This window comes from Salvelinus namaycush, chromosome 19 (assembly GCF_016432855.1).
Source record: "Salvelinus namaycush isolate Seneca chromosome 19, SaNama_1.0, whole genome shotgun sequence".
NCBI classification, from domain to species: domain Eukaryota; kingdom Metazoa; phylum Chordata; class Actinopteri; order Salmoniformes; family Salmonidae; genus Salvelinus; species Salvelinus namaycush.
The window spans coordinates 24237520-24485929 of NC_052325.1; the positions used below are offsets into that span (position 1 = coordinate 24237520).

At 44.2% G+C, this 248410-nt stretch overlaps 5 protein-coding genes across 6 annotated transcripts in view; 2 read left to right on the forward strand and 3 right to left on the reverse strand.

Moving 5' to 3' along the window:
- Positions 1-22734: 22734 nt before the first annotated feature.
- On the reverse strand, positions 22735-34486 carry LOC120064252 (ADP-ribosylation factor-like protein 5A). The gene is made up of 6 exons (XM_039014689.1): positions 34076-34486; positions 29107-29167; positions 27868-28015; positions 27558-27641; positions 26903-27054; positions 22735-23480 (listed from the first exon to the last, which is right to left on the reverse strand). The coding sequence occupies exons 1-6, from the start codon at positions 34119-34121 to the stop codon at positions 23432-23434; spliced, it is 540 nt and encodes a 179-aa protein (XP_038870617.1). The 5' UTR covers positions 34122-34486; the 3' UTR covers positions 22735-23431.
- A 3425-nt stretch (positions 34487-37911) lies between these two features.
- Positions 37912-100981, reverse strand: LOC120063766 (voltage-dependent L-type calcium channel subunit beta-4-like). 2 transcript variants are annotated; one of them, XM_039014059.1, is made up of 14 exons: positions 100931-100981; positions 99971-100054; positions 60773-60892; positions 60409-60531; positions 54521-54651; positions 52244-52293; positions 51167-51186; positions 50371-50451; positions 45380-45438; positions 43828-43937; positions 41603-41754; positions 41056-41151; positions 39993-40175; positions 37912-38166 (listed from the first exon to the last, which is right to left on the reverse strand). In XM_039014059.1, exons 1-14 carry the CDS (start codon positions 100979-100981, stop codon positions 37912-37914), a joined length of 1515 nt encoding a protein of 504 aa, XP_038869987.1. The 2 variants fall into 2 exon arrangements, with proteins under 2 accessions (XP_038869987.1, XP_038869986.1); XM_039014058.1 differs by having other exon boundaries at positions 52244-52320; positions 100913-100981.
- A 6020-nt stretch (positions 100982-107001) lies between these two features.
- On the reverse strand, positions 107002-136206 carry LOC120064253 (signal transducing adapter molecule 2-like). Its single transcript, XM_039014690.1, has 14 exons — positions 136046-136206; positions 133284-133368; positions 129401-129476; positions 125129-125224; positions 121589-121735; positions 117617-117683; positions 117257-117458; positions 116953-117047; positions 116707-116777; positions 114980-115067; positions 114741-114795; positions 114283-114451; positions 109770-109930; positions 107002-109470 (listed from the first exon to the last, which is right to left on the reverse strand). The coding sequence occupies exons 1-14, from the start codon at positions 136083-136085 to the stop codon at positions 109302-109304; spliced, it is 1521 nt and encodes a 506-aa protein (XP_038870618.1). The 5' UTR covers positions 136086-136206; the 3' UTR covers positions 107002-109301.
- A 2897-nt stretch (positions 136207-139103) lies between these two features.
- Positions 139104-148081, forward strand: hacd2 (3-hydroxyacyl-CoA dehydratase 2). Its single transcript, XM_039014691.1, has 7 exons — positions 139104-139263; positions 140905-141022; positions 142223-142241; positions 142826-142914; positions 143375-143496; positions 144595-144773; positions 147455-148081. The coding sequence occupies exons 1-7, from the start codon at positions 139139-139141 to the stop codon at positions 147532-147534; spliced, it is 732 nt and encodes a 243-aa protein (XP_038870619.1). The 5' UTR covers positions 139104-139138; the 3' UTR covers positions 147535-148081.
- Positions 148082-152568: 4487 nt separating this feature from the next.
- LOC120063767 (adenylate cyclase type 5-like) overlaps positions 152569-248410 on the forward strand; it is a 161552-nt gene continuing 65710 nt past the window's right edge. Inside the window, exons 1-3 of the mRNA XM_039014061.1 lie at positions 152569-153519; positions 238881-239030; positions 243246-243367. Coding sequence (XP_038869989.1) covers positions 152569-153519; positions 238881-239030; positions 243246-243367 — 1223 coding nt within the window. The remainder of the gene's footprint in view (positions 153520-238880; positions 239031-243245; positions 243368-248410) is intronic.

The window sequence follows — 248410 nt, forward strand, 5'->3', positions numbered from 1 at the left end:
ACAATAATGCCAGAATGCCAACCAATGCAACATGCTATACCCCAGTTAAGCTTCCTGTAGTATTTCCAGCGACCTTAGAGTAAAGGAAGCTGCTGACTTGCCGTCCACTAGAGCCCCAAACTGATATTCCACTTTGCGTTTTGCCTTCAAACCTAGACAAAAAAACAAATACTATTCAAAATTCCCAGCCGGATAAAGATCAGGTAGAGCTAAAAGGTGTGACCACGGGCCAAGTAGCACTGGACTGCTTTTCACAGGCCTGTAGGCTTTGTTGAGGGTTTGACACCCAAAACCCCCTCTAGAGCAGACCTGCGCCTACTGGTTGAAGGGTTGGCACAGCTGTCATCATATCGCTCCAGCTATTTGTCATGTAAGCTAATGCCTCTCTGCCTGATTGGCTGGCTTTGTTTAGCTAACGGCGCTCCAATGCCTTCTGAGGCTGCAGGTTAAATATAGGACCGCTGTACTAACTACCCTTTTTTAGCGCTCCCCTCCCAAACTCTTCACATAAAAAAGATTTCCATCAAAAATAACTAGAATCCAGAAGCAGAAGAGGTTGGGGAAAATGCAACAAACTTGTGGGTGTTCCATTGTTCCATCCTCAGCAATGTTGGTCGCTGGAGGTCCACTACTCTGAGACTCCTTCAACCAGGACACAGCCCTTTAACTGGGCTGATTGATTAACTATCCCCAAACAATCCACTGGAGCAGCAGAAGACAGATTGTACCAAAAAAGTCCCAAACAAAGGCCATGCAGAGGGTGTGCTGCAGCGGTAGGAAGAAAGGAAAGAAATATGTTCAGTAAAAAATGTTTTGCTTACCAGTTTACTTTAGAGTCAAATCGTTTCCCAAGCCACCAAAGAGCCTCCCCAACTTCCCTCCACAGAGACGATGGGCGACAGCTCACAGGTGCAGCGGCACCCCGGTTATCATGTGGTCCAAACAGCCAATCAGAGGGCAGCGCTCTCAGGTTTCAAAATCTAAATATACCTAAGTGATCCCTTCAGAAAGGAGCACCTGTTCAGTAAATGTATCAGAGAGAAATAGATACAACTATGAGGAAGAGAAGGGGTTGGGGTAGAGAGGGAAGAAAGATCAAGAGAAAACCCCAACTACCTTCCCACCTAGGGGCTAATGGGAGGTGATGTTGACTGGTTTGGGGGTGATGTCAGTGGGGACACTCTTGCAGGGGGAAGTGAGCTCTAGGTTATTTCAGAGTAGGAGTGCTAATCTAGGATCCATTTTGCACTTTAGATGATACTTAATGCGATTATAATATGTACAGGAAGGACCTCATTCCAAATCAGTACTCCTTCTCTGAGATGCTTGATACATAAGCCGCCTGGGGAGACTGCTACTGATACTTCAGGTGAGGGTACTGCATACTGACTGACTGTATGCAGGAGACTCTCTGACTGAGATCATGTGTTAACTGACCCTGGTCACAGGGCTGTTTGGTGTCTGGAACAGGGTCAAAGCCAGAATGGGCCACTGGATTTAATGGGAAGGGAATCAAACCGTTGACCTGCTTTTCCACCACCAACCCTAAATAAATATGCACCATAAATAAAAAACATAGCAACTGAGCGCTCGATGTGATGATATCCTGTAAAAAAAAAGATTACGTGTTACTCATGACATACTTCTAGATTGAGCTCAGCATGAGAACTAAAGGTTAGATCAGGCACCAATCAAGCTGATATGACATTACCCTGTTATGGTTTGTGGTGTCAAGCCTTCTCCATTTTCCCAGCAGTTTCCCTCAATCTTTGTAGTCTTGCATGTCTCTCCTAGTCTCACCCCTGCTTTCCTTCATCTGCACTGAAAACACAGGATAGGTGATATGTTGGATGCCCACCAGGTATCTTCTTTTACTTGTACAGTCAAAGCCACTTTAGACAACATATCTACAGCCTAACTGGGAGGGGCGGGGCCGTGGTCTTCACTGTGAATGCAACAGCTTGTTATTGAGACCCAGAGCTTTGAGATGAGTCAAAGTTTTGAGTTGACCCCATGGATTGAAAGATGCTCACTGACTAAGGCGCTAACTACTTAGCCTAATACACAGCGTGACCAGAGGTGGAATTGAATGCCTTCTCTCTACAGCTCTTCTGGGCTCTAGAACAGGCAGCTGCTGTCTGACCCCTTCTACTGCATCTGACCTGACTGACTGAAGGATATAAAAAGTATTCAGAGACGTAAATAAAAAATACAGCAGGGGACTATTTCCAGCTACAGTGGAAGTACATGTACAGTGGGGGGATGTGATGTGATGTGAGAGTGATACAGCATTCCCTTGGAGAAAAAAAAAAACTTCTACCGAAGTTGGTTTTGTCGACAGTATATAAATAAGTTCAAAGAAAAAGTATTGTACATGTATTATTATCTCAGATAATACCTCATGAGGCCTTGTCTTACATCAGATGGTGTCACTCCTACGCAGTGGTGATTTTAGCATTTTGGTGGGGCAAAAATAAAAAACAAGCAGGATGCATGCCAGCAAATCCACTACACAACACAACACTAAACAATATATAAATTGCACTATAACGGTGACAAATCGTGCCCACAAATTGTTCGGTCCTACATAAAGCTTTCCCAACAGCAGTCCCAACATCTTACCACTGCTACACCTGGCTATCAGCGGAGCCTTGTCTGGCAACAAAACAGTTCATTCAGACTCATTTACTGCCTTTTAAAAAAAGATAGCTGATATGTCTGACTTGCTTAAACAAATGTGGTTTCTAATGAAAATTGAGATGTACAAACTATGACATAAGGGGATGACAAGCGGATAAGAGGCAATCTGTAATTTTGATTAAGACATTAATGAGCGAGCTAGGATGGACGTAGTCAATATAACTATTTGTTTAGCACTTTTGAAATGTACAACGACCGAATTCAGAACATGGGCCGTTCTTACATTGTTCTCCATGTACACCAAGTCAGAACTGTATGATAAATAAAGAGGGAATATAAGCAGACAATGAAAGCTCTTACAATATTTGATGATTACATTTCTCTAAAACAGGTTATAGGCTATATATGCACCACCAAGTAAGAACAGTAGGCGAAAATAAGAGGGGTAAATAGACCAAATTATTATGGTGAGGCACATGGACTACTAACATCTTACTACACAACATACACTTAGTATTACTTTCTTAGCTACAGTATACATATCTCCCTGGCATATTACATCATTTATGCAGCAGCATACAATACATTTTTGGACTCACGTGCTGTGCCCACTTGAAAAGGAAGGTGGAGCGGCGGTCCTTCGTGGGCAAATTTTGTCATTAAAGTCTGGCATTCTCTGGATTTACGGTGCTTTCAAAACACCTGGGAACCCGGAAAAAAACAAGGTTGAATCATGATGACGTCATCGATCTTCAAGTCGTAACTCTAGAAAAAGGTCGGATTTACAATTCCGAGTTGGATGACCGTTCAAAACCTATTTTCCCTCAAAACCTATTTTCCCAGTCAGAGCTCGTTTATTCCCGACTTCCCAGTTGTCTTGAACTCACTGAAGTCAAGTTTTTGCAGTTCCGAGTTAACAGTTGTTTTGAGCGCGGCACAAATCAGGCTTCATTGACAGCATGGCCAATGTTGAATATTTATAATTTTAAACTTGGAAAAGAGACCCGTAATACCAGATTTGGGACCACACAGTCACTCCACTGAATAGCAGGCTAGTGACTGCATTTGCAATGCTTGCAGTTAGCCACTGTCACTGATTCCTTCCAAACCCCTCAATGTTGAATTTGTGATATCCAACTTGTGGTGTAATGTTTATGTCCAATGGCCGATGAGCACTACTGTACATATAATGTGATTTGACGTCATTTTATTTGTGGCCAATAACCTTGAGCCTTCTTAGATGGCATAGATGGCTCCCGAGTGGCGGAGCGTTCTAAGGCACTGCATCTCAATGCAAGAGGCGTCATTACAGTCCCTGGTTTGAATCCAGGCTGTATCACAATAGGGCGACACACAATTATCCCAGCGTCGTCCAGGTTTGGCCGGGGTAGGCCGTCATTGGAAATAAGAATTTGTTCTTAACTGACTCGCCTGGTTAAATAAAGGTTAAAATAAAAACAAGGAGCTAGAATTTTCTAGCTCTACACTTAGACTTGGCGGTGACGAAGTGTCTCCTTGAGTGACAGAACACTGAGCCAATCACAGTGCAGCGCACCGTATTTTCTGCTGACTAACCCCACTACCACAGAAAGCACTAAGCTAGGCTGAAACACCTGCATTTTGGAGCTGGCTTACTCAAGAAGACAGAAAAGAGACCATGTTTGTATGCGGCTTTATTAACTCAGTGATATATATTATTAGGATCCCTATTAGTTTATTTCATGGGGTTCAAACACGATCTGTATAAATTACACTACTAATCTACCACTACACATCTACAATACGTGTATAATACCACAATACAACAATTTTACAACAAAATGCCTCCTGAGGTTCATTCATACATCTACCTTTCTGTTGCCCCTCCTTTGCCCCTCTGGCTCTGCCTGCATCTCTGGCTGAGGTATTTAACATCCCCTCCCCACAGGAGAAGGGAGCTGGCTCTGCCTGCGTCTCTGGCTAGGTTGAGGTATGTGACATCCTCCACAGGAGAAGGGAGCTGCAGCAGCCTGAGTGACAGGCACAGCTGAGTATTCTTTGCCTCACACTGCGTCTCTCTCTTTCTCTCTCTCTGGTCTGAAAGCAGTAGTCTCAGCACTCCGTGGTCTGTAATGCACTGGATCAATGCTGTCTAGCCCTCGTTAGCAACATCGCTGCAGTTTGTCAAGTATGAGAACAGAAAGACAGATACATTGGCCTTCATTAAGAAATAGGGCTAATATGGAGACATGTCTTCATTTAGAAAGCTTAATAACTCAACATGTGATACACATAGTCTACAGTTTGTTGTCATTTATCTGCATTGGAGACAGCTACGGCATCCTTTATCAGACAAGGCCTAGAATCAAATCAACTCAAATCAAACTTTATTTGTCACATGCGCTGAATACAACAAGCGTAGACTTTACAGTGAAATGCTTACACGCCCTTAACCAACAGTGCAGTTCAAGAACAATAAAATATTTACCAAGTAGACTAAAATAAAAAGTAACAATAAAAAGTAACACAATAAGAATAACAATAATATATGCAGGGGGTACTGGTACCGAGTAAGTGTGCGGGGGTTCAAGCTAGTTGAGGTAATCTGTACATGTAGGTGGGGGCGAAGTGACTATGCATAGGTAACAAACAAACAGCGGTGTCCGATGGCTATTTTATGAATTGTTCAGCAGTCTTATGGCTTGGGGGTAGAAGCTGTTGAGGAGCCTTTTGATCCTAGACTTGGCGCTCCGGTACCTCTTGCCATGCAGTAGCAGAGAAAACAGTCTATAACTTGGATGACTGGAGTCTCTGACAATTTTATGGGCTTTCCTCTGACATTGCCTATTATATAGGTCCTGGATGGCAGGGAGCTTGGCCCTAGTGATGTACTGGGCCATTCGCACTACCCTCTGTAGCACCTTACAGTCAGATGCCGAGTAGTTGCCATACCAGGCGGTGATGCAACCAGTCAGGACGCTCTCAATGGTGCAGCTGTAGAACCTTTTGAGGATCTGGGGACCCATGCCAAATCTTTTTTGTCGTGCCCTCTTCACGACTGTCTTGGTATGTTTGGACCATGATAGTTCGTTGGTGATGTGGACACCAAGGAACTTGAAACTCTTGATCCGCTCCACTACAGCCCCAACGATGTTAATGGAGGCCTGTTCAGCCCGCCTTTTCCTGTAGTCCACGATCAGCTCCTTTGTCTTGCTCACATTGAGGGAGAGGTTGTTGTCCTGGCACCACACTGCCCGTTCTCTGACCTCCTCCCTATAGGCTGTCTCATCGTTGTCAGCAAACTTAATGATGGTGTTGGAGTTGTGTTTGGCCACGCAGTCGTGGGTGAACAGGGAATAGAGGAGGGGACTAAGTACACACCCCCGAGGGGCCCCAGTGTTCAGGATCGTGCATGCTTCAGTGTTGCCTGCCTCGAAGGGAGCATAAAAGGCATTTAGCTCGTCTGGTAGGCTCGCGTCACTGGGAAGCTCGCATCTGGGTTTCCCTTTGTAGTCCGTAATAGTTTTCAAGCACTGCCACATCCGACGAGCGTCAGAGCCGGTGTAGTAGGATTCAATCTTAATCCTGTATTGACGCTTTTCTTGTTTGATGGTTCGTCTGAGGGTATAGCGGGATTTCTTATAAGCGTCCAGATTAGTCTCCCGCTCCTTGAAAGCGGCAGCTCTAGCCTTTAGCTCAATGCGGATGTTGCCTGTAATCCATGGCTTCTAGTTGGGATATGTACGTACAGTCACTGTGGGGACTGCATAAGATACATGTTATAGGGAAATTGACATTCAACGCCTTGATCAGACCAAAGTATCATTGCATCAATGCTGCATAATAAATTATGCAGTCAAACTTTTATCATTATGCAATCCCTGCCTGGTCTCATAGACTAAATGTAACATAGTAAACGTAAATCCAGGACACCCTAAATTACACTGAACAAAAATATAAATGCAACATGCAATAATTTCAAAGACTTTACTGAGTTACAGTTAACAAGAAATCAGTCAATTTAAATGAATGCATTAGGCCCTATTCTAAGGACTTTACATGACTAGGAATACAGATATACTACATGACCAAAAGTATGTGGACACCTGCTCGTCGAACATCTCATTCCAAAATCATAGACATTATTATGGAGTTGGTCCCCCCTTTGCTGCTATAACAGCCTCCACTTTTCTGGGAAGGCTTTCCACTAGATGTTGAAGCATTGCTGCAGGGATGTGTTCGATGGGGTTGAGGTCAGGGCTCTGTGCAGGCCTGTCAATTTAGTCAACACTGATCTCGATAAACCATTTCCGTATGGACCTCACTTTGTGCACGGGGGCAATATCATGCTGAAACAGGAAGGGCCTTCCCCAAACTGTTGCCACAAAGTCGGAAGCACAGAATCGTCTAGAATGCCATTGTGTGCTGTGGTGTTAAGATTTCTCTCCACTGGAACTAAGGGGCCGTGCTCGAACCATGAAAAACTGCCCTAGACCATTATTCCTCCTCCACCAAACTTTACAGTTGGCACAATGCATTCGGGCAGGTAGCGTTCTTCTGGCATCCACCAAACCCAGAGTCGTCCGTTGGACTGCCAGATGGTGAAGCGTGATTCATCACTCCAGAGAACGCGTTTCCACTGCTCCAGAGTCCAATAGCAGCGAGCTTTACACCATTCCAGCCGACGCTTGGCATTGCACATGCTGATCTTAGGCTTGTGTGCGGATGCTCGGCCATGGAAACCCATTTCATGAAGCTCCAGACGAACAGTTCTTGTGTTGAATGGGTGACATGTCTGGTGAGTATGCAGGCCATGGAAGAAATGGGACATTTTCAGCTTCCAGATATTGTGAACAGATCCTTGTGACATGGGGTCGGGCATTATCATGCTGAAACATGAGGTGATGGCAGTGGATGAATGGCACGACAATGGGCCTCAGGATCTCGTCACGGTATCTCTGTTCATTCAAATTGCCAAAACTGCACATTTTAGAGTGGTCTATTATTGACCCCAGCACAAGGTGCCCCTGTGTAATGATCATGCTGTTCAATCTGCTTCTTGATATGCCACACCTGTCAGGTGGATGGATTATCTTGGCAAAGGAGAAATGCTCACTAACAGGGATGGAAACAAATTTGTCCCCAAAATTTGAGATAAATACAATTTTTTGTGCGCATTGAACATTTCTTGGGATCTTATATGTCAGCTCATGGAACATGGGACCAAAACTTTACTTGTTGCGTTTATATTTTTGTTCAGTATACATTGAAAAAACAACCCAGCTCTTCAACTAATACGTATAGTATTTTAGGTTTGCGAATGTATAATAAAGGCTGGGGATGGAATATAATGGATATTTCATTATACCCTTTTCAAAAGAAATTGATACATTCGCTATTTTGGTTGGGGATTTGGGAAGGCTGTAGATGTTATTGTAGCAGACAGTAGAGGGGAGTGAAAGCTGTCCAGCAGGTACAATCCACATTTTATTTGTCACATGCCCCGATCCCGATCAACAGCCCTCCACCCCCCACAGCAACTCAACCTGCCCAAGCCTCCCCACTTCTCCTTCACCCAAATCCAGATAGCTGATGTTCTGAAAGAGCTGCAAAATCTGGACCCCTACAAATCAGCCGGGCTAGACAATCTGGAGCCTATCTTTCTAAAATTATCTGCCGAAATTGTTGCAACCCTTATTACTAGGCTGTTCAACCTCTCTCTCGTATCGTCTGAGATTCCCATAGATTGGAAAGCTGCCGTGGTCATCCCCCTCTTCAAAGGGGGAGACACTCTAGACCCAAACTGCTACAGACCATCTATCCTACCCTGCCTTTCTAAGGTCTTCGAAAGCCAAGTTAACAAACAGATTACCGACCATTTCGAATCCTACCGTACCTTCTCCGCTATGCAATCTGGTTTCAGAGCTGGTCATGGGTGCACCTCAGCCACGCTCAAGGTACTAAACGATATCATAACCGCCATCGATAAGAGACATTACTGTGCAGCCGTATTCATCGACCTGGCCAAGGCTTTCGACTCTGTCAATCATAACATTCTTATTGGCAGACTCAACAGCTTTGGTTTCTCAAATGACTGCCTCGACTACTTCTCTGATAGAACAGGGTTCAATTCTCGGGCCGACTCTTTTCTCTGTATATATCAATGATGTCGCTCTTGCTGCTGGTGATTATTTGATCCACCTCTACGCAAACGACACCATTCTGTATACCTCTGGCCCTACTTTGGACACTGTGTTAACTAACCTCCAGATGAGCTTCCAGATGAGCTTCAATGCTATACAACTCTCCTTCCGTGGCCTCCAACTGCTCCTAAAGCATGCTCTTCAACTGATCGCTGCCCGCACCTGCCCGCCCATCCAGCATCACTACTCTGGACAGTTCTGACTTAGAATATGTGGACAACTACAAATACCTAGGTGTCTGGTTAGACTGTAAACTCTCCTTCCAGACTCACATTAAACATCTCCAATCCAAAATTAAATCCAGAATCGGCCTCCTATTTCGCAACAAAGCATCCATCACTCATGCTGCCATGAGTGATGGATCGGTAGGATGGTCAGTTTCCCTTGTAAAACTGACCATCCTACCGATCCTCGACTTCGGCGATGTAATTTGCAAAATAGCCTCCAACACTCTACTTAACAAATTGGATGCAGTCTATCACAGTGCCATCCGTTTTGTCACCAAAGCCCCATATACTACCCACCACTGTGACCTGTACGCTCTCGTTGGCTGGCCCTCGCTTCATACTCGACGCCAAACCCACTGGCTCTAGGTCATCTACAAGTCTCTGCTAGGTAAAGCCCCGCTTTATCTCAGCTCACTGGTCACCATAGCAGCACCCACCCATAGCACGTGCTCCAGCAGGTATATCTCACTGGTCACCCCCAAAGCCAATTCCTCCTTCGGCCGCCTTTCCTTCCAGTTCTCTGCTGCCAATGACTGGAACGAACTGCAAAAATCACTAAAGCTGGAGACTCTTACCTCCCTCACTAGCTTTAAGCACCAGCTGTCAGAGCAGCTCACAGATCACTGCACATAGCCCATCCAATCTACCTCATCCCCATACTGTTATTTATTTATCTTGCTCCTTTGCACCCCAGTATCTCTACTTGCAAATTCATCTTCTGCACATTCTACCATTCCAGTGTTTCATTGCTATATTGTAATTACTTCGCCACAATGGCTTATTTATTGCCTTACCTCTCTTATCCTACCTCATTTGCACATGCTGTATATAGACTTTTCTACTGTATTATTGATTGTATGTTTGTTTATTCCCTGTGTAACTCTGTGTTGATGTATGTGTTGAACTGCTTTGCTTCATCTTGGCCAGGTCGCAGTTGTAAATGAGAACTTGTTCTTAACTAGCCTACCTGGTTAAATAAAGGTGAAATAAATAAAATTAATAAACATGCTTCGTAAACAACAGGTGTAGACTAACAGCGAAACGCTTACACCAGGGGAGAAGCCAGAAGATGCAGCTTAGTTATTGAAGGAAATTACATGGAGGACATTAGCAGCTGCACATTGATAGCTATAGCCTCAACTCTCAATAATCCCACCACTAACTCCTGGGAAAACAACTGACCCCATAAACACAGAGGTAAGATGTGGTGAGTGTCATAGGTCATCATGACATAACTGTGCAAAGAATCCTGGCATGTTTACCAATACCATACCACTGTGACTGGACAGTCACCCAGTCCAGACACCTGTCTGGGTGTTCTAATGGGTAACTGACATATAGGGGTCAGTATTCCGTAAAGTGACTAGGACTTGAATGCTTTCGGTCTGCGGTCTTGTTTTTATATACTGCATGCTGAGTAATGCAAATGTTCCATTAATGGTGGCAAATGTTTTTATTTTACTATCTTCATATTGTATGTAGGGTGAACATGTTTGCATTTTTTATGTATCTTTTATTTCTACAGGGTATTCTCATTGAGAAAAACCTTTTTTGCAGCATGGGACACTTCAGCATCATATGTGAGAATAGCAGGGCCAGGATGTGGTACTCACCTTTCAGATTACATCATTCTCATGTTTATGGTGTTTGACACAGTGACACATTTACAACCAATGACAAGACTATTTGTTGAAGACAGTTCCTCTGTTCCACTCAGAGATAGATTGAGGACTCAAAAAAAATTACAAAAAAACCTGTATCTGTGCTATTATAGGGTCTGTGACAGCATGGGCAGCGCCATTGAGGCCATCTCCATTTTGAAGTAGTCAATTTTCTTCTTCGCGATTGGCTTATCCAGGTTGGACATGACCCCAACAGGGTCACCAGGAGAGAGCAGCCAATGAAGTTGGAAGTCCCACCCAGTTGACTACATTAAAATGGTTGAAGCCCTCAATGGTAGTGCCCATGCTAATACTGCCTTTTGGCCACTAGAGGCCTCCCTCATTCTCTATGGTTTCACTCTGGACAAGTGACCAACCAATAGAATGGTGTTTCACAACTGAGTAATCAGAGACAATACACTCCTAACTTAATACTTGTAGGTTATTCTCTTACAATTGGACATTATTTGCTTACTATCAGTCATTGTATTCCCTTTTGATGACTAACATATATGGCAATTCTAAAATAAATGAATCTCGCTATGCCAACTAAAAGTAATCTCATTGTAAAACTGACAGTGAGCAAATAATGGTTTACTACTGTAGAAACATACTACAGTATGCAAATGTCAACTCTCATGTTGAAGTGCTGTTCTGGAATGTACTGCCCATAGAAATATTGAAATCTGAACCATTATGAAAATACATTATAGCTGAACCTGGAACAGTACTTAGTGCTGCAGTTTCTCACCTCTCCTCATGCGTGTCTGCTCACCCTTTCTATGGGAAGATCTCAATTGCATACTCCTCGTTTCCTACTCAAAACCAATTGGAGAAAGTCAGAGAGGAGTGATCTCTGGCTTTCTCAACCAACCTGGTTTGAGGAGATGAGGAGAGGACAACAATTGAGATCTTCCCCATGTGAAGCTAGGCAAGTGATTTCCAAAGTTTGGGATAATAAAGGATACTTGACTTGGACAAGGCCTTGTTCGGCTGCGTTCTCCTCATCCTGTCTTTGGCTGTCCCACAGACTTCTACATGGGCTGTTCAGTGTCACTCACTCACTGCTCCCCGTCTGTCCATCAGAGGCCATTTTTCTCAAAACGAATGCTGAACTTGAGTCCAACGGTCCACACCAGAACATACTGCCCCCCAGAGGTTGATTGAAGAATGCAGGGTTGCAAACTGGTGAGGGCCCAAAAAGGTGACACTTTTTTTTGTTGCACTGAAACATGCAAAAAAAATCCCTGCTAGGGGGAATGCAGGTTTTAACTAATTAAACAACAAAGAATATGATCTACATGATCAGTCTCTGTGTGTAAAATAAAAAGTGGTTAATGTGAACCTAACTCACAGAGAAAAAATGTAAAAAAAGCAATCCAATGTTATTTGTTGCCTAGACTTTACTGCAAATGAAAGCACATCGTTCTTACGCTTCGAACACACCGACTGCGTCATTGCGTTTCGATACACCAGAAGTACATTAATTTCCAATGGAACGCTGCATTTGCCTTGCAGCATTGCGTTGCAGAGGCAGTTGCAGTGCGTTCTGTGTGGTGCATACGTTCGATAAATCGAACGTATGCATCAAATTGTATGAGTGGACTTGACAGAAAGTAGCAAAATATGAATGTAGATTTTTTTTTGCACACATTCAGTAAAAATTTGGGATTACATAAAAACAGTTTGATTGCATAATTTCTTTACATTTTTTATTTATTTATTTGCCAAGTATATTATTTATTCGATGACATCCTCAAATTAATTGTGAGAGCCTATAATATAATTTCCCTCCAAAATGCAGTTTTGGAGCGAAATGCAATAATAAATAGTCAAGATAGGCAGAGTAGGCTCTTTCAACAATGAGACCAACGTTGAGGAAGGTGGTATGACTATTTCTTTCACACACACCTCATTGGCTAGGTTAGCAAGTTAGGTTAGCTAGCTAGCTAACGCTAACTAGCCACATCTAGCACAAGCTCACTACTAAACTGACCTGGCAATCCTACTATCGTGGACACTTGTCTCCAAGCAGCATTTTTTGTGTTTATGTCCCTGTAGCTGTCAGCAGTTGTGTCAAAAAGACACGGTTTTGAGGATACTGCGAAAATGATTCTCTCCTCCATGTGTCCAACCGCATGCGACCATTTGCAAAAGGTACCTGCATCAGTATAGTTGCCTAGCTGCGCAAAATGTTATGTGTAACAGTACTCTTCTTGCGTTGTGTACAATCAATTCTCGACACGAACTCCAACGTGTAGCACCAGTCATGGAGATTTATTCTGATAGGAACAGCACAAAATTGCACGTCATGCAATGCACGGCTCACCATCCAACTCTGCACTCACGCACGCTGGTTTGGTGCTTGTTCACTGGGCCATGTAGTTACCAAAATAATACAATTACAATATACAATATAATATCTTTAACAATGTACCTGATAGGAACAGCACAAAATTGCACGTCATGCAATGCACGGCTCACCATCCAACTCTGCACTCACGCACTGTACAAAATATATGACCCCCCCCCACCAGACACAGTAAGTTGCTAGCTAGTACTGGCGGGAATTCTTTACAACCAAAATGCACAACCAATATTCTCCAAAAAACACTGCATCTTATGTGTGATGTTCGAATAACATTTACAAACAAATTTATATAAATTGTACACTTAAATCATCACTTGGGAGTATAAAAATCACTTTTGATGTACAGTGCTTTGCAACCAACAACTTACCGCTGGTTTGGTGCTTGTTCACTGGGACGATTCTAACTGAAACATCCTCCCTCGTAAGCAAGCTACGCAAACCAGCCAATAAGATGCCATGTTGAGTAGGTGACGGCAAGACAAAACTAAAACCAAAAACCCATTGGCTTAACAATAAAGTGGCAAGGGGAATCACCAATATAACCCTGTTACACTCCCCCCTACTGAATTCCACTTGCAAAGAAAAATAATAAAAATACAAAACGGCACTGTGCAAACATACCAGATACAGAGACACTCAACATATGTACAGAATAATGTAGAGAAAAAAATTAGATATATTTTTAGACTACCTAATAGAGAAACTAAAAGGTAAAGCTGTGTATATCAAGGATGCAGACCCTGCTTTAAATCAGTCACTAAATATTCCAGTCATTAGACTATTCTCCTTGAGAATTAGAGTGAAAAGCGGTTGATCAATCCCCTTAGCCCTCATAGGTAAACATGCCTGTTACATGTTAAGTACACTCAGTGACTTTAAAACATCCAAGTAATAAAATAAACTACCATAAGAGAGTTGATCATATCCGTCACATTACCATCCTGCAACCTCTAATCATGGTCACAATGATGTAAAAGCAAAACAAATAAAAGATGTCAATACCGTTGACCCTCTATTCACATATTGAACCTTCAAGAGCTAACTGTCTGCTGATTCATAATCTCAATCAGTCTTGACACTGGTTTAAATAGTCTTCCTGCCCTTGACCTAATACGACCCCGACTACCTTCAACTGCATAAGGGGTAACAGTGTTTTGTACTGTTGCAATAGTGGGTCTGTCAACACAGTCCGTCTGTAACTGATCAGGTAAGGAATGGTCCGAGTTTGGTAGGTCAGTACGGATATCGTAAGTAGACTGGTCAATTAGCTCACTCACTACACTGTTACGGTCTCGGTCAGATTCTTGAAGACTCTCTGATCGAGGCAGACCTTCCAGCTGCAGTATATCTTCCACAGAATCCAAAGGTGGAACATCCTGAGCATCCAAGGATCGCACATCACCCTCCAGGCTTGTGTCACCTGTTCCTTCAGAAGGCAATTCTGACACCCACACTCTTGTTCTGTACTCAGCATCATCATCCACTGCAGTGTCCATGGCAGCTGAGACCATAAGGCTGTCATTCATGCCCTCAGACTCTGTTAATCCAGACATGTCTGTTCCCTCATCAACGGCAGCATGGGGAAGAGGAAGAAAGTTGACTGGCATTATCAGGTTGCGATGTACCGTCTTCTCCCGTCCAGTGGAGCTGTTCTGAATCTTAAAAGTGTGACTGTCAGCATTCAACCCAGTGACAAGGTAGACAGTATCCTCCCAACGGTCAGCAAGCTTCCGCTTTCCCCGCTCCCCCTTGTTAGCCAGCAACACTCGATCCCCAATCTCCACTGGTGCTCCTCTGACTCTTCTGTCATAAAGGTCAGCATGCCTCTTCAACTGCTTCGCTGCAGATGCCTGTGCTGCATTCATGGCTTCTTTCAGATCTCTCCTCAAAGATTTAACAAACTGGTCATAGTCAACAACTTCTGGGTTCTCTATGACAGAGCCAAAGACTATGTCAACAGGCAGTCTTGGCGTCCTCCCAAACATTAGCAGGAAAGGGGCAAAGCCTGTGGTCTCGTGGATTGTACAATTGTACGCAAACGTGAGGGACTTCAGCGCCTGAGGCCATCTGTGCTTTGCTCTCGTTGGCAGGGCCCGGATCATGTTTCCCAACGTCCTATTCATCCTTTCGCAGGACCCGTTCCCCATCGGATGGTACAGCGTGGTGTGAGACTTCTGAACACCTGCAACACTCAACAGTTCGGCTATTAAAGCGCTCTCAAAGTTGGCTCCCTGGTCTGAGTGTATACGGCGAGGCATCCCGTAGACACAGAAATAGTTGTTCCACAACTGATGAGCTACTGACTTAGCAGACTGGTTCGGACACAAGAAGGCATGAGCCAATTTGGTAAAGTGGTCAGTAACAACGAGCACATCCAAGGACTTGTTTGAAGAATCTTCTGCAGACCAGAAGTCTATGCACACTAGTTCAAGAGGCTCAGTTGTTATTATGCTCTCAAGAGGAGCTCTTGCTTCCGGTTCAGGAGTCTTGCTCACGACGCATCTCCTGCAGCACTTCACATATGCTTTTACCTCCCTCTCCAGGCCATGCCAGAAGAACCTCTGTCTTGTCAGGTAGACTGTTCTCTGTTGGCCCTGGTGACCAGCTTCATCATGGACACCCTTCAACACCATTGCTTTCATGGAGGCTGGAACTACATACAAATACGTTTTCCTCTTTGTAACCACATTCTTTGAAACACGATACAGTACACCCATCTTCATGGTCAACTTGTCCCAACTTCTGAGAAGACACAAAACCTCAACACTCTCATGGGCACGCTCTCTCCGGGATGGTCTTCTCCCCCTCTCCACAAAGAAGATCACTCTGCTGATCACGTTGTCATCACGCTGCTTACTCATCAGTAGGTCGTGTGGCAGAACATCGACATCGGTCTGCTCTGATGGCATAACAGCTTGTGGAAGCTGTGGCAACAGCAGTGCATGTGTGCCCACTTCATCCCCCCAGCCCCTGTGTGAATGAAGAACAGCTGCAACTTCATGTCTTGATAAAGCACCAGATGGGGGGTCAACAGTAGCCTGACAGCTAATGACCACTTCGTTGGAGTCAGAGGCTTTGTCAAAGGGGTGGCTGGACCAGCGAAACACATCTTGCACTCTGTCTGTGCGCACAGCGTCGGCTTCAGCTAGTAAGGTCTCGTACGGGACCCTTGTCAGGCGATGGAGTGCACTGGGTCGTACGAAGGGCTCTCTGCTCAAAGCATCTGCAACAACATTTATTTTTCCAGGGATGTACTTGATGTCAAACTCGTACGGTGCCAGCTTGGCGACCCATCTCTGTTCACAAGCATCAAGCTTTGCTTTGGTCAGAATGTATGTCAAGGGATTATTATCCGTCCATACCGTGAAGTGCTGCCCCCGTAGCCAGTGGTGGAACTTGTCACAGATAGCCCATTTCATGGCAAAGAACTCGAGCCTGTGCGCAGGATACCTCGACTGCGCATAACTGAGGGACTTGCTCGCGAAGGCTATAGGTCTCGCTGTAGCTCCCTGTTCCTGCACCTGGGACAGCACAGCACCTAAGCCATTGCTGGATGCATCCACCGAGAGTAGAAAGGGTTTTTCGAAGTTGGGGTGGGCCAACAAAACCTGGTCCAGTAAGGCTTGCTTCAGCTGGAATAAGGCCTGTCTGCATTCTGTTGTCCAGTCGGCAGCCGTCAACTTCCTGACAGGTGAGCGTTGCTTCTTTTTCCAGCGTGGAGCCTTGTGTCCAGTAGTCAACCCAAAGAGAGGCTTTGCAATGGTCGAGCAACCTTCAATGAACTGTTGATAATACACCACCATCCCAAGGAATGACCTCAACTTCTTCTGAGATGGAATGTCAGTGCCATCTTCCATCAGATCAGCTTCTGTTACTCCTGTAATGGCCTTCACCTTCTCAGGGTCTGTAGCTACACCATCCGCGCTAATGATATGCCCCAGAAACTTCACAGACCTCTGCAGAAAGTTACACTTTTTTGGCGCCAACTTCAGGTTGTGAGCCTTGAGACGCTCAAAAACCATTTCCAGGCGCTGTATAGCCAGATCTTCAGTGGGCGCATAGACCAAGACATCGTCAAGGTAACACAGCAGGCTAAGAAAGTTCTGATCCCCAAAGATGTTTAGCATCATCCTCATAAAGGTTGCAGGACTATTACATAACCCCTGTGGCATACGATTGTATTCGTACAATCCAAATGGCGACGTAAAAGCTGTGAATCTCCGGTCATCCTCATGCACTTCCACATTGTAGTAGCCAGAGGTAAGGTCCATTGTCGAGAAAAAGGCATTTCCACCTAAAGCAGCCAGTGCGTCAGCCTGGTGAGGGAGTGGGTGGGCGTCTTTGATGGTGCGAGCATTGAGCAAACGAAAATCAGTACAGAGTCTCAGGTCTCCAGACTTCTTCCATACAAGGACAAGGGGAGAGGCGAACTCACTACTAGACTTCCTTATGATTTCACGTTCTTCCATCTCATTCAATGCTTGTTTGAGCTTCTCATAATGATTTGGTGAAAGGCGTCGGTAGGGCATCCGAAAGGGTTTCTCATCACTCAGTTGAATGCGGTGAAGACATCCGGAAGCTTTTCCACAATCCAACTTGTGCCTGGAAAAAAAAGACTGGTACTCAGCTATGAGCTGGATGAGTTTCTTCTTACCAGCAGGAGACGCTTGACAGGAGTTGACATCAATATCAGTCAAACCTAAGTCACGTAAGACCTCAGGATCGCTTGAACTGTCAGGTCCGTCAGTATCGTGAAGTTGGCTGGAACCGTCATCAGTCAGTGTCAAGTCATCTTGGCAGTCAGTGAGTATATCAGCCGTTCTCTGCACTTGCTGCTGCAAAGCTGCTGATGAATCATCATTCACACACGAACAGTCAAAGTCCTCTAGAGCCATGCAAGGAAAGACATCGGCTAGAGTGGCGTTTCGTCTCAAAGTCACTGTCTTCTGAGAAGGGTTTATCACTCTAACAGGGAGCCACCCATCCCCCCGCAATAGAGCTACTGTCCTCCCTACCAGTATTGACCTTGGTGTTGACCTTGAACTGCTGGGCTCAATGAGAACAGCACTGCCCGCTGATAGATTCTGAGTGTTTCGTAGTCTGCCCCAGACTAAGTGCTCCTGCATAGGCTCTAGAGTCACAGCCCCTTTTAGTCTCACAGTTCCAACTTTGTCAGGTACTTCACCGTCTCTCCATCTCTCCACATTAGCCATCATATTGATTAGCTTGCTCTCCTCACCCCCGTCACACACAGGAGTATAAACCCTCTTCCAGAGATCTCCATCCGTCTTCAGGTGGCGAATCAAGTGCTTTAGGAGATTGCTGCCCAAGATGAGGTCATCACTCTGGCCTTCAACCACCAGTGTAGGCACGGCAACTCTACATCCGTACACCTCCATCTCCAGCTCACATACTCCCAAAGGCCTCGTCTTCAACCCACCACAACCAACCAAGACTACCTCTGTAGGACTCAATGATGGACTTTTCAACACTCCTGCACGCAACAGTTCAGGTAAGACCCTAGAGCTCAAGGTACAAGCCATGGATCCACTGTCAAGCATAGCTCTCACTTCCACTTCTCCTCCTATTAACACCTTGGCATAAAATAAATCATCATGTGCAGAAAGCCTCTGTGTGTTCTGCATTATGATACTCTTCTCAGTCTCCATTTCGTCACAAACACTTTTATATAGACTCCAAATCAACAGCTCTCACCGATGGGGACTCTACAAAAGGCCCAACACTCTCCCCTTCTACATGCAGGCCTACTAGTTTTCCCGGAAGCTGAGCAGTGGTTACTGTAGGGACTCCACCAGCTGTGCTCAGAGCTGCGGCCTTGGGGCACTGAGAGCGTGCGTGGCCAGCTACATGACAAAGAAAGCAGAGGTGATTGGCCCTGCAGTGAAAGTAAGTATCATGTCCAGCATCCCCGCACACGTTACATGGCCCATTAGACTTCACTTTGCTCCTATTCCCTTTTTGGAACCTATGGTCAGACTGTTGTGGTCTCTGCTCCAGCACACGCTCCAGCATTGCAAGGATACGTTCCATCGGCTCAGCTGAGCCCTGAATAGTCTGGGCTGGGTAAGGCAACGTATTGGGTACTTCCATGATGGGCCTCACAGCAGGCATGGTGATCGGCATGACAGCACCAACTTCCTGCTTCATTGTTGTGATGGCTGGGATCACCTTAGATAAGTGAGAGTACCTCTGCTCCCTCCTGTATTCATCCAGCCTCTCATGAACATCTGCAGCAGTCCACTGCTGTAATGGCTTGCACTTAAAGATAAGGGACAGTTCAGCGTTAGGGCAGTGTCTGATGAACATGACTGTGAGCTCACGAGATGGGTCTTCAACACTTTTTTTCTGTCTCTTTAGACAATCTTCAGCAACCTCCATAGCCCTGTTCAGTCTGAGCCAATATTCAAATGGTTGTTCATCAGTCAGAGGTAATGTGGCATAAAAGTCAGCGAGGGGCATGCTTGAAAAAGCAGTGTCACTAAAATGTTGTTTCAGTATGTCAAAGATGGGACTCGGGCCTTTAGATAAATCAACGGAGGGATTGCTGCGTATGCCCACTTTAACAACATCGCGGGCCCTTCCCATAAGCCTACCCATAACCTCAACAGCTTGGTCCATCACAGATACGCCCCTCTTACGCATGTAAACCATGACCATATCCTCCCACTCATGCACTGTGCACTTTTCAGAGCCATCCCCCCGAAAGTACACTGGTTCCCTGATATCAGACTTCAATACCAGGTTCAGGCCTGACACATCCAAACCCCTAGAGCTGCATGCATTCCCCATAACATTGTCCCCAACATGTCCAACAATTGCCTTTGACTCCAAACAGGAGGCAATGTTCTCCCCAATGGAATGACCAATCTGCTGTACTATGTCTGCTATGAAATCCATGGAGACCTCCCCACTCCCTGTATTTGGCAAAACTCTGTCATACACATCCTTGGGCGTTTCCATGGGTACACTATCATCAAAACTCCCAAAACCCTCCAGTTTAGGCATAGGTGTAGAAGCAACTGGAATTTTGCCTGAACCCCTACCAACAGATGGTGACAGATTAAATGACAGGAAACCCCTACCTCTCCCAACACCTTCCATTTTAACAATGGGAAATCAACACACTAATAAAAATGTAACTAGCAAAAAAAATGCATATATATATTTCTTTCTTTAACCTCACGTCAAAATCTAACCTATATCTAGTACACAGGTAAAACTCACCCTACTCATATCAGATATACATTAGAATTTCAAATAAACAAGTAACACAAAAGTTATATAGTTTATCTGTGAAGTGTCTCAGCCAGAGAAATCATCAATTTCGATAATAAAACGTTGGCGGCGCCCTCTTGTGGCGAAATGCGATATCGCACTATACTGCACCAGCAACGTCTTATCTGGTTCTTCAACGGCAACCACGGCGAAGTTCTGAGATGGAAATCCAGCGAAGGATGATCCGATCCAGAAGAACGGTCACGGCACCACTGTAACAGTACTCTTCTTGCGTTGTGTACAATCAATTCTCGACACGAACTCCAACGTGTAGCACCAGTCATGGAGATTTATTCTGATAGGAACAGCACAAAATTGCACGTCATGCAATGCACGGCTCACCATCCAACTCTGCACTCACGCACGCTGGTTTGGTGCTTGTTCACTGGGCCATGTAGTTACCAAAATAATACAATTACAATATACAATATAATATCTTTAACAATGTACCTGATAGGAACAGCACAAAATTGCACGTCATGCAATGCACGGCTCACCATCCAACTCTGCACTCACGCACTGTACAAAATATATGACCCCCCCCCACCAGACACAGTAAGTTGCTAGCTAGTACTGGCGGGAATTCTTTACAACCAAAATGCACAACCAATATTCTCCAAAAAACACTGCATCTTATGTGTGATGTTCGAATAACATTTACAAACAAATTTATATAAATTGTACACTTAAATCATCACTTGGGAGTATAAAAATCACTTTTGATGTACAGTGCTTTGCAACCAACAACTTACCGCTGGTTTGGTGCTTGTTCACTGGGACGATTCTAACTGAAACATCCTCCCTCGTAAGCAAGCTACGCAAACCAGCCAATAAGATGCCATGTTGAGTAGGTGACGGCAAGACAAAACTAAAACCAAAAACCCATTGGCTTAACAATAAAGTGGCAAGGGGAATCACCAATATAACCCTGTTACATATGCAGCAGTGATGCAATGACGCAGTCGGTGTGTTCGAAGCGTTACTCTTCTCAACGAGCAGCGGGTGCTGCCGCGGGTCCCACCCCGTCCCAAAGCACTCACAGGCGGCCCAGTCCGTGTGCAGCAGTCCCTCCCAGCTGCAGTCAGAGCAGGAGATGTTCACCCCTCCGCATTCAGACTGCAAATGAATCGCGCATGCGGGAAGCCGCCGCTGGCTGATCCCGGCCCGGCTTACATTAAAACATTCAATTAACCTGAATTAGGGCCAGAGTAGTTACCATAAATTTCTCACATTGCCATTGAGTTTTTTCTATTGTCTCTTTTTGGTCCATTTAGATTGTATGCATTTTTTTATTTTATGTTATGGTTAAAAATGTTCATGTTTTACTGTGAATTGTTGTAGGCTCCTAAGGTTAAAAACCAAACCAAATTAAGAAAACTGAACTAAAAAACAAAAAACTAAGTAACTCCCCCAGAGTGTCTCTTTTGCCGGCCCGGATATAGGAGGGTTGGAATTGAGACATTTAAAAAAACAAGAATTGACAGAAGAAAGTTCATACAGCGTACATCACAATTACATAAACATGGTTAATTACGCAAATTAGGTTATGACGTCATTTAGGACAGCCAATAGCTACTTCCCTTACTGAGGAGTGGGCAACAGTCGATAGCGCGCTGGACTTCGGGCTAGAAGGTCGAGGGTTCGAGACCTGCTCCCTACCCGTTTCATTACTATAGCGAATTGGTTAGGTTACTAATGTTAGCTCATCTGATGTTGTAACGTTAGCTGTCTGACTTTATTTGACAGCTAATTTTCATAAACTCAAGAATTTTATCAGATAAATTGGCTAATGTTGCTCAACATGTCTCTGGCTAGCTTACGGAGAATTCGATCCAGTTAGCAAGATTCTTAACAATGCTAACAAAACTTGTTCCACCACTTTCTCCCTTACCTCAAACTTTCCAAATGCCAGTTGTTTTTCGGTTACAGCTCATTAAGTACGCTTCATCACCGTGGTCAGGCTTCTCATCTAACGTTACCTCTTCGTTATCGTTCAGAGACGCGCTGCTGTAGCTGGCAAGCTGTCTTTCCAGAGCGCGCGCTGATGGTTGTCTCTTCAGTCGCTTGTTGCTCTGATTTCTGTTGTTATGTAAACGATTGGCTGAGCCTTGGATACAGCCATTATTGCTCCAAACGCGCATCGCTCGTTCGCTTACAGCCAGTAGTGATCCAAAGCTCCCTCTCCCAAACCTTCTCATCGGATCTAAACGAATCACATAGGTCACCTATTTTGGATTCAAAACTGCGAATTTCGCCGAAAGGTGACTATGACAAAACCACATTACAAGGGTATATGAAGATAACCAGAAACATAGGAATATTTCTTACCTGTCAAATAAATACACATTTACGACAAATGTAATGAACCCAAAACAGATAAAAACACTTTATTTTTCCAAATGTATTTCATATGAGCTGAGAGAGTTGGGTTTCGCTCTTCAGTTCTGTGACTCAGTATCTTCAGCCATCATCACTTCAGGATTCCGACGCAGCAGGCACAAGGTAATGAAATGTGAATTAAGGAATAAAGTGCCATTTGGGACGCAGTCATAATGTAAATACTGGACTGTATACATAGGGCAATACAACCATCTCAGACAGTATGGCAATACTGAAACAAGGCCACGCTGGGCAGGTAGGCTCACTCAAACAACTAAATATGAGTCCTCTTAAGTCCAAGCTCACCTCCAGTCCCAGATAGTCCATATCTTTTTTAGTTGGAAAACCAACCTTGCAGATTCAGAAATTCAACACACCGGAATTCTTATCAGTCTTTTGTTTAACTTTTCTTTCCAGAATTGATCCTGAAAAGGTAGAGTTATTCAGTTCTGGTTGCTCACAGTTCTCAGTCAGAGCAGTGTTTTGTAGTAATAAATAAACACGCAACAGAAAAACAACATCCTGGCAGTCTGACCAGCTGGGTCAGGTCAGAGGCTTCATGGAGAGGGCCACCCGTCAACCGCCAACCAACCACTACACCCCTCAGGACTGAAGGTGTAGAGAGAGGAGAGGAACAGCACACCTGTTGTTTTTGTTGTTGATCAGGGTCAAAGGTCATCTGACTCGCAGTCGTGACGTCATCCACTCCAAGCCTTGGCACAACCTAAAGGTATGGAGACATAAGGAAAACAAGATAATGGATTTATCAGTTCATGGGAATATATTTTGATACTTCACAAATGTATGTTCTTCAGACTAACACGCAGTGCATTTAGAAAGTATTCAGACCCTTCCGTTTTTCCACATTTTGTTATGTTACTTATTCTAAAAAATATAAAAAATCCCCCTTATCAATCTACACACAATACCCCATAATGACAAAGCGAAAACAGGTTCAGGTATTTTAGCAAATTTAAAAACAAAAAACAGAAATAACTTATTTTTTACATAATTATTCAGACCCTTTGCTATGAGACTCGAAATTGAGCTCTGGTGCATCCTGTTTCCATTGATCATCCTTGAGATGTTTCTACAACTTGAATGGAGTCCACCTGTGGTAAATTCAATTGATTGGACATGATTTGGAAAGGCACACACCTGTCTATATAAGGTCCCACAGTTGACAGTGCATGTCAGAGGAAAAACCAAGCCATGAGGTCGAAGGAATTGTCCGTAGAGCTCCGAGACAGGATTGTGTCGAGGCACAGATCTGGGGAAGGCTACAAACATTTCTGCAGCCTTGAAGGTCCCCAAGAACACAGTGGCCTCCATCATTCTTAAATGGAAGAAGTTTGGAACCACCAAAACTCTTCCTAGAGCTGGCCACCCGGCCAAACTGAGCAATTAGGGGAGAAGGGCCTTGATCAGGGAGGTGACCAAGAACCCGATGGTCACTCTGACAGAGCTCCAGAGTTCCTCTGTAGATATGGGAGAACCTTCCAGAAGGACAACCATCTCTGCAGCACTCCACCAATCAGGCCTTTATGGTAGAGTGGCCAGACGGAAGTCACTCCTCAGTAAAAGGCACATGACAGCCCGCTTTGGAGCACCTAAAGACTATCAGACCATGAGAACCAAGATTCTCTGGAGGAAACCTGGATCCACCCCTACGGTGAAGCATGGTGGTGGCAGCATCATGCTAAGGGGATGTGTTTCAGCAACAGGGACTGGGACACTTGTCAGGATCAAAGGAAAGATGAACAGAGCAAAGTACAGAGAGATACAGTTGAAGTCAGAAGTTTACATATACATAGGTTGGAGTCATTAAAACTAGTTTCTCAACCACTCCACATTTATTGTTAACAAACTATAGTTCTGGCAAGTCGGTTAGGACATCTACTTTGTGCATGACAATTAATTTTCCCAACAATTGTTTACAGACAGATAATTTCACTTATAATTCACTGTATCACAATTCCAGTGGGTCAGAAGTTTACATAAAGTTGACTGTGCCTTTAAACAGCTTGAAAAATTCCAGAAAATGATGTCATGGCTTTAGAAGCTTCCCATAGACAAATTGACATCATTTAAGTCAACTGAAGGTGTACCTGTGGATGTATTTCAAGGCCTACCTTCAAACTCAGTGCCTCTTTGCTTGAAATCATGGGAAAATCAAAAGAAATCAGCCAAGACCTCAGAAAAAGAAATGGTAGACCTCCACAAGTCTGTTTCATCCATGCGAGCAATTTCCAAATGCCTGAAGGTACCACGTTCATCTGTACAAACAATAGTACGCAAGTATAAACACCATGGGACCACGTAGCCATCATACCGCTCAGGAAGGAGACGCGTTCTGTATCCTAGAGATGAACGTACTTTGGTGCGAAAAGTGCAAATCAATCCCAGAACAACAGCAAAGGACTTTGTGAAGATGCTGGAGGAAATAGGTACAAAAATATCTATATCCACAGTAAAACAAGTCCTATATCGTCCTATAATATAGTCCTATAACCTGAAAGGCCGCTCAGCAAGCAAGAAGCCACTGCTCCAAAACCACCATAAAAAAGCCAGACTACGGTTTGCAACTGCACATGGGGACAAATATCGTACTTTTTGGAGTAATGTCCTCTGGTCTGATGAAACAAAAATAGAACTGTTTGGTCCTAATGACCATCGTTATGTTTGGAGGAAAAAGGGGGAGGCTTGCAAGCCAAAGAACGCCATCCCAACTGTGAAGCACGGGGGTGGCAGCATCATGTTGTGGGGGTGCTTTGCTGCAGGAGGGACTGGTGTACTTCATAAAATAGATGGCATCATGAGGATGGAAATTATATGCATATATTGAAGCAACATCTCAAGACATCAGTCAGGAAGTTAAAGCTTGGTCACAAATGGGTCTTCCAAATGGACAATGACCCCAAGCATACTTCCAAAGCTGTGGCAAAATGGCTTAAGGACAACAAAGTCGAGGTATTGGAGTGGCCATCACAAAACCCTGACCTCAATCCTATAGAAAATGTGTGGGCAGAACTGAAAAGGCGTGTACGAGCAAGGAGGCCTACAAACCGGACTCAGTTACACCAGCTCTGTCAGGAGGAATGGGCCAACTTATTGTGGGAAGCTTGTGGAAGGCTACTCGAAACATTTGACCCAAGTTAAACAATTTAAAGGCAATGCTACCAAATACTAATTGTGTGTATGTAAACTTCTGACCCACAGGGAATGTGATGAAAGAAATAAAAGCTGAAATAAAAGCTGAAATAAATAATTCTCTACTATTATTCTGACATTTCACATTCTTAAAATAAAGTGGTGATCCTAACTGACCTAAGACAGGGACTTTTTACTAGGATTAAATGTCAGAAATTGTGAAAAACTGAGTTTAAATGTATTTGGCTAAGGTGTATGTAAACTTCTGACTTCAATTGTACTTGATGAAAACCTGCTCCAGAGCACTCAGGGCCGCAGACTGGGGCGAAGGTTTACCTTCCAACAGGACAACAGCCCTAAGCACACAGCCAAGACAACGCAGGAGTGGTTTTGGGACAAGTCTCTGAATGTCCTTGAGTGGCCCAGCCAGAGCCCGGACTTGAACCTGATCGAACATCTCTGGAGACCTGAAAATAGCTGTGTAGCGACCCTCCCCATCCAACCTGACAGAGCTTGAGATGATCTGCTGAGAAGAATAGGAGAAACTCCCCAAATACAGGTGTGCCAAGCTTGTAGCATCATACCCAAGGAGACTTGAGGCTGTAATCGCTGCCAAAGGTGCTTCAACAAAATACCGAGTAAAGGATCTGAATACTTATGTAAATGTGATATCAGTTTATTTTTAATATATTGCAAAAATGTCTAAAAACCTGTTTTTACTTGGTCATTATGATTATGGTCATTATGAGGTATTGTGTGTAGATTGAAGAGTAAAAATAACTATTTAATACATTTTAGAATAAGGCTGTAACGTGTAACAAAATGTGGAAAAAGTCAAGGGGTCTGAATACTTTCCAAATGCATTGTATGCCTAAGTGAAGGATTGCCAGTACTCCCAAAGATGGTTAGCGGACACCAATTTAGTCAATATTCGAGACAAGTACTAGTTTTAATGAGAGTGGTCCATTCCGCCAAGGAGAAAACACATTTTCTTACCCCTCCCCAGTGAGGGCGCAGCAGGCCTGGATGTGCCACTGGTGGTCTTTGACTGATGTGAGCTGCAGGCTCTGGGAGATCTCAGCCACAGACATACAGCCCTTCACATCCTGCTTGTTAGCAAAGATCAGCAGGCCCGCCTTCTTCAGATCCTGACGAGAGAGAGAAAGAAAGAAAGAAAGAGAGAAAGGAGAGAATTTGGAGTTTAGCACACTTAATTTCAACTATGGAGTACTAAAAGGGATGGAGGAGAAGGACTTGTGAATGATACAATGAGGGAATAGGAGGATGAGGAGAAAAAGCGAGAGGTGCCCGTATGCTCATAGACCAGGGGTGTCAAACTCATTCCACGAAGGACAGTGTCTGTGTGTTTTGGGTTTTTCCTTTCAATTAAGACCTAGGCAACCAGGTGAGGGAAGTTCCTTTCTAATTAGTGACCTTAATTCAACAATCAAGTACAAGGGTGGAGCAAAAAACACGCAGACACTCAGCCCTCCGTGGAATGAGTTTGACACGTGTGTCATAGACCATCATGGAACACCGGCTGCTGCCATGTCTTCTGCTGTGGGATGTATTGAACTCATACCATCTTGACACACACATATTGTCATACGTCTTCTCACATAAAACATGTACAAGAAGACCAACAACTCACTTCATGTACAAGCATTCTGTAGAGCTCCTCTTTGGTGACAGAGATTCTCTCTCGGTCGGTGCTGTCCACCACTATGATCACAAACTGGAGAGAAAGATGGGCAGAGAGATAAGGACAGTTAAAAAGACAGCCGATAACACTTTATATTAAATTGCTCTTATACCTAAGTAAAAACACTGGAAACATTGTATTAAGCCGTTTTTAAAAAACAATTGCATAGCAATATTGTTGAGCAGTTTTTGTTAGTTTAATAAAAAATAAAACTACAAAATAATAATAACTGCCATACAGCCACAATACGTGTTCTGACCTCTGTGTTTGTGTAGTACGTGTTCCAGGAGGATCTCAGTGACTCCTGCCCTCCGATGTCCCACATCAGGAAGTGAGTGTTGTTCACCACTATCTCCTCCACGTTGCTGCCTATTGTAGGAGAGGTGTGCACGACCTCGTTCATAGAACTGCATCACAAGCACAGGAGGTTTTCAATCAATGCAAAAAAAAAGTCAGATAGAATTCTGGTAGGCATGAGAACAATGGGGTTCCCGGAGTTCACTTCACTTTGTAATCTATGCCCCATTGTATCATTCTTCCATGAACTGTGGGTTAACCAAAACCTAGCCCAATATTGGACTAAAGGAGCCTAACGTTACTCCTTATAGACCAAGGACCTTAGGCAGGCAGCCTAGTGGTTAGAGAGACGAGCCAGCAACCGGAGTTGGCAGTTCGAATCCCGGGTCCAACAGAAGAAAAAAAATCTGGTGATATCAAGATTTCCGTTAGGAAAATGTGGTGCCGGACAACGTGACCAGGCAGATTTTAATTTACTGGACCCATATGCATTGGGTGCATAAACCATTATGGCGTCCACCCACGGTGCTCAGAATGACAGAAATCACATTTAGATTATGGTAATGCATCTTAACAGAACATGCAACTCATGTAATGAAGCAGCCAATAAAACATAATTTGCCCAAATGGAATTTGCAGGAAAACACCATTCTAAACAGAGCACCTAATAGCGGTTCTATTTTGTGATAAGATGAAAATCTCAGTTAGAAACTTAGAAATAGGGGGTATCTAAAGATGCAACAACTAAGATGGGTTGCTAATATGACTAGGATTGACAACGAAAGAAAGTTGATATGAAAACCAATAGAACAGAAGATAAATGGCATAGCAGCCCCCCCCCCCAAACAAGCCTGCTTCAGGGCATCAGAAGAGCTGAGAACAGAGTGGCGGAGGAGAGTGCTGAGGGTGAAGCGTGAAGGCTCTTCTTGACTGACTTTCAGGAAACTGTTCTAAGCTTGGCCTATGTGCAGCCCACCGGAGTTGGATGGATGTGACCTATACATCCAACCCAATAACAGCCTCTGTTGAAGACCATTGTCCAACCCAATAACTACATGTAGGACTACTTTTGTTTTAGTTCTTACAGTCTTTGAGATTATCAGTATAATGAAAAGCACTACATAACTTACATCTTCCCTTTCATAGACGTCCCTCTCATCCCCTTAATTTCCTTAAAAAAAGGGCACAATAGGCTACTTACAACTGGTAAAGAATGGTGGTCTTCCCTGCATTGTCCAGGCCCACAATAATAACCTTGTGCTCTGAAAAAAAAGTGAGAAGAAATACATTTTAAAAACACATTCAAATAATCACAAGACACTATAAACTTCAAAAATAAGTCTGACTTCAATGCCCAGTGGCTGACCTACGCACCCAATATGGAGCAGCACAATTGAGTCATTTGGATATTTGTTATTCAGCTCTCCACAGCACAGTCATAAACTAAACAAGCCATTCGTTATAGGAGCTGCAAGACTTAAGACTTCACAGTGACAAACTGCAATGTTTCACACATATTCAAACGGCTCTCTCGCTGCCCTCTCTCTGAGACAAGGCAGTGCCAGAGACACACACACACACACACACACACACACACACACACACACACACACACACACACACACACACACACACACACACACACACACACACACACTAGAGTGAGTGGTCTCAGTGCTGCGCTTGCTAAGGTTGAAAGCAGCAGCTGTCGGTAATGGATGGCACACACATAACGGATACTGAGCCACCTGCTCAGCTGAACACATAACGGATACTGAGCCACCTGCTCAGCTGAACACATAACGGATACTGACCCACCTGCTCAGCTGAACACATAACGGATACTGACCCACCTGCTCAGCTGAATAAAGCCGAAGCCATCTGCACTCAAACATACGGCTCCATGTAAACACTGTCACTGACAGACAGACAAATAAACACCAACAAGACACACTGGACCAAAACAAAAGACAGGTTATCTTAGCACACACACACACACTACAATGTTGTTAGCATGGTGCTAGCTGCCACTAGACAAGAAATTACATTACACCTGTGAAGTTAGTCTAGTCCTCATGAGTATGACTGAAGAAGGTACATGGGCTATACAAAACTAGCCTCGTACGAACCATCCTGATCTGGCAAGCTTACATTCTGTATCCATGTAGCGCTAGTGAAAAGAGAATTTAAGCTTGCGAGGTCATCGGGATGGTTCGTACAAGGTCATCGGGATGGTTTGTACTAATGCAAAACCACACCTTGACCGGAATTCAAGACATTATCCAGTATGGCTAATCCAGACAGATATGGGCACAGCAGGCTGAGCAAACATATGACTAATAAGCTGAAACAATATCCACCCCTTTTAAAAGCTACAGGCAGGAGTAGGCTGTGTATATTTGGATTGGATCTAGAGCTAGGCCTACTCACTCCCCTCTTCCTGACCCAATACTCACTCCCCTCGTCCTGACCCAATACTCACTCCCCTCGTCCTGACCCAATACTCACTCCCCTCGTCCTGACCCAATACTCACTCCCCTCGTCCTTACCCAATACTCACTCCCCTCGTCCTTACCCAATACTCACTCCCCTCGTCCTTACCCAATACTCACTCCCCTCGTCCTTACCCAATACTCACTCCCCTCGTCCTTACCCAATACTCACTCCCCTCGTCCTTACCCAATACTCACTCCCCTCGTCCTTACCCAATACTCACTCCCCTCGTCCTTACCCAATACTCACTCCCCTCGTCCTTACCCAATACTCACTCCCCTCGTCCTTACCCAATACTCACTCCCCTCTTCCTTACCCAATACTCACTCCCCTCTTCCTTACCCAATACTCACTCCCCTCTTCCTTACCCAATACTCATTCCCCTTCTCCTTACCCAATACTCACTCAATAATTACTCCCCTCTTCCTTACTCATGCCCATATTAACATATGTAGCCTAATCATGTGACTGACAAGGAAATGCTGGTTGAGCAGCACAGCAATTACAGAAGTGAATCTCCTTTCTTCACAATCCCCAAAATACCCTGACACACAATGCAGAAATGAGAGGGGGCCTCAAGAACAACTAGAGCCTTGATAGTTTCTGGGCAATAAGGTTAAAGAGTAATTTCTCTTCCTGTCTCTTGCTACATGTATTTTTGGCAGACCTGCAACACAATCCCCAGTGTTTAGGCTACAGAACCGGGGTTCAACTTGACTGCTACTCGGGACTGTTTACAGTAAATGGAGTGGTCTACTTCGATTCACGGTCACAACTAAGACTACTTTGGTGTTCATTTTTTAAGGAAAGGGAAATTCCTTTTTTTTCTTTAGGAAACAACTTCAGATGACACCAAGTAGCATGGGAAGCCAACTTCCCATGTGGGGGAGGTCTAAGCTATGACATTATGTAGACACTTTTTTGGTGGGCGTTATCTAGATAGACACTAGGGCTGGGAAACGCCAGGGACGATACTTTGGTGCCATATGTCTGCTGCAGAGGGTCAAGAGACAGCCAGGAGAAAACTAATTTTGATCAGTCATGGAAATAAAAGTGCTGAAAACAAAATGTATTTAACAAAGAGCAGACCTTAATGTGAGAATTTTTTTTGCAGCCACTGCGAAATGCAGATTGCATAGAGCACACATCTGTCACCTGAGTTTGAGATCTCCAGTTAGTCTTGCGTAAACTAATGCATAAGACCTTGTCTCAGTTGCAAAGATACCTCAGGTGTTTTAGGCTATGTGTAGCAGTTAAAATTGGTGCACACGGTTCCATCAACAATATCGACTATATTCACTGTAAAGAACCTTTGTACCTGGTGCTGTGCTAGTCTATTTTACTTGTCATTCACCTTGTGAATGAACTTCTTTTTTTAAATTTAAACTGCCAGAGCCCACATTGAGAAGCCTTTGAAATTCCTGTTTGAAGTACTACTGACACGGCGACATAAACTTAACGTCTCTCGCACCATGGGCTTTATGACACGTGGAACACTGTTGCTTGTTGACGACTACCAATCAAAGCCTTCCCCAGACACTGGGCATACCCAATTACAATAGGCCTATGTGAGAGGACAAGGTCCTTATATTACAAATAAAGACATTGTGAGAGGAGAGTCCAATGAAACTAGCCTAGGTTAAGAGACAATTCAGCTACAGTATTGCTCTGACTGAACCAATATGGAGCCGCTCAGAAATGGGTCATGCTGTATGCCTGTAACAAGAGTTACACTGACAGCGAATTAAGTGGGTCAATAGTTGTTGAAAACACTCATATTTCCCCTTTTCAGCAGCCTTGAAAACTAGGGCTGGGAATTGCCAGGGACCTCACAATATTATTAATATTGCGATATTGTCGATAAATCGTCAAAAATAATATCCCAATATGTAACTGTATCGATTTTTCCCCCCATCACTACTTGAAACGCATAAAAACCTCTTCATGATGGGACATGCTTTGGGTGGGAGGTATACCTGTCTCTAACCTAACCTAGCAGGCGTAAAAAGATGCCTGAGCAGTCCACACATCTGTTTTTCAGGGGAAATGGAAGTTAGGTGGAAAATACCGTTTTCCTGAAAAACGGATACATCCGCTTTCTACCTACCCCGCGGAGAGTGGCCTGGCTGTCTGGTAGTAACAGGTAAAAAGTATGATGTTGTATTTTGTTAGAGGCAAGCTGTCCAGCCTGTGACAACAGTAGCTCTCTTGTCAACTCCTTATGGAATTGCCATGCCAAACATGTTAGGCTTGACAATGACAGCAATTTAGTTAGCAAACACAAACATCTGGGACCAGCCTAGTACAACAGAACAGGATTCTTCGTCGTCATTCAGAATGAGTGCTTCGCGTTCATCCATAGGTAAACACATTCTGATGTGGCACTGACTGCATGTGGGGATAGGAGTGAAGAGTAAACCTAAAGTGAAATCTTTAGTTTTAATATCTGTGATTGTTTATGTATACAACCTTGATTTTACTAGGCAAACGATCCTTTACCACAGTCAGTGACCCCCCGAGAATAGGCCCACATACTACATAAAACCAAGAGGCCAAGAGAGAGAACTTTCCATAGGAGCACTCTGCTGCCCTCGGGTCTCGTGTTACAGGTTCGCACAGATCTGTTTACAGATTGAGTTAGTTCAGGATTCAGCAGCAAGGGATTGATTACATTTTCAGCTAATTTAGACAAAAACACAGTGCACTAAAGAGGACGTTCAGCACAGCTCTTAGCTGACCATCTGTGAGGGAAAAGAGGAAAAATACTGCATCAAAGGCCAGTTGCTGGGCTAATGCTCAAAATGAATATTAAATTTCCATTTTACTCTCCAGTGATCCTGAACTTTAGCTAGGCTGACTCAACTCACGTGGTACACAGCGAGGATGGGAGTCCAAATGTCATCCCAATGTCCCAACAAACTTCCATAGTTGCGGTCCAGAACCAAGGCTCTCTGAACAATGCAGTACTGATATAGCTATAACAATATACAAAACACATGGTGATATCATTCAATATAGCTAGCTAGCTTTTACACCAGGGGAGGATGGCTAATAATAATGGCTGGAACCTAACGAATGGAATGATACCACTCCACTCCAGGCATTACCACAAGCCCATCCTCCCCAATTAAGTTGCCACCAACCTCCTGTGTATTACACTACAGTACTTTGTGGACAGCAGGTAGCCTAGCAGTTAGAGCGTTGGGCCTGTAACCGAAAGGTCGGTAGTTCCCCGAGCTGACAAGGTGAAAAAACTGTCGACGTGCCCTTCAAATCAAAGTACACATATTTGCTGATGTCATCGCAGGTGCAGCGAAACCCTAAGTGCTCCAGGGTCGCAGACCCTGGCCGTGGCCCCACTCTCAGAGGGTCTCTCAGTCAGGGGAAGTTGGGATATGAAAAAAATATGTCCAATTCCCACATGCGTGAAATAGGACAGATAAACACCCAACGAATTATTATAATAATTACTTTACACCCCCCATTTATATATATATATATATAATAGCAAGCTAGCTAGCTATCAGTTTTGTAAACACTGAACATTCTTGGCTGTTGGCTAACAGCTGGACTAGCTAAATAACAACATGAACTCAGCTGTATACGTTAGACGCTAGGAAACGTGCTAGGCTAACTAGCTAACTACACACTCGACGTCAACAATAGGTCTGACATACCTTGATGATTGAAAAGCCTCCATAGCTTGGTGAAAATTATTCCCATGGCTGTTGTTGTAGAGCCTTTGGAGGCAACTAACTACGACCAATTTGGCAGTAATTTAGCTAGGTAACGTTAGCTGACTGGCTAGCTAGATTGCTATCTGGCGAATTCCTGAAGATGCTGCTAACGTTAATCGGGCAATGTAGTCACACGACCTGGCAATATTTGACGGTGGAAAAGAGACCAGTAATGTCAACGCTTATTGATAAAGTTCTCATCTTTGCACGAAGGCTTTTCCTTTATGGCCGAAATAGAATTACAGGACGACGTTATTGCATTTCTAGCTACAGAATACAATGGTAACTGATTAGCTAGCCCTGGAGTGTCTAGCTAGAGAATACAACGATAGCTGATTAGCTAGCTCTGGAGTGCAGTCGTCAACACTGACGCATGCTCTCTCCACAATCCGCCCAGTGAGGACGGATTCCAGAGTGATTACCAAATCAGAGACAATTATGATGAATAAAGTTTAGGGTGACACCATATACGTTACATTCATTATGTGTGCAAAGCCCACTATCCAGTAGTACAGCATCCATATGCACTTCAGGTCATCATCATTTGGAGTGAGGCAATTGCAATCATTCACAAAATGCCACATATTTAATAAGATCGTATATTCAGTTCATAACCCGGGATTCCCAAACTTTTTCTGCACAAAACCCAATTGACAGTAGAAAATGCAGGGGACCCCACGTGGGAAAATGACATTCCCTAACACTGTGTTCATATTCATTTAATTAAGGTCCCGCTCGCTGTTCCAACACATAATAATTAAATGAAAACGTATTCTAATAGTATAAAAGGCCTTACATTTATAATAAAAGGTTGTATCCTATACTCATTTGAAGAGAAAAGTTCTTCATTTGTTTGATTACAGATTTTCTCAGGGGACCCCAATTTCATGGGACTCCATATTGTCCAGAAGCCAAGTTTGGGAACCACTGATCTAACCTGGCTCTGGGTCAAACAAACATCAATTGCACAACACATCAAGGACATTACAATTGGCCACAATGAAGAAATTATGATTCACTATATCACCCACTGGGTGTGCACCGCACTGTGTTCTGTTTTCGTGAAAATAAAATAATATTTTGATAAGAAGGGCCAACTCAATAGCCTACATCTTAAGATAACATATCTGTTTGAAGATGGGAGTCAATGAAGAAAAGAGGAATCTGGACCATCATTATAACAGAGCTCTGAGTTTATTTGATAAAAAAGTTCATTTTAACTAGTTAGTTCTCATTTTACATCAATTTCCCATAAAACATATTTATCTTTCTTCTTGATAAATTAAAAAGTTGTATTAGTCATGCAGTTTCGCATTTCCCTTTTGAATGTCATCTTTCACAAAAATAACAAGAACACAATCTCATTGAACTCCAATGAAGCCGCTAAGTAGCCGAGGGAGGAAAAGCATCAACATGCAGCACTGTACACATTTGCATAGTACATTTTTCTCTAGATTAGTTTGTCCGATTTTTTCTCTTTACCAGCATGCCTTTATAGAATACAGCACTAACGGAAATCGAGCTATCTTGGCAACAGAAGAAGGTATTCGAAGAAAACAAATGAAATATGTTGTGATTTGTTCGGTTGGGGGTTTCTGATACATACCCTCTATTGGTGCTCTATACACAACTCATAGCATACAGAGAGACATTCTCTGACATGAACTTCTATACAGAACTCCCTAGTCTGTACCCTTCACACTCTCTTCATATCACTAAACTTCTATACAGAACTCCCTAGTCTGTACCCTTCACACTCTCTTCATATCACTAAACTTCTATACAGAACTCCCTAGTCTGTACCCTTCACACTCTCTTCATATCACTAAACTTCTATACAGAACTCCCTAGTCTGTACCCTTCACACTCTCTTCATATGACTAAACTTCTATAATTGTTCCTAACCATTTAGACCATAAAAACTATTAAATAAAATGCTACATTTTGAGGATATGTATATGGATAGGAGAGAAGCCACTACATTGCTACAGTACTCCAAAACAAGGCCTGGGTTAAGCAATAAGGCTTTGAACAATTCATTTGTCATGATGTTTTGATATGCAATGCTTGGGAAAGTAAAATCGTTCATTAAAAAACAACATAATTTCTTTTTAATGGCCAGGACATGGAAGACTTTTAAACGGGGCATTGAAAAGAGCAGCTGATGGTTGGCAAATAATTACAATTCATTGATTTGACTTATATATCGCCTTTGTAGACACCCAAAGCGCTTTACATAGTAATTATGACCAAATGTTTGATGTTAGACTCACAATTTCTTTGTTTCATGAAATCAACAATATTACTTCATAGCAGACTGAATGAAGCGCTCTCATCCGCTTATGTGTCACTGTTGATTAAATTAATTGTTCAAATGAGAGTGTCCAAAACAACAGTCACTCACTCAACTACAGTCTCCTAGGGATTTTTCTGGCCTAACACATACATAACAGCACTGAATCATTATTCCATGACATACTGTATATTGACAAAAAGACATGCTGCCATTGATCATTCTAAACCAATGAAACGTCGGTCCACGGACAGCCGTTATTTCTTTACTTGCCAAGCAGGACTTTCTTTGAATATATTACACTTGAATTCACAAGACCATTTAAAAGACAATAAAATATGATGCAAATGGCATCACTATAATAGGCTGCTTGTACAGTAAATAGGATGTGGTATACCTCAATTCAAATGATCAATATTTCCCTGATTGGAAGTATATCCATCTATACTAAAGCATATCCTTTGATCATTAGTAAATTATGAAACCCATTTAAACAGTTAAAATTAAGCTCGATGGGCATATCATCCCTCTCTACTGTATATTTTATTCCTAGTCATGAGTACTAATGGAAAAACTTCAATTAGGCTATTTCCTCTTGGTTGCAGCATACTAAAAACTGATAGGCATAGTCCTCACACTAGAGTTTTAAGGTACTGTATGTAACGAAGGGATGCACCCTTTCCTGAAAGAGCACAAGATATGAAACTTGCAACTCACTTAATTTACTTAGCAAATTTTTATTCGAAAATTGTGATTTCTTGTCCTGTGTGGCACGTCGCAAATGGCATTAGCTAAGTATCATTGAGGAGAAGAAGGGAATAAAAGCCCTGGAAACTAGAAGATTCCGATTCAGGACCCCCCTAAAAAAAAAACTCTACATTTTGACAAACAGGAACTTTGCCTACTCTGAGAAACAGGTTGTAGGCTACAGGACTGGAAACACTTAAATCAAAGACAATTTCAAACAACTTAGTGACATTAATTAAATATACAGTGCACTGACTCTGCTGCTATTGGCTCCTGGAAATGTGCAAAGAAGTTCTGTGCTGATCGAGGGACGCTTGACGCTGTCTGGCACTGGTTCGAGGCAGGTGTTGATGGGTCACCAAGACCACCACGACAGCTAGCCCTGCTAACACTGAGACAACAGGGAGTCGATGGCCAGACCACATAGTCACCCCTTTCACACCAACATGTCAAGGCTCTGCCATGTTAAAAATAAGACAAGCCCAGAGTTGGGTCTTCCCTTAGAAAAAAAACATGGTGAAAATCTGCCCCTCATAAGAAAAAGGCATAGAGATTAGATTTTTAGTTGGTCAATGTTCACGTTTTCACCGTGAACCAGTGCCAGAGGAAAAGCGAGGTACTAACACTTGATAAAAAAGTTGGTTACAGTACAATTAAACTAGAGAGTGGTCATGTGGCTCTGTCGTACCCACTGTGAAGGGAAGAGAGGCCTAAGTGACATAAGGGGGTCTTCAGCTCAAAGCCTGTGCCTGGAGTCATGGCTGTAGCTTCCGGGGGAGCCGTTACGGTTGCGGTGGGGCTTGTACGTGTCCTGATAGGGGTCATGATAATCCTCCTCCACCAGGGGGTAGTGGACCTGGTCCCGGCTGTGCTGCGAGCCGGAGGACAGGCGGTTACGGCTCTTCCTCTGCCGCTCATTGTGGTAGTTCTCGTCTGATGGCGAGTGTTCTCCTGCTGTGTGATTGCTGTTCTTGTTTGTGTTTCTTTGACCCTGTTCAGAGAGAAAGAGAGCACATATTGTATAAATTCAGCAGTTGACTATAGCATCAGGTTTTTCAAAACGTTATAATTGTTTTTTTTTATCCTGTAGTAGTGAGCAAAACGTCCTTGATGGTGAGGCTACATAAATAGGCAGCAATCCGGTATCATAATCCTGTATCACTTCACTACTAATTCATACCATTTTCAATTAATTATTTACAACCAATTTGCCCAACAACTAGTCATAATTAGGGCAGTTACGGTGACTGTATTACCACCAAACCGGCGGTCACAAGTCACGAAGGCAGTCAAATTCCACATGACCGTTTAGTCACCGTAATTAGGCTTCTCCAAGCTCTGATGCCGTCATTAGTAGCCTACCAAACTTGCTGACTGCCTGGTACTCAGCACTCTATTGTCCCTCTAATCACTCAATGCAAATGTTTTAGAAAATCTAATCAAACACTTCATGAGAACCCATGAGCTCATGTTGCGCAACATTTCTATAGGCTATACAATTTTACAAGAAAACAGAGTGATGGCCTCTACTAAAACGAGTAGGATCCCATCAGCCTTCTATAGGCTAGGCATACTATATTTCTTTCTCAACTTTCTTAATATTAAGCCAATCGTTTATCTTTACAACAGGAGTATAGCCTACCTCGCTGGCATGAAAATGAACCATGGGAAATGTGTCCTCCATTCGCTATTTAAGTATATAGATTTGTATTTTTTCCCGCTGCCCCTGTTTCGAGACAGGTGCATGATAATGGTCCATTCTATATCAAAACAAATGTCACACATATATTATTTAGTATATGTAAAGACAAGATTAAATCAAGAATAGTCTGATGGGTGACAATATTAGCCTATCACTTGTGAATTCTATATTATCACTTGTGAATGATGCCCAGCATAAGAAACTGCCTTTTTTTGCAACTTTTTCTAATCATAAAGGGGGATGCCGCTGTGAAATTATAGGTATTATCAAGTACTTGTCAAATTGTGAATGAGAGACTAATGAAGTGTGTAAAGCCTCTGCAAAAAAACAAAGCAGAAATCATGCCTTTCAAGCGACTTTTTCAAATCATCATTAGTCGCAACATGCAGCCGTATAATGTTTTAAAAATCAAAACACATAGCCTAACGTTTATAGAAAAACTAAAGTTACATTAATAACTCTAAATTAAGCATATAGAAGTGCCTATTTCTTTGTTAACCACTCAACACAGAATAGCCGCATGTGTGCACTCCCTCAAATTATTTGGAGAAAATATATATATTTTGTTCAATTGTTTTCTTCATACAATCATTTGAAAAAAATAATGTCACAGAATTCTAAGCAAATCTTGTCTGCTAAATGAACTAGTGTAGCCCACAGCCATATGGCATAGCCAGATCAGGACCTAACATAAGGACAACTCAGAGTATGCTTTTCTTTTCTTCTGAAATAGAATACATTTTGTTCATATCATGCTTCTTTAGACCTGTTTAAAATAAATAATGGATGTATTGTGAAGGTGTAGGCTATATTACATGGATTTATTTGACTTTTTAAAATGTAGATGTTCCAAAGGTCTGCATCAGTGGCTTGTAATCTATGTGCGGAAGCCAGGAGATGCTAAATGTGTTTATGTTAATTAACGGTCAAATACCATGAGACTGACAGTTATTTACTTGACCATCACCAGCTGACAAAATGTTGTGACTGCCACAGCCCTAGATAATAGCTATTGCCACCGCATCTACTTTAACACTGTAAGACCAGTTTCCCAGTCAAATAAGAGGGCAAATATCAGTCAAAGTAAGGTCAGGTTGATTCACCGGTTGGTTGACCAGCCCAGTTATAGCTGTGGGGTACGGAGAAAGGGCAGTGGATCCCAGGTTGCGGCCCAGCAAAGGGTTGAGAGGGGTGCTCAGGGAGGTGTGTGTTGCCCTCCAGTAGGCTTCCAGGTACTCTGCCAGGTGATCACATGCATCCTCCAGCTGATTCTCATCCAGAATGATGTCAAACATTTCCTAAGAGACAGGGGGAGGGGAGAGAGAGCGAGAGAGACAGAGAGACAGGGAGAGAGGGGAGACCAGAGAGACATTCCGACTTAGTGACTGAGGAATTGAGTTGCTGGAAGACAGGTCTAAAGTTAACTGTCGGTTATTGTCCCTCGTGGAAGGCCAGAGACTAGTAGTTGACAGGGTGTACTGAGGGTTATTGTTCCTTGTGGAGGGCCAGAGACCAGCAGTTGACAGGGTGTACTGTGGGTTATTGTTCCTTATGGGAGGTAAGAGACCAACAGTTGACAGGGTGTACTGAGGGTATATTGTTCCTTGTGGAAGGCCAGAGACCAGCAGTTGACAGGGTGTACTGAGGGTTATTGTTCCTTATGGGAGGTAAGAGACCAACAGTTGACAGGGTGTACTGAAGGCTATTGTGTAACGTCCTGACCAGAGTTCTTATGTGTTTTGCTTGTTTAGTGTTGGTCAGGATGTGAGCTGGGTGGGAATTCTATGTTGTGTGTCTAGTTCGTCTGTTTCTGTGTTCAGCCTAATATGGTTCTCAATTAGAGACAGCTGTCAATCGTTGTCCCTGATTGAGAATCATATATAGGTGGCTTGTTTTGTGTTGGGGATTGTGGGTGGTTGTTTCCTGTCTCTGTGTTTGTATTCTGCACCAGATAGGACTGTTTCGGTTTGCCACATTTTGTTATTTTGTTCGTTGTAAGTGTTCACTGTTTTTGTTTAATTAAACATGTTGAGCACTGGCTACGCTGCGTGTTGGTCCGATCCCTGTTTCACCCTCTCTTATAGTGAAGAGAGGGAAGGCTGCCGTTACATATTGTCCCTTATGGAAGGTAAGAGGCCAGCAGTTGACAGGGTGTACTGAAGGTTATTGTATACCTACCGGAGGGCACTGTGCTAGTTTGTCTGCTGCCACCAGCTGCACGTTCAAGTGTTTGCTCTGGGATTTCCCTCTCGACTTGATCAACCGCTGCAGAACCTGTGGATAGTTTATATATTCACAGTGCTGGACTTGGACTGAAATAGGCTACGGTACACATTTTGGGTGCCGGTACTGTTTATTTTTAGGTGCAGGATCTACACAATACTTTTGAGATAATATTCTATAAGAGGAACAGGTTGTAGAACATTTTATGACGAGCTCCTGCCCAAGTCAAGCACTGTATATATCAAGTCAGAAGAAAGCAGCAAGACAAATCAGCATGGGTCAGGGATGGAAATAGAAAAATGGCAAAACTTTGAATTCACCTTTTTTTTTTAACTCTTACATGTCACTCAGTGGCAGAGGAATTTGGGTACAACTGTGTGTATAAAGGCAGGAGAATTCATACATGTCAAAATGATTTTACTCTCGGAGCCTGGTTCCCTCCCACCTTGGGTATGTAGCAAAATTAGAACCATTTGAGGATAAGGGGAAGCCTAAAACTTACTTTAGGAGAGGACACTTTAACATGGACGATGATAGGTGCTAAGGACGTCTTTATGAGCTGGGAAGGATGGTTGATTGTGTCAGCATCCAGGACCACCAGCTGTAAGGATCTGGCCAGCTCAAATATCCTCTCAATCTCACTCTGAACCTCCGCTGTGGGGAAACAGAACAGTGATCACAGATGGTGGATCAACAACCCTTTATATTGCCAAAATCGGAAGACATCTATTCCACAAATTCTGTGTAATACACACTTTATAGGATCTGATAAGTACAGTATGTACAGTACCAGTCAAATGTTTGGACACACCTACTCATTCAAGGGTTTTTCTTTATTTTTACTGTTTTCTACATTGTAGAATAATAGTGAACACATCAAAACTATGAAATAACACATATGGAATCATGTTGTAACCAAAAAAGTGTTAAACAAATCAATATATATTTTATATTTGAGATTCTTCAAAGTAGCCACCCTTTGCCTTGATGACAGCCTTGCACACTCTTGGCATTCTCTCAACCAGCTTCATGAGGAATGCTTTTCCAACAGTCTTGAAGGTGTTCCCACATATGCTGAGCACTTGATGGCTACTTTTCCTTTACTTTGCGGTCCAACTCATCCCAAACCATCTCAATTGGGTTGAGGTAGGGTGATTGTGGAGTCCAGGCCATCTGGTGCAGCACTATCACTCTCCTTCTTGTTCAAATAGCCCTTACACAGCCTGGAGGTGTGTTTTGGGTCATTGTGCTGTTGAAAAACAAATGATAGTCCCACTAAGCGCAAACCAGATGGGATGGCGTATCGCTGCAGAATGCTGTGGTACGCCATGCTAGTTAAGTGTGCCTTGCATTCTAAATATATCATTGACAGTGTCACCAGAAAAGCCCCCCAAACCATCACACCTCCTCCTCTATGCTGCATGATGGGAACCACACATGCGGAGATCATCCGCTCACCTACTCTGCGTCTCACAAAGACACAGCAGTTGAAACCAAATATCTCAAATTTGGACTCATCAGACCAAAGGACAGATTTCCACCGGTCTAATATCCATTGCTCGTGTTTCTTAGCCAAAGCAAGTCTCTTCTTATTATTGGTGTCCTTTAGTAGTGGTTTCTTTGCAGCAATTTGACCATGAAGGCCTGATTCACACAGTCTCCTCTGAACAGTTGATGTTGAGATGTGTCTGTTACTTGAACTTTTTGAAGCATTTATTCGGGCTGCAATCTGAGATGCAGTTAACTCTAATGAACTTATCCTCTGCAGCAGAGTTAACTCTGGCTCTTCCTTTCCTGTGGCTGTCCTCAGGAGAGCCAGTTTCATCATAGCGCTTGATGGTTTTTGCGACGGCACTTGAAGAAACTTTAAAAGTTCTAGAAATGTTCCAGATTGACTGACCTTCATGTCTTAAAGTAATGATGGACTGTCGTTTCTCTTTGCTTATTTGAGCTGTTCTTGACATAATATGGAATTGGTATTTTACCAAATAGGGCTATCTTCTGTATACCACCCCTACCTTGTCCTTCCCACCTCTACCGTGTTACAACACAACTGATTGGCTCAAACGCATTAAGAAGGAAATAAATTCCACAAATTAACTTTTAACAAGGCACAACTGTTAATTGAAATGCATTCCAGGTGACTACCACATGAAGCTGGTTTGAGAGAATGGCAAGAGTGTGCAAAGCTGTCATCAAGGCAATGGGTGGCTACTTTGAAGAATATCAAATATATTTTGATTTGTTTAACACTTTTTTGGTTACTAAATCATTCCATATGTGTTATTTCATATTTTTGATGTCTTCACTATTAATTTTCCTACAATGTAGAAAATAGCAAAAATAAAGAAAAACCACTGAATGAGTAGGTGTGTCCAAACGTTTGACTGGTACTGTATAATTAAGCAATAAGGCACGAGGGGGTGTGGTATATGGCCAATCTACCACAACTAAGGGCTGTTCTTAAGCACAACGCTACGAGAAGTGCCTGGATACAGCCCTTAACAAACCCCCAAGGTGCCTTACTGCGATTATAAACTGGTTACCAACATAATTAGAACAGTGAAAATAAATGTTTTGTCATACGCCTGGTATACAGTCGGATATACCACAGCTTTCAGCCAATCAGCATTCAGGGCTCGAACCACCCAGTTTGTAATTTCATTTTTAACATATACAAAACATCTGAGTGAAGAATAACAGTATTCAGTGTCATCCAGATGATACCTAGGTTGGACCTGGTGTTGGACCTTTCGATGATGGCCCGCTTGCTGGGGTTGTTGAGCACTGACCTCTTGGCCAGAGCTATATCTGCTGTTACTCTCGTAATAGATATCCTAAATGCAACAGATTAAATGGATACAGAATATCACAAACCCACATGCAAAGTATGGTTATTACCATGTTTATAATCCTAGAGAAAGTGTTTAGTCAAAACAGGTGGTCAGATGATTTACTTTGGCAAAGTATTCAATGATCATGTATAACTGCTTTACATATCCTGAGTGTACAAAACATTAGGAACACCTGCTCGTTCCATGACATAGACTGACCAGGTGAATATTAGCCTATCACTTGTGAATTATATATTATCACTTGTGAATGATGCCCAGCATAATAAACATAGTCGCACACCTCATGTAGCCTAGCCCATAGGCCTATATGTTTTGATAAGGTTTGTATCACAACTAAAGTGAACAAATAACTTCTTAAAATGAAGCACATTAATCCGCTTTACAATGGGGGTTACAGCCTAACTGGCATACATAAACAGCGCATGAGTTTCAAATTTGGGGAAGAACATTTTCACCATAAAAATGCACCTTTATAATAAAAGCATTACATGCATAATCACTTTTGATAATGGTGTTTTCCCGCTAATGGAACATTTGTATTTATAGCCTACTACCATGTGTGCATTGCTGCACTTATTATGTGAAGAAATAGCCTAATAGTTTAATACAAAACATTAAGAACACCTGCTCTTTCCGTGACAAAGACTGACCAGGTGAATCCAGGAGAAAGCTATGATCCCTTATTGATGTCACTTGTTAAATCCACTTCAATTGGGAGTGCTACGCAATATCAGGAAGGTGTTTACACTGAGTGTACAAAACATTAGGAACACCTTCCTAATATTGAGTTGCACCCCCTTTTGCCCTCAGAACAGCCTCAATTCGTTGGGGCATGGACTTTAAAAGGTGTCGAAAGCATTTGACAGGGATGATGGCCTATGTTGACTCCAATGCTTCCCACAGTTGTGTCAAGTTGGCTGGATGTCCTTTGGGTGGTGGATCATTCTTGATACACACAGGGAAACTGTTGAGTGTGAAAACCCCAGCAGCATTGCAGTTCTTGACACACTCAAACCTGTGCACCTGGCACCTACTACCATACCCCCTTCAAAGGCACCCAAATATTTTGTCTTGCCCATTCACCCTCTGAATGGCACACATACACAATCAATGTCTCAATTGGCTCAAGGCTTAAAGATCCTTCTTTAACCTGTCTCCTCCCCTTCATCTAAACTGATTGAAGTGGATTTAACAGGTGACATCAATAAGGGATCATAACTTTCACCTGGATTCACCTGGTCAGTCTATGTCATGTTTTGTACATTCAGTGTATTTTCCACCTTAGCTTATAGTAGTTTGCATAGGTGCCATGAGCAGCTGAGAGCCTGATGTTACAGTAAGCATGCAGAGTGTTAGTGCAATATGAAGGGATAGGGTTGACAGTATGTAGGGACAGGGATAGTGCCGACAAAACAACTCCTCACCTGCCATCAAACCTGTGCTTCAGGAAGTCAAAGAGTGCTTTCTGCATCATGTCTGTCACCTGCACACGCAGCACACAGAGCCAGGGAGAGCAGCAGAGGATGGCAGAGGAGAAAGTTAGGAAAGGATGGAGAAAAAGAAGGGAAAGAGAGAAAGTGAGGTTAAGAAAGAGAGGGAAAGTGAAAAAGGTTGACAGCCAGAAAGGAAATAAACCAGTAGAAATTCATTGACAATTCCTCACAGCTACAGCAAGCCTTTCGAAGAGCCTTTCTCATGGCAAGAAAGCCCTTGTGACAAGACCCATTTCATATGGTGAAGCTACATACCTTGATGTTCACTGTTAAAAAATAGCACATGTTATGGACAAAGGTGCCCAAGGATGTCAAAAGAACAGTTGTCAACCTCGTCTTCCTTTTTGATTTCAGTATGAGTGCTAAATGAAGACCCTGTCCCATATTTCCCCATCCACCACCATTACCTATCCAATAAAGATTTCTCCATCCACCACCATTACCTATCCAATAAAGATTTCTCCATCCACCACCATTACCTATCCAATAAAGATTTCTCCATCCACCACCATTACCTATCCAATAAAGATTTCTCCATCCACCACCATTACCTATCCAATAAAGATTTCTCCATCCACCACCATTACCTATCTAATAAAGATTTCTCCATCCACCACCATTACCTATCCAATAAAGATTTCTCCATCCACCACCATTACCTATCCAATAAAGATTTCTCCATCCACCACCATTACCTATCCAATAAAGATTTCTCCATCCACCACCATTACCTATCCAATAAAGATTTCCCCATCCACCAACATAAAGATTTCTCCATCCACCACCATTACCTATCCAATAAAGATTTCGCCATATTCCTCATTATGACATCCAACCGTTAGGTCCATCCAGGCTCCTCTTGCCCTGCCTGTGAATTATCCCACTGGTCCAAAACATCCAGCAAAGGAGAAGCATGATCTCTGGTTTCTTTCCACCTCATTTTCTATAGAATTAATCCTGGTTACATTAAATAAGGTGATTAAGGCCTAAAATGAAGTGTCATAAAAACTCAGTGTGATGAATTGGGCTATAGCAGGTCAGACCAGTCTCCATTAATGCTATTTTTGCAAAGTATTTCAATTAGAATCTGAAGATGAAAAGAACTGTAGTTGCAAGGACAAGGCTAGCCAGGAGCAGGGAGCAATTGTTATATGGTATATCCACATACTGTATATAACGACAAGGAGTTGAAGACAATTTGTGTGCTTTGCACACAACAATAACCATATTCTATATACACTGAACAAAATTCAAAAGGCACTCGCACATCTGAGCTATCTTTTTTTGCAGGTGCATGGTAACAGTTGAATAAGATAAGACAAAAAGAAGAAACCCGCACACGGCTCTTGCTAGTATCACTGCTTTAAGTTTCAACCTCAAGGCCTTCGTCAGAGCTTAGTGAGTTTTCTTTTAAATAGCACCCTTATAGCTCCACCCACATTCGTTCAATGCATCGAATGGGCTTGGAGTCGAGGGAAAATAAGTGTTACACAAATATTACAATGTGCATTTTATAAATATTCTAATAAAGTGTGTATATTAAACGTATTAAACACGTCTGTAAAACCACAATGAGGACATCAACCCATCAAGCAAGTTTTCATAAATCATTGGGTACAGCGCAATAAAAACGTCAGAGTCATCTGAAATGGTGGAATTAATTCATGTTCACATTTACAGCACAACATACATAGGCATTTCATCATTAAAACCTTTAACAAATAATGTCTTGAGGGTGAAACTCCCAAAACATTCTCTTTTGCTCAGCGTATTATTTATATCACCTCCCCTGTCTGATATCTTAACTTTCTCTTTGACACAAACTCTAAAGGTTTTTGGTTATTAAAATGCACTGAGACTGGATAATCCTGGATAATCCATGTCTCCTGATTTAACTTTTATGTTAACTAATTCTCTGTTTGAAAGAACGAGAGGTTTTACCTACATAACACAGCCCACATGGACATTTAATCATGTAGATAGCATGGATGGTGGAGCATGTACTAATGTCATTTTTGTGAACAGTTTTCCTGTATGTGGGTGGCAGCAATATTCACACTTCATGTGTTGCACTGTGCGCAACCTCTGCATTTATAGCTACCATTCGGAAGAGGGCGTAAAAGAGCCTGGCTCATTTTCTTTTGTGGCTGGCTGTTGGCATGGACCAAAATAATCGCGTTAATTGCGACCTCTCCTATATACAATACGTGGTGGATTGTTAAATTCAGCTGGCAATGCTGGGTCCGATGATAAAACATGCCAGTGTTTCTTGACAGCATCTCCCACTTTGAGCGAGTTCATGTGGTGGTGAACATTATCGTGTTCTTTAGCTCTAGTGGGTCTTTTTGTAGCAGTTAATCTCGTGTTTTGCCTAATGCCAAATTAAGAGCTTAATCCACACATTGTGGAGAGTAGCCTCTTAAAAACCTATCGTGCAAATCCGCTGCTGTTTCTAGATAGTTCTCTGTGAAGTGGCATATACAGCGCAGTCTGAAAAACTGGCTTCTTGGAAGTCCTCTTTTTAATGTGTCAGGGTGGAAGCTGTCCCCCTGTAATAAAGTATTTCTGTCCATTTCTTTTCTATACAGAGTTGTAAACAGGGTTCCATTTGATTTCTCAATCGACATATTGAGGCAATGAACACGTTTAGTGTCACATTCAATAGTGAATTTGAGATTGAGGTCAATGTCATTGAGTAATGGTATGAAGTCTGACAGCTCTTCTCTCGTCAATATATTGATACCACTTCAGGACTTTACTCACAAATGGATTTTCGTTTTCATTGTTAAGAAAACGTTCAAAATGATCCACATAAAGGTTAGCATAGCTCGGAGTGAATGTGGAGCTCATCGATGATCCATTCGTTTGGAGGTAGTTTTCATTATCAAAACTGAAATAGTTATACATCAAAACATATTCAGCCAGCACTAGAATAACGTTTGTTGGTGGGTAGTTGTTAGTATCTCGGTCTCTCAAATCGTGAGCACGGCTGCCAGCCCCCGGTATGGGGAATGCTGGTATATAGACTCTCGCCATCTAATGTGACCAAAATACAGTCTTCTGTTAATCCCGTTAATGGTGAGATCTTGTTTATGAAGTCTATAGAGTATTTAACATATGATGGCTATGCTTGCAGATGAGATTTAATAAACTAGTCTACAAAGTTTGACAATGGTTCAAGCATTGAGCATATTCCTGCAACCACTGGTCGACCTGGATAATACACAATGAACAAAAATATAAACGCAACATGTAAAGTGTTGGTCCCATGTTTCATGAGCTGAAATAAAAGATCCCAGAAATGTTCCATATGCACAAAAAGCTTATTTCTCTCAGGTTTTGTGCACAAATTTGTTTACATCCCCTGATAGTGAACATTTGAGCCTTTGTCGAGATAATCCATCCACCTGACAGGTGTGTCATATCATGAAGCTGATTAAACACCATGATCATTACACAAGTGCACCTTGTGCTAGGGACAATAAAAGGTCACTCTAAAATTGGCGGTTTTGTCATATTACGCAATGCCACAGATGTCTAAAGTTCTGAGGGACCATGCAATTTTCATAATGACTGCAGGAATGTCCACCAGAGCCATTGCCAGAGATCAATGTTCATTTCTCGACCATAAGCCACCTCCAATGTCGTTTTAGAGAATTTGGGAGTATGTCCAACCGGCTTCACAACCGCAGACCACTTGTAACCACGCCAGCCCAGGACCTCCAAATCCAACTTCTTCACCTGCGGGATCATCTAAGGGGGGATGCTGAGGAGTATTTCTGTCAGTAATAAAGCCCTTTTGTGGGGAAAAACTCATTCTGATTGGCTGGGCCTGGCTCCCCATTGGGTGTACCCCTTCCCAGTAATGTGAAATCCATAGATTGGTGCCTAAATAATGTATTTCAATTGACTGATTTCCTTATATGAACTGTAACTCAGCAAAATCTTTGAAATTGTTGCATGTTGCGTTTATATTTTTGTTCAGAATATTTCACGGCAAAGTTAACATTTTTTCTTTTACATTTCACAAGGGACATTTTTTGAGGAAAAAGGATGTTCGGTAAGCTCTCTTGACATTGAGCATTAATAACAACAGCATCATGCTGTTCACACAAGTCAGTGTAATTGGATCGTTTGGACCAATAGACACGTCTCTGTAAATTGGGCAAAAAAAGTCACATTAAGAAGAAGAAATTGTGCCTCCATTCCATCCACCTTTGCATAACCTTGTCTTTGACAAAATTGTCTTGTTTATTTTTTTACACTGTATTATCACGCACGCACGCACGCACGCACGCACGCACGCACGCACGCACGCACGCACGCACGCACGCACGCACGCACGCACACACACACACACACACACACACACACACACACAGAGAGAGAGAGAGAGAGAGAGAGAGAGAGAGAGAGAGCTTGTTCTGGTGCTGTTTATCTCTGTGTTTCTAATTTCAAGCCATGCTCTACTTTTTCAGACTGATGTGTTTTAGCCAGAAGGTTGTTACCATGGCAACACAGTGGCGCGGCGATGAGGACCGACGATGATCCTGGCTCCCCACTTCCCCCATACATATCAAGGAAAAGATGCTGCCCTCCTTTTTCTGCAAACCCTCATTGGTGGTTAGTTACCAATGAATGGATAAGCCAGACATAGCTGTTATTTTTGGATAGCTCCAAATATCTACTCTGACAATGAACGGGGGAGTTATTCACTGTCAGTGAACCTCTTCAGTGAAGCTGCATCTCAACCACTAGTCTGCACGCTGACGGTCCTCAATATTGATTCCAAAAGGGAGAGCTGGGAATTGGAGTCACTGTATGGCACACAACCAAATATTGCAGTTGTTCTGAATAGCTGTTTTGTAGGCCGAATAAAACACTTTACAAGAGACTGAAAATATTATTGTTATGACGCCTACCTCATATCCCTTCAGGGACGGTCCTACCAGGACCACTGGTCTCATGGAGGGGACCACGTCATAGGGAGGGATGTGTTCAGTCTGTAGCAGAGGTCGAGGGTTAGAGGGAGCACAGACACAGCAACAGTAACATGTAACATGCCATTCACCATTAAGTCATTTTATTAGGTATTATTTAATACCAAGAAAGTGTATCTGTGGAATTACAGTGTTACAACAGTGTTACAACAGTGTTACAACACAGGTACAAAATAATGAGTATAACAGTAGCTGGATATATTACTATCAGCCATTAAGTTATGCTATTAAGACATTGGGACGTTTCTGTTTTAATTCCTGATAATGTGCTGAAAAAGTGTCATTAAAATACTGCCAGCAGATCATTGTTAAAGATGAGCCATCCAATTCATTTATGCAACTCCTATTTTTCTTTGGTCAATCAATTTAATAGCATCATTAAGCCCTGGTACTTGCCAGGGCTGGAATGAAATAAAAGAAGACAGGTTTAAATGGTATTAAAGTGAGCTCAATCAGGTCTGCAAAGACACGTCATAGTATTTATTCCTCAAATATTAATTGGGGTGAATAAAGTCAAACCTATTAGTTAGTCTGTATGCCAAAAATAAAGATTGAAACACTGATATGGAGGATGCCATTGCACCTAGATTAATAATACAGTAATATATATAATACAGTATATTATTAATCTAGGTGCAACCAGATTCTGTGTGGTGACAGATCTTGGGGTTTACCTGTGCATGGATTAAAGAGAATAAAATGTGTTTATACTACTCACCACTTTCTGCTTCTGTTTTCCTGTAAAAATGAGAAAACAACTGATAATTGCCTATGAATGCAAGGTAATACAATATACAGTACAACACATTAGAGAGATATGTTTTCAGTATTCCTCTAATACTGATGGAAATATTTCAAGAGTACAATAATGGATGCAAATACCTTATCACACAAATAAATGAAGTACTACATATACAGTATGCAGACAGTATGTTAGTGGTCAAAACACTTGATTTATTTGTTGTTTCTATTCCAAACCTTCCTTTGCAGGTGACATCCTTGGTTACACTTGTTAAGTGAGTCTGCTAAAGCCTTTGGTAAGTTGCATTATCATTTAAAAGTGTTTATTTTTTTTTAAATAAATTCAAATTAAGAGAGTAATATTTCAATTTATGTTAAGATGGATATATTTGGATAAAGCATCTCTCATCTTAACTTGTCATCAAACCATAATATTTCGCCCAACAGAGTTTGGGCTATAGAGTTATGTTTGCCTTAAAGCAAACTCAATGCATGGACATAATGCTTGTCCATAATCCTCTTGGAGGAAGAGGAGGAGGAGTGGACTGAGAGTGCATGGCTCACCTCATTCCAGTCCAATAGAACGTGCATGGCACATTCTGGAAGACACAAAGATCGCACAACTCCACATTCCATCCACCCAACCTACAGCCACTGTTCCCTATTTTCACATATTAACTTACTCTAAAAGTTTGTATTGAGCAGCTGCAGCATTTTGAAGTAACTCGATTTCTCTCATTAGAGTAGAACAATGTCATTGAGTACATATACTCCGATAACCATTCAGTTCATAGTTCACTAATGTGAAGTGACCGACAGTTCGTCTAACACTGGATTTGATATGTTAATAAACATATAATAAACAATAATAATAATACAGAAATAATAATAGTTAATAAACAACACACTGAGCAACAATGATATGGTATGTTAGAGACAAGGACAATTAGATCATAGTTTTAGATCATAAATTAATAATTCTGACAAACGGGTAGCGAGGCGCTCGACCTGGAGAGACGCTCTTCCCCTAATAGGCATCTGTCTGGAGGCTCACCTGCAGAGGGAGGGTTGGATTTGAACCCGCCTGAAACCATGTCTCCTAGACTGGAGGAGGAATTCCCACTGGACTTACTGCAAGGCACAAAGGATAATAGACAGAGAGAGAGAAGAAACATTAATGTGGAACACAGACAGATAGTCTCATCCATCACGGGAGTCCCACACAACTCCCATCCTCAGGAGAAACAGGGTAAATTACAGTTCTCTGTCTTTAATCAGTCATTTTATTGTTACTTTAGACATCCTTGGTGTTTTAACGTTATTTAATTATTCTTTGTTATTGCCTTTTGCTTGTTTTTATCTCTTTCATTTTTTTATTTGTTAATGTAAAGTTTGTTACAGTTTTAAATGCACTTCTAAACTAAAGTTTGATTTGTGTCCATGTTGAATATTTAGCATTAGAATAGAATGGTCTACCAGTAGAATGGTCTACCAGTAGAATGGTCTACCAGTAGAATGGTCTACCAGTAGAATGGATGAAAACTATAAATACATGCTAGAATAGATGAGTATTGACAACACATTGTTCCAGGAATTGTGATAACAAAGGGGCTGGAATTAAAGAGGCTAATATATAATTTATGAGCAGCGATTGTCTTGGAGATAATATCTATCGAGGCACTATGTGAGATGACATACCCACTGTTTTACCACAATTGTTACATAACGTAACCCTCGGCAACATGAGGCCAACGCTGAAGTGTCCTTTAAAGTAGACAACAAAGAGTTAAAACAGAGCTGAATGACTCAATAGTGGGAGAGTGACTATTCTCTCTGTCATAGTCGGCAATGAGGAAACTTATATAAAATGATGCATATCATCTCTTTCATATTAGTGTCACCTAAGAAACACGTCACCAATCTGTTATTCTGAGTAGTCGCTGATCTGTTATTATGAGTAAACCACCCTAGTTACAGCAGAGCCAGACCAGGAGTAGGTGGTCTTCTCATCAGACCCACCATGTCGCTTTCCCTCTTCAGTAACCTTTTATAATACTTTTATAAATGCTTAATAAAGAAGTTTATAAATAGTTGATTAATGCTTATTCAGGACATTTCTTAGAAACTGCTATCCCCTCTCCAACCCCAAACCCACCCTTCAACACACCCAACCAACCCCCCAGCCCCTAAACCCACCCTCCAACACAGCCCCTCCACCCAACCAACCCCCCCAGACCCTAAACCCACCCTCCAACACAGCCCCTCCACCCAACCAACCCCCCAGACCCTAAACCCACCCTCCAACACAGCCCCTCCACCCAACCAACCCCCCCAGACCCTAAACCCACCCTTCAACACAGCCCCTCCACCCAACCAACCCCCCCAGACCCTAAACCCCCCCTCCAACACACCCAACCAACCCCCCCAGCCCCTAAACCCACCCTCCAACACAGCCCCTCCACCCAACCAATCCCCCAGCCCCTAAACCCACCCTCCAACACAGCCCCTCCACCCAACCAACCCCCCCAGACCCTAAACCCCCCCTCCAACACACCCAACCAACCCCCCCAGCCCCTAAACCCACCCTCCAACACAGCCCCTCCACCCAACCAACCCCCCCAGCCCCTAAACCCACCCTCCAACACAGCCCCTCTACCCAACCAATCCCCCAGCCCCTAAACCCACCCTCCAACACAGCCCCTCCACCCAACCAACCCCCCAGACCCTAAACCCACCCTCCAACACAGCCCCTCCACCCAATCACCCCCCCCAGACCCTAAACCCACCCTCCAACACAGCCCCTCCACCTACCCAACCAACCCCCCAGCCCCTAAACCCACCCTCCAACACAGCCCCTCCACCCAACCAACCCCCCAGCCCCTAAACCCACCCTCCAACACAGCCCCTCCACCCAACCAACCCCCCAGACCCTAAACCCACCCTCCAACACAGCCCCTCCACCCAACCAACCCCCCAGACCCTAAACCCACCCTCCAACACAGCCCCTCCACCCAACCAACCAACCCCCCACACCCTAAACCCACCCTCCAACACAGCCCCTCCACCAAACCACCCCCCCAGACCCTAAACCCACCCTCCAACACAGCCCCTCCACCCAACCAACCCCCCAGACCCTAAACCCACCCTCCAACACAGCCCCTCCACCCAACCAACCCCCCAGACCCTAAACACACCCTCCAACACAGCCCCTCCACCCAACCAAACCCTCCCAGCACCAGCCCAGCCCATTTGCCCAACCAAGCCCACCCCCTCAATAAACTTCTCACCCCCCCTGCCCAGCCCCTGCCCAGCCCCTCAACCACGGCCTTACCCGTAAGAGCGTGTACCTCTCTTCTGCTCCTGCTGTAGACGGATGTTCTCTAGTTTCAGAGGGCTGGGGATGAATCCGATCTCACAGCCCTCCTTCACCAGCCGGCCAATCCACCAGTCATTACTGTACTTCTGTAGTGGACAAGACAACATTAAACAACACAATGAGTGAAGTGAGTGTGTGTGTGTTTGTTATACACTGACATATACACTCATTGCTGTACGTCTGTAGTGGACAAGACAACACAAAACAACAGAACAGAAGAGAGTGTGCAAACTCCACAGAAAAATACACACCAAATGTGGCTGTGGGCAAAGCAACACAAAACGAATGTCTTAGAACAGAAGTGTGTAACAATTCATAGACATACAGTCAGGGCCGGCTCTAGCCTTTTGGGGGCCTGTCATGCCAAATAGTGTCCCCGGCCAAATAGTGTCCCCCTCTGCGTCACAATGGGATTCAATGAGATCTAGCTTCTGTTGCTAGGTCTGTTGCTAGGTCTGTTGCTAGAACTTGCAACATTAATTTGTACACTTTGTTTGTAAATTATTTGCCATCTGTCAACGATGGCTTTACAGTGGTGGGGTGTTGGACTGATCTTGTTACATGGTATCATGTACATACCTGCTACAAACAGACTAAATGATGAAAACGCTGCTGGTAGCAGAATCCAATACAGCAGAGAGTTCCTACTACAATGCAACTCAAACACAAACGCGATGGATATCCCAATGACCCATCTAATCCCTGATTGTCTGCGAGTGGATTACAAACCCAAATGAAAATGTAGAAAACACGGGGCAATCAGACAAAGAGTTAAAAAACCTGACCACCACAGGGAACATCATGATGGGGGCATCTGCCTGCTTGTCAGGGACCAGTGGTGTAAATCGATCTTGGTAAGAGAGAGACTCTGTACCCTTGACATTGAACTGCTTTCTGTGTCACTGTGACCATACTATCTGCCTGTGAGTTCACCCAATTGTTTGTTACCATGGTGTACATTCAACCAAAAGCTAATATAGCAAAAGCATCAGAGATGATTTATAATCTGTCACAGAAACTGGAATCTATCTCGCCAGACGCACTCACATATATTTTAGGGGATTTTAACAACTGTACTTTGCACAAAGTCCTGCGCCTGTACCACCAGAATATGAAATGTCACACTAGGAAAAATAAGACTCTTGATTTGTACTATGGGACAATACCAAATGCATTCTCTGCCACCACCAGACCTCCCCTGGGGACATCAGACCACAATGTGGTCTACCTCGGGCCAACCTGCTGTCGGCTGCTGGAGAGGGAGAAACCTACAGTTAAAACTGTCCAGATCTGGAACGACAACAGTATCACCTGTCTCCAGGGGTGTTTTGACTGTACTATGTGGGAGGTATTTGGTCTCCAGGGGTGTTTTGACTGTACTATGTGGGAGGTATTTGGTCTCCAGGGGTGTTTTGACTGTACTATGTGGGAGGTATTTGGTCTCCAGGGGTGTTTTGACTGTACTATGTGGGAGGTATTTGGTCTCCAGGGGTGTTTTGACTGTACTATGTGGGAGGTATTTGGTCTCCAGGGGTGTTTTGACTGTACTATGTGGGAGGTATTTGGTCTCCAGGGGTGTTTTGACTGTACTATGTGGGAGGTATTTGGTCTCCAGGGTTGTTTTGACTGTACTATGTGGGAGGTATTTGGTCTCCAGGGGTGTTTTGACTGTACTATGTGGGAGGTATTTGGTCTCCAGGGGTGTTTTGACTGTACTATGTGGGAGGTATTTGGTCTCCAGGGGTGTTTTGACTGTACTATGTGGGAGGTATTTGGTCTCCAGGGGTGTTTTGACTGTACTATGTGGGAGGTATTTGGTCTCCAGGGGTGTTTTGACTGTACTATGTGGGAGGTATTTGGTCTCCAGGGGTGTTTTGACTGTACTATGTGGGAGGTATTTGGTCTCCAGGGGTGTTTTGACTGTACTATGTGGAAGGTATTTGGTCTCCAGGGGTGTTTTGACTGTACTATGTGGGAGGTATTTGGTCTCCAGGGGTGTTTTGACTGTACTATGTGGGAGGTATTTGGTCTCCAGGGGTGTTTTGACTGTACTATGTGGGAGGTATTTGAGGACAGCAGCACTGATCTTGATGAACTCACAGATGTTGTTTCAGACTTCTGTAAACTTCTGTGTTGTCAATTGTGCCTACTAAAACCAGAAAAATCTTCTCTAACAGTAAGCCTTGGGTATCAAAAAATCTAAAATCACTACTTAATAGGAAGAGGGAAGTTTATGCTGAGGGTGATAGACAGGCTTTAAGACAGGCTTCAAAAGACAGATACTGGTGGACAAGGAGGCATACAAGCAAAGGGTGAAGAGAACCCTCTCCTCAGGAAACTCAAGGGTGGCCTGGCAAGGTATTAAATCCATGTCTAGTGCCCCCCACATAGGCAGGGGGAAAACCAGTGCTGACCTTGGGAGACATGGGGGCCAGAACATGGTTAATGAACTGAATGTTTCTTCTCAAGATTTGAATCAGACAACTTTGTGTCGGAGGTAAAACAAATGGAAGCATCATTACAAATGTTTGAGAGGGTTGTTGTGAAACAGGATGATGTTTTGAAGTTGTTCAGGGGATGTAACGCACAAAAAAGCCCAGGCAAAATAAGTGGACATGTGTTAAAGCACCGTGCTGAACAATTGGCTAGTGTTTTTACAGACATTTTCCAATCCTCGCTCGACCAGCAACACGTGCCAGTATTGTGGAAAAACTCAATAATTATACCCATTCCTAAAGCATCTAATCCCTCTGTGCTGAATGACTACCGCCCTGTCGCCTTGACATCCTTAGTAATGAAATGCCTTGAGAAAATTATGAAAAGTCATGTTCTCAGCACCACCCAGAAGCTCCTCGACCCGTTTCAGTTTGCCTATCAGCCCAACAGAGGAGTTGATGATTCCATTTTTACTCTCCTCAACATGGTCTATAGACATCTAGAGGGTGCCAAATCCCATGTCAGGGTTTTGCTTGTAGGACTTTTCTTCTGCCTTCAACACAATCCAGCCTTACATTCTGGCACAGAGACTCATCCGGGACTTATCCTTAGATGGGGGGCTGGTTTTGTGGCTGTTGGACTTCCTGAGCCTGATGACACTGCCTTGATCAGCGTGTTGCATGATGACGAGGAACACCATGGCCCGGTCCTAAATGACTTTGTAGAGTGCTGTGACCAATCACACATCTATCAGATGTCAGAACATAGAGACTGTAGAGGAATACAAATATCTGGGTGTCCTCATGGACAATAAACTTCAGTGGAGTAAATGTACAGACCTGATCTACAAAAAGGGTCAACAGAGACTGTACTTTCTCAAAAAGCTGGGATCTTTTAATGTTGACTGTACTATACTGTTTTACAAATCTTTCATTGAGAGTATTTTTACTTTTTCTATTGTTTGGTGGTTTGGCAATGCCACTGTCAGCCAGAGAAATATGCTGAGAAGGATTATCACCACAGCAAGCAAGGTATTTGGAGTCAAACAGACAGGCCTGGATGAGATCTTTAAGATCAGTGCCCTCCGCAATTCTCACAAAATAATTTTAGACCAAGCCACCCCCTGTACCCGGACCGCATAAATGCTTGCTCAGGGCTTCCCGAGTGGAGCAGCGGTCTAAGGCACTACATCGCAGTGCTAGCTGCGTTACTACAGATCCTGGTTCGATACCGGGCTTTGTCGCAGCCGACCGGGAGAACCATGAGGCGACGCACAATTGGCCCACGCAAATCACGGGGATTTGGGCCTGTTCCCGAGAAAGCAGTATATCATCCGTGTCGGGCTCGTCAGACTCGTTAAAGGAAAAAAAGGATTCTGCCAGTCCGTGGTGTGTAATCGCAGTCCTGATGTCCAGAAGTTATTTTTGGTCTTAAGAGACGGTATCGGCAACATTATGTACAAAATAAGTTACAAATAAAGTTACAAACAACGCAAATAAACAAACCAAAAAATACAATCGGTTGGGGACACGTAAAACGTCAGCCTTCTTCTCCGGCGCCATTTTATATAGCAATGGACGCTAATAGTTTATCGAATCCCATTGTGAAGCAGAGGGGGACACTATTTGGCCAGGGGGACATTATTTGGCATGACAGGCCCTAAGCAAGATTTGGTTGGGCCCCCCCCCCCCCCACCAAGCGGGTGGAGAGAAATGACGGTGGACAGAAAAATTTACGCTTTAAAGTTAATTTCCTACAATTCTACACATTTTGCCATGTGGCGTAGAGAAAATGTTGCCGTTTCAAAGCAAGTTTTCTGCAGTTCTACACATTTTGCCATGGGGTGAAGAGACAATTAAGCAATTTATAACAAATGTCATGTAATTCTGCTCATTTTGCCATTGGGCACAGAGACATTATTGCAGTTTTAAAGCAAGTTTGCTTCCGGTATACACATTTTGCCATGGGGTGGAGAGAAAATGTTGTAATTTTAAAGCTAATTTCCTGCAATTATACACATTTGCCATGACGTATGTCATGTTAATGATATCTGAGTGAGATTGACTAACAAAATCAATGCGGGCCCCCTGGAGGTCAGGGCCCCTGGGCACGTGCCGGGCGGTATGCGGCAGTGTTGGAAAAAGTACCCAATTGTCATACTTGAGTAAAAGTAAAGATACCTTAATAGAAAATGACTCAAGTAAAAGTGAAAGTCACCCAGTAAAATACTACTTGAGTAAAAGTCTAAAAGTATTTGGTTTTAAATATACTTAAGTATCAAAAGTAAATGTAATTGCTAAAATATACTTAAGTATCAAAAGTAAAAGCATAAATAGTTTCAAATTCCTTATATAAAGCAAACCATACGGCACCATTTTCTTGTTTTAATTTTTTTTTATGGATAGCCAGGGGCACACTCCAACACCTTTACAAATGAAGCCTTTTTGTTTAGTGAGTCCAAGGCAGTAGGGATGACCAAGGATGTTCTCTTGATAAGTGTGTGAATTTGACCATTTCCCTGTCCTGCTAAGCATTCAAAATGTAACGAGTACTTTAGGGTGTCAGGGAAAATGTATTGAGTAAATGTACATTATTTTCTTTAGGAATGTAGTGAAGTAAAAGTAAAAGTTGTCAAAAATATAAATAGTAAAGTAAAGTACAGATACCCCCAAAAAACTACTGAAGTAGTACTTTAAAATATTTTAACTCAAGTACTTTACACCACTGGTATTCGGACATGATTACTATACGTTTAGATAACTGGCTAGACTAACTTAACAATCTAAACAATGTTAGCTGACATGGGCTAACTGAGTGACTCGTCAGTGACTGACAAAACAGGAGAAAAACTGAAAATTGCTGATGCACAACCACATTTAGAACTTGCACCTTGTGTATTCTACTATTCTAACTCTCAACAGCAAGTTGAAACCCTGACTGAGTTCCCCCCCAAAAATTAAGAAATACATATTTTGGGTCAGGGGCCCTTAGCGGCCGGGGACCCTGGGCGACTGCTTATGTCGCTTATGCCTAGAGCCGGCCCTGCATACAGTACACACTCTATGCAACTTTGAAAGTCAACACAAAACAACACAATGACTCAGAATAGAAAAGAAGAGTGTGTAAACTCCACAGACATACTAGGTTGTATACACACTCACTAGTCCATTGTTCTCGATTCTAAAACGGGACATGCACTATTGATATTGATTCATCCAAAATGGCCCTTGAACAGATATGGCTTGCAGCAAACATAGGTTGTCTAAAATGGCACCCTGTTCCCTATATAGTGCACTACTCATGGACTCCGGCCAAAAGTAGTGCACTACATAGGTAATAGAATGCCATTTCAGACGCAGGCATAGCTGTAGCAGTAGAGTTGTTATGTACTGTACAGTATATTGTACCTCTTTAATGTGCAGGAAGTCCTTGGCATCGAAGGAGATGGCGGTTCCTGCCACAGGGACATCCTCATCCAGGGCTCCACAGTAACTGACGTTAGTCTTCACAGCAAAGGCCACTGCTTTGGCCTGAGACGATACAGGAAACGCCATGTATAAGAAGATGCCTAGCTAGATAAGCTCAACCATAACCCAGTGGGCAAACTGTGCTGCAAATATACCAGTTGTAATGTGGTTTTAATAAACAACTTCCTTTCAACCAGCCTTGCCTTCTGGGACCTTTCCAATGATAGGGGCCTTGTTCTGAACCTATGTGCCTAGTATAGCATAAGGCTCCACAGTGGGACACCCTGCAGGTGGTCTGTCTCACCTTGGCCCTCTCCAGCTGTACAGCAGCCTGCTGCTCCTTCTCCAGCTTGCCGCCTGCCGGCTCCTCCTCCAAGGAGACATCTGAGTCCGATGGTCGGCTAGTGTAGGAGTCAGCTGAACCCTGCAGAGGGACAATATAACAGTCAGACAACAGTCAGATAACAGTCAGACAACAGTTAGATAACAGCCAGGCAACAAGACAACAGTAAAATGATTGGCTAGTGTAGGAGTCAACTGAACCCTGCAGAGGGACAATATAACAGTCAGATAACAGTCAGACAACAGTCAGACAACAGTCAGACAACAGTTAGATAACAGCCAGGCAACAAGACAACAGTAAAATGATTGGCTAGTGTAGGAGTCAGCTGAACCATATAAAGGGCCAAGACATTTGTGACATTTGTCCCTGAAAAAGATGACATATTTTTGCTATCTGAACCCTTCTGTAGTTGTCATTGTTATTATGAGAAATGTTTACCATGCTTACACAGGTCAGTGAGGAATGTTTACCATGCTTACACAGGTCAGTGAGGAATGTTTACCATGCTTACACAGGTCAGTGAGGAATGTTTACCATGCTTACACAGGTCAGTGAGGAATGTTTACCATGCTTACACAGGTCAGTGAGGAATGTTTACCATGCTTACACAGGTCAGTGAGGAATGTTTACCATGCTTACACAGGTCAGTGAGGAATGTTTACCATGCTTACACAGGTCAGTGAGGAATGTTTACCATGCTTACACAGGTCAGTGAGGAATGTTTACCATGCTTACACAGGTTAGTGAGGAATGTTTACCATGCTTACACAGGTCAGTGAGGAATGTTTACCATGCTTACACAGGTCAGTGAGGAATGTTTACCATGCTTACACAGGTCAGTGAGGAATGTTTACCATGCTTACACAGGTCAGTGAGGAATGTTTACCATGCTTACACAGGTCAGTGAGGAATGTTTACCATGCTTACACAGGTCAGTGAGGAATGTTTACCATGCTTACACAGGTCAGTGAGGAATGTTTACCATGCTTACACAGGTCAGTGAGGAATGTTTACCATGCTTACACAGGTCAGTGAGGAATGTTTACCATGCTTACACAGGTCAGTGAGGAATGTTTACCATGCTTACACAGGTCAGTGAGGAATGTTTACCATGCTTACACAGGTTAGTGAGGAATGTTTACCATGCTTACACAGGTCAGTGAGGAATGTTTACCATGCTTACACAGGTCAGTGAGGAATGTTTACCATGCTTACACAGGTCAGTGAGGAATGTTTACCATGCTTACACAGGTCAGTGAGGAATGTTTACCATGCTTACACAGGTCAGTGAGGAATGTTTACCATGCTTACACAGGTCAGTGAGGAATGTTTACCATGCTTACACAGGTCAGTGAGGAATGTTTACCATGCTTACACAGGTCAGTGAGGAATGTTTACCATGCTTACACAGGTCAGTGAGGAATGTTTACCATGCTTACACAGGTCAGTGAGGAATGTTTACCATGCTTACACAGGTCAGAGAAGTTTGTGAGCTGTGTCATCACTATGAAAGCTGTAATCCTGAACAGATAAAAGGCTACTTGGTTACCCTACAGTATTTTATTTCTTTATTTAACCTTTATTTAACTAGGCAAGTCAGTTAAGAACAAATTCTTATTTACAATGATGGCCTACCCCGGCCAAACCCTAACCCGGACGGACGACGCTGGGCCAATTGTGCGCCGCCCTATGGGACTCAATCACGGCCGGTTGTGATACAGCCTGGAATCGAACCAGGGTCTGTAGTGATGCCTCTTGCACTGAGATGCAGTGCCTTAGACCGCTGCGCCACTCGGGAGCCCATGTCCTAATATTGTCAGAATGTACTGAGCACTTAGTGAAGGTGGCAGTGATAGGCCTGCAGCCAGGTGCTACAGTGGTGGCGTCCGTACGTTGCGTGGGTGGGAATATGCCTCTCCAAGCGGGATCACAGGGACCCTGATTAAAGCTGGTGAGCCGGGAGACACAACTCACAAATATAGGAATGTTTTTGAAGCCCACAGCTGGCGAGCAGCCCAGCCGATCTTAGTTGAAGTGATCACATTGGAAACCACATTAAGTGGAGAGAGAGTGGGAATAAAGAGAAACTGGCTGGATCAATACTGCATGAGGAGGAACAGAACAGTGAGATAGACACAAACAGAGAAAGAGAGAAGGAGACAGAGAGAGAGAAAAAAATACAGCGAGAGAAAGAGAGACAGAGAGAGAGAGGAAGAGACAGAAAGAGAGTGAAATACAGAGAGACAGAGAAAGACAGTGAGAACGAGAGACAGAGAGAGAACGAAGGAGAGAGAGACAGAGAGAGAGAGAGATAGAGAGAGAGAGAGAGAGAGAGAGAGAGAGACAAAGAGAGAAAGAGAGACAGACAAAGAGAGAAAGAGAGACAGACAGAGAGAGAGACAGACAGACAGACAGAGAGAGAGAGAGACACAGAGAGAGAGAGAGAGAGAGAGAGAGAGAGAGAGACAGACAGACAGACAGACAGACAGACAGACAGACAGACAGACAGACAGACAGACAGACAGACAGACAGACAGACAGACAGAGAGAGAGAGAGAGAGAGAGAGAGAGAGAGAGAGAGAGAGAGAGAAAAGAGAGAAAAGAGAGAGACACATATTTCCCTCAGATTACACAGACCCACAAAGAATTCAAAAACAAATCTAATTTTGAAATACCACAGTGTGCCATCACAGCAGTAAGATTTGTGACCTATTGCCACAAGAAAAGGGCAACCAGTGAAGAACAAACACCATTGTTAATACAACCTATATTTAAATGTATTTATTTTCCCTTTTGTACTTTAACTATTTGCACATCATTACAACACTGTATATAGACATAATATTACATTTTAAATGTATTTATTCTTTTGGAACTTTTGTGAGTGTAATGTTTAAAAATTGTATTGTTTATTTCACTTTTGTTTATGATCTATTTCACTTGCTTTGGCAAGTAAACATATGTTTCCCATGACAATAAAGCCCTTACATTGAAATTGAATTGAAATAGAGAGAGAGAGAGAGAACAGAATTAGAGAGACAAGGACTGCCAGGGTCACACAAGTGGCAAGACAGCTCCATTTCTACATCAATACATCTCAGGCTGAAGGGAGCAGAGTGGACTAGCGTTAGAACTGTGAGTGAGTGACAGGGTAGATGACCTGTTAAACCACCATGATGTGTAGTATAGAGTGGTTGGTCATTACAACTTCTACTAGAATCACTGGAAGCAGCAGCGGGATTCATGTATCTAAAAGGTTCAAAGAAAGCTTGGTCAATGTGTTGTCTTTTTAGGCCCGGTGCAACAAGGTTAATCAACCTTCAAGGGGAATGTTCCTTTTGTGTGGGATCTTTTGATTCCTGGATCAAAGTAGTCTATTGCTAATGTATTCAATAGTCCTTTCTCAGAAGAGCACAGGTCTGATTAGAATGAGACAATAGGAGAGAAAGAGAGAGAGTGGGGCAGAGAGGGGGGAGGGAGAGAGAGAAAGAGAGAGAGGGAGGGAGAGCAAAAGAGAGAGGGGGGAGAAAGAGAGACAGAGACGGAGACAGAGAGATAGTGTGTCGCGGTCTCTGTCTCCCTGGGTGGGGGTGGATACGGTGGCTGGGTCCCCTAACCAGCCTCAGGCAGAGCCAGTCTCATGTCATTACGATCAGAAGAGCTGCCCCCTGATACCACACACACACCACCCTTTCTCTTATTAACGAGTCAATGGCTGGTGGGAGAGTGCCCCGGTACAACAGCGTACAACACCCACTCACTCAGTCAGAGCGGAAAAGATGGAACGAGAAAATGTGAAGTGGAGATAGAGGAAGCTATAGGGACAGACTGTACACAAATAGAAAGTAGGGGCTGAAAAGAAAGTGGGAGAGGGACAGAAAGAGAAGGGGGGAAGAAGGAGAAAGGCAAAGAGGGGGATATTGACAGAGGGGGAAGAGAGGGAGAGAGAGGTAGGGTAAGACAGGGATGCAGCCCCACCCTCTTCAACATATATACAGTTGAAGTCGGACGTTTACATAGACCTTAGCCAAATACATTTAAACTCAGTTTTTCACAATTCATGACATTTAATCCTAGTAAACATTCCCTGTCTTAGGTCAGTTAGGATCACCATTTTATTTTAAGAATGTGAAATGTCAGAATAATAGTAGAGAGAATGATTTATTTCAGCTTTAATTTCTTTCATCACATTCCCAGTGGGTCAGAAGTTTACATACACTCAATTAGTACTTGGTAGCATTGCCTTTAAAATGTTTAACTTGGGTCAAATGTTTCGGGTAGCCGTCCACAAACTTCCCACAATAAGTTTGGTGAATTTTGTCCCATTCTTCCTGACAGAGCTGGTGTAACTGAGTCCGGTTTGTAGGCCTCCTTGCTCGCACACGCTTTTTCAGTTCTGCCCACACATTTTCTATAGGATTGAGGTCAGGGCTTTGTGATGGCCACTCCAAAACCTTCCCCAACCAGAAACCGTGGATTGATGGCAGCATTCGTGCAAAACTGAAAGCGCGAACCACTGCTTTTAATCAGGGCAAGGCGACCGGAAACATTACCGAATACAAACAGTGTAGCTATTCTCTCCGCAAGGCAATCAAACAAACTAAGCGTCAGTATAGAGACAAAGTAGAGTCGCAATTCAACGGCTCGGACAGGAGAGGTAATTGGCAGGGTCTACAGTCAATCACGGACTACAAAAAGAAAACCAGCCCTGTCGCGGACCACGATGTCTTGCTCCTAGACAAACTAAAAACTTCTTTGCTCGCTTTGAGGACAATACAGTGCCACTGACATGGCCCGCTACCAAAACCAGCGGGCTCTCCTTCACTGCAGCCAACGTGAGTAAAACATTTAAACGTGTTAACCCTCGCAAGGCTGCCGGCCCAGACAGCATCCCTAGCCGCGTCCTCAGAGCATGCACAGACCAGCTGGCTGGTGTGTTTACGGACATATTCAATCAATCCTTATCCCAGTCTGCTGTTCCCACATGCTTCAAGAGGGTCACCATTGTTCCTGTTCCCAAGAAAGCTAAGGTAACTGAGCTAAATGACTATCGCCCCGTAGCACTCACTTCCGTCATCATGAAGTGCTGAGGACCATATCACCATATCACCTGACACCCTAGACCCACTCCAATTTGCTTACTACAGACGACGCAATCGCAATCACACTGCACACTGCCCTAACCCATCTGGACAAGAGGAATACCTATGTAAGAATGCTGTTCATCGACTAGAGCTCAGCATTTAACACCATAGTACCCTCTAAACTCGTCATTAAGCTTGAGACCCTGGGTCTCGACCCCGCACTGTGCAACTGGGTCCTGGACTTCCTGATGGGCCGCCCCCAGGTGGTGAGGGTAGGAAACAACATCTCCACCCAGCTGATCCTCAACACTGGGGCCCCACAAGGCTGCGTTCTCAGCCCTCTCCTGTACTCCCTGTTCACCCACGACTGCGTGGCCATGCACGCCTCCAACTCAATCATCAAGTTTGCAGATGACACTACAGTGGTAGGCTTGATTACCAACAACGACGAGACGGCCTACAGGGAGGAGGTGAGGGCCCTCGGAGTGTGGTGTCAGGAAAATAACCTCACACTCAATGTCAACAAAACAAAGGAGATGATCATGGACTTCAGGAAACAGCAGAGGGAGCACCCCCCTATCCACATCAACGGGACAGTAGTGGAGAAGGTGGAAAGTTTTAAGTTCCTCGGCGTACACATCATGGACAAACTGAAATGGTCCACCCACACAGACAGCGTGGTGAAGAAGGCGCAGTAGCGCCTCTTCAACCTCAGGAGGCTGAAGAAATTCGGCTTGTCACCAAGAACACTCACAAACCTTTACAGATGCACAATCGAGAGCATCCTGTCGGGCTGTATCACCGCCTGGTACGGCAACTGCTTTCAACCGTAAGGCTCTCCAGAGGGTAGTAAGGTCTGCACAACGCATCACCGGGGGCAAACTACCTGCCCTCCAGGACACCTACACCACCCGATGTCACAGGAAGGCCAAAAAGATCATCAAGGACAACAACCACCCGAGCCACTGCCTGTTCACCCCGCTATCATCCAGAAGGCGAGGTCAGTACAGGTGCATCAAAGCTGGGACCGAGAGACTGAAAAACAGCTTCTATGTCAAGGCCATCAGACTGTTAAACAGCCATCACTAACATTGAGTGGCTGCTGCCAACATACTGACTCAAATCTCTAGCCACTTTAATAATTAAAAATTGGATGTAATAAATGTATCACTAGCCACTTTAAACAATGCCACTTTATATAATGTTCACATACCCTACATTACTCATCTCATTTGTATATACTGTACTCTATACCATCTCCTGCTTCTTGCCTATGCCGTTCTATACCATCACTCATTCATATATTTTTTTATGTACATATTCTTATTCATTCCTTTACACTTGTGTGTATAAGGTAGTTGTTGTGAAATTGTTAGATTACTTGTTAGATATTACTGCACGGTCAGAACTAGAAGCACAAGCATTTCGCTACACTCGCATTAACATCTGCTAACCATGTGTATGTGACAAATAAAATTTTATTTGATTTTGTTGTCCTTAAGCCACTTTGACACAACTTTCGAAGTATGCTTGGGGTCATTGTCCATTTGGAAGGACCCATTTGCGACCAAGCTTTAACTTCCTAACTGATGTCTTGAGATGTTGCTTCAATATAGCCACATCATTTTCCATCCTCATGATGCCATCTATTTTGTGAAGTGCACCAGTCCCTCCTGCAGCAAAGCACCCCCACAACATGATGCTGCCACCCCCGTGCTTCACGGTTGGGATGGTGTTCTTCGGCTTGCAAGCATCCCCCTTTTTCCTCCAAACAGAATGACGGTCATTATGGCCAAACAGTTCTATTTTTGTTTCAACAGACCAGAGAACATTTCTCCAAAAAGTACGATCTTTGTCTCCATGTGCGGTTGCAAACCGTATTATGGCTTTTTTATGGCGGTTTTGGAGCAGTGGCTTCTTCCTTGCTGAGCGGCCTTTCAGGTTATGTCGATATAGGACTCATTTTACTGTGTATATAGACACTTTTGTACCCGTTTCCTCCAGCATCTTTACAAGGTCCTTTGCTCCAAAGTACGTTCATCTCTAGGAAACAGAACGCGTCTCCTTCCTGAGTGGTATGACGGCTGGTTGTGTCGATGGTGTTTATACTTGCGTACTATTGTTTGTACAGATGAATGTGGTATGCGTTTGGAAATTGCTCCCAAGTATGAATCTGACTTGTGGTGGTCTACAAATCTTTTTTCTGAGGTCTTGGCTGATTTCTTTTGATTTTCCATTGATGTCAAGCAAAGAGGCACTGAGTTTGAAGGAAGGCCTTGAAATACATCCACAGGTACACCTCCAATTGACTCAAATTATGTCAATCAGCCTATCAGAAGCTTCTAAAGCCACGAGGTCATTTTCTGTAATTTTCCAAGCTGTTTAAAGGCACAGTCAACTTAGTGTATGTAAACTTCTGAGCCACTGGAATTGTGATACAGTGAATTATAAGTGAAATAATCTGTCTGTAAACAATTTTTGGAAAAATGACTTGTGTCGTGCACAAAGTAGATGTCCTAACCGACTTGCCGAAACTATAGTTTGTTAACAAGTAATTTGTGTAGTGGTTGAAAAACGAGTTTTAATGACTCCAACATAACTGTATCAACGAATTGGCGAGGGAACTAGAACAGTCCGCAGCACCCGGCCTCACACTACTAGAATCTGAAGTCAAATGTCCACTGTTTGCTGATGATCTGGTGCTTCTGTCAACAACCAAGGAGGGCCTACAGCAGCACCTAGATCTTCTGCACAGATTCTGTCAGACCTGCGACCTAAAAGTAAATCTCATTCAGACAAAAATAACGGTGTTCAAAAGAAAGGTCTAGTTATAAGGACCACAAATACAAATTCCATCTAGACACCATCAAAAGGAACATCAAATTCAACATACCGATTAGGATCTGGCAAAAAATACTGGAATCAGTTATAGAACCCATTTCTCTTTATGGTTGTGAAGTCTGGGGTCCGCTCACCAACCAAGAATTCACAAAATGGGACAAACACCAAATTGAGACTCTGCATGCAGAATTCTGCAAAAATATCCTCCGTGTACAACGTAAAACACGAAATAATGCATGCAGAGCAGAATTAGGCCGATACCCGCTAATTATCAAAATCCAGAAAGAGCTGTTCAATTCTACAACCACCTAAAAGGAAGCGATTCCCAAACCTTCCATAACAAAGCCATCACCTACAGAGAGATGAACCTGGAGAAGAGTCCCCTAAGCAAGCTGGTCCTGGGGCTCTGTTCACAAATGCAAACAGGCCCCACAGAGCCCCAGGACAGGAACACAATTAGACCCAACCAAATCATGAGAAAACAAAAAGATAATTACATGACACATTGGAAAGAATTAACAAAAAAACAGAGCAAACTAGAATGCTATTTGGCCCTAAACAGAGAGTACACAGTGGCAGAATACCTGACCACTGTGACTGACCCAAACTTAAGGAAAGCTTTGACTATGTACAGACTCAGTGAGCATAGCCTTGCTATTGAGAAAGGCCATCGTAGGCAGACCTGGCTCTCAAGAGAAGACAGGCTATGTGCACACTGCCCACAAAGTGAGGTGGAAACTGAGCTCCACTTCCTAACCTCCTGCCAAATGTATGACCATATTAGAGACACATATTTCCCTCAGATTACACAGATCCACAAAGAATTCGAAAACAAACCCAATTTTGATAAACTCCCATATCTACTGGGTGAAATACCACAGTGTGCCATCACAGCAGCAATATTTGTGACCTGTTGCCACAAGAAAAGGGCAACCAGTGAAGAACAAACACCATTGTAAATACAACCCATATTTATTATTTATTTATTTTCCGTTTTTACTTTAACTAGTTGCACATCGTTACAACACTGTATATAGACATAATATGACATTTGAAATGGAACTTTGACATTTTCAGGAACTTTAATGTTAATAGAGTTTAATGTTCACTGTTAATTGTTATTGTTTATTTCACTTTTGTTTATTATCTTCTTCACTTGCTTTGGCAATGTAAACATATGTTTCCCACGCCAATAAAGCCCTTAAAATGAATTGAATTGAGAGATAGAGACAGACAGATAAAGAGGGACAGAGAGAAAGACAGAAAGAGATAGACTAAAAGCAGCACAGCGAAGCCCCAAATGCCAGCACACAGCACATGCCTGCTGTGAGGGGGTGGATGATTCTGAGGGGGGCCGAGGGGACTCATTTTTCAGCCTCCTGACGAAGGTGCTGCAAGGCATCAGCGGTGCCGGTGACGATGATCACATCTACAGCGCAGTGTGCAGTCACAAAGACAACTGATATAACGCCGTTCTGGGTCACGATGTGTCTACTGTGACGTGTGATGTTGCTAAGGAGAAGACAAGGCACACATCCTACCTCTAGACAAGCACTATCATAATGACACATAATAAGTTACTTTCATTATGCAATGAAATAAGTTACTTATTATGCCCTAGGCAGGGTTTAATCTGTGCAGATACTGTGCAGACAACTACTGATTAACACTGGCTGTCTGTCCACTTGGCCTATCACATTGTAGGCTACTGTACTGGACTGTAAGACTCACAGGCCCCATAGCATCAGCATCACCATCAGCCACTCGTCACCCCCTGCCCCTTGACCCCAGTCAGTCATGTGACCACATTACGTGTTACATAAGGACAGCAGGCTGAGTGACGAGAGAGAAGAGGGCCACTATCATCTCCACTACGGCTCCTGCTGCTACTACTGCTGAAATTCATATTCTCTCTCTCTCTGACAAACGATCTTAGGCACTGCGTATATCAACCACCACCTTCTCTTCCATTCGCTCACAAAATGATTCAGTGTCTGTATCATTTCCCCATGCTATAACCTGTGAAGAACAGCAACCTCCCCCTCTCCTGTGTGGACAGTGTGGACTATGGAGCTCCATTGGCTATAGGAAAACACTGAATACCTAACAACACAGGGACATTTGGAGACATGGAGGGTTCTGTAGATATACTGTGACATGTTGTAACATACATGATGTCACAACCATGTGAGGCATAACATGCCTTTGGCCTATTTACATATATGGGCTGTAGGGTTTTCCACTGTACAATACTGAATAAAGCAAGCAGAGTAGCATGTTTCTCTGTGTACCAGCGATGAGCCTATACCGCCACCTCACCTATCCACTCTTAACCCAACCTCTACCTCTTCTCTCCTCTCTGCTCTCAACCTAACCTCTACCTCTCCTCTCTGCTCTCAACCTAACCTCTACCTCTCCTCTCTGCTCTCAACCTAACCTCTACCTCTACTCCCTGCTCTCAACCTAACCTCTACCTCTCCTCTCTGCTCTCAACCTAACCTCTACCTCTCCTCTCTGCTCTCAACCTAACCTCTACCTCTCCTCCCTGCTCTCAACCTAACCTCTACCTAACCTCCATCTCTTAACCTAACCTCCACCTCTCCTCTCTGCTCTCAACCTAACCTCCATCTCTCCTCTCCACTCTTAACCTAACCTCCACCTCTCCTCTCTGCTCTCAACCTAACCTCCACCTCTTAACATAACCTCCACCTCTCCTCTCTCAACCTAACCTTCACCTCTCCTCTCTGCTCTCAACCTAACCTCCACCTCTCCTCTCCGCTCTTAACCTAACCTACACCTCTCCTCTCTGCTCTCAACCTAACCACCTCTCCACTCTGCTCTCAACCTAACCTCTACCTCTCCTCTCTGCTCTCAACCTAACCTCCACCTCTCCTCTCTGCTCTCAACCTAACCTCTACCTAACCTCCATCTCTTAACCTAACCTCCACCTCTCCTCTCTGCTCTCAACCTAACCTCCATCTCTCCTCTCCACTCTTAACCTAACCTCCACCTCTCCTCTCTGCTCTCAACCTAACCTCCACCTCTTAACATAACCTCCACCTCTCCTCTCTCAACCTAACCTTCACCTCTCCTCTCTGCTCTCAACCTAACCTCCACCTCTCCTCTCCGCTCTTAACCTAACCTACACCTCTCCTCTCTGCTCTCAACCTAACCACCTCTCCACTCTGCTCTCAACCTAACCTCTACCTCTCCTCTCTGCTCTCAACCTAACCTCCACCTCTCCTCTCTGCTCTCAACCTAATCTCCAATCTTAACCTGACCTCCCCCCATCCTCTGGTACAAACCTAGTGGACCACACTGCAATCTACATGCATCTTCTCAACTGCTGAAGCGTGAAGATCTAGCAGGCAAATTCTCCACTGACTACATGGGTCCATGGCACAGCTTTGCTACTGCCGTCCAACGGATGATAGAAAGATATGATGCATTTGTGGAAAGACAAAATAAATAAATCTAACATGGTCACTAAACCCCATCTTAAATATAATAATAGTAAATCATTCACAAAGGACTTCCTCCAACACTACCATCTAAGATTAATCCTCTTCCTCAGATATACATTTAGGCAGCAATGTGTTTCTATACTGGCAGACAAGCTGTTCTGTGGTTCAGCAGAAAGCGGAGGGCTTTCTTCAACAGCACTCCACGGAACTCACAGTCAGACGATCACTCCACTTTGGAACACATTATACCAGGGAGCCATCTGGTCTGTCTTACCATTGCTGCTGACTCAGCAATACTGGAGAGGATGGGGGAGAATAGGGGAGGCACAGCTATATTGGGAGAGGATGGGAGAGATTGGGGGATGATGGGGGAGACTGAGGGAGGATGGGAGAGACCGGGGAGGATGGGAGAGAGGATGGGGCAACTGCGGGAGGATGGGAGAGAGACTCCACCATCCTGGGGAAAGATGGGCAAGACAGTGGGAGGATCAGGGAGAGACTTAGCTATACTGGGGGAGGATGAGAGAGAGAGAGGGAGAGAGACACATATAGCTGTGCATAAGCTCACGGGAGCAGAGAAACATGCTTACAAAGGGTTGCTTGACATGAGGAGTTACACATGATGTATTGCTTTACAATACACCCTATCCACCAATGTATTCTCCTGGAATAGCGCTTCCCTTTCCACAACAATCCTAACCAATTACAATCCAGACCAACTTTCACAGTGGAACGAATGCTTTGCATTATTCCATTTTTTGTGATAGAGCATCCATGATCCTACAATGGAAGCACAAAATAATATGCTTCATGGCCTAAGTGTTATCATAGTGGTCAAGGACGACCCTTCCAAATGAAAAAATACTACAGTTTACTATAGAATACTACAGTACTTACTATAGAATTCTATAGTAAACTGTAGTATACTGTAAAATACTATTGTAAATACTACAGTATTATCCGCAAAAAAACACTAGTAAATACTACAGCAATGTTTGTAAAAAACACTACAGTCCGCAAAAACACAACACTTTTTAAACTACAGTACTGTATACAAAAACACAACTCTTTTTAAACTACAGTACAGTATATACTACAGTATTTAAAATGCATATACCCTGCCCATTCCCCTCCCCCATATTACAATTTGTGCCACCCATAAGTGAGAAACCTACATGCCAAGTATAGACCATATATTGTGTTCCCTACAGAGCAGAAGCGCTGAACTATCTGTTCAGACCCCAGTCCTACCTTCCTCCTGGTTGTAGTATCTTATCACATACATCTCCTCCCAGAACTTAATCGAGCAAATTCCGCACAATTTTTGTAAATAGGAGATTAGTAAATACTCTCCCACACAGTAACTACTGTATGATTTTGGACCAATGTTAGAAAATATACCGTATATACGGTTATGGAAAATTTACTCTTTTAGTATTTCTCCAGTAGTTTCCTGAAGGAGATAATAAAACATAAATACTATAGTAAATACTACAGTCAATTCTGCAAAAACACTACAGTGAATACTATAGTATTTATACCATAGTATACTATACTATTTTTCATGTGTGTTCCCTCTGAGCAAGACCGAGGAATGTAAAGATCTTGTGAATCCACTGTAAAACAATATTCATGAGGTATACTGAATATGTATACCAGATAACAATATTCATGAGGTATACTGAATATGTATACCAGATAACAATGACGTGTCATGAAAACATTTGAAACCAATTCTTCCATCCACCACCGACTTCATTGGCCAAGGATATCATTCCACGGAACCAAAAGGTACAGGAAAACTGGAGCATCGTCTGTCCCTTACAAAACTTCACAAATATGCAGAGAACAAAAAAAGGGTATCTTGGGAAAATTATAAATATCCAAGACTGAAAAAAAACATTGAAATCAACCAGTGAGGCAGTTATGTAAGGATTAATGCTTCCATGGCAAGATTTTCCATTAATACAAATAACTGTTATTTACTACCTCATTACGTAATAAATACATAAAGGTGGGACAGTAAAGAAATCCAAATGAGACCACCACACCTTTATTATGTACAGTACACACTGTCACTGTCTAATGTCAGTTATTATGTACAGTATACACCACACTGCCACTGTGTAATGTCAGTTATTATGTACAGTATACACCACGCTGTCACTGTGTAATGTCAGTTATTATGTACAGTATACACCACACTGCCACTGTGTAATGTCAGTTATTATGTACAGTATACACCATACTGCCACTGTGTAATGTCAGTTATTATGTACAGTATACACCACACTGTCACTGTGTAATGTCAGTTATTATGTACAGTATACACCACACTGTCACTGTGTAATGTCAGTTATTATGTACAGTATACACCACACTGCCACTGTGTAATGTCAGTTATTATGTACAGTACACACTGTCACTGTGTAATGTCAGTTATTATGTACAGTATACACCATACTGCCACTGTGTAATGTCAGTTATTATGTACAGTATACACCACACTGTCACTGTGTAATGTCAGTTATTATGTACAGTATACACCACACTGCCACTGTGTAATGTCAGTTATTATGTACAGTATACACCACACTGCCACTGTGTAATGTCAGTTATTATGTACAGTATACACCACACTGTCACTGTGTAATGTCAGTTATTATGTACAGTATACACCACACTGTCACTGTGTAATGTCAGTTATTATGTACAGTATACACCACACTGTCACTGTGTAATGTCAGTTATTATGTACAGTATACACCACACTGCCACTGTGTAATGTCAGTTCAAAACAATGAACGGTCTTTCTGCTTGGGAACCATCTAGGCCCCTGCATAAGAGGGACTTGCCAGTTTGTCTGTCACCACTATGTCAGACATTGACTGATCGACAAAGCAAACCAGCCAGCAGTTCCACAGGAGGGAACTACTTTGACCTTGCGGCTACAATGTAAGTATTCTCGAAGCCAAACTCACACTACTTTTGTGAATATGGGTCAGGAGAGAAAACAAAGGAATAGAAGATTAGAACAACAAAGGCAGTATCTGTTGGCCCCTCTTCACACAAGGAAGGGAGAAGTGCTCGTCGGAGGCATGTCATGATGACACACTTTAAAACATTCCTAAAATGACTGTAGTGACACAAAAAGGAACCCGCCACACCCCTCCCACCACTACCAACACTGACACACTACTAGGTCACTAGTGAGGCAGTTATCTATGTCAAGAAAGCTGGACTTGAATCCATCAGGACACACTCATGCCTGGGAGTGCTCTGTCCTCTGTGCTCTGTCCTCTGTCCTCTGCTCCAGCTCCTATCTGATCCCAGTCAGTCTGAAGCTCTCAGAGAACCACACATGTCCTCTCTCTCTCCCTGTCTAACTACCAATACAGTAACTTTATATCCTGGATCACTTTATATCCTGGATCACTTTATTACTAAAGATGTCATTGCCATAGTTAGTTTCTTAGCTGTACAGTAAATGTATTAACATTGGTCCAATATCATGTGGTAGAGTATTTACTCATCTCGTATTTATTAAAATTGTGCGTAATTGCGTCAGATGCTCGATTAAGTTCTGGGAGGAGATGTATGTGATAAGATACTACAACCAGGAGCAGAAGCGGGGCAGTAGCTCAACCCCCTTTGATCTGCAAGTCTATGGGCCAAATGTCCCTTCCCCTTTGTAAATTCTAATGATGCTCACACCTGCTAGATTGTGATTTGTCCAACTAATCAGTGACTAAAAACTAGCGCACCAGAACAACTGTTGCTCGTTAGTGTTTGCATCGAAAAGTCTTTGACAGACGTTACAATACCCTTTATGTTACATAGTAAGTACTTCATCTCTCGTGGACAGACTAACATTGGTCAAAGACAAAGCATTTGACAGGTGACACAGTGTAGACAGTGTCTGAAGACTGGGTACAGCAGCTAACTGTGGTACCTTAACTGTCATAGTGCCAGATGATATGAACGATCCATCGCTCCTAAAACAGGAATGGACCTCCATCTATTTAAAGCTAGAATCCTTAATGGTGAAACTGCTACGTCCATTTGCGATATTACAACAACAAAGTAATTACTGCAAACAACTAACACAGTTTTTTCCCCCTTGGACATCATTGCAGACGTGACAGAACAGCAGCATGCCAGTATATGTACTGCAAAAAGTATTGATGCGCTACGCTCCCCCAGCACTCCCAACCTCCCCCAGCACTCCCAACCTCCCCCAGCACTCCCAACCTCCCCCAGCACCCCCAACCCCCCCCAGCCCTCCCAACCTCCCCCAGCACCCCCACCTCCCCCAGCACTCCCAACCTCCCCCAGCACTCCCACCTCCCCCAGCACTCCCACCTCCCCCAGCACTCCCAACCTCCCCCAGCACTCACAACCTCCCCCAGCACTCCCAACCTCCCCCAGCACTCCCACCTCTCCCAGCACTCCCACCTCCCCCAGCACTCCCACCTCCCTCAGCACTCCCCACCTCCCTCAGCACTCCCACCTCCCCCAGCACTCCCACCTCCCCCAGCACTCCCAACCTACTCAGCACTCCCAACCCCCCCTAGCACTCCCAACCTCCCCCAGCACTCCCACCTCCCCCAGCACTCCCAAACCTACTCAGCACTCCCAACCTCCCCCAGCACTCCCACCTCCCCCAGCACTCCCAACCTACTCAGCACTCCCAACCTCCCCCAGCACTCCCAACCTCCCTCAGCACTCCCACCTCCCCCAGCACTCCCACCTCCCCCAGCACTCCCACCCTACTCAGCACTCCCAACCTCCCCCAGCACTCCCACCTCCCCCAGCACTCCCAACCTACCCAGCACTCCCAACCTCCCCCAGCACTCCCACCTCCCCCAGCACTCCCAACCTACTCAGCACTCCCAACCTCCCCCATCACTCCCAACCTCCCCCAGCACTCCCACCTCCCCCAGCACTCCCAACCTACTCAGCACTCCCAACCTCCCCCAGCACTCCCACCTCCCCCAGCACTCCCACCTCCCCCAGCACTCCCAACCTACTCAGCACTCCCAACCTCCCCCAGCACTCCCAACCTCCCCCAGCACTCCCACCTCCCCCAGCACTCCCAACCTACTCAGCACTCCCAACCTCCCCCAGCACTCCCAACCTCCCCCAGCACTCCCAACCTACTCAGCACTCCCAACCTACTCAGCACTCCCACCTCCCCCAGCACTCCCAACCTACTCAGCACTCCCAACCTCCCCCAGCACTCCCAACCTCCCTCAGCACTCCCACCTCCCCCAGCACTCCCACCTCCCCCAGCACTCCCACCTCCCCCAGCACTCCCACCCTACTCAGCACTCCCAACCTCCCCCAGCACTCCCACCTCCCCCAGCACTCCCAACCTACCCAGCACTCCCAACCTCCCCCAGCACTCCCACCTCCCCCAGCACTCCCAACCTACTCAGCACTCCCAACCTCCCCCATCACTCCCAACCTCCCCCAGCACTCCCACCTCCCCCAGCACTCCCAACCTACTCAGCACTCCCAACCTCCCCCAGCACTCCCACCTCCCCCAGCACTCCCACCTCCCCCAGCACTCCCAACCTACTCAGCACTCCCAACCTCCCCCAGCACTCCCAACCTCCCCCAGCACTCCCACCTCCCCCAGCACTCCCAACCTACTCAGCACTCCCAACCTCCCCCAGCACTCCCAACCTCCCCCAGCACTCCCAACCTACTCAGCACTCCCAACCTACTCAGCACTCCCACCTCCCCCAGCACTCCCAACCTACTCAGCACTCCCAACCTCCCCCAGCACTCCCAACCTCCCTCAGCACTCCCACCTCCCCCAGCACTCCCACCTCCCCCAGCACTCCCACCTCCCCCAGCACTCCCACCTCCCCCAGCACTCCCAACCTACTCAGCACTCCCAACCTCCCCCAGCACTCCCAACCTACCCAGCACTCCCAACCTCCCCCAGCACTCCCACCTTCCCCAGCACTCCCACCTCCCCCAGCACTCCCACCTCCCCCAGCACTCCCACCTCCCCCAGCACTCCCCACCTTCCCCAGCACTCCCACCTCCCCCAGCACTCCCAACCTCCCCCAGCACTCCCCACCTCCCCCAGCACTCCCACCTCCCCAGCACTCCCACCTCCCCCAGCACTCCCCACCTCCCCCAGCACTCCCACCTCCCCCAGCACTCCCCACCTCCCCCAGCACTCCCCACCTCCCCCAGCACGCCCCACCTCCCCAGCACTCCCACCTCCCCCAGCACTCCCACCTCCCCCAGCACTCCCACCCCCCTCAGCACTCCCACCTCCCCCAGCACTCCCACCTCCCCCAGCACGCCCACCTCCCCCAGCACGCCCATCTCCCTCAGCACTCCCACCTCCCCAGCACTCCCACCTCCCCCAGCACTCCCACCTCCCCCAGCACTCCCACCTCCCTCAGCACTCCCACCTCCCCCAGCACTCCCACCTCCCCCAGCACGCCCATCTCCCTCAGCACTCCCACCTCCCCCAGCACTCCCACCTCCCCCAGCACTCCCACCTCCCTCAGCACTCCCAACCTCCCCCAGCACTCCCAACCTCCCTCAGCACTCCCACCTCCCCCAGCACTCCCACCTCCCCCAGCACTCCCACCTCCCCCAGCACTCCCAACCTACTCAGCACTCCCAACCTCCCCCAGCACTCCCACCTCCCCCAGCACTCCCAACCTACCCAGCACTCCCAACCTCCCCCAGCACTCCCACCTTCCCCAGCACTCCCACCTCCCACAGCACTCCCACCTCCCCCAGCACTCCCACCTCCCCCAGCACTCCCCACCTTCCCCAGCACTCCCACCTCCCCCAGCACTCCCAACCTCCCCCAGCACTCCCCACCTCCCCCAGCACTCCCACCTCCCCAGCACTCCCACCTCCCCCAGCACTCCCCACCTCCCCCAGCACTCCCACCTCCCCCAGCACTCCCCACCTCCCCCAGCACTCCCACCTCCCCCAGCACGCCCCACCTCCCCAGCACTCCCACCTCCCCCAGCACTCCCACCTCCCCCAGCACTCCCACCTCCCTCAGCACTCCCACCTCCCCCAGCACTCCCACCTCCCCCAGCACTCCCACCTCCCCCAGCACTCCCACCTCTGCTTCGTCTACAAAACAATAACAATGTTTGAGGGGCAGTCAGTGGCGCTGTTTCCCCTACTGTGGATTCCATCTTTAAATGGAAATGTAAGTTTTGGGAAATGTGTTTTCCCCGTGTGATGATTGCTCCTATAGCAGCTCTAACAGCTTGCTGAGTGAGGGGGGGAAGTCTGATTCATCCATCAGCCAGTGTGTCACCATATTCGACGCATTTCCGAACGGAGCTGCAGTGCTTGGCTTGAACACACTCCAGCAAACAAAATCCTGGAACTGTTTCCTCTCCAAATGAAAAATGACATTGGCATCTCCGACCCTGGCTGGCCCTGGCCGGTGGCACAACATTGCACTACAGTCGATGCCCACGCAGAGGGGTCCGATTTTTACCACCCTTTCTGGGGAGAAAAGCGAAGCTGGCAGATGCACTGATAAAGTCCAGAATGTGGTTGTATCTCTTTGCATCTTCAAAACAATTCACTCTGTATCGTCTATCATCTCACTTCCGAAAACGGCAGCCATTGACACCTACAGACCTGTGATAAGCACTAATAACAACAGGCTACAGGAATATAGGAGCTATTCTGGAGCAGAGATGCCTTGGAGAAGTAACAACAAGACGTCCTCTCACAGAACAGATGGTGTAAACAAATAGGCTTGGACAGATCTTGAAGATCTTGAGCCCCACGTAAGCAGAACATACAGGAATATAGAAGGTTCATGACCGTATAATAGTAGTGTAATAACAGTGTCATTTCAGTGTACAGGAAGACAGATGGAGCGAGAGTGTAAAAAGGCCTGTTAGATCCCTGCTCAGTGTGAATCTATACTCCCCTTTCCCTCCCTACACGCCCCACCAAGCCCCAACACGGGGTTCTCTAACTGATGCCCATCACACGTCAACGTAAAGCTGGGTTGCTCCATAGCAATGAAGGATAATGGTTGTGTTTATGAAGACCTATTTTAGCTCTGCGTAGGTCGACAGACACTATCTCCATACACTGATAGGACTGCGGCATTGCTCAGTTTTAGACCTCAAGGTTCTCTGATCGTCTGCACTCCTATGTGTGTGTTGTCTTTACTACACTTTTCCCTCGGATAGAAAGAGAGTGAGAGGAGAAAACAACAGAGCGAGAGAAGGAAAATGGTGAGACGCTTTCCTTTTAAATGAGACAAAATGTTTGCAGCTCTCTGTTCCAAGGGGCTTACAGAAGGATACATTAAGCAATCACAACCTTAAAGGGAAGGCTAGGGCTCGGCTGGCTAAACACACACACACACAGCGAGAGTTACAACGTTTACTGGCTAATCAGTCATCCACAGGCATGGTAGATGGTTGAGAGAGAGCCCTGGATGTCCAGATCAGTGGATGTTCAATGATATGGAATGAAGGAAGGAATGGTTCCTCTGCCTGTTCTCCTTCAGTGGCATCACACAAAGCCAGACAGAGAACCGTACAGAGAAGCTACAGAGAACTGTGCAGAGAACCTACAGAGAACCAAGAGAACCTACAGAGAACCAAGAGAACCCACAGAGAACCAAGAAAACCCACAGAGAACCAAGATAACCTACAGAGGACCAAGAGAACCTACAGAGAACCAAGAGAACCTACAGAGAACCAAGAGAATCTACAGAGAACCAAGAGAAACAAGATAAACAAGAGAATCTACAGAGAATCAAGAGAACCAAGAGAACCAAGAGAATCTACAGAGAACCAAGAGACCCTACAGAGAACCAAGAGAATCTACAGAGAACCAAGAGAACCAAGATAATCTACAGAGAACCAAGAGAATCTACAGAGAACCAAGAGAACCAAGAGAATCTACAGAGAACCAAGAGAATCTACAGAGAACCAAGAGAACCTACAGAGAAACAAGAGAACCTACAGAGAACCAAGAGAATCTACAGAGAACCAAGAGAACCTACAGAGAACCAAGATAATCTACAGAGAACCAAGAGAATCTACAGAGAACCAAGAGAACAGTGCAGTTAGGAGGTGACAGTAACACAGAGACACATGCGTCCATCTTCTCTCATCCACCCTTCCCTCCACCCCCCCCCCCCCCCCCTCCCCTCCCTCTCTCCATGGTCCACCCACCTACTCTGTTCCAACTCAACAGAGGAAACATAATATACAAGCTGAATCTCCAGCCTCCCCCAACCCTGTGTGTGTGTGTGTGTGTGTGTGTGTGTGTGTGTGTGTGTGTGTGTGTGTGTGTGTGTGTGTGTGTGTGTGTGTGTGTGTGTGTGTGTGTGTGTGTGTGTGTGTGTGTGTGTGTGTGTGTGTGAGTGAGTGAGTGAGTGCATTTTGTGTGTGTGTTTGCATGTTCAACCAGCATCAACTGTGTGGTTCTGTCAATACACAGGCATCTCTCTCTATCTCACACACGCAAACAATGAGAGAATAACAGCACCGTACAGGCAGTTACCACTGCTTACATGGTCTACCCTTACACTACAACCCCTTACTCACCGCCTCCGAGTCTTCCAATCCATGTAGGTACAAATTATCATACATGGAGGTTTGATATTCCAACAAGCACCTCTTGAGAATTGACAAAAATAGCAAGGATGGCTTGAAGCACCAGAGATGGATTAACAGGGGTTACATTCCCTCTAGATAGAAAACAACAACACCAAAGCAGAAATTAGAAACAGGTGGAGCTTTTCTTCTTGTTCTCCTCCCTGAGCCTTGATGGTGAATTAGATGGTTTTCCCCCCTAGCTTAAAGAATTGTCCTTATTTCCATCATCTTAATAAGGCAACGCAGAGCTTCAGTTATCCTCAGATGCTGCTGTCTAGATCCAGACCTGGCATTTTATCTCCCTTCCAAACAGAGAGCAGGAGAGGAGAGCCAACCATTCCTCAATCACAGGCTGATGACAGAGCAGGGAGGCAGGCTTCTGATTGGCTGCTTCATGCTCCAGTCAGCTTGGAAGAGCATTCTCACTGATGGTGAATAAGGAAATGAGAGAAAAGAAAAGGAGATGAGGGGATGGGAAAGGAAGAGGAGAGGAGAAGGGTCTGTAGCTTGAGAGCAGCAGACTTTCCCCTCCACCTCTGACAGTGGTTTCTTGTATTTCTTTACCAGTGTCTAATACCCTGTGTTGTATTCTCTCCATCTCTCTCTCTCTTTCCCTCTATCCCTCTCCCCTCTCTCTCTTTACCTCTATCCCCCTCCCCTCTCTCTTTACCTCTATCCCCTCCCCTCTCTCTTTACCTCTATCCCCTCCCCTTACTCTTTACCTCTATCCCCCCTCTCTCTTTACCTCTATCCCCTCCCCTCTCTCTTTACCTCTATCCCCTCCCCTCTCTCTTTACCTCTATCCCCCTCCCCTCTCTCTTTACCTCTATCCCCCCTCTCTCTTTACCTCTATCCCCTCCCCTTACTCTTTACCTCTATCCCCCCTCTCTCTTTACCTCTATCCCCTCCCCTCTCTCTTTACCTCTATCCCCTCCCCTCTCTCTTTACCTCTATCCCTCTCCCCTCTCTCTTTACCTCTATCCCCTCTCTCTCTTTACCTCTACCCCCCCTCTCTCTCTTTACCTCTATCCCCTCCCCTCTCTCTCTTTACCTATATCCCCTCCCCTCTCTCTCTTTACCTCTATCCCCTCCCCTTACTCTTTACCTCTATCCCCCCCTGTCTCTCTTTCATCTATCCCCTCACCTGTCTCTCTTTCATCTATCCCCTCACCTGTCTCTCTTTCATCTATCCCCTCACCTGTCTCTCTTTCATCTATCCCCTCACCTGTCTCTCTTTCATCTATCCCCTCACCTGTCTCTCTACCTCTATCCCCTCACCTTACTCTTTACCTCTATCCCCCCTCTCTCTTTACCTCTATCCCCTCCCCTCTCTCTTTACCTCTATCCCCTCCCCTCTCTCTTTACCTCTATCCCTCTCCCCTCTCTCTTTACCTCTATCCCCTCTCTCTCTTTACCTCTACCCCCCCTCTCTCTCTTTACCTCTATCCCCTCCCCTCTCTCTCTTTACCTATATCCCCTCCCCTCTCTCTCTTTACCTCTATCCCCCTCCCCTATCTCTCTTTACCTCTATCCCCTCCCCTCTCTCTCTTTACCTATATCCTCTCCCCTCTCTCTCTTTACCTCTATCCCCCTCCCCTCTCTCTCTTTACCTCTATCCCCCTCCCCTCTCTCTTTACCTCTATCCCCTTCCCCTCTCTCTCTCTCTCTTTACCTCTATCTCCCTCCCCTCTCTCTCTTTACCTCTATCCTCCTCCCCTCTCTCTCTTTACATCTATCCCCTCCACTCTCTCTCTTTACCTCAATCCCCCTCCCCTCTCTCTCTTTACCTATATCCCCTCCCCTGTCTCTTTACCTCTACCCCCCTCCCCTCTCTCTTTACCCCTATCCCCCTCCCCTCTCTCTTTACCTCTATCCCCTCCCCTCTCTCTCTTTACCTCTACCCCCCTCCCCTGTCTCTTTACCTCTACCCCCTCCCCTCTCTCTTTACCTCTATCCCCTTCCCCTCTCTCTCTTTACCTCTATCCTCCTCACCTCTCTCTCTTTACCTCTATCCCCTTCCCCTCTCTCTCTTTACCTCTATCCTCCTCACCTCTCTCTCTTTACCTCTTTACCTCTATCCCCTCTCTTCTCTTTACCTCTATCCCCTCCCTCTCTTTTTACCTCTATCCCCCTCCCCTCTCTCTTTACATCTATCCCCTTCCCCTCTCTCTTTGCCTCTATCCTCCTCACCTCTCTCTCATCCCCTCTCTCTCTTTACCTCTATCCCCCTCCCCTCTCTCTCTTTACATCTATCCCCTCCACTCTCTCTCTTTACCTCAATCCCCCTCCCCTCTCTCTCTTTCCCTCTATCCCCCTCCCCTCCCCTCTCTCTCTTTACCTCTATCCCCTCCCCTCTCTATCCCCTCCTCTCTTTCCCTCTATCCCCTCCACTCTCTCTCTTTACCTCAATCCCCCTCCCCTCTCCCTCTTTCCCTCTATCCCCCTCCCCTCCCCTCTCTCTCTTTACCTCTATCCTACTCCCCTCTCTCTCTTTACCTCTATCCCCTCCCCTCTCTCTTTACCTCTATCCCCTCCCCTCTCTCTTTACCTCTATCCCCTCCCCTCTCTCTCTTTACCTCTATCCCCTCCCCTCTCTCTTTACCTCTATCCCCTCTCTCTCTTTACCTCTACCCCCCCTCTCTCTCTTTACCTCTATCCCCTCCCCTCTCTCTTTACCTCTTTCCCCTTCCCTCTCTCTTTACCTCTATCCCCCTCCCCTCTCTCGTTACCTCTATCCCCTCCCCTCTCTCTTTACCTCTATCCCCTCCCCTCTCTCTTTACCTCTATCCCCTCCCCTCTCTCTCTTTACCTCTATCCCCTCCCCTCTCTCTTTACCTCTATCCCCTCTCTCTCTTTACCTCTATCCCCTCCCCTCTCTCTTTACCTCTATCCCCTCCCCTCTCTCTTGACCTCTTTCCCCTTCCCTCTCTCTTTACCTCTATCCCCCTCCCCTCTCTCGTTACCTCTATCCCCTCCCCTCTCTCTTTACCTCTATCCCCTCTCTCTCTTTACCTCTATCCCCCTCCCCTCTCTCGTTACCTCTATCCCCTCCCCTCTCTCTTTACCTCTATCCCCTCCCCTCTCTCTTTACCTCTATCCCCTCCCCCTCTCTCTCTTTACCTCTATCCCCCTCCCCTCTCTCTTTACCTCTATCCCCTTCCCCTCTCTCTCTTTACCTCTATCCTCCTCACCTCTCTCTCTTTACCTCTTTCCCTCTATCCCTCTATTAGTATAGATTAATCTCATGTGATATACAATTAGACATATATCAAATTTTATTTTATAATGATGCAATATATTCATGTTATATTTTTGGTCATTTCTGTCCATTTCTAGAAACGTATAGATTTTCAAACAAGTGTTTCCGTTTGCTTTAATCAAGTTAAATTGCAGTGAAACACATCACATTGTGTGGGTTCCTTTCTAAAGGCATGGTGGAAGACTGGAGCAATATCGCCCTCTAGTGATGAAGAGACTTACAGCAGGTGCAACTGCTACAAACTGGCCATCCTCTAGTCCAGGGTCTCCCAAAGTCGGTCCTGGCGCCCCCCCGGGTGCACGTTTTGGTTTTGCCATAGCACTACACAGCTGATTCAAAAAGTCAAAGCTTGATGATGAGTTGGTTATTTAATCAGATGTGTAGTGCTGGGGGGTTCAGAGGTTCTTAATTGACAGTCCTCCTGTGACCCAAATCATCCTCCAACAACCCAAATTAAGAAGAAATAATGTGTGATCACATGCCCAGGGCCCCACTTTGGGTCCTGACCCATAGTTGAAAAACCACTGCTCTAGTTTGAAAATATCAAAAATTACACCCGGACAGGTTTGAGTCTCTCCTACCCCACCCTTTTAGGATACTGGGGAGGAAGAGGAGTGTTCATCCTTTCCACATCCCCCCACCTCTGTGGTAAACCCCTGAGATCCCCCCCCACCTCTGTGGTAAACCCCTGAGATCCACCCCCCACCTCTGTGGTAAACCCCTGAGATTCACCCCCCACCTCTGTGGTAAACCCCTGAGATTCACCCCCCGCCTCTGTGGTAAACCCCTGAGATTCACCCCCCACCTCTGTGGTAAACCCCTGAGATTCACCCCCCACCTCTGTGGTAAACCCCTGAGATCCACCCCCCACCTCTGTGGTAAACCCCTGAGATCCATCCCCCACCTCTGTGGTAAACCCTGAGATCCACCCCCCACCTCTGTGGTAAACCCCTGAGATCCACCCCCCACCTCTGTGGTAAACCCCTGAGATTCACCCCCCACCTCTGTGGTAAACCCCTGAGATCCACCCCCCACCTCTGTGGTAATCCCCTTAGATTCACCCCCCACCTCTGTGGTAAACCCCTTAGATCCACCCCCCACCTCTGTGGTAAACCCTGAGATCCACCCCCCACCTCTGTGGTAAACCCCTGAGATCCACCCCCCACCTCTGTGGTAAACCCCTGAGATCCACCCCCCCACCTCTGTGGTAAAAACCTTAGATTCACCCCCCACCTCTGTGGTAATCCCCTTAGATTCACCCCCCACCTCTGTGGTAAACCCTGAGATTCACCCCCCACCTCTGTGGTAAACCCCTTAGATTCACCCCCCACCTCTGTGGTAATCCCCTTAGATTCACCCCCCACCTCTGTGGTAAACCCTGAGATCCACCCCCCCCCCACCTCTGTGGTAAACCCTGAGATCCACCCCCCCCACCTCTGTGGTAATCCCCGTAGATTCACCCCCCACCTCTGTGGTAAACCCCTTAGATCCACCCCCCACCTCTGTGGTAAACCCCTGAGATCCACCCCCCACCTCTGTGGTAAACCCCTGAGATCCACCCCCCACCTCTGTGGTAAACACCTTAGATCCACCCCCCACATCTGTGGTAAACCCTGAGATCCACCCCCCCCACCTCTGTGGTAAACCCCTTAGATTCACCCCCCACCTCTGTGGTAAACCCTGAGATCCACCCCCCCCCCACCTCTGTGGTAATCCCCGTAGATTCACCCCCCACCTCTGTGGTAAACCCTGAGATTCACCCCCCACCTCTGTGGTAAACCCCTTAGATCCACCCCCCACCTCTGTGGTAAACCCCTGAGATCCACCCCCCACCTCTGTGGTAAACCCTGAGATCCACCCCCCACCTCTGTGGTAAACCCCTTAGATTCACCCCCCACCTCTGTGGTAAACCCCTTAGATTCACCCCCCACCTCTGTGGTAAACCCCTGAGATTCACCCCCCACCTCTGTGGTAAACACCTTAGATTCACCCCCCACCTCTGTGGTAAACCCCTTAGATTCACCCCCCACCTCTGTGGTAAACCCCTTAGATTCACCCCCCACCTCTGTGGTAAACCCCTGAGATCCACCCCCCACCTCTGTGGTAAACCCCTGAGATCCACCCCCCACCTCTGTGGTAAACACCTTAGATCCACCCCCCCACCTCTGCGGTAAACCCCTGAGATCCACCCCCCACATATGTGGCAAACCCCTTAGATTCACCCCCCACCTCTGCGGTAAACCCCTGAGATCCACCCCCACCTCTGTGGTAAACCCCTGAGATCCACCCCCCCACCTCTGTTAAGTTATAGCAATGGCATAAAAGGGACAATCAACTCAGGGCTCTATGCGCTCACTGGGAAATAATGCAACCCTGTGGAAGGTCAGTTCCACCCTGCTAGAGCGTCGTGGAACACACCTTCCACGTCGTCCATTATTTTCCATAGAACGCATAGCCCCTCATTGATTATACCTTACATAATACATACAGACTATAAAGACCAGCTAAAACCACCTACTTAAAATTAGAGTTGAGCTGAATGTACAGTATTCTAAGGTGTGACAGTAGTTCAGTAGTATCTAGAAGCAGGCAGCAGAGAGCATTCGTGCACTACAGATGACCAGGGAGAAAAACCCTGCTGCACCAAGAGCTGACACTCTGCCTGAATAGCTGACTGTACTATAATGTATTTATATCTAATCTGAATTAGGGTTCAAAATCAATTAGATTTTCAAAAGGGTAAGGATTTTGTTGTCAATGCACTCTATGAGATGTCAATGTAAGGGAGAGTGGGGTAAGTTGAGCCAAAGGGGTGACATTCTAGATGATTCTGTGCTTCCAACTTGTGGCAACAGTTTGGGGAAGGCCCTTTCCTATTTCAGCATGACAATGTCCCTGTGCACAATTTGAGGTCCATACGGAAATGATTTGTTGAGATCGGTGTGGAAGAACTTGACTGGCCTGCACAGAGCCCTGACTTCAACCCCATCGGACACCTTTGGGATGAACTGGAGGGTGAGGAGGGGGTAAGGAGAGGCGGTGAAAGGGTGAGGATGGGGTGAGAAGATGAGGGGAGAGGAGAGTGAGAAAGGGTGAGAAGTGGGAGAGCTGTGTCCATAGCCTCATGAAGAAGAAACTCCTGAATAAACTGTTCCAGAGTTCAGCCATGCGACCTACGAAAGAGGGATTAACCGTAGAAATCAGCTCCAGGTAATCAGTTCCCTATAGCTGCTGATGCTATAACTGAGAGAGAAAAAATAGGCTAACTGGATGGCTTTATTTAAGACATTGTCTAAGTCCCAAATGGCACCCTATTCCCTATATAGTGCACTACTTTTGACCGACCCCTATGGGCCCTGATCAAAAGTAGTGCACTATGTAGGAGGGAATAGGGTGCCATTTGGGAGACATATTGTGATTTAGAAAGGAAATTACATCTCGGGCAACATTCAGTCAATTCAGACGAGCTTCGCTGCTTCGCTTCACCCCAAATTGTGATTTATTTTGGTGGTGAATAAATGTTGAAGCCCATTCAATTAGAAAATCTAAATATGAACCCTCCCTTCCCAACTCAGACAGTCATGGATGTAACCTTTGAGCCCCAGAAAAATCATGGCTGGAAGTTTCTGTCCAGTACCTAGGATGAGATAAATGATCTCATCTAAGTGCAGAAGACCTGAAAGTGTCAGAGATGACCGGAGTATAGTCACTACTGAATTAGGCAAAGGAGCTGCAGAGAGTAGAGAACAGTAGAGTAGTACTTTATTGATCCCATCTTTGGAAAGTGTTTTATTTTATGACTCACTTGTCACGCCCTGGCCATAGAGAGGTTTTTATTCTCTATTTTGGTTAGGCCAGGGTGTGATTAGGGTGGGCATTCTATGTTTATATTTCTTTGTTTGAGTGTTGTTCCCAATCAGAGGCAGCTGTCTATCGTTGTCTCTGATTGGGAATCATACTTAGGCAGCCTTTTTCCCACCTGTGTTTTGTGGGTAGTTGTTTTCTGTTTTGTGTCTGCACCTGACAGAACTGTTTCGTTTTGTTCTACTTTGTTATTTTGTTTCGGTGTTCAGTTTGATTAAATATCTGTCACGCCCTGGCCTTAGTATTCTTTGTTTTCTTTATGATTTTAGTTAGGTCAGGGTGTGACATGGGTATTTATGTGGGTTTTGTAGTGTCCAGGGTGATTGTAAGGTTTAGGGGGTTTATTTAGAGTAGTTGGGTTTATGTTTAGTATAGTTGTCTAGCTGTGTCTATGTTGGGTGTAGTTTTCTAGGAAAGTCTATGGTTGCCTGAATGGGTTCCCAATTAGAGACAGCTGGTTTCTGTTGTCTCTGATTGGGAGCCATATTTAGGGTAGCCATAGGCTTTAGTTTGTTGTGGGGAATTGTCTATGGTGAACGTTTGTAGCCTGTATGTGTGCACTACGTTTATAGCTTCACGGTTGTTTGTTGTTTTGTATAGTTTGTAATAGTGTTTCGTTTCATGTTCATCTTCGTAGTAAAATAAAAGAAGATGGCTTATTTTCCGCATGCTGCGTTTTGGTCCGTCTCTCCTCCACACGATCGTGACAGAATTCCCCACCAACATTGGATCAAGCAGCATGAGCGGAACCAACAACAGCGGCTAAGTATCCAGGACTCATGGTCATGGGAGGAAATATTGGATGGAAAGGGACCATGGGCTCAACCAGGAGAATATCGCCGCCCTAAAGCTGAGCTGGAGGCAGCGAAAGAAGAGAGGCGGCGATATGAGGAGGCAGCACGGAAACAAGGCTGGAAACCCGTAAGTCAAACCCAAAAATTTCTTGGGGGGGGGCTCTCGGGTAGTTTAGTTGGGTCAGTCGGGAGACGTGAGCCAACTCCTCCTGTTTACCGTAAGGAGCCGGTGAGGGCGGATTTGGAGGAGAGTGACGCAGAGACAGTAAAGGAGTTAATGGAGAAATTGGAGGAGAGTGACATGAGGGATGTATTGGTTTGGTGCATGAGGCACGGCATCCGTCCTAATGAACGTGTTGGTGATTTAATGTCACCGGGAACAGCTCTCCATACTCGTCCTGAGGTGCGTGCTAGCTGTCTGGTTAAGACAGTGCCTACAGCACGCACAAAGCCTCCTGTGCGTCTCCAGAGTCCTGTGCGTCCTGTTACTGCTCCTCGCACTAGCCCTGTGGTGTGTGTTCCCAGCCCAGTACCACCAGTGCTGACACCACGCACCAGGCTTCCAGTGCGTCTCCAGAGCCCTGTTCCTCCTCCACGCACTCTCCCTGTGGTGCGTGTCTCCAGCCCAGTGCCTCCAGTCCCGGCACCACGCACCAAGCCTCCTGTGCGTCTCCAGAGCCCTGTACGCACTGATCCTTCTCCCCGCACTTGTCCTGAGGTGCGTGCCCTCAGCCCGGTACCACCAGTTCCGGTACCACGCACCAGTCCTATAGTGCGCCTTGAGAACTCAGTGTGCCCTGTCCCTGCTCCCCGCACTAGCTTTGAGGTGCGTGTCTCCAGTCCGGTACCACCAGTTCCGGTACCACGCACCAAGCCTCAGGTGCGTCTCCAGAGCCCTGTACGCACTGTTCCTTCTCCCCGTACTCGCCCTGTTGTGCGTGCCCTCAGCCCGGTACCACCAGTGCCGGTACCACACATCAGGCCTATAGTACGCCTTGAGAGTCCAGTGTGCCCTGTTGTTGTTCCCCGCACTAGCCTGAAGGTGCGTGTCCTTAGCCCGGTACCTCCAGTTCCGGCACAACGCACCAGGCCTACAGTGCGTCTCAGCCGGCCAGAGTCTGCCGTCTGCCCAACGGCGCCTAAACTGCCCGTCTGCCAAGCGGCGCCTGAACTGCCCGTCTGCCAAGCGGCGCCTGAACTGTCCGTCTGCCCAACGGCGCCTGAACTGCCCGTCTGCCCAACGCCGTCTGAACTGTCCGTCTGCCAAGCGCCGCATGAACTGCCCGTCTGTATTGAGCCTTCAAAGCCGCCCGTCTGCCATGAGCCTGCAAAGCCGCCCGTCTGCCATGAGCCTACAGAGCCGTCCGCCAGACAGGAGCCGCTAAAGCCTTCCGCCAGACAGGATCAGTCTGGGCCATCCGTCTCCCCAGCGCCGTCTGAGCCATCCGTCTCCCCAGCGCCGTCTGAGCCATCCGTCTCCCCAGCGCCGTCTGAGCCATCCGTCTCCCCAGCGCCGTCTGAGCCATCCGTCTCCCCAGCGCCGTCTGAGCCATCCGTCTCCCCAGCGCCGTCTGAGCCATCCGTCTGTCCCGAGCCAGTAGAGCCGCCCGTCTGTACAGAGCCGTCAGAGCCGTTAGTCAGTCAGGATCTGCCAGAGCCGCCAACCAGACAGGATCTGCCAGAGCCGCCAACCAGACAGGATCTGCCAGAGCCGCCAACCAGACAGGATCTGCCAGAGCCGCCAACCAGACAGGATCTGCCAGAGCCGTCAGTGAGCCATGAGCGTCCAGAGCTGTCAGCCAGCCATGAGCGTCCAGAGCCGTCAGCCAGCCATGAGCGTCCAGAGCCGTCAGCCAGCCATGAGCGTCCAGAGCCGTCAGCCAGTCATGAGCTGTCCCTCAGCCCAGAGCGGCTATTTCTCCAGAACTGCCCCTCAGTCCAGAGCTGTCTCTCTGTCCGGAGCTGCCTTTCAGTCCGGAGTTGCCCCTCTATCCTGAGCTACCTCTCTATCCTGAGCTACCTCTCTATCCTGAGCTATCCCTCTGTCCTGAGCTATCCCTCTGTCCTGAGCTATTCCTCTATCCCGGTGCTGCCCCTTGTGTCGATGTTACCCAAAAGATTAAGTGGGGGTAATATGAGGGTGGTCATTTGTAGGGGGAGATATAAGCTGGGATTGACTATGGTGGGGTGGGGACCTCGCCCTGAGCCTGAGCCACCACCGTGGTCAGATGCCCACCCAGACCCTCCCCTAGACTTTGTGCTGGTGCGCCCGGAGTTCGCACCTTAAGGGGGGGGCTATGTCACGCCCTGGCCTTAGTATTCTTTGTTTTCTTTATGATTTTAGTTAGGTCAGGGTGTGACATGGGTATTTATGTGGGTTTTGTAGTGTCCAGGGTGATTGTAAGGTTTAGGGGGTTTATTTAGAGTAGTTGGGTTTATGTTTAGTATAGTTGTCTAGCTGTGTCTATGTTGGGTGTAGTTTTCTAGGAAAGTCTATGGTTGCCTGAATGGGTTCCCAATTAGAGACAGCTGGTTTCTGTTGTCTCTGATTGGGAGCCATATTTAGGGTAGCCATAGGCTTTAGTTTGTTGTGGGGAATTGTCTATGGTGAACGTTTGTAGCCTGTATGTGTGCACTACGTTTATAGCTTCACGGTTGTTTGTTGTTTTGTATAGTTTGTAATAGTGTTTCGTTTCATGTTCATCTTCGTAGTAAAATAAAAGAAGATGGCTTATTTTCCGCATGCTGCGTTTTGGTCCGTCTCTCCTCCACACGATCGTGACAATATCATGAATGCTTACCACGCTGCACCTTTGTCTCCTATTTCATACGACGAGCGTTACATCACTACTTAACAGAACCAAATACTGAACAGGGATGTCTTTAATACTGTAGTGTACAATAATAGAACTGGTAGGCTGTCAGACAGAGTTAGCCAGGGATGCGGATTGTGGAACTACTGTTCATTCAGTCTATGACTCAATAATACCACCTCAGATCAACTAAAGTCAGCCTGCTACCATGGAATCACATGGGATGGGATTATCTCATAATTTACAGTATTGTTGTACATCCCGCAAAGACGCAATGTAATTTCAGTCTGTTAACGTCCCCTTTTCTTTATTTCAGTAAAGAAGGGGTTGTCGTGAGCTAAAAACATGTTCATGGGACAGAGCCCAGACTAAGAGACGCGATCAGGGTCATAGGTCAGATTGGAACACGTAATTTTCCCATAGAACTTGAATTACTCATTGTAATTCTATGACTATCCCATCATAAAGCCAACACTGAACATCTGGATACAGGAAGCTCACGTGCCACTGTTCAACACAACATCTGGGGGTGAGAGATGAACACATTAAATGCTGCTGCATCGCTTGACAGTCTGAATCATTTCACCTTTTCACGAACGTGTCCATTATCTCTCCTCTCTCTTGACTCTGTCTTCTCTAGCTCGATTCTTTCTCCTCATTCAGCCTCTCTCAGAAACACTCCATCCTTCCCTCATTACTCTCAACCCTCTTTCTGTCCCTAACACCCTCCAGACACCATTCTCTTCTGGGAGAATATTACTGTCCAAACACACAGCTCAGAGCAACCCCTGGTCTGAACAGGCTGTGGAGTTAGGTGCATTTTTAAGATCACCCAAGATCTGCATCTCTAGACACTGTCATGCACATACATGACTAACACCTTAAACGCACACACCAGCAGAAATCCACTTTTTCAAGCTGAAAGAAGATGGGCAGAGCTTACCCATGATTTTGCACAATGATGTAAGTCAATAAGTCATCGTTATAGTCAAAGTATGATATATTTGTTCTTGAAGTGACAAAACCGAACTGCCCTCTTCGTGCATATTCATGCCAATGACGTGTCTTTTCCTATGAAATGAAGTTCAAATTATTTTTTGCCCATGTTTCTTTTTAGGGTTGGGTTTACCACCCACCAGCATGGCATTGTTTATTAATCAGAAACACCTGAAAACTGTGTGCGTCACGACTAAGTTGAGCAACATAATAGATTGTCTTTAGCTACAGGAAATATGGTGGTTCAATGAAGATTGTTCACTTAGGCCGTTTACCATTGAAAAAAATAGTCAGTTCCGGTCTACAAAACGGGTGGGTCTCCCATAGACACCAACGCAATAGCAGCTGGGTCTGGTCTACTTAGTTCACTGACTATCATTGAACCAGAAAAAAAACAGCGAGTGGGGTGTCTCGCTTCCTCTTCTGTCTCTGGTACTTGGCTGCCTGAGCCATGGAGCAAATTAAAATAGCGGTCAACGTTAATAATCTTTGGATGCCGACACCAGTCGCACATTGGAAGACATAGCTTGGACTGTGGCCTACAAAAGCCTATTCCTGCTCTTTTCCCATGATCCATCAAACACATTTGGTGTGTCATCATAGTTGTTTATGACTTGTGGTCAGACTCGCTCAGGTGGAACAAATGTACATTTGCGCCTTTTTTCAATTATGATTTTAATGTCATTGATAAAACAGAGAAGTGTGAAATATTTTTTTCAGTGTAACAGTTGTTAAAGTACTTTATGGATTTCACCAGGTTCATATAAATAATATAGCATGTTGATTTGTTATTATGCATGCCTGCATCCTGGGAATAGGGGAGTGTGTACAGTCGTGGCCAAAAGTTTTGAGAATGACACAAATATTAATTTTCACAAAGTCTGCTGCCTCAGTTTGTATGATGGCAATTTGCATATACTCCAGAATGTTATGAAGAGTGATCAGATGAATTGCAATTAATTGCAAAGTCCCTCTTTGCCATGCAAATGAACTGAATCCCCCGACAAAAATTGCACTGCATTTCAGCCCTGCCACAAAAGGACCAGCTGACATCATGTCAGTGATTCTCTCGTTAACACAGGTGTGAGTGTTGACGAGGACAAGGCTGGAGATCACTCTGTCATGCTGATTGAGTTAGAATAACAGACTAGAAGCTTCAAAAGAAGGGTGGTGCTTAGAATCATCGTTCTTCCTCTGTCAACCATGGTTACCTGCAAGGAAACACGCGGTGTCATCATTGCTTTAGACAAAACAGGTTTCACAGGCAAGGATATTGCTGACAGTAAGATTGCACCTAAATCAACCATTTATCGGATCATCAAGAACTTCAAGGAGAGCGGTTCAATTGTTGTGAAGAAGGCTTCAGGGCGCTCAAGAAAGTCCAGCAAGCGCCAGGACCGTCTCCTAAAGTTGATTCAGCTGCGGGATCGGGGCACCAACAGTACAGAGCTTGCTCAGGAATGGCAGCAGGCAGGTGTGAGTGCATCTGCACGCACAGAGAGGCGAAGACTTTTGGAGGATGGCCTGGTGTCAAGAAGGGCAGCAAAGAAGCCACTTCTCTCCAGGAAAAACATCAGGGACAGACTGATATTCTGCAAAAGGTACAGGGATTGGACTGCTGAGGACTGGGGTAAAGTCATTTTCTCTGATGAATCCCCTTTCCGATTGTTTGGAGCATCTGGAAAAAAACTTGTCCGGAGAAGACAAGGTGAGCGCTACCATCAGTCCTGTGTCATGCCAACAGTAAAGCATCCTGAGACCATTCATGTGTGGGGTTGCTTCTCAGTCAAGGGAGTGGGCTCACTCACAATTTTGCCTAAGAACACAGCCATGAATAAAGAATGGTACCAACACATCCTCCGAGAGCAACTTCTCCCAACCATCCAGGAACAGTTTGGTGACGAGCCATGCCTTTTCCAGCATGATGCAGCACCATAAGGCAAAAGTGATAACTAAATGGCTCGGGGAACAAAACATCGATATTTTGGGTCCATGGCCAGGAAACTCCCCAGACCTTAATCCCAATGAGAACTTGTGGTCAATCCTCAAGAGGCGGGTGGACAAACAAAAACCCACAAATTCTGACAAACCCCAAGCATCGATTATGCAAGAATGGGCTGCCATCAGTCAGGATGTGGCCCAGAAGTTAATTGACAGCATGCCAGGGCGGATTGCAGAGTTCTTGAAAAAGAAGGGTCAACACTACAAATATTGACTCTTTGCATCAACTTCATGTAATTGTCAATAAAAGCCTTTGACACTTATGAAATGCTTGTAATTATACTTCAGTATTCCATAGTAACATCTGACAAAAATATCTAAAGACACTGAAGCAGCAAACTTTGTGGAAATTAATATTTGAGCCATTCTCAAAACTTTTGGCCACGACTGTACTTAAGTTTTGACCTGAGTGCCCGTGCTCAAATCATTTTGATGCACTATGAGAGGTAGGCAAGCTTTTTCTGTCGTCTTCAGAAAAGTTTGATTCCTTTAAGCACAAAGTCAGACACATTATGTTTTGTTCATGAATAATGTTGTATATTTAGAGGTTACTCATAAGTGTATGGTATTGTTAAGATGTAATTGTACTTTTTAGGATAATATTAACATTCTGAATTTAACATGTGGTTACTAGCTAGCTATTGTATGTGTGAACGATAGCTAGCTCCTCTAATGATCCCAGTCCCTTGTATTGTGCGTCTATTGTAGAAAGAGTGCTCTATAAATGTTTTGTATTTTCTTTTGGATGCAGGTATGTGGTTTTATCTATGTAAAATATATGTTATGTGTTGATACATAATTAGGAGAGGCTGTACTCATTTTTATATTCAAAAATAATTTTGATGCACTATGAGAGAAAGAGGCGACGATTCGCAGAACATATGTGCTCTACAAATGTTTTGTATTGTAATGAAACAGGAGGGAGCAGGTCTTGAACCCTCGACCTTCTAGCCCGAGGTCCGGCGCGCAATCGACTGTGCCGCAAAAGCATGCTCAAGCGGCAGAGTCGATTTCCGCGCTTATAAACCCAGGGTCGTTACACTACTCCCTCCTTTCAAAGAGCGCGTCCTCGCGCTAGCTTGCGACTTTACGTCTTACAGGAACGCGCTCACCGGCCAAGCACACGCACTGTCGTGGATGCGAGGTCCGATCCCACTTCTGACACCAATGTAATGAAACAGGAGGGAGCAGGTCTTGAACCCTCGACCTTCTAGCCCGAGGTCCGGCGCGCAATCGACTGTGCCGCAAAAGCATGCTCAAGCGGCAGAGTCGATTTCCGCGCTTATAAACCCAGGGTCGTTACACTATTTTCTTTTGGATGCAGATGCATAGAGTGAATTCTGATTCATTAAAACAACCTGATCTCCAAAGGCCACGTCTATAGTCTCAATCAACCACACACAACGCAGAGTTACAGCGGTGCAGTACAGCACCGGTTACATCCGCAAACATCCTTTCTGAATTTAAAAGTAATCCTCGAAGTAATCATATAGTTTTTCAAAAGTATCTGTAATCTGATTACAATGTTTTTGCTGGTAACGTAACGGATTAGTTGCCGTTTTTTTGTAATCCCTTACATGTAACAGATTACATGTCATCCGTTACTCCCCAAACCTGATGATAACAGAGAACACAGAATATATGATAATGTCCGTGCGTATGTCCAAAATATTGTAACGACCCTGTGTTTATAAGCGCGGAAATCGACTCTGCCGTTCGAGCATGCTTTTGCGGCACAGTCGATAGCGCGCCGGACCTCGGGCTAGGAGGTCGAGGGTTCGAGACCTGCTCCCTGCCTGTTTCATTACAATATCAATGACTTCTGCAACTCGACACAGTTTCACTGGAATTAACAAAAGGCAAAAGTCAGACAAACGTCAACCCTCAACATGTCAACCGCTATAATAGGCACAGTTTAGCGGAGACTCGTCTCTTGGTAGTCTTTTTCTGAAACGGTGCTCACATAACGTTTATTAGCTAGCTAAGGTTAGCATGATAGCTAGTTACAGTGACAGCTGTCAGTCAGTGCCCTATTTGATGTTATTTCTCTGCTACACGTAGAGATCAACACAACGTTCCCACCCCCAATGCCTGAATACGTATTAGCAGCCTGCGTCAGTCTTCGAGGTGGAACCGAATAAGAATTTCCGCTCTAGGACAGGAATTACTCGTAATAAGTGCAGCAACTTTCTCTGAGGTGGGCCATTAAAGATTCAATCTGGGATTTGTTTTTCAGCAAAACAGTAGCATTGAAATGACCATTGAACAGATTCCCAGATCCCAGATTGTACCATTAAGTAGATCCTCAGTAAATCCCCACTCTGGAAAGAGTCACTAGGCACTTCTGGCAGATGTTGCCTCTAACAGCTATCTATATAGTGTTATGAGGGCAAACTGAGGAAGGTCAGCCAGGCAGCAGTGCAGGATATCTCTGTGTGAGTGTGTGTGTGTGTGTGTGTGTGTGTGTGTGTGTGTTTCACATCCGTTACACATGTGTATTTTTTATGAATAATGCATGCCTTGTCTACCTAGACGACTTGTGAGAAGCTGTCTTTTCCCTCTAACCTTATGCCTCAATGGGGCACACACGTATTATACCAGTTACCCATACAAATTCTTCTGTAATTGGCAAACAGCATGAGATGCCTGTCTGCAAGACATAACTGGATAAGCATTTACCATTTCAGAGATAAATAAACTGTGAATGGAACAAACTGTGCTCTACTTCCAATTCAAAGACTTAAATTATTAATAGTGTATCATTTAAGTAGGATATGGTGAACATAGAATGAGGAAGACTAAGACTCTCTGCCTATCCAGACCGCATCTGCGCCCTGAAATACCACAGTATGCAAAGTAACCATTCAAACAGCACATGACTGCAGTGACCTATATATAAAGTAGATTAAATACATTTGTATAGCAAACACATTGAATGATCCAACCTCTTTGTAACATACACTGAGTGTACAAAACATTAAAACACCTGCTCTTTCCATGACATAGACTGACCAGGTGAAAGCTATTATCCCCCACTTGTGAAATCCACAAAAAATCAGTGTAGATGAAGGGGAGGAGGCAGGTTAAAGAAGGATTTTTAAGACTTGAGACAATTGAGACATGGATTGTGTATGTGTGCCATTCAGAGGTATAAATGGGCCTTTGAACGGGGCATGGTAGTAGGTTCCAGGCACACCGGTTTGTGTCAAGAACTGCAACGCTGCTGGCTTTTTCAAGCTCACCAGTTTCCTGTGTGTATCAAGAATGGTCCACCACCCAAAGGACATCCAGCCAACTTAACACAACTGTGGGAAACATTGGAGTCAACATGGGCCAGCATCCCTGTGAAACACTTTCGACACCTTGTAGAGGCTGTACTGAGGGCAAAAGGGCAGATGCAAATCAATATTAGGAAGGTGTCCTTAATGTTTTGTACACTCAGTATATAACGTAATATGTAACACTTGACCGTAGCCCCCCTTTGGTATGCATTCATTAAGCCTCATAAGTGTCAGCAAATCTCTGGACATACTATCTCTGAAAATCTGTCATGTATTTTGTTCATGTCAATTATCTCATCCAAACTTTGAACCTGATTTGTTAAGCTTTAAAGACACACAGACACACACGGTAGCTAGCACGTGGTAGACCAGCCCCCTGACAGAGAGATAGAGAAGCAGAACAAAGGTAGGCAATAACATTCAGGTGTCCTTGTGTTGTTGAATAGCCTTGATGGAAGCCAGTTCCCTAGGCAACCCATTAGTTTGGATGTCACAGTCCAGCAGCAAATGGTCCCCTCTGTATTACGGAATAATAGTTTTACACCGAAGGATTATTTTACATATTTTACATTTGTTATACAGTTGAACACAGGTGCTGATACAACTATGACTTTGTCCAGAACAATATGTCTCACTCATTCATAAAAAATAATACATGAATGGTAGTGAATAGAGATAATGAGAGGAAGTGAATTCCCAATAACACTCAAATCAAGGCCACTGGCTCCCCTGCAACAGAGGTGACAACCCCATGTTGAAGCAATATTGGTCTCGTTGACCGTTCTCTTATCCCAGAATAATTTAACCATTCAGAATGTTTCATTCGGACAATACATTTTGTACGGAGTGTAGTACAGACAGTATGCAACTGTTAATTGGATAACACAACTGGTTGTGGATTACAAGAGCAGTCCCTGCTGAAAAATGATCAGCAAATATGGTTTATAGTATTGTGCATAGCCTGTTTTGGACAAACATAGAGAGTGTAGTGGGATTTGTGCCCCGATACAATTTTTGCTCCTGACTGTGTAGTAATGCTGTAATTACTCTCGTAACAACGTTGTGATAACACGCTGTTACATAGGGATCTATTGGAATTGAGTAGTAATGTGTTACCCATCTGTCTCTCTCACCTGTCTGAGGATGAAGCTGGTGGAGTTGGTGCTCCCGTCAGACCTCTTTAGCCGGCTGCGTCTGGAGTAGGTTCCTCTATTCACCTGAGTAGGTACAGCCAGAAACACACACATCATTCTCACTGTCACTCACTTTACAGCACGACAACAAGGGCACCATAAGGAACACCGGGGCCCCACAGGTGATCAGGTGATCAGGTGCCTGGGTATAGCCTGTCCCTATTGTATGCATTTCCATCCCGTCTGTAACAGTGTAGCCTGCTGTCCACGTCTGGCTGAGACCTGAAGACTTGCATTGGCTCCCCAAACTAATGGCTAAGCTTTAGCTCAGCTTATGACCTTTCATAAGAACTAAGGATGTAATTTATTGCAGAGAAAATACACCTGCATCACATTGGATTTCTGCCTAACTTAAAAACAAGTGTGTCATTTTTAGAACCTATATATTACATGTTGACTATTTGTTGTAAGATCTTAAATATGTAAGATGGTCTAATATTTTGGTATAAGGCTGTAAAACTAGGTCATGTGTTCAGTCAGTCTGCCCTTCATAAATGGATTCCAGCTACATGGATGAATTATTAAATACCCTATTTCAAACCACATCAATCAAATTCACATACCATCTGCTAAACTTCACACTGAACACGACTACATCACATACAGTGCGAAGTTTATGACGTACCACGGATTATTGAGCGTTGTTCACAAATATGAGAAAATAAAGAAACTAGCCTATTAATAAATAAATATATAGCCAACATAAATCTGTAACTAACTTTCTGAAGGTAGGTAGTCTCATAGAGAATGCTTTCCCCATTTTGGTGCAGTGAAGTTGGTAGTCATCCCACAGGATAATCTTAATTACACATAAATGTGCAAAAAAAATTATTAACAGCAGTAAGAGAACCGAGTCAGAAACCTATAGAGCAGACTATCTACTATATTGCGGTACTTTACCTTCTGGAGTCCATCGCCTGCACCATGACGGGTGTAGATGTGCCGGGACATTTCGGCTAGTTCGTCAGTCCAGGGGGGAGGCTGCCTCTCTGTCCCGGTCCATGGCAACTGCTGTTGCTGTTGTTGAGTTGGTTCCTCCAGCTTTGCACTGTTGCTTACAAACTGTCAACAGAGAGAGGAATGATATGATACAGTGCTTTCTTGGTAAACAGTCCGTGTGAATTAACCAACCGGTATCTGTTTGCGCGCGTGCAGTAGTGCTTCTCTGTGCTGCTGTTGTAGGTTACGCTACAGATGTGCACGCGCAACTGGCATGCTCTTGGCTGCTGAGCTCTGCCTCTCGCATCATCCATCGTGCTGACTATTTACATGATGTCAATGGCTCTATCTGTCATTCTCATCTGGAGAATGTATTGATGTTTCTAGTGACATCAGCTTCTTACATTACAGTTTTGTTTTATTACAGGTTTGTATGTTATGTTTGTATTTCTTTTTGACCTTGGAATAACCTCTGCGGGTCTGTACATATATATTTGGAATGTAAATAATGTAACAATTTACCCAAGAATGAAATATGAAAACAAGAAATCCTGTTGAAATGTATTTTGGGAATTGATAAGACAATAAAACTATTGTCCATTATTTTAACACTAAATATAAATGTGTATTTGGTGCTCTTTCTTACAGGGTAAACATATAAAAACAGACATAAAACATACATATAGCATTACACACATTGAATATTTACATTTCAACAGACCAATGAGCTGTGGTGTGGTGATGGGATCAAGAGAGAAAGCTGTGATGCCCTCTATTAAAGTATACTGTTTGTAATCCACTGCTAGTCAAGAGAGTGTGATTGGTTGATCAGAGCACTCCCTCTCCCAGGGGCTTCCTCTTCCTCTCCATAACAGGCATGGAAAGGGAGATCCCAAATCTGATGTCACCCCATTGAAGTTGACATTTAAAACGGTTAAGGTAAGAAGAAGAAAAAAACAGTTATGGTAAGGGTTATTTTAATGTCACACCCTGATCTGTTTCACCTGTCTTTGTGCTTGTCTCCACCCCCCTCCAGGTGTCACCCATCTTCCACATTATCCCCAGTGTATTTATACCTGTGTTCTCTGTTTGTCTGTTGCCAGTTCGTTTTGTTCGTCAAGCCTACCAGTGTTTTCCCCTTGCTCCTGTCTTTTTCTAGTTCCCGTTTTCTAGTTTTCCCGTTTTTGACCCTGAGACTGCCTGCCGTTCTGTACCTTATGGACTCTGATCTGGATTGCTGACCTCTGCCTACCCTTGACCTGTTGTTTTGCCAGCCCCCTGTTCTAGTAATACACTTTGTTACTTCGACACTGTATGCATCTTCTCCTGAATTGTGACAGTACAAACTGGCCATGCCTGACCCAGCAGACTAAGACCAGCTCCGCAACGCCATCTCCTCCCAAGGAGCCACCATTAGAAGGCACAAGGAGTTGCTTCATGGTCTTATAGAAGGGTTCCAGACCTTGGCCAAACGTCATGAACGAGCATTGAACACATTATTGGAGTAATTCCGCGGGTTGTCTGTTAGGCAGCCTACCACTACGGTAACTTCCCAGCCCCCCAGTAACCCGGCCACCCCGATTTCCCGGGAACCCCGCTTACCTCGCCCGGAACACTTCGATGGAGAGTCGGGCACCTGTCGGGCGTTTCTCGCTCAGTGTTCCCTCATCATCAAGCTGCAGCCCTCCTCCTTCCCCTCGAAGATAGCATACCTCATCACGCAATGTCCGGGAGGGCTCTTGCCTGGGCCACGGCAGTATGGGAACAGCAGTTGACCGTATGCTTCAGTCTGGAGGAGTGCGTGGCGGATATGAAGAAAGTTTTTGATGCTCCATTGTCCGGGAGAAAGGCTGCCCGAAAGTTACTCCAGCTACGGCAAGACTCCCACAGTGTGGCAAACTATGCAGTAGATTTCTGTATGTTGGCAGCTGAGAGTGCCTAGAACCCGGAAGCACTGTTCGACATGTTCCTGCACGGAGTATCGGAGGAAGTAAAGGACGAGCTTGCTGCCCGGGAACCACCGATGGATCTCGACTCGCTCATCGCCTTGACCATTCAGATCGATGGGCGACTACGGGAGCAAAGGAGAGGAGGTTCGATTTCACTCGCCCGCCCAAGGCTTCCACCTCGCCTCCGAGACATCCCGGAAGTCCCAGACGGCTCCGTTGCAGAGAGAACCCGAGGCTACCCGAGATCCCCCAAGAGTCTCCGAAGTCTGCCAATTCACCTCTTTCCGAGCCAATGCAACTAGGCAAAGCTAGGCTGTCTCCAGCTGAACGGCTATACAGGCTTCACACTAAGAGCTGCCTGCATTGCGGGACTACTGGCTATTTCGTGGCCACCTGTCCACTAACAGACCAGGCTCACCGGTAGGAGCGAGTACTCTGGTGGGCCATACGGAGAACTTTTCCTCTCCCCTTACTCGCACCCCTTTTCATGCCATCTTGCTGTGGGGGAACCAGTCGAAATCACTCCGGGTACTCATCAACTCTGGGGCTGATGAGAGCTTTATGGACGCTACCCTGGCATCCAAGCTGGGCATCCCCACTCAGCCCCTCTCCATTCCCATGGACGTTAGAGTGCTGGACAGCCCTCTATAGGCTGGGTCACCCACAATACCACCCCCATCAACCTACGTGTGTCAGGGAACCACAGCGAGGCGATCCAATTCCTGCTCATTAAGTCTCCTCAGGTTAGCATGGTTTTGGGATTTCTCTTGGCTCCAGCGACACAATCCCCTTATTGACTGGTCTGCTGGTGCCATCATGGGCTGGAGCCCGTTCTGCCATGCTCATTGCCTGAAGTCAACGCAGCCTGCCCCGGGATGTCTTTCTGGGGACTTGGAAATTGCCCCGGACCTCTCCGCCATTCTCGCGGAGTACCAGGACCTCCGGGAGGTGTTCAGTAAGGCCCGGGCCACTTCGCTTCCTGCCGCCACAATCCTATGACTGCAGGATCAACCTTCTCCCAGGCACCACTCCGCCCCAGGGACGACTGTACTCTCTGTCGGGTCCGGAGACCAAGACAATGGAGACCTACATTAAGGACTTCCTAGCTGCAGGGTTCATCCGTCCTTCTGCCTTCCCCGCCCGGCACAGGGTTCTTCTTTGTGGAGAAGGACAAAACCCTGCGCCTATACATTGACTACCAGGGCCTCAATGACATCACAGTGAAGAACCACTACCCGCTACCACTCATCTCCTCGGCCTTCGAGTGGGCCACCATGTTCCCCAAGCTGGACCTACCGAATGCCTACCACCTGGTGCGGATATGGGAACGTGACTAGTGGTAGACTGCCTTCAACACGGCCAGCGGTCATTCGAGTATCTGGTCATGCCATTTGGCCTTACCAACGCCCCTGCTGTGTTCCAGGCTTCAGGCTGTGTTCCAGACATGTTGAACCGGTTCGTCTTCGTCTACCTCGACGACATCCTCGTGCTCCATGTCCGACAGGTTCTCCAACGCCTCCTGGAGAACCAGCTTTTCATAAAAGCAGAGAAGTGTGAATTCCATCGCTTCACCATCCCCTTCCTGGGTTACATCATCGTTGCAGGGAGTGTACAGATGGATCCCGGGAAGGTGAGAGCGGTGGTGGATTGGTCCCAGATAACCGGATGTTTGTTCTTGACGCTGTCCACTCCCCGGTCCTGGAGTGGGCCCACTCCTCCAAGCTTGCCTGCCACCCGGGCTCCCGTTGGACCCTGGCCTTGGTGCAACAACGCTTTTGGTGGCCTACCATGGTTCCTGGCGTTGCCACATGCACGATCTGTGCGCAGAATAAGACTCCCGGAAAGCTCCGGCTGGTCTCCTTCAACCTGTTCCTCACCGTCCCTGTTCTCACATATCCTTTGTCACGGGTCTCCCCCGTCTGATGGCAACACCGCCATCCTGACAGTAGTGGACCAGTTTTCCAAAGCCGCCCACTTCATTCCTCTCCCCAAGCTACCCTTTGCCAAAGAGACGGCCCAGCTCATGGTGCAGCATGTTTTCCGGATCCATGGACTCCCAGTGGACATGGTCTCCGACCGGGGTCCTCAGTTCTCGTCCCGGTTCTGGAAGGCGTTCTGCACACTCATTGGGTCATCGGCCAGCCTGTCCTCCGGGTTCCACCCCCTGTCCAAAGGCTAGTCGGAGCGAGCCAACCAAGAACTGGAGACGACTCTTCGCTGCCTGGTCACCGCCAACCTCACCACCTGGAGCCAGCAACTAGTGTGGGTTGAATGTGCCCGCCACACCCTTCCTTGCTCTGCCATGGGTCTCTCGCCCTTTGAGTGTTCCCTGGTTTATAAGCCCCCGCTCTTCCTGGAGCAAGAGGTCGGCCTTCAGTCAAGATGTTTGTCCGCTGCTGTCGTCGTACCTGGAAGAGAGCCCGGTCGGCTCTTCTCAAGACCACCTCCAGGTATCGACGACAAGCGGACCGCCACCGGACACCGGCTCCCCGGTATCGTCTCGGGCAGAAGGTATGGCCGTCCACCATACTTATTTTTTATCCTGTCTCCTCCCCTTCATCTATACTGATTGAAGTGGATTTAACAGGTGACATCAAAAAGGGATAATAACTTTCGCCTGGATTCACCTGATCAGTCTATGTCTGGTGTTCAATAATATTTCTGTACACTGTGTGCATTCAGTCTTCTCCAAGGACATTTTCGAGTGGGAAAAAGAGTCAAGAAATTGACCCTGCCATAGAACAATGTTTCCAAACTCCAGTCCTCCAGTAACCCTAACAACACACATTTGTATTGTAACCCTGGACAAGCACAACTGATTCAACTTGTCAACTAATCAAGCCCTCAATGAGTTGAATCAGGTGAGTTTGTCTGGGGGCACGACAAAAATCTGTGCTGTTGGGGGTACTGGAGGACTGGAGTTGGGAAACACTGCCCCTAGAGGATCTTGGAAATACACACAAGCCAGTACAAGACAGCTCACATGAAGTGGGATAATTAGACAGGACACCAGGCTTGTTGAACCTTCAACCTCTGTGCTAGAACCTTACTAAGATAAAGCACCCCAGCTATCATATAAAGAAAAGGCTCACTGAATAAAACGTGTCTCCTGGTCACAGTGAGATTCTCGGGAGAGATTTTTTTTAATGTAGTGTGAATATGCTTCCAGCTCAGTAGACCATTGTTCACACCCCTCACAAAAGTTGTTATAATAACAGAATGGACCTAGCCCCTTCACAGAGTCGAAAGGATGAAACAAACCTTGTGACCCATTGAACATGACATATCGGCCAATAAGGGACTACCTCCAGTCCTCCAATTCCACTGGTACAAGATGAATAGTGGTTATGCGTCTCCCTCTTCCAAATAGATATGACCCCATACATCACTCGAAGCCAGTTCCACTTGCTTTCTTTCATTGTTCCCCTCTAATCACAGACTGATTTAGACCTGGGACACCAGGTTGGTGCAATTAAGTATCAAGTAGAACAAAAAACCTTCCAGCTCCAGACCTCATAGGGTAAGAGTTTATTACCCCTGCCATACATGGTCAACAAGAAACTGAAAAGACTTGAGACTTAAGTTGTGTAACACAAGGGAATATGACTATGTTTTCTGCACGTGAGAACAAATTCCCACACCATCTGTCTTGTATATTATAGATGCCGTATCTTAATTTGATCATCCTGTTGCAGGTATTTTCCATTTACAGCAGGAAATGCAAACTTGTAGCATATTCAAAGTTTAAAAGGTGTCCAAAGATTGTAATTTCCACTTTAAATTTCAGACCTGATTTGCCCAACAAATTTTTGTTCGGCCCCTACAAAAAAAATGCCCAATAATGATAATTTACATAATTCTCATTTCAAGTTGATTATTTTCCTGCTATGAGAAACTGGTTCAAATTAAGATACAGCATCTGTGCTGCATATATAAATTCCTTTTATTCTCTTTCTACATCAGAAATGTGTCATTGAACTGTTCTCAAACTCAAAAGTAACCCCTCAAAAAGCACGCACTTACAAGATGTCCATCTCAGAGTATTCAGATAACACATATTACAACATGAAAAAACTGCATCCATCAGTAGAAAGCTGTGAACACAGGTACATTTTATTTGAAAGAATATTAGAGTTGCCGGTGTTACAAAAGGATTTACAATGATAACACAGAGAAATCTTGAAGTAACAAAACATGGAGTCAGTTATAATAAATCGGTAGTACTGAATGGGAACATTCCCTGGAATATTTTTAAATATATAGAGTTCTAGATATACAGCAGCTTCAGGGTCAATTCCTTTCCCAAAGATGTTTCCATTTTTATTTTATTTCTAAAGAAAACAAGGCATCCAGTGGTAAATAAAATGTTTACAAAGTTAAGGTGCAATACCGACAATGCCAGAAGATATTTTACATCTAATATACAACACCTTTTCAGATGCAGATAAAGAAAAAATAAAGTGTACACAGTTATTATTTTAGTCAGAGTAGATTATCCAGCTAAAGGGGGGGGGGGGGGAAAGTAAATAAATCTGGTCCTCGGTTACACCTAACAGTTTCATTAATTTCAGATGAACATTTTAGGCCAAACAGTTCTCTAGCTATAAAACTTTGTACAATTCACACATTTATCAATAAAGACCAATGAGCCAGTTCTAACTGTTGGTCACGGTAGCCATTTGTTCTGACACAAATAAAGTAAAACCAAAAAGTATTAAAGGGGAAAGTATACCTTACATTTATAAACCATAAAATAATATCTGATCATATGGATATAATCCAGAGAAAGATAATATACAAGTGATGTCATTTACAATTTCTAATTAAAGGTCCAAATGCAGAGCAAACAGCCATACCAAAGATACCCATTATTTCCATAAAAAGATGTATATGAAAACGTGACCTCCTACAGCCCAGAAACATGAAAAGCACACCGATAATCATTTAATAATTACAAACATCTATTACTAACGTCTATGGTCAAAAGCCTTTTCAACAGAAGAGTGAATGAAGAAGGACCATAGAAAGATATAGCTAGGACTTGGCTCATTTCCCAATCAATCTATTACAACTTGTTACTCAAGATATATTAGGACATCTACCAAGTTGCCAAGAGCCTTGGCACATGAATGTTGTTAATCAACAACCATATCATCTGAAAATTCCATTTAGCCTGGTCCCAGATCTGTTTATGCTGTCTTGCCAACTGCATTGTAGTCATTGTCAAGGCAAACATGACAAATTCCATAAGGAGTTGGCAATAGAGTAGAAACAGACAGCCACCCAGGCTAGATTACATTTGCATTACTAAAAAAGGGATTTGTGTATGAAAATGTGCACTAAACCTACAATAGCAGTAATTTGGAAAGGCTGCATGGTCACAATTCTAAATGTATTTAACAATGACTTCTCAGTTAATTTCATAACAAAATCACCTTTAAGTTGCACACAAATGAAAGTGATAAAACGTGTCACTCCTAGAACATATTAAACACCTAAACAGTGTTGCAAGGCAGGCAGCGTATGGGAAGCTAATCTCTAACTGTACCATAGTATCTAATAAAACATGGTACTGATTATAGCACAAAAAGACATACCTAGAGCACTCCATAACCTTTGGCTCCAAGAAGGGTCAACTGAAGTGGATGACGCTGTTAGAGAGAGGGGGATAGAAAAGTCCTGGCCAGGGTTGGGGTCAATTCCATTTCGAATTGACAATGTAAAAGGTTTGACTCGAACCCTGGTCCTGGCCAGTCATGGGTTCCTTCATTTGGACTGATCTCCAGACAGACAGACAGACACCAAACCAGACGGTGAACAGAAAAACAAACATTTAAAAATAGAAGATGATTAAAAAAACAAAACAAACAAAAGATATCTCTGAACAAGGACAAATACACACAACATTAATGAAGCAGGTTGGAAATGATCAGCTGATGAGCTGCCCCCTTAACTGTTTTAAAGAGGCAAATCAAGACAAGGAAAAGTACTTATTTCACACACTGTTTCAAAACATTCATCCCTTCCAAACAGGCCGTGGTGGGTGGTAGGTTGGCATTTGGTCTCCTCCGGTGGGTCTCCACACCTCTCAGACAGACACTGACCTTTGTGACAATCTATGGGTGTTCCAAATGACTCTCTATTCCCCAAATAGTGTGCTACTGTTGACCAGAGCTCTATGGGTCCTGGTCAGAAGTAGAGCACTACATAGGGAATAGGTTGCCAGTTGGGACACAAGCCTACACAAGCATACCTCATACCATTGCCATAATTTTTTCATAAAGGACAAAAGAGTGGGAGGATTGTGTCATTGTACTGTGTCTGTTGGTGGGGATATGCTGCTGCTCACTCAGACAACCCTGATAGTATTGCACGGCCTGCCTTTATAGGAGAGGCTGCTGATAGTAGGCCTGTTGCTGCTGTGGGGCCTGCTGCGATGGAGCAGCCATTTGATAGGAGGCTGGAGGCAGGTTGGCGTTCTGATAGGCCGACATGTCCATCTGTGGGGCCACACCCATCTGTGGAGGGTATCCGGCAGGTGCATATGGTACACTGCGGTGAAGAGACAGAATGGTACAATATTAGCTACCTACTACCTAACACAAGCATTAAGAGAGACATTTAACCCTCTTAACACAGGAGCAATGCCACCCCCAAAAATGTAATACTCACAAATCCACTAGTGGGATGTCTCAAAACACAAACATGCAGACACAAGAATGGCCTCACAAAATGGCTGCCATTTAGCTAGCTAGTTTCCTAGTCAAGGCTGGTATACAAAGGAGACATGCAACCCTGTAAAGTACTGGTATACCGAGGAGACGTGTAACCCTGTAAAGTACGAGGCTTACCTGTAAGGAAGCTGTGCTGGCTGACCGTTGGGAGATGTGACGTTAGGGGGGAGTGAGTGGAGGGGTCCGGGCTGGTCAGAGCCCATGTAGGCCTGCTGGGCTGGGGGGCCCTGGGGCATCCCTGGAGGCATGTAGGAACCACCAGACTGACCTGGGTAACCCTGAGAGAGAGGGGGGGGGGGGGGGGGGGGGGAAGAGAAAGTTCAATGTGAAATTGTGTAAAACACATTTCATAGTACAGTGTACATTGCATTACTCCACTAAACTATACATTACTATACAACCAACATTACTAGAATGAAAATCCCATTGTATGATTTTTAAGTAATTAATTTGCATTTTATTGCATGACATAAGTATTTGATACATCAGAAAAGCAGAACTTAATATTTGGTACAGAAACCTTTGTTTGCAATTACAGAGATCATACGTTTCCTGTAGTTCTTGACCAGGTTTGCACACACTGCAGCAGGGATTTTGGCCCACTCCTCCATACAGATCTTCTCCAGATCCTTCAGGTTTCGGAGCTGTCGCTGGGCAATACGGACTTTCAGCTCCCTCCAAAGATTTTCTATTGGGTTCAGGTCTGGAGACTGGCTAGGCCACTCCAGGACCTTGAGATGCTTCTTACGGAGCCACTCCTTAGTTGCCCTGGCTGTGTGTTTCGGGTCGTTGTCATGCTGGAAGACCCATCCACGACCCATCTTCAATGCTCTTACTGAGGGAAGGAGGTTGTTGCCCAAGATCTCGCCATACATGGCCCCATCCATCCTCCCCTCAATACGGTGCAGTCATCCTGTCCCCTTTGCAGAAAAGCATCCCCAAAGAATGATGTTTCCACCTCCATGCTTCACGGTTGGGATGGTGTTCTTGGGGTTGTACTCATCCTTCTTCCTCCAAACACGTCGAGTGGAGTTTAGACCAAAAAGCTCTATTTTTGTCTCATCAGACCACATGACCTCCCATTCCTCCTCTGGATCATCCAGATGGTCATTGGCAAACTTCAGACGGGCCTGGACATGCGCTGGCTTGAGCAGGGGGACCTTGCGTGCGCTGCAGGATTTTAATCCATGACGGCGTAGTGTGTTACTAATGGTTTTCTTTGAGACTGTGGTCCCAGCTCTCTTCAGGTCATTGACCAGGTCCTGCCGCGTAGTTCTGGGCTGATCCCTCACCTTCCTCATGATCATTGATGCCCCACGAAGTTAGATCTTGCATGGAGCCCCAGACCGAGGGTGATTGACCGTCATCTTGAACTTCCTTAATTTTCTAATAATTGCGCAAACAGTTGTTGCCTTCTCACCAAGCTGCTTTCCTATTGTCCTGTAGCCCATCTCAGCCTTGTGCAGGTCTACAATTTTATCCCTGATGTCCTTACACAGCTCTCTGGTCTTGGCCATTGTGGAGAGGTTGGAGTCTGTTTGATTGAGTGTGTGGACAGGTGTCTTTTATACAGGTAACGAGTTCAAACAGGTGCAGTTAATACAGGTAATGAGTGGAGAACAGGAGGGCTTCTTAAAGAAAAACGAACAGGTCTGTGAGAGCCGGAATTCTTACTGGTTGGTAGGTGATCAAATACTTTTGTCATGCAATAAAATGCAAATTAATTACTTAAAAATCATACAATGTGATTTTCTGGAATTTTGTTTTAGATGTGTACCTATGATAAAAAATTACAGACCTCTACATGCTTTGTAAGTAGGAAAACCTGCAAAATCGGCAGTGTATCAAATACTTGTTCTCCCCACTGTGTGTATATATATATATATATATATATATATATATATTTGTAATAATGACAATTACAACAATACTGAATGAACAATGAACACTTATTTTAACTTAATATAATACATCAATAAAATCAATTTAGTCTCAAATAAATAATGAAACATGTTAAATTTGGTAAAAATAATGCAAAAACAAAGTGTTGGAGAAGAGTGCAAAAAAGTGCAATATGTGCCATGTAAAAAAGCTAACGTTTAAGTTCCTTGCTGAGAACATGAGAACATATGAAAGCTGGTGGTTCCTTTTAACACGAGTCTTCAATATTCCCAGGTAAGAAGTTTTAGGTTGTAGTTATTATAGGACTATTTCTCTCTATACCATTTGTATTTCATATACCTTTGACTATTGGATGTTCTAAAAGGTACTTTAGTATTGCCAGCCTAATCTCGGGAGTTGATAGGCTTGAAGTCATAAACAGCGCAATGCTTGAAGCATTGCAAAGAGCTGCTGGCAAACGCAGGAAAGTGCTGTTTGAATGAATGCTTACGAGCATGCTGCTGCCTACCACCGCTCAGTCAGACTGCGCTATCAAATAATAAACTCAATTATAATATAATAACACAGAAATACGAGACTTAGGTCATTAATATGGTCAAATCTGTAAACTATCATTTCGAAAACAAAACGTTTATTCTTTCAGTGAAATACGGAACTGTTCCGTATTTTATCTAATGGGTGAAATTCTGGCAAATTAGTTCGCAATGAGCCAGGTGGTCCAAACTGTTGCATATACCCTGACTCTGCGTGCAATGAACGCAAGAGAAGTGACACAATTTGCCTAGTTAATACTGCCTGCTAACATGAATTTCTTTTAACTAAATATGCAGGTTTAAAAAAATAGACTTCTGTGTATTGATTTTAAGAAAGGCATTGATGTTTATGGTTAGGTACATTTGTGCAACGATGGTGCTTTTTTCGCAAATGCGCTTTTGTTAAAATCATCCCCCGTTTGGCGAAGTTGGCTGTCTTTGTTAGGAATAAATGGTCTTCACACAGTTCGCAACGAGCCAGGCGGCCCAAACTGCTGCATATACCCGGACTCTGTTGCACAGTACGCAAGAGAAGTGACACAATTTCCCTAGTTAAAAGAAATTCATGTTAGCAGGCAATATTAACTAAATATGCAGGTTAAAAAATATATACTTGTGTATTGATTTTAAGAAAGGCGTTGATGTTTACGGTTAGGTACACATTGGTGCAACGACAGTGCTTTTTTCGCAAATGCGCTTGTTATATCACCCGTTTGGCGAAGTAGGCTATGATTCAATGATAAATTAACAGGCACCGCATCGATTATATGCAACGCAGAACAAGCTAGATAAACTAGTAATATCATCAACCATGTGTAGTTAACTAGTGATTATGTTAAGATTGATTGTTTTTTTATAAGGTAAGTTTAATACTAGCTAGCACCTTACCTTGGCTCCTTGCTGCACTCGCATAACAGGTAGTCAGCCTGCCACGCAGTCTCATCGTGGAGTGCAATGTAATCGGCCATAATCGGTGTCCAAAAATGCAGATTACCGATTGTTATGAAAACTTTAAAATCGGCCCTAATTAATCGGCCATTCTGATTAATCGGTCGACCTCTACTCCATAGACAAACATTGTCAGTAGAATGGCCTTACTGAAGAGCTCAAGGACTTTCAACATGGCACAGTCATAAGATGCCACCTTTCCAACAAGTCAGTTTGTAAAAAAGAATCCTCGCTCGAGCTGCCCCGGTCAACTGTAAGTGCTGTTATTGTGAAGTGGAAACGTCTCGGAGCAACAATGGCTCAGCCACGACGTGGTAGGCCACACAAGCTCACAGAACAGGAACGCTGAGTGCTGAAGCGCGTAGCGTGTAAAAATGGTCTGTCCTCGGTTGCAACACTACCGAGTTCCAAACTGCCTCTGGAAGCAACATCAGCACAAGAACTGTTTGTCGGGAGCTTCATGAAATGGGTTTCCATGGCCGAGCAGCCGCACACAAGCCTAAAATCACCATGCCAAGCGTCGGCTGGAGTGGTGTAAAGCTCACCGGCATTGGACTTTGGAGCAGTGGAAATGCGTTCTCCGGAGTGATGAATCACACTTCACCATCTGGCAGTCCGACAGCCAAATCTGGGTTTGGTGGATGGCGGGGGAGTGCTACCTGCCCCAATGCATAGTGCCAACTGTAAAGTTTGGTGGATGAGGAAAAATGGTCTGGGACTGTTTTCCTGGTTCGGGCTAGGGCCCTTAGTTCCAGTGAAGGGAAATCTTAACGTAACAGCATACAATGCCATTCTAGACGATTCTGTGCTTCCAACTTTGTGGCAACAGTTTGGGGAAGGCCATTTCCTGTTTCAGCAAGACAACACCCCCGTGCACAAAGCGAGGTCCATACAGAAATGGTTTGTCGAGATCGGTGTGGAAGAACTTGACTGGCCTGCACAGAGTCCTGACCTTAACTCCATCGAACACCTTTGGGATGAATTGGAACGCCGACTGTGAGCTAGGCCTAATTGCCCGACCTCACTAATGCTCTTGTGGCTAAACGGAAGCAAGTCCCCGCAGCAATGTTCCAACATCTAGTGAAAAGCCTTCCCAGAAGAGTGGAGGCTGTTATAGCAGCAAAGGGGGGGACCAACTCCATATTAATGCCCACGATTTTGTAATGAGATGTTCGACGAGCAGATGTCCACATACTTTTGGTCATGTAGTGTATGTGACAGTGGTTAGATAGTTTGTTTCTCCTGACCTGAATGGGGACTTGGGAGGCAGGTGCGTATTGGGGCTGCTGCTGCGGTTGCTGCTGGGACTGCAGTTTGGAGTAGGCTGTGTAGAACGGTGCCTCGTTCATCAGTTTGTTATAGAGCTCCAAGGCCTCCAGCACCTTCACATTCAGCTCAGACAGCTCAGAGTGTTGCCTGCCAGGGAGGGAGGGAGAGAGAGTGGGAGGGGTGGAGATAGAGGTCATCACGACACTAGTAGGACAAAGACTGATGATCGTAGCGGTCATCCAGATATATATATATATATATAGTCAATATGAACTATATCAAGTATGTATAACTACATACAATTCGAATAACTCTGTACAACATATATGCCTAACCAATAGAAATAATACTCTGACATGCAATAGTATAGCCTCTAACATACAATTGAAAATATAGTCCATTATGAATAATTATACTACAGTTAAATTCATTTTACCTGTCAATGTCTTCCAGCTTGTCATCAATCATTGGATTCATCTGCTCACACGCACCTGGATGGGTAAAGCATTGATAAGGTGAGGCTAAACAGACAAAAACAATGTGTGTGAGTACAGTGGTCAAGCCAACTACAATGTGTGTGTGTGTTAGAAAATAGTCCAACTGCAGTGTCAGTGGGCATGGCTGTGGCTACATGGCTACTAGGATTTATCAGAGCATTAAGTCATTGTTTTATACCCTCCAGTTGGACCAGCTCTTGGCAGTCAGGTGCTGCATCAGCAGGGTCTGTGTTCTGGAGCAGATACAGCGCTCTATCCATCTTCTCCTGCAGAGACAGAGGTAGGGAGAGGGAGGAAGAGAGGGGAGAGACAGAGGAGAGAGGGAGGAAGAGTGAGAGAGAGGGGTGAGGATGAGAGAGAGAGGAAGAGAAAGGGGGGGGGGGATGAGAGAGAGGGAGGGAGGAAGAGAGAGGGTTGGGGATGAAAGGGAGGGAGGGAGGGAGAGAGGGGTGGGGATGAGAGAGAGAGGGAGGAAGAGAGGAAGAGAGAGGGGGGTGGGGATGAGAGAGAGGGAGGGAGGAAGAGAGAGGGTTGGGGATAAAAGGGAGGGAGGGAGGAAGAGAGGGGTGGGGATGAGAGAGAGGGAGGAAGAGGGGTGGGGATGAGAGAGGGAGGAAGAGAGAGGGGGGTGGGGATGAGAGAGAAGGAGTGAGGAAGAGCGAGGGGTGGGGATGAGAGAGAGGGAGGGAGGAAGAGAGAGGGGTGGGGATGAGAGAGGAAGAGAGGGGTGGGGATGAGAGAGGGAGGAAGAGAGAGAGAGAGAGAGGGAGGAAGAGAGAGAAAAGGGGGGTGATGAGTGAGAGAGGAAGAGAGGGGGGGTGGGGATGAGAGAGAGGGGGGTGGGGATGAGAGGGAGGGAGGAAGAGAGGGGTGGGGATGAGAGAGAGAGGAAGAGAAAGGGGGGTGGGGATGAGAGAGAGGGAGGGAGGAAGAGAGAGGGTTGGGATAAAAGGGAGGGAGGGAGGAAGAGAGGGGTGGGGATGAGAGAGAGGGAGGGAGAGGGGTGGGGATGAGAGAGAGAGGGAGGAAGAGAGAGGGGGGTGGGGATGAGAGAGGGAGGAAGAGAGAGGGTTGGGGATGAAAGGGAGGGAGGGAGGGAGAGAGGGGTGGGGATGAGAGAGAGAGGGAGGAAGAGAGGAAGAGAGAGGGGGGTGGGGATGAGAGAGAGGGAGTGAGGAAGAGCGAGGGGTGGGGATGAGAGAGAGGGAGGGAGGAAGAGAGAGGGGTGGGGATGAGAGAGGAAGAGAGGGGTGGGGATGAGAGAGAGGGAGGAAGAGAGAGAGAGCGAGAGGGAGGAAGAGAGAGAAAAGGGGGGGTGATGAGTGAGAGAGGAAGAGAGGGGGGGTGGGGATGAGAGAGAGGGAGGGAGGAAGAGAGAGGAGTGGGGATGAGAGGGAGGGAGGGAGGGGTGGGGATGAGAGGGAGGGAGGGAGGGGTGGGGATGAGAGAGAGAGGGGTGGGGATGAGAGGGAGGGAGGAAGAGAGGGGTGGTGATGAGAGAGAGGGAGGAAGAGAGGTGAGGATGATTGAGGGGGAGGAAGAGAGGTGATGATGATTGAGGGGGAGAAGGGAAGGAACAGAGGGGGAAGAAGAAAGGGGGAGGAAGAGAGAGAAAAAAGGGAGAGGTGGGGATGAGAGAGGGGGAGAGGTGGGAGAAAGATTCTTATTATACGATGTTACATTGCAACTTTGTATAACAAGCAATGTCAGACTTTATTAACCATTCTAAACATTTTACTAAGTTACAACTGACAGACTGATGAAGAGGGTTTTCAATGGCCAAACGATCAAAACTGATGGTGGACTGATTATATCTAAGAAGAAAAGATACATGATGATATAACATGATTTAGGCCTACACGTATGGACAGTCATGCAGTAGGTCCGGTACATAGAACCACCCACCTCATCTATGAAGACAGGCTCAGGCTCTACGTTGGCTTCTATGCTGGGCTCCTCCGGGGCTGGTGTCTTCTCTACATACGTTATTGTTAGGAGAGGGATTTACATTTTACACATTTAGCTAATGCTCTTATTCAGAGCCACTTTAGAGTCAGGATTTAAAACATGAAACCAAACACTAGACTAGAAGGACTATGGTGGTACAAGAGTGAGGTATGGTACTGGACAGGATAAAGAGGGGAAACGTACCTAGTTCAGGCTCAGTGTTGAGGTTGGTCGTGACAAAGTTGGACGGGAAGAGACCTACTCCTCTGTGGTTCTCTCCTTTCCACCAGTTTGGGTCACTGTGGCATCAACATGGTTAAATCAGTTCAAACATTCTTGTAAGTAAACACTTCCCATTATAAATTAAATGAATGCATGCATTGCAAAACAACAGACATGTAACTGAAGAACTTTTGTTCCCATATTTGCCTATACAGTAGGCCATCATATGGGTCATCACAGCAGGGGGGTCAGAGCCAGGTTTCCATAGCAGCATGTCGTCAGCTACCTGTCGTCCAGGACGAGGATGAGCTCTCCGGTCTTGAAGGTGAGCTCGTTGTCCTCGGCCGCCTCAAAGTCGTAGAGCGCCCGCAACTTCCGGGAGTCCCTGCTACCCCCGCCCCCGTTGGTATTGAAGGGGGGGTCGGCGGTCACGGTGAGGGGTCGCGCCTCCACATACTGCTTCTGCTCCTGCAGGGACAGCTCGATGGCTGCAGATGGGAGGAGGACAGAGGCAGTGGAACAAAATTTAAATACACTGCGTCATTCTCAATGATTTTAATGTGTCTAATAAATGTATTAATTCATCAACATGCACAATTCATAATGTAATATGATGTGGTATTCTAGAATCTAATATTATTTGTACCTTTGGCCAGGTCGTCATCGTCAGATGGTTTACTAACAGCAGGAGTGGTGCCCTTTAGGCTGGACCCCTGTTGATAAGAGGTGTTTGGTTAGAGAGAAGCCTTCCAGAGCAGAGGGGATTTGGGATTAGCTGTGACTGTGGTGCCACCTGTAGGGATTGATAAGTACTACAGGCTTTACAGGCAGTATTTTGGTAGTAAACAGAGAGGAGTAAAGGCATCAGCATGCTTTGGTTCGGCTAACCCAAACTCGGCTAGGTGAACCAAACTAATGTGCTTGCATACTCCCTTAAAAGACCGTGCTTGAAAAACATGAAAAAAGCAGCAATAGTACTGTTTGTCCATCTTGAGACGCCATAGCGTCAGAATTCATCTAAAATAAGAAATCGGTTATTCATTTACGTTTTGTAGAGACCACACTGTGCAGCTGTATTCATCGACCTGGCCAAGGTTTCCGACTCTGTCAATCACCACATTCTTGTCGGCAGACTCAACAGCCTTGGTTTCTCTAATGACTGCCTCGCCTGGTTCACCAACTACTTCACAGACAGAGTTCAGTGTGTCAAATTGGAGGGCCTGTTGTCCGGACCTCTGGCAGTCTCTATGGGGGTGCCACAGGGGGCAATCCTCGGGCTGACTCTTTTCTCTGTATACATCAATGATGTCACTCTTGCTGCTGGTGATTCTCTGATTCACCTCTACGCAGACGACACCATTCTGTATACTTGTGGCCCTTCTTTGGACACTGTGCTAACTAACCTCCAGACAAGCTTCAATGCCATACAACTCTCCTTCCGTGGCCTCCAACTGCTCTTAAATGCAAGCAAAACAAAATGCATGCTCTTCAACCAATTGCTGCCCACACCTACCCACCCGTCCAGCATCACTACTCTGGACAGTTCTGACTTAGAATATGTGGACAACTACAAATACCTAGGTGTCTGGTTAGACTTCCAAAATGATTTCCAAAATGAAATCTAGAATCGGCTTCCTATTTCGCAACAAAGCATCCTTCACTCATGCTGCCAAACATACCCTAGTAAAACTGACTATCCTACCAATCCTTGACTTCGGCGATGCCATTTACAAATTATCCTCCAACACTCTACTCAGCAAATTGGATGCAGTCTATCACAGTGCCATCCGTTTTGTCACCAAAGCCCCATATACTACCCACCACTGTGACCTGTACGCTCTCGTTGGCTGGCCCTCGCTTCATATTCGTCGCCAAACCCACTGGCTCCAGGTCATCTATAAGTCGTTGCTCGGTAAAGCTCCGCCTTATCTCAGCTCACTGGTCACCATAGCAGCACCCACCCGCAGCACCTGCTCCAGCAGGTATATTTCACTGGTCACCCCCAAAGCCAATTCTTCCTTCGGCCGCCTTTCCTTCCAGTTCTCTGCTGCCAATGACTGGAACGAACTGCAAAAATCACTTTAGCAGGAGACCCATATCTCCCTCACTAGCTTTAAGCACGAGCTGTCAGAGCAGCTCACAGATCATACCTGCACCTGTACATAGCCCATCTGTAAATAGCCCATCCAACTGCCTTATCACCATATAGTTATTTATTTTGCTCCTTTGCACCCCAGTACCGCTACTTGCACACTCATCTTCTGCACATCTATCACCCCAGTGTTTAATTTGCCAAAATGTATAATTGCGCCACTATGGCCTATTTATTGCCTCACCCCCTTATCCTACCACTTTTGCACACACTGTATATAGACTTTCTCTATTGTGTTATTGACTGTATGTTTGTATATTCCATGTCTAACTCTGTGTTGTTGTTTGTGTCGCACTGCTTTGCTTTATCTTGGCCAGGTCGCAGTTGTAAATGAGAACTTGTTCTCAACTAGCCTACCTGGTTAAATAAAGGTGAAATAAAAAATAAATAGGGAGAACTGGGGTATTACAAGAAATATGTGAGAGGAAATTCCATTCGGAGGTCATGACTTAAAAACACAGAGACAAGCGCCATCCCCCTCCTCTGTATTGGCAACACATGGGAGAGCAGCGCACTGAGGACAAGGATAGACCACACTGCACTGGGGCCAGTGAAAGTACACACACAGAGGTTATTTGCTTACAGTGGACCACAGGTTGAAGTCACGAGGAGAGCTTTGTGTTTGAGCTAGCCAATAACAGTCGTCTTGGATTCGTAGGCGAGTCTGGCGACAGCTTCAATAAGACAGGGCTCTACAATGCTACCTTTTCAGTCGCCTATGCTCCTAAATATTTTGCTGTGCTACTTGGAATTTCTATTTGGTGCCTAGAATTCTTTTACATTAAATAAAACACCCAGGTAACATTTAGTGGAACAAAAAGTAAGGAAACGGAAAATAGCTTCTTCAGGAGATGAGCTTCAAAAGATTCATAACCCCCCCAAAATTCTGGTGCTCCTTAAACCTGTATGTTGCTATTGCTTGCAATTCTTATTAAAAAAAAATTGAATATTTTTCATTTGTGCTCCTACATTTTTTTTTTTTTTTTTTAAATGTCAGCACCCTGTAAGAGGGTAAAGTACTGATACTCGGGGCCTCCCGAGTGGCGCAGCGGTCTAAGGAACTGCATCGCAGTGCTTTTATTTTATTTCACCTTTATTTAACCAGGTAGGCCAGTTGAGAACATGTTCTCATTTACAACTGCGACCTGGCCAAGATAAAGCCAAGCAGTGCGACAAAAACAACAACACAGAGTTACACATGGAATAAACAAAAGTACAGTCAATAACACAATAGAAAAATCTGTATACAGTGTGTGCAAAGGAGGTGAGGCAATAAATAGGCCATAGTGGCAAAGTAATTACAATTGATCAATTTACACTAGAGTGATATATGTGCAGATGATGATGTGCAAGTAGATATACTGGTGTGCAAAAGAGCAGAAAAACAAAAACAAATATGGGGATGAGGTAGGTTGTTGGTTGGATGGGCTATTTACAGATGGGCTGTGTACAGCTGCAGCGATCGGTAAGCTGCTCTGACAGCTGACACTTAAAGTTAGTGAGGGAGATCGAAGTCTCAGACTTCAGTGCTATTTGCAATTCGTTCCAGTCATTGGCAGCAGAGAACTGGAAGGAAAGGCAGCCAAAGGAGGTGCTGGCTTTGGGGATGACCAGTGAAATATACCTGCTGGAGCATGTGCTACGGGTGGGTGTTGCTATGGTGACCAGTGAGCTGAGATAAGGCGGAGCTTTACCTAGCAAAGACTTATCGATGACCTGGAGCCGGTGTTTTTGGCGACGAATATGAAGCGAGGACCAGCCAACGAGAGCATACAGGTCGCAGTGGTGGGTAGTATATGTTCTTGGGGCGTTACTACAGACCCAGGTTTAATCCCAGGCTATGTCACAGCCGGCCGTGACAGGGAGACCCATGAGGCGGCGCACAATTGACCCAGCGTCGTCCGGGTCCCGGGATGGTTTGGCCAGCCGGGATTTCCTTGTCTCATCGCGCTCTAGCGACTCCTTTTGGTGGGCCAAGCGTCTGCAAGCTGTCTTCAGTTGCCAGCTGGACAGTGTTTCCTCCGACACATTGGTGCGGCTGGCTTCCGGGCTAAGCGAGCAGTGTGTCAAGAAGCAGTGCGGCTTGGCAGGGTTGTGTTTTGGAGGACGCATGGCTCTCGACCTTCGCCTCTCCCGAGTTCGTAAGTGAGTTGCAGCGATGGGACAAGACTAACTACCAATTGGATATCACGAAATTGGGGAGAGAAAAAGGGGTAAAAGGGGTAAAAGTCAAAAATAATAAAAAAAAGTTTTTTTTAAAGACATTGCAGTTCAAAAGGCTCTATTTTCCAGGTGAGGCACATCCAGGCCATCTGGCACCAACATTGTCAATTGAAACAAATAAAAAACAAACTATTTTAGGAAGGGGGTAACAGAGTTAGTAGTGAGGGGAAACTGCCTGGCCTATACAATAATAGAGGCAACACTGGGTTAGGGTGATAGACGATAGGTTGTTGACTACATTACCTGTGACCCAGAGGATGGGAAGACGACCCCTTCCTCTCTCAGAGACTTGATGGTGGCACTGACCAGACTGAGCTGTGGATCTTTCTGGAACCCATCACACCACTCCACCATCATCCCCTTCAGTTTGTCACACACCTTGCTGTGGGCCTGCATTGGGGATAGTAATACAAACAAAACATTGACACAAAGAGCCAGCTGAATGATAATAATGGCGCCAGAGGGGATGGCTGCCATTTTACGGGCTCCTAACAAACTGTGCTATTTTGTTCGTTTTTCCCCCGCATTGTTTGTAACTTATTTTGTACATAATGTTGCTGCTACCGTCTCTTATGACCTAAAAGAGCTTCTGGACATCAGAACAGTGATTACTCACCTCGAACTGGACTAAGATTTTTTCTTCATTGAGTCCAATGCGAAGGATATACTGCTTTCCCAAGACCAGGCCCAAATCCCTGTCACTCGCGTGAAGAAAATACGGAGATACAGGGGGAGGAGGTCGAGCTGCCTTGTGAGAATTCAACGGCAAGTGGGTAAACCGCAACTACCATCTGTCCTACTGCCCAACGTGCAATCACTGGAGAATAAACTGGATGATCTACGATCAAGACTATCCTACCAATGGGACATTAAAAACTAATATCTTATGTTTCACTGAGTCGTGGCTGAACGACGACACGGATAATATAGAGCTGGCTTGGTATTCTGTGCATCGGCAGGACAGAGCAGCTACGTCTGGTAAGACGAGGGGCAGGAGGGGGTGTCTACTTGTCAATAACAGCTGGTGCGCGATGTCTAATATTAAAGAAGTCGAGGTATTTCTCGCCTGATGTAGAGTACCTTATGATAAGCTGTAGACCACACTATCTACCAAGAGAGTTCCCATCTATATTATTCGTAGTCATCTATTTACCACCACAAACCGATGCTGGCACTAAGACTGCACTCAACTAGCTGTATAAGGCCATAAGCAAACAAGAAAAAGCTCATCCAGAAGCAGTGCTCCTAGTGGCCGGGGACTTTAATGGAGGCACACTTAAATCAGTTATACCTAATGTCTACCAGCATGTCACATGTGCAAACAACTCTAGACCACCTTTACTCCACAAACAAAGCTCTCTCTCATCCTCCATTTGGCAAATCTGACCATAATTATATCCTCCTGATTCCTGCTTACAAGCAAAAACTAAAAAAGGAAGTACCAGTGACTCGCTCAACACGGAAGTGGTCTGACACAGATGCTACGCTACAGGACTGTTTTGCTAGTAGACTGGAATATGTTCCAGGTTTCATCCAATGGCATTGAGGAGTATACCACCTCAGTCACCGGCTTTATCAATAAGTGCACAATGTCATCCCCACAGTGATAGTACGTACATATCCAAAACCAGAAGCCATGGATTACAGGCAACATCCGCACCGAGCTAAAGGCTAGAGCTGCAGCTTTCAAGGAGCGGGAGACTAATCCGGATGCTTTAAAGAAATTCCACTATGCCCTCAGACGAACCATCAAACAAGCAAAGCGTCAATACAGAATTAAGATTGAATCCTACTACACCGGCACTGACGCTCGTCGGATGTGGCAGGGCTTGCAAACTATTACAGACTACAAAGGGAAACCCAGCCGCAATCCTACCAGATGAGCAAAATGCCTTTTATGCTCACTTCGAGGTATGCAACACTGAAGCAAGCATGAGAGCACAAGCTGTTCCAGACGACTGTGTGATAACGCTCTCAGTAGCCGATGTGAGCAAAACCTTTAAATAGGTCAACATTCACAAGGCCGTGGGGCCAGACGGAGCATGCGCGTAACAACTGACTTCTGTCTTCTAATACATTTTCAACCTCTCCTTGCCCGAGTTGAGTTTATTTTTACAGGGACAGTGCACATTAGAGTCTGTAATACCTACATGTTTCAAGCAGACCACCATAGTCCCTGTGCCCAAGAAAGGTAACCTGCCTAAATGACTACCACCCCGAAGCACTCACGTCGGTAGCCATGTATTGCTTTGAAAGGCTAGTCATGGCGCACATCAACACCATTATCCCGGAAACCCTAGACCCAGTCCTATACGCATATCGCCCCAACAGATCCACAGATGACGCAATCTCAATCGCACTCCACACTACCCTTTCCCACCTGGACAAAAGGAACACCTATATGAGAATGCTATTCATTGACTACAGCTCAGCGTTCCAACACCATAGTACCCACAAAGCTCATCATGAAGCTAAAGACCCTGGGAATAAACACCTCCCTCTGCAACTGGATCCTGGACTTCCTGACGGGCCGCTTCCAGGTGGTAAGGGTAGGCAACAACACATCTGCCACGCTGATCCTCACTGGGGCCCCTCAGGGCTGCGTATTTAGTCCCCTCCTGTACTCGCTGTTCACCCACGGCTGCGTGGCCAAGCATAACTCCAACAGCATCATTAAGTTGGCTGACGACACAACAGTGGTAGGCCTGATCACCAACAACGATGAGACAGCCTATAAGGAGGTCAGAGACCTGGCAGTGTGATACCTGGATAACAACCTCTCCCTCAATGTGAGCAAGACAAAGGAGCTGATCATGGACTACAGGAAAGGAGGGCTGAACAGGCACCCATTAACATCGGCGGGGCTGTAGTGGAGAGGGTCGAGAGTTTCATGTTCCTTGGTGTCCACATCAACAAACTATCATGGTCCAAACACACCAAGACAGTCGTAAAGAGGGCACAACAACACATTTTTCCTCTCAGAAGACTGAAAAGATTTGTCATGGGTCCCTAGATCCTCAAAAAGTTCTATAGGTGCACCATCGAGAGCATCCTGACCGGTTGCATCACCGCCTGGTATGGCAACTGCTCGGCATCCGACTGTAAGGAGCTACCGAGGGTACTGCGTACGGCCCAGTACGTCACTGGGGCCAAGCTTCCTGCCATTCGGGACCTATATATTAGGCGTGTCAGAGGAAGGCCCTAAAAATTGTTAAAGACTCCAGTCACCCAAGTCATAGACTGTTCTCTCTGCTACCGCACGGCAAACGGTACTGGAGCGCCAAGTCTAGGTCCAAAAGGCTCCTTAACAGCTCTGACCCACAGCCCATAAGAATTAATCAAATGGCCACCCGGACTATTTACACTGACCCCCCCCCTTCCATTTGTTTTTACACTACTGCTACTCGCTGTTTATTATCTATGCATAGTCACTTTACCCCTACCAAAATGTACAAATGACCTTGACTAACCTGTACCCCTGCACAATGACTCGGTACCCCCTGTAATATAGCCTCGTTATTGTTATTTTATTGTGTTTTTATTGTGCTACTTTTTAATTTTACTTTAGTTTATGTAGTAAATATTTTAGTATTTGAGTAACTCTATTTCTTGAACTGCATTGTTGGTTATGGGCTTATAAGTAAGCATTTTGTATTCGGCGCATGTGATAAATAAAATTTGATTTGATTTCATTGTTATGCTTGCTCACGTGTGTGTAAGTCTGAACATCCTAAATTCATCACAAATATTGCAAAAGAAAAAAACTTGAGACGGCTTCCGTACCCTGCTCAACACAGTTCGGACTTCAGTGGCAAACTCCCGCGAGCAGATCTCTAAGTGAAATATTCTTCCACTGTTATTGACACAGGCAGCCAGCAACTGTAACAAGGAGAAAAGCCAGGTTAGTACAGTAGTCAGTATAGATGATTTATGTAGAAGTTTCACATTACAGCAAGAGAAGTAGCCTAACGCTTTTATTCACTTCCACATATACACATTTAATTGAATAACAGAAACATTTATTAACATTAATAAATGTAACGCCATTGAAATTATGCATGATTTTATGACAGAGGGAGCTAAAGTTGACTGAGTGAGGAGAGAGATCTAAAAATATAACAGCCATGTGAATATCTACCCTAATGGTGAGTCAGAGAGAAGGATCACATGGTCTGAGGCTTAGCATCATCACTCTATAACAACTCTAAGCAGCAGAGAGAACAGAACAAAGCAGTAAAAAAACTTATCCAGGGCCATGGATCATCACACTCTGGTTGACTGGCTACCCAGAGCAGGAGAATTACGAGCTCAGAGCTCTATAACTGCCAAGAGCAGCAGGAAATGGACCACTCTTCCCAAATACTTTATTACGTCAGACTGGAGGGTGTCACTGAGGCTTATGGCAACAGTCAGAGAACTTTTGATCCACCAGCCTCACTGTCTGAACTAGAGGTCGACCGATTAATCAGAATGGCCGATTAATTAGGGCCGATTTCAAGTTTTCATAACAATCGGAAATCGGTATTTTGGGACACCGATTTTGCAGTTTTTTTTTTTTTTACACCTTTATTTAAACTTCTTATGGCTGCAATCCCGTTAATGGGATGATATGACAACAGCCAGTGAAAGTGCAAGGCGCCAAATTCAAACAACAGAAATCTAAATTAAAATTCCTCAAACATACATGTATCTTATACCATTTTAAAGGTAATCTTATTGTTAATCCCACCAAAGTGTCCGATTTCAAATAGGCTTTACAGCGAAAGCACCACAAACGATTATGTTAGGTAACCGCAAAAATCACAGAAAAACACAGCTATTTTTCCAGCCAAAGACAGGAGTCACAAAAAGCAGAAAGAGATAAAATGAATCACTAACCTTTGATGATCTTCATCAGATGACACTCATAGGACTTCATGTTACACAATACATATATGTTTTGTTCGATTATGTTCATATTTATATCCAAAAACCTCCGTTTACATTGGCGCCATGTTCAGAAATGCCTCCAAAATATCCGGAGAAATTGCAGAGCCACGTCAAATAACATAAATACTCATCATAAACTTTGATGAAAGATACATGTTTTACATAGAATTAAATATACACTTGTTCTTAATGCAACCGCTGTGTCAGACTTCAAAAAGTTTTCAGGCAAAAGCACAATATTCAATAATCTGAGAACAGCGTTCAGCCACAAAAGGAAGCCATACAGTTACCCGCCAAATTGTGCAGTCAACAAAACTCATAAAAAGCATTATAAATCTTCACTTACCTTTGCTGATCTTCGTCGGAATGCACTCCCAGGACTCCCACAAGAAATGTTTGTTTTGTTCGGTAATGTCCATCATTTATGTCCAAGTAGCTACTTTTGTTAGCGCGTTTAGTACACAAATCCAAACGCTCGTGCAGGTCCAGCCGAACGTCGGACGAAAACTTCAAAAAGTTATATTACAGGTCGAATAAACTTGTCAAACTAAGTATAGCATCAATCTTTAGGATGTTGTTATCATAAATATTCAATAACGTTCCAACCGGAGAATTCCTTTGTGTCTATAGAAGTAATGGAACGCAAGTCCCTATCATGTGAAATGCGCATGGCCAGGAAATGGCTCTCTGCCAGTAACCTGACTCATTCCCCTCTCATTCAGCCCCACATCACAGTAGAAGCTTCATTCAAGGTCCTACAGACTGTTGACATCTAGTGGAAGCCACAGGAAGTGCAAACAGATCCATATCCTACTGTGTTTTCAATAAGCGATGAGTTGAAAATCGACCAACCTCAGATTTTTCACTTCCTGGTTGGATTTCTTCTCAGGTGTTTGCCTGCCATATGAGTTCTGTTATACTCACAGACATAATTCAAACAGTTTTAGAAACTTCAGAGTGTTTTCTATCCAATACTAATAATAATAACAATATGCATATATTAGCAACTATGACTGAGGAGCAGGCCGTTTACTCTGGGCACCTTTCATCCAAGCTACTCAATACTGCCCCTGCAGCCATAAGAAGTTAACTAGGCAAGTCAGTTTAGAACACATTCTTATTTTCAATGACTGCCTTGGGAACGGTGGGTTAACTGCCTCGTTCAGGGGCAGAACGACAGATTTTTACATTGTCAGCTCGGGCGATTCAATCTTGCAACCATACGGTTAACTAGTCCAACACTCTAACCACCTGATTACATTGCACTCCACAAGGACCCTGCCTGTTACGCGAATGCAGTAAGCCAAGGTAAGTTGCTAGCTAGCATTAAACTTATCTTATAAAAAACAATCAATCAATCAATCATAATCACTAGTTAACTACACATGGTTGATGATATTACTAGTTTATCTAGCGTGTCCTGGTTGCATATAATCGATGCAGTGCGTATCGTTGCTCCATCGTGTACCTAACCATACACATCAATGCCTTTCTTAAAATCAATACACAGAAGTATATATTTTTAAACCTGCATATTTAGCTAAAAGAAATCCAGGTTAGCAGGCAATATTAACCAGGTGAAATTGTGTCACTTCTCTTGCGTTCATTGCACGCAGAGTCCGTGTATATGCAACAGTTTGGGCCGCCTAATTTGCCAGAATTTTACGTAATTATGACATAACATTGAAGGTTGTGCAATGTAACAGGATTATTTAGACTGATGGATGCCAAGCGTTAGATAAAATACGGAACGGTTCCGTATTTCACTGAAAGAATAAACGTTTTGTTTTCGAGATGATAGTTTCCGGATTCGACCATATTAATGACCTAAGGCTCATATTTCTGTGTGTTATTATGTTATAACTAAGTCTATGATTTGATAGAGCAGTCTGACTGAGCGGTGGTAGGCAGCAGCAGGCTCGTAAGCATTCATTCAAACAGCACTTTTGTGCGTTTTGCCAGCAGCTCTCCGTTGTGCTTCAAGCATTGCGCTGTTTATGACTTCAAGCCTATCAACTCCCGAGATTAGGCTGGTGTAACCGATGTGAAATGGCTAGCTAGTTAGCGGGGTGCGCGCTAATAGCGTTTCAAACGTCACTCGCTCTGAGACTTGGAGTGGTTGTTCCCCTTGCTCTGCATGGGTAACGCTGCTTCGAGGGTGGCTGTTGTCGATGTGTTCCTGGTTCGAGCTCAGGTAGGAGCGAGGAGAGGGACGGAAGCTATACTGTTACACTGGCAATACTAAAGTGCCTATAAGATTCCAATAGTCAAAGGTTAATGAAATACAAATGGTATAGAGAGAAATAGTCCTATAATTCCTATAATAACTACAACCTAAAACTTCTTACCTGGGAATATTGAAGACTCATGTTAAAAGGAACCACCAGCTTTCATATGTTCTCATGTTCTCAGCAAGGAACTTAAACGTTAGCTTTTTTACATGGCACATATTGCACTTTTACTTTCTTCTCCAACACTTTGTTTTTGCATTATTTTTACCAAATTGAACATGTTTCATTATTTATTTGAGGCTAAATTGATTTTATTGATGTATTATATTAAGTTAAAATAAGTGTTCATTCAGTATTGTGTTCATTTTTACCAAATTGAACATGTTTCATTATTTATTTGAGGCTAAATTGATTTTATTGATGTATTATATTAAGTTAAAATAAGTGTTCATTCAATAATTGTCATTATTACAACAACAACAAAAAATGGCCGATTAATCGGTATCGGCTTTTTTTGGTCCTCCAATAATCGGTATCGGCGTTGAAAAATCATAATCGGTCGACCTCTAGTCTGAACCAAGAAATTCACACTCAGACTTTATACAAGCAAATTGTTTAAACTCTGCTATCCATCCTATAGCAGGATTCATGACTCATTAACTGTGTCTATGATCGCAGCCACTAAACAAGCTCCAGGGCCTGACACCATGCTGAGACTAAAACACCTGACCTTACACTAACCCCACACCCTATGCAGACTATTTCTCTATTGACATCGGTTTATTCATGTATAATAAAGCCTGTTACATAGTTAAGCAGTAGGTTTTTCAACGGTCTACCAAATGATATGCAGCTTTTGCTCCAGGTGTCTCGAATAACACAATAAAGAACTCACGGTGAGGGCCTGCATGGCAACGTGTGGGACCTTGTGGTTGACTCGCTTCATCACAGACCTCAAGCAGTCCTTGGCTCTGGGAGAAGAATGGCAGGTAGAGACATGGTTATTATGGCTCAAGTAGAAGGTTATTCCTACATGAGTTTTCCAAAAGTATACCATCTTCAATATAGAGTTACAGTGCCTTCAGAAAGTATTCATACCCCTTTACTTATTCCACATTTTGTTGTGTTACAGCTGCAATTCAAAATTGATTAAAAAAATCAAAAAAAATCACCCATCTACACACAATACCCTATAATAGCAAAGTGAAAACAAGTTTAGACATTTTTGCTAATTTATTTTAACTGAAATACAGAAATCTAATTTACATGATGACACTCCAAATTGAGCTCGGGTGCATCCAATTTCCTTTGATCGTCCTTGAGATGTCACTACAACTTGATTGGAGTCCACCTGTGGCCAATTCAATTGTTTGGACATGAAACACAGCTGTCTATTTAAAAAAGGTCCCACAGTTGACTGGGCATGTCAAAGCAGAACCTAGACCATGAAGTCCAAGGAACTGTCTTTAGATCTCAGGGATAGAATTGTGATGAAGCATATACAGTTGAAGTCGGAAGTTTACATACACTTAGGTTGGAGTCATTAAAACTCGTATTTCAACCACTCCACAAATTTCTTGTTAACAAACTATAGTTTTGGCAAGTCGGTTAAGACATCTACTTCGTGCATGACACAAGTAATTTTTCCAACAATTGTTTACAGACAGATTTCACTTATAATTCACTGTATCACAATTCCAGTGGGTCAGAGGTTTACATACACTAAGTTGACGGTGCCTTTAAACAGCTTGGAAAATTCCAGAAAATGATGTCATGGCTTTAGAAGCTTCTGATAGGCTAATTGACATCATTTGAGTCAATTGGAGGTGTACCTGTGGATGTATTTCAAGGCCTACCTTGAAACTCTGTGCCTCTGTGCTTGACATGATGGGAAACTCAAAACAAATCAGCCAAGACCTCAGAAAAAAATTGTAGACCTCCACAAGTCTGGTTCATCCTTGGGAGCAATTTCCAAACGCCTGAAGGTACCACGTTCATCTGTACAAACAATAGTACGCAAGTATAAACACCATGGGACCATGCAGCCATCATACCGCTCAGGAAGGAGACGCGTTCTGTCTCCTAGAGACGAACATACTTTGGTGCGAAAAGTGCAAATCAATCCCAGAACAACAGCAAAGGACCTTGTGAAGATGCTGGAGGAAACAGGTACAAAAGTATCTATAAACACAGTAAAACGAGTCCTATGTCGACAATCTGAAAGGCTGCTCAGCAAGGAAGAAGCCACTGCTCCAAAACCGCCAAAAAAAAGACAGACTACGGTTTGCAAATGCACATGGGGACAAAGCTCGTACTTTTTGGAGAAATGTCCTCTGGTCTGATGAAACAAAAATAGAACTGTTTGGCCATCATGACCATCATTATGTTTGGAGGAAAAAGGGGGATGCTTGCAAGCCGAAGAACACCATCCCAACCGTGAAGCACGGGGGTGGCAGCATCATGTTGTCGGGGTGCTTTGCTGCAGGAGGGACTGGTGCACTATACAAAATAGATGGCATCATGAGGGAGGGAAATTATGTGGATATATTGAAGCAACATCTCCAGACATCACTCAGAAAGTTAAAGCTAGGTCACAAATGGGTCTTCCAAATGGACAATGACCCCAAGCATACTTCCAAAGCTGTGGCAAAATGGCTTAAGGACAACAAAGTCAAGGTATTGGAGTGGCCATCATAGCCCTGACCTCAATGGTATAGAAAATTTGTGGGCAGAACTGAAAAAGCGTGTGCGAGCAAGGAGGCCTACAAACCGGACTCAGTTACACCAGCTCCGTCAGGAGGAATGGGCCAAAATTCACCCAACTTATTGTGGGGAGCTTGTGGAAGGCTACCCAAAACATTTGACCCAAGTTAAACAATTTAAAGGCAAAGCTACCAAATACTAATTAAGTGTATGTAAACTTCTGACCCACTGGGAATGTGATGAAATAAATAAAAGCTGAAATAAATAATTCTCTCTACTATTATTCTGACATTTCATTCTTAAAATAAAGTGGTGATCCGAACTGACCTAAGACAGGGAATTTTTTACTCGGATTAAATGTCAGGAATTGTGAAAAACGGAGTTTAAATGTATTTGGCTAATGTGTATGTAAACTTACGACTTCAACTGTATCTGGGGAAGGGTTTAAAACAATTTCTATATTGTTGAAAGTTTCCAAGAACACAGATGTCTCCATCATTGGGAAATTGAAAAAATATGGAATTACCCAGACTCTGCCTAGACCCAGCCGTCCGGCCAAACGGGCAAGAAGAACCTTGGTCAGGGAGGTGACCAAGAACCCAATTACTACTCTGACAGAGCTACAGAGTTCCTTGGCTGAGATGGCAGAACCTGCCAGAAGGACAACAGACTCTACAGCACTTCACCAATCTGGGATTTATGGGAGAGTGATCAGATGGACGCCACTCCTGAGAAAAAAAGCACATGAAAGCACGCTTGGAGATGGCAAAAAGGCACATGAAAGACAGATCATAAGGCGAAAGATGTGGTCTGATGAGAGAAAAACCTCTTTGGCCTGAATGCAAAGCGCCATGTCTGAAAGAAAATCAAGCCCAGCTCTTCACACGCCTAATGCCATCCCTACTGTGAAGCATGGTGGTGGCAGCATCACGCTATGGGAATGCTTTTCTGCAGGTAGGGACTAGGATACTGGTAAGGATAGAGGGAACAATGAATGGAGCCAAATACAGGCAAATCCTTGAGAACCTGCATTGACCTTAGACTGGGGGCGAAGATGTACATTCCAACTGGACAATGACCCCAAGCATACAGCCAAACCAATGCTGGAATGGATTCAGAACAAGAATGCGAAAGTCCTTGAGTGGCCCAGCCAAAGCCCAGACTTGAATCCCATTGTGGTAAATCTTGGAAGATTCCTGTTGACCGCCGCACCCCATCTAGCTTAACAGAGATTGAGAATGTCTGCAAGAAATAATGTGAGAAAATCCCCAAATTCAGATGTGCAAAGCTGATACAGACAACCCAAGATTACTCAAGATGACTCAAAGCTGTAATCACTGCCAAAGGTATTTCTATAAAGTATCAGGGGTGTGAATACTTATGTAAATTAGATCTGTATTTCATTTTTAAGAGATTTGCAAACATGTTTTCACTTTGTTATTATGGGGTATTGTGTGTGTGTGTAGATGTTTATTTTTAAAATATTTAATCAATTTTGAATTCAGGCTGTAACAACAATTTGGAATAAGTCAAGGGGTATGAATACTTTCTGAAGACACTGTATTTACATTTAGTAGACACTCTTATCCAGAGCGAATTCCAGTGGTGACTGCATACTTTTTCATACAGATATGAATATGAATTGCATTTTGAGTCACTGCTATTCAATGCCATAGCTATTTAAAAAAAATCATAACCAATAACCTCAACTTGAGTCCTGGAGTTAGTTTAGAGCAGTGGCATTATAACTTGTTCAGCAGGAACCTCATTTCTCATGAACCCACCCCACCAATAATGACAACCTTAAAATCGGTACATTTCGATTTGTACATCAACAAATAACCTTCAATTAATTCATGTTCATCTCATATCAAGATGAAACAAAGTTAAAGGTTAATTTTTTTTAAAAGGAAACAAAAACAAATGTACTCAATTGTCTTTTCAAATGATCTTTCTCAAATGTTTGTATATTGTCCCATACAAAAACCTGTCCTGTTCATTTTTGGTTAAAAAAATAAAATAAAATTGAAACAATGCTGATATTTCAGAAATAGGAAGTCGGGACTTCAACTTACCCATTGGGCGTCTGTCCAACTCTGTCACAGATATCCATAATCAGAGCCCAGTCCTCCACTGTATTGGTTTCATTGGTGGCTTTCTCTGAAAATGTGGTACACCAGGATACATGTGGTTAGTTGGGAAAAGACAATCTGTGGTTGGCATGTAGTGTGTTGGGCCAACATTAACTCAATATTATACCTCTAGTTCTCATTGCTTTAGTTCACCACTATATTTGTATAGGATTGACAGTTAATACATAATTCTGGAAGTTGTATGACTAGACTAGGAATAAAGTCAATTATTCCGTATCTGATTTGTGATACAAGATGGCACAGTCACCGTGTTTCTAGCTCCTAGCCAACTTTGCAGTATTTTTTTATTTGCTCAGACCATATGTATTATTACTTAGTCACTCAATAGAAATGTCGACATCCCGGGCCTGGCTTAATTGCTTTCTTTTTACTTTCTGGATTATGTGATTGGTAGGTATTTTTTATTACTGCACTTTTTGTTGGGAGCTAGAAACAAGCATTTCGCTGCACCTGCAAATCTGTGTACGCGACCAATAGACTATTTTATTTGTGATAAAGCCATTACACATGGCTAACTATATATTTCTGTACAGAGTGAAATTCGTATTATTGTAGCTACAAGGACACTTGGAGATACGAGAGCATCTGTTCCAAAGATGGTGGTTAAACTGCTCACCCTCGAGGGGGTTAGCTAGCTACAGTGCATTGGGAAAGTGATCCGACCCATTGACTTGATCAACATTTTGTTTTACACTACAGCCTTATTCTAAAATGTATGACGTTTTCCCCCCCATCATTCTACACACAATACCCCATAATGACAAATCAAAAACAAGTTTAGATATTTTTAAGAATTTGTAAAAGAAATAAACTGAAAACGCTTTACCAAAAGTATTCATGCAATTTACTCAGTACTTTGTTTTAGCACCTTTGGCAGCGATTACAGCCTCAAGTCTTCTTGGGTATGATGCTACAAGCTTGGCACACCTGTATTTGGGGAGTTTCTCCCATTCTTCTCTGCAGATGCTCTCAAGCTTTTGTCTGGTTGAATGGTGATCGTTGCTGCACAGCTATTTTCAGGTCTACCCAGATATCGAGTTCAAGTCCGGGCTCTGGCTCGGCCACTCAAGGACATTCAGAAACTTGTCCCGAAGCCATTCCTGCTTTGTCTTGGCTGTGTGCTTAGGGTCGTTGTCCTGTTGGAAGGTGAACTTTTGCTCCAGTCTGAGGTCCTGGAGCCGGTTTTCATCAAGGATCTCTCTGTACATGGCTCCATTCATCTTCCCCTCGATCCTGACTAGTCTTCCAGTCCCTGGCTCTGAAATCATCCCCACAGCATGATGCTGCCACCACCATACTTCACCGTAGGGATGGTGCCAGGTTTCCTCCAGACGTGACACTTGGCATTCAGGCCAAAAGAGTTAAATGTTGGTTTCATCAGACCAGAGAATCTTATTTCTCATGGTCTGAGTCTTTAGGTGCCTTTTGGCAAACTCCAAGCAGGCTGTCAAGTGCCTATTACTGAGGAGTAGGTTCCGTCTGGCTAATCTACCATAAAGGCCTAATTGGTGGAGTGCTGCAAAGATGGTTGCCCTTCTGGAAGGTTCTCCCATCTCCACAGATGAATTCTAGAGCTCTGTCAGAGTGACCATGGGGTTCTTGGTCACCTTGATCAAGGCCCTTCTACCCCGATTGCTCAGTTTGGCTGGGTGGCAAGCTCTATGAAGAGTATTGGTGGTTCCAAACTTCTTATATTTAAGAATGATGGAGGCCACTGTGTCCTTGGGGACCTTCGGTGCTGCAGACATTTTTTGGTACCCTTCCCAGATCTGTGCCTCAACACAATCCTGTCTCGGAGCTCTACGGGCAATTCCTTCGACCTCATGGCTTGGTTTCTGCTCTGACATGCACTGTCAACTGTGGGACCTTACATAGACAGGTGTGTGCTTTTCCAAATCATGTCCAATCAATTGAATTTACCACAGGTCGACTCCAATCAAATTGCAGAAAAACATCAAGGATGATCAATGGAAACAGGATGCACCTGAGCTCAATTTCGATTATCATAGAAAGGGGTCTGAATACTTATGTAAATACGTTTTTTGGGGGGGCAAAAATGTTTTTAAAACTATTTTCGCTTTGTCATTATGGGGTACTGTGTGTAGACTGAGGATAACATTTTTAAATCAATTTTAAAATAAGTCTGTAACGTAACAAAATGTGGAAACAGTCAGGGGGTCTGAATACTTTCCGAATGCACTGTATAGTATATGCATACAACGTTTGCATACAAGATCCTCCTTCCCTTTCAGTAAACTTAAAACTAACCCAACTCATGAATGCATCAAGCTAAATTAACTAACTAGCTAGATAATGTTGATCTTGTTGAATGTGTGAGCTTGTTGCAGTTTAGTCAGTCTTGTTATTGAAAATCGTTCATTACGATAAAGTGATGACACAACAACTAGCTACTAGCTAACATAGCTAGCACAAAGTCTGACCAATGACTGTCTGCTACAAGCTAGTTACCGAGTTTACCAAACCGCATAACTAGCTAACTATGTGGATAATCTCACAATTGATCAGAACGTCAAGGTAGCTAGCTACAGACATGTAGCCTGGCTAACGTTAGCTAGCTAGTTGTTATTGTTAGCTCACGGGCGAGAGGTTTCGCTATGTACGAAGCTACGGTAGTTACGCTAGGTCACTCCGAACCAAAATGCCAAATGAAGCGCTCAACTTACCAACATCTTGGTCGAATGGATTCTGCGCAAATAAAGGCATGTCTACTTCTTTAAATAAACCGACGTTGTTGAGAAAGAAAATGTAGCTAGAATATTTATTTCAAGAATATAAAAAAATCCCCTGCTCATCCATCAAACCCTGTACACTTTCACCAGTTGCTCTTCCGTACACTTAGGTGGCTGCGAAAATGCCTGAACACATTTGTGAGCATTACATGGAAAATAAATAGAACTGAAATCATATCGACACTTATTGATTCATATATATTTTAAGATCATTAATGAGCGTACATTTAACATTGCTGTATTTCTGCATTCAAATGTATCATGTACAGGCAGATAAAAAGACACATTTTATGACCCAATTAAAAATCCCGGTGTACACTGCCACCCCTAGGGAGGAAGAAGTACGTATGAGAATATCCCAATGTTCATTTTATTTTATGATAAGGCTTTAATAAAAATGGAATGGTTCGAAAAGCATGATGTATATTGCCACTCACAAAAAGTCATGCAGCAACAGCAGTAAATCTGTCTAAATTGCCACACCGATCAATATTCATAATTTGTTGTAATTAGAAATATAGGCTTTGCACACAATATTTTGTTTGCGCCAAAACAAGCACTAAACTAAACTGTTCACGGTAAAGTCAAACGCTGCCAAAACAGTCCCATAATATACCGCGCAGGCCCACTTTACGCCTTTCATTTCCTGATTTGGTGGACCGATTCCTTAGCATTGGGATTACCGTTCAACTAGCAGCAGGATATTATCAGAGATAGTTATACAAATATTTTATATTATGCTGGCAGCACGCTGATTTTGGGAGGGAATAAGAGTCCCACTGCAAAGACATGCTATATTTGGGGAATATTGATACTTTTTTGGAACTCTAGTGCATTTCAACTGTTTTGCATAGCATTGCAACTACATTTGAATAAATAAAAGGATCATTTGGCGTATTTTATTTTTAATAATGTATTACTTATACCAGCATTTATTTTGAAAGTGTACACAAAATATTGGTATGTTGAAAGCTATTGTATAGGTAGGCTATATTTAAAGAAATACACTTTTAATAAAATACAAATATATGTTATTGGAATTACTCAATATAGTCTGTAAAACTTAAATAGGTCTCCTGTGCTCGGCAACGGGTTTAATACAGAGTACTTGTAGACTCCTTACTCCACCCGCTCCATTCACTGCAATACACGGTATATGGGATACTTATTGGCTTGTAGAGAGAGCTTTTTGACCTGTCTCAGCTGAAGTTGGGTGGGAAATACTCAGTAGGGTCTCTACTAACCAAAAATGGTTTGTTTTGTAGGGGGACTGTGTCGTACATACCTAGCAGCACTTAATTCTCTTCCCCCTCCATAGCCTCCAATGCACTGTAACAGACTGTACATGGGATACATATTGGCTTGTAGAGAACTATTCCACCTGTCTCAGTGTGGTGGGAAAACCTCAAATATGGTTCGTTTTGGAGTGGGACGGTGTCGTACATATCCAGCAACACAGCTTTAAATGACTCAGCAGTATCCACGGTCCTGAAAACAGTACACCAAAAAAGAAAATAAACACAAAAGCAACCTTTTAAATCAAAATAAGAAATGTAATGAATATTAACCAGGCTAGGACACAGTATAATCACACTTTCTGAACAGCAATGGAGAAAATTATTTACAAGTCTTATCTATGAAGTTTTGCCGTATCGAGCAGTGTTTCCCAACCCTGGTCCTCCAGTACCCCCAACAGTACACATTTTTACTGTAACCCTGGACAAGCACACCTGATTCAACTTGTCAACTAATCCTCAAGCCCTCAATGAGTTGAATGAGGTATGTTTTTCCAGGCTTACAATGAAAATGTGTATTGTTGGGGGTACTCGAGGACCAGGGTTTGGAAACACTGGTATAGAGTAAAGGCCTGTTACCTAGTTTAAAAGGGTAATAACATAGACAAGATTATTTATAAGCAACATTGTCTTGATTATCTTTCAAGGTCAGCAAAGGCATTAAATTGGGGCACCGATGAGAAAATGAATAGTTAAGTGTCACATCCATGAAGTACCAGATACTGTAATGCCAGGTATTTCTGAAGGGGAAGTAGTGTATCCTTTAATTCTCTTTCATACTGGTTGAGGGGATATGACACCCCTCCCCTTTTACAGGTAGGCCTATCAAATTAGAGATTTATTTTGGAAATTCTACCCAGCAATTGAAAGGGAGGTTGGAAGGAGCACAAGAGAAGGAGCACAAGTTAAAACAACATTTTTTTAAATAAAGTATAAAACAGGTGAAAAGTGTATTTCAGACTCATATTGTGCTTGCTTCCATATGCATTTTTTGGCACATGTCAAGGCTGGCCTTGAGCTGATTTAAATCTGTAAAGATGAACCCATTACCATCGCCATTAAATTAATCTGGGTTGTTTACATGTATGCCATTCCATCATTGTTTACATTTTGTCTTTGTCTAAATTTTCATTTTATTTCACACTGGAAGCAAACCGGGTAAGCAACATAAGAGTGTTAAAGTTAAAGTTTCCCATACACTTTAGCTGAGACAGGTACAAGCTTTCTCTCTAAAAGCCAATATGTATACCATGTACAGTCTATTACAGTGCATTGCATTGGTGGCTATGGAAGGGGTAGAGAATGAAGTGCTGCTGGTATGTATGACACAGTCCCTCTCCAAAACTAAGCATATTTGGTTAGTAAAGACCCTACTGAGTATTTCCCACCCCACTTTGAGCTGAGACAGGTAGACCATTTTTCTCTCTACAGCCCAATATTCGCAACATACCAGTGTTATTGTATTTTTTTCATTATTGGTCTTAAAAAAAGTTTTTAAAACCATATTTCTTCTTTACTTATTGCATATTCTTGTTGTCACAATAAACGTAGCTATTGATTAAAATTCAATATAATTTGAATGAGTTATCCACATTGCAATGTTTTGAAATGCAGGCTTTTATTTAGAAGGTTTCCTCATTACCATATGAAAGTGACGTCACAGTTTGTGCTGCTTGTAGAATACTAGTACCATGGGGCACACTTATCCGGCAGCGCCAAGTGGGGTTCAGTCATGTCGGCACCTGCTATGGGGACCACGAAGACGGCTCACAGTGATGTGGCCCCGAAGAAAAAGAGGGGACCGGGTGCACTGGCTACGGCGTATCTGGTTATATATAACGTGGTTATGACAGCTGGGTATGTACACAATTCTGATACACTTCTTGTTGTAGGCTACTTGACGACAATTGGGTGCAAGCGTGCATGACATGCCAGAGTGAATGGCTTGGGAAGAACACACGCGCCTGCTACGAGACTCGATCCCGAACTGTTTTTATGGATATTTTGCACAATAATGCCTCGTTTCATTGTGCTGCCTTCAGCTACACTGTAGCAAATCAACTCAGCCACACACTGAACTTCTGTGTTGTTACTTTGTAACCTCCTTCGTCGGGAATGTATCAATTGTCTGTGTCTTTGGTTACATTGTTGCCGAGTGAGCGTCTAAAATACAAAAAAATAACATTTTTGTATTGCTTTGACTAAAATGTGCTGGCAATATCTCTGATTTCACTTAGGTTATTATGGCACAAAGTTGTTGTGAAGGAAATCCCATAGGGCGGCGCACAATTGGCCCAGCGTCGTCCGGGATTGGCCGGTGTAGGCCGTCATTGTAAATAAGAATTTGTTCTTAATTAACTGACTTGCCTAGTGAAATAAAATGTACTGTAATCCCGTGAATGGTGTATTTCAAGAAACAATTGGCGCCCACGGTGTCATTATGTACAGTTATACCTATTGTTCTTTACTGCATGTAGTTTTAATCTAATCATAATTGGTTACATTAAATACATATTTGTATTGCTTTGACTAAAATGTGCTGGCAATATCTCTGATTTCACTTAGGTTATTATGACACAAAGTTGTTGTGAAAGAAATTGCACAAGTGAAGATTTATGGATGCTCTCCCATCCTGACCAGTTAGGTGACTTTACACAACCTGGTCTCAGAACATTTTGTATTATTGAGTATGTAAATGCAAGACACAGATTTTAGTATGATATGTTACATTTCGTATGGTATGTTACGAATTACAATTCGTATTATGTTATGAATTTGAAAAATGGATGAGAAGTTACAAATTCTAGCTAGGTGGCTAACGTTAGCTAGCTCGCTAATGTTAGCTAGGCTAGGGGTTAGGGTTAAGTGAAGGCTTAGCTAAGTAGTTGTAAAGTAGCTAAAAAGTAGTTGAAAAGATGCTAAAGTTGACGTTCACGTTATACTCCCATTCATCTACCCCTACCAACCACCCTCCTTTCTTTTTTTGCCTTAAGTAACCATTGTCTTATGTAACTATACCAAACTTCATACTAAATGGAGTGTAATGAATTTACTTACAGAGTAATATGAAATTCCCCCCCCCCCCCTCTGTTTCCTGTCTGGTGAGGTGATATTTTCCCTGTGTCATACTTTCTCTGTCTATTGAATACCAGCTACAGTGGGGTACATCCCACCTTTTCAGCAGCTATGTAGCCTGCTCAGTTTCTATTACTTTATTTAGTAGATGAGTTTCTATCTGTTCAAAACCTCAGTCACTCATACCAATCATGCCTATTCAAGTATATTATTATGCAGATGCTCCTTCTATCTATGTATTGGGCCTCCGTTCTGCGTGGTTGGACTGTTTTGCTTTACCCTGTCCTCTAAGAGCAAACTGAGGCTATTATTTTATATCAGAAACATATTCCCACCCAGGACTCCTTGGACAATAGTGACATTTGTTACCGAGTGGACTATCCTGGCTAAATGACCTAAATAAAAATGTGTGTGTTCTTCCAGGTGGCTGGTCATAGCCGTGGGCCTGGTGCGGGCCTACTTGGCCAGAGGCAGCTACCACGGCCTGTACTACTCTATAGAGAAACCACTGAAGTTTTTCCAGACCGGAGCTCTTCTGGAGGTGAGTGGCTGAAGGCCAAGGGTGTAATCATTATGCCGATTCTGTTGCAAAACGTTTTGCAACAGAAAACGTTTACTCTAAACTAAAAATACAGACGAGAGTTTCTATTGGACAAATTCAGGTAGGTCCCTCCCTGTTTTGTTCCATTTGCTTCCGTTTGGTTATTAAACAGTAAATGGTTTCCGTAATGAATACCCCCCCCCCCCCCCCCCCCCGAGTCTCTGTTGTATAGGTCAGACCTGGGTCATGTTCATTAGGTACACTAGCAAAACGTTATGCAACAGAAAATGAAAATCTGTTTCGGTAGTGCCCCCCCCCCTTATTTAAAAACATTAACAAACTTACAGCAATGTATTTTTATACTTTGTTGAGGAGAAATATACTTGCTATGATTGTGATATGTTATTGTCTCACCTAGCAATCTTAAGATGAATGCACTAGTTGCTCTGGATAAGAGCGCCTGCTAAATGACTAATAAAAACATGTTAATTTCACTCCCTTCCAAACGTTTTCTCCCCACTGAATACAAGCTTTTATTCAGAGAAGGGTAAATAGAACAGACTCATCGCTTTCTGTGGGTGGTGAGTTGGGTATGTCCCCTACTGTACGAATACAACTTAATGGCAGGAATGTTTAGTCTCACTGCTGTTACATTTAAAAAGAAATAGAAACTCCTCCATAGTGACTTGCCTTGGCCTTTCCCCTCTTCCACCTCTGTCCTACTCTACTCAGTACAAATGCCTAGTAGGGTGTTAATGTGATCCTCTCCAGCCAGCCACACTGTAACACAGAGATAAGGGATTAGGCCTAGTGTAACTCCAGCTCTGTCTACCGGGTAATTGTCCTCTGTCATACTAACTCCATTCATTCATAAAAACGTCTTCAAACACTGGCCATTTCCTGTGCTGTGATTAGGTTTAGAGACTAGTGTAGGCTATTATCTATTCCTTGACTAGTGGAAAGAACTGTATTGGTGCACATATCTATTGTGTTCCAACAACCATCTTATTTAAATTTTTAACCATGGTTCATTGAAGAACAATTTGAGGACTTTTTACATACAGTATACCGTAGCTGTATTATTGCAACTTTATTATGACAATTCAGCTTGAGTATTTATCTAGGAAATTATATTATTGCATGTTTAGTATGTTCACTGACCATGTGTTTATGTATTAAGTTCTTTTCTTTTCCCCTCAGATATTGCACTGTGCAGTAGGTAAGTTCATTCTTCTGCTCCTGTTGAAAGTCCCATACAGGTTCAAGTGTGACCACATAGTGGTATTTCTTTATGACTAAACCAGGCATGTGGACCTATAGGCCTACTACAAAAAGCCATTCCCTCAGCTCAGAGTCTATATAGAAGATGGTGGATAAGCTAAGCCTGATAACAGCCTGGCCCTGCTACGTTGTGGTCGTGGCGTTCCAGGTTCACAGTCCACTACTCATTATCTGGGATTTAAAGCTAAACCTGACCTTTCACATACTGCAGCTGTCTGTCTACACTTGGCCTTGTTCTCTGCTACTCCCTACTGGCCAAACACAGATGCCACACCATAGCATGTATTCTCATGTACTATAGAGTTATACAGTTGAATGCTACTGTATTTGAATGAGCTAATATTGCTACTGTGCATTAGGTTTTGCTACCTATTTATCATTCTTTGTAGCATACTTTTTATTTGTAGTCAACTCTTGATTGGCTAATTGAAATCATATCATTTTCTCCATATCACCGTGCTCTAAAACGTGGTAAAACTGAGGTGATACATCTTCTCTAACCGTTGTCTTCTCCTGCTCCAGGGATCGTGCCATCCTCAGTAGTTTTAACAGGGTTTCAGGTCTTGTCACGAGTCTTCCTCACCTGGGCCGTGACACACAGTGTTCGAGAGGTACGTCTCTTCTCTTTCTCTTATCCCTTCTCTCTATGTGCATCAGTGTCAATCAATCAATGACATTTATTTATGAAGTCCTTTTTACATCAGCAGTTGTCTTCGTCCCAAAGAAAGAGCTTTGCGGAGACACTAAGGTCTGTGAGCCTGAAATAGTAAACATGCTTGAAATCAACATGGTGAATAACACTGACATGCTTGTGAGCTCTGAAACATTCAAACGTTCAATATGTTTGTGAGCATTTGAATCTATGTTAACTTACCAAGACTGAGTTTAGCTTTTTAACTTGTGCTGACTTATGTCTCCATGCCTGTCACGAGATGCAACGTTACTATAGAATGCTGTATGTAGTGGGTGCTACAAACTGCACGATTCTGCCATAACCCCCGTCTATCTCCTGCTAGAGTGCTTCCTGTTTCCCACCCTCATGCTTGTCTGGTGCCTGTGTGGTCCCTACAGGTCCAGAATGAAGACAGTGTCCTGCTCTTTGTGTCAGCCTGGACCATCACAGAGATCATCCGTTACTCCTTCTACACTTTCAGTCTGCTCAACCACCTGCCCTACCTCATCAAATGGGCACGGTAAGGCTCACATAATCAAATAGAACACAATCATTATATTTGAAGATACGATATAATTATTTTTATGCATTATGTATCTCTATGGCATAACCCTGGCGCCGGAGAAGAAGGCTGAAGTTTTACGTGTCCCCAACCAATTGTGTTTTTTTTGTTCGTTTCTTTGCGTTTGTAACTTATTTTTTACATGTTACTCTTTCTTATTCTTATCTGTTTTTTTTTTTAAACTGCATTGTTGGTTAGGGGCTCGTAAGAAAGCATTTCACTGTAAGGTCTACACCTGTTGTATTCGGCGCATGTGACTAATAACATTTGATTTGACTTGGACAGGTGGATGACACAGGCACTCACATTTAATCGAATAGGATGTAATAAATACAGCGTAATGATCTGTGTCATTTTAATATGTGGGTCCAAAAACACCCCTCTATTTATTCAATAAAAGTCTAAGGCCATAAAGCAAAACAAAAGCAATATTTTAATTGGTAGGGGAAACTTTGCCTTTGACTTTGTCCTTGGAGGCTTTCTTATTCTATATGTCCATGGAAGTTAAATATAGAATGATGGAACATGGGAGTGTTTGAAACTGTTATGACACTCCACCTCCATAATATATTTTTTCTCAGTCACAACCATGGCAACAAAGTCGTAATGAGCTCCAGTAGGCCTACTGGTGGGGAAGGACCTTATTTTGTTGCCTGGTGGCAAATGTTGATGAATCTTCTCCCAATGTCGGCCAATGTTCTGGTGCTTTGTTCTTTTCACATTCAAATTGCTTTTCAAAGGCAGATTGAGGTATATGACAGGTAGCGTCACATAGGTGAGAAATTCAACTAAGGGTGCCAAGATCAGCCTCTCAGTGATTTAGAGCAGGTCTCACACCCCATTACTATGCAATTATAATGCAAATACTAATGATAATACAATGTTACTATTGTAATTACAGCGTTACTACTACAAGCAACTTGTAAAGTGTTATCTTCATGAGCTACCCATTTGGTGTGCTAGTCCCTGTTTACCAGTGGTGCCTCCTCTCCCTCTTTCCAGTAGCTAAATGGTGCTAATAAAGGGTTTCTAAAAAATGAAATAAAATCTCTCCAGGTACACATTCTTCCTAGTGCTGTACCCCATGGGAGTAACTGGCGAACTGCTGACTGTCTATGCAGCCCTGCCCTACGTTCAGAAGACAGGCCTCTACTCTGTCACCCTTCCCAACAAGTACAACTTCTCATTTGACTACCACACCTTCCTCATCCTCACGATGGTCTCCTACATTCCATGTAAGTCTCTCTCCTACCCACCACAATACGCCACTGATGTACAGTACTACTGTAGCTGGGTTGTTCCATATTCTAAGTAGAAATTGTTCACCAATTATTGCATTTTAAAAGCCTGTTATATTAAATGAAGTGACCACATGGAAAATTCAATAAATCAGATTTTTCTATATGAAAAAAGACTTGCTAAAGTACCTTCGTCATGTTTTTCTGACTTCTAGGATGATTTTTAACCCACTTAACCACAACATTTCAAGTTTTCACCATCATTGTAAAGCCCTAGTTATATTCTTGCTTTGACAGTCATTTCTGAAGATTTTTATTGATTTCATCATGTGATTAATTTACATGTGTCCCTCATTTTAAGGTCAACCCTGTTACGTGAACTGAACTCTCGTTTTAATATAGTGAAACTATTCCTTTTTTTCAAAAGAAACATTGAACATCATAGTGTAAAAGCAGGTGAGCTGGTTGTACTCTTTTTGCCCATTTTCTGGTGTTTAATGGTGGTAAACTGAGTGCGTCAAGCATAACATGTCAACCCTGTTACCCATAGATAGGCTAGACATTTTTTTTTACCTCTACAGGATCGGTGTCCCTAAACCGGGATTGTTGTTGCTCAATATGCGATAATGTGACCGGAAAACGTTGTATACAACATCCAACTTTCCGGGACATAGACATGTTTTATATAGGCAGAAAATAATTTAAGCTGTTAATCTAATTGCAGTGTCCAATTTTACAGTAGCTATTACAGAAAAACAATACCATGCTATTGTTTTGAGGATAGTGCACAACAACAAAACACTTTTACCACAGCAACTGGTTTGATTTAATCTCCTCTGAAGGTAAACAATGTACTTAAATTCAGTAATCTTGCTCTGATTTGTCATCCTGAGGGTCCCAGAGATAAAATGTAGCATAGTTTTATTTGATAAAATCCATTTTTATATTCAAAAGTAGGAACTAGGGTCTACAGTTTGAACTGCTGTCTCTGGCTCCACACCCACCCTGCCCGGCCATCTAGATGTGTGAATGTTGGTGTATTTTCTGTAGGGAAGCTAATTATTCATGTATGACATTCCTGGGAGTGTAAATGTTTTACTACCATAGCATTTTTGTATGTTCTTTATAGTTATGTACTTAAATGTATAAATTGACCAATTCGGCACATTTGGGTAAACTCCTGGCAGACTTGATACAAAATATTGTGTAGTGATGTAAATATTCATTGGATCAGTCTGAAACTTTGCACGCACACTGCTGCCATCTTGTGGACAAAATCTAAATTACACCTAGATCCTAACTCTATGGTTATTCTTACATTTCAAAATAGAAAACGCAAATTTTTTTGGTTTGTATTATCTTTTACCAGATCTAATGTGTTATTCTCCTACATTAATTTCACATTTCCACAAACTTCAGTGTTTCCTTTCAAATGGTATCAAGAATATGCATATCCTTGCTTCAGGTCCTGAGCTACAGGCAGGCAGTTAGATTTGGGTATGTAATTTGAGGTGAGAATTGAAAAAAAGGGTCTGATCCTTTTATTAAAAACGTGTGAAGCTTGCATTCAATTGCCCCTCCCTGTTGCACACAAGCTTCCATTCCCCCTGTCACAAGGGGATTTATGGCTGATTTTTAAGATGAAAACCTCAACCCTGTCAGTCGGTACTGTCACAGTCAAGCCTGTTTCTTTAATGCCGCTTTATTGGCAATTACTATAGTATTTTTATTTGATTTAACCCCTGAGATGGGGGAACATGTTTTTTTATGGAGTTGAACATATGCTCTTTATGACAGAATGTTAAAATTAGGTGATTTAAACTTTTTTTTTTACCAAGTTACACTACCCAAAATGCACTCTATTCGTGGAAAGACCTAGCTATGTATAAGGTGAATCAGCTTCGTGCTGTGAATTGTAATATTCTACCTTGCACTTCGTGCTTGCTTACTCTCGACCAGGGGTCTCCAACAGGTAGATTGCGAGCTCAGCCCACCTACGAGTAGCTCACCAATCAAATCTGAAAGTACATGCCTTTTTTTTCATGTGTTCCATGGCAAACTGTCATAAACATAAAGCTCCCGGCTACTATCCAATCAAAGCCACAATGACATTATCCCACCTCTGGTTAGACACTATTGGCTTAAAGTTAAACGTAACACAATATCTGCCAATTCATTTCCATCAATATTGCCTGCCTGTCTGTTTGGTGCGAGTTTGTCTATTAGTCCGTAAATAGCCAGGTAGTGAAAACCGGGTGTCTTGTGGGTAGACGGAAAGATGTTCCCTATAAACTGTCTCAATTAAGTGTAAACTGCAAAGTAGGCTGACAGAACTATATCATGATTCATTGTATCAATTTGGGTGGCCATTGTATTGCAGGGTAGAGGAGAATAATGTGCCTATTTGAAAGCTATAAAAAAGAGTAGCAGTCAACGTTTCATTATTTTTTTTAAGTACCTTTCATGCTAGAAAAGGATAGACTCCTGCTCTAGATCTTATGGTGACCCATTTTTAGCATTCATCATTTTATGAAACTGCTCATGAATTAATTTTTTGGAAGAGGAAAAAAGGGTTAGCACTGTAAAAATCCCATGTATTATTGTCAACACACTTAAATTGATAGATCTGAGTATGACTCTATGGTTCCTTGTTGTTGATCTGACTGTTTTCCTTCCAGTGTTTCCTCAGCTCTACTTCCACATGATGCGTCAGAGGAAGAAAGTCTTGTGCCATGTGGAGGAGTACAAAACAGAGTAAACAAACACAATGATACACAGCAGCCTGATCACGTCATGACACGGGCAGGAATGGAAAAAGACGAGAACCTTTTAAATTGTTCAAGCATGTTTTTTTATTTTAATTTCATTTTTATGTCTGCTTGTTGAAATATCATAGAAAGCCATCTCTTTTTCAGATCAAGAAAATAACATGGGTAATGGGGACGATCGTTCTAACAATGGTTCTTGGTAATCACTTGGTTCAGTTTTGGACTGTTGCCTGGTTAATCAGATGCTCAAGTCATTTACAATATACAAACTGCTTTTTGTTTTCTTTATAAGCCTTATGGTCCCTGGTCAAAAGTTGGACACTATATTGGGAATAAAGTGTAATTTGGGACACAGCAATGCCTTGTGCTCAAATGAATAGTTGTTATTGTTGTTAAGATAGAAGGTTCCATATTAGTCTGAGCACTATGCTGTTAAATGATTTGAGTCATTTATTTCTGAGACCTACTCCTTTATTTTAATCTGCAGAACTTCTGATCACATTCCCTGTTTTGGTGTAATAAAACAATTTTAATTTATTCTGTGTTTACATAGTTTTCTTTTCAAATACTCACGTACTGAGTGCTTATTGTCATAAGATAGCTTCTTGCTTTTATGTTTAGGATTTTTTTTTGTGTGTTGACATTATTTGGACCATTGGGTTTCTTTACATGAATATATTAATGTTGATTGTGGGTTGGTTATTGATTTGTAGGGGTAGGCCTCCATGACCTAGAGTGGATAGTACGTTGATAGGTGGACAAGTTGTAAATGTACTTGTGCTTTCTTGTGTATATTTTCAGAGGAAACTCAATTATTTGATTTAAGCTTTAAAACTAAAGGTTGTCTTCGTGTGACGTTGGACCAAGACACTGGTGGACATTGCTTTGAAAATATATTGAAGAGCTAACCACCCACGAGCCATTTTGGACAATTAATTCATTTTTTATTCATTAAAGGTTTGTGTTGAACTATGGTAGGGTGCCAGGACATGAACTGATCGACAGGAAGCTTGCGTAGACACGGGAGCCAATTGAATTACAGAGCTTGTAGTCATGCATTTAAATCTAACAACAAACAGAGAGAGCTGGGAGTCAGTCAGGTGTTTCTGTGTGTGGTTCAGAGTTTCTTTCCATCTCCCTGGCTTAGAAGTTAACTGAGAAATTATTTTGCATATGAGTACATTTGGATGTGAACAGTAACTGCACTGCACAAGCATTGACTGCTCAAAGAACCAGATTTTCGTTTCAGCTACTAAATTGTTGTACTCAACTGACTGGGTCAAAATAACCCAGCACGTGTTCTGTCCAATATTTACCTGGTGCTGGGTAACCAAATAACCCAGCACGTGTTCTGTCCAATATTTACCTGGCGCTGGGTAACCAAATAACCCAGCACGTGTTCTGTCCAATATTTACCTGGCGCTGGGTAACCAAATAACCCAAATTGAGTTGTTTTTAACCCAGCATTTTTTTGAGTACATTTGCATGTACCAAAGTGATGATACTTTGGTACAATTTACAGTATGGAAAAAGCATGGCACAATGCTATTCCATCCACCGGTTCTACTGAGCTTTTTGGTACAAACGTTTTGCATGGGGACCAGCAGACTTTGTATAAGTATGATTAGTTATAAAACTATATATTTACAATAAACTCTTAACATGGGAAGTAAAACAGATTTCATGTTTTTTTTTCTCAATTTTGAGGACTGTTTTGATGATCCACATCTGTGATCTGATTACTGTACTTGTGTGTCTGTCTGTGTGTGTGTGAGAGAGCGATGAAGCAGTACTGCTGTGGAACAAATGCATTTACCACTCACATGATGGCAGTAGTGTTCTATGACAAAGCTATGTCGGATGTTACAGTTGTACCCTTTCCCCCTAGATAAATAACTATATTCAGACACTTTTTGCCAGTGCACGTGTGGACGACTGCTTTAGCAGGGTAACTTTATCCCATAAATCAGATTCCTGTTGTTCTATATTGACCACCACGCCCCTTATGTACATCAAAACTGAGGACCGAAACGCATGCTGATGCTGCACACAGGCCAGGGTCACTGCATTTCCAGTATGTCCAGGTACAGGCAAAGACATCAGTTTCCATTGGAAGAAATGGGGTGAGTCTCACGTTTCCACGAATGCCTATTGAATACAGGTTTAATCCTCACTGTGATTCCCACAGTAATATAACTGTTCATCGGGAAACAGCAGAATTAATGATCAAGATGTTGGTAGTTTTTTTAATGCTTGGGGCTCCCGAGTGGCACAGCGGTCTAAGGCAATGCATCTCAGTGCTAGAGGCATCACTAGAGACCCTGGTTCGATCCCGGGCTGTATCACAATCGGCCGTGATCGGGAGTCCCATAGGGTGATGCACAATTGGCTCAGCGTCATCTGGGTTAGGGAAGGGTTTGGCCAGGGTAGGCCTTCATTGTAAATAAGAATTTGTTCTTAACTGACTTTCCTAGTTAAATAAAGGTAAAAAAAAAAGACAGATAGTAGGGCTGTCGGAAAGACACGGGTCACGTGCACTTCCCTACTCTGTGTGTTTGTGTTCATTTTGTTCAGAGCCATTTGTTTCACTCACCAACAAAGGCAATGATACTGTATGCCATAATGACGGACTCTGATGTTGAAACATGCGATCAAGTTCCTTACCATTGTGTAGTTTCAGTGATCCTATTATGCTTGTTTCCAGAATGTCCTGTCCCTGGAAAGTGAAACATATACACTATCTGCCTTTCAAGAGGCTAATTAGGTTAAGAATTAGTAAGAAGTCATTGGACACACAGCCAGTGTCATTACGATTTACGATACAAATACCACATCTAAAACGAGCATGTTCTTAGGACGTGCTGCGTGCAACACGATATAGATAGTAGACACAGTAGCATATTGTCTCTCCTGGTTGTAATTCATGCAATCGGTTTATCAGGTGACCAAAGAAAAAAACACGGAATATATAAAATGGTGACTTGGTGTGGTTGGGATCTTAGCTTCCTGTTTTTTTATGGCCATATAAGGAGTTATACATGTGACAGAGTCACAGAGAGCTCCTCTCAGCATAAAAAAAAACCCTTCACCAAGCGGTCATATGACAAACATGCCGTTAAAATTGCGGAATTTAGATCGACATGTGGTTTCAAGAGGTTAAACCTATGTAACCCTATGTTCATATCATTACTATCATGGACTATATTATGAGTTGAAATGATAACTGAGAGAGAACAAGTCTGGAAAGTTATTAGAATAAAGATTTCGCCCCACCATACTGCTCAACTTGTCTATATCTCACTAACTCAACAAATACCTTGGCCACTTGACTCAAGAATGACATTGACTTGCAAGGTACAGGGCTGTCAACTGAAATTTATAGCAGTCTCCTCCAGGCTTTGGTCTAGAGACCATAAAAGAAAAATGACCCTTCGTTTCCAGGGTGGCAGAAGTCACACCCAAAATCAATTAGGTCTGCTGCACAGGTCACAGCAAAAGACACAAGTGTCTTCTATTTGCTTATCAATATGCCCCACCAAATAAGCTACATAGGGGTCCAGCAGCACTTCGGGGTTTAATTTGCTTTCGCTCGAGGTCCAGCTGTGATCACAGACCCGCCCATTTATCCAAACGCGGGAGACCGCGCAGGAGTCGCGTCTCCAAGTGACACGGTCGAAAGCCAATGAAAAGCTTCAAAGTGAAAGTCATACTCTTGCATATCCAATGGGAATGAGCAAAAGGCCGACTTTCGGAATCAGATTTGGTTGAATGGCAACCCAACAACAACGAGCAGTAAACCGATGATGCCTGCCTGATTGATCGCCTACAACCACAATGCATGACTCCATATCATACCCTGCAGGGATTGCGCGCAGAATTTTTTAAATTCCGGTCAATCGGTCTGAATACTTTACGTTCGACGTTGCAGGAATCCAAATAGGGGACGGAACTAGGACCAAATGCTGCGGTGTCGTTTTGTGATGTGTGCTGCATGAATCGCATGGATCAAAATTGGATTGAGTCTTCAGGGATTTAGCAGTTTGTCATACTATGCAGTCATAGGCTAATACCGATGAGAACCGTTTTTTGGATGTGGGTGTGTGGGCTTTTGGCTGTGTGGAATCGCGGAGTCTTCCTCTCCTCTGCTCGGCAATGAAAGCGCGCGAGGGTCGTGCTGTGACGGTTTCGTAATTTACATTTCATTTGCATTTGAGTAATTTTGCAGATGCTCTTATCCAGAGCGATGTACAGTAGTGAGTGGATACATTTTCATATTAATTGTAAGGATGTAACCATCCAAGCATCGACAAGGCTGCAATGAGATGCACAGGTGTACGACTTCTAGCACTGGATGAGACGCTCAACTAATGTAGCCTAGACGTCAATATGGGAGTGTCCCCCACAACATCACATTTTTTATTTTCATAATTTTTTTAAATAAAGTGTTTGGGCAACATATTCGCAACGTAATAGATGTTTGTATGGCCAACTATTGGAGTTGTGTAACGTTTTTATTACATGGCCTATATAACAACATTCGGCAACATTTCTGCATACAGAGCTTCATGTTTGGATTATAATTAATTAAAACGAACTTCTCCTGGAAATATATTATCCACCAGAGTTGCGTTTGTTGTTATCGTATATCTCCCAGGTGACTTTTCTTCCTATTTCATTGATTTTAAGTGATTTTCAGAGCATTTTACCATCTGCTGCCAAATTAAAAGTATCCTGGACACACATTTGTTCTACCATAGTGGACTTTTAACTGGACACATTTAATTTACTTTAACGTCCTCTGATTGTTACCTTACCTCTAGAATTAACTCGTCACTGATTTTACCAGGCGTTTCATAGACCTGCCGCTGAAGAAAACATTGTAACAATGTAACAAAATTGTAATAAGAACAATAGCCTAATTCTTGAAAAGGTTAGGGTCGAGTTGGCTTTCATAAGAAACTTTGAGCAGGCACGTGTGTGGTCCTGTGCGTTGCTTTTTCTATTATTTTTATCTGAGAAATATCATGTCCCGATCTAACAGTGTTAGTCCGCCCGGAATCGGTGCGCCTGGGCTGAGGGGAGGGACTGAACTGAGATCAGCTTGGGGCGAGTCTGAGTCTATTGCCAACGGATGCCCATACTCGGCTAGATCTCCGAGCAAAAAGCTCGCCCGTTCGAACAGCAGATGGACTGAAGGAGATGATGATCCCGACCGACAGCCCAGACCAGGACGAGCCACGACAATGGTTAGCAGGGTCAGTTTTAGGTCTAGATCTGCGTGGCAAGAGCATGGCACTGGAGAGGAGAGCCGAAACAACAACCGATCGTCCCCTAAACACGCAGATGGAGCCGGGGAAGTGAGACCCAAGTCTGTGGAGTTGGGCTTGGAGGACCGGAGAGTGAAGGGCACCAAACCCGAGGAGGAGGAACTCATGTCTGAAGTTCACTTTTCCATGGTCGCGTGCTGCAGCAGCGCGATGCAGATTTTCAGATCCAAGAAATTCCAATCGGAGAAGTTGGAGAGGCTTTACCAGCGTTACTTTTTCCGGCTCAACCAGAGCAGTTTGACCATGCTCATGGCCGTTTTGGTGCTCCTGTGCGCGGTTATGCTGACATTCCATTGCGCGGGGGGAGGATGCCGGATAGCTTACGTTGTGGTCTTTTCTTTGGCCATCTTACTTATCCTCATCTTGATGGTGGTGTGCAATCGGAACGGGTTTCATCAGGACCACATGTGGATAGTCTGCTATGTGGTCATTCTAGTCGTGCTGGTATTACAAGTGATTGGGGTCCTCCTCGTACATCCGCAAAGTGCCTCTGAGGGAATTTGGTGGACAGTGTTTTTTATCCATGTCATCTACACGCTGCTCCCGGTTCGGATGCGGGCTGCCGTTATCACTGGAGTTATACTGTCTGCCATCCATGTGGTCGGGTCTTGGAAGTTAAACGAAAAGGATGCCTTTGTATGGAAGCAGGTAAGTCCTGTTTTATAAACTTCTTATTAGGCGACGCATTTATTACTCATGAATAAATTGATACATGTGAAAGTAACTTTACGCATGGAATAGTCTACCAAATATTTTTTGTTTAAAGATGGATTTTGGGGGGTGCCTTCAACCAAGTGGCAATGTTATTACGCCAGGTTGGAGCATAATTGCTGAGTCAAAGGCCTATTTTATTGCAAATAATTCAATTTCTCATAATTGACCGAATACTCATTAGGAAATACAGGAATGCAATGTCTCTCATTATTGCTAGAACGAATGTTTCCCACATTCAACGCTTTTCACTGGTTAATAGACAGTGACTTATAATGATGCTGCATTTGTCTTGAGGTGCTGCTGATGCTTGTTGCTACGGAAACGGTCTCGATTGACCATTGCTCAGTTCCCTAGTTGTTATCATGGAGAAGACCATTAGCAAAAGCATCCATTTAATATTAGATAGCGAAAAAAACACGTATACGAAGCCAATCAGAGCGCACTGGGTAAAACGGAAGTTTTAAGAATTTAGGAAAAAAAATAAAAAAAATAACAGTTCTAGAAGAAGTTCTAGAATTATGAGGCAGAATGGAGATGATAGTGCTGCCACAGATGAGCATCCTCCTGAAGTTGCAGTGTTTACTGTTTAGGGTTTGTAGACTTCAGAAGAATTGGGATGGAACATGGGGTTATTTTGTTATTGAGATTTTGCGAAGGATAGGCCTGTAGAGAAACAACAGTTATATGCTGTTTTGGTTTCATTGTGTTGTATTATGTTCCTAATAAAATGTTGAGGCCCACGGCTCTATTTTATTCATTTTAAAAACTTTGACCATCAGAGCTCAGAGCTCTTGATTTGTAAAACTCCATGCATGTCATCTCTCATTCCCCTCTTATTATTCGGCTTACTATTGATCATTTGGCGTTTTTATGGTATATTAAATCATTTTTATTTGTTATTTCACCTTATTTAACTAGGCAAGTCAGTTAAGAACAAATTGTTATTTACAATGATGGCCAAACCCTAACCCGGATGACACTGGGCCAATTGTGCGCCGCCCTATTGGACTCCCAATCACGGCCGATTGTGATACAGCCTGCAATCAAACCAGGGTCTGTAGTGACACCTTTGGCACTGAAATGCAGTGCCTTAGACCGCTGTGCCACTTGGGGGCCCTTTGTATGGCCTTTTGTATCATTGCGTCTGTCCTATTGAAATGTGAATTGCTTTACAATAAACTAGGCCTTTATAGATTGTGTCTGAGGGAGGGGAAATGTTTGGTTCGGCCACTTAAATTACTTAGGATGTTTGTAAGAGATAAGACATTTTTAGTATCAAGTTCTATGTCAGAAGGAACTTGTGTTTGCGAGCCTCACCAGATCATGTCTATGTGCTCTGTAGAATATTCCAAAAACAATTCAGGAGACTAAGGGTGCATCCCAAATGGCAGTATCCCCTATATAGTGCACCACATTTAACCTGGACATATAGGACTCTGGTTAAAAGTAGTGCACTAGGGAATAGGATGCGTTTTGGGTCTTTGGGGGTCTCTCTCTCTCTTACACTCTCTCTCTCTCTTACACTCTCTCTCTCTCTTACACTCTCTCTCTCTTACACTCTCTCTCTCTCTTACACTCTCTCTCTCTCTTACACTCTCTCTCTCTCTATCTCTCTCTACTACATATAAAGATGTGCTCTTCCAAAGAACTGCTGTTTTACAAACCTGGGGAATGGAAAGAGTTCATCAGTCCCCTATTGAAATTTAAGGGCTTGTAAATTAATTATTGAGCAAGTGAAAAAAATTACTCAAACTTAAAATCAAGACTCCACACAATACCATCTCTTTCCCATAGGCTACAATGGGTCAGTTGTGTGTTGTGTTCCAATACAGCATTCTAGATCAGTCTAATCCACTTTCTTTGTCTTTTGATTATATCAGTCAGAGAGTTTGTGATACAGACATGTAACCCTTATATCTAAGTGTGGGAACAGACTGCTGTATTTGTTTCTCTTTCCTCACGATCCTGTTGTTTTTACTATATCAGAACTCCCCCTGTTTATATAGGTCCCAGCAGCTCTCCACTGTTGAGCTGTATGTTTATGTAAGCTCCCCAGATGATGCTTGTATCAGGAGTGGTCACATGAATTAGCCCAAGGCACAAAATAACCATGCTGGCTGAGTCTTGGCTTGAGATGGTGGCTTTGTATTTTGTGTATGTGCACTGTACTCCAGATGCCTGCAGGGATGACCCGCTTCTTCCTTAACAGTGAGGTACCTTGAACTGTCTAAAAGTTGACAATACCAGAAAAACATTTATAAACCTGGTAGTTTAGATACTGGATGCTTATTGGCTAAAATCACCATGAATATGACTTTTAGCCTTTTCACCTTGATAAAATGGCTACATCGACAATAGTTTGACATGCTTCAATATAGTGTTGACCTTCTCTTCTATCCATCTATGAAGGGTTAATTCCTGGTTTGACAGGAGTTTCTATATTTTAAGGAAGGAGGAGACTGCCCTGCTCCTCCCAAGCCCTAGGGAGTTTACACCTGCAGTACCTTCCATATCACCTGGCTTGTCTCTGGCAGACAGTGCCACTGTCCCTGCCTCGCCTGGCTGGAGAGGGGCCTTCAGAGGGGGGACGTCCAGTCAGGTGACACACAGCACAGAATGAACCAGCCAGGGCTGTGTGGCAGTTAGCCAGCTCACTCCTCTTCTTCTCTGCTCCCTTCGTTTTAAGTCAATGTGGATGGAGAAAAACGTGGTTCTAGTGCTAATCAGATAAATTGACATGCTGTTCCAAAATGAACGAATGGCTAGAGTCAACGCAATCGCGCATTATATGACACATTTTTAGCACTATTTTCAAAATTTCAAGTACTATAAAACATTCATTTTTCACATTCTATCTAGTACGCTAGTATGGGTATTCGGACAGGGATCTTATGCTACACAAATATAAGAAATATACATTTTTTTATACTAATCCAATCTGTATGTGGTTGTCACGTTCCTGACCTGTTTTCTGTTAGTTTTGTATGTGTTAGTTGGTCAGGACGTGAGTTTGGGTGGGCAGTCTATGTTTTCTGTTTCTATGTTGGTTTAATGGGTACCTGATATGGTTCTCAATTAGAGGCAGGTGGTTTTCATCTCCTCTGATTGAGAATCATATTAAGGTAGGTGGTGTCACATTGTTTGTTTGTGGGTGGTTGTTTCCTGTGTCAGTGTTTGTTGCACCATACGGGACTGTATCGTTTGTTCGTTTTGTTTGTAGTCAGTACTTGTTCGTTCGTTCTTCGTTACGTGTAAGTTCGTAGTCCAGGTCTGTCTACTTCGTTTGTTGTTTTGTTTCTATTCAAGTGTTCGTCGTGTTTTCGGTTTTGTTTAAATAAATAATATGTCGAACTACAACGCTGCATTTTGGTTCAATCCCTGCTCCTCCTCTTCGGATGAAGAGGAAGAGGAACGCCGTTACAGAATCACCCACCAACAAAAGATCAAGCAGCGGTGTAACGGGAGTAAGGGACAGCGCAAGAAGGAGGAATGGACATGGGAGGATATTTTGGACGGAAAGGGTTGCTACACATGGGAGGAGATTCTGGCTGGTAAGGATCGCCTCCCATGGGAACAGCTGGAGGCAGCTCGGAGAGCGGAGGAAACCGGAGAGAGGAACCGGCGTTATGAGGGGACGCGTCTAGCACGGAAGCCCGAAAAGCCCGTGAGTACTACCCAAAAATTTCTTGGGGGGGGGCTAAGAGGTAGTGGGCCGAGGGCAGGTAGGAGACCTGCGCCCACTTCCCAGGCTAACCGTGGAGAGCGGGAGTACGGGCAGACACCGTGTTACGCAGTAGAGCGCACGGTGTCTCCTGTACGGGTTCATAGCCCGGTGCGGGTTATTCCACCTCCCCGCACTGGTAGGGCTAGATTGAGTATTGAGCCGGATGTCATGAATCCGGCCCTACATATCTGGCCACCAGTACGTCTCCTCGGGCCGGCTTACATGGCACCAGCCTTACGCATGGTGTCCCCGGTTCGCCTACATAGCCCGGTGCGGGTTATTCCACCTCCCCGCACTGGTCGGGCAACGGGGAGCATTCAACCAGGTAAGGTTGGGCAGGCTCAATGCTCAAGGGAGCCAGTACGCCTGCATGGTCCGGTATTTCCGGCGCCACCTTCCCGCCCCAGCCCAGTACCACCAGTGCCTACACCACGCACCAGGCTTCCAGTGCGTTTCCAGAGCCCTGTTCCTCCTCCACGCACTCTTCCTATGGTGCGTGTCTCCAGCTCAGTGCCTCCAGTTCCGGCACCACGCACTAAGCCTCCTGTGCGTCTCCAGAGCCCTGTACGCACTGTTCCTTCTCCCCGTACTCGTCCTGATGTGCGTGCACTCAGCCCGGTGCCACCAGTGCCGGTACCACGCACCAGGCCTATAGTGCGCTTCGAGAGGTCAGTGTGCCCTGTCCCTGCTCCCCGCACTAGCCTTGAAGTGCGTGTCTCCAGTCCGGTGCCTCCAGTTCCGGCACCACGCACCAGGCCTACAGTGCGCCTCAGTCGGCTAGAGTCTGTAGTCTGCCCAACGCCGTCTGAGCCATCCGTCTCCTCAGCGCCATCTGAGCCATCCGTCTCCCCAGCGCCATCTGAGCCATCCGTCTGCCCAGTGCCGTCTGAGCCATCCGTCTGCCCAGTGCCGTCTGAGCCATCCGTCTGTCCCGAGCCATTAGAGCCGCCCGTCTGTCCCGAGCCGTCAGAGCCGTTCGTCAGTCAGGAGCCGCTAGAGCCATTCGTCAGACAGGATCTGCCAGAGCCGCCAACCAGACAGGATCTGCCAGAGCCGCCAACCAGACAGGATCTGCCAGAGCCGCCAACCAGACAGGATCTGCCAGAGCCGCCAACCAGACAGGATCTGCCAGAGCCGCCAACCAGACAGGATCTGCCAGAGCCGCCAACCAGACAGGATCTGCCAGAGCCGCCAGCGAGCCATGAGCGTCCAGAGCCGTCGGCCAGCCATGAGCGTCCAGAGCCGTCAGCCAGCCATGAGCGTCCAGAGCCGTCAGCGAGCCATGAGCGTCCAGAGCCGTCAGCGAGCCATGACCGTCCAGAGCCGTCAGCCAGCCATGAGCGTCCAGAGCCGTCAGCCAGCCATGAGCGTCTAGAGCCGTCAGCCAGCCATGAGCGTCCAGAGCCGTCAGCCAGCCATGAGCGTCCAGAGCCGTCAGCTAGCCATGAGCGTCCAGAGCCGTCAGCTAGCCATGAGCGTCCAGAGCCGGCAGCCAGCCATGAGCTGCCCCTTAGCTTAGAGCTGCCATTTATCCAGAACTGCCCCTCAGTCCAGAGCTGTCTCTCTGTCCGGAGCTGCCCTTCAGTCCGGAGTTGCCCCTCTATCCTGAGCTACCTCTCTATCCTGACCTACCTCTCTATCCTGAGCTATCCCTCTGTCCTAAGCTACCTCTCTGTCATGAGCTACCTTGTCCCGGAGCTGTCCTTTATCTTGGTGTTGCCCCTTAAATTAGGTGGGTGGAGTAAGAGGGTGGTCATTCTGAGGGGGAGACGTAAGCTGGGATTGACTATGGTGGGGTGGGGACCTCGCCCAGAGCCTGAGCCACCACCGTGGTCAGATGCCCACCCAGACCCTCCCCTAGACTTTGTGCTGGTGCGCCCGGAGTTCGCACCTTGAGGGGGGGGTTATGTCACGTTCCTGACCTGTTTTCTGTTAGTTTTGTATGTGTTAGTTGGTCAGGACGTGAGTTTGGGTGGGCAGTCTATGTTTTCTGTTTCTATGTTGGTTTAATGGGTACCTGATATGGTTCTCAATTAGAGGCAGGTGGTTTTCATCTCCTCTGATTGAGAATCATATTAAGGTAGGTGGTGTCACATTGTTTGTTTGTGGGTGGTTGTTTCCTGTGTCAGTGTTTGTTGCACCATACGGGACTGTATCGTTTGTTCGTTTTGTTTGTAGTCAGTACTTGTTCGTTCGTTCTTCGTTACGTGTAAGTTCGTAGTCCAGGTCTGTCTACTTCGTTTGTTGTTTTGTTTCTATTCAAGTGTTCGTCGTGTTTTCGGTTTTGTTTAAATAAATAATATGTCGAACTACAACGCTGCATTTTGGTTCAATCCCTGCTCCTCCTCTTCGGATGAAGAGGAAGAGGAACGCCGTTACAGTGGTTGGATATATAGCAACTGTTAGTGAGATAGTTGTTCCAGTTTACATGGTGTAGGTAGTCTTCATGTGCTGGATTTCCTCCCCTACTCTGTCAGGCATTCTAAATGCAAGTTTTGAGAGACGTAAAAACTCTGGTCATCTTCCATTACGTTGGCTTCCAACAGAGATTGAATATCACACTGCAAACCACCATAATGTGACACATTAAGAAATATTCAAATAAAGCTTTACACCTTGATAACTCAAAGGAAGTCAATTGAAAGGTAAGTGTACTCTGCTGTAGTTGATTGTTAATTCAAAACAAGTGTAAAAGTGTAAAATGTTCAGGTAGTTAATTAAAAACAACAAATATATAATTTTAATTAACTCCAAAATATCAACACCATGACCAGAGTTGTTTTAACACAAAATGGGGGTCAAATAGTGTTGCATTTGACTCCATGGTAGTTGAATTCATTCTGCCGATTTGACTGTAGGTGAGCGGGCTCAAGTCTCTCCTGGCTCCCCTCCAGCTGTAACCAGGTTTGTAGCCACTGTAATTGAATTCCCCTGTGCCGTAACGTGAATCTCCCCCGACAGATCTGCTATTAATTTGCCTCTGAGATTCAACCCCCATGGAACCATTTAACCACCTCCTGAGTACTGGAGTATGTGCACTCTAGAACGAGCCCTCGCTGAAAGTGGTCCGGGGACTGAGGCTCTGAATCACCTGGCGCTAGACCGTTCAAAGGCACTTAAATATTTTGGCACACATACTGTACACAATCCATGTCTCAAGTTTCTCAAGGCTTACATTTTTTTTGACCTGTCTCCTCCCCTTCATCTACATTGATAAAAGTGGATTTAAGAAGTGACATCAATCAGGAATCATAGCTTTCAGCTGGATTCACCTGGTCAGTCCATGTCATGGAAAGAACAGGTGTTCTTAATGGTTTGTACTCTCAGTGTATACTATACAGTATACTTAAGCAATCTGGCAGCCCCAATCTCCCTCTTGTGTCTGTCCATGTCCAGGTGTATTCTATCAGAACAGTTTGGTTTTTGGTTGATTCCCGTGACCACATGTACAATGAGGTGTGTACAAGTAAAAAGGGAAGTCACATTTTGTGGAAAAGTCAAAAGGGGTTAGGGTCAAAAGGAGTTAGGGTCAAAAAGGGTTAGGGTCAAAAGGGGTTAGGGTCAAAAGGGGTTAGGGTTAGGGTCAAAAGGGGTTAGGGTCAAAAGGGGTTAGGGTCAAAAAGGGTTAGGGTCAAAAGGGGTTAGGGTCAAAAAGGGTTAGGGTTAAAAATGGTTAGGGTCAAAAGTTAGCCCAGTAGATAGGTGTATTTCCCATGCGATTGGAGTTGATCTTGAGGACCAAACGTCATCATCCCCATCACCTCTCAGAAACCACTTTGGCTGTGACCTCCCCCCGTAGATCCTGCATGCACACTGCTTCCAGTATCTTAGCAACATAAGCCCTTTATCACAACACAACACCATCCAGAACCTCTTAGAGAGATCTTCCCTGCAAGAAGACCTCTGTCTTTTCATCTCTTCACCCTCCCTCCCGCCGCTGAGTGTACACTGGCATCCCAAATGGAACCCTATTCCTTATTTAGTGCACTTTTGTGAACTTCATAGCTAATAGCGTGCCATTTGGGACAAAGCCTACAGATGTAGGCTCAAATTGGAGATAATTGGGAAACAGCTGGCCTCAGTGTTATTTGATTTACTTTACCCTAACCTAACCTCCCCTCCTACCTCCTTCTTTTATCTTCTAGTATCATGTTAGTTGTTATTACAGAGGTTTTAGGTGTAGAACGTTGATCCAGTCAATATCACATGCAACAGGATCTCTTATGATCTCTTAGCTACCCCTTTGCCATTGCATTTCTATTCCTCTACTCTTCAGAATTCTCTCTGGCCAAAGACACAAAGCAGAGGCTGTAGCTCTGTCCAAATGTTGCCCTCTGGTTTACACGTTATTGATCACTTTATTTACCCCCTTTATTGACGTTCCACTGTGAACAACATGGACTTGATTAAGCCTAATCATTACAGAGGGAGGCACTATGGCCCAGTCCACACCTGCTAGATAAAAACAATTCATAAATACAAGAAAGAGAGGATAATAACAACAGAAAGAGACCCAGGTATACTGCTTTGAGGAACTGTTGGACAGGGAGACCTTTTTGTGATAATCACAGCAGCTGAGCAGCACCTCTCCTCCCTCTATCCCATCCCTCCTTCCCTACCCTACCCCGCCAGTCCCTCCCTCCTCTCCTCCCTCCCTCCATCCCATCCCATCTCGCCCTACTAGTGCTGAGTGAATAGTGCTTTTTGAGGTCGGTTTGGTTTCGGTTCGATTATTAAAAAATAATCACAGTTTTCTATTTCGGTTTTGATTATTTTTTTAAACATTCAAAGCACTTTGCATTATGTGGGTTGAACGCTGTAATAACACAGAATTAAACAATTAATACAAGTCCCATGATGGTAGTGACTGCCCATTACTGCTTATTTCTTACAGTATTAACCATCATTTACTTTAATCCAATATGTCAGTTGTTGTGTGTATTACATTTGTTTTATTTGATGACTTTATTATTTCATTCCAAGTCATCATCTCATCTCTATAGAGCTGCTGCCTATTCTGTCTGACAAAATCACTATTTTAGTTCTTCAAAGTAAATAAGGCATACTTTTATGACTGCTGAATACCAACTATCAATCACTTAGATCATGTATTTTCAGGTAGAGATACCTCACAAAGCAAATGCTCTTGATCCCTCTCGATCGCGCAATGGATTATGGTCATTGTAGTTCATTACTACGTGTAGTGGTGATTGCCTATGAAAAGCCACTGGCACAGGAGAGCCGTCCATAATGCGTTAACAAGAATCAGCTTTCCAAACGTTACTCTTTTCGGGTGAAGTTCCCAGTTATTGCGCATATAAAATATAAATAGCGCCAATGCACATATTCCTATACAAAAGGTGAAGGGAGATGGATTCTATAAGCTGTGATAAGGTAAGAACTGTATGCCCTCTCCTCTCATCTGTGCTAACCCTTTCTGGTCATCTGTGCTAACCCTTCCTGGTCATCTGTGCTAACCCTTCCTGGTCATCTGTGCTAACCCTTCCTGGTCATCTGTGTTAACCCTACCTGGTCATCTGTGCTAACCCTTGCTGGTCATCTGTGCTAACCCTTCCTGGTCATCTGTGCTAACCCTTCCTGGTCATCTGTGTTAACCCTTCCTGGTCATCTGTGCTAAACCTTGCTGGTCATCTGTGCTAACCCTTGCTGGTCATCTGTGCTAACCCTTCCTGGTCATCTGTGCTAACCCTTCCTGGTCATCTGTGCTAACCCTTCCTGGTCACCTGTGCTAACCCTTCCTGGTCACCTGTGCTAACCCTTCCTGGTCATCTGTGCTAACCCTTCCTGGTCATCTGTGCTAACCCTTCCTGGTCACCTGTGCTACCTATATACATGTGACCAGTGACCCATGATCCCAGCATATAGTGCCCTCTACTGTACAAAACAAGTTAAAATAACTCTTGATGGGCTTGATCTAATTTATCTGTAGAGAAATGCACAATGTGGGCATTGAGCTCACAAAAAGAAAGAAAGAAATGGAATCAAAATATTTGATCCACATTGGTCAATTAGTTGTTTAAAAAATGAGAAATAACCGACATTTCGGTTAATCGCTCAGCACTATCCTCCCTCCCTTCATTCCTCCCTTTATCCCTCCCCCACCAGTCCCTTCTTATTGCATCCACCTCACTGCTTTCCTTTCTCACCCGAGTCACTTCGTGTCTCTCTCTCCTCTCCCACACAAACCTCCTCCTCATCAACCTCTCGGTTGCTCTGTTGTTAGTCAGGAGAGTGAATAGTGCCATAGAAATGGAATCCTTCCGTATGGAATTCTATAGGGAATCTATTTCTATGAACAGTGCTCTGTCCATGGCCTGTGCCCCAGCCCTTGTCTAAGTGGAAATGGCTTCGGTTGGCTATTTCAGTGTAAACGTTATCAGCACAACTCCCCTTTTTAAACAGCTTGATGTCAATCCGTGTCAAAGCCTGGTGTGATTTTTATGGCCCCAACACTCAACTGGCGGACCGTGGGTCCCTGACTAAAAAATTTATAAATACTATATATGAAGAGTTTATTTCCAAAATGCTATATCCATGTTTTTTCACCAGAAATGATTGCTTATGAGTACCTTCACTGGCGTACGGGACACCCCTGTAGATCCACTTGTGTGTGTGGGGGGGGGGGGGCACGAGCTGTGAGGGCCCATGCGCTTGCCATCGATGCTTGTTTTCTAAAATGTAATAACTTATTTTGACAGTAACCCTCCAAAAAGTATTTCCTACGCCTTTTTTATTTCCATATGTACTAGGAAGCTAAGTGTTTGTTTCTTGGGATTCAGGACTGTGACTGAAAAAGTGCCTCAGGCCTTGAAAAAGAAAAATATTGAACTGATTGAACGTATAAGGGGATATCGGTGAACAAGTGCTGTGATCAAAGCTACGACGGCGCAAGTGCAATGAGTGGAGTTTACTCCGGTGTTCAAAAGTGCATATCAGACACAGAGTCCAATGCTTCTTAGGCAGTTCTTTATGAATTTTAGTTTAGAAAATGATCTCTCCATAGAAGCAACAGTTAGAGGGATGATAAAAACAACTTGACTGCCGTAGCAACATCAAGGAAACAGAAGGAAGTGGTGCTTCAAATACAGCAGTTCTGCAACATATTTAATTGAGCCTCTCAAACAATTAAGCAGCTAAATTAGCTAGCTAGTTAACTTGAGCCTACTAGGCTACATATTGGACTTCAATCGTCTCAGGCCAGTGGCACAGTATATTAATTTATGGTCAGATCAGAATCGGCTTCATAATCATTGGCCTGTACACAGAATTAAGTAAAAACCACAAGTCCAAATCCACATCTCCATCCATGGCTTAGGAAAGGGCTAATTTAGCAAGCTAGCTACTGCAGGACATCAACACAAGCAGACCAGAAACAGACACATTTTTCTGTCAGTGATGAGGTTTTGCTTAGGATGTGATTTGATTGGTGTGAAGCCAAATACAAACTAGCCTCCCTTGGGGGACGTTTTGCTGCGACAGGACAACCGACAGTTGAGCTCAGCTCAACACTGATTGGCTAATTTTTTAATAATTTTTTTATCAAGTGAGGCCAAATGTGTCATGCCTGCTCCCGCTCCTCCTCCCTGGCTCTCGAGGGCACCAGGCTACCCGTCATCATACACTCCTGTTACCAACATTACACGCAGCTGCACTCATTGGACTCACCTGGACTCCTTCACTTTGTTGATTACCCCCTGTATATCTGTCTGTTCCTTGTGTTCCCTGTGTCTGCATTGTTCCGTATTGTGTTTGTTATGTGTTCCTGTCCAGACGCTGTTCCTGTTCCGTTTCATATCCGTCAGCTAATAAACCTTCACTCTCTGTACCTGCTTCTCATCTCCTGCGCCGCTCCCGTGACAATATGTGACAGAATGCGTACACCACTACAAGAAGCATCGGGGAGTTCTTTTTGTTTTGTGAGTGACGTCGGACTCGGGGGCCGCCACCGATGGAACCGGGGATGCCTAAGCCAGCTCGTCGGGCTTCCACGCCCTAGCTGGCTCGAGAGGTTTCCTTGCCTCGGTTGGCTCGGCAGGTTCCCATCCCATGTCATGCTTCAGCCGGCCCATTGGGTTTCTACGCCGCAGCGGGATCTTCAGGCTTTCACGCCTCGACTGGATTTCCAGGCTCCTACGCCTCAGCCGGTTCGCCAGGCTCCCATGCCTCTGCCGGTTCATCGGACTTCCACGCCCCAACCGGCTTGCCCAGCGCTCATGTCTCGGCCGGTTTGCCCAGGCGCCCCCTGGGGGGGGGGGGGGGGGGGGGTACTGTCACGCCTGCTCCCGCTCCTCCTCCCTGGTGCTCGAGGATGCCAGGCTACACGCAGCTGCGCTCATTGGACTCACCTGGACTCCTTCACTTTGTTGATTACCCCCTGTATATCTGTCTGTTCCTTGGTTGTGTTCCCTCATACTCTTTTGTTCCAGACAGCATCAAATACATGGGCTACACATACTGAGACAGAGGGGCGCTGTTTCCCTCGCTCGGATGATTTCTCCGGTGCGATTCAGCCACTTGCGAATTGATGGAAAAAAGTGCTAAACAAATCGAAAGATATTTTAGATGTTAGATTCTTCAAAGTAGCCAACCTTTGCCTTGATGACAGCTTTGCACACTCTTGCCATTCTCTCAACCAGCTTCATGAGGTAGTCACCTGGAATGCTTTTCTAACAGTCTTGACGGCGTTCCCACATATGCTGAGCACTTGTTGGCTGCTTTTCCTTCACTCTGCGGTCCAACTCATCCCAAACCATATCAATTGGGTTGAGGTCGGGTGATTGTGGAGGCAAGGTCATCTGATGCAGCACTCCATCACTCTCCTTCTGGTCAAATAGCCCTTACACAGCCTGTTTTGGGTCATTGTCCTGTTGAAAAACAAATGATAGTCCCACTAAGCACAAACCAGATGGGATGGCGTATCGCTGCAGAATGCTTTGGTAGCCATGCTGGTTAAGTGTGCCTTGAATTCTTAATAAATCACAGACAATGTCATCCGCAAATCACAGCCATACTATCACATCTCCTGCTCCATGCTTCCTGGTGGGAGCCACACATACGGAGATCATCCGTTCACCTACTCTGCATCTCACAAAGACACGGCGGTTGGAACCAAAAATCGCACATTTAGACTCATCAGACTAAAGGACAGATTTCCATCGGTCTAATGTCTATTGCTCGTGTTTCTTGGCACAAGTAAGTCTCTTCTTCTTATTGGTGTCATTTAGTATTGGTTTCTTTGCAGCAATTCGACCATGAAGGCCTGATTCACGCAGTCTCCTCTGAACAATTGATGTTGAGATGAGTCTGTTGCTTGAACTCTGTGAAGCATTTATTAATTGCCGATTTCTGAGGCTGGTAACTCTAATAAACTTATCCTCTGCAGCAGAGATAACTCTGGGTCTTCCTTTCCTGTGGCAGTCCTCATGAGAGCCAGTTTCATCATTGCGCTTGATGGTTTTTGCGACGGCACTTGAAGAAACGTTAGAAGTTCTTGACATTTTCCGGTTGACTGACCTTCATGTCTTAAAGTAATGATGAACTGTCATTTCTCTTTGCTTATTTGAGCTGTTCTTGCCATAAATGGACTTGGTTTTTTACCAAATAGGGCTTTCTTCTGTATACTACCCCTACCATGTCACAACACAACTGATTGGCTCAAACGCATTAAGAAGGAAAGAAATTAACAAGGCACACACTTGGCTACTTTGAAGAATCTCAAATTTAAAACATATTTAGATTTGTTTAACACTTTTTTGGTTACTACATGATTCCAAATATGTTATTTCATAGTTTTGAAATATTATTCTTCACTATTCTACAAAACCCTGGACTGGTACTGTACATATAGACATGTAGAAAATGTGTCAAATTCAAGGAAATTTGCTTTAAAACTGCAACATTTTCTCTCCGCCAACAAGAGGGGTGTGAACAGTTTTAACATTTAGACGTAGCACGGGTTGGGAGGTGGGGATTTGATACTACGCCGATAAATGAGAATATCCATCCGAACCTTTGTCATTTAGGACATTTGTGTGACCTGACCTTCATAAATAATACTTAAGTTCCCCTGCTCTATGTTATGGGGGGAATGGGAGATAAACATACAAAAGCAAAGTTCAAAAGTTCAAGATTAGAACTCAAATGGTCGGTGTACCGAACACAGATTAGAACATTTTATTTTTAGACTTAATCTGTGTCCAGCAAACCAGCTCCGATTGTATAAAATAGTATTATGAAATCAAATCAAATTGTATTTGTCGTGTCCACATATTTTCCTTATTATATTGCGGGTGTAGCGAAATGCTTATGTTCCTAGCTCCAACAGTGCAGTAATACCTAACAATACAAAACAATACAGGCAAATCCACCAAATAAAAAGAAAGGAATTAAGAAATATACAAATATTAGAACGAGCAATGTCAGAGTCCGGAATATAAATATACACGGAGTGCACAAAACATTATGAACACCTGCTCTTTCCATGATATAGACTGACCAGGCTAATCCAGGTGAAAGCTATTATCCCTTATTGATGTCACTTGTTAAATCCACTTCAATCAGTGTAGATGAAGGGGAGGAGACAGGTTAAAGAAGGATTTTTAAGCCATGAGACAATTGAGACATGGATTGTGTGTGTGTGCCATTCAGAGGGTGAATGGGCAAGATAAAAGATTCAAGTGCCTTTGAACAGGATATGGTAGTAGGTGCCAGGCGTACCGGTTTTTGTCAAGAACTGCAATGCTGCTTGGTTTTTCAGTTTCCCATTTGTATCACCACCTAAAGGATATCCAGCCAACTTGACACAACTGTGGGAAGCATTGGAGTCAAAATGGGGAGCATCCCTGTGGAATGATTTTGACACCATGAAGAGTCCATGCCCCGACGAATTGAGGCAGTTCTGAGGGCAAAGGGTAGTCGGCTAGTATCAGTGACTAAAGTTCAGGGCAGGGTACTGGGCGGAGGCTGGCTGGTGGTGACTATGTAACAGTCTTGTGGCCTGGAAATCCCAGCTTTGATGCACCTGTACTGTCTCCGCCTTCTAGGTGGTAGTGGGGTAAACAGGCTGTGGCTTGGGTGGCTGAGGTTCTTGATTATCTTCTTGGCCTTCCTGTCACACCGAGGGATGCTGTTGATGTACTGGAGGGCAGGAAGTGTGCCCCCGGTGATTCTTTGGGCTGACCGCACCACCCTCTGGAGGGCCCTGCGGTTGCGGACAGTGCAGTTTCCGTACCAGGCGGTGATACAGCCAGACAGGATGCTCTTAATGGTGCATCTGTAGAAGTTTGTGAGGGTTTTCGGGGCCAAGACAAATTTCTTCAGCCTCCTGAAGATTCAGAGGTAATGTTACGCCTTCTTCACCACACTGTCTGTGTGGACGGACTATTTCAGGTTGTCAGTCATGTGCACGCCGAGGATCTTGGAAGCTTTTGACGATCTCCAATGCGGCCCCATCCATGTGGATGTCTCCTGAAGTCCATGAATATCTCCTTCGTTTTGTTGATGTTGAGGTTATTTTCCTGCCATCACTCTGCCAGGGCTCCCACCTCCCTGTAGGCTGTCTCGTCATTGTTGGTAATCAGGCCTACCACTGTTGTGTCATCTGCAAACTTGATGATTGGGCTGGAGACCTGCGTGGCCATGCAGTCATGGGTGAATAGGGAGTACAGGAGAGGGCTGAGCCTGTACCCTTGTGAGGTACCCTTGTTGAGGATCAGCATAGCGGAGGTGTTGTTGCCTAACTTCACCCCCAGGACCCAGTTGAACGGGGTGGGGTTCAGACCCAGGGCCCTGAGCTTAGTGATGAGCTTGGAGGGCACTATGGTGTTGAAGACTGAGCTGTAGTCAATGAACAGCATGATGACGCAATCGATGGCGATTGTGTCATCTGTGCATCTGTTGGGGCGGTATGCAAATTGTAGTGGGTCTAGAGTATTGGGTAAAGTGAAGGTGATATGATACTTAACTAGCCTCTCAAAGCACTTCATGATGACAGAAGTGAGTGCTACGGGGCAATAGTAATTTAGTTAAGTTACCTTCGCTTTTTTAGGTACAGGAACAATGGTGGACATCTTGAAGCAGACTGGGATAGGGAGAGAATGAATATGTCCGTAAACACTCCAGCCAGCTGGTCTGCACATGGTCTGAGAACGCGTCTAGGGATGCTGTCTGGGCCGGCAGCCTTGCAAGGGTTAACATGCTTAAATGTCTTACTCACGTCGGCCATGGAGAACGAGAGCTCACAGTCACTATGTTTTCCGCAAGGCATTGGTGTCCGCGACATGGCTGCTTTTCCCTTTATAATCCATGATTGTCTGGAGTCCCTGCCACATACGTCTTGTTTCTGAGTCATATCAGAAGTCACAGCTAGGTAGAACATTTAGCAAAGGACATTTTCCATTAAAAAAATCACAGTGTAGTATTGTATTATTCTTAACTCATATGAAATTATTGCATTTGACAGATACCTAATTGTAGCTTGTATTGGACAGTGGTTTCTTCACGATTGTTGACTTGCTCTTTTATGAAAAAAAATAGTACACTTTCTCCATATTTGTAATTGGCTGTAATTTACAAAATACATGGGCTGCTGGACCATTAAACCTGTTGGAAATGTTCCACTCTTATGAGCCTTTTTGTGTGGATTTCTGGATTACCTCTTGGCTACACCACTTAATTAAACTTTTCTGCCGTTGGTTAAGGCCAGTTGGCATGTTTTACCATGCAGTGCTATCAGCATTTTAGGTATGTGTGTGGGTGTGTATGATAAGCACAATATAATAAGCACAACGGATAAGTAACGTCATGCTTGGGCTATTCCTGCTCCTTGATGCACGAGGAATCTCTTTTTCCCCACATTCTAGAACGGTTGATTGAACGTTCTTTCTCTTTAGACTAAATAGAGTGCTCACTTTACCGAGTGCTCACTTTACCGAGTGCTCACTTTACCGAGTGCTCACTTTACACAGTGCTCACTTTACACAGTGCTCACTTAGAAGCAATCTGTATTTAAATGTTTTTAATTACTGCAATAAGCTTTTAGGATGCAACACAAGTTAGGGAAAGTGTGGATGTGTATGTCTGCAAAGCAACAGTTATATCATATGCATAGAGAATGTGCAACATCTTTTGAGAAACATATTGAGAGAGATATTCATATTCCTCCTCCCTCTTCTCATTGTGGTTTTCGGGGCATGAATTGGCATGAGGGATGCTACGCTGTGTGCTAAATTAGGGTTAGCCTCCGAGCAACACTGACAAATGAAGCCTGTGGCTGGAAACTGGCCAGAGCTTCTCTTTGTCTCTGATGATCTGGCAGTTAGCAAAGAAGATAACAAACGCCTCATCGATTTTTGGTTTCACTGTAGATTTCTTTGTTCTTCAATGGCTTTTTTTCTCTCCTGAAACTCGAATCGATTAGTCAAACTGTCTGTTAGGTTGAGATCCCAATAAGAACCTTATTCATTCTCATTTCTACCAGAGCTCTCATCCTTGGGTAACATATGCTTTAGTGTCACCAATAGGAGTGAGGGAGTAATGAGGAAGGAGACTCCAGAGAGACAAGGGCATCATCCATGTTGTCGTCAATGGAACTGATTCACCTGTGTCATATCATGTGTTGATTCAATTCAACACAGTACAGTACTGGGTAACAATATATGGGTTGTCATGTAACCCCAACACCCCAGGCATTGTTGGCTGGAAACAACTGTATTGCTCCATCGCTTCACACTGTATTGTACCACAGAGCCATAGAATGTATAGAAAACACATTTGGCCCAGCCTTGACCTCTGTGTAACCCTTAGTGTTTGCCCCTGACGTGATTGTCCATTCACACTGTGTTGACATTGAAGCTGAATCGTGGTTTTGAAAATAGCATGTGTTAGGCTGAGCTCCTCTCCTCTCCACTCTCCAGGAAAATAAACGTGTTATCCCTTATATGGTACTGTCAGAGCCGTGTGTATAGGTGGCAGGGAAGTCAGGCGCAGGAGAGTTAAACTGAGTGTAAATGGAGACTTTTAATAAATGTCCACTTAACATGCTCCAAACACGAAAATGTACATACATAAAATAAACATGGGTACGAGGACCCGTCGCGCACCTATACACCAAGAAACAACAGTTGACATAAAACAATCTCTGACAAAGACATGAGGGGAAACAGAGGGTTAAATACACAAGAGGTAATGGATGGGATTGAAAACAGGTGTGTGGGAAGACAAGACAAAACCAATGGAAAATGAAAAATGGATCGATGATGGCTAGAAGACCGGTGACGTCGAACGCCGAACACCGCCCGAACAAGGAGAGGCAACGACTTCGGCAGAAGTCGTGACAGGTACCTGCCAGGCAAATGAACCATCCTCTGCCCTGTCTGATATTCAAATTCATTTCTAGCCATTCTGAGTGAGTTTGTCTACTTGAGTTTGTCTTGCCTCTATACAAAGCTTTAGCCTATCTCTGGTGCTCGACACAAACACAAAGGAAATTGATCTATGTGAAATACTTACAGCCAAATCAAATGTTATCCATCATTTTTTCTACAAGCTTATGTTCACTACAAGCAGAAGCGTTAACGCCCCCCTTAGCTTAGCTGACTGTGTTTCTTAGTATTTACAAGTGTTCTGCAAATAATAATCATAGTGAAGAACTTCTTCATTGCCATGTCCATCAAATACCTAAACCGCAATAAGTAAGCTGAGCTGTGTTAGTACGCCACCGACAGGATGTAAGGGAAATGTGCAATATGTATTTTTTATTTAACTAGGCAAGTCAGTTAGGAATAAATTCTTATTTCCAATGACGGCCCACTGGGGAACAGTGGGTTATCTGCCTTGTTCAGGGGCAGAATGACAGATTTTTACCTCGTCAGCTTAGGGCAGGGGTGTCAAACTCATTCCACGGAGGGCCTAGTGTCTGCAGGTTTTTGGTTTTTCCTTTCAATAAAGCCCTAGACAACCAGGTGTGGGGAGTTCCTAACTAATTAGTGATGTTAATTCATCAATCAAGTACAAGGGAGGAGCGAAAACCCGCAGACACTCGGCCCCCCGTGGAATGAGTTTGACACCTGTGGCTTAGGGATTCGATCCAGCAACCTTTCGGTTACTGGCCCAACACTCTAAACACTAGGTTACCTGCCACCCCATTATGTATGTCAGGGGTAACATGCAATGTATTATGTTGAGTGTGTAATGTACAGTGTCTATTTTGTATACAGCAGTACTGTGTGTCTAAGACAATTTTCACCTTGAGGACATTAAAGTCCGTCCTATCCTGTACTTTCCTAGTATGACTCGGTTATTGCAAGAGTAAACTCTGGAGAACCTGGCATACTCCAATTGGGTTGTTTGGCTCTGTCATCTCGATTTGTACTAATCTTAAAAGATGCCATAAAAACACCCCCACAGAAACCACCTTCTCCCACAGAACAGATGTAGGTTGTTAGGCTGCGTTTACACAGGCAGCCCAATTCTGATCTTTTTTTCACTCATTTGTCTTTTGACCAATCAGATAAGCTCTGAAAATGGAAAGATGTGAAAAGATCTGATGTGATTGGTAAAACGATCAATTAGTGGAAATATATCAGAATTAGGCTGTCTGTGTAAACGCAGCCTAACAACCAGCATCTGTTCTGTGGGCAAAACTTTTTCTGTGGAGTTGTTTTTATAGCATTTTTTAAGATTAGTACAAGAACAGATGCAGATGTTAGTAATCGACTTTGGTGCAAGACAAGTGACTCCCTAACAAATGTTGAATCTGATCCGAGTCAGATTGACCAAATTACCATTTGAGACGTGTGATTGTATGCATTTTCCTCGTTGAGCAGACCTTGGGAGTGAGGACGCTGCTTGAAACCGAAACCTCTTGGTGCTCAATGACCTTTTTTGACATTTTATCTGAGCCATCAGATTTATCATCCAGTCAGTGGACTGTCTTGTGTTCTGTTCCGTCACGGTCGCTGAGAGAGAGAGCACAATGCAGAACAAAGAGGGAGAGAGAGAGAGGGAGAGAGTTAGAGCAACAATATGTAAGAGAGAGGAGAGAGAGAGACATAGTGTAAGAGATAGGGAGACATAGTGTAAGAGAGAGGGAGAGAGAGAGAGGCAGTGTATGAGAGACAGAGACAGATCGTTTTCATCTCAAAGTCTGTGATAAAAAGTAATCTGGGCTTCTGATACTCATTGCCTTGAATTTAGATCTCTCTCTCTCTCGATTAATAATAATATAGTGAAATGTAAAAAAAAAAAAATCTGGAGTGCTGCTCTGTGCTCACTGTGTCTCTTTTAGGGGTGTGAAAGTTCACCAAACCCACAGTTCGGTACGTATTGCAGTTTTGGTGTCACGGTTTGGTTTTGTTACTGCAGGAAAATGTAATTCCATTCACAATGTTCAGCATTCACAATGTTCCTTGCATTTTGTGTTGTGATCTAATTGTTATGTTGGGCCCCTGAAGTTTCCACTGATGCTGCGTTTGTAACCATGTAGGAGGTGGGAATTTACCAGTTGGGAAGTCACAAATACCAGTTGGATGCATTTATGTGATTTGAACTCGTTGAGAAATGCTGATTGGCAAATTATACAGTTCAAAAACGACATTAATAGATTTGTATAAATAATGTTTTGTTGTTGCATTTAACTGCTGTTATAGAGGCCAGTTCCTTATTCGGTGACGTTAGAGGTCACCATGTGGAAGAAGTGGGTGCTCAGGATGATAGACAAGTGTTCCACTAGTAATTACCAGTTTGAGGGCCGTTCAAGTGGATTTTTTCCTGTCGAATGTGATAAATTCCTACTTCCCACTTGGTTACGAACGCAGCATTACACTGCCTCCTTCAGTGTCAGATGCTCACTTGTGACTCTCATAAAGGGGGCGTGTCTGTAGAAGGGTACATCTCTCACTCCTGGGTAATGTGATGGGCTGTCACTGTTAACTAGGTGCTCCACAGGGTTCATTGGCCAATTCATTGAAAACGTTGGCATGCTTACATAGAACCGGTACTACCCGTTTGCTGAAATGGGTGCAAGAGGGAAGTTCCTAACGTGGGCGTATATCCGTGGCTATAAACCAACGACTGTAAAAAAACATAAACATAGCCTACCTATCGCTCTTGGAATCTATTTGGCCTGGTCAGAATCAGCTGCCAAGGGCTGCTTGAATGCAGAGGGGAGACTATGTTGTGATGTTGTTTCTTTGCGTTTCCGTCTTGCTCTGGTATACTGAGGTGTTGGCAGCTACATAGGCTATTCTTGTTGAGCGTGGCAACATACTGTTAACATTTTATCCACAACTATCTGTCCATCGCCGTTGTAATCTACTGGGAAGCTGGCTGCTCAACTTCGTTCTCTAATATCGAGGCGGAGTTGAGTTTTGGTAACAGGTCACAGTATTTGCTAGCAACAACATTGAGTCACCATCAGTCGATTCTTGTAAAAATGTCAATTCAGAAAACGCTTACCTGTACCTATGTTTATCCTGTAAAACTGAGGTCATTCCGCAGGGTGCTGAAAGTCATACTTTAAATAAAAACTTTCATTGAATGCAACCACCAACTTTTTCCTAATTTTTTAATTACAATAACAAAATAGTCAGTGATACCTGTGACTAATATTTACATGATTATGTCCATAGAGTGAAATGCCATATCATCTATTTGGAGAACATGCTAATGTTGCGTGACTTTCTTCCTTCTGTATTCTTTCCTTTATTTTCACCCTAATTGGTAGTTACAGTCTTGTCCCATCGCTGCAACTCCCGTGCAGACTCAGGAGAGGCAAAGGTCGAGAGCCGTGCGTCCTCCGAAACACGACCCCGTCAAGTCACACTGCTTCTTGACACAATGCCTGCTTAACCCGGAAGCCAGCCGCACCAACGTGTCGGAGGAAACACCGTGCTCCTGGCGGCCGTGTCAGCATGCACTGCGCCCTGCCCGCCACAGGAGTCACTAGAGCACGATGGGACAAGGACAACCCAGCTGGCCAAACCCTCCCCTAACCAGGACGACGCTGAGCCAATTGTGTGCCACCCCATGGGTCTCCCGGTCACGTCCGGCTGCAACACAGCCTGGGTTCCGAACCAGGATCTGTAGTGACGCAGCTAGCACTGCGATGCAGTACCTTAGACCGCTGCGCCACTCGGGAGGCCGATGCATATTTCTTTTCCTCAGTGTTTGTGCTGCTATATCAACATCTGTTTAAACCATTATTCATCATAGCTGATTGATGGTGAGAGGGAGGGCTGGATGGAGCGTGGGGAATTCATAAAGCAAAATAACAATAATTAGCTGGGGAATAGTGCACTAACTTTGACCAGATACCTATGGGCCCTGAGGGCTCTGGTCAAAAGTAGTGCTCTATATTTGGGACGTAGCATAGTCTCTGTCACGTTCCTGACCTGTTTTCTGTTGTTTGGTATGTGTTTATTGGTCAGGGCGTGAGTTTTGGGTGGGCAGTCTATGTTTTCTGTTTCTATGTTGGTTTTGGGTTGCCTGGTATGGCTCTCAATTAGAGGCAGGTGTTTGACGTTTCCTCTGATTGAGAGTCATATTAAGGTAGGTTGTTCTCACTGTTTGTTTGTGGGTGATTGTCGTCCGTGTCTGTGCACCACACGGGACTGTAGCGTTCGTTTGTAATAGTCTGTTCCTGTTCGTGCGTTCTTCATGTTTTATGTAAGTTCTCTCGTTCAGGTCTGTCTACTTCGTTTTGTTGTTTTGTAAAATTATCAAGTGTTCTTCGTGTGTTTAGTTTCGTCTTGTTAATAAAGTTCATTATGTATTCACAACCCGCTGCACGTTGGTCCAATCCTTGCTACTCCTCTTCGGATGAAGAGAAGGAGGAGGCCCGTTACAGAATCACCCACCAAACCCGGATCAAGCAGCGGGTTAACGGACAGCGCACGAAGCAGGATTTCTGGTCTTGGGAGGAAATCATGGAAGGAAAAGGACCATGGGCTAAGGTTGGAGTGAATCGCCGCCCATGGGAACAGCTGGAGGAAACCGGAGAGAGGAACCGGCGTTATGAGGGGACGCGTCTAGCACGGAAGCCTGAAAAGCCCGCAAGTACAACCCAAAAATTTATTGGGGGGGGGCTAAGAGGTAGTGGGTCTAGGGCAGGTAGGAGACCTGCGCCCACTTCCCAGGCTAACCGTGGAGAGCGGGAGTACGGGCAGACACCGTGTTACGCAGTAGAGCGCACGGTGTCTCCTGTACGTGTGCATAGCCCGGTGCGGGTTATTCCACCTCCCCGCACTGGTAGGGCTAGATTGAGCATTGAGCCAAGTGCCATGAAGCCGGCTCTACATATCTGGCCACCAGTACGTCTCCTTGGGCCGGCTTACATGGCACCAGCCTTACGCATGGTGTCCCCGGTTCGCCTACATAGCCCGGTGCGGGTTATTCCACCTCCCCGCACTGGTCAGGCGACGGGGAGCATACAACCAGGTAAGGTTGGGCAGGTTCAGTGCTCAAGGGAGCCAGTACGCCTACACGGTCCGGTATATCCGGCGCCACCTTCCCGCCCCAGCTCAATACCACCAGTGCCTGCACCACGCACCAAGCCTCATGTGCGTCCTCAGAGCCCTGTACGCACTGTTCCTCCTCCACGCACTCTTCCTGTGGTGCGTGTCTCAAGCTCAGTGCCTCCAGTTTCGGCACCACGCAGCAAGCCTCCTGTGCGTCTCCAGAGCCCTGTACGCACTGTTCCTTCTCCCCGCACTCGCCCTGAGGTGCGTGCCCTCAGCCCGGTACCTCCAGTTCCGGTACCACGCACCAGCACCTTCTGAGCCATCCGTCTGCCCAGCGCCTTCTGAGCCATCCGTCTGCCCAGCGCCTTCTGAGCCATCCGTCTGCCCAGCGCCTTCTGAGCCATCCGTCTGCCCAGCGCCTTCTGAGCCGTCCGTCTGCCCAGCGCCTTCTGAGCCGTCCGTCTGCCCAGCGCCTTCTGAGCCGTCCGTCTGCCCAGCGCCTTCTGAGCCGTCCGTCTGCCCAGCGCCTTCTGAGCCGTCCGTCTGCCCAGCGCCTTCTGAGCCGTCCGTCTGCCCAGCGCCTTCTGAGCCGTCCGTCTGCCCAGCGCCTTCTGAGCCGTCCGTCTGCCACGAGCCGTTAGAGCCGCCCGTCTGTCCCGAGCCGCTAGAGCCGTCCGTCAGTCAGGAGCCGCCAGAGCCGCCAGCCAGTCAGGAGCTGCCAGATCCGCCAGCCAGTCAGGAGCTGCCAGATCCGCCAGCCAGTCAGGAGCTGCCAGATCCGCCAGCCAGTCAGGAGCTGCCAGAACCGCCAGCCAGTCAGGAGCTGCCAGAGCTGCCCTACAGTCATGAGCTGCCCTACAGTCATGAGCTGCCCTACAGTCATGAGCTGCCCTACAGTCATGAGCTGCCCTACAGTCATGAGCTGCCCTACAGTCATGAGCTGCCCTTCAGTCATGAGCTGCCCTACAGTCATGAGCTGCCCTACAGTCATGAGCTGCCCTCCAGTCATGAGCTGCCCTCCAGTCATGAGCTGCCCTCCAGTCATGAGCTGCCCTCCAGTCCGGAGCTGCCACTCAGTCCGGAGCTGCCACCCAGTCCGGAGCTGCCATTAGTACAGAGTTGTCCCTCTGTCCGGAGCTACCTCTCTGTCCGGAGCTACCTCTCTGTCCTGAGCTACCTCTCTGTCCTGAGCTACCTCTCTGTCCTGAGCTGTCTCCTCTATGTAGGAGGGGCCTTAGTGAAGGTTCCTGGACCATGGTCGGGGGCGAGGGTCGCCACTCAAAGGACGCTAAGGAGGGGGACAAAGACAGTGGTGGAGTGGTGTCCTCGTCATTATGTATTCACAACCCGCTGCACGTTGGTCCAATCCTTGCTACTCCTCTTCGGATGAAGAGAAGGAGGAGGCCCGTTATAGTCTCCCACTGATCAAATCAAATGTATTTATAAAGCCCTTCTTATATCAGCTGATATCTCAAAGTGCTGTACAGAAACCCAGCCTAAAACCCCAAACAGCAAGCAATGCAGGTGTAGAAGCACTGATAGGACCCATAGTCTCCCAATGATAGGACCCATAGTCTCCCACTGATTGTTCCATAGGGTTTCTCTGGAGGGTTCCTTGTTAATAAGCCTTCATGAATGAATCAGTGGTTTAATAAGAGCTGTGTCCTCTGTTGTCCTAGCTTTGTCCTTGATCTGATTCTACTGTAATTCACAGCCAGGCAGAGCATAACCTAACTTAGAACCTAACCTTTCTTTCTGGTCCTGCGAGAAAAGAAATACTGTTGGGGGAGGTTCCTTTCTGTACTGTTGAACCAATCCAGTAAATGTGGAGGAGGAGATAAGATGGAGTGTCGCCTTGTTAACGTCCAAAAGTGGAACTCCTCCACAGGCTCTTTCCATTTCCCCTGAAAACTGGATGTATCCGGTTGTTCAGAACACAGAGGGTGGGCAGAGCAGATAGGATATTTCCTCGTGATGACATGTTGTGGAGGTGACCTCTGGCTGGGGGATTATTGCAGCGTTCTTTCTAGACAAAAGTATTCTGTCTTCCTCTGTGTTCGCTTTAGCCTATAGCGACAAGAGAGCAGAACGGTTGAGACATGAGACACGTTTACGTAGTTAATCGGCCCAAGACAGCAGTGCCCCAGCCCTCTCCCCCCTTTTGCCTCACTGTAAACCCCAATGTGCTGTCATTACTCAAAACTTTAGAGGAATGCATTGCACTATATGCACTACATGACCAAAAGTTTGTGGACACCTGCTCGTCTAATATTTCATTGCAAAATCATGGGCATTAATGGAGTTGGTCCCCCCTTTGCTGCTATAACAGTCCACTATTCTGGGAAGGCTTTCCACTAGATGTTGGAACATTGCTGCGGGGACTTGCTTCCATTCAGCCACGAGCATTAGTGAGGTCGGTTACTGATGTTGGGTAATTAGGCCTGGCTCGCAGGTCGGCGTTCCAGTTCATCCCAAAGGAGTTCGATGGGGTTGAGGTCAGGGCTCTTCCATATCTTATGACGCTGCCACGTTGAAAGTCACTGAGCTCTTCAGTAAGGCCATTCTACTGTCAATGGAGATTGCATGGCTGTGTGCTCGATTTTATACACCTGTCAGCAACGGGTGAGGCTGAAATAGCCGAATACACTAATTTGAAGGGGTGTCTACATACTTTTGGTCATGTAGTGTATATCTGAGTACAGTTACATAAAGTGATTCTGTAGTCATTACTCAATCTGATAGAGTCACTGTGACCCTGTAGGGGGTCCAGATTGGAGTTGTATCAGCTTGACATTTTTTATTAACACTTCCAATATAATTTCCCAGTGTGCCTTGCCTTTTCGAGTGAATTGTAGAGTTACCACCCATGACTGTATTTGTTAGTGATAGAGACATAGTTATTGAATTAGTTCATTTTCAGTCCTGTGGCCTTCACCAAGTTAGTTCCTAGGTGAATGTTATCGTTATAATTAAACTCTTTGTGACAATACATTACATATCTCATAAAGCCTTATTTTCACCCTAATACAGTGGTCTAAAACGCATGGTTTACAGGCCACATCAGGTCTGCTAGTAGGGTAACGGGTGCAGAAATTCTAAATTAACGATTGGATTAATTTAGAAAAGTGTATGTTATTTATCTTTGTGTAGCATAAGATTAATCAATCAATCACTCAATGTACATGCAAAAACACATATGAAAAAAAATGAACCTGCAGTAGAGCATGCTGGGAAAAAAGTTAATTTGTTACCATAACTTAAAAAAATAGAGTTGGTGTGACTTCTCGTTTAGTTTTGAGTCAGTACCAAAAACATTTGAAATAATAATGACTTTTCATTGACTGAGTTCAACTTACTAGAAGTATTTGAGTACAAAATCCCTTGGGGTTTGCAGTGCAGTTGGTCTTTATCTGAGCATTATTCTTTCCACCCAGATGGCGTAACAACGTGAGAAATGCACCATGGTGCGGAGCTGATTTCCGAGAATCTCTCTTTCTCATCTCCGTGGCTGGGAGTAAATTGCCGGATGGTCAACAGAAGTCATCCGAAACTAACTGAGACAGTGTGATCACATTGCTTTTGTTGTACTAGTGGGAAAATGAAATCCCCCTTGTGTGGTGTGGATACAAGCCCGCCTTTCACTGACCAGGTTGGGTCTGGCTAGTTCTCTATTTCTCGCTGCCTGGTCTGAGTACCAAAAGTAACATGCATATTACAGATAGACAGATGGGTATGCCCTGCTGCTCGTAAATACATCTGTTCTGTTCTCTGGGGTCTGGGCTTTGGCTCGCTATCCACTAGCTGCTCCCACAATCCCAGACGCTGGGTATTCTCATTCAGGAGAGGAGTACAATACATGGCCATGATATCAACTGTTCCCATAGCCTGGTCCCAGACCTGTTTTGTTGTGTTGTTGTTTGGGGTTACAATGAGAATAGGACTTGGCAAGACAGCACAAACAGATCTGGGACCAGTCTACTGTTCCCACTTCCCACAGGCCTCCTGTGTAATCTTAGGAACTCACTACTAACTAACTGCACGGGCTCTTGTGGCTCAACCACAGAGTAGCCCCATGCATGCATGGACGGACCTCCTTGCAACAATGTGGTTCCAGATTTGTATTTCTGAACATCTGAGGGACATGTTTGTCTCTAAAGAGGCAAAAGAATGCAGTAATGGTTTAAAAATAGTTTTTGCTATAAAAGGAACAGGCTGCTGGATGGAACGTTGTTTTTATGTGTCTGTCTTATTTACAGACCTGGATTCAAATAGTATTTGTTTTCTTAATAATACTTTTAGCTGTGCTTGACTGAGTTTGCTTGGTAAAATGGAACCAATGAAAAGTTCAACAGAGCTCACTCGTCTCTGGGTTCGTCCCAAATAGCACCCTATTCACTGTTCACTACTTTTATGGCCTCTCATCAAAAGTAGTGTATTATAGTAAATCGGGTATCATTTCTTTACTCTATTCTGTCAGGACAGAAGCTGGGACTGGCATCAGATCTCATGGCTTAGAGAATCTCATGAATACAGGAGCGCTTGTTTGTGTCTGGTCCGCTTGCTTAAAACAAGCCAGGGCTATGATATCCAGGGAAACAATAGGCTGGCATACCGTCTGTCTGTATGTATGTGTTCTGTTCTGCTCTCTCTTTGAGCCCATATGCTTGGTAATGTAAGCAGATCCTTTGATTGGACAAGGCACCATTACTGCATCCCAAATGGTACCCTATTCCCTAAATAGTGCACTGCTTTTGACCAGGGCCCATAGGGGAATAGCATGCCATTGTCCTAGCAGCATTATTGGTCCAGGGTATAGATTTACTAGCAAGGCTCAGATAGAAGCACAGGTATCTGTGGACATGTACAGTAGCAACAGTACCGCTTGATGAAACCTTACTACCTAGATTCAATTGCATATAGTTGAGCTTGTTTCAGTAGGCCTACATCTCTAGGAGACTGAAATGGGATTATTAGGGTAATTACTATGTCATTATTACAAATTATAATTTGACCATATACTTTCTAAGAAATTAAATGTTCTAAGAAAATACCTGGCAGTTCACAGTAAAAGGATGCAGCTGAGGCAACACTGATTTCCTCTCCTCATATGATTGATGGCTTTGAACTCCTCAGAAAGTGGTGAAGCATCAAAATTGCAGAATTATGTAATGCACTTTACTTGAAGTACTTTTTATAGCAGAGTTAACAGGCTGGTATTGTTAAGGTGATGAGAAGACACCATTACGACCATTATGTGCCATTATGCTAATTACGTACGGAGAAGGAATTGTATTATCATGACTAATAAGGTAAAATGATGCTCTCTCTCTCTATCTTCAGGATGGTGTGAGGGAGGGAGGGAGGGAAAGGATTCACTTTGTTCTTGTAGAAAGAAAGTAAAGCACTCCGGTGAGAATTCACAATGAGAGCGTTTAAACTAAGATTTTAAATTGTCTTGCTGCAGGGGGAGGTTTATATTATGATGTTCACTATTTTATGTGTCTCTATGTGCATATATTATATTAAGTGTATTTACACTACCGTTCAAAAGTTTGGGGTCACTGAGAAATGGCCTTGTTTTTGAAAGAAAAATCTATTTTTTTGTCCATTAAAATAACATCAAATTGATCAGAAATACAGTGTAGACATTGTTAATGTTGTAAATGACTATTATAGCTGGAAATTGCTTATTTTTAATGGAATATCTACCTAGGCATACAGAGGCCCATTATCAGCCACCATCACTCCTGTGTTCCAATGGCACATTGCGTTAGCTAATCCAAGTTTATAATTTTAAAAGGCTAATTGATCATTAGAAAACCCTTTTGCAATTATGTTAGCACAGCTGAAAACTGTTGTGCTGATTAAAGAGGCAATCAAACTGGCCTTCTTTAGACTAGTTGAGTATCTGGAGCATCGGCATTTGTGGGTTTGATTACAGGCTCAAAATGGCCAGAAACAAAACTTTCTTCTGAAACTCGTCAGTCTATTCTTGTTCTGAGTAATGAAAGCTATTGCATGCAAGAAATTGCCAAGAAACTGAAGATCTCATACAACGCTGTGTACTACTCCCTTCACAAAACAGCGCAAACTGGCTCTAACCAGAATAGAAAGGAGTGGGAGGCCCTGGTGCACAACTGAGCAAGAGGACAAGTACATTAGAGTATCTAGTTTGAGAAACAGACGCCTCACAAGTCCTCAGCTGGCAGCTTCATTAAATAGTACCAGCAAAACACCAGTCTCAACGTCAACAGTTAAGAGGCGACTCCGGGATGCTGGCCTTTTAGGCGGAGTTCCTCTGTCCAGTGTCTGTCTTCTTTTGCCCATCTTAATCTTCTCTTTTTATTGGCCAGTCTGAGATATTACTTTTTCTTTGCAACTCTGCTTAGAAGGCCAGCATCCCGGAGTCACCGCTTCACTGAACGCCTATGTAGATATTCCATAAAAAATCTGCCGTTTCCAGCTACAATAGTCATTTACAACATTAACAATGTCTACAATGTATTTCTGATCAATTTGATGTTATTTTAATGGACAAACTTTTGAACGGTAGTGTATATTCACAGGAAATATATGGACAGCTATTTAGAGATAATCTCTCGTGGACAAACTAAGTAAACATAAATGGGTTAACCAAGATTCATTTAGAGATAGAGATGTATTTTCATATTTGGGACTACAGTACATAGCTACTGCATAGATGAGCCCTTTTACCCAGTGCCCATGCTTGTGTCCCCTTCTTGGAATATGTTGGGGGATGTGGTGCAGGAGTTTGTTTTGTTAATATTATTCTTCATTTTTCTTTAACCAAACAAAAATGTTTGTGTTTTTCACATAATGAATAAGCATAAACAATATAGTTTTTTATTATAGTGGATACTGGATATAGTAGTATAATCAGATAGGGATATATTACTTACATACAGCGCCTGAATTTAAAATGCATTAAATATAGATTTTTTTTGTCACTGACCTACACCCAATACCTCATAATGTAAAAGTGTAATTATGTTTTTTGAATTTTTTACAAATTAATAAAAAATGTAAAGCTGAAATGTCTTGATAAGTTAAGGGGTATGCATACTTGCTGTAGGCACTGTACATACAGTAGATAGTGTAACAATACTTGTGGTTGTTTGCATTAAATATTCAAGGGAGAGGATCATAGGTGTCATTGGGAACCAGGAGAGCACCCAGGTATGTACTGTATAGAGAGAGCCATAGGGTAGCCAAACATCCATGTTTGCACTGATGTCCCACTTAGCCTTGTCTCAATGGCGATGCTGAGATTTGCATATGCCACACTCTAATATGCACACACTCTAATATGCACACACTCTAATATGCACACACTCAAGTGTGCTTGAAGACCAATGAGTCTGTAGATGTATTGCCACGGCAACTAGTACTACAGGATCCTTCAGCAGCAGGCTTTCTGAATGTTGTTGGAGGGTTAAGAGAAAGGGTTTGGGTGAAAGAGTATCTATAAATAATGAGGCCAATGTGTGACATTGGGATTAGAATTTCAAAATGGTTTGAAACGAAAATAAAAAGGATTTTCATGCAGTTCCACATGTGTACTTAGAGAAATAAAAGTGAATATATGCAAATTGGCCCACAGCTCCACCTATACAACAACTCCACCTTATACATCCTATAAGCAGGGTTCATACAGACATACAGACATTGGCAAGACAAATCCAGGGACTTATTCATTCTTAATTATAATTTTCAACGACTTCAATGTTATATAATATTAATATTCCAAGATGGCATAGCAGTCAGACGTCCTTTGTCCTCGTCTTGTCGTGTCCCGTGTATATATATATTTACATCTTTCTTCGCATATCTTTTATATATTTTCTTCTCCAAAAACTCAACTTCAAAAAACTCTCCTGCAACTCGCCTCACCAATAAAAAATAAAAAAGTATTATTTACCTCAAATCTGAAATCCACAATAGAACCTAGCCAGAACCTAGCCAGAAGCTAGCCAGAAGCTAACCAGAAGCTAGCCAGAAGCTAGCCAGTTTACTGGCTAACGTTAGTATTCAGCTAACCACGGTTTGTGGTCATCAGCTATCCTTTAGCTCGAAAAGCTATCGCCAGTTTTGTACAACGCTACTCAGACCAGAACATACCGGACCTATTTTTCTCTCCTTATCCCCGGATTTCAACCGCAAGCTCTGGACTTTTACACCTGGATCTCGCAGCTAGCTAGCTGCTATCCGTGTGACTATTGGCTTACGTCGATCCCGGAGCAAACATCAATTATTCCGGAGCTAGCCAGCTGAAGAGTTCCATCAGCCACTCCTGGGCTACAATCACCTATCCGGACCCGTTTTACTGCCGATGCGGAGCCCCACCGGGCCTTCACGACTGGACTACCGACGCTATCTGCCCGAGGGAGTTATCCAAATGGCCCCTCCGTCGCGACGCTACCTGAACACCCATCTGCGGCCCGCTAATCGTTAGCTGTCTTATCGGCTGCTATCTGAATAGGTCTATCGGACAATTTTTCTTGGGTCACTATAACTATATCTATTTTGCCAATTGGATTGATCCCCTCTACCACACGGAACCCCACTAATCTACTGTCGGAAACGCACGAGGTGGCTAAAAACAGACCTCCATCCTATGCTAGCTTGCTACCGATGGCCCGGCTAGCTGTCTGAATCGCCGTTACCCTAACCAACCTCACTACTCACTGTACCCTTATGATCACTCGACTAAGCATGCCTCTCCTTAATGTGAATATGCCCTGTCCATTGCTTTTCTGGTTAGTGTTTATTGGCTTATTTCACTGTCGAGCCTCTAGCCCTGCTCATTATACCTTATCCAACCTTTCAGTTCCACCACCCACACGTGATGACATCACCTGGTTTCAATGATGTTTCTAGAGACAATATCTCTCTCATCATCACTCAATACCTAGGTTTACCCCCACTGTATTCACATCCTACCATACCTTTGTCTGTACATTATACCGTGAAGCTATTTTATCGCCCCCAGAAACCTCCTTTTACTCTCTGTTACAGACGTTCTAGACGACCAATTCTCATAGCTTTTAGCCGTACCCTTATCCTACTCCTCCTCTGTTCCTCTGGAGGTAAATCCAGGCCCTGCAGTGCCTAGTTCCACTCCTATTCCCCAGGCGCTCTCTTTTGATGACTTCTGTAACCGTAATAGCCTTGGTTTCATGCATGTTAACATTAGAAGCCTCCTCCCTAAGTTTGTTTTATTCACTGCTTTAGCACACTCTGCCAACCCGGATGTTCTAGCCGTGTCTGAATCCTGGCTTAGGAAGACCACCAAAAATTCTGAAATCTCCATTCCTAACTACAACATTTTCAGACAAGATAGAACGGCCAAAGGGGGCGGTGTTGCAATCTACTGCAAAGATAGCCTGCAGAGTTCTGTACTACTATCCAGGTCTGTACCCAAGCAATTTGAACGTCTACTTTTAAAAATCCACCTCTCTAAAAACAAGTCTCTCACCGTTGCCGCCTGCTATAGACCACCCTCAGCCCCAGCTGTGCTCTGGACACCATATGTGAACTGATTGCCCCCCATCTATCTTCAGAGCTTGTGCTGTTAGGCGACCTAAACTGGAACATGCTTAACACCCCAACCGTCCTACAATCTAAGTTAGATGCCCTCAATCTCACACAAATTATCAATGAACCTACCAGGTACCACCCCAAAGCCGTAAACATGGGCACCCTCATAGATATCATCCTAACCAACTTGCCCTCTAAATACACCTCTGCTGTTTTCAACCAAGATCACAGCGATTACTGCCTCATTGCCTGCATCCGTAATGGGTCAGCGGTCAAACGACCTCCCCTCATCACTGTCAAACGCTCCCTGAAACACTTCAGCGAGCAGGCCTTTCTAATCGACCTGGCCGGGGTATCCTGGAAGGATATTGATCTCATCCCGTCAGTAGAGGATGCCTGGTTATTTTTTTTAAAGGCCTTCCTCGCCATCTTAAATAAGCATGCCCCATTCAAGAAATTTAGAACCAGGAACAGATATAGCCCATGGTTCTCTCCAGACCTGACTGCCCTTAACCAACACAAAAACATTTCTTTACCCCCTTTTCTCCCCAATTTCGTGGTATCCAATTGTTAGTAGTTACTATCTTGTCTCATCGCTACAACTGCAGTACGGGCTCGGGAGAGACGAAGGTCGAAAGCCATGCGTCCTCCGAAACACAACCCAACCAAGCCGCACTGCTTTTTAACACAGCGCACATCCAACCCGGAAGCCAGCCACACCAATGTGTCGGAGGAAACACCGTGCACCTGGCGACCTGGTTAGCGCGCACTGCGCCCGGCCCGCCACAGGAGTCGCTAGTGCGCGATGAGACAAGGATATCCCTACCGGCCAAACCCTCCCTAACCCGGACGACGCTAAGCCAATTGTGCGTCGCCCCACGAACCTCTCGGTCGCGGCCGGCTGCGACAGAGCCTGGGCGCGAACCCAGGGTCTCTGGTGGCACAGCTGCGATGCAGTGCCCTAGACCACTGCACCACCCGGGAGGCCCCAAGGCTAGCTTTTTCAAGCAGAAATTTGCTTCCTGCAACACAAACTCAAAAAAGTTCTGGGACACTGTAAAGTCCATGGAGAATAAGAACACCTCCTCCCAGCTGCCGGCAACGACATAGGCAAGATGCAGTAGATGGTATGAGTACAGTATATACATATGAGATGAGTAATGTAGGGTATGTAAACATTATATTAAGTTACATTGTTTAACGTGGCTAGTGATACATTTTTTACATCAATTTTTCCATTATTGAAGTGGCTGGAGTTGAGTCAGTATGTTGGCAGCAGCCACTCAATGTTAGTGGTGGCTGCTTAACAGTCTGATGGCCTTGGGATAGAAGCTGTTTTTCAGTCTCTCGGTCCCTGCTTTGATGCACCTGTACTGACCTCGCCTTCTGGATGATAGCGGGGTGAACAGGCAGTGGCTCGGGTGGTTGTTGTCCTTGATGATCTTTTTGGCCTTCCTGTGACATCGGGTGGTATAGGTGTCCTGGAGGGCAGGTAGTTTGCCCCCGGTGATGCATTGTGCAGACCTCATTACCCTCTGGAGAGCCTTACGGTTGTGGGCGGAGCAGTTGCCTTACCAGGCGGTGATACAGCCCGACAGGATGCTCTCGATTGTGCATCTGTAAAAGTTTGTGAGTGCTTTTGGTGACAAGCCGAAATTCTTCAGCCTCCTGAGATTGAAGAGGTGCTGCTGCGCCTTCTTGACCACGCTGTCTGTGTGGGTGGACCAATTCAGTTTGTCCGTGATGTGTACGCCGAGGAACTTAAAACTTTCTACCCTCTCCACTACTGTCCCGTCGATGTGGATAGGGGGGTGCTCCCTCTGCTGTTTCCTGAAGTCCACGATCATCTCTTTTGTTTTGTTGACGTTGAGTGTGAGGTTATTTTCCTGACACCACACTCCGAGGGCCCTCACCTCCTCCCTGTAGGCCGTCTCGTCGTTGTTGGTAATCAAGCCTACCACTGTAGTGTCGTCTGCAAACTTGATGATTGAGTTGGAGGCGTGCATGGCCACGCAGTCATGGGTGAACAGGGAGTACAGGAGAGGGCTCAGAACGCACCCTTGTGGGGCCCCAGTGTTGAGGATCAGCGGGGTGGAGATGTTGTTACCTACCCTCATCACCTGGGGGCGGCCCATCAGGAAGTCCAGTACCCAGTTGCACAGGGCGGGGTCGAGATCCAGGGTCTCGAGCTTGATGACGAGTTTGGAGGGTACTATGGTGTTGAAGGCTGAGCTGTAGTCGATGAACAGCATTCTCACATAGGTATTCCTCTTGTCCAGATGGGTTAGGGCAGTGTGCGGTGTGGTTGCGATTGCGTCGTCTGTGGACCTATTGGGGCGGTAAGCAAATTGGAGTGGGTCTAGGGTGTCAGGTAGGGTGGAGGTGATATGGTCCTTGACTAGTCTCTCAAAGCACTTCATGATGACGGAAGTGAGTGCTACGGGGCGGTAGTCGTTTAGCTGTTACCTTAGCTTTCTTGGGAACAGGAACAATGGTGGCCCTCTTGAAGCATGTGGGAACAGCAGACTGGGATAAGGATTGATTGAATATGTCCGTAAACACACCAGCCAGCTGGTCTGCGCATGCTCTGAGGACGTGGCTGGGGATGCCGTCTGGGCCTGCAGCCTTGCAAGGGTTAACACGTTTAAATGTTTTACGCAGTGAAGGAGAGTCCAGGTTTTGGTAGCTGGCCGTGTCAGTGGCACTGTATTGTCCTCAAAGCGAGCAAAGAAGTTGTTTTGTCTGTTTGTTGTGCTGAGGCTGTGTATGTTTTGATTCAACAAAGTTTTGCCCATCATAACATTCTATAATCAATTAATTGTAGCCTTTCTTGCACCATGCGATCAATTAGCATTTCTAAACATGTATTTGTATTCTTCATGCTCATTATTTATTTTCCTGCGTGCATATGACAGACAGTTGCAGGTCGGAGCACATCTCTGGACCCACTGTGCGGGAGGAGTGTGTATTAAAGGCTTGACATGGTCAATCTGATGTCTGAAGTTTACTGCGATGCTGCCGCCGCAGACGTCAGGGCTTTCATACTTCTTGCACTCTTACAAAATTGAGGAGGCGCATGGTGATGCGGTAGGCAGCTTGATTTGGCATCTGCATAGCAGAGCATGCAGATTTGAGCAGTTGGGAATCCCGCTCATCGCTCATGGAGCTATGCTTGCGCAGCACTCCAGCGCTCCATGTGCTTTCCTACCTCTCTGCTAAAAACCGCTCTGCGATCAACAGGGAAAAAACTGCTGCTCCAAATCCGCTCCATTCATTAGAATCAAAATGTAACCAACACCCATCTATTTTTGTGACTCCCTGGACTTACCAATTGTTTTTTAAGTATTGAAACCAAACCATATGGATTTGAAAGAAAAGTATTTGAATAAAACATGAAAAAGTAGGGAACATCATTCAAATAGGCTACATGTCATATTAAACAGCATATAAACACTCTAAATAGGTCAGGAGCCAGACAGGGAGCCTAAGAAGGAAAGAAAATGAATTATTTAGGCTACATATTATTATAAAGAAATACATTGTGACGAATTTGCGAGTGCGACAGAATAGTCCGGTAAGACATAAAGCGTTCAGCATTTAAACATTTTTTTGTATTAAATCATTATAGTCTATAAATCGCGGATATCGGCTGTGACTTACTTAGAATTAAATCGAAATTAAACGAAAAATGACTTATTAGTGCATTTGAATTCATTTTTAGAAACGTGAGTTTGGCCGGTCTGTGTGTGGCTTCAGGTTCATGCGATGGTGCTTGGAGAGCAGGCCAGCAGAGGATATTATCCTCTCCACACTTGCAGAGCCACTGGGGATGCTAAACACCCTTTTGGTCACTCTTGCCAGGCTGGGCAGAGATGCAGAGTTGTTTTTTTATTTTTCTATAGGTATGCCTAAAGTTTTTTAGGCTAAATAACCCAATAAAAATGGAAAGCTACTTGAACGTGGGAATATACCAGGCCTATTGGGCCTAAATCAATTATGGCCTATTGTATATAGATAATAGAATGAAAATGAACGAAAAGTTTAAGAGATCTGATTTTTTGTTTAAAAGTACTTTTCTACAATGACACACTTTGTTATCTACCCACCTCTTTCCTTTCTCCTTTAGCATGGGCATATAGCATGCTTTTTGGGATATGTGCCTTTTCAGATTCCACAATGATTCTTTAGTGGTGGACACTAAATTCCTGCACTCCCTCTCTTTGCTCTTGGTACTCGTCTTTGTAAGTCACCTTGATGTTTCACGTGTGTTTTAGCAGTTTCTTAGTGGAAATATTTAGCGAACTCCCGCAATTGAGTCTATAGTCTATACGAAGCATCCGACCACATTTTCGGATCAAGCATAAATTGGATTTCAAACCTGCTGTAGGACTCATTGTGATCAGCAGTAGCAGGTCAAACAAACGATGTAAATGAACGAGTCACGCAGAAACACTAATGAGTCTCGAGTCAGTAAAAAGAGTCGTTCAAATAGAACGAATCGTTAACGAACTGCACATCACTAGTTGATAGTCCACTCTACTGTTTAAAAACCATGACTAGAGAGGGAATGTCAACGAATACAGCAAATAGCTGCAGTTTTTACGAGTGAGTTAGTGTTTAATATTTTATTCAGCACTGTCAACACTTTATTCAACACTTTTATAAGCCATGAAACGCACTCTATCACCTCGTGCTACAAAGTGTATCGATAAACTCGCATTGTTTTTAGCGGAGTGAGTCTTTAAAAAAACAAGGAGTATTTTACGCTGTCTTGTCATACGAGTAACAACATGAATTGGTGCATGAGTGTGACTCGAGTTTCGCCATTAGCTGGAAGACCCCTTTTTGGTCAGCGGAGGGAGGAAGAACTAAGGGATTGTGAGGGGCAGCGATTCCGTTTCTCTCTTTCCCGCTCTCGCTCTCTCAATTCAATTCAAGGGGCTTTATTGGCATGGGAAACATATGTTAACATTGCTAAGGCAATGTCTCTCTCTTCCTCCTTCCATATATCCACTGAGACTGACCATCAGATTCAGGCACCATCAGTCAAAAAAAACGCTCATGATTTCAATTGATGCCTCACGAGTAATACAACAAAATGATCTATTATCACTGTGATTATACTCCACGTTTTTTTAAATGGTCTGAGAAAAACAACATTAGCAGGGCAATTCAAAAATAGCTACTATGCAGTGATAATGTGTTGAGCCTATAGCTTACTGCACAAACCTAATTTGTTACAGAACAGTTTTTAATATGTTAATGTTGCATAGGCTTATGTTTTTTAAGTCATGTTTAAATTTGACTCAGATAGTGATCTTGGCTCAGAAAAGGTTGGTGAACACTGTACTAAACAGTATTTTGAGCATTGGAGGGCAGGAGGGTAGCAAAGAAGGGAAGTCTTACGCATGCCACAGGACAGGTCACGGATGGACTACAGTAAGTCAGTCCCACAAAACTCCTCACTCCACTTACCTACCCACACTGACAGTTACCACCATCTTCCTGGAACCCTATGTTATTATGAGAACAAATGTAGATGTAGGTACACATGATTTGGGATTTAGGGAATGGGAAGGAAATATTGGTTCTGTGAGACTAGTCTGGCAGCCAGTCCTAGTACCCCTCTCCTCTCCCCATCCCCCTTCTCATCCCCTCCTCCTCCCGTCCCCCCCTCTGGCCGTGAGAGGTTGGCTATTTCCATTGTCCATCTGCAAGCACTTTGTATTTGTGCTAAATCTCGTAATTAGAGAAAGCAACCAGTGTGTGAGTGTTTGGGTAGAATGTGTATGCACGATTTATACAAGAACCACATGAGAAGTGTTCAAGTTAAAATATGAGTGAAGGGCTTGGACCAATATTGGGTGCCGGAGCGTAGTAAATTAGCCTCATTGATATGTTCAGTATATGTTTATGGTTTGTCTTTGCCGAAGTTCCACTCTGTTAAAAACACAGACCCTGAGCCAATGGGTTCTTGTAAATGTGTAGCCTATCCTAATTGATGTGGCACTATTACACCAAATGAATGCTACAGCACTGTAGATTAATTAACCGCCTAGCGCTTAAGAGTATTGGGCCAATAACAGAAAGGATTGCTGGGTGAAAAATCTGTCCATGTGCGCTTGAATAAGACTAAACCCTATTTGCTCCTGTAAGTCGCTCTGGATAAGAGATTCTGCTAAATGACTGGAATGTAAATGTACACTGAGTGTACAAACCATTAGGAACACTTGCTATTTCCATAACATAGACTGAACAGATGAAAGCTATGATCCCTAATTGATGTCACCCCTGTTAAATTCACTTCAATCAGTGTAGATGAAGGGGAGGAGTTTTAAGCCTTGAGTCAATTGAGACATGGATTGTGTATGTATGCCATTCAGGGTGTATGGGCTAGGCAAAATATTTCAGTGCCTTTGAACGGGGTATGGTAATAGGTGCCAGGCGCACTGGTTTGAGTGTGTCAAGAACTGCAACTCTGCTGAGTTTTTCAAACTCAAAAGTTTCCCATGTTTTTCCCACGGTCCACCACCCAAAGGACATCCAGCCAACTTGACACAACTGTGGGAAGCATTGGAGTCAACATGGGCCAGCATCCCTGTTGAACACTTCGACACCTTGTAGAGCTCATTCCCCTCGATGAATTGACGCTGTTCTGAGGGCAAAAGGGGGTACAACTCAATATTAGGAAGGTGTTCCTAATGTTTTGTACTCTCATTGTATATCCCTGGCATTTGGGTTTAGCAGCTAGCATGCTAGTACCTATGATGTGTTCCAAATGGCACCCTATTCCCTACATAGTGCACTACATTTGACCAGAGCCTGCCCAGTGTCCATGCACTTTTCCCACTGCAAGAGTAATCCATTAGCCACCAGACGGTGAAACACTTGAAATATGAAACCAGTGGAAGCTGGTGGGAGGAGCTATAGGAGGACAGTCTCATTGTAATGGCTGGAATGGAATTGATGGAATGTCCTCATATACCTCCCCCCACCAGCCTCCTCTGATGGAAACACATTAAGCAATTAATGATTCTAAAAATAGGTCCTCCTGCCCCGCCAAAGCTGTTGCCATTTAAACACTACTCAATCTGTAGTTTGTTTAGTTGATGTCCCTCGCCTCTTTCTTGCCTCTCCGCTCTCTGCGTTTCACGGTTAATGTGTAGAAAATAACACAACAGAACAATTATGGATGGGTAAATGAAAAACCTTGGAGTCTTTAATAGCAAAAAAGGAGCATTGTGTGTGGGTTTAGTTTGATAGCTTGATTGGACATAAGTATACTATTAAAATGCACAGATAAAGGGGCCCGTGATCTGTAAGAGATGATTCAATGATGTTACATTTCTGCTAAACCATTAGTGATTCATTTTACTTCAGCTCATGGGTTTTGAAGTTGCTTGACAAAGAGGTCAGGGAATTTTTGGGAATATTGAGGCAAATATTTCCTCAGGTCTGATTCTCCAAGGAAGATTATTCTATAGGCTTGAAGAAAGTCTCTCAGAGTTGGTGAGATCAAATAGCATTTTCATTTTAGCCGACACTCTTATCCAGAGCAGCTAGGGTAATGTGTCTTGCTCAAGGACACATTGTCATGTGGTGTGTGTAGGTGGCAGGGAAGTCAGGCGCAGGAGAATCAAACTTGGTATAATGGAGTAGTTTAATAACGTAAAACAAACTCCAAAACCAAAGTACATAATAAAACAAATGTGGGTACAAGAACCCGTCGCACACCAATCCATAAATCACGAGCATAACAATATACAATATCTGACTAGGACATGAGGGGAAACAGAGGGTTAAATACACAACAATTAATGAATGGGATTGGAACCAGGTGTGTAGGAAGACAAGACAAAACCAATGGAAAATGAAACATGGATCAATGATGGCTAGAAGACCGGTGACGTCGACCGCCGAGCACCACCCGAACAAGGAGAGGCATCGACTTCGGCAGAAGTCGTGACACACATTGACATCATTTTCACTTAGTCAACTCAAGAATTTGAACCAGCAACCTTTTGGTGCAAAGTAGTGCACTATAAAGGGAGTAGAGTACCATTTGGGACACAATCATGCTCTGTGGCACTGCTCTCCAGTGGGTAGTCATGAAGGACCTCTTAGCCGCTCAGGAACATTAAGGTTATGTGGTTTTGTTGATGTGTTAAAGCCCCTATCCAGTCTTTTTAATTTTATTTAAAAATCATCACTGTATGTCTAATAAATAACTGTGTGTGTTTATTTCATGAATATAAATCCAAATATCTTTTTTATAATTTATTTTCCTGAGTCTACTTTTGCCATTGAAACGCTCAGTCTGATTGTGTGGGTGTTTAGATTAGTGCCGAGTTATTTTCGGTTATTTTTAAGCAACTAATTGACCGATGTTTGTTCAATTATTTGAGTTCCATTTAGTTCGTTTTTTTTGTGAGCTCGATGTGCAGTTTCTCTAGAGATAAAGGAGATCAAACCCAAACTGTGCGATGTAGCTGGGAGTTTCTAACAGTGAAAGTAGTCTACATAGTTTAGCACAGAAAACATGGTAATTAACTACAATGATTAACTACTTGTCTGGTCTGTGTGGAGCAGATGTTCGAGAGGGATAGAAAGCGACGGCTTCGTGAGGTATGTCTACCAGAAAATACATGATCTACGTGATTGATAGTTGGTATTCAGTGGTCATAAAAGTATGCCTTATTTACTTTGAAGAACTACTAAAATAGTGATTTTGTCAGACAGCATAGACAGCAGCTCTATAGAGATGACCAAAACCAAAACCGAACCGACCTCAAAAAGCACTAATTGCTAAGCACTTGTAACGATTCTCTAGCTCTTCCTCCTCCTCGGACGAGGAGAGGCGAGACGGATCAGATGACCAATATGCAGCGTGGTAGTTTGACATTATATTTATTTAACAAGACAAAAAAAACGAACTATACTTGATACTAAACAAAATAACAAAACGAATGTAGACTGACCTGAACGTAAGAACTTACATGTAACGAAGAACGCACGAACAGGAAAAACAGACTACACAAAACGAACGAACGAACGAACAAACAAACCGAAACAGTCCCGTGTGGCGCAACATACACAGACACAGGAGACAACCACCCACAACAATCAATGTGAAAACACCTACCTTAATATGGCTCTCAATCAGAGGAAATGAAAACCACCTGCCTCTAATTGAGAACCATATCAGGTCACCCTTTAACAAACATAGAAACACATAACATAGACTACCCACCCAAACTCACGCCCTGACCGTCAAACACATACAAAATAACAGAAAACCGGTCAGGAACGTGACATAACCCCCCCCCTCAAGGTGCGTACTCCGAACGCACCACCAAAAGTCTAGGGGAGGGTCTGGGTGGGCGTCTGACCACGGTGGTGGCTCAGGCTCTGGGCGAGGTCCCCACCCCACCATAGTCAATCCCAGCTTACGTCTCCCCCTTAGAATGACCACCCTCATATTACACCCACTTAATTTAAATGGTAACCTTAAGATAAGGGGCAGCACCGGGACAAGGGGCAGCACCGGGATAAGGTAGCTCAGGACAGAGAGATAGCTCAGGACAGAGAGGTAGGTCAGGATAGAGAGGTAGCTCAGGATAGAGGGGCAACTCCGGACTGAAGGGCAGCTCCGGACAGAGAGACAGCTCTGGACTGAGGGGCAGTTCTGGATAAATGGCAGCTCTGGGCTGAGGGGCAGCTCATGACTGGCTGACGGCTCTGGACGCTCATGGCTGGCTGACGGCTCTGGACGCTCATGGCTGGCTGACGGCTCTGGACGCTCATGGCTGGCTGACGGCTCTGGACGCCCATGGCTGGCTGACGGCTCTGGACGCCCATGGCTGGCTGACGGCTCTGGACGCCCATGGCTGGCTGACGGCTCTGGACGCTCATGGCTGGCTGACGGCTCTGGACGCTCATGGCTGGCTGACGGCTCTGGACGCTCATGGCTGGCTGACGGCTCTGGACGCTCATGGCTCGCTGACGGCTCTGGACGCTCATGGCTGGCTGACGGCTCTGGACGCTCATGGCTGGCTGACGGCTCTGGACGCTCATGGCTGGCTGACGGCTCTGGCAGATCCTGTCTGGTTGGCGGCTCTGGCAGATCCTGTCTGGTTGGCGGCTCTGGCAGATCCTGTCTGGTTGGCGGCTCTGGCAGATCCTGTCTGGTTGGCGGCTCTGGCAGATCCTGTCTGGTTGGCGGCTCTGGCAGATCCTGTCTGGTTGGCGGCTCTGGCAGATCCTGTCTGGTTGGCGGCTCTGGCAGATCCTGACTGACGAATGGCTCTAGCGGCTCCTGACTGACTAACGGCTCTGACGGCTCGGGACAGACGGGCGGCTCTAATGGCTCGGGACAGACGGATGGCTCAGATGGCGCTGGGGAGACGGATGGCTCAGATGGCGCTGGGGAGACGGATGGCTCAGATGGCGCTGGGGAGACGGATGGCTCAGATGGCGCTGGGGAGACGGATGGCTCAGATGGCACTGGGGAGACGGATGGCTCAGATGGCACTGGGGAGACGGATGGCTCTGGCCGGATGAGGCGCACTGTAGGCCTGGTGCGTGGTGCCGGAACTGGAGGCACCGGGCTAAGGACACGCACCTTCAGGCTAGTGCGGGGAGCAGGGACAGGGCACACTGGACTCTCAAAACGCACTATGGACCTGGTGCGTGGTACCGGCACTGGTGGCACCGGGCTGAGGGCACGCACATCAGGACGAGTACGGGGAGAAGGAACAGTGTGTACAGGGCTCTGGAGACGCACAGGTGGCTTAGTGCGTGGTGCCGGAACTGGAGGCACTGGGCTGGAGACACGCACCATAGGGAGAGTGCGTGGAGGAGGAACTGGGCTCTGGAAACGCACTGGAAGCCTGGTGCGTGGAGTAGGCACTGGTGGTACTGGGCTGGGGCGGGGAGGTGGCGCCGGAAATACCAGACCGTGCAGGCGTACTGGCTCCCTTGAGCATTGAGCCTGCCCAACCTTACCTGGCTGAATGCTTCCCGTCGCCCGACCAGTGCGGGGAGGTGGAATAACCCGCACCGGGCTATGTAGGCGAACCGGGGACACCATGCGTAAGGCTGGTGCCATGTATGCCGGCCCGAGGAAACGCACTGGAGACCAGAAGCGTTGAGCCGGCTTCATGACACCTGGCTCAATGCCCAATCTAGCCCTACCAGTGCGGGGAGGTGGAATAACCCGCACTGGGCTATGAACACGTACAGGAGACACCGTGCGCTCTACTGCGTAACACGGTGTCTGCCCGTACTCCCGCTCTCCACGGTTAGCCTGGGAAGTGGGCGCAGGTCTCCTACCTGCCCTCGGCCCACTACCTCTTAGCCCCCCCCCAAGACATTTTTGGGGTTTCTTCACGGGCTTCCGTGCTAGCCGCGTACCTTCATATCTTCGGTTCCTCTCTCCGGTTGCCTCTGCTCTCCTCACTGCCTCCAGCTGTTCCCATGGGAGGCGATCCCTTCCAGCCAGGATCTCCTCCCATGTGTAGCAACCCTTGCCGTTTAACACGTCCTCCCATGTCCATTCCTGTTTAGTATTCCACTGCTCGAACTCACGCTGCTTGGTCCTGGTTCGGTGGGTGGTTCTGTAACGATTCTCTAGCTCTTCCTCCTCCTCGGACGAGGAGAGGCGAGACGGATCAGATGACCAATATGCAGCGTGGTAGTTTGACATTATATTCATTTAACAAGACAAAAAAACGAACTATACTTGATACTAAACAAAATAACAAAACGAATGTAGACTGACCTGAACGTAAGAACTTACATGTAACGAAGAACGCACGAACAGGAAAAACAGACTACACAAAACAAACGAACGAACAAACAAACCGAAACAGTCCCGTGTGGCGCAACATACACAGACACAGGAGACAACCACCCACAACAATCAATGTGAAAACACCTACCTTAATATGGCTCTCAATCAGAGGAAATGAAAACCACCTGCCTCTAATTGAGAACCATATCAGGTCACCCTTTAACAAACATAGAAACACATAACATAGACTACCCACCCAAACTCACGCCCTGACCGTCAAACACATACAAAATAACAGAAAACCGGTCAGGAACGTGACAGCACTAGTGTTGATACAAATGTTTATATATTTACATGCACAGCCCTGATTGGCAGATAGGATCGGGGACCACATATTTCCTGCCAGAATTTCTTTAGACTCAATTTTTCCCCAAAAAAATGTCTCTTGACCCCACCCCACCCAAAATCTAATGACACAACCTTAAAATCGGTCAATTTTGACTTTTACATCAACAAATAACCTTCAATTCATTGCATTTTCATTTTTCAGGTAATCTTTCTCAAAAACGTTTGTCCCATAAAATGATTTGTACTCTTAATTATTATTATATTTTTTTCCTTTATGTTGGCGACCCCACAGCAGTTCCCTTTCAACCGACTTTTAATACCACTGCTCTAGAGCCTACCCCACTTACCCCTTCAAAGTAGGAGGATACATAAAGTATGCAAATTAAAGATGACTGGTCATTTGTTAGAATAGTCAGATCAGATTGTGATGTCATGATCTGGACCAAAAACTCCATCCCACCTGAACAGTCTGAAATTCCAGTATTTTTTTCAAACAGATCTTACACAAAAAAGGGCATTATTATAATTTTCACAATTTCAGACTATTGTTTCAATTTCATAGTGTGGAAATATCATTAAAAATGGAAAAATCACAGTTTTGACCTATTTTTCACTGGAGAGGTGCATTTGGTATGTTTTTAGCATGAATGCCTTTTTTCAAGGGATGTGCTTTTGAATGTCCCCCCCCACCCAAATTCAGGTGTGTGTGTATGTGTGTGTGTTTAAGCTTGAGTGTGACTTCATACATACATGGCATGTGTGAGAGATAATAGATGTGTGTTTTGTTGTGTCTGTGAGTGTGTTTTATTTAGGGAGGGATTTCCTTTATTATTATGTGCTATGAGGACAAACAGAATGTTAACCCCATGTGTAAAGCGGCATGGACATGGGATTGGGATACACTGACTAGGTATCCTCTTTTCCCTTTCCCTTCCATTGTGTTTTTTCTTAGCTGTTGACAGGTGCTAAAATACAGACATTATCTACTCTGGCTCGGAACTGTGCATCCTAACTATCTCCAACTATATTGTTTTGAAGGTGCAGCATTCAAATGAAGCCAAGTTGTCAACCCTCCAAAAACAATTAAGCACTGAGACAGAGATATCCTAGGATAACATTAATATTTACCCACAGTTGGTCCGTGGATGGTATGTCAACCGTTATGGTTAGGTGATTTGTTCAATGACTGAGCTCTGTGCGCTCTGCTCCAGTCCAGCTACTCCTTCTGTTGGTTTAGATTCCCTTTGCTGTGCCTGAGTGGCCCATTATTGACTCTGTTATATTATGGGATTGAGATACTTGTAAACTGCAGGCAAACATGCCTTATTGATATACAGTACTGCTTTCAAGTAAGTCCCCATGAAGCCCTGGTAGATTATGTTTCCCTGGTCACCGCTAGTCTGTTTATCTAACATGGTAATCCAGTTGAAAAAGCGGCAAAATAGTATTGTTTGTTCATCATGAGACGCCGTAGGCAGTATACACTTCCTCAAAGTAGTCAGAATTATTTTAAGATAAGATAGTAGTCAGAATCTGTCATACATTTTGACGTGTTTGCCTAGGAGATTTTAGTCGTGCAATTTTACACCTAACTAAGATGTTTGGTGCAGTATTTCTCAAGTGAAAGAATTTGCATGAAAACGAGTCATCTATCGTTGAATAACAACTTAATTGAAGAATCCCTACTGTTGCCAATGACTGACGAAGGGGCACGGGCACGAACAGCCGAAAAAGAAACGTCACAAAATGTCGTCATAATATATGCACGAACTGTTACGAACTGTTTTGGATGGGAAGCAAGCAGACGCCTTAACATGCTGAACAGACAAGACATGTCGCGTACGCGAGCGTTGCAAAATAAATGTATACATACATGTTATTCAATCATTGCACCCACACTGCTCACGCACGTCAGCGACCGTCTGCGTGGCCAGGCACTAAAATAGAATTTGGTTCTATTTGTGACGCTCCACGCAGCGCAAGTCCGGCCTCTCCCATCTCCTCATTGGTTTTTAGGAGCATATACCCACATGTGTGATTGAAAGATGAACTTGGTGGAGTTGATAATTCTGCTGAAACTGCCAGGCACCTGTTGAACTCACCAGAGACTGCGATTGCAGCCTACATTGTTTTGGAACTGCAGACACGAGCAGGACTATTTATTTTCCGTTGTTTGTTTTCATGTTGATATCCACCGGCAGCTAAGTAAAACGTTCCTGGCAGTTTGGCTGGGAACTCTGATCTCTGCTGACTGAGCTAGCCGAAATGTATCTTAGTTGAAAAATCATTATTCCCTTAGTACACTGATCTAAGCCCTCGCTCTCTGTTATCTTACTTCAGATAATCACCCTGCTCTGCATTGTTGGAAAAGGGCCCATAAGTAAGAATTTCACTGTTAGTCTACACCTATTGTTTACGAAGCATGTGATAAATGAAGTTGTATTTGATTTGATTGGTCGTTAATATATTTTCAGTGGCGAGGACTACTGTTGTATCTGGGGAATGGAGATTCACTAACGAGCTGCCTAGCGCCCCAAAGCCGTAGGGTAAAGAGACTGATTCAATTAACCCATCTCAAACCACCAGTACAGCTGTCTGATACAGGCTATGGCTTTCAAATGGCTGAACAGCCCAAATGGCATCATTTAGGTAATTTGTTTATGATTGTGATGGTTTCCCCCCTGATTGATCCACAGATTGCTTATCATAGTAATCTGGGTGGCAGTGGTTTGAAGGATAATAAAAACATTTCAGTTCAACCTTTGTTAATCGAACAGCTTTCTAGATTCCTAGTAAACGGGGACTGAAATTGCAGGCACCACAGGGTAGGCACATGCAAGGCCAGAGCACTCAACCTGCCACTGTTGCAACTGAGTGTGTGTGTGTGTGTGCGTGAGTGAGTGTGTGTAAGTGCGTGGGTGTGTGTGTGCGTGAGTGTGTGTATTTTTGTGTGCGTGCGTGTGGGTGTGTGTATACGGTTGAGTGTGTGCATATGTGTGTGTGAGTGTATGTGTGTGTGTTTACAGCAACACATCCCATCCTATTTATTCACCTCTCCACCACTCCACTAAGTGTTCTAGGTCAAGTAACAGAGAGTACCTCATCCACTGACACCCACTGTCAGTCCACTGTCAGTGCATATCATGAGTGTATTATGGGGTAGCTAGCTAGCCTTAGATCCCTATAATTCACTATTGCTAAAGTTAGCCTCATACTGTAGCCAGCAGTGACACAGCTGCAGGTCATTACCCCAGATGTAAGGATGTTATGTGGTCTCTGTAGTTCATGTCATGTTGAGAAGATGGCTACATAATAAACCTGTTTTGATCATGCTAACTTGGTGGTCAGTCATCACTTATTTATTCAACTAGACTTACTAGGTCACATAGACGGTAGTTTATGCAGTACAGCACAACTGGGTCTACTCCACTGACGGACATTTAAACTGTCAATATTATTTGGCGCTAACAAAACTTTATATTATGTATTATATCCAAAACAGATACCATAACAGATACAGTGCCAGTCAGAAGTTTGCACACACCTACTCATTCCAGGGTTTGTCTTTATTTTTACTATTTTCTACATTGTAGAATAATAGTCAAGCCATCAAAGCTATGAAATAACACATATGGAATAATGTAGTAACCAAAAAAGGGTTAAACAAATCAAAATATATTTTATATTTAAGATTCTTAAAAGTAGCCACCCCTTGCCTTGATGACAGCTTTGCACACTCTTGGCATTCTCTCAACCAGCTTCACCTGGAATGCTTTTCCAACAGTCTTGAAAGAGTTCCCACATATGCTGAGAGCACCCCCACACCATCACACCTCCTCCTCCATGCTTCACGGTGGGAACCACACATGCAGAGATCATCCGTTCACCTACTCTGCGTCTCACAAAGCCACGGCGGTTGGAACCAAAAATCGTACATTTGGATTCATCAGACCAAATGACAGATTTCCACAAGTCTAATGTCCCTTGCTCGTGTTTCTTGGACCAAGCAAGTCTCTTCTTCTTATTGGTGTCCTTTAGTAGTGGTTTCTTTGCAGCAATTCGACCATGAAGGCCTGATTCACGCAGTCTCCTCTGAACAGTTTTTGTTGAGATGTATCTGTTACTTGAACTCTGTGAAGCATTTATTTGGGCTGCAATTTCTGAGGCTGGTAACTTTAGTGAACTTATCCTCTGCAACAGAGGTAACTCTGGGTCTTCCTTTCCTGTGGCGGTCCTCATGAGAGCCAGTTTCATCATTGTGCTTGATTCTTTTTGTGACTGCACTTGAAGAAACTTTCAAAGTTCTTGAAATTTTCCGGATTGACTGACCTTCATGATGGACTGTCGTTTCTCTTTGCTCATTTGAGCTGTTCTTGCCATAATACGCACTTGGTCTTTTACCAAATAGGGCTATCTTCTGTATACCCCCTACCTTGTTACAACACAATTCATTTGCTCAAACACATTAAGAAGGAAAGAAATTCCACAAATTAACTTTTAACAAGGCATACTTGTTAATTGAAATGCATTCCAGGTGACTACCTCATGAAGCTGGTTGAGAGAATGCCAAGCGTGTGCACAGCTGTCATCAAGGCAAAGGGTGGCTACTTAAAAAAATCTCAAATCTCAAATATATTTTGATTTGTTTAACAATTTGTTGGTTGCTACATGATTCCACATGTGTTATTTCAGGGTTTTGATGTCTTCACTTTCATTCTACAAAATAGTTAAAAAATAGTAAAATAAAGAAAACCCTGGAATGAGTAGGTGTGTCCAAGCTTTTGACTGGTACTTGGTCAATACAGCCCAACCCAGCTGGTTTAGTTAATTATATCAGCTATAGGAACTGAAAAATGATGACCATACTCTTACAGGATTTTTTAAATTTTCTCATGTGAAAATATGTGTGATGTGGATTTTCACATGTGAAATCATGTGAAACATTTGTTTTTGGAACACTACGTGTGATGATATTTCACATGAAAGATTCACATGTTGATTTTCACATATGATGACATAAAATGTCACATGTGGATTCAAATATCCACATGAGATTTCACAGGTGAAGCACTGCAAACAAAAAGGAATTGTTAACATACAGTTTTCCACTTACACATTTGACTACATTGTGTATGTTTATTTACACAATCATTATTTAACATATCCTTTCTGTGGATTTGAACTTACAACTTCTTGGTTCACAGCATTTCAGTCTTCCTGCTATGCCATCATCTCTGTGTCAGTTAATTATTTTACCCGTATTCCTACATTTATCATAGTGATCCAGGAGTAACATTAAAACAGAATAATATGCACCAGCAACATGAGGCAACTATAGAGAAAGCCCTCAAGTTGCTGAAATAAGTCAATGAAATCAATGATGAGAGAACTCAGAATAACTAATAACTAAAACAGCAGGGCAGATGGCACTCATTTGCTAAGTGCAGAGATGTAATATAGATATGTTTAGGGGAATAATACAGACTTTGTGGCGAGCAGAAAGATCAGTGTAAAATCCAAAGGTTGTGTTCAAATCCCAGGTGTGGTCATACTTTAGCTGAAGCGCAATAACACATGGAATTGCACATTTGAAAAAGTGATCACGTGAAGTGTTTCAAAATCACATGTTTTCACATGTGAAATGTCATGTGAAGTGTTCCAAAAACACATGAAATGTCACATGTGAAAATGTGTTTTTGAAACACGTGCAAATGTGCAATTCCACTTGTTCATGTGTAAAATGTCATGTGAAGTGTTCCAAAAACACATTAAATGTCACGTGAAGGGTTCCAAAAACACGTTTGCCATGATTTCATATGTGAAATTCCACGTTTCACATGTGAAATCATGTGATTTTCCACATGTGAAATAATGTGGTTCAACATGTGATACTGTAACATGAAACTACACTTAGCAAGTGCTGTTAATTTTGTGATATATTTTTGTCATTATATGGTATATTTCTACAGTTAAAGGATACTGTATTAGTGTTTTGCTATATACAGTGCATTACGAAAGTAGTCAGACCCCTTCCCTTTTTCCACATTGTTACGTTACAGCCTTATTCTAAAATGGATTACCTAAAAAAAAAAGTCCTCATCAATCTACACACAATATCCCATAATGACAAAGTGAAAACATGTTTTTAGAAATCTTTGCAAATGTATAAAAATTTAAATAATTCACATAAGAATTCAGAACTTTTGCTATGAGACTTGAAATTGAGCTCAGGTGCATCCTGTTTCCATTAATCATCCTTGAGACGTTTCTACAACTTGATTGGAGTCCACCTGTGGTAAATTCAATTGATTGGACGTGAATTGGAAAGACACACACCTGTCTATATAAGGTCCCACAGTTGCCAGTGCATGTCAGAGGAGCAAAAACCAAGCCATGAGGTTGAAGGAATTGTCTCTAGAGCGCTAAGACAGGATCGTATCGAGGCACAAATTTGGGGAAGGGTACCAAAACATTTCTGCGGCATTGAAGGTTCCCAAGACCACCATCAATCTCAAATGGAAGAAGTTTCGAACCACCAAGACTCTTCCTAGAGCTATCCGCCTGGCCAAACTGAGTAATCGGGGGAGAAGGGCCTTGATCAGGGAGGTGACCAAGAACCCCATGGTCACTCTGACAGAGCTCCAGAGTTCCTCTGTAGAGATGGGAGAATCTTCCAGAACGACAACCATCTCTGCAGCACTCCAACAATCAGGCCTTTATGGTAGTGGCCAGACAGAAGACACTCCTCAATAAAACACACGACAGCACGCTTGGAGTTTGCCAAAAAGCTCCCAAAGAACTCAGACCATAAGAAACAAGATTCTCTGGTCTGATGAAACCAAGATTGAATGATTTGGCCTGAAGGACACCAGTCACGTCTGGAGGAAACCTGGCACCATCCCTACGGTGAATCATGGTGGTGGCAGAATCATACTGTGGGGATATTTTTCAGCCGGAAGGGACTGGGAGACTAGTCAGGATCGAGGGAAAGATGAACAGAGCAAAGTACAGAGAGATCCTTGATGAAAACTGTCTCCAGAGCTCTCAGGACCTCAGAACTGGGCGAAGGCTGACCTTCCAACAGGAATACGACCCAAAGCACACAGCCAAAACAATGCATGAGTGGCTTCGGGACAAGTCTCTGATTGTCCTTGAGTGGCCCAGGCAGAGCCCGACCTTGAAACCGATCAAACATCTCTGGAGAGACCTGAAAATAGCTGTTCAGCAACGCTGCCCATCCAACCTGACAAAGCTTGAGAGGATCTGTATAGAAGAATGGGAGAAACTCCCCAAACACAGGTGTGCCAAGCTTGTAGCGTCATACCAAAGAAGACTTGAGGATGTAATCGCTGCCAAAGGTGCTTCAGCAAAGTACTGAGTAAAGGGTCTGAACACTTACGTAAATGTGATATTTTAGTAATTTTTTTATCAGTTGTGAAATTTTCTATAAACCTGTTTTTGCTTTGTCATTATGGGGTATTGTGTGTAGATTGATGAGGGGGAAAAACAGTTGAATCCAGTTTAGAATGAGGCTGTAACAAAACAATATGTGGGAAAAGTCAAGGGGTCTGAATACTTTCCGAATGCACTGTATTTACTGTCAATCGTAATGCACTTGGGTACTTTTGGGCCCGTCCTGCAAATGTATTTGGCATGACTCACTTGCAATTGCATTTAAACTTACAAGATACCTTAGATGCGCTCATGGCACAAACTGTTAAAAAATGTATCCTGTAAATGTATAGTAAGTTACCGTCTACTGAGTTGCGGTGAAAATAGTGGAAACAACTTTTAATGTATTTCTACAGCTGAACTGTATTTTGTCAGTAAATATACAACATTGAACTGTATTCAGTAAGTACACAGAAATTTGAATTAAATTATTTTCAATACCGGAAAATGTTCTTTATGAATTGACTGGAACTTCAAGGGAATTAACCTCAACATTGGTTAGCGCACACAACTGCACCAGGGATTTGAATTCACATCCTCTTAGATGACAGCAACCTGAATTTCCTGCTTCTCCACCAAGTCGATGGCCATGACAGAGATCGGCTCCATGTTTATTGGCACGAATACATTTCTGCACTTTGATAAAAGTCGCCCAGAATCAAGTCAATAATTGTACGGTTATCTGACAACACCTACTAAGAAGTAGCAGTGCTCAGGGACACTTGACATTAAGGCCTAGATTCAATCGGATCAAGCGTAAACATGCGTAGCTGGTGTTTTGACTTTGTCGGAGGTGTAACTGCGTTAGAGCTGTCAAGTCGGTGAGCGGCTGCTCATGTGGTCATTGTCACGAAGCCACACCCGTCCTACTCACATTAGAACGAGAAAGTATAGGCTATATAGAAATAATGACACTCAAATTGAAAATCACTAAAGAAAATAATGAGGATTTCTATCAGTCTTATCAAGGTGTAGATTGCATATCATATTCCAGTGTTCCAACTTGTAAACTAGGCTACATGGGATCTCTTTTAATGCAGCTCCGTGCAGAAAATGGCAATTTCCACTACAGGTATAATGCCAGGAGACGCTTGTGGATTTTACAGCTCTAACGCAGTTCCATCTCCAACAAAACAACTGCTATGCGGGTGTCTGCTAGCGCAGATTTGATAGCATCTAGTCCTAAGTGTGCATAAATGCTCTCGGGATTTGAATTTGCAACCTTTTGGTCTGGAGTGCATTAATGACGCAGCAGTGCCACCAGATGGTTATTTGTTAGGAAGAACATATAGTATATCCACACACTCAAAAATAGGAGTACAATTACGGTACAGTGTTGTTCCCTGGTGTACAAAAAGGTCAAAGGTACATACAGTGCATTCGGAAAGTATTCAGAACCCTTCACTTTTCCACATTTTGTTACGTTACAGCCTTATTCTAAAATTGATTCAATTGTTTTTCCTCATCAATCTACACACAATACCCCGTAATGACAAAGTGAAAACAGGTTTTGCAAATGAATAAAAAAAAAAAAAACAGAAATACCTTATTTACATAAGTATTCAGACCCTTTGCTATGAGACTCGAATTTGAGCTCAGGTGCATCCTGTTTCCATTGATCATCCTTGAGATGTTTCTACAACTTGATTGGAGTCCACCTGTGGTAAATTCAATTGATTGGACATGATTTGGAAAGGCACACACCTGTCTATATAAGGTCCCACAGTTGCCAGTGCATGTCAGAGCAAAAACCAAGCCATGAGGTCAAAGGAATTGTCAGGATTGTGTCAAGGCACAGATCTGTGGAAGGGTACCAAAACATTTCTGCAGCATTGAAGGTCCCCAAGAATACAGTGGCCTCATACATTCTTAAATGGAAGAAGTTTGGAACCACCAAGACTCTTCCTAGAGCTGGCCGCCCTGCCAAACTGAGCAATCAGAGGAGAAGGGCCTTGGTCAGGGAGGTGACCAAGAACCCGATGGTCACTCTGCCAGAGCTCCAGAGTTCCTCTGTGGAGAAGGAAGAATCTTGAAGTAGGACAACCATATCTGCAGCACTCCACCAGTCCTTTATGGTAGCGGCAGGACGGAAGCCCGTCTAACAGCCCGCTTGGAGTTTGCCAAAAGGCACCTAAAGGACTCTCAGACCATGCAAAACAAGATTCTCTGGTCTGATGAAACCAAGATTTAATTATTTGGCCTGACTGCAAAGCGTCACATCTGGAGGAAACCTGGCACCATCCCTACGGTGAAGCATGGTGGTGGCAGAATCATGCTGTGGGGATGATTTCAGCTGCAGGAACTAGAAGACTAGTCAGGATCAAGGGAAAGATGAAGAGAGACCTGAAAATCTCTGTGCAGCGATGCTCCCCATCCAACCTGACAGAGCTTGAGAGGATCTGCAGAGAAGAATGGCAGAAACTCCCCAAATACAGGTGTGCCAAGCTTGTCGCGTCATACCCAAGAAGACTCGAAGCTGTAATCGCTGCCAAAGATGGTTCAACAAAGTACTGAGTAAAGAGTGTGAAACATTAGCAAAAATGTATAAAAACATGTTTTTCTTTCTCTTTATGGGGTATTGTGTGTAAATTGATGAGGGGGGAAAACAATTTAATACATTTTAGAATAAGGCTGTAACGTAACAAAATGTGGAAAAAGTGAAGGGGTCTGAATACTTTGCTAATGCACTGTAGGAGCTCAGCCAAGATAGCATGAAGTAAAAAGACTGCCCCGTTTTCCCACCTGCATGTCCATCCCGAATCTCCCCATTACCCCCCCAGGAAAATATGCCTACATTTATGCTATTGTTTATATGTGTATTTCACACTTTGTTTAGGTAATAATAGCAGTACAATGCTTGTATGGATGTCAACCCTGTACATGTTCATGTCATCATCATCAATCAACTACATTACAGTTAAAATCTACTTTGACTACAACCACCAATGTCTGTATGCTAGCTACGCTACCAGCTTATGCAAATGGGAGTTAGAATTTAGCAGTGACTTTTCTAAACCTGAAAAGGGACAACTTTTAAATATTATGCAGCGAAAACAGCCAAATACATCCAAATCAGATTATAAAAAATAAAAAAATTGTAACGGGCTGTTACAATACATAAATCATGACTGATTTGACAAATATTCACTTTGTTAGGTCATATTTGTTGAATGTGTGCCAATCCAGCATCGTTCTATCCCCCACGGTCTGCATTCAATTGAACTCTTTACCGCATCGACCCCCATTACCACCCTACTTGAGGTATCATAAATATGTTTTTTATTTGTGAACTTGTTCTGATAGCCTTTCATCAAAGTTTTCCATGTTTGTTGTCAAGGAAGTGAGTTTGTGTTTATACAGGATGTACCGCCCCTACCTACATGTACCATCAACCAATCATGTCAATGTGAAGCTATACGGAGCCCTCCGCATTGTTTCAAAATTTGTGAAGTGTACCTTTTTGTACCCCAGCTAACAACACTGTAGTGTACCCCAACCATACCCTTATTATTTTTAGATTGTGTTAATATATGTTCCAAGCAATTAGTGGCACTGCAGAAACATTGATGCCCTCTCAATCAAGATGTTGCAAGTTCAAATTCCCAAATAATTAATTTATACTCTACGTCAAGTGTCCTTGAGCAGTGCTAGTTTTACGTTGTTGATGATAATTTAACAATTATTTACTTGATTCTGGGCAGCTTTTAACAAAGTGCAGAAATGCATTCTTGCCAATACGTCTTTGGCCAAATGTCTTTCACACTCACAGATCTGGTGGTGCCGCTGCACTGTAGCAGGACACTTTAGGTTGCTAGCGACCAAGACGTTCTGAGTTCAAATCCCATATAAGGCTGTCCCAATTGTGGTCACAGTACAAGATTTCAGAATACAGCAGCATACTGTCATTTTATAGAAATAACACCAAGCTGTTGTATATATTTACTCAAACGTTAAGAAAAGTGGAGAAATGTATTCTTGCCAATCTCCGTTATGTCCACAGACCTGGTGGCATAGCAGGAACTTCAGGTAGCTAGCAATCAATATGTTTTGAGTTCAAATCCCAAGTGAGGTGAGTCCCAAAAAAGCAGCACACTGTCCTTTGACATTCACACTGGAATTTAGCTGTAGAAATACAGTAAGTAGTTGTAGATGTACCATATTTTGACCACAACTAGACAAAATGATCCAGGGGACCATGACACAACGTTTTAAGAATGTCCTTGGGGACGTCCCTGGAACAAACTGGGAACTCAACAAAACCTACAGGGGACCATGACTGTTTAAATTTAATTAATGTCAGTTATGCCTTCTTCATATTGCTGGCATTGTATGTGATGATGTTGCTGATCTTGCCATGGATCCAAAAATGGTTTATTGTTTACTCATATGCATCATGTATTTGTGGGTGTCACAAACACCAGGAATTTTCAACTTCAATTGCTCCACCTCCACACTTAAATCTACCCCAGAAATCTTTCCTTTCAATGGTGCCCTGTTCCTAAGAGCAAAGCAAGAAACAGATCTTGACCCAAGTTGCATGCTCCCTCTTGTCAGAAGAAACACAAATAAATATCACACATCCACTACAGGTTACCGTTACTGATCCAACTGCACCCAACTCCTTTCTCACACACCCTGAAACCACAAATGGATACGTCAAAAGGCAAGGGTCCACTTTCTCAAAAAATGTCACTCCTACTGGTCCAGAGTTTTCTTTATCATGTCTGGCGCCATTCTTCCTCAACACACATCTTCCCATTACACTCAGCTCTTCTTCCTCGGTGTCCCTCGTGTCCCTATCCGTTCACCATGCTCATGCCACGTCTACATCCACAGCGTTGCTTGCAGAGCACCCACTGACGTCTTTCCTTATCCCAATTTACAAGTCTGGGTATCTCTGACCTCGCTATGCCTCCCCACGTTACATCTCCCTTTCCCACCAATGACCTCTGGCCAACAGAGTCCAGAAGACTAAGTTATGAGACTACCTTAAGAATCTAAATAGGAACAAACATTACAGTAATGGGTGCTATAAATCCAAGTAAAATATTGGATTAGTTTAGAACATGCTTGTAATTTATATTTGTGTAGCATAATATTGATTAATCAATCAATGTACATTGAAACAAACAATTCAAAAAAATCAACCTGCAAAAGAGCCTGCTGGGAAATATGATAATGATGGCCGTGGTTTTGGTTAAAAGTTATGTGTATCAATAGAGAAAAGTACCTCTTGAAGGTCCTACTGGCAGCCAGTAAAAAGGCTATCACTAGGAAATGGCTACAAAAAGACCCTCCCACAGTGACACAATGGATAGACATTGTAGAAGAAATACACCACATGGAGCGTATGACCTTTGCTTTAAGAACTCAACAGGAGAGAGGTCAGGAATACTGGGAGAAATGGGTTTCATACTTGGAAAAGGTCTAATTCAAAGATGCTAATGTAACTAATATGATGATGAAGGTATGAAGTGCACTGTAACTGCCAGATCATTTTTGTTCTTTTATTTTACTTTATTTGTACTTTCTTTGTGTTCCTACAATAAAAACAAAGTATAAAAAAAAAAAAAGTTATGTGTATGAGTTTCATGCCCCTGTATTAGGGTAAACTCGACCCTCAAAATAAGGCCTTATGAAATATGTATGGTATTGTCTTAAATAAATGTATTTTTTATGATAATGTAGTCGGTCCATAGAACCGAAAATGGATGAATGAATCAGCCACAGTCAAGGTAGGTGGAAAATCATGTTAATTTGTATTCTGATTAAAGATGGTTTAGTATTTCTTTGAAACCAGAATACTTATCCTCAGATGGACAAAGTGGTTCAAAGTTGTTTTTGCTGAGCATCCAACTTGTTTTTTGCGAAGTTTGCAAATGGCTTTGAATTTATCTGCAGTATTTTCAGGTATCATAAAATGAATTGCAGCTTTTGACCTTTCCAGTGGCATGTTAAAAGACTCTTACACTATAGTGTCACAACTTATTCATGTTTATCTTTACACAATATCATTGGTTGATTGTTTTGACTTGATTATCTACACCTGGTGCCTGTTCAGGAGATTGGACATTTACAGAATGTTCAGATAGAAATGTATTGTGTAGATCAAATATGATCTACTGGCACATGGATTGAAATAGTATAGGACATTGTGTGTTCTCTATTCATTATATTTCTATCTGCAACATGCAGTTCCAGATACAGCCCTGCCATTAGTTGAAGGCAGCCAATCCAATAGTTTCTGAAAAGTAGTCACTTCCTGAGATCTGTATTTCCAATCGTTTTGTTCTGAACAGAACCCCCCGAAAAAGGTTTCTGTTACACTGTTCCGACCTGTAAAATAAAGTTCTGAACTGGTTTGAACCCCAAAAAATGTACTGGTTTAAATCCTTCTTTTCTGTTCCTTTTTTAACATGTAAAATCAACAGTTTTTTTACATTTAGCTCATTAAATTACTTCACCAATTAGAGCAGATAGAGCAGGCAAGCTAGTTGTTTACATGCGTGATGGACAGACAAGTGTAGCCTATGGCGCAAGATGAAACTGACATTTTTGCAGGTGGGGAGAGAGCAAGAGAGAGTTGAGGAGGAGGCTTGAAGTGCTGGGCATCTTATTATGACATGCATTATGTGAGTTAGGTCCACAGAATGATACCTAGGAGACGCGGCTTCTATGGAGGAACTTTGAATGTCCTTTGAGCTAGCTAGCTAACAAGATTTTGCGTGCAGAGCGGCAGCAGAATGAAAAACAAGTCTTACTTTTTTTGTAGTTAATAAATCCAATGTGAAACGGGATAACAAGGCCTATAGTATCCTTAACTAGCGTTGAGAAAGTTAATCCATTCTTCTCTAGCTAATAAAACATCTCTCTCTCTATCTTCTGATTTATGCTTATAACGCCAGCACAGTAGCCTATGGTAACGTCAGTACAGTAACCTATGGTTATGTCAGTACAGTAGCTGATGCTTTGGAGGGGGGAGGGGCAGATACCTAAACACGCACACACGCTGACAAAGATTTTCAGCTTGCAGGCAGACACTGAGTGACAGAGTGAGGGCTTTGCATAAGTGCTTTGTTGTGTTTTTTTGAGTGGGACTCGAAAAAAATGCATGGAATGTAAAAGTATGTCATTAACCGGTTCCCATGCTTTTAAAATAACGTTTCTGTTCTGGAACAGTATGGATCACTTTCGTTCCCGGTTCCGTTTCTGTTCCTTGAAAATGTTTGTTATTTTTCGGTTTTTGGTTCTGTTCCTAGACCGGTTCCAACCCCTGATTCAAATATTATTATATATATAATAATAATAATAATAATATAATAAAAAAAGTAGTTGCTTCTCAGATCTGTATTCAAATAGTTTTAAAAAAGTAGTAATTTTTTCGGATCTGTATTCAAGTAGTTGTAGGCACCTCCAAAGTAAATAGTTACTTTCCATAAAGCATATTTAAAACTTAAGTTATCCCAGGTCTGCAACGTATTCATCCTGCTTTGTCCTAACCCCCCCGAAAGACAACCAATTACACATAGGTTGGAGAGGTTAAATCCAAGTGTTAGTGGTCATATCCATTTCACTGAAGTGTATGGGAGGGTAGAGGGTAGGATGTTTCAGTGTGGACGTCTACCCTAAGTCTAAATCACCCTCTCCTGATTCAGAGGGGCTGGGTTAAATGCGGAAGACACATTTCAGTTGAATGCATTCAGTTCAGCAAATTACTAGGTTTCCTTCCTGGTCCACCCCTGTTACTTGTGTATCTGTAGGGAGGCTGGCTGGGAGGGAGCCCTTTGGTCCAGTGTTACATACACTAAGCCTGAGCCCTGCTGAGCCTCACAGGACAGAATGCAGCCTCTATGCTGCCATGCTTCCCTGCGCCACAGAGCACAGCAGAGCACAACTCAACATAATGACATCAGCCACATATAGGCTGTGTACCAAATGGCACCCTATTCCCTATATAGTGCACTACTTGGTCAAAAGTAGTGCAATACATAGGGAATAGGGTGCCATTTGGGACGCACAGAGAACACAGAGTCTCCTATTGATGAGACTGTCGAGTTGTTTCAAAGAAAATATATATATATTTTAACTGGAACATAATCACATGTTCTGTCCCCCCAGCCAGAGCCCAGACTAACACCATCTGTCCTCACGAGGTGAGCCCTAGAATGCATCGCCATGCCAGATGATGAATCCGGTTTCGCTGGTTGTGTTTACAGTAGTACTCTATGGGTCGGTTTTCTGGACACAGATGAATGCTTTTTAGTTCAGGACAGGGCTTCCCGAGGGCTCCAACGAAGACTATTTGTCTGTGAGTGAGTGAGAGGAGGTGATCGGCTAGGGAGCTTTTACAAGTTTATGATTCACACATTATCTGGCCTACAATGGACCCAGTTGTTGAGGCTGGTGTGTCCTCATCTCACCTTTTCAGTCAGAGTGACATTTTCCCTGTGAAGAATAGTCAGTTTGAAAGCTTTTACTGTGACCTGTTACCTCAGTGTGAGTTGGAGCGAGTTGCCAACCTCTGGTTGTCCATTGTCAGTAATTGGGGATGGCGTCTCCTAGCAACACAGTGATTTGATTTCACTCTGATCCTGGCCATCTATTATTTAGATTTTATTTAGCCTTTTATTTAACCAGGCGAGTCAGTTATGATGACAGCCTTGTTTACATTGACAGCCTTGTATACAGTGACGGCCTAGCCATCGCTATTGTATATTTGGCCTTTTGATGTGTAGATAATGGTTTGAAGTAGTGGCGTTCGCTGAGGGAGGACGGCTCATAATAATGTCTGGAATGGAGCGAATGGAATGGCATTAAACACATGGAAACCATGTGTTTGATGTATTTGATACCATTCCACTTATTCGGCTCCAGCTATTAACACAAGCCTGTCCTCCCCAGTTAAGGTGCCATCAACATCCTGTGGTTTTATTTATATTTTTTATTTAACCTTTATTTAACTAGGCAAGTCAGTTAAGAACATATTCTTATTTACAATGACGGCCTACCAAAAGGCAAAAGACCTGCGGGGACGGGGGATTAAAAATCAATTTAAAAAATAACATATAAATATAGGACAAAACACACATCACAACAAGAGAAACAACATGACACAAAGAGAGACCTAAGACAACAACAACAGCATGGTAGCAACACAACATGACAACAACATGGTAGCACTACAAAACATGGTACAAACATGATTGGGCACAGACAACAGCACAAAGGGAAAGAAGGTAGAGACAACAATACATCACACAATGCAGCCAGAACTGTCAGTAAGAGTGTCCATGATTGAGTCTTTGAATGAAAAGATTGAGATTAAACTGTTCAGTTTGAGTGTATTGTTGCAGCTCGTTCCAGTCGCTAGCTGCAGCGAACTGAAATGACGAGCGACCCAGGGATGTGTTTACTTTGGGGACCTTTAACAGAATGTGACTAGCAGAACAGGTGTTGTATGTGGAGGATGAGGGCTGCAGTAGATATCTCAGATAGGGGGGAGTGAGGCCTAAGAGGGTTTTATAAATAAGCATCAACCAGTGGGTCTTGCGACGGGTATACAGAGATGACCAGTTTACAGAGGAGAATAGAGTGCAGTGATGTGTCCTATAAGGAGCATTGGTGGCAAATCTGATGGCCGAATGGTAAAGAACATCTAGCCACTAGAGCACCCTTACCTGCTGATCTATAAATTATGTCTCTGTAATCTAGCACGGGTAGGATGGTCATCTGAATCATGGTTAGTTTGGCAGCTGGGGTGAAAGAGGAGCGATTATGATAGAGGAAACCAAGTCTAGATGTAACTTTAGCCTGCAACTTTGATATGTGCTGAGAGAAGGACAGTGCACCGTCTAGCCATATTCCCAAGTACTTGTATGAGGTGACTACCTCAAGCTCTTAACCCTCAGAGGTAGTAATCACACCTGTGGTTAGAAGGGCATTCTTCTTACCAAACCACATGACCTTTGTTTTGGAGGTGTTCAGAACAAGGTTAAGGGTAGAGAAAGCTTGTTGGACACTAAGAAAGCTTTGTTGTAGAGCATTTAACACAAAATCTGGGGAGGGGCCATCTGAGTATAAGACTGTATCATCTGCATATAAATGGATGAGAGAGCTTCCTACTGCCAGAGCTATGTTGTTATTGTAAATTGAGAAGAGCGTGGGGCCTAGGATTGAGCCTTGGGGTACTCCCTTGGTAGATCAGCACTCCTACTCTAAGACTCTTTGTGAATGCAGGCCCTGATGGTGAGATCAGTTGTGATGGTAAATGAGCCTCATACTTACAGCTGCCAGACAGGAGGGGAGAGTTATAGGCCCTGGGAAAGGAGTGATTCCATATGAGATCAAACAACGATTTACTTCTAATGGAGAGAGACTGAGAGGGGGAAGGGTTATAGATGGAGAGATAGAAAGAAAAGAGCAGAGGGAGAGATGCTAAAAGTAGGTGGCAATAAAGGCGATTTGGGTTGATGTAGAAAATATATAAAATGTTTATATAATCCAACCAAGTGAAACTTCTAGGTCCTCTGATTCTTTTCTCTTAAAGCTATGGGCAGGCATTCCTGCTCTCCCACAGAGACACAGTCTGCCCATGTACAGGACCTGTGCCTGAAGACAAATGTTATGGCTTGAATCATACACTTTTGATGTGATATGACCTCTAAACATGTAATTGATTGGATTATTGACCAACCTGAAAACCAAAGTGTCAGGTGCATTGTAGATTATTTTCCAGGGTGGGTGAGGAAGGTGACATTGAGCGCTTTGCCAGTTCTCTTCTCAGGGTGTTTACCTTGGTGTTGCTTGCTCAGAAAGCCTCTATTTTCATGCAGCCTGTTGGGGGTCTGTCAGAGGCTGGGGTCAGAGCCATATGTCACACCTGCCTAAAAACTGGATGCCCTTGGGACAGATGCATCTGTTCCCCATCCCCAGGCCTGTTATGGCACCCTGCTCCTCTGCTCAGACACAGCTTTCTGGAGAGACACGGTACCTGCGGGGACTTGCTTCCATTCAGCCACAAGACCATTAGTCAGGCACTGATGTTGGGTGATTAGGCCTAGCTCGCTGTTGGCTTTCCAATTCATCCCAAAGGTGTTCAATGGGGTTGAGGTCAGGGTTCTGTGCAGGCCAGTGAAGTTCTTCCACACCGACCTTGACAAATCATTCTGTATGCACTTCGCTTTGTGCACGGGGGCATTGTCATGTTGAAACAGGAAAGGACCTTCCCCAAACTGTTGTCACAAATTTGGAAGCACAGAATCATCTAGAATGTCATTGTATGCTGTAGCATTAAGATTTCCCTTCACTGGAACTAAGAAGCCTAGCCCGAACCATGAAAAACATCCCCAGACCATTATTCCACCTCCACCAAACTTTACAGTTGGCACAATGCATCGGGGCAGGTAGCATTCTCCTGGCATCCTCCAAACCCAGATTCATCCATCGGACTGCCAGATGGTGAAGTGTGATTCATCACTCCGGAGAATGTGTTTCCACTGCTCCAGAGTCCAAAGGCGCTGAGTTTTACACCACTCCAGCCAACACTTGGTTTTGCGCATGGTGATCTTAGGCTCGTCCATGGAAACCCATTTCATGAAGCTTCCCACAAACAGTTCTTGTGCTGACGTTGCTTCCAGAGGCAGTTTGGAACTCGGTAGTGAGTGTTGCAAGACATACCATTTTTTTTGAGATTCGCGCTTCAGCACTCGGTGGACCCATTCTGTAAGCTTGTGTGGCCTACCACTTCGTGGCTGAGCTCCTAGACGTTTCCACTTCACAATAACAGCACTTACAGTTGACCGGGGCAGCTCTAGCAGAGCAGAAATTTGACGAACTGACTTGTTGGAAGGTGACATCCTATGACGGTGTCATGTTGAAAGTTACTGAGATCTTCAGCAAAGCCATTCTACTACCAATATTTGTCTATGGAGATTGCATGGCTGTATGCTCAAATTTATACACCTGTCAGCAACGGGTGTGACTGAAATAGCCAAATCCACGAAATTGAAGGGGTGTCCACATACTTTTGTATATATATTGTACCTGCCGTCTTTTAACAAATACATTTGTTTCTTATTAGGGTCCCAATGTGTGGGAGGAAATTGGATTTGAGTGCTAACTGTTGACATCAAAGCTCTCCAGAGCCCACTGTGCCCCATGCGGCTGGTGTTTGCAAAGGGGGCTATATATGAAATTGCTTTGAGTCTCTGTTCTCTTCTTTTTTTGATGTGGGTAGGGAGATGAAAAATGTTAAATGCTTTTTCTTCTGTTCGGTGTTTGGTGGTGCTGGTGGGTACCCCCACCTTTCTTCTTCAAAGGTGTGAGTCAGAATTCGACATTTATGACTCGACGGGCTCAGCCTGCGTCTCTTGTGTCACATGGCATGTCATGAGCATTATAAAGGTGCATTCGGTACCCATAGGAGAAAAGCTCAATTTAAAAGCTTTAGTTTGGCATACAAGATATTTAAGTAAAGTATTACAATGCTTTTGTCATTCCATTGGCCCCCAATCCTATATCCAGGATTGAATCAATTGCAGATATTGCATGTTTAGATACAGTAGCTCTTTCAGAAATGTATTTTATTTACATGTTCCATATGAAGGGAGTTGACACTTGATATAGAAATAGTACTATTTTTAGATAACTATGTTAATAGGATGTAACGCTAGTTAGGTAGCTAGATACTTCGGCTCACCTTGACTTGCTACCAGTATATCTAAACGGTTAACATGTGTAGCTATTGTTAGCTGCTAGCTATATAGAATTATCAGTTTGATTTAGCTAGCACGTTAGCTTGCTCAGTTATCAAACAACCTAGCTAGCTAGCTATTCAAACCTCATCTCGCCGGGTGGCTAGCTAGCTAACGTTAATTTGATAAAATATGTTTATTAACCTCTGGGAGCAAGCTAAATTAGTTAGCTAAGTAACGTTAGATAATTTGCCAAAATACATCTGACAAAAAAAAGCTAACAACAATGCGTTATGACAAAATAAGAGAATGTGACAATAGCTAGGTTTCCATCCAATTGGCGACATATATTCTTGCAAATATTCAAAAATCCACATGAAGAAAATATAGGCATTTTCCCACCAGTGGTGTGTTTCCACCAAACGGACTTGTTGTGGATAAAAATCAGTGTGTGATGACATAGTGCACACAAAATGTACTTTTTCGCTTAAATTTTCATGGACCAAAAAAAATCTGAAGTTCAATGTGTTTACATGGCATTTTCAACAGTTTACGAAAACTGTTTAGTTAAATAGCAACTCTGCCTACTCTGGTCTTGGCATGTGTGCCCTAAATTTGCAGGTACCGTGCGGATAGGCTAGTCTACGTGATGAGATGAGATTTATTGAAATGGAGCATCAAGGTCACCGTGCACTTTCACCACCCTGTGAAGTTCATGAGCATGTATTTAATCTGTAGCCTAAACGGCATGGTTTCTCGAATCGCAGTGGGAGGACCACTCACCATGTCATCACCTGACTCCAAGTTTACTTCGATATGATGGTTATTATATCAATATTTGTGCAAAAAGGCGTTTCCACCGACATTTCTCTCTTAATACATTTTACAGACACAAAAAAATCCCACCATGTCGAACGAACTAATTATCTGTCGCCATTTATATGGTACCAAAACTTCCTGTTTCCATCACAGCTTTTGTTATTTTTCTAAATACGAAATTGAAATTATTCAGTTTTGTCCAGGAAGTTGTCTTAAAGGGATTGAATTGGTTGTTGCCTAATACTTTTTTGGTAGGTTTCCGCACTACTTTCCTTCCATCTATAGCATTTCTTAATATTATTCAGTTCCTTTGGCTTTGATGCCTCATGATTGAGTAATGCTCTGTTCAAGTAGACTGTGATTTGGCTGTGGTCTGATAGGGGTGTCAGTGGGCTGACTGTGAACGCTCTGAGAGACTCTGGGTTGAGGTCAGTGATAAAGTAGTCTACAGTACTACTGCCAAGAGATGAGCTGTAGTGTACCTTCCATAGGAGTCCCCTCCAAAGCCTACCATTGACGATGTACATACCCAGCATGCGACAGAGCTGCAGGAGTTGTGACCCGTTTTTGTTGATTATGTTGTCGTAGTTGTGCCAAGGGGGCTACTGGAGGGAGAGAATGCTGTCACCTCCAGGCAGGTGTTTGTCCCCCTGTGTGCTGAGGGTGTCAGTTTCTTGTCCAGTTCTGGCATTTAGGTCGCCACAGACTAGTACCTGTCCCTGGGCCTGGAAATTATTGATTTCCCTCCAGGATGGAGAAGCTGTCTTCATTAAAGTATTATTCAGAAAATAATTTGTTATAATATTGGACTGTAGACATTTAGTCAGTTCAGAGACTCATTAAAAAACATAAAGTCTATCAAAATACTTTTACGCAGGCTGTTGATTTTAAAAATATATGTTTTGTGGATATAATATTAACCCTAACGTGACGTGGTACTGGTACGGTGTGTACTGACGCTATGAAGTCTCCTCTTTCTAAGTGCGAGGTGCACAATAATCGTAAGTGTACGATCCCAGAAATACTGCATGGTTAAGATCTGCACACACATTTTAAAAATTAACTCTCACCTCCCGCTGGAAAATACTCAAAAAATACTGAAACATTTTCAGTGTGGTTGCGTGCGCTTTATTACTTCATAACCTGGTTCTGAATGGATAACTGAATGGATCACTTAATGAGCCTGCCAGTTTCTAAATCAAGTGTCAACTCCCTTCCTCTGTCCAGGATACACTATTGTGGAAATCAAACACACTTCTTCAGAACTCTCTCTCTCTCTCTCTCTCTCTCTCTCTCTCTCTCTCTCTCTCTCTCTCTCTCTCTCTCTCTCTCTCTCTCTCTCTCTCTCTCTCTCTCTCTCTCTCTCTCTCTCTCTCTCTCTCTCTCTCTCTCTCTCTCTCTCTCTCTCTCTCTCTCTCTCTCTCTCTCTCTCTCTCTCTCTCTCTCTCTCTCTCTCTCTCTCTCTCTCTCTCTCTCTCTCTCTCTCTCTCTCTCTCTCTCTCTCTCTGGAAATTCCAATATCTGTTATTAATTGGATCCTCCATTGCGGTGGTCACGTCATTGATTTCATAACGTGTCACATGACGAAGTGTTTGTAGAAATGGGAACACAAGATAGAGCTGTGATTTAGGAACACGTTCCTGGAAGAAAGATAAAAGTTAGGATGCTGATATAACCAGGAACAGAAGTGCTTTGTAGTGTGTGTGTGTGTGCGTGCACATGCATGCGTGTGTATGTGTGTGTGTTTTATAAATAAATTGACAAATTTCGCCTCAGTCTGAAGCATTGCAGTGCTAATAGATTCAAAGGAATGCATGATTCAGTGCAAACTCATTCATTTACACTCTCTTGTTAAATCTACTGCGCTGGCTAATGTAGAACAGGTCAAACTCATGTCACATTTTAAGAAAATTCTGTTTTGGGGGGGAATACCCACAGAGAGAATGCCCACCCTTTCTTTTCACTATGTCACACTTTATGTTTGGAGATGCACTTTGCTACAGTTGATGCTACAGTGTTTTTATTACGAATAAGTTGTTGTAGTTATATTCATATTGTATTGGATGTAATGTGGTTTTATTTTTTATAGTTTTTAGTGAGTATTTGTATTTGTATTGTGGCTGTGTAAAGGCCCTTACCTGCCCAGGGACTGCAGGTGCACATTAGCTTTGTCTAACACCGGCACATTTACATGGATGTTGCATTATTGTAATATTGATGTTGATTAATGTACACTGTCCCCTATAAATGAATAAATACTGTCAGCCTGAAGAAGAGGAATGTCATTCTCTTCTGTATATTATAATCCATTCCCAGGTGGATGTTCCAATGTTCTGGAGATATTCTCCAGTCTGAGAGCTAGTCTGGATCAACATGATTAGGGCCCAGTAATTCTATGTAATTGACAGTTGAATACTGTTTCTCACCATCACAAAAAGTTAGAACATGAATTCTGTTCAAGTTTCATGTTTTATTAGTCATATGTACAGGATACACATGAAAGGCAATGAAATGCTTACTTACAGGTTCCTTCTGGACAATTCAACAACAATAATAAATAATAAAATATATCAATATGAACATAAAGTAAATGGCTCAGTAGAATAGAATAAACATTTTAGCATCAGTGTAATACAGGAAGGCACCATTTATAGTCCAATATTTACATGTGTTTTGGGGATGGGGGGGGTGGGGAGAAAGTGTTTAAATTATGTCGTATTAAGCAATCATAATAAGATAGCAGCAGCTGTGTGTGTGTGTGTGTGTGTGTGTGTGTGTGTGTGTGTGTGTGTGTGTGTGTGTGTGTGTGTGTGTGTGTGTGTGTGTGTGTGTGTGTGTGTGTGTGTGTGTGTGTGTGTGTGTGTGTGTGTGTGCTAAGGTGCGGCGAATCAGAGCAGGTGGTCATTTCAGTTCGAATGTTCAGCAGTCTGATGGCTTGTAGATAGTAACTGTCTCTGAACCTGTTGGTAACAGACCTCATGCTCCGATTTAGTTGAGTTCTAGCATATCATCACATGAACTGAATGAGATGTTTCAGTAGGATATCTGATGGGGCTTTTGCCAAATGAAAAATATCTAATTCCATGTACTACAGTTTTACTGCACATGTTCTTTTCAAATAATACATTGACCAACAAAAGGCAGCATACTTGCCTTATACATGAGAGCATTATAGGAGATGACATGACGGTAACATGTGGCACTTCACAGCGATGTGTACTACAGCTCACAATAAGCAGCAAGCTGCCTGGCCTGCACATGATTTGCATTTCTTTTAGCACACAATGCTCTTCATTGTGTTGACTTGGGAGTGTAGCACACCGTAGGGATTCACATTTAGACCATATCAAACCATTCTCCACTATACATTCTCAACCTGATGACTGTCGTTTAACGACCATTTTAAGCTCTGATGCTGATGTTGTCCCATGTGTTGCCTAGCATGAATTATGGGGTGGTCATAATTAAACATGGGTCCTTGGAGACCTAAGATGGCCACTTTTCAAAGTATACTTGAGTTCACTGTATGCAGAGTTACAGCAGAGTTTGTCAACTGATCATCGGTCTAGCTGTCGGTGAAATACAATATGTTTTCAATGGCGCATTGACAAATAGAAAAGTTACTTTTTTTTCTCAAACTCTACACAGCAAATAAAGCTGTGAGCAGCGATATCCACTACGGCATTGTCATCATCTCTCTCTCTCTCTCTCTCTCTCTCTCAATTCAATTTCAATTTAAGGGCTTTATTGGCATGGGAAACATATGTAAAATAGATAACAAACAAAAGTGAAATAAACAATACAATTGACAGAAAACATTACAATCACAAAAGTTAGGGAAAAGGGAAAATAAATAAACATTAATATGGGTTGTATTTACAGTGGTGTTTGTTCTTCACTGGTTGCCCTTTTCTTGTGGCAACAGGTCACAAATCTTGCTGCTGTGATGGCACACTGTGGTATTTCACCCAGTAGATATGGGAGTTTATCAAAATTGGATTTGTTTTCAAATTCTTTGTGGGTCTGTGTAATCTGAGGGAAATATGTGTCTCTAATATGGTCATACATTTTCCAGGAGGTTAGGAAGTGCAGGTCAGTTACCACCTAATTTTTTGGGCAGTTTCTTCTCTTGAGAGCCAGGACTGCCTATGGCGGTCTTTCTCAATAGCAAGGCTATGCTCACTGAGTCTGTACATAGTCAAAGCTTTCCTTAAGTTTGGGTCCGTCACACTCTGTTTAGGGCCAAATAGCATTCTAGTTTGCTCTGTTTTTTTGTTAATTCTTTCCAATGTGTCAAGTAATTATCTTTTTGTTTTCTCATGATTTGGTTGGGTCTAATTTTGTTGCTGTTCTGGGGCTCTGTGGGGTGTGTTTATGTTTGTGAACAGTGCTCCATAACCAGCTTGCTTAGGGGACTCTTCTCCAGGTTCATCTCTCTGTAAGTGATGGCTTTGTTATGGAAGGTTTGGGAATCGCTTCCTTTTAGGTGGTTGTAGAATTTAACGTCTCTTTTCTGTATTTTGATAATTAGTGGGTATCGGCATAATTCTGCTCTGCATGCATTATTACGTTGTACACAGGGGATATTTTTGCAGAATTCTGCATGCAGAGTCTCAATTTGGTGTTTGTTCCATTTTGTGAATTCTTGGTTGGTGAGCAATGGGTTCTATAACTGATTCAAGTATTTTTAGCCAGATCCTAATTGGGATGTCGAATTTTCTGTTGCTTTTTATGGCATAGAAGGCCCTTCTTGCCTTTTCTCTCAGATCGTTCACAGCTTTGTGGAAGTTACCTGTGGTGTTGATGTTTAGGCCAAGGTATGTATAGTTTTTTGTGTGCTCTAGGGCAATGGTGTCTAGATGGAATTAATATTTATGGTCCTGGCAACTGGACCTTTTTTGGAACACCATTATTTTTGTCTTACTGAGATTTACTGTCATGGCCCAGGTCTGACAAAATCTGTGCAGAAGATCTAGATGCTGCTGTAGGCCCTCCTTGGTTGGTGACAGAAGCACCAGATCATCAGCAAACAGTAGACATTTTACTTCAGATTCTTGTAGGGTGAGGCCGGGTGCTGCAGACTGTTCTGCTGTGCCCTCGCCAATTTGTTGATATATATGTTGAAGAGGGTGGGCCTTAAGCTGCATCCCTGTATCACCCCATGGCCCTGTGGAATGAAATGTGTATTTTTTGCTAATTTTAACCGTTTGTTAAACGGTGATATGATCGAAGCACTTCGAATTTGCCAAAGGGAGGGCGGGGGAGGGCCTTGTATGCATCGCAGAAGTTAGAGTAGCAGAGATCCAGTGTATTGCCCGCACGAGTGCTACAGTCAATATGCTGATAGAATTTAGGTAGGCTTGTTCTCAAATTTGCTTTGTGAAAATCCCCAGCTACAATAAATGCAGCCTCAGGATATATGGTTTCCAGTTTACATAGAGTCCAGTGAAGTTCCTTGAGGGCCGTCATGGTATCTGCTTGAGGGGGATATACACGGCGCTGACAATAACCGACGAGAATTTTGTTTGTTTGAAAATGTTTGATTTGATAGGGAAGCTGAGAGGTCAAATATACTATTTTTGGTTTTCTACTGCCAAGTTTACACCTTCATTATTACAGGGAAACGTTTTGTCCAGGAAGTTGTCTTAAAGGGATTGAATTGGTTGTTGCCTAATACTTTTTTGGTAGGTTTCCGCACTACTTTCCTTCCATCTATAGCATTTCTTAATATTATTCAGTTCCTTTGGCTTTGATGCCTCATGATTGAGTAATGCTCTGTTCAAGTAGACTGTGATTTGGCTGTGGTCTGATAGGGGTGTCAGTGGGCTGACTGTGAACGCTCTGAGAGACTCTGGGTTGAGGTCAGTGATAAAGTAGTCTACAGTACTACTGCCAAGAGATGAGCTGTAGTGTACCTTCCATAGGAGTCCCCTCCAAAGCCTACCATTGACGATGTACATACCCAGCATGCGACAGAGCTGCAGGAGTTGTGACCCGTTTTTGTTGATTATGTTGTCGTAGTTGTGCCAAGGGGGCTACTGGAGGGAGAGAATGCTGTCACCTCCAGGCAGGTGTTTGTCCCCCTGTGTGCTGAGGGTGTCAGTTTCTTGTCCAGTTCTGGCATTTAGGTCGCCACAGACTAGTACCTGTCCCTGGGCCTGGAAATTATTGATTTCCCTCCAGGATAGAGAAGCTGTCTTCATTAAAGTATGGGGATTCTAGTGGGGGGATATAGGTAGCACACAGGAGTACATTTTTCTCTGTTGAGATCATTTCCTTTTGAATTTCTAGCCAAATGTAAAATGTACCTGTTTTGATTAATTTAATAGAATGAGTTTGGTCTGCTCTATACCAAATTAGCATACCCCCTAGTACCTTTTCCTGTTTCACACCTGGTAGTTTGGTGGATGGGACTACCAGCTCTCTGTAACCTAGAGGTCAACCAGTGGGCCCATCTCCTCTATACCATGTTTCTTGTAGGATAACAATGTCTGTATTTCTGATTTCTTTGGTGAAGTACAGGTTCCTGCTCGTTAGGACAAAGGCAGATGACCTCAGGCCTTGGATATTCCAGGATGAGATAGTGAAGGCTTTGTGTTCCCTAAAGTGTCCAATGTTGTTAGTCGTGTGGTTTGGCCTCAGACCAGTAAGTGTGAACAGAGCCTGCCGAGCATCTGGTACATGCCATTGGCTTGGGCTAGACTCTCGGTCTCTCTCTCTTTCTGGATGCTGGGTAGGTAAATATTGACACTGCAGGGTTTTATGGCTCCTAGACGCTAGCTGGTAATTCTTAATTGCCACCTCTAAAATAATGTTGCACCTAAAAAGGTACACAGGTAAGCTAGTGCTCCGCTTGTTCCCTGGTTACTACCAATGCAGGATAATTAGCATGGCTTGGTAAACAGAAACACGACCACAGAAAAATGCAACAGGGTCTTGGTGTTTGAGTTTTCACTGACTCACTCCATTATTACCTCTGCTAAATAGAGAAAGGGGTCAGTAAGATTTATAATACTATATTTGTTTTTGAGTAAAAATAACCTAAAGACCATAGTGATTTGAAGTGAAATGTGAACAGATGGTTAATAGAAGCAGACTGTGACTCAGCCGTGGTGTTGGACAGGGCATAACTGTTATTTCAACAAATGGTTTAGAACAGTTTATTACAGGTTTATAAACTATCTATGAACTCATGTTTTACAGTTTATAAACGACTTAAACACTTTTTAAAGTATATTTAAATTGTTTAAAGTGTGGCTACATAAGCTATTAGGATTCATCATGGCCTTATTCGAACAGGAGGTAAACATGTACTGATGTCACCGGAAGGCTGTATGAAAGATCCAACTCTGAGCTCTCTGGCAGTTCTTTACTGTTACGCCCACTGTGTTCACTCTGCATGTAACACACACACACACACACACACACACACACACGGACGGACGGACGGACGGACGGACGGACGGACGGACGGACGGACGGACGGACGGACGGACGGACGGACGGACGGACGGACGGACGGACGGACGGACGGACGGACGGAGGGAGGAATAAGTTCATCTGGACTGGCTCCAGGCCTACCTCAGCCTGGCCCCAGTCTGCCCTGGTCTGTCTTCAGCAGCTGTCCTACTGACACTACTGGCCTACTACTGCTACAACTACTAGTATTCGGCTGGGTTAGATATCTCAGTAGTAGGGAGTGGCAATCACAAGGCCTTTTCTTGCCCTGTGTAGCATCCACATGACCGTATTTGCTGCTCAGAACTGGATCACTTACCCTAACACAGTCTCTCCTCCTCATGTTGTCTACAACGCATTTTCATTGTTTTTCATTGTATTTCTTCTGTTTTCTTCTATAAATAGATTAATAATGCTGCTGAGTTGGGCCAGGAGATTTCCCCCAGCCAAACTGAGGTCTCATGGGGTTCCCCTGTAATAGCTGGGGTTTATCCCGTTGACCTCCAGAGTGCCATTATGTAGTTATATGGTCAGGGGTCAATGCAGCTTCACATAGCTTTTAATACACCTTCCTGTTTAGAGCAGAAAAAAACATCTCTTCACCTCTATTGATCTCTCTGTGCGTGTACTTTCATCACATCTCTTTGTCCATCAGTACAATCTCTCTCTCTCTCTCTCTCTCTTTCTCTCTCAATTAAATGTTTCATTTTACCTTTATTTAAATAGGCAAGTCAGTTAAGAACAAATTCTTATTTTCAATGACAGCCTAGGAACAGTGGGTTAACTGCCTTGTTCAGGGGCAGAACACAGAATTCAAGGGGCTTTATTGGCATGGGAAACGTATGTTAACATTGCCAAAGCAAGTGAAGTAGATAATATACAAAAGTGAAATAAACAATTAAAAGTAAACATTAAAATCACAGACGTTCCAAAATAATAAAGACATTGCATATGTCATATTATGTACAGTTGAAGTTGGAAGTTTACATACACTTAGGTTGGAGTCATTAAAAACCGTTTTTCAACCACTCCAGAAATTTCTCGTTAAAAAACTATAGTTTTGGCAAGTCGGTTAGGACATCTACTTTGTGCATCACACAAGTAATTTTTCCAACAATTGTTTACAGACAGATTATTTCACTTATAATTCACTGTATCACAATTCCAGTGGGTCAGAAGTTTACATACACTAAGTTGACTGTGCCTTTAAACAGCCTGGAAAATTCCAGAAAATGATGTCATGGCTTTATAAGTTTCTGATAGGCTAATTGAGATCATTTGAGTCAATTGGAGGTGTACCTGTGGATGTATTTCAAGGCCTACCTTCAAACTCAGTACCTCTTTGCTTGACATCATGGGGAAATCAAAAGAAATCAGCCAAGACCTAAGAAGAAAAATTGTAGACCTCCACAAGTCTGGTTCATCCTTGGGAGCAATTTCCAAATGGCTGAAGGTACCACGTTCATCTGTACAAACAATAGTACGCAAGTATAAACACCATGGTACCATGCAGCTGTCATACCGCTCAGGAAGGAGACTTGTTCTTTCTCCTAGAGATGAACGTACTTTGGTGCGAAAAGTGCAAATTAATCTCAGAACAACAGCAAAGGACCTTGTGAAGATGCTGGAGGAAACAGGTACAAAAGTATCTATATCCACAGTGAAACGAGTCCTATATTGACATAACCTGAAAGGCCACTCAGCAAGGAAGAAGCCCTTGCTCCAAAACCACCATAAGAAAGCAAGGCTACGGTTTGCAACTGCACATGGGGACAAAGATTGTACTTTTTGGAGAAATAACCTCTAGTCTGATGAAACAAAATAGAACTGTTTGGCCATAATAACCATCATTATGTTTGGAGGAAAAAGCAGAAGAACACCATCCCAACCGTGAAGCACGGGGGTGGCAGCATCATGTTGTGAGGGTGCTTTGCTGCAGGAGGGACTGGTGCACTTCACAAAATAGATGGCATCATGAGGGAGGAAAATTATGTGGATATATTGAAGCAACATCTCAAGACATCAGTCAGGAAGTTAAAGCTTGGTCGCAAATGGGTCTTCCAAATGGACAATGACCCCAAGCATACTTTCAAAATTGTGGCAAAATGGCTTATGGACAACAAAGTCAAGGTATTGGAGTGGCCATCACAAAGCCTTGACCTCAATCCTATAGAAAATGTGTGGGCAGAACTGAAAAAGCGTGTGCGAGCCAGGAGGACTACAAACCTGACTCAGTTACACCAGCTCTGTCAGGAGGAATGGGACAAAATTCACCCAACTTATTGTGGGAAGCTTGTGGAAGGCTACCCGAAATGTTTGACCCAAGTTAAACAATTTAAAGGCAATGCTACCAAATACTAATTGAGTATGTAGACTTCTGACCCACTGGGAATGTGATGAAAGAAATAAAAGCTGACATAAATCATTCTGCTATTATTCTGACATTTCACATTCTTAAAATCAAGTGGTGATCCTAACTGACCTAAGACAGGGAATTTTTACTAGGATTAAATATCAGGAATTGTGAAAAACTGAGTTTAAATGTATTTGGCTAAGGTGTATGTAAACTTCCGAATTCAACTATATATATACACAGTGTTGTACAAATGGTTAAAGTACAAAAGGGAAAATAAATATGCATAAATATGGGTTGTATTTACAATGGTGTTTGTTCTTCACTGGTTGCCCTTTTCTTGTGGCAACAGGTCACAAATCTTGCCGCTGTGATGGCACACTGTGGTATTTCACCCAGTAGATATGGGAGTTTATCAAAATCGGGTTTGTTTTTTCGAATTCTTTGTGGAGCTATGTAATCTGAGGGAAATATGTGTCTCTAATATGGTCATACATTGGGCAGGAGGTTAGGAAGTGTAGCTCAGTTTCCACCTCATTTTGTGGGCAATGTGCATATAGCCTGTCTTCTCTTGAGAGCCAGGTCTGCCTACGGCGGCCTTTCTCAATAACAAGGCTATGCTCACTGAGTCTGTACATAGTCAAAGCGTTCCTTAAGTTTGGGTCAGTCACAGTGGTCAGATATTCTGCCACTGTGTAGTCTCTGTTTAGGGCCAAATAGCATTCTAGTTTGCTCTGTTTTTTTGTTAATTCTTTCCAATGTGTCAAGTAATTATCTTTTTGTTTTCTCATGATTTGGTTGGGTGTAATTGTGTTGCTGTCCTGGGGCTCTGTGGGGTGTGTTTGTGTTTGTGAACAGAGCCACAGGACCAGCTTGCTTAGGGGACTCTTCTCCAGGTTCATCTCTCTGTAGGCGATGGCTTTGTTATGGAAGGTTTGGGAATCGCTTTTGGAACACCATTAACACTACCTTTTTTGGAACACCATTATTTTTGTCTTACTGAGATTTACTGTCAGGGCCCAGGTCTGGCAGGATCTGTGCAGAACACCTAGGTGCTGCTGTAGCCCCTCCTTGGTTGGTGACAGAAGCACCAGATCATCAGCAAACAGTAGACATTTGATTTCAGATTCTAGTAGGGTGAGGCCAGGTGCTGCAGACTTGTCTAGCACCCTTGCCAATTCGTTGATATATATGTTGAATAGGGTGGGGCTTAAGCTGTGTCCCTGTCTCACCCCACGGCCCTGTGGGAAGAATTGTGTGTGTTTTTTGCCTATTTTAACAGCACACTTGTTTGTGTACATGGATTTTATAATGTCATACGTTTTTCCCCCAACACCACTTTTCATCAATTTGTATTGCAGACCCTCATGCCAAATTGAGTCAAAGGCTTTTTTGAAACATATGACAATAAGTTAGATTTGATGGAGACATTAAACATCTTAGTACCTTATCAATTTATGATTTGTATCTATGTGGACGAGAGGCAGGGGAGCAGGAACAGAGTATTTTTGCTGAGCAATGCAACGAAGCTGGATCATTCTGGAAATAATACCTGTACCATCTACACGCTGCAAAGACTCCCTAACTCTTCGCCATTGTACACGATGGCCCATTGCTCTGAGACTTCCTTTGACCATTATAAAGCCCTTATGGGGCATTCTTGCCTTAATGGCGCTGACTTTCTGGTCTAACTCTTCATCTGACATATCAGAATAGCATTCCCTGACATATTGTGTTCTTTCATCTTTCTGTAAAAAAAGCTAACCGTTACACTGTCATGAAATATGATTATATATCGACTATGAAACAAATAGAACATGGCCTGCTTATGAGTTGCCATCAAAGAAAGCTAGATGAATTCAATTGAAAATGGCAAGAATAGGTGTTCGTAGCTAAATGCTTTTGGTTAGCTTGAGAATAATAATTGCATGATTTATCATTCTACGGCATGTATGAATGTATGTCTGTATGTATGTATGTAATCTTAAAAAAATAAAAAATAATTCACCTTTATTTAACCAGGTAGGCAAGTTGAGAACAAGTTCTTATTTACAATTGCGACCTGGCCAAGATAAAGCAAAGCAGTTCGACACATACAACAACACAGAGTTACACATGGGGTAAAACAAACATACAGTCAATAATACAGTAGAAAAATAAGTCTATATACAATGTGAGCAAATGAGGTGAGATAAGAGGTAAAGGCAAAAAAAAGGCCATGGTGGCGAAGTAAATACAATATAGCAAGTAAAACACTGGAATGGTAGATTTGCAGTGGAAGAATGTGTAAAGTAGAGATAGAAATAATGGGGTGCAAAGGAGCAAAATAAATAAATAAATACAGTAGGGGGGGGGTAGTTGTTTGGGCTAAATTATAGATGGGCTATGTACAGGTGCAGTAATCTGTGAGCTGCTCTGACAGCTGGTGCTGAAATCTAGTGAGGGAGATAAGTGTTTCCAGTTTCAGAGATTTTTGTAGTTCATTCCAGTTATTGGCAGCAGAGAACTGGAAGGAGAGGCGGCCAAAGGAAGAATTGGTTTTGGGGGTGACCAGAGAGATATACCTGCTGGAGCGCGTGCTACAGGTGGGTGCTGCTATGGTGACCAGCGAGCTGAGATAAAGGGGGACTTTACCTAGCAGGGTCTTGTAGATGACCTGGAGCCAGTGGGTTTGGCGACGAGTATGAAGCGAGGGCCAGCCAACGAGAGCGTACAGGTCGCAGTGGTGTGTAGTATATGGGGCTTTGGTGACAAAACGGATGGCACTGTGATAGTAGAATATATATAGTAGAATGTTATGAACCGGCACTGAATCGTAGGAGCTAACTACTAGCTATATAGAAGTTGGATGGAAGAACGCCCAGTGCTGCTTACCTGAGATGCCATCATCACACAGTCTTTCGTAGGTGTCCGCTATGACTTCCTTTGTGTTGGTAAGTAAGGTTGAACAGTATTGGTTGTAGCCAAACTGACACTCAAAAAATGGCCAAAATGGAGGGTGGTTGATAGCGAAATTAGAGGAGTTTTTTTTTTTTTGGAGTTTTGTTTTCAAATACATTTTTTGTTCTCTAAATATTTTTGGGGAATAAAATGCATAAAGTTTTGCGCTCTATTACAAAATATTTGATTGCATTTTTTAACCAGCTGGCTGGTTATACGCTGTACCGGCAGGATAGAACAGCGGCGTCTGGTAAGACAAGGGGCGGTGGACTATGTATTTTTGTAAATAACAGCTGGTGCACGATATCTAAGGAAGTCTCGAGGTATTGCTCGCCTGAGGTAGATTATCTTATGATAAGCTGTAGACCACACTATCTACCTAGAGAGTTTATCTGTATTTTCCGTAGCTGTTTACGTACCACCACAGACTGAGGCTGGCACTAAGACCGCATTGAATGAGCTGTATTCCACCATAAACAAACAGGAAAACGCTCACCCTGTTGATTCCAAATAAAAAGTTGCTTAGTCGTTGTGTGTTCTCAATGGACATTCGGGTGCTTTCGTAAATTCGCTCTGGCTATCTACTCCGATTTCAGAGCGCTCTCGTCTGAGTGTATCAGAGCGCAGAATAAAGAATTTACGAGCACTCAACACCCATTGTATATGGCCGGTGTCAGTAAACGTCGGCAAAAAAGCGTAATTAAATTGTTTCCAGCAGCACAGTTACAGTCACCAACGCTCTGGTTAACACGAAAACTGCCTAACCAGCTCTGCTAGGGTGATTAAAATGGTCAGAGTGGTCTCATTTGTGTCTGGAAGTAGCTAGCAAGATAGCCAACATTAGCTTGGGTGCTTGACTGACGTTGTAAGGCCAGAACGCTCAAATCAACCCTACTCCTCGGTCCGAACGTTCAGTGTACGCTCCGAGAGCTAAATGGTTTTTCATTTTTCATGGAATAGAACCACCATAATATTAATCAAATTAATTAAGCAAGTACCAGTCAAAAGTTTGGACACACCTACTCATTCCAGGATTTGTCTATATTTTTACTATATTTTTTACTAATAATAGTGAAGACATCACAACTATGAAATACACATATGGAATCAGTTAAGAACAAATTCCTATTTACAAGGACAGCCTACTCCTTCCTCCCCATCGGGGAATTGAACCCCTGTCTCCCGCGTGCCTGCAATATGGAAGACTATCAAATGCTTCTCAAACATGCCCTCTGGTGTCAAACTAGCAATAACTTGCATTAACAGAAAAAATGGCTGACAATTAGATAACGTGCCACAGAATGCTGCAGCAGTCCGCAAGGTGTGCCGCAGTATGACGCAACTTTTAAAGGAGGAACCACTGTAGCTATATTGGCCGGTGACAATATATCCTCCAAACACCGGCTTTGAGGGCATTATCACTTTTATTCAATGGGTTACCAACATATTCAAATAATGAGTGACATATTTTAATTTAAAACTTTATTTTTATGAATTTATTTATACTATTTCATTCTTCCACGAGATATAGTTTCGACACAAATCTAGGGTTGCTACCCAAGCCGGCTGGTCGTTTGTTCTATCGGTTCGGTTGCCAGAGACGCGACCCAGTCATTAAGTCTAAATGTTCCGTTGCCATGATGGCTGGATGTTCTTATCCCTTTCTTGTTAGCTAGGCAACTTTGGCTAACACAGTCTTCTAGTGATTTGTTTTGGATACATCCATAACAATGAGCATTATAATGATGTGCGATTTCACCTGGCACAGAACATTTGCTCTTTCGGCAGGCCACTATTGAGAAGAGATAGCCAACTACACAGCTAGCACAATCACTTCAAACTAAAGCTGTAATGACAGCAAACCAGCTGCATTTCGTGTTTTTCTATTGACAATTCTTTGCATACAGTATATCAATAATAATTATGCTGATTCATGATTTCGACTGGCTGAGAAAAGCTGCCAGCCTGTCTGTCTCATCTCAACTCCTGACACGTTCATTAACATAGGTGTCACGTTCCTGACCTGTTTTCTGTTGTTTTGTATGTGTTTAGTTGGTCAGGGCGTGAGTTGGGGTGGGTATTCTATGTTGTGTGTCTAGTTCGTCTGTTTCTGTGTTCAGCCTAATATGGTTCTCAATCAGAGACAGCTGTCAATCGTTGTCCCTGATTGAGAATCATATAAAGGTGGCTTGTTTTGTGTTGGGGATTGTGGGTGGTTGTTTCCTGTCTCTGTGTTTGTGTTCTGCACCAGATAGGACTGTCTCAGCTTTCACGTTTGTTATTTTGTTATTTTGTTAATGTTCATTGTTTATTGTTTAATTAAACATGTTGAACACTAACTGCTCTGCATTTTGGTCCTCTCCTTCATCCCAGGAAGAAAGCCGTTACAGAACCACCCACCAAACAAGGATCAAGCAGCGTGGCAACGGGCAGCAGCAACAGCAGCAGTGGTACCAGGAGGAATGGTCATGGGAGCAAATATTTAACGGAGAAGGACCCTGGGCTAAGGTTGGAGAAGATCGCCGCTCTCGGGAAGAGATGGAGGCAGCTAAAGCCCAGGAGCGGTGGTCTGAGGCAGCACGGAAGCGGGGCTGGAAGCCCGTGAAGAAACCCCAAAAATTTCTTGGGGGGGGCTAAAGGGTAGTGTGGCGAGGGCAGGTAGGAAACCTGCGCTCACTTCCCATGCTTACCGTGGAGAGCAGGAGTACGGGCAGACACCGTGTTATGCGGAAGAGCGCACGGTGTCTCCTGTACGGGTGCATAGCCCGGTGCGGGTTATTCCACCTCCCCGCACTGGGCGGGCTAGAGTGAGCATTGAGCCAAGTGCCATGAAGCCGGCTCTACATATCTGGCCTCCAGTACGTCTCCTCGGGCCGGTGTACATGGCACCAGCCTTACGCATGGTGTCCCCGGTTCGCCAACACAGCCCAGTGCGGGTTATTCCACCTCCCCGCACTGGACGGGCTACGGGGAGCATGCAACCAGGTAAGGTTGGGCAGGCTCAGTGCTCAAGGGAGCCAGTACGCCTGCACGGTCCGGTATATCCGGCGCTACCTTCCCGCCCCAGCCCAGTACCACCAGTGCCTACACCACGCACCAGGCTTCCAGTGCGTCTCCAGAGCCCTGTTCCTCCTCCACGCACTCTCCCTGTGGTGCGTGTCTCCAGCCCAGTACCTCCAGTTCCGGCACCACGCACCAAGCCTCCTGTGCGTCTCCAGAGCCCTGTATGCACTGTGCCTTCTCCCCGCACTCGCCCTGAGGTGCGTGCCCTCAGCCCGGTACCACCAGTGCCGGTACCACGCACCAGGCCTATAGTGCGCATCGAGAGTCCAGTGTGCCCTGTTCCTGCTCCCCGCACTAGCCTTGAGGTGCGTGTCTCCAGTCCGGTACCATCAGTTCCGGCACCACGCACCAGGCCTACTGTGCGCCTCAGCAGGTCAGAGTCGGCCGTCTGCCCAACGCCGCCTGCACTGCTCGTTTGTCCAGCGCCGTCTGAGCTGCCTGCACTGCCTGCCTGCCCAGCGCCGTCTGAGCCATCCGTCTGCCCAGCGCCGTCTGAGCCATCCGTCTGCCCAGCGCCGTCTGAGCCATCCGTCTGCCCAGCGCCGTCTGAGCCATCCGTCTGCCCAGCGCCGTCTGAGCCATCCGTCTGCCCAGCGCCGTCTGAGCCATCCGTCTGCCCAGCGCCGTCTGAGCCATCCGTCTGCCCAGCGCCGTCTGAGCCATCCGTCTGCCCAGCGCCGTCTGAGCCATCCGTCTGCCCAGCGCCATCTGAGCCATCCGTCTGCCACGAGCCATTAGAGCCGCCCGTCTGTCCCGAGCCATTAGAGCCGTCCGTCAGTCAGGAGCCGCTAGAGCCGTCCGTCAGTCAGGAGCCGCCAGAGCCGTCCGTCAGTCAGGAGCCGCCAGAGCCGTCCGTCAGTCAGGAGCCGCCAGAGCCGTCAGCCAGTCAGGAGCCGCCAGAGACGCCAGCCAGTCAGGAGCTGCCAGAGACGCCAGCCAGTCAGGAGCTGCCAGAGACGCCAGCCAGTCAGGAGCTGCCAGAGACGCCAGCCAGTCAGGAGCTGCCAGAGACGCCAGCCAGTCAGGAGCTGCCAGAGCCGCCAGCCAGTCAGGAGCTGCCCTACAGTCATGAGCCGCCCTACAGTCATGAGCCGCCCTACAGTCATGAGCCGCCCTCCAGTCATGAGCCGCCCTCCAGTCATGAGCCGCCCTCCAGTCATGAGCCGCCCTCCAGTCATGAGCCGCCCTCCAGTCATGAGCCGCCCTCCAGTCATGAGCCGCCCTCCAGTCATGAGCCGCCCTCCAGTCCGGAGCTGCCACTCAGTCCGGGGCTGCCACTCAGTCCGGGGCTGCCACTCAGTCCGGAGCTGCCACTCAGTCCGGAGCTGCCATTTGTCCGGAGCGATTTCTCTGTCCTGAGCTACCTCTCTGTCCTGAGCTACCTCTCTGTCCTGAGCTACCTCTCTGTCCTGAGTTGTCTCCTCTATTTAGGAGGGGCCTTGGTGAAGGTTCCTGGACCATGGTCGGGGGCGAGGGTCGCCACTCAAAGGACGCTAAGGAGGGGGACAAAGACAGTGGTGGAGTGGTGTCCTCGTCCACCGCCGGAGCCGCCACCGCGGACAGATGCCCACCCAGACCCTCCCCTTGAGTTTTAGGGGTGCGCCCGGAGTTCGCACCTTGAGGGGGGGGGGTTCTGTCACGTTCCTGACCTGTTTTCTGTTGTTTTGTATGTGTTTAGTTGGTCAGGGCGTGAGTTGGGGTGGGTATTCTATGTTGTGTGTCTAGTTCGTCTGTTTCTGTGTTCAGCCTAATATGGTTCTCAATCAGAGACAGCTGTCAATCGTTGTCCCTGATTGAGAATCATATAAAGGTGGCTTGTTTTGTGTTGGGGATTGTGGGTGGTTGTTTCCTGTCTCTGTGTTTGTGTTCTGCACCAGATAGGACTGTCTCGGCTTTCACGTTTGTTATTTTGTTATTTTGTTAATGTTCATTGTTTATTGTTTAATTAAACATGTTGAACACTAACTGCGCTGCATTTTGGTCCTCTCCTTCATCCCAGGAAGAAAGCCGTTACAATAGGACAGCGAATTTCAATATTGAAACAATGTTGCAAATGTCGGAGAGACAGACAACAAGGTTTATACAAATCTCTGCTGTTGAAAACCAATTGCTATTTAAAAAAAATGGAAGATAATGTTTAGATGCTTTTTATAGTGGATATCAAGTCTATAAATTGTCTGGCTGGGCTGATGAGACAGTGGATTGCCCAGTCAGATGGAACAGAGTGATTAGGCATTTTAACATCATAGATTTAGCTGGTGGTTACTTGTGGAATAGACACAGCCTGGAATGTGGTTTTAACCAATCAGCATCCAGGATTAGACCCACCCATTGTATAATAGGGTACTCTCAACACGTTCTCTGTCTGACAGACCCATTTCCCTCAGTGAGGATAATGCTTTATCTATCTGACAGACCCTGACAGACACACACGCCCGCCCGCCCGCCCGCCCGCCCGCCCGCCCGCCCGCCCGCCCCCCTGTGCTCAGTGTGCAGTGTGAGTTATTCTGGTTGGAGATATGTCTGCAGGAGTACAGTTCGGTTCAGCTGAGTATAGTGGTGTGTATGTCCCGGTGCCCCTGACAGCAGACAGACAGGCTTCATTCCAAATAGCATCCTATTCCCTATTTAGTGCACTACCCATAGGGCTCTCTTCAAAAGTAGTGCACTAGGTAGAGAAGAGGGAGTCATTTGATAGCAGACGGTCAGACAGTGTTAAGAGGGAGTTTAGATGCACTGTTCTGCTCCTATTCCAACCCAGAACAGAGGAGAGCAGGGAAACTGAAGGCCCCTCACTCTCCACTCAACAAGTATGAATGGTGCTCCAGCAGGCTGAAAAGCATGAACCAAACTGCTCTCTCTCTCTCTCTCTCTCTCTCTCTACTCTGTACTCTCTACTCTCTACTCTCTCTACTCTCTCTCTCTATTTCAGTCCCATCAATCTCTTGGCTTATTTTGTTATCTGTCCAATTTAAGTTATTTGGACAGTAGACCAACACAATGACCATTTATGGGAATGTGGTAACGGGGGATACATTTGGCTTGTACGTCAAATCTCACACGGAGATGAAAGTCTGTCATTTAACGGAATTAGTTGTGGAGGGGATCTATCACACCATTTATTGAACACTGTCACGCTGGTATAAAGGGATCGGGAGACAAGCGCAGGAATGCGTAATAGGGTTTTTTATGGACCCAAATTACAGCGTGCCGTGTAAAGGCACGGGGACGAAGACCAAACAAACACGTATACAAAACACAGGGTTGAGACCCAAACAAAAGAGCGAGGATTACCTTGAATAAATACACAAGCGGACAATGATACCATACGGGACGAGACCCGCAATCATCTGCGCAATACACACGGCACGAAAGCCAAAACAACACAGCACAGGTACTCACACGACCAACGGACATTGGAACAATAATCGACAGGACAGTGGTGAACAGGGGGCACACATATACAATTACTAATCACTGGGAATAGGGACCAGATGTGCGTAATGACAGTTCCGGAGGGATCCGTGACAAACACTCTCTTTTCTCTCTCTTCTTCTATTCCTCCTCACCCTTCCTCTCCCTCTGTCAATATCCCCCCATCTCTTCCTCCCCTCTTCAGATAGTGTCCAACGTCCTGATCTTCTCCTGTACTAACATCGTGGGCGTGTGTACCCACTACCCAGCCGAGGGCTCCCAGAGACAAGCCTTCCAGGAGACCAGGGAATGCATCCAGGCTCGCCTCCACTCACAGAGGGAGAATCAGCAGCAGGTAAGGCCCATCATGGTACTGTGGTGGAACCACAGGCAGTAAATGACTTGACATAGTTAGGCCGAGTTACTGCTGATGTAAAAAGGGCTTTTGAAATACAGTTAATTTATTAAATTAAATGCATATATTTCCTAATAACCTAGTAACCAAGGTCTGAGTTTCCGTAAGTAACCTTTGGCTTCTGCTCCCTATAGACCAGGGAAGGGCAACTCCAGTCCTGTTCATAGTCAGATTCATGCCTAACATGAGTAGCTACTACCAAGTGCCATATGCTTTGTTAGTCACCCATGATAAGCGCTGTCTTCACAGTAACTAGATGAATGGTGACAGTAGGGCTGTGGCGGTCATTACATTTTGTCAGCCGGTGATTGTCAAGCAAATAACTGTCAGTCTCACGGTATTTGACCGTTTATTAACATAAACACATTTAGCATGTCCTGGCTTCCTCACATAGCCTACAATACACTGATGCAGACCTTTGGAACATCTACATTTTAAAAAGTCTAATAAATCCATGTAATATAGCCTACACCTTCACAATACATCCATTATTTATTTTAAACAGGTCTAAAGAAACATGATATGAAGAAAATGTAGTCTATTTCAGAAGAACAGAGTAGCATACTCTGAGTTGTCCTTATGTTAGGTCCTGATCTGGCTATGACATATGGCTGTGGGCTACACTAGTTAATTTAGCAGACAAGATTTGCTTATAATTCCATGGCATTATTTTATATTATTTTATAGTATGAAGAATACAGTGTAACAAAGCTGAATAAAATAGAAAGGATATTTTCTCCAAACGATTTGAGGGAGCGTGCACATACGGCTATTCTGTGTTGAGCGGTTAACATAGAAACAGGTACTCCTATATGCTTAATTTAGAGTTATTTATGTAACTTTAGTTGTGATACAAATGTTGGACTATATGTTTAGATTTCTAATACATTAAATGGCTGCAAGATGCGACTCTAATGATGATTTGAAAATAGTTGCATGAAATGCATGAGCTCTGCTTTGTTTTTTACACAGGCTGTACACTCTTCATCAGTCTCTCACTCACAATTTGACAAGCACTTGATAATGCCTCGTATTTCACGGCTGCATCTCCTTTGTGTGGCATTAATGCCCCCTAAAGAAATCCCTGCCTTTTGCGGTCAGTGATCAGCCTGCCGAAGCACCTCTCACATTGCTCTCAGTCATGTGATCGGGTCTTTCTCACAGGCTACAAGTGAAGACAGACACATCGGGGACACAACTGCATGAGTCTTTATCCTATTCCGAGGCGCATATGGAAGATATTGGAAGAACTGTCCACATTTACTTTTCGTCAGCCAACAAGATGAGTAGACCTAACGAACAGTAAAAGCACTATCCTATGTCAATCTACTATCCCCCATACTACAAAAGTTGACCTAGTCTATTCTGCGCCAGAAATAAATATTCCAAACATAGTCTGGGACAGTTGTGGGATACGATAGATCCCAAATTAATACAACCACTAGCATCAAAAAACCTGTTTTAAGCAATGAGTCAGACGCAACAGATGAGAACATTTAGCTTAAAATGTTGATAAACTATAAGGTTATTTCTTCACATTATACGCGCAGCAATGCGCACACGGCAGTAGGCTATAAGCGTGAATGTTCCATTAGCAGGAAAACAAATGTGACCACAAATGGGATTATGCATGTATTGCTTTTATTATAAAGGTGCATTTTTATGGTGAAAATGATCTTCCCCAAACGTGAAACTCACGCGCTGCATATATACGCCATTTAGGCTCTACACCCGTTGTAAAGCGGATTAATGTGCTTCATTTTAAGAAGTTATGTGGACCCTTTTTTAAAAAGGGGGTAGATCAGCTTTAATATTGCAGATAGATTGTAGCTTCCATCGATGTAATTGTCTGCATCACTTCCAATCCCCCATATATTTTTGGGCAAATATATATATATATATATATATATATATAGACTACTGTTCAAATGTTTGGGGTCACTTAGAAATGTCCTTGTTTTTGAAAGAAAAGCACATTCCTCTGTCCAGTGTCTGTGTTCTTTTGCCCATCTTAATCTTTTATTTTTATTGGCCAGTCTGAGATATGGCTTTTTCTTTGCAACTCTGCCTAGAAGGCCAGCATCCCAGAGTCACCTCTTCACTGTTTACGTTGAGACGGGTGTTTTGCAGGTACTGTTTAATGAAGCTGCCAGTTGAGGACTTGTGAGGCGTCTGTTTCTCAAACTAGATACTCTAATGTACTTGTCGTCTTGCTCAGTTGTGCACCGGGGCCTCCCACTCCTCTTTCCATTCTGGTTAGAGCCAGTTTGCGCTGTACTGTGAAGGGAGTAGTACACAGCGTTGTATGAGATCTTCAGTTTCTTGGCTTTTCTCGCATGGAATAGCCTTCATTTCTGAGAACAAGAATAGACTGACGAGTTTCTGAAGAAAGTACTTTGTTTTTGGCCATTTTGAGCCTGTAATGGAACCCACAAATGCTGATGCTCCAGATACTCAACTAATCTAAAGAAGGCTAGTTTTATTGCTTCTTAATTAATCAGCACAACAGTTTTCAGCTGTGCTAACACAATTGCATATGGGTTTTCTAATGATCAATTAGCCTTTTAAAATGATAAACTTGGATTAGCTAACACAACGTGCCATTGGAACACAGGAGTGATGGTTGCTGATAATGGACCTTTGTACGCCTATGTAGATATTCCATAAAAAATCAGCTGTTTCCAGCTACAATAGTCATTTACAACATTAACAATGTCTACACTGTATTTCTGATCAATTTGATGTTATTTTAATGGACAAAAAAATGTGCTTTTTCTTTCAAAAACAAGGACATTTCTAAATGACCCTAAACTTTTGAACGTTAGTTTACATATACTGTACATACAGTACTAGTCAAAAGTTTGGACACACCTACTCATTCAAGGGTTTTTCTTTATTTTTACTATTTTCTACATTGTAGAATAATAGTGAAGGCATCAAAACTATGAAATAACACATACGTAATCATGTAGTAAGCAAAAAGTGTTTAACAAATCAAAATATATTTTATATTTGAGGTTCTTCAAAGTAGCCACCCTTTGCCTTGATGACAGCTTTGCACAATCTTGGCATTCTCTCAACCAGAATACTTTTCCAACTGTCTTGAAGGAGTTCCCACATATGCTGAGCACTTGGAGAAGCCTAATTACCGTGACTAAACGGTCATGTGGAATTTGACTGTCGTCATGACTCGTGACCGCTGGTGTGGCAGTAATTCGGTCAACGTAACAGCCCTAGGCAACAGTAATAATGACTTCAGCTCTCCAAGCCACTAAGCAGAGAGAGAGCGATAGAACGACTCATAACCAACAGCTAATTGGCTAGGATTGACAGGAAGTGAGAGGAGTGTGTGTGTGGGGTTGGTGGCCTATCCTAGCCCCTTGATAACACCCGCCCACCCACGGCTGCTGCTGGGGCGTAAACAGAACAGGAGCTATGTCCCAAATGGCACCCTATTCCATATATAGTGTTCACATTTTTACCAGAGCCCTGTATATATAGGGAATAGAGTGCCAATTGGGATGTAGCCAAGGAGCTGACATCAAGGGCTGGGCCACACTCTTCGGCCAGTGATGACATCTCTCAGCAGATAGGATCACTGTGGCGTGGGCGTCATGGCAATAGAGGGATGGAGAGATGGAGAGAGGGGGTGAGCAGCCATGCGTTCGAGTGCTCAATTACCCAGGTCTTCCCCTGTGGGATAGGCCAAAATCAACACCTCTCCATTTCTCTGTCTCACTGTCTGTCTCGTGTACTGACTCTAATGAACTAAATCTCTGATTGGTACTTTTTCACTCTACACTCTCCCTCTCCCCTGCCTCTCTCTCTCTCTCTCTCTCCCTCTCCCCTGCCTCTCTCTCTCGCTCTCCCCTTCCTCTCTCTCTCTCTCTCTCCCCTGCCTCTCTCTCCCTCTCCCCTGCCTCTCTCTCTCTCTCTCTCTCTCTCTCTCCTCTGCCTATATCTCTCTCTCTCTCCTCTGCCTATATCTCTCTCTCCCTCTCCCCTGCCTATCTCTCTCTCTTTCTCTGATTTTCTCTCATTCTCTCTTTCTCTCTTGCTGTCTTCCCCATCTCTCCCACCCTCTTCTGTCTCGCCCTCCATCTCTCTCTCTCTCTCTTTTCTCTCCCACCCCCCCCCCCCCCTCTCTCTCTGCAGGAGCGTCTCCTGCTCTCCGTGCTTCCCCGTCATGTTGCCATGGAGATGAAAGCTGACATTAACGCCAAGCAGGAAGACATGATGTTTCACAAGATCTACATCCAGAAGCACGACAACGTCAGGTACCAGTCACCACTGACGTCATCAGGGAGAGGAGGGACACATGCAGTCAGTGCCATGCTCCAAAGCTATGTCTAGGTCTTTCCCTTCACCAATTACAGTAACATGCTACTTTTATCAGCATTACCTAGCCTCTGAGGTTCAGCTATACATTCTATCCGTGGTAGTGGTAGGGTCTGTCTGGGGCTTGACTGCAGTGCAGTTGTAGTGGGCGTTGCCAATGGTGAGGTTTTAGAGGCCCTCCTCTTGGCCGCAGAAACTAAATGTTGCTTTTTAAATGCTAGTTTCATGCAATTCTACAAATTTTGCCTTGGGCCGTAGAGAACATTTGACAGCTTTAAAGCTAGTTTTCTGCAATAAAACACATTTTGTCATTTGGCTGAGAGAAAAATGGGCGCTGTTAGCGCTAACAGCGCCAGCTGCCCTCAGTAATTGGGGCTCCGCTGAGCAGCAGACAGACAACATGAAAAGAGAGAGACATCTCCTGGCAGGTAGAGAGAGAGAGAGATAGATAGAGAGGGTGAGTGGCAGAATACCTGACCACTGTGACTGACCCAAACTTAAGGAAAGTTTTGACTATGTACAGACTCAGTGAGCATAGCCTTGCTATTGAGAAAGGCCACCGTAGGCAGACCTGGCTCTCAAGAGAAGACAGGCTATGTGCACACTGCCCACAAAATGAGGTGGAAACTGAGCTACACTTCCTAACCTCCTGCCAAATGTATGACCATATTAGAGACATATCTTTCCCTCAGATTACACAGATCCACAAATAATTCGAAAACAAACCCGATTTTGATAAACACCCATATCTACTGGGTGAAATACCACAGTGTGCCATCACAGCAGCAAGATTTGTGACCTGTTGCCACAAGAAAAGGTCAACTAGTGAAGAACAAACACCATTGTAAATACAACCCATATTTATGTTTATTTATTTTCCCTTTTGTACTTTAACTATTTGCACATCGTTACAACACTGTATATATACATAATATGACATTTGAAATGTCTTTATTCTTTTGGAACTTCTGTGAGTGTAATGTTTACTGTTCATTTTTATTGTTTATTTAACTTTTTTACATTATATACCTCACTTGCTTTGGCAATGTTAACATATGTTTCCCATGCCAATAAATCGCCTTGAATTGAATTGAGAGAGAGATAGAGGACAATTGGCTGTGGAAAGAGAGAGAGAGAGAGAAATAGAGAGAGGGCTCTTGACTGTGGAGAGAGAGAGAGAGCGATAGAGGGTTCTTGGCTGTGGAGAGAGAGAGAGCGATAGAGGGCTCTTGGCTGTGGGGAGAGAGAGAGCGATAGAGGGCTCTTGACTGTGGAGAGAGAGAGAGAGAGCGATAGAGGGTTCTTAGCTGTGAAATAGAGAGAGGGCTCTGACTGTGGAGAAAGAGAGAGGAGATGTCTGGGGCTGAAAATCTTACTAGTACATTTAGCTATCAGATCCTTGCTTCCTCTGTAATTTAGCATCAAGGACGTTGGATCCTCTCCTTCAATGGGCTTTGAGAGGAATTAAGGAAACAAGGATGGAGAAAGCAAAAGTTATTTGACGGCTAGTAACCTTTTCAGACACTGTGTTTCTCTGTGAGCTCTAGTTGGACAGAGGAGAAAGAGTGGAGTGTGTACTATACTGTAAGTAGCCTAGCATGTGATGTGGGGTTGCTGAGAGAGCAGATAGCATCTTGTCCTGCAGCATGTCATGTCCCCTGCTCTTCCCGGCTCAGCTCAGTTCAGCCCTGTCCCCTCTGCTGTTAGTCAGGAGACCTCCATCCTGCTTTCCTCTTTTTGTCCTCCCCCTCCACTGTCTCCTCCATTTCCTCCTCCTCCACTGCCTCCTCCTCCTCCTCCACTTCCTCCTCCTCCACTGCCTCCTCCTCCACTGCCTCCTCCTCCACTTCCTCCTCCACTGTCTCCTCCACTTCCTCCTCCTCCACTGCCTCCTCCTCCTCCTCCTCCTCCACTTCCTCCTCCTCCACTGTCTCCTCCACTTCCTCCTCCTCCACTGCCTCCTCCTCCTCCTCCACTTCCTCCTCCTCCTCCACTGTCTCCTCCACTTCCTCCTCCTCCACTGCCTCCTCCTCCTCCTCCTCCACTGTCTCCTCCACTTCCTCCTCCTCCACTGCCTCCTCCTCCTCCTCCACTTCCTCCTCCTCCACTGTCTCCTCCACTGCCTCCTCCTCCTCCTCCACTTCCTCCTCCACTGTCTCCTCCACTTCCTCCTCCTCCTCCACTGTCTCCTCCTCCTCTACTTCCTCCTCCTCCACTGTCTCCTCCTCCTCTACTTCCTCCTCCTCCACTGTCTCCTCCTCCTCTACTTCCTCCTCCTCCACTGCCTCCTCCTCCTCCACTTCCTCCTTCTCCTTTAAAAAAAGCTGACTACAAACGTGTTATGCAAGTTAGCAGCAGTGGGGTGTCGGGATGTGTCGGAATGTTTTGAAGCTCATCTTAGTGAAGTGGATGTCTACTAGAAGTCAGAATAGTTGTGCGTTTTTGTTGTGTTACAGTTTGTGCCAGTGTCCCAACCTTTAGACCTTGAGAGGAGTCAGATACATTTAGCCGACTCCTCTCAAGGTCTAAAAGTTGGGACACGTACTTTGGCTGCAGTGTAGTTGTGCTCCAGTCCACGGTGGCATCCAGCCTAGCCAGCTTCGCAGTAGATGACATTACTTAACCTGTTTAGGCAAGGGGTGCCGCTAGCGGCACTCCTCCCACATTCCATTGAAAAGGCAGAGCGGCAAATTCAAAAAAAATAATTATTTGAAATATTTAACTTTCACACATTAACAAGTCCAATACAGCTAATGAAAGATACAGATCGTGTGAATCCAGCCAACATGTCCGATTTTTAAAATGTTTTACAGGGAAGACACAATATGTAAATCTATTAGGTAAACACCTTAGCAAAAGACACCATTTTTTCTTTGTCCACCAACACCAGTAGCTATCACCAATTCGGCTAAACTAAGATATTGATAGCCACTAACCAAGAAAAAACCTCATCAGATGACAGTCTGATAACATATTTATGGTATATGATAGGTTTTGTTAGAAAAATGTGCATATTTCAGGTAGATATCATAGTTTACAATTGCACCCACCGTCACAAATCGACTAGAATAAATACATAGAGCAACGTGTATTACCTAATTACTAATCATAAAACATTTCGTAAAAATACACAGCATACACTAATCGAAAGACACAGATCCTGTGAATACAGACAATATTTCAGATTTTCTAAGTGTCTTACAGCGAAAACACAATAAATCGTTATATTAGCATACCACATGTGCAAACATTACCAGAGCATTGATTCTAGCCAAAGAGAGCGATAACGTCAACATCGCCAAAATATATTAATTTTTTCACTAACCTTCTCAGAATTCTTCAGATGACACTCCTGTAACATCATATTACAACATACATATAGAGTTTGTTCGAAAATGTGCATATTTAGCCACCAAAATCATGGTTAGACAATGACAAAAGTTGCCCAGCTGGTCAGAAAATGTCGTGCGACATATTAGACAGTGATCTAGTCGTATACATAAATACTCATAAACGTGACTAAAAAATATAGGGTGGACAGCGATTGATAGACAATTTAATTCTTAATACAATCGCTGATTTACATTTTTTAAATTATCCTTACTTTTCAATACAGTTTGCGCCAAGCGAAGCTACGCTGTTCTTCCATCAGAATCTTGGGCAAAGAATCCTTTCTTGGGTCTAATCGTCTTTTGGTCGAAAGCTGTCCTCTTGCCATGTGGAAATGCCCACTGCGTTCGGCATGAACTGGAAACGTGCCCAGAGATTCAAAGGGTCTCAGAAATAAATGTCCCAAAATCGCACTAAACGGATATAAATTGCTATAAAACGGTTTAAATTAACTACCTTATGATGTCTTTAACACCTATTACAAGTAAAAACATGACCGGAGAAATATTACTGGCTACACTAATGCTTGGAAAAAGAGCAGGTCGGTGTCCACCGCGCGTCCGGCGCAGCTGGAAAAGAGTTACTACCTACACGTTGATCTGTTTTATAGAGGCTGTGATTGCGCAATCGACACCATTCAAAGCGTCATCACGTAAAGACATCCAGGGGAAGACGTAAGCAGTGTCTGTATCCTCATAGCATTCACGGGGACCTTTAAACTGACTCCAGATCAGGGGCCAAGATGTGTGAAATCTGACTCCATGTCAGGGAAATTGCTGTAGAATGAGTTCTGTTCCACTCAGAGACAAAATTTCAACGGCTATAGAAACTAGAGACTGTTTTCTATCCAATAATAATAATAATATGCATATTGTACGAGCAAGAATTGAGTAGGAAGCCGTTTAAAAATTACACGATTTCCAGAAAAAGTGACAACAGCACCCCCTATCCCAATGAAGTTAATATCCCCTCTACAGGACCAGTACTGACACACTCGGGCACACTGTTCAGCACAGCACTGCAGCAAACAGCACAGAAGATTCTGTGGAGATCTGTTTCAATGAGCACACTACAGTAGCATACCACTTAATGTGAAGAGAATCGATTGGATGTTATGCATTCTGGTAGCAAGTGATGTGCGAGGGGACATTGGAACTTAGCCCGGTGTCTCTTCCCAGCTGATGTTGTCAACTGCTGTTGCTTAGGATATTGGTGATGTTCGATGGGGTCGATGGAGTTACCTGGGAGATCCGTTTGTAGTCTCTATGAAAATGGTGGATGCGTTGGGTAAGGTGGCGTCAATGAGAGTAACAAGAAGTGGGCTCATATCATTTTTTGGTGTATCTATGGAACAGAAGGAACATGCTCTCAAGAAGATGTCGGATTGGAATGTGTCGTGTGTGGCTCTTCGAAGCAAGGCGCCTATCAAGGGTGTTATCTCTGAGGTGGTGCTAGAGTGAATGCAAAGGATATATAGTACGTGAAGAACTTGATCAACCGACTGACCCGCATGTGGATGGAGTGAGGAGGAAGACCACTCCATCCATTCTATTGTTGTTTGATGAAGAGTCTCTGCCTTCTCACATGTATTT

Bases quoted from the DNA above. Each gene is read 5' to 3' on its own strand.
- LOC120064252 (XM_039014689.1), bottom strand. From the start codon at position 34,121: ATGGGAATAATTTTCACCAAGCTATGGAGGCTTTTCAATCATCAAG. The intron at 28,016-29,106 runs GTAAGTAGCCTA...CTTGTGATGCAG, and splicing joins ACCACCATTCTTTACCAGTT to TTCTATGAACGAGGTCGTGC. The intron at 27,055-27,557 runs GTGAGTTGTTGG...CTCTCTCGTCAG, and splicing joins ACAGAATGCTTGTACATGAA to GATCTGAAGAAGGCGGGCCT.
- LOC120063766 (XM_039014058.1), bottom strand. From the start codon at position 100,981: ATGTCCCGGCACATCTACACCCGTCATGGTGCAGGCGATGGACTCCAG. The intron at 51,187-52,243 runs GTGAGCCTCCAG...TCATTTTTACAG, and splicing joins ATCCAACCCTCCCTCTGCAG to GAAAACAGAAGCAGAAAGTG. The intron at 41,755-43,827 runs GTATCATCTGGA...GTTTCCCCACAG, and splicing joins CAACACCAGGTCCAACCTAG to CGGAGGTTCAGAGTGAGATT.
- LOC120064253 (XM_039014690.1), bottom strand. From the start codon at position 136,085: ATGCCTTTATTTGCGCAGAATCCATTCGACCAAGATGTTG. The intron at 133,369-136,045 runs GTAAGTTGAGCG...CCACATTTTCAG, and splicing joins TCCATTCGACCAAGATGTTG to AGAAAGCCACCAATGAAACC. The intron at 116,778-116,952 runs GTACGTTTCCCC...TAACGTATGTAG, and splicing joins CAACACTGAGCCTGAACTAG to AGAAGACACCAGCCCCGGAG.
- hacd2 (XM_039014691.1), top strand. From the start codon at position 139,139: ATGTCGGCACCTGCTATGGGGACCACGAAGACGGCTCACAGTGATGTG. The intron at 142,915-143,374 runs GTACGTCTCTTC...TGGTCCCTACAG, and splicing joins TGACACACAGTGTTCGAGAG to GTCCAGAATGAAGACAGTGT. The intron at 144,774-147,454 runs GTAAGTCTCTCT...TTTTCCTTCCAG, and splicing joins GATGGTCTCCTACATTCCAT to TGTTTCCTCAGCTCTACTTC.